At 44.0% G+C, this 243,793-nt stretch overlaps 4 protein-coding genes across 8 annotated transcripts; all 4 read right to left on the bottom strand.

The window, feature by feature from the left end:
* Window positions 1–1,313: 1,313 nt before the first annotated feature.
* Window positions 1,314–58,210, bottom strand: CAPN5 (calpain 5). The gene is made up of 13 exons (XM_054081860.1): window positions 58,094–58,210; window positions 42,338–42,514; window positions 25,476–25,607; window positions 14,858–15,066; window positions 14,217–14,409; window positions 13,467–13,660; window positions 12,665–12,742; window positions 11,929–12,124; window positions 9,490–9,612; window positions 8,773–8,969; window positions 8,298–8,419; window positions 5,356–5,492; window positions 1,314–5,003 (listed from the first exon to the last, which is right to left on the bottom strand). The coding sequence occupies exons 2-13, from the start codon at window positions 42,497–42,499 to the stop codon at window positions 4,821–4,823; spliced, it is 1,926 nt and encodes a 641-aa protein (XP_053937835.1). The 5' UTR covers window positions 42,500–42,514; window positions 58,094–58,210; the 3' UTR covers window positions 1,314–4,820.
* Window positions 17,871–22,024, bottom strand: OMP (olfactory marker protein). The gene has a single exon (XM_054084159.1). It carries the CDS (start codon window positions 20,392–20,394, stop codon window positions 19,915–19,917), a length of 480 nt encoding a protein of 159 aa, XP_053940134.1. The 5' UTR covers window positions 20,395–22,024; the 3' UTR covers window positions 17,871–19,914.
* A 14,788-nt stretch (window positions 58,211–72,998) lies between the features above and the next one.
* Window positions 72,999–132,895, bottom strand: ACER3 (alkaline ceramidase 3). Its single transcript, XM_054083014.1, has 11 exons — window positions 132,739–132,895; window positions 108,208–108,318; window positions 100,509–100,561; window positions 96,436–96,488; window positions 94,218–94,299; window positions 93,035–93,070; window positions 85,020–85,078; window positions 81,720–81,821; window positions 78,634–78,738; window positions 77,043–77,088; window positions 72,999–76,813 (listed from the first exon to the last, which is right to left on the bottom strand). Exons 1-11 carry the CDS (start codon window positions 132,839–132,841, stop codon window positions 76,760–76,762), a joined length of 804 nt encoding a protein of 267 aa, XP_053938989.1. The 5' UTR covers window positions 132,842–132,895; the 3' UTR covers window positions 72,999–76,759.
* A 47,436-nt stretch (window positions 132,896–180,331) lies between these two features.
* Window positions 180,332–198,979, bottom strand: TSKU (tsukushi, small leucine rich proteoglycan). 5 transcript variants are annotated; one of them, XM_054056125.1, is made up of 3 exons: window positions 198,735–198,979; window positions 196,127–196,213; window positions 180,332–183,706 (listed from the first exon to the last, which is right to left on the bottom strand). In XM_054056125.1, exon 3 carries the CDS (start codon window positions 183,697–183,699, stop codon window positions 182,641–182,643), a length of 1,059 nt encoding a protein of 352 aa, XP_053912100.1. In that variant the 5' UTR covers window positions 183,700–183,706; window positions 196,127–196,213; window positions 198,735–198,979; the 3' UTR covers window positions 180,332–182,640. The 5 variants fall into 5 exon arrangements, with proteins under 5 accessions (XP_053912100.1, XP_053912102.1, XP_053912105.1 ...); XM_054056127.1 differs by having other exon boundaries at window positions 196,127–196,209; XM_054056130.1 differs by lacking the exon at window positions 198,735–198,979 and adding an exon at window positions 197,985–198,403.
* Between the last annotated feature and the right edge of the window lie 44,814 nt (window positions 198,980–243,793).

Raw genomic sequence — 243,793 nt, 5'->3', positions numbered from 1 at the left:
AGGAGAAATATTCCAGTCTCATCTTGAAATCATGGTAGAATGTATGTTCCTCCATGAAGATGCTCTTGCAGGTCGAAAGGAGACTCTGAAGTGTTTGTTTAGATAGTTTCATATTAATGAGCAGAAAGCCTAGGCAGAGGACACCTTTGGAGGAATAAGAAGATGCTGCAGAACCATTGGGAAGATGGTGGTGTATCCTGTCTGGAACTGTCTATCACTTTAATACCTGCTGCTGGTCTTGAACATGCACAATCTCCCCACATCCCCATGCTGATGTGCTGGGGTCCCACACCAATTCTAGCTTCCCTGTCCATGTTGCCAGCCCCCGTGGTGGTGTGCATCACTAGCACAAGGACAGGCAGGGTTTCCAAGCAACCTCCACATTCAAGCCCACTGCCCTGGTACCAGAGAAACTGAGATGTGGATGCTGGTAGGAAAGCATGACACGCCATGCCTATAACATGATTTGTGGCTCATCCAGGCTTGCAGAGACCTGCTTTTTCAAATGTGCACAAAGCAGGACTCAATAAAGCCATCTGGTCTACACCAGAGCTCTTGTGCTACATCCAGCAACAACTATCACAGCTTCACAGGTTTGTAGCCATGTCTACCGCTTGGAAATCCTCCAGGAGAGTGTTATGATGTCTGTGAGGTTGGAGGCTCTGTCCTGAAGAATGGTCCTTGCAATCTATTTCAGTGATGAGGCAGAGAAGTAGGATACTCCTTTATCTATGGTTTGGTGACATACTCTGTGCCAGGGGATAATCCCAGGAGCACTAGGACCTTGACAGGTGCCCCTACCCTGCGATAAAAACTTTTTCCAGACTCCTGCTCCACACTCTTGAGGGTGGGCTGCAGAAGGGCACAGCTCCTCCATGCTACAAAGACCTCAAGCACAGGCAGGTGATGGAGCTGGAATCTAAGCTGGAAGCAAGACCCTAAGGCCAGCACTTTGGGAGTGTGTGTTACAGCAGCAAGTACGCAGACTCCCATGAACGGGGAAAAGCTTTTTGCTTTTCAAATGCTCCCAACATGCAATCTACAGGTTTGTACTTTGAGAGAAAGCCATCCACATATCTCATCTTCCTGCTGCTTTTTCTGTAAGTTATTTATTTTTAAAGCAATCTACAGAGCTTTTTCCAAGTCACGTGAGGCTCAAAAAACCAAGCTGCCTACATTGTGGTGGTGAGGCATACGATGCAAAGGTTTTACAGTCAGAGGTTACCCTTCCCCTCTGTAGCTCTTCTCAGTGAACACGAGTGTAACCTTGTGTGAAACCTTCATGCAGTCTCAAAGTCCACACTTTAATTTGAATGAAGTCCATGGAATCAAGGAAATTAAAAAGGCTCTGCAGAGCCACCTTGTGCCCATCAAAAGCACTCTGAAAGAACACAGCAGTTTAAAGGCAGGGAGTTTGAATAAAATATACACAATTTATTTATAGGAGGTTTACAGCTGTACAACGTTGGCTTTCTGTTTGGATCACTCTCTGATCTTGTGCAGCGCGACATGTCAGTGCCTTTGGAGATGAAGACAAGTCATAGCCTGTTTTAACACGCAGACGTCAAAAAGAAATGTATTTCACAGACTCTAGTGGCAGGCTGCTTGCAACCATTGAAATGATCAGCAAAAGAAACGGAAAATAAATCAGAGATGTCCTACACCACTTGGGAGGGACTGGAAAGTGCTTACCAGACCTGCCCTCCTCTCAGACAAAAAACCCTGAATATATCTGTTTACCTTATCTAAAGAGGAAAGGCATCAACACTAGGAATGGCATTTCAATAACTGCCCTCCCTCATTGCTCTACAAAGACAAAAAGAAAGCAACAATGGTATTTTTTGTTGTTCCATTGGAAATGTAGGGGAAAGAAGTCTTCTGCTATAACTTTTCAAAAGTTTGAGAAAAAAAAGGACAAATATTACTGACATTAAGACATTTTGGTCCTGCTATACTGTGAGGATTACTGTTTTTGAAGACCCTGTTAAAAGCTGCCTTTCCTCTCTTTATGGCTTGATTCTCCATAGGAAGGAAGGAGGTTGCCCACAGGTACCAGGGCACCGCTACGCCCTGGCAGGCTTCAAGGCCACTCCTTAGGTATCACGGTGCGGTTTGGCACATGTCAGGGCACTCCTGGCCAAATGGCTCTCATTTCCTGAAGCTATCCTGAAAAACATTTCCTGAAAAGCAAGTCTAATGCTGGCAGGCTGGCTATCCCCATCTGATGATGATGGTGCAAAGCTTCTGTGATGTTCTCCCTTATCTAAATAGCTCTTCTTCCTGGTAGGTGAGGCATCTTTGGGCAACCCAGTCACTCTCACATACTATTCTGAAAACAAAATCACAGGATCACATAGAATGGTTTGGGTTGGAAGGGACCTTAAAGATCCTCTAGTTCCAAACCCCTGCCACGGGCAGGGACACCTCCCAGTAGACCAGGCTGCTCCAGGCCCCATCCAACCTGACCTTGAACACTTCCATGGAAGGGACATCCATAGCTTGCCTGGACAACCTGTTCCAATGCCTCACAACCCTCCTTATGAAGAATTTCTTCCTAATGTCTAATCTAAATTCCCTCGCTTCCAAATTAAAGCCATCCCCCTCGTCCTATCACTACAGGCCCTTGTAAAAAGTCTCCCCCCCAGCTTATTTGTAGGCCCCGTTCTGGTACTGGAACATAAGCCTGTGAGATCTTCTCCTAAGATGAAAATCATGCTGCATCCATTTATTTTCAGTGATGAGTGCCCTGATCAAAAACAGAATAAAACCAAAGTATCTCTGAATTGGTCTGCCCAAATTCAATGATTTGCTTTGACCTTGATTTGAAATGTCACTTCACTAAACTAGGAACATTTGAACTAATCCTAGCAAGAATCTAGGTCCCAGTGATGGCACCAGGATTTCGAGGGTGTTCAGTGCAAGCCAGGAATAATTGAAACCTGGAAAGAGCATCCCATGGGCCACTTCTTGCATTAAATCCTGGAAAACAAGACCTAAGAAAATAAGCAATTTGGCCAATAACCCAATTCATAACAACAGGAGGTAACCTATGAAGACGAGGAAAGAGTAAAACCAGCCTGCAAATATAGATGAAGTAGTAGAGTATGAGGTGGCAAGTAATGTGGCTTTGGGGAATATCTTATCACATCACAGACTCAGCATACATTTAGGAACTTTAAAAAAAAAAAACGTAGACTTGCAGCACAAACATGGGCATTTAGTAGGACAAGCAGAAACCCTGCTTGCTATGGCAAAAGAAAGTTTGTCCTTGCAAGCAGATGACTCTGCTTGGAAGAAAATTTACCAAGATTACATCATATGTATTCATTTCCACTTGCATGCAGGGGATTGCAAAAGATTTGCCTGTTAGAAAATCTGTCAGAAAAATTCCTTAACTCGCACCATTTTAAAGGCACCCGAATAAAACCCCCAAAGTAAACAACAGGAGAAAAAAATGCTTTGAAACCAGCCCTGATCAACTGCTGAAAGGCCAGACAAAGATTTGTTTGGCTTGTCTGGGAAGGTTTATATTTATAAGAAGCCAGATTCTGCCACCCAGTGGAATAAGGGAGATAAACCCAGTCTTCATGGCAAACCAAAGCCCTATACATGGCACCAAAGATGCGTTCAGGTTATGCTTGTGAGACTGGCTCTAGGACTGCGCAATTCATCCTCTGGGCCAGGAGACTGGAAATTAAAGGTAAGAGATGGACACTGATATGAATAAAATATTTCCAGCATTTTCAGGCTGTACTGGGAGCAGTGCTCCTTTCCTCTAGCATAAGCTAAAATCCCACTGTTTTTTTAAAAGAATTTGGGAAAGCGAGGCACTGAGAAATGATGCACTGTATGCAGCAGTAAAGATGGAGCCCATTGAGCAAAGCTCCCCATCCCCTGGACCTTTGGCCTTCAGAGGAACTGGAGCCCTCTTACCTAAACACAGAATGGCCCCAGTGGACACTACTGGGCTGAGCTCTTAGGATGGGGACTGCATGAAAACATAGAGACAGCAGGCACCATGGCAGTTCAAGAGGCACACGCAGGAGCTTAGTCCATACAGATTAAAAAACCTGACCCCAGAGAACAGTTGTCCCACCATGATTGTTGGCATCTTTGTATCTTTTATAGTTGCATGGGGTTGAACAAGACTTGGGAGGAGACAGCTTGTCCCTAAAATGATGGAGATCCTTTAGCCTTGTTCCCCTGTGGCTTTGGGATTTGGGACCACCTTGGTGCATTTTCCTTCCAGATGAAGTATGCAAAGTCACACCCAGAAAACATCCAAAAGGTCCCAATCTATTTTTCCACTTCTACTTTGCAGAGGTGCCTCCACAGAGAAGCAATCACATGGCAGTTTCACAGGAGATGGCTCCATGCACACTACTCTAAAACCAAGCAGACACATTGAAGATGCATTTGAGCAGCTGGTGGGACCGTGGTGACCCTACGTGTGCATGGTGGCATGTGTGTGCCAGCCTGTGTAAACGAACAGCATCAGGGCATTGTGCTCTGGCTGCAAGGACACGCAGCATGCTCACAGCGACCCCCGTGGGGTAAATGGTGATGATGGGAGCTGCAGAGGACGCCAGCAGAAGGATCATTCATTGCGTTTCCCCAAAAAGGCACCATTTTTTAACGTTGAAAACACAAGATTGGCTCCTTTGAGTGGAATGCATGCATAGTTCATATATACTTTGCAGATGGTAGGTAGGCTCTGTATGTGTGTGTAGGTATATATATATATATGTATACATATGTATATGTATGTATGTGTGCATGTTTTAATACACATATGTGGCACCAGAAGAGTCTCTGAGTAATTAGACATTGGTGAGGATGTTACTACTGAGCAATCTCACAGCGATGGTTCCAGAGAGATCATTTGATCTCCTGTTCCCTTTGTCCTGGAGGTGCAGTGTGTGCACTGACTGCCGGTCGCTGGGATCCCCTGTGAGCACCACTTGGCCCAAGAACTCATCACTTATTAAGTTGTGGTTCCAGATCTGGGGAGACAAAACAGACATGAGGGCAGCTCCTTGAGGGATACAGCCAACTTTCACGTAATGGAGAGGAGAGGGGGTTATGGGGGACCTGCTGGAGCTTGTGGAGGTGGTTGAGTTGTGAGGGGTTCACTCTGTACATAAGAAGGGCAAAGGATATGCATTTACCAGATGTCACTACTCAGCTGTGGTGGTGAGAGGTTAAGCTGCAGGAAGTGATGATGTTCAGCCTTGGGGAACAGTCCCGCTGTGGACAGCGTGAGGAGAGGGTAGATTGAGGGGGTCCAAGTGAGAAAGGGCCTCTATCCTTCTCATTGCTTACTCATTGCAAGCTCATTGTTTGCCCCCTGGGTACCTGAACAATGATGGGTTGTCCTGGCTTCTTGCGGTAGAAGAGACCTTTCACATCAAATTCTGGAGACACTGTGTTCTTCTTCACTGGAGAGCGAACCTTTTGTCCTTCACACTTTATGATCACGTAAGGGTCAGCCCCTGTGGACAGAAAAGGGAATTTTTGCCTTCTTGTAGCTCCTGTGAGTCCTCAGAGCCCCCTTCCAGGAGTATCATGCAGTTTTTCTCCATACCCCAAGAGGAGACAGGTAACCTGCCAAAGAGTTCATCACACCCCATGAAGACAGATACCCGCCAAAGAGTTCATCACTCCTCAGATGACGTCCATGAAGTTCAGCTGATACCACTGTTAGGCAACATTGCCCCTGGGGTGGTAGGTGGTGATGGACTGCTACGAAATGGCCACCACTTCTTTGACTGCATATTCTACATAAACACTCCTGCATCACTCAACATCCTTCTGGCTTTTGGATTCCTCCCAGACTGAGTGAGACTCAAATGCTGCAGTCAGTATAATGACTAGTGGTGGAATAAGAAAAATTCTGGGTCGTCAAGGTGACAAGAGACAGGACAATGCTGAGCCAAAATTAAATGCCAAGATGTGCTAATTTATGAGATCCAAAACCTAGATCCCTTGGGCACTGGGAAGGTTTGGTGAGCAACCCTTGAAAGGGGAGCATTAGGATGGAAATATACGTAAAAGACTTCTAAGAAGTTAAATATGGTTCTCAGAGTATTTTATTTGGGTAAGCATTCAGGGAGAAGATCAAAATATCAAAAAGTATCATTAGTGGCAGTGAGAGACATCGGGAAAAGAAAGACTGAGCATTGGGGGCAACCGGGGGAAATGAGTGGGATCTCGAGGAGATGAAAACATTGAAAATGGGTAAGTGGGAAGGTAACAGGTCAGTGGGAAAGGAAGGTTACTTAAAATATCCCAGCTGGACAAAGAGAGTCACAGGGAACGAGCAGGCCAGAAAGATGAGAGTACAGTTACCAAGTTCAGAGATCACCAGCCTACAGCTGGATGGTACCTGAGCTTCCAGAAGATGGAGAGTCCCTCATTAGTGAACATTTTACTCTCATAAAACAAGTGCTCATTTTGGGGATTTCAATAGAGAATGAGCTACTGTGATGGAAATTTAACTGCCAGACTGTGTTTTCTCACCATGAGCTTTAGTGGCTATGATGGAAACACAGATCAGGTGGATGAGTTATCCAGGGGAAACATGGAAATGAGGAAAACAAAACAGCCCCTTCTGAGGGCCAGGGATTTAAGAACGACATCACTGATTGCCAGCCCACCTTCTATCTAGCTTTCTGTTTGCAAGGACCTAGCTCCCCTGGTGAGATACAGCTGCTGGATTCCACAGCTGTTTTTCCAAACTAGCCCTGTCTTTTGGGATGTCCTATTAAATCCTCATATTCCATTAGCTGGAGCCAAATTCCTATCTGTATATCATAGTTTCCAAAGAAGTGTGAAAGGCCTGGGCTGGGAGATGTGAGAGTTGCCATTGCACTGGAAAGCATCAAACATGCAGGCTGTTGGTGGTGGGAGCTGAACAGCTGGAAAACAGCTGGAAAAAAGCCTTTCCCAAGGGCCTCTTGCTGAAAAAATGTTTTATGGCTCCAGGATCCACATGTACCCTTGTCTGAGGGAAAAAGAAATCTTGTTTTTGTGAACAGTTCAAAGACCACTGGCTACAGACTTCCCATCTTTGCTACAGATACACTGAGCTATTGTGAGTAACTCAAGAAAACACTACGTACCTAGCGTAAAACACCTTCCCCAAACACCGGACAGGATGGAAGACTCCCTCTGTGGCATGTGATATATAAACAAACTGGGCTAGTCCTTGCCTTAAGAAAGGATCCTGCTCATTACTTTCAGGGTTCTAGTGATATGCAGCCCTAACAATAATGCATGAGTGAAAAAAAAAAAAAAGTTTTTAATTCAAGGTTTTTAAAATCTTTTTTTTCAATTTTTATACTTGAAATTTGGCCTAAAAGTGCCTGGCTAAACCTTGCCACATTAACTCATGTCCTTAGCTTAGGAAATTGGGGAGAAAGGCTAGGATCTGATCTATTCACATGATGGAAAGGTATTTGCTTCTCTAATCACAACTTCTAGACCTTTCATCCCTACTTCAATGATCTCTCAGTAGAAGTTATCACTTCCACTGGATTTCTTGGTCCAGATGCCCCCAAAGGACTAAACATGGGCTCTTGCCATGAGCCTCAGCATGGCTGCAGAACGTGGTAAGGCACAGTAGTGCTGCTGTCTTTCATGCAAGAGAAGTTTTGGATGTCAAAATTGCATCAGAACACGGCAGGATCACGAAAGTGAACCTTTAGAGGATCAAAAAGTCAGAAACACAGTGCACCGGTGTTGGCTCACGGTGTTTCAGGCAGTTCCTAAGAGCCAAGCGTGGGACACGACTTACAGGAAATAGATGGAGAGGCTCTTGATCCACACAGTTCCCAAATGAGCTAAATTAGACCTACCCTCTACTGACTGACATCCATCCAGCCTCCAGTGGTGAACACTATCCCAGCATATCAGCCTGTTACATTGCTCCACTGTCCTTCCTACCAAAAAGCCCTTAAATATGATTCATCACTTTTACAGCTGCTCATACTTAGGAGGAAAGCCTGGATTGTTACAGGACAACTGCTAAGGGCTTTGGGGAACTTTGGGGAGGATCTTAGACAACAGTTTAAACATAAAAGCTCGCAGTTCATGTCTATAGCAAAAAGTGAGTTTGATTCTCCACGGGCTTTCTCCTCCTCTGGTGTCTGAGCCAGGCATGTTCACTGAAAAAAATATCTGAGGCCATAACAAATCCGAGCAACCTCTCATCTCATGAAACCACCTACCCCTCTTCCCACTTGAAACAACCACCTCCCAACTCTGGGACTAGATAACAGGCAGGAAAAGACCAGTACCTCCTTGGGAGTCCTGATTCTTGAGCCCGGCTGCACCAAGGACATGGATCTGGGATACCACTTGTGGATAACCACACATCCCACTCCAGCAGGTATGTGGTGGCTCATCCAGTGTCAGCTCTCTGCATGGAAAAACATATGGCTTTGAGAAGTGCCCAGCCTTACGGCATGGGCAGGCCAGAAAGTTTGCTCTAGCAGGACAGAAGGACTACGCGTTGCACACTGTCAGACTCTACTCTCCACTCTGATCTCCTCAGCCTGGGTTTGGGATGCTCTACCATGTCATGCTTAGAAGCAGAGTGGGAGCTTCTCTGCGTGTCTGTGGTAAGAACTCTAAAAGATGCCTTGTGTTGAAAGAAAGCCAAACACCAGCTCCAGGCAAGGCTATAACCAACATCAATTAAGAAAACCACATGTCTAAAGCATGGAGCTCTCGCCAAATAGTCAGCTTTACACTATTGCTCTTGTTCCTTACCGGCAATCTGAAGGCACATCAGTGAAAATCCTGAGAAGGAACTCGCCTACATGACCAGGGTCAAAAGTGGTGGGGATAATGACATAGCGGCCTTCCTTCAGGTCCGTCCTCAGGAAGACACTGCGGGAGTTAATGTAAATGGAGCTGGCCACCTTCTGCTGCAGGGTGTGCATCCGGTAGTTCCTGTTCAGTTCCACCTGGGCAGAGATCACAGCAGGATTGTCAGTAGGACAGCACTGAGTGCCAGTTTGTCAGTACCCACCTTGAGGGTCCAGACCACAAGGACTGACCCCGCAGTGCTGCGAGAGCTGGAGTGAAGAGAACCAGCAAAATAGTCCCAGCTGGGCTGGATGGAAAACAAGCATGGACATGGCTTTCCCAAATCTGTTGCCTCAGGAACTAACTGCCTCTTGCATCCAAACTCGACAGTGGGGTCCCAGCCAGCAACACATAAGGATCAGTTCAATGGACTTCAGCATTTAGAGGTAACAGATTAACCATTGCTTTTAGCAAGCAAAACTTGACCATGCTGTCACTGTTCACCTCTGAAACCTCCCGTCATCTCTAGAAGTGGACAGGATGTGCTGAAGACACCCCAAAGCCACTCAGATAATGCTTAAGTGAACAATACCACTGGTCATGCAGGACTTATGTTTCACTCCACCACTAACAAATTTATGTGGATAACCAAGCCAACATGCAGGAACTACAGCCTACCTTATGGATATCAAAGCCTATGGCCAAGTTCTCTCCTTTGCCCTCTTTGCGACTGGTCCTCTTTGGCTTCTGCTGGAGGGAGATCAGCACTTCATCTTCTGTCTTCTTCACATCAAACACATACTAGAAGCAATGAAAGGAAGGTAAGGGAGGACTTCTACTAAGACACTGGAGCACAGGGCTGCTCTCAAGCGCGTCATCCCCCATCATGTACTGAAAACGGGGATTGCTCTGACCCAGGTGCAGGACCTTACACTTGGCCTTGTTGAACCTCATGAGGTTCTCAGAGGCCCACTTCTCCAGTCTGTCCAGGTCCCTCTGGATGACATCCCATCCTTCCGGTGTGGCAACTACACCACTCAGCTTGGTGTCATCTGAAAACTTGCTGAGGGTGCATTCAATCTTGCTGTCTTTAATAAAAAATTTTTTTTAAATCTTTAATAAAGATATTAAACAGCACTGGTCCCAGTATGGACCCTTGAGGGACACCACTTGTCATGGATCTCCATCTAGACTTTGAGCCACTGACCACTACTCTTTGAAGAGCTGTCGTTGAAGAATAGCCACGAACAGGTTGAAAGCTTGTGGGTAAAAATTAAAGATGGAAGAACCAACAGGAACCTTGTGGTTGGTGTATACTGCAGGCCACCTGATCAAAGTGAGAAAACTGATGAAGCTTTCTTCCTCCAGCTACAGGAGGCTTTGAGCTCGCAGGCTCTCATCCTACTCAGGGACTTCAACCACCCAGACATATGCTGGAGAAGTAGCACGGCAAGCTGTAGGCAGTCTGGGAGACTCCTGGAGTGCATTGAAGATAATTTCTTAGTCCAGCTGATAGAGCCCCACTCGAGGAGAAGCAATACTGGACCTGATGGTCGGTCTCCGCATGTAGAAAATCAGGCAGGAAAGGGAAGAGACCAGCATGGCTGAGTTGAGACCTGCTGGTTAAACTAAAAAAGAAGGAACTGCACAGGCAGCACAAGCAGGGACAGGGAACCTGGGACTTGTATGCGTGGTTGTGTAGGGATGAAGTCAGGAAGGCCAAGGTGCAGCTGGGGCTGAACTTGGCAAGGGAAGTAAAGACCAACAAGAAGGGCTTTTAAAGGTACATCAATCAAAAGAGGAAGATCAAAGAGAACATAGCCCCACTGATGACTGAAAATGGGGATCAGGTATCAACAGATGAGGAGAAGGCTGAGGTACTCAACAACATTTTTGCCTCAGTCTTCACTGATAACTGCTCTCCTCGCCCCTCCTGGATCATGGAACAGCAGAATGGTGACCAGGGGGGTAGACCCCCTCCCACAGAAGAGGAGGATCAGGTTCACGAACACCTGAGGAACCTGAACATATATAAGTCCATGGGACCTGATGAGATGCATCCCACAGTCCTGAGGGAACTGGCAGATATGGTTGCCAAGTCACTCTCCACGATATTTGAAAAGTCATGGCAGTCAGGAGAAGTCCCTGGTGACTGGAAGAAGGGTAACGTTGTGCCCATTTTTAAAAAGGGTAGAAAAGACAACTCTGAGAACTATTGACCTGTCAGCCTCACCTCTGTGGCTAGGAATTTCATGGAACAGATCCTCCTAGAAGTTATGCTAAAGCACATGGAGGACAGGGAGGCGATTAATGGCAGCCAGCATGACTTCACCAGGGGCAAGTCCTGTCTGACCAACTTGGTGGCTTTCTATGATGGGGTAACTGCAGCAGTGGACATGGGTAAACCGATGGATGTGATCTATCTAGACTTCTGTAAAGCCTTTGACATGGGCTCCCACATGGTCCCAGTACAGACCCCTGAGGGACACCACTTGTCACGGATCTCCATCTGGACTCTGAGCCATTGACCACTAGTGTCTGAATGCGGCTACCCCATCATAGAAAGCCATCAAGTTAGACGAATGACTCAGAAGAACTTGTCTCTTGTCACTGAGAATCCCAGTTCAGAGCAAGACAGGACAGAATAGCTTGTTCCAGGAGATAAACTTCAGAGCAGTGCCTTTTTCGAAGGCCAAGATAGAAAGAAAAGTCCCTATAGACTACACCTGCCCTGGTAAATTTAACAGTGCCAAGGTGTGGGTGAAGGAACTGGAATGATCGTTCAGACATCCATACTGTTGGAAATGGTTCCTGGCCCTGTCTGACTGGCACTGGCTAACACTGCTACCCTGTGGCACAGTTTGCTGTTTGCTTGTGCCAAGATGCTATACACTAGGCACTTGGATGTAGTCTTCCTGACAAGAAGGATAAGTTTAGTAGAACTGGCCTAGATACTGGTCGTTCTATGCCAGGGTTCTCAGCCAGAGAATGGGTCATGAGCACATTTAATCTACTAAAGGTCTGGTAGCCATTTTGGCCTTCTAGGTCTTTGTAGGAGATTTAAACACTTGGAAGCACATGTGAAGGCTTCAGAAGGTCCTCTGCTCCATGACTTACCTGGGGATTCTGCAAAAAGGTGTCCTTGTGATTGATACAGCCTCCACAGCGGTTCTTCAATGGGTCATTGTTTCTGGTCCATGCCCCACGTAGCACTGCCTCCTCCCAGGTCTTGTGGATGCTCAGGTAGGATGTGTTGATGAGACGGCACTTTATGATGTCAGTGAAGTATTTGCAGAAATCTTCAAAAGTCATCCTAAGCCAGGAAAGGACAGAGATGGTTATGCTGCTTCATTCCCCTGAGCAGTGTACTGCAGGGAGTTTTTTGATCACATGTTAGAGACTGTCTGTGGGTAAACTCTGACGTCTGATGAATAACAAAAGAGATGGAGATACTTTTCTACATGCATGCAATAAAAGTTCTTCTTCATCTCAAACAATATAGCTCTGTGTTTTGGAGTGAGAAAGCAGAGTAGTGGCCCTTTCTTCATACATGGGTACATGTTGAATTGAAATGTACCTGGTGAGCCTGTTATTTTCAGTACATTCATAACAGGTTCCCAATACCCTGGTAAAATGGTTTAGGCACAGTGTGACACAGAGAAGCTTGCAGTCCTAGAGTCATGGCTATTCAAAGCTAATACTCGTAGGCTCAAAGAGGAGGCTTCACTAAACATTCTAGGGTCTGAAAGGCCATTTGGTCTGGATAGCTGTTAGCACGGGAATGACTCGTGCTTCATGGGGTGGAAGGACTCTGTGAGCACAGCTCATGATGACAACCCGAAGAAGGACTCACCAGAACTCTCCGTCATCTTCCACTGTCATCCCCATTTTCTCTCTCTCACTTTTACTCACTTTCTGCCACTCCTCAGAACTGTTGGAAGAGTACAGGGTCATTACTGTGAGGGCAAGGGGACACACAAGAATTCAAGAGGCTAATTGGCCTCAGCAGGATCTGTGAAGGGCACAAGGCTTGTATAAAGCTCCAGCCATGCAACCAGTCCCCACACTGCCATGGATATCTCATCTTCCAGACGTCAGGGGAGTGCAGCATGGCTTGGAGCTTCAACTGCCTTCCTGACCAGTGAAGCTGGATCGATCTTGGCAAGATTTTGTTTGGCCAGTACAATCACAACCCTATCAGTGAAGATAACAAAACAGACTCTGACCAAAGGCACTGGATACACCAGCCGTTGGTTCTTCAGCCCATCCACAGACACCACAGCAGTCAGTGGTTGATTCTGCTTGGTGCTATTTTTTCTGGAACAAGAATGGAAGCGGAAAGGAGAGCTGTAGCTGTCCTTTACTAGTGTAAACATGCTGGTGATTTCACCACAACACCCATGAAAGCCTTAATGACAATGTCCGCCAAGCTCAGCCACCCTCCCGCTGTCCTCCAGTGACCCCAGGGCAAGGAATCCATCTACCTTAGTGAAAGAGGAGGTTTAGGAGATGAGTGGAAGCAATATCCCACAACTGTCCATACAATGCTATCCTATGTGTGTGGATGTAGCCAAATTGACTCATGACTCGAGGCTTGCTCTAGCCTGGCTTTTTCCACCACACAAACGGTGTTGCTGCTGCGTGTCCTAACTCACGTGTCACTCCAAGGGCCGTTCCACTCCCGCTCGCCCCATGGGTTGCGCATGCGAATCATATCCAGCTTCTCTGACTTGAAGAATGACAGCAGGCCATGGCCCAGGCGGACCTTCCGCACATCCGTCACTGCGTATGCGTGGCCCTTCACCAGCCCACAGGCCAGGCGGGCTTCCATGTCAGCTGCTGAGGTGGCCTAGGCAGGGCGACACAGACAGTGCTCGTACCAGGGGATGTGATCACCTTTGCAGGGACTGGGAAAAAAAAGAGAGCTCAGATTTCCCTGCAGGTTGCTCTGAGCTAAAAAGGAGAGCACCAGTGCTCAAGGAGAGAATCAGTTGCCTTGGGATACTCATCAGATGCCATTTTAGGTGCTAGATCCTTCCTGGTCTTCATCTGCTGCATGAGATCTCTGAGCTCCCACTGTCAAACTATAAGGCTCGTCCTACTGGTTATAATGGGAGGTCAGGTTCCCAGTATTTGGCATGCAGACAATAAAATGCCTTTGTCTGGAAGTGAATCCTCTCCTAACATTTAAAGGGTGGTGGGATGAATCTGGGCTGTTGGACATAACAATGAAGAACAAAGAGGTTTGGCATCCAGGCTTGACTCCCTTTGTTATTCATGGGAAGAAGAAGGAACCCTTGGCCATAATTTATCTGACCTAAGTAGAAATCTCCAATAGTGTAAGATGACTGCATCCTAAAAGTCTATTCCCATGACACCGTGACCATACAGGTAATGTTGCTTACTTTGATGGAGCAGCTGATGAGGCCTCCTCGGTTGTGTACCTTCAAAACACGCTCAAAGAGGAGGTTTCGCTTGGCTTCATCAGCAATGTAGTCCCCTTCAGTCAGGTCAATAGGTTCAGAGACCCCACCCGTAAAGTCAACCAGGGCATCAGCTGTGTTACCTCCATCCAAAGCCTCATAACAGCCTGACAGCCTGAAATAGGATGACAAGAGATGGCACAACAACACTGGCTTGACATTTTATGGGGCTAGGACAAATCTTGGGGCAGCCTGGAGAACAGATTTGTAATAAAACTTTCAGTGGGTGAGGACAGAAAGCTAGGACGAAAAAATAAGACCTCTGCTGCTTACAGCACTCTTGCTTACAGCACTCTTGCTTGCTGTCATAGGATAAAGTAAACAGGACGTGAAATCCATAGTATAGGTGTTGCTTAAACATGAAATTGGAAGATATTTTGCTTTGAGAGTAAAGGAAAGCTAGATAAGTTTTTTTTCTTACAGTTTCTGTGTTTTTGAGATATGTCCTACTCCTCCCCAGGAAAGCTGTTGTTTCCACTGGTGCAAACCAAGTGATGAATGAACAGAGAGGAAAACCAGGGTGCCCAGGTCCCAGTTTGTTCCACAGTTCCCCAGGTACCTACTTGGCATAAGCTTTCTCCACTAAGGCACACCAGAACTCATTCTTGGAGTTGGAGTGGCAATAGATGAGCTGGTTGTGGAGTGTGGGCAGACGGTCATCTATCACCACATCCAGCCACTGACCAAAACGCCAGAACTGGAAGTGAAAGATCCCTGCATAGCTCTCAGGCTTCTCAGGGTTCCACTCCTGCTCCTTCCAGTCTGGGATGACCTGCAAGAGAGGAGGCATGTGCATCTAGTTTATTCCCTTTCTTGCTGAGTTTGACTCTCATCCTGGAACTAACACAGACAATATCAAAGACAAGGAAGAATACAAGGGGGGTGGACTTCCTTACAGGCTGTTTGGACCCAATTTTGGACCTGGCTCCTCCAACGCAGACTAGATTAACATGTACTGGGAAAACTTGGACTTAGGTGTGCCTTGGAAAAAAGAGCTAAAAATCCGTGTCCTCTCTTATACTTCTACCCCAGACATCTGCAGCCATTTACTGTTGTAGACAGGCTACTGGAGCAGAAGAGTCCTTGGTCTGATCAGAGGTGGTTGTTTCTATGATGACATTTTTGTTCATTTTATTGTGAGTAGGGTGTCACTAAGAGAGGGCCTCTTCTTTGATTCTCTTACTTGATTCTGGTGTGACTTGACTGGTCCAAGACAAAGTGTTATATTGATTTACCTTGTGATAATGAACAGGGACCAGACATTCTGCATATGGTCTTTTCCAACCTAAATGATTCTCTGATTCTATAAAAGTGGGAAAGTGAGATCTCCATTCCCACAAACTACCATACTAATCCAAGCAAGCATGGGGAGGTGGCTTGCTGAAAGGAGGAAAACAGGAGAACGAACCCTAGCAGCTGAAGGGCTGAGGGAGCAATGGTTTGGTTCACTGCCATCTGCACTGCCAGTGACACAAAGCACAAGTAAAGGGTAACTGCCTAAGTCTACAGTCCTTCATGGCAAATCCACCCAAAAGCAGGGACGGAAATAGGCATAGCCATGCACAGACACTACATCTAGGAAGATCTGCATTTTATTTAGAACAAGCACATAGAGGCACAAAACAAAGAACTGACTCAACGCAATTTAGCTTTTGTGTAAGTGGAGGCACTATAGTTTTACTTCATGGCCAGAGTGGGCTGTGAGGCCACATATAGTTAATGTACTTGATATTTGACAAGTACCGCCTAATTCAACTACAGTACTGTGACCGACTGTCCACACCATTGCTTCTTCATTTACTGGCTCCCAAAGCATCCTGACCTAAACAAGGGAAACCCCCAGCATTCCCATAAGGAAAATTATGTTCCAATACACCAAATATTCACTGTTCTGCAGAGACAGCTGTGAGTGTTGGAGTGGGACAGGAAAGGACACAGCTTCGTTGCATTGGAAGAAGGACTTCTTCAGGAAGTCCTGGGCCATGGTGATACCCCCTGCATTGTGCCTTGCCCTTTGTCCAGCTGGCAGAGACTTGAGATTTTTTTTCACCTGCCATCATTAAGCTGTAGTCCTGCAAAGAGCCCTCTCTGGAGAGCACCCTGACTCCAGGGCTGGCTACCAGCAACAATCCGGCTTTTATTGCTCTTGCACTGAAATATTAATAATGCCATCAGCCCTGCAAGCTCACTGGCACTCTTGAGTTGTCTGGATCAATAGAAGTAGACCAGACAGAGCCATGAAAAAGAGCTGCTTTTGGAAGGTTTAGTATTTTTCAGGAGTTCTAACAATGATGCTCCAGATTTCCTCTGGGACAGTGCCAGGAAAGGTCAGACAGTCCTCCATCAACCCCCATTGATTCTCTCCTGGCTGGAGCTCATCCTAATGAATTGTCATAGAGGACTATTGTGCTAATCAACTCCCTATTAATGTGGGCTTAGTAATGATTAGGGCATTGATTAGAGGCCGCCTGTCAGCCAGAGCTGGTAGCGACAGCTTCCAGCTGACTGGTTCTGAGAGTCACCATTGCCATCAGTGGTGGCAGGAGATATCTATCAGCCCCCTCGCAATCCTTCTCCATCCACTCATTTAGGGACAGTGTTGACAACATCCTCTGCTGCTGAAGGTAGCAAAAACATGCCTTCATGCAGAGTAGGATCCAGAAGCAAGGACTGGTCGTGTTTCAACATTGACCCATGGGGAAATGAGAGGAGCCTAATCTCCAGAGCCCAGTTTGTCTTCAACCTGCCAAAGTGCAAGGTGTGAGCTGAAACATCATGTTCCTCCCCTAAGTTCTTCCCACAGTACAGCATCCTACCCATGCCAAGCGTTCTTCCAGTTGCTTAACCCCCTGGCCAAGGTGTCTGTGACTCCCTTGGCTGTAGGGGAGAGGTGGCAGCTCTGAATACAGCATCTCTTGGGACACTGCTCTTCAAGGCGTACATGCCCGTGACCTGATGCTGTGTATTACCTAAAGGACTAACCTGGGGCACATCTACAAACCCCAGCAGTAGATGAAGCTCAGATGACTCCAGGAGAGAATCAAAATGTGACTGATTTCTGTGACTCCCACTCACTCCCAGGAAACCTCCCCAGACACTCAGTAGATGATGGGAGACCATGCCATGGACCACTCATCCCAGGGTCCCACTGAGTCCTGGACTAGACTTAGTTGTTTGATGCTGAGGTGGTGGAGACCAGATCTCCTCATTCACCCAACTGTCCTGATCTCTGCCTAGAGGCTCCCAAAATCATTATGGGATGCTGAAGCTCTGTAGGAAGAGTTTCAGTGAATGGTATAAAGAGGCTCATCTTCCTGGCAGCAGAGAGAGATCACACTGCCCCACTTCCCCATTCCCCTCCCACCCCTAGCTCTGATGGAGAGGAGGACCCACCTGAGGATAGAGGATTGTTTCCTCTCCTCTGCCCAGCTTCAAACCCATCCCCAAACCACAGAAACTGCTAAATGCTCCATTAAGCCTTTCACACCAAGAGACAAGGAGGTAAATTTTCATTTTACTTTTTAGAGGAGAAAAAGGTACTAAAAAATACCAATATTGATTTGAAAATCGGTAGGTGTTGCTTTATTGTGTGCGGGATTGGGGCAGCTTTCAAAAAAGGCATGAAGAAGACAGGCACAGCCTCAGTCCTTAAGGGGAACCCTGTAGATTAAGCTTTTATTTACTGTGGTACATCAATAACAAGTGAGGTACCTGCAGCAAGAACTTCAGCAACCAGAAACGTAGCAATGGCATATGATGAGACCTGGCATACAAAAACCTCATTTGAAGCTGGAAGTGGCTCCTGCTATTGGGTCTAATGTGGCTTGTAGTCAGGAGCCCTGCTCTGGGATGTACAAGGAGGGGTCTCCTATGTGAAAATCTGCTGAGACCCTAGAACTGAGTTTGACCCACAACGAGTCCATGTTGTGGTCAAACAGGGATAGATTCACTTTTGTCTCTCTTCATTGAGTCCAGAATTCTTGGGGTCTAAAGAAAGACGTCAACTTCTCCAGCACTGCGCAGGCATGGCTGTATGATTCTGTGTTTGCTAAGCCTTGATTGTGGGCAAGACTCAAACCTCCATCTCTCCAGCCAGTAGCTGATCTTACTGCTTGCCTTCCTCTCTCTGCCTGTTATAGCTTGTGCAAATCATTTTATACTCATTATTGGGCTGAGGAGGGCATGCAGTCCGTGTCTTTAGAAGCTTTGAAGATGAGACTGGACCCTTTTGGGAAGGTGTACACAAGTCAACAGGCCATGGGTACAAAGCCACTTTGTCCAGCTTTCCCATCACTGCCTTCTCCTTATACATTTCATGAAAATCTCAGTGGAGATTCCTTGTGGAGTGCTCACCCACATCTGGGTGCAATCTTAGCCAAGGACCAATTGCAGTAATACTTAAATCCTTCGAAGGGTATTTCTATCTATGAGTCTGAAGAAGGTTCATCAAAGTACCCTCCCCTTTCTGGTGGAGGAAGAAGAAAATTTCAAAGTTAGTAATTCATTCACAGTGATGGGACAAACCAGGCACGAGACACCCTCCTCTCTGAAAGTTACAAAGGTACTGTCTCCTCTCTCTGCTCCCATGGCCAGCCAAACACCACTCCCAGTCTGAGCATTTGCAGGGGATAGGACATACTGCTTTTGCAGGACAGCAGCAGCAGTTCCTGCTCTGTGGTCTGCAAAGTGCTGTGCAGTCTCACAGCTCTCCACAGATGCTTTAGAATAAATATATTCATGGGTGCTTTAAGGCCACAATGATGCATAAATTGTTTTTGTTGCAGGGGACTCACTGCTATCTCAGACCTACAGTTTGCTCCAAGCTGCTGGCTCATTTGCCCACACACGCACACCTGCTCCAACCCATCTCAGGACCAACAATCTCCAGGTGAGCAACATGCTGAAGTACACCACCCCACCGTGACCCCCGAACAAGAAATAGTGTCGGCTGTCAGGAAAAGAGTGGCCCAGCCTCCCTGCACAAGTTTGTCCAGTGGATTTGCAATCTGCAGAATACGGCATGTCCAAATGTACTCCAGCTTCACAGCAAGGTCTCCACGGGACTGGTCTTCAGAGATGCCAAAGTATCCCCAGTCACAGCGAGATTCACTGCAGCCTGCAAGCACTATCTTGCTTGAGAAGAGAAGCACTCCATCGCAAACAATCCCTCTCTTTTTGATGACAAGGATCAAAAGTGGAAGCCAGGACTCTCTCCAGGTTCCATCCCCTGTTTCCAGTGTATTGATTTCTTATTCTTTGGTATGCAGATGCCACGGTCAGAGGGCTCAGGACAGCCTCATATTTCCAAGCCAGCAAGAGTCCGCACCAGTCAGACCTGGTGATCCCCTGCTGAATTCATAAGCGTGCAGTCTTATATCGTAGGCAAACACAGCAGCAAGTTCATGGTCCATCCCCTCTCCTCCCCGTGATTCAGAGGACGGTAGGCGTGGGAAATGTTTCACGGGGCTGAGGGCTCCAGAAGCACCGAGCTGTCCTCCACTTTCTCGTGATGCCATCCCTCAATGAAGAACCACATAAAAGCTGAACCAAGAGTTGAATTGAGAGAAAGAAAAACAAATCCAAAAGCACAGCTGGAGCAAGAAGGGCTGAGCAAGGGGGATCAGGCTTTGAAAATGACGGACCCCTTCAGCTGAGCTGGTTCAAGGCCATCGGCGAAAGTGAGGAGGAAATACATCACCTTGCGGATCTGGGCTAACTCCGCTATTCGCTCCCCAAATTCCTGGGCATCTGCCTCATTGCATTCCACCTCCTTGGCCCCTGGCTTCTTCCAGAAGATACCCACAGGCTCCAGCAGCTGCCGGTTCATAAGGTTGGTGAGATCAGGAGTCCAGTGCTGGGAGGTGCCAGTCACTGTGACCTTCCCAGGTCTTTCCAGCTGGATGCTCCAGCGGAGGAAGCGCAGGTTGTGCTGCTGGATGAAATCCACTCGGTAGATGTGCTCATTGGGATGCAGCAGCTTCTCGCCATCCTGGGGCCTCAATTTTTTTTGCTGCAGGCTCTGGAATCGCAGTCGCATGCACCGGGTGAGCTGCTCATCACGGATGAAGGGCAGTTCAAGCATCCCTGCCCCTGCTGCCATCACCTCAGCTGCTCCTCTGTTATGTCCTCTGCAACGTTTGCCTCTCAAAGAGGACAAACAGGGGTAAAAAAGCCTCCAAGCCTCTGGAGCTGTTGCCCCTCTTCAGTTCCAGCGGTGCTAGGCAACCCACGCCAGTGACGCAAAACACCCTTAAGGGCTTCCTCTGGGTGCCCTCCCACCTCATTTGCAGATTAGGAACTTATGGTGCTGCTGTGCACAATAATCTATAGGGAAGGGATGTCTGATGTCAGCTTCCCTGGCAACCTCCCTGACAACTGCGGCTTGTTATCCTGAAATGAAGGCGTGCAGCCAGGGATGCCACCCAACAGGTCTGAGTGTAGCGTCATGGGATAATTCATGTTGGAGGGAGATTCTGGAGGGGTCTGGTCCAGCCTGCTGCTCAAAGCAGAACTTACTTCAAGGTTAAATCTGGGTTGCTTTGGGGTTAGTCCAGTCTATCTTCAAGTACCTCCATGGACGGAGATCCTACAGCCTCTTCAGACCCTTGTTCCAGTGTCTGGCCACACTCACGCTGAAGATAAGCAGCAGCTTGTGCTGTTGTCTTCTGTTCTTTGCTTGTGCATCCCCAGTGAGAATCTGGCTCTGTCTTGTCCACACCCTCCCATTAAGTAGCTGCAGTCAGCAATAATCTCACTGTTCACCTTCCCTTCTCCTAGATGCACAAACCCAATTCTCTCAGCCCTTCCTCTTATGTCTTGTGCTCCAGATCATCATCTTGGTGTCCTCTATCAGGCTTGCTTTGGTCTGCCACTGTTTACTTCTGAGGACCCCAAGTAGTGCCCAGATGGGGATTAACAAACACCAGAAAGAGGAAAAGAATAATTTCCTTCACCCTGTCAGCTGTCAGTACATTAGTTTGGCCCTGTGTGTGCTGTCTGTCATCTCTGCAAGAGAACATATTTGACTCATGGTCAACTTGTCCCTCAGAACCCCGCATCATTTTCTGGATAGCACAGCTGGCAGGAGTCAGCCTCCACACTGCTCCTACAGCAGCAGGTGGGCACAAGTATCTCAGTGTGGGTATGCCTGCCCACAAATGGACTGACCCAATGTTGGCCTTCACCTTAGCATGCCTGGGAAAGCGGAACTCGGGCATAGTCTGCACCTTAATGCTTGTCTCTTGAGAAGCAGGTCCAAGATGTAAGTAACTCAAACAACCTCTTTCCAGGCCCTGTAGCGATGCTCTGAGCCCACACAAATACCAGCAAGACCATTGTGTCGAAGCACCGGTATTGTCCTTGGTGGGTTGGCCAGACAGTGGATGGGGTAAAGGAGCATAGCGGTGAACGCATTTCTCTTTGCAGGGTGCTGGGTGGCTGCAGATCCTGAAAAGAAGTGGCATGCCGAGCCATTCCTCACTCTGCCAAGTGGCCCTGTGAAATCCCTGGCCACAGACTTAGGTGCACCTTGGAAAAGGTCTTACTCCAGTAATCATGCTGTGCTATCTTCAGGATATAGTCACTGGTCTGGACATTTTGAGAGTGCAGAGGTTTCAGCATAAAGCTTTACACATCGTGTAGAATCAAGTAATTTGGGTTCTCTCCATCCTATCTGTGACTCAGGTTGGCTTTCTGCCATGTGCCATGTTTGCAGGGCACTTTGGGAGCTCAAACTGTTTTAAATGAACTCCAAGAAACAGTTTTATTCTAAAATATTTTTACAAAAGGCTGTGCCAGCACCTGGACTGTGTCACACTTGACTTATAACTACCCGGTATTATCCCTGGAAGCTATCATTTTGACTTCCAGAAGCACCAAATAAGGCTATCATCAGAAGCTGGCTTTGGCTGGACAAACAACAGACACCAGCGGTGGGTCATTTTCCTGGGAATTGTCTCATAGTTACCAGTCTGCTGCTACTCCTCAAGACCCTGAGGACAGAATCAAGAGAGGCAAGAGCTACACAGAGCCATGTGAACGGGCAAAAGAGAGGGCTGAGAAAACCTGATCCTTTTGGCTGTTTTCTGAGCTCTTGCATGACTTGTTTACTAACTCTAAAACACCTTTTGCAACAACTGTTGATTCAACTCTGGGGTTTTAAAAGTTAAAAATGCCTTCAGGTAACCTTGGAGACCTTTTTTTCTGAGCTACATGTGACAAAACCCTACGGACTCCGCTTGGATGCCTTTGTTCTTTTACTCCCATATATAGTGGCAGTAGAAGGAGCAATGACCTGATGATGAATGGACTGTGGCAGGGGTCCCGCCTCCACGAACTGTGTGATGTTCCATTCCTGCCCTATTGAGAAACAAGATCAGCCTTCATCCACAGAGAGCAATAATTAACCCCAGGTTACAGAAGACCTATGCAAAACAAGCTTTGGGAGGTCAGTACCCTCAGAGTCATCTGCTCATGGCATCCCATCCAAGACTGCCCTGCGCTCTGGAAACAACTCAGGGGGAAGGATACCAGGATATGTGATGAAGACACAGAGCTGTCTGAACCACTCCACTTCAGCGTCTGTCCCTCATTTGTTGACCAATGCCAGTGTATCCCGTGGGAGCACAGATACAGATGCAGACAACTCTTTAAGACAAATCCCCTAATTTCAAGGCCTTAATTTCATATAAGCTAGACACCTCTGAAGGGCCATGGAAAGAATGTTATAGAGCCAGATCACACCTAAAGCCATGCAGGGCCAGCCAAAAGTCAGGAAAAGAGAGGACAACTCTAAATCAACTTCCAGTCCCTCTTCCCATTCACTGCCTCAAACACCACAGGCTTAACGGGAAAGTAGGACATGGAGGGACCCTTGGAGTGAGGTGGAAGAAAGTGTGTGAATAAAATCATCTCCAGGGATACACATGGATGTGGATGGCCCTTAAATGTAATCCCTCCCCCCAAACTAGACAGAGACACTTTCACTGTGTGCAGTGGAGCAAGGGATGCCCACAGTCTAAGTTACATGCTGGTATAAATCAGGATTACACATTCTAGGAGCAACGGGAGACCTGAGCCAAGATCCCTATACTGATATTTCAGTGATACTAAAAACTGCATCAGCATCTTTCAGCGCCTCTTGGACCTTGTACCAGAGATGTTTTACTGTCTAATGACATTAGACACTGTAGTCTGTAATGATTTAGACACTTTAGTGTCTAATGACCCTAAAACTAGTGTTTTGCTGCCTTGTCTGTCCTCTCAACTGTCACTTACATCAGTCTATTGACCAGTAAGGACTAGTTTGCCCTGCAGGTACTGGGTCCTATGTGTGGAGATGCCTGAGGGCCAAGGAGCAACAGCTGCTTCCAGCAATGTGATCCCAATCACATGTGCAACTGTACCAAGGACCGAGAGGTCCATTATTTCTGGGCTAATGAAGAGGTCCAATATTTTTGGTAAGGACTATGCTCTAATGCCAGCACATCCAGCAGAGCCGATGTCTCTTTGGATCAAAGGGTTAATCTGTGCACGTGACAACTCCCTCTTTGCTTTAAAAGTTGCTGTTGCAGTTTATAGCCACACTAACTCCTTGCAATTCACCGAAAGCCCTCAAATCACCTTGCAAAACATGAGCAGAAGTCCCACCTAGTTCAGAGGTCTCCAAGAGCTGGGGTGTGCTAAAACATGTCTGACCTAAGTCCTGTAGTGATCATCACAGCAAACAACCTGAAGAGAAAGCCTGGCGACAGGGCTGCAGCTTTTGCTTTTGCCAGAAAACAAATCTTTCTGAAAGAAAGAGGAGGGAGGCAGAGAAAACCTTTGAGAATTAAGGGCACGGAAAATGAAGTTGCAAACACCCACAGCCAAATTGTCAAGGGAGGAAAAGCAATAATGGGGTGTCCAAAGGGACCTGGCTTCTGTTCAGTTGGCATTTCCCAGGGCAGGGTTGGAAGTGAATGGCACGGAGACAACTTGCCTGCTTCCCCCTGGGAGGCATCAATGCAGAGGAAAATGCTAAACAACCCCTTGCACTACACCTTCAACAAGAACCACAACCAGTTACCACAGCCACAATGGAAGGAAACCTTACTGCTTATCCAGCAGCCAAAAATAGCTATCCTGTTCCCATATACAGAAAAGAACTGATTTTAGCAAAATATGGAGCTGCTGCAACAAACAAATTCCCAAGGCTGAGCTTAAGGTTCATGATCACAAAAAACCACGTGCAGCAAAGGCTGGGAGTGCCACATTACACACAGCTGATACAAAGGAGTAGGGTGGAGAGAATAGTCAGACCCTGTGGGTGTGCTGCAGTAGGAGGCTGTGGATGAAGCAGGTGATGATGCCTGTAAGACTTTGGTGGCTGCTTTCTGCAGTAAAATCTAGGTAAAGGTGCTTACAACTTGCTGGTCTCTTGTCCTACGATGAGACACGTCTGTACCAGGAACTGAAGACCATGTTTTTCTCGGCTTTCACAGGTTTGAGCCCTTCTGCAGCTGAGGACATGGCAGAGACAGGCACAGACTGTCCGAGGATGTTACACTGAGGACCTCCTTTCCCATTTCTATCTCTGCGGCTGCTCCCCTGACCTGCCGCCCATTGCTTTGGTGCAGTCCCTTCATGGCTTTCTGGTCTGCAACACACTCACTTTGGACCCCACACGAGAAGAAGCACTCCTACAAGGCGCAATCTAGCCATAGGACATGCCAGGGATGGATGCTTTGAGGAAGCTGCAGCTTGGGAGAGACACTAATAACCTTGAATGGCCCTATATACTCCGACACACTGAGCTGCCAAAGAGAAGTAACATCATGGGAACTAGGGAAATGGGGCCAAATGCTGCAGCTGAGCATCCTGAATTTTTGTTGTTGTTGTTGTTGGTTTTTATCAGGTTATTTTGGAGTGGGGAAAATCAGATTTGTGAGCTGGAGGACAGGATGGGGCTTGATTCATTTGGTTAAGAAGAAACTGGCCAAGTGTTTGGTTTGTGTGTAATGTGACTGTAGTGATGACAGCTTAACTCCCATTGAAAGACCATCCTTTAGAGGAGATTTTTGCACATGAATAGATTTTCAGGATCTGAGGCAACCCTGAAGAACCAGTTTTTGAGCTGGACACATACAATGTGAGGCCAAGGTGTTGAAGACAGGCTCTCCCGTAGAACAGCGAACAGCTTACCTTCTGCCACAGAGACTCTCGGGATGCCAGGGAGGAGCAGGCAGCCACAAACCAGCAGTTTCCAACCTGGCCCTGGTGTAAGTCGTGGGAGCTGATCCCGTCCACAAAGAGATGTGGATCATTGCAGATTTCCTGTGGAACAGGAGAAAGACACACAAACTGGGTAAATGAGGTGATGGGGAAACAAGGAGGAAGTCTTCCTGGCAAAGAAAAACCTTCTCTTCTCCTCAGGCTCCATTTAAATCCCACTTGCAGCTTTCTGGTGGCTTCACTTGTCACGTCAGTGGCAGGAAGAACCTGTCCTGCCTTCTGCGTTCATCAGGACATGGGCAGCATCACTGCCAAAATGATGCCAGACCTACTTCTTATTCTGCTACGCTATCAGCACAGGTTTGGTATACATGCCCCCGGCAACAGTGGTGCATTCTCACACCCTTACAGCCCTAGTGACCCATCTCCTCTTCTAAGTCTGTCCTTTATTATTTCCCATAAGCCCTTCAGCTATCCCTACTCCATGACCACTTTACAAGCTTCTTTCTCCCTTATTTTCCTCTGGAGAGCATGACAGCATCACCCAAAATCACCATCTCCCATACTGGGACTCATTTAGATGAGAAATATCAGTGCCTAAATCAGACAGTTCACCTAGGAAAGCTCAACACAGATTGGGGGCTCAGCCATGGTCACAAAAAGCCGAGGTCCAAAAGCCACACAGACCCAGGAGGTCTATCCTTCCAGGTCTTAACACAGCAGATGGAGAAAATGCAGTGGGCCAAAAGCTATGCAGCTGAGCCAGGAGGTTTATATGCTCATTCTGTCACCAAAACCAACACGGACTGTGCAAGGACATCATGAATGGAGACACTTAGCTAGGAGGTGAGCTCATCCCTCCAGCCACTCAGGCACCAAACATACCGCCTTTCTTCTGTCCAGCTCCTGCCAGGCTGCCCTCCCTTCTTCCCACTCCCACTTAGAGCCTGGCCAGGAAAGCACTTGAATAACAGAGCGTGTTGAGCAAGCTTTGGGTGAAAAAAAATGTATTTTTTTTTAATATCTTTTCTCCTGATCAATCCAGTTTGGAAGGTCATGTGTGGCAGAAGGCCGGGAGTGGATGGGACATACAAAAAGCTGAAAGAATCTTTCCCCTTTTGTTATCATGTGCAATTTGAAAATGGAAAATGAAAAGCAGATTCTCCTTCTTACCCTACACTTCACAGTGTTTTAGGCTGCACTCAGCATGTTCCCCCCAAACTGCACATGAGGATTTGCATTGTCTCTGCCTATCACGGGAAGGAAAAGGAACCACTGCTTTGGAAACTCTTCCTGCTATTCCTGTCTAACCCAGCCAGTGCTGTACACTTGAAAAATAAACCTGAGCTCCATCACAAACTGGGCAGGGATCAAAACCAAGGGAAAGGACTAATCCCCTCAGAGCTGCTGGCATTGCAGGAGGCTGGGATAAGCACTAGAGGGAGGCAAACTGACAGCCACCAAAGAAAAGAATCACCTGTGCTTCTCAGCATCGCTGAGTGCAGACAGGGATGGGAGAGGAGCAGTGGGGCTTAACTCCTGTTTCATACCACCGAGGAAACTCCTAGCAGCAGCAGATGCATCCGTTCTGTCTGTTGGTGACAGGGATGTCTGCAAGATCACATCTTAGCGATCCTGCTCTAGGGCATGGAGGCACTGTATTTGCACCATCTGAGGACCACAGCTGCCCTTTCTGCTCTTGTGTGTATCTAAATGTAAAAAAAAGGAGTCACTTGGCATTACGCAGACAAAGGAGGACATGAAAGCATGAAAAACATAGCCTGTTTGGCAGAAAGTAGCAGAGAGTAGAGGCTGTCAGATGCTTACGGGCTTTTCCTAAGAGCAGAGCTGTCAGTTAGATGCGATTTCCCCATCACCAGGAAAGGGGCTGTCAATTAAAACCCCTCAGTTGCTCATTTTAATAGAGGGAAGCCCTATGTACTCATCAAAACAGCAGCCTGCCCTGGCACAGATGAGGGACGCAGCTCATTCGACCCTGCTTTCTCAGACCCACGGCAGCGTCGAGGGTGGCACAGCTGGAAATATTCACACCGGAACAGACTCACTCTGCAAAACACACTTCTTATTTGACTGAGCTTCTCTTCCTACTAACGCAGATGGGTTCTTATGGGCATATTGCTCTTGAAGGATTCATTCAGGTAGCTCTTCAGATGCTGCAGTAGGTGTTTCGCATTCAGGTGTGCACTTGGATGTGGTATTTCAACATGCTTTTGGTCCAGTGTAGTTGTGGCTGAAAGCACAGGCTTGTTCTACAAAGCAGCCCATAGACTTTTAAACCTCATTTCCTTAGACATGTAAAACTCCAAGGCAGTTTGCAGCTAAATTCTAAGTTTCCCAGGAACAAGAAGTTTGCTAAAATCCACAATTTTCTGCTGCAGCAGGGAATGACAGCCTCTCCCTTGACCCAGAATCTTGCACGCCTGGTTCCTGGACAAGCATGAGGCCTTGGAGAAGGCGTGATGCATTGAAAGAGGATCAGCTCGGCATAACATACAGGTCTGGTTGGATGGAGACATCAGGTGAGCTCTGCACACAAGTTGGGCAAGTCTCAAAATGCTCAGTGAGTCTTCCCAGAAGTCCACCCTGAGTGGTAGAGATCAGCTGTTGTGCTTCCCTATCGAAAGACCATGTAGCACCCCAAAGCTGCAGGACTGGTTTGGTCCCAGTAGGCTCTCTGTGATCCTAAGCACAGAAACACCAAATCGATGCATTTAGAAAAAACTTCTGGAGGTCATCCATTCCATCCCACCTACTCAAAGCAGGACCATCTACAGCAGGTTGACCAGAACCATGTCCAGTCAGGTTTTGAATATTTCTAAGGATGGAGATTCCATAACCTCTCTGGGCAACCTATGTGAGCATTTGGACCACTCTCACAGCCAAAAAGCTTTTATCTCATATTTAAATGGAATTTACTGTTTTTCAGTTTGTCCTTACTGTCTCTTCATCTGTCATTGGACCCACTGAGAAGCCTGGCTCTGTCTTCTTCATCCCCTACCATCAGGTATTTACGCACATCATTAAGATCCCCTGAGCCCTCTCTTCTCCAGACTGAAGAGTCCCAGGTCTTTCAGCCTCTCCTTGTGTCAGATGTCCAGTCCCTTAATGACATTCATGTCCTTTTGCTGCACTCACATGGGGAAGGTAGCATTGCCACCTTGCTTTAACGCCGTGCAGCTGATCTCATCAGCTCATCAGACTCATATGTGGGCCAGTCTCCCCAGCAAAATTTCCTGAGAAGGTTTCCTAAACCCCTTAGACTTCCAAACTCTTCCAAATATTAAATTACTTGGATTCTACAGTCCCCAGTGAAGATGCTGAGCACCTCTTCACGCATTTTGCCTCGGTGCAGACTGCATGGCCTTCAGTTTCCGAGGTGCTCTGCCGGTACTGGCAATGAACCAAGGCACTGCTTCAGAAAGGCTGCAATGCCCCTCTGGATTTCACGGAGCACAAATACAGCACCTTTGGGGTACAAAGCACACTCTGAGCCATGAAGCACTATGTACACATGCAGAGGTGGGTGATGAACCAGAGGCCAGTGGGAACTAGACCAAAAAAAAGCCAAGAAAAGCATTTAATTTAGTTTCATTTTTCCTGTGGATAAAGCAGAAAGAGATAAGGAGCTTGTTCTGCAGCCAGACTGAATTACAGGGCCTGGGGTTTTTATGTGCAAGGGGAGGAGAGAAGCAGAGATGCTCCGATCATAGAAGGTCATTACCTTGGTTTCTTTCTCTCCCTCCCACACAGGAGACAGAAACCAGGTGAGCAATAACATTTACCCAGGTGGGTGCATCCCTGAAAAGCAAACACTATGTCACACTCCCAGCACCACAACCCCAAGAGAACAGGTCAGCACATAAACATGCATACCCACATACAGCCCAGGGGCCTTTAGGGTTCAGGCATCAGCCACCACAGAATCAGCTCAGACTGTCCTGTGGCACCTGAGGCTTCAGCAAACAGTGAGTCCATCCTGTCCTTCATCTCGTCACAGACAGATCCTGGGCTGTGGCTGCTCCTAGTCTGGACACAGAAGATGAACAGTCAAGAACAGGTAAAGCCAAAAGCTATGAGTGCAGGGAAGCTATGGCTTTGGTGTGTTGCTCTTAATTCCACTTTGTCCAAGGGAGCCATCCGTGCCTCTTTACTCCCAAGAGGAATCTGTGTAAGAGGATCCTAAGCACCATCAGAGATGATTTGCCCTCCCTAAACTCACTGGTGAAACGGCTGCTGAGCTCCAGGCCATAAAATACAACTTTGATAAAGCCTGTGTGGATGTTGCCATGGAAAGATGCAGCCAGATAACACAAGAAGGGTCAAGCTAGCAATTCAAAGTCCTGGTGATTCATATGCTCCCTCCCACATCCTTCCTCTTGCAAGGGCTGTGGGACCAAGGTGAAAGCCATTGCTGGAACTGGGAGAGGCGCTTGAGGTCCTTGTTGATGAGAGGCTGATTACAGACGTACCAGGTCTGTCTTATGGGAGCTCAGAACAGACCTGGGCCAGTTTGCTCCCGCTGGTTTCGGATTATTGAAGTCCATTAAGGAAAAAACACCCAAGCAGTGTAATTGAAATTCGTGGTGTAATGTGGATTTTTCCTCTGCTCTCACTTTCAGTACTCTATCACCCAACACATACATTTTCCTTCCAAATGCATTTAAGCCAGAAAAAAAATCATCCTTCTCTTTTCCAGCTAGCCCAATTCCAAACAAGGCAGTAATAAGCAAATCACCCTCTAATTGGCTTTATAATCAGTGACTGTCTTATCATAAATGTTTCCCAGTGCAGATTTCTAAACTTTAGATTCACTGGGTATCTGGATCACGTCAAGCCAGCTGCAGGGAGGGAAAAAGCTAAGGGGAGAAAGTAACTGTGTGAGATAACAACATCTGCTGCATGCCAGGACCATTTTTTGCTAACAAGATTTTGCAAGGAGCAGACTGGTCTAATTGCATTGCAGAGCCTGGCTGTTTGGGGAACAATGCTTGAACTCAGACTTGCAAAATCAGCAAGACATCTATTAGTGTGGCTGTGCTTCCCCTCTCCTGTGCTTCCTCTCTCCTGGACAATGGGGAACCAAAAGGATTCCTGTGTCTCAAATGTCACTCACACAGCCAAGAGAGCAAGAGGTGTTCAAGCACAGTGGGCAATGGTGACACAGGTGACACAAATGTCCGTGTTGCATTGCCGCAGATACCAGCATTGAGATGTCATTTTGCAAAATTGGTAATTGAAAAATTTGCACCAGGGTGATACAGGGAAGAGAAATGGTGTCAGTTTAGAAACCCACAGGTCTCTGTTTTCAGAGCGGATTATAATTTCCTCAATAATTTCCTCAGCTTCACACGCACTGGAGGGTAGGCTTGGTTGGCAACATCTACACACTGTAAAACTGGGGGCGGGAAGGTGTTGTGTTGCCACACATTCCTAATGCAAATCCACCCAGAATATCTCAATATATACATTTGCACCTGTTATCAGCTTGCACCCCAAAGGGCGTTGGACACTCCACCCACAGCAAACAGAACTTGCTTGTAAAGGGAAGGCATTAAAAAAATACTCCCCACAAACCTCATGACTCTGCTTATGTACCTCAGCACCATGCTGTACCATTTGTTTTGGCACCAGAAAGAGTGTGGACAGTGGCAAACAAGATCCATAGCTCAATTTGCAGGCTTAGCAGCCTTGACAGGTTCCTTTGCAGTTTTATCTTCTGGGTATCCAAAGCACAAAGGCACCAAAGAGGTCTCTCTCTTAAAACAATGGAATGTGGAGAGATGCAACATGTGAGAGCATTGCACCTTCCCAGGAGCTGAAGAAGAGGGAAAAGCATAGGAAGAAAACTGAAACAAGTGCAGAGACCTCGGACTCATCGTTCTCGTTCCTTGCCCCCATGCTCTCTAGTGATGCAGTCTTGGAAAGCCTCAACACTACTCAGCCCAGGACTTCTTTGGTCTCCACCCAGCCAAGAACACACCACAGCCTGGCTTTTAGCATTGCACACATTTAGACGCAACCCTCTCCAGTCTGCCTCTCCCACAGTGTGTTGTTTTGATGCATCTTGTCACAATGCCACTAAGAAAAAATACTCCCTGGATCCTGGCAGATGTCAGCTCCAATACAGGAAAGTCTTCACAAGCTTCACTGACAAGCTGGGTGGTGGGATGCTCAGTGTAGTGAGATGACATGCCCTAGATTGCCCCATTCAGAGGCAGAAGTGGTCCCACTTGGTGTCAAGTCCCATTGCAGTCCAGTGACTGCATAAGCCATCACTCCTTTATAGAAATGATGTCATCTGGCTCCTTTTCATGCTGCATTGCCTGAGCCAGCCTGACCCTTACGAGTGCACACAACTATGGTTCCATGAAGTGAAGGAGAGGGCACTGAGAAATGCAGCAGCTCTCAAGGATGGCTCCACCTGGATCCCTTTCCCTTATATCTTAGTACGTGTAGGCTTGGGCTCCAGGGAGCTGCCCAAGAGAAGTGGAAGAAGAGTAACAAAAATTAGCCCTCATGGCTGTTTTAACTTTAACATCCTACAGCAGATAACACCTCTCTCATTCTCCACAATGCTGCTAGCCACCTTCTCCTAAGTCCCTCCACCCTCCATCATGTCCTGTCCTTGAGTGCTCCTACAGATCTCCCTTGACCAAGCTCCCTTGGAACAGCACTAAGTACTTGTAGGGAGAGGAATAATTCTGGTTTGGCTGCATCATGCGTTTAAAATACATCCACCCTCCAAAGCCCATCCTCTGACTGTGGCATGCTGTGCCCTCAGTTGAACCAGCACTTCTAGTTATGGGATCTAAGCTCAACCAGAACAACTGCTTTGTCTTGAAACTATCTGCATCAGGCTCCAAACTAGTTCTTGGGGAGGTTCACCAACAGTCACGTTGATACAAGTAAGGGACCATGAACGATAGGCATAAGCCATGAGAATGTTCCACACTCACACCACTTTTGAGTCTTCAGTTCCTGCCCTGGAGGACATGGTAGGAAGACATCGTAGGAGGACAAGTTGGTAGGAAGGGAGGAACCTATCCAAGCAAACACTGCTGTGAGAAATCACAGTATTTCAGGACTTATGGTCCAAAACCATTCATCATAGAGCTATTGTGAAATCCTGGAGCGAGCTGGTGTGGTCATGAACTTGGCTGTATTGTTTGTGCCTCCAAGCGACAAAATTCAGGTTTGGCACCTGCGTCTGCTGAATGCTGCTTTGCTCGAATCCCAATTCCTGTCTCATCAAAAGCCAATCTGCTAGAGCAGAATTTAGGAATCTAAGTCACACAGGGGTTTTGTTGTTTGTTTTGCCTTTTTTTTTTTTTTTAATTTTCCTAAAAGTCAAGTTATTGATGGGGAAAGAAAAAACACAAAGCTGCAAAGGCAAATTACCTCCACCCTCCACTGCACACAGATCTAAAAACTTCTAACTACTTTTCCACGAGAATACCTCCCACGTCTCTTTGGTCCACACTGTTTCAGGGTGAGGAACTGCCCTTTGGTTTGTGATTGTGTCATATTTATAGCACCTCAGTCCTACACCAGTACTTGACCCTAACACAGTCCAAATTAATCCCAGACTACGCAATGACAATGAAGAGGTTATCATGAGTTTAAGCCATTTAAAGGAATTAATTCCATCCCACATCTATTCTGGTTATTCATAACCTGGGTGTAGCTTTGCAAACAGAGATGAGAAATCTCTGTTTATCTCCGTGATTCCTCTTTATGAGAAACTCACCCTCTAGAAATGTGGACTCATGAGCTTCTGTAAGCTGGGAGAAGTGACAAAGGGGCATTATTTAGAGAAAATGATTCAATATTCAGCCACCAGGAAAAGGCTCAGCTGCCACTGTTGAGAGAAGGAAGCAGGGAGAAATTTGGCAGCACGGCTGGCTGTAAGCACCCAGTCTTGGCCAGCACTGGCTGGTACCTCCAAGAGGGAGTTCACAAAAAAAGGATGAAGACTGTATTTAACAATCAGCAGGAATCTTCCCATGGGCTTGAGTCATGAAACTGCCAAAGTTAAGAGAGACATCAAACCCAAGCAAGCTCTCTCTCTCCTTGGTAACATGAGATGAGCATCCAGATGAGGATGCAAAGGGGTCAACAGATCACACAGGTTGGCACTTTGCTGTGCAGGTTTGGTCCTGGTGAGCTAAACTACTGAGCATCTGTGTTGTGTTTCAGGGTACTGCAACACCTAAAGGCTTTGTCCTTTATCAAGGGTGCTTTTCATCCACCCCCACTTCTCTGAGTCATAGAATCACAGAATTACAGAATCATAGAATAGTCAGGGTTGGAAGGGACCTTAAAGATCATCTAGTTCCACCCCCCCCGCCACAGGCAGGGACTAAAGCAGGCTGCCCAAGGCCCCATCCCATCTGGCCCGGAACACCTCCAGGGATGGGGCATCCACAACTTCCCGGGGCAACCTGTTCCAGTGCCTCACCACTCTCATGGTGAAGAAATTCTTCCCTATAACAAGCCTAAATCTGCCCCTCCCCAGTTTATACCCGTTCCCCCTCTTCCAATCACCACAAGCCTTTATGAATAGTCCCTCCTCAGCTTTCCTGTAGCCCTTTTCAGGTACTGGAAGGTCGCTGTAAGATCTCCTTGGAGCTTTCTCTTCTCCTCCCAGTTCAAGACTGTCTTGTCCACAGGGCTGCCTAGGGCATAACAGGGAGCTGAGCACCGCATCCCTACAACTGCACATGATAGTGAGACAGGATGCAGGGTGGGAGCAGATGGCTATGAGCATTGGTGGGATGATCAATCAGGGCAGCACCATACCAAGGAATTCACTCTGCCCATTGTGATTTAGCACGTGTAGGTCTAAATGATTGCAATGGACTAAGTGCCTCCACTCAGGACAAAAATGCCACCCTACCACGCTACCCTACACTGCACAACTCTGCCTTATAAGCAGGCTTTTAATCTTTGCAGGGCTTTAGAGCCTTATTTGCACAGTCTCTCTGTTTAAATTATATATATCAGAGGAGAAACAGTGCCATTCCACTTACTGTCAAATTGTGTTGGGGTTTTATTTCAAAAAGGGACGACTTGGAGAATTTAATGCTCCGTACAAATAATTCTGACAGTGTCAGCCATTTGGCAGCAAAGGAAGGACAAGCCCTTGCCCTGGGGCGTTTAGAAAGACAGATGGTGGCTGCATTTATCCATCCCTGGTCAACCCATCAATATGGGACTGGACATGAGTGCAGGCTCTACTGAGCGAGGCAAGAAGGAATCATGATGGAGAGAGGGTTTATATCTGCTTCTTTACAGGTGTAGGTATCGCTCTGCCCCAACACATTATGGGGTTACCATGTATTTAAAGGAAACAGAAACGTAGAAGCAAGTAGGTGTGCACACAAGACCCAAGGGATGTATGCTAAGCCAATTCATATTAAAAAAAAAACCCACCCCAAAACACCCTCCAAAAAAAAAACCCACACAAAACAAACAAATGAAAACCCAAAAGCAAATCCAGAGGCAGGGACTGGTCTTTAGAGCAACTGATACAGAACCACACTGGATTCTCCTTTCCTGGAAAAAAAAAACCCAACTGGATGGTGCTTAGAGGAAGCAGGTCAAGTTTAGTTCAATGAGGATTTAATTCAAGAAGTGACATGACCTCTCCTTACGCAGAAATCAGCTGATGCGTTGTCAACAGTTCCCTCACATTTCAATCATCCAGATCATGGAAACGGCTCCTTTTCTGCTCCAATTGCAGAGCCAGCATGGCTTCAGCTGTCATCCACCCACCAACGCTTCCTTCTACTTGTTCCCTTCTTTAACTATGTCTTGCAGGAGCCAGAGTTACCATACCTCATGTTTTATTTCCCTTCTGTAAGAGGCAGAACCATGCCCAGTCGAGTCTTTGCAAGGGGACTTTGCAAGGGCTTTGTCCAAAGGCATTTGCTCTAGCAGGACCAAGCCCTTAACATAGGCAAATCACCCCAAAATACCATCCACTCAGAGTGCTCAAAAATTAGAGCTGCCAGACAGTGCAGCATCTCCCATTCTGACCCAAGATTAAAAGCCTGGGCTGATCCAGGGCACAACTAGCCCTGTACCTACTCTGCAGGCTGAATGTACCCCTCTGACACCTCAAGCCAAACTTGGGAGCGTGTGCACCATCCTTTCACACGGAGCTCAGAAGGCAGCAGCTGTCCAGAGCTCCTTTCTGTGACACCCTTTGCTACCGTTATATTCTTCCCCGTTACCAATACAATAACTTCTAGACACTGATGCACAGCTGCATTAAAAAGCGGGCAATGAATATACGTCACTGATTTTACTGTTGGTTTTTCACTTGGGATTGTGTCCTTCTGATGCAGAGGATAGAACAGACTGACTAGGTAATTGCTTATCAAAGGCCGCAGTGAAACATACTCACACCAGGCAGCTGATCACCCCATATCCTCACTGTGGCAAAGAGAGAGGGTGTGCTTGCCTGGCACCACAGGGTCGTGGCCCTGGGAGGATCTGGTGAGACCTGCAGGAATGCAGCCAGGGTCAGCACCACATGCAATGAGAGCTTTTAAAATAAGCATAAATATTAATAAAAATTATCTTGCCCATCCTTGAAGTGAAGGGAGGGGGGGAAAGTCTGTGAATGGTTTAAAAATGTAAAACCAAGGTCAATTCAGAGATTGCATTAAATTGTGACAAATCCTTTCCTGGCAAAGAGGGAACAGGCTGGCAGTCAGCTCTAGCCTTTACAGAAAGCTGCAGATAAATTAACAGGCAAGCATCTCATAAATTCCTAAGCTGAGAAACACAAAGGTCTGGAAGGACTCTGACTGCTGTGATGGATAGCAGACAGATGACAGATTCCGCTCAGAGGAGACGATCCCTCTGTCCATCCAGCAGCACAGAGGAGTCACAGCATCAATGCTAACCGTGAGCATCCTCTGGGCAGGATGAAAACTGAAAGTTGAGCAAAGACATCCCTTCAGTGCAAGTGCCAGAGGTTAGCATTTCTGGCAGAAGAGGGTCTAAGTGAGGCACTAGAAAGTTATAGCTCCTTGATTATTGCCATTTTAATTGCCTCCACGTGCCTGCTTTGGGTGAGCTCTTAGAGCAAAGAACTCCAAGAACTTAACCCCTGTCTTTCCCATTATCTTCACTCTTGTCTTCTTGCCAGCTTCCCAGCCTGTGCTATACACTGAGGAAAAGACCTTTTAATGCAGAAACTTGTGGGCAGGCAAGTGCTGGTCCTGCTTTTAGTGAATTAGTTCATTGATTCCTTTCCCCTTCCAGGAAAATTCCATGGGGATTGATTGTATAACTCTCACTCAGCAAGCGAAACGAGTGAAGTGCTTAATAACACAAGAAAAAGGGGATCTGAGAAATGCTCTCCCAACCTGCAACATCTCTGTATCCACTGACACAACACCACTCAGTTCAGGAGACAATAGGCATAATAGACAAAAATCCTATACACAAAGTCAAGCTAGATACATGTCAGGATGACAGGGAAGTGACTACTAAGAAAACGGTATTTTCTCAGTTTCTAAAACAAGATTCCTTTTGTATATTTGGGGAAAAAATACCTAACTAAACCCCAGGGCTGTGAATGAAATCAACTCTCCCCAATGTCACAGTGCGGTTGAAGATGTCATGGCTCTACTGCCATAAGACTACTCACTTCCCACAACCCTTCCTAAAACACCTGGCCTCTCTATCTCCCTCAAAACTACTCTGACTCAGACTTTCCCCTGCAAAAAACATTGCCTTCACCCAGATAAAATAACATTGCTGTTTAGCAAGAATCTACTTTTATGCTGTGTAATCAGTAACAATCTCCCTTGACAATTCCTGCAGAGATATCTTGGTGCTTGCAAGCAAATACTGCAGAGATATAAAAAAAAAACCCTGAGAAACAAGGTTGGAGGGCGAAACTCTTCCCCTGAAGACAGGAGGGTGTAGACTTCATCCAAGAGAGTTTCTCTGGTGGTTGCAACCAGCCAGGCTTGAATTCACAGTGCAGAGGTGCAGCTCAGGTTCAACCACCACTGCACACTGCCTTAAGCCACCCAGTCACTGTAACAACAGCCTGCTTTGAAACCCTCGTGCTTCGTCATAGCTTCTTGTTACACCAGCTTTGGTGCAGCTCAGCACTCAGCTGCCATCTGGTCCCCTTCAACTATCTTTGGGATCTCTTGTTCCAACCACTCTGCATCTTAGGGAAGACCATGAGGTGCTTCTGCATGGTCCTGCAACACACTGCTGTGGACAGGGAAACACTCAACACACAGCAGCTCACCTTACCTCCCAGAGCAGGGAGGAAAGAAGACCTTCTCCAGGCTCCACTTTGCTCCCTGGGAAGAGCTTAGGGATCAGAGCACGCAGTTCATGCAGTTAAACATTGCATCTCTGCTTGGCCTAAGCCTCCCATCATAATTCATTTGCTTCCCACTCGAGCATAGCGACGCCCACATTTGTCCTAACTAGTGATCAGTCTCAGTGGCAGGTCATTGCTTGGTGGACTGAATCTGAACCAGCAGGCCCTCCTCGCTGTAGAGACAAAACAAGCTTTCACTAAGGCCCAGGGGTACTAATGACCCTAACTTAGCCCAGCACCCATCCCATAGCATCACTGGATGTGGCCTGTACCCAAGAAAAGAGATTGGGACAGTGATGATTAGAAGAGATGAACTGTTTTCCCACAAGGCAGATGCACCTATTCCACCCTAGGCCGTCACTGATGTTTTCCCCAGGGGATCAACAGACAGCCACGTGCTCCAGATCTCCCTTTACTTTAGCCTGCATCTCATCCTTCTCGCTTTTTCAGCACACCCTTCCCCATTTACTTAGCTCCCAAAAGCCCAGATGAGTTCACCAATGCACAGACTAAAACTCCTGCTCCTATGCTGCACTGCCAGCATTTCTGTCTCAAACGGGAAGAGATAAAAACAGACCTTGAAGATCAGGCCAAGACGTTAAGGATGGTACTACTTGCCTGAATACAGAGATCTCCCTTGCCTTCATATGGTAGCAGGCAGAGTATGAGGGATAAGGAGTTTCAAGCAAGGAACTACAATTTGGGCTTAGCCCAAAATGCTAGGTTTAATTTCTAATGCAACAGCCAAGTGTTGCTGCCAGAAAGAGCTGCTGATGCTGCCCTAGCCAGCTCCAAAATCTACTTTGGCTCAGCAATGAGCAGCAAGTCTCATTTTTAAGTGGATGCGTGAAAAGAATCCTCTTCGGGATCCCAGCTCAGGCTGATGCCTACGGCTTCCCTCCCTCTGCTACACACGAGCAATTAGCTTTCTGACTTTGCTGTGCTGCATCATGAAGACATCCGACAAACAACCATCGAAGCCAAAGCCTGATTAGAAGCCTGTTGCTCCCTCTGCAGAGATCTGGCATCCAGAGTAGGATTTGAGGCCAGGGGAAAGCAGCAAGGGAGGGAGGGAGGACACCTCACTGGAAAGAATAAGGCTGAGCCTGTCCCAGGAAAGGCTGCAACAACAGATGCAGGAGGAAGTTGAAGCAAAACAGCCTGACCTGGGAAGGGTTATACATGAGCTGTTCCAGCAAATCCCTCCAGTACTCCCTGCCCAGAAAAAACTCAAGCAAGAGGGAGAGCGCTGCAGAGTTTGGGGTTTTGTTGTCTGGTTTTTTTTGGGTTTTGTTTTTTTTTTTTCCAAAGCAAAAGGAAGCATGTGGAGGAGGAGAAAGGATGAGGGCAGGTCCTGGTAGGGAAGGAAGAGATGTACACAAGTGATGGGCTGTTTAGATCTGTACTAGTGCAGATGTAAATGTAAATATATAGGAATGAGTTCCTATCTCTGCCCAAAGCTCATCCCCACCACCCCTGTGAGTTCACTACAGCTACTTTTCACATATGAGTACTTTGTCCGAAAAACTTGTCTCCTGCGTATCACTTCTCTGCATAGACCATAAGTGACAATCTTTCTGAGAAAGCCAACAGTTGTTTTTAATAGCCAATACCCTTTTTTTCCCCCTCTCCACCCACTCTGCTCACACAGTAAGGCTTAAGGCATGATGAGCTCTTGCATTTTATCATGCAGTTTCAGCTGAAATTCTCCAAAACAAACCACGGTCATGGCCCTGAGAGATAACAGAGGTGTGTGCACACCATCTCTTCCTGCAGACAGTGTCCCTGGGACTGGCAGACTCCATTTCTAGGTCAGGAATTCCCCAAAACTGCACTTGCCAAAAGCTGTGAGTATCACTCTGTTTTTTCTAAACACGAATGAAATGTGAGTGCCTAAGGAAAGATTTGCTGGTTGTAATAGAACGATGATGTGGGGACTTGGTGTGGCTTAATAACCGTACTGTGCAATTACCACACAAGCAGAGTAGTTGACTTGAACTTCATTGACATTCTGGACTCCCTGAACACTGCATTGAACTGGAGGAGCTGACAGTGTCTCCAAGCTATTTTGCAGACAGGAAAGTAGTGAGATGTATATCAAGATCCATCACATCCCAATGCATCATGTTTGCTTTCTTCCAAAAGATGTGGGGACCTTTTGCTGGTAAGAATTCAGGCAGTATTGGGTCCAGAAACTTTGTCACTTTGCATTGGCTAGATGGCACAAAGCATTTCTTCTCTCCATGAACTTCAGCCACTTTTTGCCAAAATGGAAAACTGAAAGTAAACAATCTGGAGGAGTTTTAGAGAAAGAGGCCTCTGGAAACTTCAGCTGTAATCAGGGCACATGTTAGCTCAAATACTATTTTTAATGGCAATTTTGTGGTCAGGGCAGATAGACAGGTCCGATCATATGATCCTACCAGACAGTGGCATCAATGGGACTGCTGTTGCTCAGCATGGACTCCTTCTGGTACCAAAATTGCTGGCAAAGTTCCCTTCATCTGGTGCAGAAGCAGTGGAAGAGGGATCATCTCCATCTCTAGTTAAGCATGCGGGACCTTGCTTGCACGTGGGACTCACTTCCAACACCCATTTCCACTGTCAGCCCATACCAGAAGGAGCTCCTGTTTAAACTGCAGAGCTGGCTGGTATGAAAGCCCTTGAATCCACCTCATCCTTCAGCAGGGATGGACTTGGAACTTAGCTGAGCATGCCAGAAGTTGCAGAAAACTTTCTTAGAAAGACTTCATGCTCTTGGGAGCAAGGGAGCAACAGGATGATACCTTGCTGGCTCACCTCATGTGAGGTAAGCCTAAGTAAGAGCTGATGCTACACATCTGAACAACAAGGGCTGCAAATGAGCTGAGTGGGTCACCCATTCAGAAAAGGTCTCCTTTCTACCAGAAAAGAAGCATCAACAAGTCTATGCCTGGATAATCAGAATTGTTCATGACCCATGCAGCAAGTTCTGAAACACAGATACTTAGCAGAAGATAAGCAAACTTTGCCCCTCTACAGCTGGATCCAATCGTCTGTCATTAGACATGGGACTGAATTAATTCACATCTCTGAATGCAAACCAGCAAGGAGGGAGAATATACATCCTACCCTTTAGTCCCAGAGAAAGTTGTTTAGAAAGTCTTCGGCATTACCTATATGTAGGACATGTAAGTTGTGTTCATATCCTCCACCAACCCATGGTGGGCCCTGTCTTCAGAAGGCAGCTGTGCACAGACCATCTTTCCAGTCCAGCAGTCAAAGGAATAAGTTAAAACACATGCAGATCTTGCATAAACTCCATGTCCAGGCAGAGCTGACATGGAAGAACCCAAGGCAGAGCAAGGGGAGGGTGAGATATCCTCCCACGAAGAGCCTGGTGGGATGCTTGGGGGCTCAGTCCCTCCTGCCACCCAGAAAGAGTCAGTTTAGCTCCGTCCCTCCCTTTACACAAAGCCTTTTTGTCCACCCCCACGAAAACTGCCCTCACCCAGACAGATGCAGCACTGTCTTGTAAAAGGCCAGCTGATTTTCTGGGCTGCTGGTAGGGGCAAGGAGGACAACGGCAGCTCAGGCAACCCTGGCACAATGAAATGGCACCAAGCTGCATGGAAAATGACACCAGCTGGGCAGCAAGGACTGCTCCTCCTTGCAGGCAAGGAAAAGGAACCAGGCATGTCAGATTCTGTGTTACTGCCTCTCCCCAGCCAACACTATCATTGCTCCCTGGGACTCCCTGTATTTCACACAGGTCAGAGAAGTGGCTTCATGGTCAACCCCAAGCAGATGGCCATACAAATGCCCCTAGACATAGTGCCCTCAGGCCCTGATTTGTATCTTTTGGGCAGGCACTGAGGACAGCAGAAGCTGAGGACAGGCAGCACTGGGGACAGGCAATGTCACCCCCAGCCCTCCCACACTGCCTCCATGCCAGACACAGCAGCACAGAAAACATGCAGAAAGCTTTTTGCAGGGACACTAATTTTGCACAGGAGAGGAAGGATGGGTTAGACCATTCACCTCCCAAAGACCCCAAGACCAACAAACCTACCTGAAGCTTATTTTCTTTTCCCCTTCCAAATGGATCCCCAAAGTATTCACAGATAACTCTTTGCCCCACCCACCAGACTTAACAAGAGTGCCCAACACCAACCTGACTACAAACTTTCTCTCTGTTTTATGCATGGGGAAACTGAGTCATGAAGAAGTCTCCTTTGCTCTTGGACCTCACTGGGGCAGAACAGCTCGGACCAGGATGCAGGAGGTCTCCCTTGCATCCCAGAGGCTCGTGATGCCGAGCCTAGACAAATAAACCATAAACCCTGCTGGGGAGAGGAGAAGTCAGCTGGGGCTTGGCACCCTTGGTGAAGAATGCACTGTGCATTTTCAAGAATACCTAAGAACAGAGATGGTGGAAAGCAGTGCTGAGGGGCAAGGGGACGGGTGCACTTACTTTTGGCCGCTTCCACTGGATGCCCTGGATCCTTGACTTGTAGAAGAGCGAGTCATCATTGGCAGGGAAAAGTGGGTCCTCAAAGAGCTGCTTCCGCCGCTGACATTCCTTCTTCAGGGAGGCATAACGCTGGTTCTCATATGGCTTCACCGAGGAAAACATCCTTCCCCACCAGCGCTGGGAAGACAGGCAGAATGGAAGTGAGATGTGGCAGAGTCTGGCCAGGAACTTTCAATCCTCCTGTGGACTGCATCTGTGTGGTAGGGCCAAGACATTGTGGCTGCAGACAACCACCCAGCCCCTGGTTCTGCCCTCCCCCAGATCTGGCTGTCCTACATCTCTAGATCCCACATTTATAGCCCCATGAAGCACCTCTGGCTGATTCCAGGACGTATGAGTGTGCTCCATCGCTGACTTATACAGGCAGGAAAAATCATGCATTCAAACGAGAAGACATGGAGGATTCCTCAAAGCTCAAGCATACCTTGCAGATCCCCTGGACATAGGACTCTCATTTTCCCCAGAGCTGGCCTAACACCACAAAACAGGCACAGTAGGAGACCATAACTGGTGTCCTGCCTTTTAGAGAATTTGTAACTCATTTGGGGAAAAGCACAGCCTTCAGAGGCAAAGGAGGAGAAGGCATCACCCGCAAAATGGGTATTTGAAGGTTCTGGGGGGGCTGAGCCCTACCCAGAGCACCCCCACCACACAGCCCTGAATTACAGACAGAGATTTCACAATTTCATCAGAGACACCAATTTTTCAGTAGATTTTATCAGATTTGTTTTTAATTAAAAAAGGCCTGGCAGAGCACCACGTGATTTTGAATTAATTATTCTATCTTCACAAGCGTCTAGCTTCCAGGGCAGAGATCTGAGTTACAGAAGACTGCAGGAAACCATTGCCCAAGTCACCCTTGAGAGAGAGCAGCACCTCTCCATCACTCTTGCCATTTGGTCACTGAGTAACAATCACTTTGGTTAGGTCCTCATCCCTCTACTTCACAGGTCTAGTCACCGTGGTCTCACAGCAGACACAAGGGAAAGGGGTGCTCTATGTTGTTCCCCTTTACTAAATCACAGAACTTCTTCCAAAGCTCTTTCCCTAAAGTTTCGCTGTATTTACTTATTACAGTCATTTACACTCCCCAAAATGGAAAGTCCTTTTCAAAACGTTGACTATTACTGACTTTAGTCTGGAAACATCTAGTTCGGTTTCCTAAAGAAATGGGAGTTTGTGTGTCACAGAATCCCATCTGTGGTGTCTAACACTATCCACAGTAAAATGAAGAGTGCCTCTTCCCGCAGGCAGATGCATCCAGCAAGTTGACCTAACTCACTGCTCTGAGTGAGACAAATAGAAACCATATGCCTATTGTGGTATCATCACATGTGGTAGGACAAGGAAATTGCAATAAAGGCTAATTGGAAGCAGCTAACCTGTAAACATCCAGAATCCCAGGGATTATATGATCATTTACAGTCAGGCATCAATTTAGGAGCAGTGTCACATCCCTTGTTAATGAATTAGGATTAGATGAAGGAAGGGAAATGTTTGAGAGCTAAACTAACGCCTGTGCTGATCAGAGGAACCTTTTGAGAGCATCACCTCCTCTTGCCTGGGAGAGACAAAAACACTTCTGCAAAGCAGAAGAGCATAGCATAGGTTTTAATTAACAGAATTTATCAGCCTGATTAGCAGCACAAGTGCTCATCACTTAGAGCTTAAGTGAACCCAAAATAATCCCCTCATTGGCTGCTCCACAGGTCTCTGCTGCTGAGGATCGGTTGCTAAAGCAGCTTGTGGGGTGCTTTGTGTCAGCCAGACGTGTTTCTCCAAACCACCGAGTGTGTCCCAGCCCCATGCTCTGATGCAGCGACTGCAAACAACTGCACAAAGGGGCAATTAGGCCTTAAATTAAACGCAATCTGAACTACAAGAGAGGCACCACCCTGCAAGAGCTGCATAGGATGGACTGGGGGAACAGGTAGATGCATCTTCTACAAGGAGACCACTGGCACTGGATGGCAAATAGCCCACTTACCCTGATGTCTCTCTACTCCTGTGTCCTCGACACGGAGGAAGAACACTGTGAGCATTTAGTGATGATCCTCCAGGACTGCAGATTTGAGATCTTACAGTTTACAACTATAAAAATGTCTCTGCTCGTTGCAGAGTGGGCTGGACTTTATGACCTTTAAAGTTCCCTTCCAACCTAAATCATTCTACAATTCCATAACATCTTAGCTTGCAGACCAAAGACAGGGAGACCTGCCAGGACCCTGCCTGTGTGTGGCTAGTTAAAAAAGTATTAGTTCACACAGGAGCCTTTCAAGGCAGCTCAGCAGTGTATTGAGATACAGTGGTATAAAGGGCTTAATGTGAGATTTTTCTCTTTGGCATCAGGACCAGTTTCCCAGATGCTACAAAGAGGCTCAAGTGCATCATCTGCATCATCAGATGCCTTAAAAATAAATGGCCCAATATCCCAATATCAAAACCTAAACAATATACCAGATTTACTCCTCATAGAAAAGCAGACAGCCACACTGAGCAGTCAGGGAACACACCCAGCAGACATAACATGCATCCACCCTGCTAAGAGGGCCAGGGAGCGAGGTAGCTGCTGGATCTTCAGCAGAAGGGAGAGAAGGACAGAACAGATGTTCCCAGGGAGGTCATGAGGACATCTCAGCAGTGAAAGAGCTCCTTTTGAATGACCGTCAGTCAGGACTTCAGCAGCAACAGCAGTCACTGCTAGAGAGAGACACAGGCAAAGCAGCCGTGCCATGATAGGATGGTTGGCAGCTGCCTTCCGCACAAATACAACAGGTTGAGAAAGAAGAATGCGGCTGCTAACTGAGACACAAGATGAATTGCTTGGACTGGTGATGAACTGGACTGACAGACAGGAAAGGACATTTCTATGGGAGGCAGTGCAGAAAGAACCAGCAAGATTTAGGAACAGAGCCTGGAGAAGAGTGGAGGGAGGTCTGGTGCCTTTCTAGAAGCCACGCTCAAGTTAAGGCAGGAGTTATGGGCTTGACACAGGAGATGCTGGATGCCACTCAACAGCCTGTCTTGTGGCCGAGGGCTGGCACTTGGCTGCTCATTCATAAAATTATTGCTCCTCCCCAGGCAGCTCTGCAACAACAGCTTGGAGCTGCATTTTCCAATGACCCTTGCAATGCCAATGACTTTCATGAGATGCCCTGGGGAACATCCATCCCTATGAGAACAGAACGGAGGTCCTCTGAGCCAAGGAACTCCAGACTTTCTGCTACCCAAATCTGCCTGGGGGAAAAGGGCCAACTCTTTGCCCTGCTATCCCATCCCACAGTGACTGTCACCTTGACAGCCATCTGTCCTCGCTGCGGGGCTGCTCTCACATGAGAGAGTGGAGATGGATTTGAGTTGCAAAGGAAATGCCAAGCAGAATGAGGAGGGATACTGCTCACGATCATTTAAACAAAAACAAAAAACCTTGCAAAAATAATTAAAAGGAAGGAGTGAGGGGAGTGTTCTTAGGTCAGTGTTAAAATTCATTACTTCCTCTAATTTGCAGCATTTCATGCTTACCAGGCTGAACTTCAGATCTCCCACATTAAAATGCTCAAGGACTGTCTAACTACTCTTTGCCTACTTATCCCAAGCTAGGACACTCCGGGAGCACAAGAACCAGGGATTTTCATGCCTGGTCCAAATTAACAGCCCTACAGTTGCACACGTTTGTGTGTGAGCAGGAAGAGGTGTCTGCACTCACAGCTCTTCACAGACTTGAATTTTTGGAAACGGAGGTCTGAACCCAACCTCAGTCCAGCCATGAAGGAGTTAAACAGGAAACTATTTTATCAGAGGAGGGAGCCAGCCCTTTGACTCTTTTTGTCACCAGCAGCATCCAGGTATTCGAACTCCTGCAAGCTGGTAATGATGGCTGCAACTGGAAGAAGGATTGAAAGTGCTTGCATTGGCCAGGACCAAATACTTGCTTAAAGGATATACTTTCCTCACACACAAACTGCTTTCTCTCCTTCCCTTGCAGTCGGGAGGGTCCTGCACCTTGGCTAGCTGGCACAGGCACATCACACTTTGGTTATCGCAAGGCTGCACCCCAGCTAGGAGCAAAGGGCTCCTTGCTTGTAGATTCTACAGTTGTCTGCCTTTAGGTCAGACAAAACACTTTGTCCTTAGGAAACAAGATCCGCTGGCCTGCGTTCTCCAGCCCTGAACAGTAGATATCTTTGATAGTGCATTGCAAAGGCATAGGATTAGACAAGAAGACGACACAAGAACCAGGCATGTGGTTGCCTAATCTCCACCAGGTGCAGTCTTATGTGGGCCACCTACAGCGCTGCATCCCAATAGCAGGATGTTGTGGCATCAGCCAGAGCAGCCAGGATTTTTCTAAAAATATCATCAATTTTTTTTTTTTTCCAGCCTCCTTGGGTGTTTCTGTCACTAAATATGCGACAATACTGGGCTTGCCCGCCTGCCTGTCAACACAAAAGTGCAGCTCTCTGGAGGAAACACTACTGACAAAGGCCATCAGGACCAGCAGCACATGGTCCACTGTGGGTCTGAGCTGCATTCTCAAAGCTCTTTCCTACTGTCAGCTGTTCATCTACTTTAGTTTCACTTTGGATTTGAAGTGGCATGGCACAGAGCCAGCAGCACCATGTAGCATCCTGCATTAGCAAGGTCCACAATGATTGGAAGGTGAAGCCACACTGATGAAAACTAGAAAACAAGAAATCATTTCTTCTCAAATTGATCGTGGTTAACTAGGAGAGCTAATTCCTATGGGAAGTCATAGGTGGTTCAACTCCAGATGTTTCTGAGCAGAATTGGATGTCTTTCTAGAGCAGCTGCTTTTGCCAAAATGCAAATTACTGAGCATTCACAGTAATTACTCGATGAAACAAAACTGCTGAAGAACAGAAGACTGAATGTCCCTTTCTGGACTTTATCTCTTCTCTTCATCCGGTAGCATCTCTGTTCTCATCTAAGAGCTAAAAACTCCACTAGGCTAAAGGTGAACCAACCATTTATGTCTCAACATTTATATTGAGCTCTGATTTTTCTCAGTCATTTGTTGCAGCATAGCTGGGGTCTGAATCTGCACACCTGAACACAGCACCTTTCAGCCAAAGTGTTAATGTTGTGTGCAGGCACATGGGGATAGGCTGTCCCCCTTCAAAAACTCAGTGTAGATGGAGTGGATTTAGTCTCAAAAAAATACTGATGGGTTAAGTGTTGTTTGTTCCAAGAGATTAAGCCCGCTGCATTGATAAGACTTTCTACAAGCATGTTAAGTACGGCAAATGCTCCCCGCTGATACCTCCTCCTCCTCCTCTATGGAATGGGAAAAGCATTGCGCTCCATCTGCAGATATCCTGATTCCTTCTGCAAAGTACTCTGAGACCTACAGAGGAAGATGCTGTCTAACAGCAGGCTATTACTGCAAAAACCTCAAGGAAATTGTAATCTTTCATTAAAAAGTGCATTTGTATCACAGCCAGGGAAGGGGCCAGGGTTACTCATCGTAGCAGAAAACTACCGCAAATGACTCCGTATCACCAAAGCAACCCTGGCTGGCAACATCTGCACAAAATCAACAAAAGATGCCACATTTAGAGACTGTTTCCAGCACTGCACAGTCATTTTTTATCATGCTTGCTTATTTCCTTTGGTTTTTTCGCTCTTTTCTTGCTTAATGGCAACAAGATGGTGCAGGGAGAGACATAGGCAGCCAGTGGGTTTGCATGGAAGTGAGGCGTACAAATGTGCTTTTTCCTGGGAAGGCGGGGGTTAATGAGGGTCTGGGCATCCTTGGATACCCACCTCCTGCTGAAGCCAAGTGGATGTGATGACCAGGAGCTCCCTTCCACTTGGATAACTCACACGGGGGCACGGGAGTTCCTCATTCCCTGCAGATATGAGTCACCATTTGCAAACAGAGTCAATGTTGGAGCTGCAGGAAGAAAGGGCAGCCCTGCACTGTAAACACCCTAATAACCCTGCGTTGGTAGCGAGGTCTGCCTGCCAAGAGCACTGCACGCAAAATGCATTTGTGGCACCAGCCAGATTGGTCCTGCTGCTCAACACAGATGTTAAGGTCAGACAGGACCAGGACATACACCTGACTGGCAAACACAGGAGGTCAGAGAGACACAGGACTAGCAGGGACAGGAGTGGAAGAGCAGCAAAAAGGAGCTGGCATGAGGACAGACCCAAAAGCAGCGGGAAGAGGGAGGCTATAACGTGCCACCAGCCAGCCCTGGCTGAGGCAAGCAGACAGGAACCACAGATACTCACCATCCCAATCCATTCATGGTTCAAGGAAAGCAGAGAAGCTCAGTTTTGGGTACCCCCAAGAGGTCCCCAGGTGCTGTTCAAGCCCTAAGCCAGCCTTAATGCAGCAGACATGAATTGCATTAAGCTTGTTCCCCAGGCCACAGCAGAGTTAAAAACCCTTGTATATCAGCAGAAGCTGGAGAAGGAACACCGAAAAGTTAATTAACAGGCTTTGCCAATGCCCAGCCCCTGGAGACAGACATCGCTTTGCTAATCTTCCATGTCCCAGCACCGTGACCATGACCCTGGTTAATAATTGTAAGGAGCAGCAGAGAGCACTAGCAACAATGAAGTAGTCCTGAGCTCACTCCAGAGCCCTGGGGCTTCCAAAAAAAAACCCCTTGCTGATAGCCGGAACCTTCTCTAGGGCTTGCCCAGGTTTATATATGGCAGCCCAAATCCAGATGGAGTAGCACAGGGACGTGCAGCTGGTCTCCTAGCAAGGTCTAGGTTCAAACATGGCATTGCTCACAAAGAGCAGGTTTCCAGGCACCAGAGAAGTACAGCCTAAAGCAAAGTCATATGTGCAGAATCAAGTCACCTCCACCAGTGTTTGTCCAGCCACATGGGCCTTCCTTATCCCATGAGGGCTGTCACTCCACATGTGCATTGTGTTGAATATAGACCATCCGTCCCATGAGGAAACAGGAGTGTTGTGCTCTTCTCAGCATCCATTTTGATCACCACTGGTTATAAAATAAAAAAGGATACTATCTTTGTAGGAGAAGACTGAATACGCATTTCTATTATTTGTTCAAGGCTTCTAATTAAATGTCTGGACCAGCTTCTTTTACATCTGGTCATACTGACTCCACTGGAAGCCTTGGACCACATCAATACACTCACACTGTTCTTCTTGCCAGCTAGGCAAAAACATCATAGTCTAAAGACAGAACTGTACCTCTGTGACGTGCCTAGAGGGAAGGACAGAAGAGTCACAGGGCATTGCTTGAGGAAACCTAGAGAGCCTTTTCATTGGCATTACAAGTCACAGAGATGCTTTGTTATGAGTTTTGAGTAACCAGAAAATTCATCCAGAAAACTCATCATTAGCACAGATAAAATGCAGCACAACTCCATGCAAATCCTTTGCCTTCAACAGCTTCTTTAGCTTCTGGGATAATTAAAGCAATTGAACTTCAAAAGATGTGGAGACCTGCCTAAGGAGCAGAAGAGATAACGGAGCTGTAGCTACTCTGTGGGAGACTGAATCAAGGCAGCTGGATCCTACCAGATCGTCCCTCCCAGACTAGCTGTGCTGTTTGTCCTTCTGGCTGATCCAAAGCATCCCTCCTGCAGCTTCAGCCCAGAATATATCCTAACATCAACACTATCCCCGGAGCTATGGGTTTCTTCTCTCTCCTTCATGTTCACCCCTTGGTGCAAGTAGAGCCCAAAGCTCTGTCTCCTTGGAGGCCTGGAGATACAACTGAGTCCTTCGAGTCTCCTCTCGACAGACTCCTGGCCACACCAGAAATGTGTCCCTTGATCTGCTCCAGTTCAAACTGAGCAGGATCCAACCAAAACCTGCAATTTCAGACAACACAGGCTCTCTGCTGTCTCTGAGAATAGGCTCCAGACCCCAGGCTTTGTCACAACTCTACAGCTACTGGTCCCAAGTAAGGACTCAAACCTTTGCCACAAGATCTCCCAGCTTCAGCTAATACACACTTTTAGTATTTTCTCTTTGTCTGACCTAGACTTGAATAAAAGCACTGAGACACTCTGCTCCTTGTCCTCCTCCAGCTTGGTATCTACATTTTCAGTTTTCTCATTTCATAGGCTCTTAACCCCATTGCCAGCCCCTTCCTGAGCCCCATGTCCTATAAATCCCATAGCTACAACGGCAAATATCCAGATTACACCTGGGTACTGCCTGACTTCAGAAAGCATTCCCATTGTTTGCAAAACCTTCAGGTAGGGCCAGCAAGATCTACTATTATTTTATTTTACCACCTTTCCCACCCTTCTATTTAAGGAGCTTTTCTTTCTGTGACTCTTCTAAAGCATCAGTGAGTACAAAAGACATACTTAAAGGCCTGTAGCAACTCATCTTGCTAGTGCTTTTGAGGGAAGTTTCACTCAAGATAGATTGGACCACCTCAAATTTGTGAGGTTTATTAGAAATCTTTATTACTGGATCCACTCAGCTCTTGCAAGCTGAAAGGCCAGTGTCCACTTTGAGCTCTCCAAGTCATGTTTCTGCATTGGATGCTGCAATTTCCTAAAACTCCCAGCCAACTTCTTCCTCCTAGTTCCTTCATTTCGGCAGCAGTGCTCTTCTCTAATATAGAGGGCAAGAGTTTGCCATATCGCCCTTGGAGCAGAAAGACTGCAGCCTTTTACCTGGCAGGGACTAGACACCAGCCTTCCTCTCCCAGGAAGATGGGTCAGGTCATGAGCACCACAGGTTACCTCCATTCAGTCTCATATCCCTATCAAATAAAAGGAGGTTGGATGGACACCTCCCATGGGCCACAGCTGGTCCATAGCTACAGCTAGATGGTCAAAGTCAAAAAGCACCACAAGAGCATTGTGCGTAGCAGAAATAATCAGGTAAGGATGAATCATTTTAAAAGGCAAGGTGACCTCAAGAAAGCGCAGGAGGTCTCCATGCACCAACACAACATGACCTTTGGTACCAGGTCATGCTCCAGTGCAGCACCCACCTCCGCTTTTGCTTCAGTTTACAGTTCTGTAATGGGATCAGTTATCAGGGTGTGATTCATCCCCATGTTATCCCACTCCATGTGGTCCAGAAGGCAAGGCAGGACTTCTTCATGGACCCATGGGGCTCCACGTGGTCCTCTGGGGCCCTTCCTGTGGTAATGCAGAAACAGACCCTGCCCTTTCCTAGCCCTTCCTTAACATCCTGAGCTGTGCCCTCAGGCAGATTCTCCAGGTCAAACTAACTGAGGAGACCAAAACCCCGCTCCTCCAACCTCATGTCTGGGGGCAAAATCCAGATTCTCCACTCCTCTGAGAGCACCCACAGCCCTGTGGCACTCACCCACCTGGGGGTGTCCCTAAGGGACATCCTCCAGGGGCTGGCTTTGCAGGTGGCATCATCATGAATGACCCTACACAGACAGGAAAAAAAGCAGCCATCCATCCAAAGCCCTGCTCTCACCCCAGCAAAATACCTGTGACTGTGTGGATGTCTGTCCAGAAAGTGCCCAAAGCCAGAGTGGGCACCAGCTTGTCTGCAGGGGGTGGCTCAGGATATGTTATTACCACATGGTTAAGAGCAAGCAGGAGAGCATGGGCTGAGCACAGGGCTCTGGGATGTCGATTAAGCCCCTGCCTCCTTTCCCAGCAGGTTTCTCGATGGAATCCCTTGCTCCGTATCTCTTTAGATATCATGCCAGAGCAGCCTTGAGCTAAAGCAGTGAGTCACAGGGTACACACAAGACATGCCCTGTGATATGAAGAAGAGTTTCACTTCCCCACACAGGACAGAAACCTGCTGCAGCCCCAGCACCGCATTAGACACAACAAACCACCACTCTCCTGCTCCTGCATGAAGATCGGACGAGTAGCCAAAGGCAAGACTTGCTGGGCAAGCAGGCAGCGGACACCAGGCCCATCAAATGCCCACACAACAAGAGGTGGGGTGTCCCGGCTCCTTGCAAAAGCAGAGTTTGCAGCTGCATCTATTATGAATGCAAGCCTTCCCTTTGCCTGGCAGAGAAATCGCCTCCCTTAATCATCCAGGATCATCCCTTATAGTATTTACACATGCTCAGACAACTGGTAGGACCAGCTCTGCGAGGCTTTCAGAGCGGCAAGCGTGCAAATACTTTGTAGGAAGCTCTTGCTTACCAGGATGTGGCTTGTGAAAAATAAAACAGATTAACCCCCAAACTCTGAGCAACAGTCACACTTCCTTCTTCTTTATAAGGGGACAGGGGGCAATGGTAGAACAACTCGGGATGTGCTGGGAAGGGATGGAGTCAACCAGAGCCCTCTGCATCCTGCACCAATGAGCTGGAGAACGTCAAACAAGTAGAAACGCAATGTAAGCTGGAACGGAGGCTCGCTTTTGCTCGCTGCAAAGGAGGGATGTGTTTTCTCACCCAGGGAATTCACTGTATGAATTATCTGAAGACAGGACCGAAAAAAAAACCATCAACAACACAACAAAAACACAGTGGGGGAAAAGCATCCTGGTTTAAGGCAAAGCCAGGCAGGAGCAGAGCTGGAGTACTGCCCTTTTCACTTGGTAATCAGAAAGACCTTCTGTCTGTCATGTTGTAACTCCATAAAAAGCAGTATTACACATCTTTTTCCCTGATGGGAAAAGTACAGCCCTGCCCTGGGCTGCCACAGTTGTGTTTGATTAGTTATGGCCAGCCTACAGGATAAACCTCAAAGGAATAATGAGGATGAGCTCCAGCCAGCCAGGGAGACAATTCGCCCGATAAGCTAAGGAGGTACCTGCATGGTGGGGAGAAGAAACCTTCTCCCATATATCATTCCAGGGCTCCCCATTAAGGTTTTCTAGCCTCACAGCATTAAGGTGGTTGTGATGCTTTACAGTCCCCTCTCCCCTTAACCTATGTTCATGACTGACTGAAACAGTGGGATAGAAGACAGCAGAGATGATGCTTAGATGAACGGTGGGAGGACTAAAACTGTTCATTTTTGCACAAGGGCAAATCAAGGGACAGGGAGCACTTTTCGGTGCTGGAAGGGTATTTTAAGGTAAAATGCATCAAAGTGTTATTGAATTGGGACACACCCCCTAGAGCACATTAAAGCTACCTGCGGGACGCACGAGCAGGCAGGGGGTGAGCAGCTCAGTCCAGCCAGGGCAGGAAGCTCAGTCCAGCCCCCGATGAAGGGCTGGATCAGGCCCAAAGGAGTTGGTTCTCTGACCTATATGCTGCAAACCCTGCGGGCTCTCAGCACGGCTTTGCAGGGGTATCATCTGTCACATCTCCAGTGCAGGAGGATCCCCAAAGCATGAAGATCTGCAGCATTGGATAAAAACTAATGCATTGTGCATAAAGGTAACAGCTGTTGAACTCTCTGTCCTAGAGTGCAGAGGAGAAAGTATTTTTTCCACAGGAGGTGAAAAACTCAATTGCAACCATTCCTATTTCCATCATGACCTAACAAAATTATTGAGGCAACAGAATGGGGTTCTGTCCTACAGTGTAAGCCAATTTAGCAAAAATAACTCATAGATAAAAAGGTTCCACAGCACACAGGGGAGAGCTAAGAGGAGGGGAAGGGTTAATGCTGCAGCCAGACAGACACTGGACTGGTGCAAATGCAAGCAGTCCCATGAAGCCAATGGGTCTGTGTCCATTTTCTGCAGTACCAGAGCCTGGCCCTTTCTTCCTGGGTAATCAACTGGAAATGAGCAGAGCCAGAGTAATCGCCGCACCTCATTCCCCATCTGCGCACCTCATTCTCCATCTGCGACGACGCTGCCTGCGGGGCCAGGAGATGGTGGATACTGCCTGGCCCAAAGCAGGTCAACGCAAGCCCATCATTGAGCCTTTGGGCTCTACAAGCAGCTCAGAAGAGCAGGTGAAGGCTAAAGCATAAAGACATCAGCAAATAAACAGTATCCAAGGGAGTCCCAGTACACCACAGCACGAGCAAAGGACAATGGATAACTCTGTACTGGTGGTAACCCCTCTGCAGGTGTGGAAGAGGTTTCAGCTGTGGACATCTGCAGAGAAAGGAGTTGACACCACTAGAGACTAGTGAGGAGGAGAAGGGAGAATGCCTGATCCCAGCCTTCAAGGCACAGCAGCATCCTTCTCATTCTCCGCGTAGCCTGCTGCTGCCCTGCTTGGAGTAAGCATTAGGAGAGGGATTTTGCACCTCTGCACCAGACAAAAATATCTAGTAATGAATGCACAAGCATGAACAGATTTAGAGGATGCACTCGTTCTTAGTATCATCATAGCCCAGCACAAACGCTATCTAAATCTGCTCTTGGGATCAGATCCAAAGCCTTCTTAGAGCATCAATGTTTTGTTATTAATCCATGCAGCAACCAGGGAAGGGAGAGCTGGATTTTCTTATTTTTTTTTGAGGTATAATCAAAGAATAAAAATTGTCTCAGTGACTTGGCTGTGCTTCATCTGCTTCATGCCTGCTCTGGTCCTGCATCGGACAGATAGCAAGACCTGCTCGGCTAACACAGCTCTTCCCAAAGGAAACACCAGGACAGGGTGTCTGGACCAGAGAGTCCCAGCCTCCTACCTCAACAAGCTCCAAATCCACTTTATATCACAGTCATGCAACTTAGAACAGAGCTGATGTGCCCCAGGTCCCACTTTCCCACCCTCTTCTGATGGGATGCAGTTACAGAGCCTCTAGATAAGCCTCCCAAGCTAAACTGAATGATTTCACACCCATTTGTTCCCACATCAACACTGTCTTCCAGTTTAAATAGCTCTTCTGCCTCCCTGGTGTTCACCCTGTGGATGTATTTATAGGCAGCAAGTACATCCCTTCTCTGCCTTTGTTTCACTGGGCGATTATAGCCTTGTATAACAGCTCTCCATCCTTCCGATCAGCTTCAGAGCCCAGTTTCCCTGCACCTGCTCCAGGCTGAGTTAATAGTTTCAAGCACCAGATCTCAGAGCCCGGTCCTTCCACATTAACTCTTCTGTACCCTTGTCCCACCAACAGCCTTCGCCTGGTTCCCCTGCGTTTTTGCAACACTCCCAGAGGGACCCAGGACGAAAAGAGCGCCAAACCTCCCAGTCTCAGCTGTCCCTACATAATTCAGCCTCCAAATATAGCACAAAGCCCAGCCATACAGCACCCCACTGTACAGCCTGATACATGTCCTAGAGGACATCCCCACAAGCTGCAACTCATCCTTAAGATCAGCTGGTTCCCTCTGGCCAAGCACCTCATCCACCCCATACAGATGATGCCTCTGAGCTTAGTTTTGCGGCTGAATCTTGGCATTGAAAAGCAGAATGAGCTCAGATCTTCCCTTAAAGGCTTAAATCAGATTTACACCCTCCTGTGTAGTATTAATCTGGCCAGTGGTACCCTTTCACACCTCACCTAGTCCCCAGCAGAAGTCTTCTCCGCTGACATGCTCCCACATGCACTAACTGTGTAAAGTACCACCAATTCCAGATAAAGGAGACCTGTAGCCTCTCCTTTGACCAAAAATAAGAACAAAGCTATAAGTCAGTCCAGCACAGTTCCTTCTGGTAACAGTCCTGGGTTTCCATCTCCCTGCACCTTTGGGGCTTGAGGATGCCCACAGTAGTTCCTTATGGGCATCCATCGAGGACTGAAAGAGGTACCTTGAATAGACAATGCAGTGAGGAGACAGCAGCTGAACTCGGATTTTGCTGGGCTCAAGGCCATGTTGAAGCCCCACCTAAGTAAATTCTGGCCAGAACAGGCAAGGATGCGGGGGCTGGTGGCAGAGAGCAGGGCTGGACTCAACTCTGCCATGAATCTCCTAAGTATCTTTGACCTGTCACATTGCGCCTTTTTTTATGTGTCACCACTTTGCAGATGGGATTATTGCTTCTGCATGTCACAAAGGGTGTCCCTAGGACATGACAAAGGGGCTTGATTTCTATTCTGAGCAGGGCCTGCTACAGCAAGCCCTACTGGCTCCCTCAAAACCTGCTTTGCCTTTTGCTAGTGACTTGATCCTCAACTCTGTTGCCACTGAGAAAGTTTTTTCCAACCAATTCTGTCACACCGCTAGTGGCAAGTGCCAGACATCGAGCAAGTCAGCCCCCATACACACAGCAGCATTTGTACACACACACACTCATTGCAGCGGGCATTTAGATCTCACATCCAACTCCCAAGGTTGAAGTGTCTCTCAAAGAGCATCCCTAAGTCCTTCTTGGGATTTTACAGCCCCGTGGCCTGGCTCATAGGCTGGAGCTGAGCCTCAGACGATCTGCGTTAAAGAACTACTTAAATAAGTAAGCAGCAGTGTTTGTTTCTGGGAAAGCTGAGGGGGAAATGGAACACACCAGCAGGAAACATATGACTGTCTCAAGAAACTGCACTGAGCAGGAGCTAAATGACGAGCACCTAATCAGGCCTCAGCTCCTCCATCCACTCCTGTCTCTACTGCCTTTCCCCCTCCCCAGTTCTTGCAGCCCCAGGGATGCTCCCAACAGGTGATACTTGTTCTCGCCTGCATCCGTAAGCTTACGCCTCCTCGATTCACTGCTATCCCAAGCAGCATGGCTAGACAGGCTCTCTGCATCTCTTTTGGGCTACCCACTACCCATGTGCAGAGTGTGGGGTGGGAGATACAGCTGGAGGGACCCTGTGTTGCTCTCCACTCCAGTATAACACCAGTTCAGCACATCTGGGCACCAGGCTGAGCCTGGGAGAGGGATCTGAACCTCCCTAAGATGTGAGAGTGGATGGAGATGATAAGACTCCCCAGGGAAAGTCTGCAGCATGGTCCTTGCTGGATGCAGCAAGAAAAGCAGCTGAGGCTTTAACAGCTTCCTCCACTACCTGTGCAGTTGCTGCCCTGCTTTTGTCTCCATTTGCTATATCTGCCTGCACTTCCCACCAAGCTTAGAGCTAACGCAGCATCCAGGCAGAAATGTAATGTTAATTGGTAATAAATAGCTGGTAATAAACCCAAGCATCACACGTGGGTGGATCTGCAGGGCCAGGTGAGCAGCCTGAGTGACGAGGGCGGACCGGAGCCAATTCTGATGGGACACCCTCCACTAGAAAGCACCAGATTAGTTTCTCAGGTCCAAGGGAACATTTTCAGGGCAGGAAGAAAGGGATGGTGTCTCCCACCCCCAGGATACAGGAAATTCAGATTCATATCCCTGCCTGGAAACCTGAAAAGATATCAGTATCCTGCATCCCAGCAGCAACCTGGCCAGCCCTGGGGCAGGAGCTCTCTCTCACCTTAACTTTCTAGGCAACTTATTAAAAAGCTCTTGCGTTTCCTCTACCCCCAAAAATGGAACAAAGAACACTACTAAAACCTCTCATTTCCCCCCCCCCCCCCCCCAATACAAAATCCTGCTCTCCAGCCAGCGCCGAGGCCTCGCTGCTCAAAAGTTTCTGCCCAGCTCGGCTCCGCCAGCAGAAACGACCCAGACTGGGACCAGTTGGAGAGCTTTAACGGTGCAAGCTGCGACTTTCGGATGCGCCAGCCCGGAGCACGCCGGCTTCCAGCATCCCCCAGAACTACCCCACCCGCTGCAGCGCTCACGAAGGGGCAGCAAGGCGCTCGGGGCCGGGCAGCGGAGGGGAAGGGGCAGCTCCCCGCTTCGAGCTTTTGCAGCCCCCCCGACCCCCAAAGCCACAGGTGCCCCGAGCATCCCCCGGGGCGGGAGCGGAGCCGCGGAGGGAGCGGGGCGGGGGCGCAGGGACGAGCCGACCCCCTCCCCGGGGCCGGGGTTTGCTTACCTGCCGGGGCCGGTGCCGATGCCGGTGCCGCTCTCGCCGCCGCCGCCGCCCGCAGCGCTTCGCCTCCCGCAAGCACCGCCCCGACGGGGAGGGCAGCGCCCACCGCCCGGCGCCCAGAGCCGCGCCTGCGCTGCCGCGGGACCGGGCCGGGAGGGACCGGGAGCGGAGACGCGGGACCGGGCCAGGCACCCGGCAGTGGGAACTGGGACCCATCACTGAGAGCGGCACTGGGACCCGGGACACGGCACTGGGACCGGCACTGGGACCCGGGACCCACCACGGGACCGGCACAGGCACAGGGAATCGGGACCTGGCACTGGGACCGGCATTGGGCACCAGGACCAGCGCTGAGACCAGGGCCCGGCACTGGGAACTGCGACCCATCACTGAGACCAGGACCAGCGCTGAGACCAGGGCCTGGCACTGGGAACCGGGACCCGTCACTGAAACCGGCACTGGGACCTGGACGGGCAGTGGGACTGGGACCTGGCACTGGGACCAGCGCTGGGACCGGCATTGGGCACCAGGACCAGCACTGAGACCAGGGCCCATCACTGGGACCCGTGACCCATCACTGAGACCGGCACCGAGAACTGTGACCCATCACTGAGACCAGCACCAGGCACAAGGACCAGCACTGGGACCAGGGCCCGGCACTGGGAACCGGGACCCATCACTCAGACCAGCACTGGGAACTGCAACCCATCACTGAGACCACGACCAGCACTGGGACCAGGGCCTGGCATTGGCGACTAGGACCCATCACTGAGACTGGCACTGGGATCTGGACCTGGCACTGGGACCAGCAGCGGGACCAGCACTGGGATTGGCACTGGGACGGGGACCCATCGCTGAGACCAGCACCAGGAACCAGCACTCCGCACTGCTGGGGACTGGGACTGGCACAGCCTCGCAGTGGGAGATGGGAGCAGCACCAGTTAGTGTTGGTCCAGGACCTGTGTCTGGAACTGGGGACCAGTCTGGTGAACTGGGAGCCCCACTGGGAAACCAGGGTCTGGGACCAGCATTGCCCAGGCACCGAGGCCTGGGATCATCTGGGAAACAGGGGTTGGCACCACCTAATAGGGAACTGGGATGAGGAACTGAGGCTGCCCAGTCCCCGGCACCACCAGCTGGGTACTGGGAACTGGGACCAGTGCCTGGATCACCTGGGCATGGGCACCAGCCACTGGGAGCAGCACTGGATACTGGACAAGGTCCCACTGGTTCTGCCTGGGATCTAGTACCAGGACTGGGAGGTGGGCAGAGTGGAGTACTGTGCGCCAACACCAGCTGGGCACTGCACGCCTGGGCCACCCAGGCACCAGGCAGCCAGGGTGTGTTTGGACATCCTTCATGGAGGGTGCAAAAGCCATCAGGAATCACAGGATTTGGGTGCAAAGGGGACATACTCCAGTCAGAAATGATGTGAGGCGGGATCACTGGGGTTGAAGAAGACATGTTTTCTGACTCAAGATCAAGGTTATTCTCCTTTTCTGTTTTGCAAGAGGGAAACTTAGGCACTGGGGAAGGAATTCAAAGGCTAGGTGGGCGCTTGCCCCCCTTGCACATCAATGGAGGTGGACATGCAGTGTCACGGGGTTAGCAATTGGGCTGACGTGCCCAGCCCAGACGTGTCCCCATAGTAGAAAAAATAACATTCCCAGCACACAAATACACACGCAAGAAGGGAAAAATAAACATGGTGCACTTGAAAGTGCATCCCCCATGGCAGGAAGAACTGGTGGGGTTTTACAGACCCTCTGTCATGGGCAACTGATCTGAAGCTCTGACTTTACACACAGCAATTACTTGTTGTATTCAGGGTTTATTGTAAATTAGGCCAAAAAGATATAGCACAAGGAGAACAATTAAAGAAAACTTGTAAATGATGGGAATAACCTTTTCACATTCAAAATTACAGGTTATTAGAATCTTCTAAAAGACAACAAAAGAACTAAGGGTTTGCTGCTGCCTGCCAGCGACTGAGTGAACGCTTAAAGACATCTGCCTGCCACTTTTGCAGTAATGCAGTGAAATTTTGGTGATAAAATTAGAAAGGAGGCCATACTTGGAACAGTGTTGGCCTGGCACAAGCTCCTGGTCCCACTGAGATGTCACCTGCAGCTGTACATGGTCATCATGAATCACACGGATGATTCAACTTCTAGGGTCAGCAATTTCATCAAGTTTCTTATTACCTGAAACACTTCTGGACTTTTCATATTAAGGTTATTGATATTTTCCCATTTCATGATAATTTCACTGATTAATCAATTCATGCAATATTTATGTTAAAATTATTTTAATTAATTTGTTCGCTGGAAGAATAGGAAAGCCAAACATCTGTAGTTCCATGAATGCTTTCTTCGGCAGCAAAAGCCATTTTCTGATGTTTTCCTTCCCTTTCCTTGTTTTCCCCTCTCCCCCATGGATCTTGGGGATGTTGTGATCTGGTTGTGCTCAAAACCAGGTCAGTGCAAGGGTCCCATTTAATGTACCCCATTTCTCTCCCTTCATCAAAAATAGCCAAGGAAAAGAACTCTAAACCCCACAGGATTTTAGGACCCAATATTTAGGACCCCATGTTAGGTCCAGAGCCCAGCTGTGCGTAGTACTGAACCATCACCCTAACCATGGTGGGAAACTGCAGCAGCAAATGCCAAAGACCAAAAAGAGGGGGGCATGGGGTGTGTGTGTGGGGTGGCGTGGTGTAGGACAAGGCCCATCTTTCTGAATGTTTGTAAAGAGCAAGAATAAATGGGGATGGCCTCTGCTGCCCCCTGGGAGGGCAAGGAGAGAGGGCAGGGAGAGCATAGACCCCCTTGGATTTGCAGTGTGCTTAAACGGGGATATCCTCCATCAGATTTAATTAATATTATCATCCATCATTCCTTCCACCAGTACAGATACCTCCTGCCCAGTTAGCTGACGTGGGCTTGCTTCAACAGCAATGGAGGTAAATTTCTATTGCACCATTTCACCTCTTTGACCCCAAAGCTTCTAAGGGGGAGCATCTTGCTGCTGGGGCGTGGGAACTGGGGCTCATGTGGAGTCATCCACAGGGGCAATGGGTGACACTGGGAAATGCTGGGTGAAGGGATGAAAAAGAGGAGGAAGGAAAAACTAAAAAAAAAAAATAATAATAGAAAATGGGCTTACCCTTGAGATGAATCAGAATCAGCCATGAGAGCCTGGCTTTTATTTTGTTAATGGGCTGGAAGCATTAGGGAAAAGCTGGAAACCATTAGGGAAAAGCTCCTCTGTTGAATTAAGACAGCGAGCAGGTCCCCAGCCATTTCCACCTCCCCAGAGGGATGTGGAGCAGAAGCTTGCTCTCATTGCAGGCCCAGATTTTGCCGATTAACTTAGTTGCATTTTCGATTTCAGCCTCAGTGGGGGAAGGAAAATTATGTAAATACAATTTATAACAACGCTTCGTTGCTCCTCAGCATGATGCAAATGAGGCCGCGGCCACTGGGGTGACGAGAGGGCTGTACGGGGGGAAAGAAGAAATAGCAACGCTTTAAAACTGGACCCTGAAAATAAGTAGGAATAAGGTAAAAGGCAAAGTAGAGGAGGAAAATTGCAGCCAGTGATTCCGCCAGCAAATGGAATTTCATTATTCCTCCCAGGCTTTCAAAGTAGATGTAGGTTTTAGTGAGGTTTTCCTCCCTGACAGGAATACTTTGTTCTTGCTCATGCAGGGGACCCCCAAGGTGAGGGTCTGCCTGCCCAGGCTCATGGGAGGTGAAGAACTGCCCACTCCTGCCTCCCCTGTTCCTCTACGGTCAGCTCTTCCCGTTTGAGGGGATATTTGGGGGGGAAAGGTGAGAAAATTATTGCAGGTGGGCGGCTGGTCCCCATATCTTCATGCCATGGAGATGCAGGGAGAGACCTTCAATGGCCCTATTCCCAATGCAGGAGCTGCCTAGTGAGAGCGGTGTGAGCACTGTTGATCTCATCAGGTTGCAGTCTTCTGCTCCTCTTTGAATGTACCAAGAAATAAGCCCACTATGTCTCCTCTGGTCATCCATTTGCACTTGAATTAAACCTAATTTTTCTGAATTTGTACAAAGTTGTTTGCCCTGGTTGCAGACTCTGGAATACCAGTAATGTATTCTTTCCTCTCCCTCTCCACATGATTGCAGCATAATCTCCTACTCACTTGATTTATTTAAGCAGGCCTTCAGATGCTCCAGTAATGGGAGTCATTTAGGTCCCTCTGCAGATATGTATTTATTTATTGCTGTTCATTTAAACTGCAGAGCCAGTTGGCAGGAGAGAGACAAGACTGGGGTCACAAGGATGTTAAATTATTCGCTGTCAAAAATAGCTGGTTGAGAAAGTTAATTTAAGCAAGGTCGTTCAAGGTCATAGCCAATCACTAGTGGACGGAGAAGGGCATTAATTAGCTGTTTTATTTACGGGGGTCATTGTGACCAAAGGACCAGCAGTTGGTAACAAAAAGCAAAGCTATAGCAACTCCTCTTGTTTTTTGGCAGCTCTTGGATGCTGCTCTTGGATAAGAAGCCAAATTGCTGTCCTTGACCACGATGGAGAAGTTAAGGGTAGTGAAAAGCAGAATTGTGATGCACACAGAGACCCTGTGTAGCCCCTTGAGGCATGGACCAGGCAGTTCCCCCTTACAAAGTCCATCCTGGGGGTGAACTTGGTGATGCTCCTTCCACAAAGATGTCTGGGCAGCAGCTGTGGAGGTACTTGGCAGGGGTGGAGGTCTCAGAGGGCACTTGAGATATTTTAGTTGCACATACAGACAAGTGTTTACCTGAGATTTTGCCACCTCTCTTGGCAGATGGTCCAGTAGCTGCATATCCTTTCTGTTAATACTTGTATTTTGTTTCCCATTTGAACTTGACCAGCATCTTCTTAACAGCAATTAGACCTTGCAATATCCTTTTCCTCTGATTTTAAGAGCTCCCTAAGATCAGGCATCTCCTCCCCTTCCATTATTCTCCACCATGGGCCACTTCAAGTAGGAAAATCAGTTACTAAACTGGGCAGGTATGACCTGGACTCGCTAGGAGCCAAAAAATCCACACCTTGTAGCTTACTGCATGACCTCCCATAGGTCAGCAGCATGACCATTGCAGCTGGGTCTTTAATCGTAGCAATACCTGGCCAAAAGGCTGCTTTCCATCCAAAGGTCCATGTTATAACCTTTCATTATCAACAGGCCCATTTCTCCTCTATTTATTCATAAAATGAGAAGTGGAAGCCAAAGCCCTCTTGAAACCTACCCTCTGTCTTGCTGCTCTGGTGGATGCATCAGCCACAGTTTGGAATGCGCTTGTGCCATGATCCATACAGCAGCTGACTGGCAAGCAGTTCACGCTAATTGATAACTCTGCTGGGAAATCTATAGCATTAAATTCTCCACTTAATTGTCTGTATCAGCACTTACTCCTGCACCATCACAAATCAGGCAGGTTTTTAATGGGCCAGCTGCTATTGAGCAAGAACAAAAGTCAATCAGCAAGAAGCTTGCTTGAAGAGGAATGAAAACATGACAGTAGGGTTTATACCAACGGAGAGAGTTGATGTTGCAGCTAAGATCAATGTGGGAGCTGTGACCGAGGGAGATGCTGAGGAGTTGGCCTTCCCCTGAAAAAGTAGCAAGGTAAATCAGCAGAGGAAAGTTTATCTATGATTATATTTGCAGAAGGTAACTGAGGTATCACAAATCAAGCTCGGGCAGCACGGAGCTCCTAGAGCATTTAGGAAACGTGGCTCAGGTTCCCAGTCCCTTGGCCATTTGAGCAGCCTTTTGCTCAGCAGTGTGTAAATAGAGGAGAGCTAGGCTTACCCTAACAGCTTTCCTAGCCTGCATTGATCTGCTCTCCTGAGTATTCGCCTACTTATGAATAAGCAACTTCAGAGGAAAATACCCAAGTGCTGAAAAAAAAGATGGGGTTGAAAGGCTTGGTCTAGGGTTACGCTGCAATATTAAACTCAAATGTGCCAGCCCAGCCCTCCAGCACATCAGGGTAGTCTGCACTGAAGGGGATGAGGATGGGGCAGGCATCCTGGCTAAACCCCAGCTGGGTTTGCAGCCAGGTGGCTGAACAGCTGAGCTGTTGTCCAAAATGGGGAGATGCCACCTAAAGGGTACATGGAGGATGCAGATATTAGCATTTCCAACCCTCCTAACCCACCATGATTCCTTTGAGCTCCAGGGCCACAATGACATGGCCCCTCTATTCCTGGGCTTTCAAAGAGCCTGAACCCCTATTCCCAACAGAGAAAAGAAACTCTCAAATTTAAGGCTTCCAGACATAAGCTGATGATCCTAGGAATAGCAGAGAACTGAGTAACAGCCAATGGTAAACCTTCATCTTACCTGCCATCCATCATTTTGCTGGTTTAATATAGGAAACAAGGAGCTGAAAACTCCCAGCAACATGCTCCTTATGTTTCTCCTCAAATGAAAAGGACAAAACATTTCTTGAAACTCCAATGATGGGATGCAAGGGCCAGTCAGGTCATTCAGTAATGACCCATGGGTGCTGCCCTTGGCCAAAGCCCTGAGACACCAGCAGATAAAGGTGCTCACCAAGAGCTCCCACCTCATCAGGGTTTCTCGTGGCACAAGCAGCACTGGAGTGCTTGGAAGTCAATACCCTCTCCTGGACATGAACGCCCCCCCCCCAGGACTTTGGTCATCACTCAGACACGACCACCCAGCTAGAAGAGGCCAGGGCTCAGCTGCCTTGGCCGGGATGCGGCTTGTGCTTGGAAGCAGACAGTGTTATAGGAGTTCAGTTGATGACCTTGATTTTTCCATGGGGTTTTCCACAGGGAGAAGCCAGACGATTTGGAAAACAAAGAAGTTGCCTGCAATCCCACATTCCCTGGAGCAGAGAGGAAGGAAAGGAGCAAATGGCACTGCTGCCTTCTCAGCTGCTCTTTATTTATCACAGGTCAAAAGCTGCCCTAACAAATGCTCACTCCAAATAGTCCTGCCAAGGGCTTTTAGGCAATTTTCCTGCTGATTCTCTTCTTTGCCCCAGAGATCAAAAGTAAAATACAGGTTTTTTCACCCCTTCTGTCACCATCTCTGCCTTCAGCTCCCAGCAGAGAGACATCTGAATCTCCCATTTCTAGCAGCTCCCAAGAGCATACAGAGGCAGGCAAGGCACAGCTGCACATCAAGGCTCTTCCACACAGCTCTTCTTGCAGATAAGCAGCTTGTTGTGATAACAGGACAAATTCTGATCTTGGCTTTACAAGTCTAAATCAACGCTGAGATCGGTGGAATGACTTTGGATTTACACTGCTGTAACTGAGCCCAAGTTCTGCTTGATAACAGCTTCCCCTTGCTTCCAGTCATGCTTACTGTGCAGAACAGTGTCTTGTTTCTGAAAGACTCACAGAAAGGCAGGACTTCTTTTTTCTAAGCAAATCTTAGAAAACTCTGCTGTGTTTTGAGTTTCTCTTTGTTTCCTAATAGCCTAAAAATACTGCCCATTTATAATGTGTAGATACATTAACACACTGCCTGGTTCCTGTGTCAGAAGAAGCTTTGTCTTTCCAGACAGTGGTCCTCAGATGTCATTTTTGGACAGCCCTCCTTGGCTTTTGGAGTGGCCAGCTCCAGAGAGGAGGAGCAGGCAAATACTGGACCTCATGGAAAACACCCTTGATCAAGTTCTTGCTACCACATCTTTAGACCAAAGCTCCCAGAAGACAGCAGGGCCAAAGATGACTCAGATGATTTCCTACAAGACAAGAAAGTAAGATGAGTAACAATTTATTTATGTTGTGGAATATATTTCAGATTAAGCTACCTCTAACACCTACCAGGACCTGTAGGTTGGCTACTCACATCCTTTGCATTTCAAGGAAATGGAAGTTTTGAAAGGTTGAGGATAATTTGCCATGGTGGCCATGTGTCTCAACATTCTCTTCATGCCCCTGCACTGGAAACTATGCACCTGTTTCCATCACTGTCACCTCATGATAACTCGTCGTGTGAATCTTCCCGCCACTTCTGAGGCAGATATTTTCACTCTATGACCTACTCTCCTTCAGCAAGGAACATCTATAGCACCTGTGTGTGAGGCTCCTTCCTCGGGTATTTCCTTCTATGCATTGCTTATCAGCCTAACCTCAACCTCAACATCAGTGTGCAGTGACTCCAGCACTTGTGCCGACTCCTGCACTTAGTAAGGAAGCCAATTCCAACCTCTGCTCCTGGACTGTCTACGATTACATAGCTCAGGGATGTTGCCTGAGTATTAATTAGAGAGGTCACCTCTACATCTCAGCTTCATCTGGGCTTAGTTTCAAACACTAGGCAAGCATAAAACCATTAGCACAACTAAGATTTATTTGCTGCAGCACAGATTGGCTGGAAAGGTGGAGCCAAGGGTGTGGGAAAAAACAACACAGATGTAATTCTACGTGTAAACCCCAGCAGCAAGGCACTGCTCAGCATCCCGGGTTAGATAACCCCTGAACTGTAATTCAGCTGCTGTATTTGGGAGTCCACTAGAGCCTTGACTTGGGTACAACCCCCTCAATGCGTGCTCAGAAATAATCCTCTTTCTTTGCAGTGTTTAGCAATTGACTTCTGCCCCTTCCTCCTCTGCAGGTTTTATATTTCAGGGAAAAATACTGTACTGTAGCCAAAATGAGTGTATAGGAGAAGGACATGTTCCCAAATGTACTTTTTTCAAAGAGATCTTTGACTCAGTAGTTTCTCATTACTGCCGGTTTGTGTGTGAAATGGACTTAACCATTGTTTTAAGAGCTCTGGACACACCTTTTTATCATGTACTGGGAAAAGCAGAAACGATCCAGCACTGCTGATAAAACTGTTGTTTACCACCTGTATTGTGTAAGCAGTCCCCTCACAACAGTAATAGAGATGACAATACCAACAGTATTTTGTGTACCCTTGATTCCCCTTTTTCCCAAGTTTTTAGAGAACAGGGATGTTTCAATCAGAAATTGAAAGGAGAACATGACACTAATTTTAAATGCTCTGTGTAGCCAGTGCAGTCTCAGGCACAGTATACATGGTGATGAGGACCCCTAAAACTTAAGAGGGCTCCTGGGGAGGCTTCTCAACCAACCCCAAAACTACAATATGCCCAAGGCCCACCTAAGCTTCAGCAAACCCTGCTGAATTAGCTATGGGTCTTTTTGAAACCTCATTTACTTAGCCCTCCAGATAGCTTTCCCATCTTTTGCACAACATAACTGCATTAGTCAAGTAAATGAAAAACAATACACTTTCTGAGCAGACCTGTGGTGCTGCCAAGAAGCTGTTGCCTCATTAAATCCATGTCATATCTACTTTTGCTCACACAAGGATGCATGTCGTGGCTGCTGGGCAGTGTACACAAGTCAAGAATTTAGGCTTTTTTCAGATTCTCGGTGTTTCTTTTTAAAGAACACGGCATTGTGCAGTCCAACACACATAGCACAGCGACAGAGAAGGAACCAAGAACTCTCTGATCCTGCAAAAAAACAAACATTAGTCTATCATTACGAGAAAAGTATATTCAGCTTACAGTTAGCATTTGGTGTTCTGCAACATGGAAGGAAGAGCAGTTACTCCAATTCTGTCCTGACTCTGCAACCCTACCAGCTCGTGTTGTAATTACGCTTAATCTCATTAACAAAGCACTGCCAGACCTGGCTGGAATTTGAGAGGAGTTCTAGGGAAAAGACAGGTGTTGCAAGAAGTAGCTGGGCTGAGTCACAGCTTGGCTATCTTCCCTATGAATCAGCAGGAAAATAATTAGTATCATAGTGTGGCAATAGGGAACATCAGCCAGTTAGATAATTATACAGTCCTCCTTACAATCTGAGGTCTTCCTTATTTTTCAATAACACAAGTGATCTCACTTATTTGCCAGTTGTGAAAAAAGGGCTGCATTAATTAGCAAACAAGTGGATTGTGCAAAACATTTGGTAAGGAAAAATGAAGACAAATTATTAGCTTTGCTTTAAATTCTCAGTGGAGCCTCTTGTTTCACCTGGATGGGTGTTTGCAGCCTAAATCCAGCTCCTGGTCTTACCATGGTACTTTCAGGGGATCTCAGCTGGTCTGGGCTGGGGAAGGAAATATTCGCTGCTGCATGGGGCCAGTGGGATGGCCTTGGGATGCCTTTTTGGGTGCTACTTCCTTTGGGAGCCTTTCATCTTGCTTGAAGGATTGCTGGGGTGATGACACTGTCTCATATGAGCATTCCTGTGTTTTAAAGGGGAAAAAAAAAAAAAAAAGAGAAAAAATACAGATCTAGCAGTCATCTTATAGCACAGAAAGACCAATGCCCATGTATGAGGCTGGGAAATGGCACTGCTCAAGGATATAAATCCATCCCAAAGCATCCAGATTGTTTCCTCTTTGCACGTGTATTTTAGTAAGTCTAATGATACAACCAACCAACGAAATGTCTTTGCCAGAAAGGGTGTTCCTTAATGCCGTCGGAAAAATCAGTTTCCCTTTCAGCACTGAAGACAGGAAAAGGCCAGAGGGGGGACTAGGCCTGCATCTAATTTAGATATTAGGAAGAACTTATCAAGTCTAGCAGGCAGGGGAGACTGTAGTCTCCCTGACCCCGGAGGGTTCAAACATCTTGGAAGGACTGCTCTGTGCTAGCAGATGGCAGCCGTGGAGGTGCAGGTTGTGGGAAACAGAGCATTGTGCTGGCCTTTACAGGCTCACCCAGTCCCCCCGTTAGCAAGGGGAAACGGGGTGACTCCCAGGCACAAGCAGGTCTGTGCTTTTGAGTATGGCCTCCACTACCACATAGCTACATACCAGTTTTTATCTGGGAGAAGGTGAGTTAATCAGTGCAGGACACGGGGCATCATCTCTTCCTCTGGACACCCAAGTCAAGGAGGTATTGCTCCAGTTGTACTCACTGATTGTTGTGGTCAAATGAGGCTCCACCAGGGGAAATCCCATGGCCTGCTACCTAGGTCAGCACAGGTGATTACAGAAATTACTCGTGAAGAACTAGGTGGGCTACCTTCACTGGCCAAGACAAGAAAAAAGAGAAACGAGGCCTTTAATGCAAGTGCAGTAGGGTTTTAGTCTTCACACTGACATGGACCATACCTTCACAGCTCATATGGATAGATGTTTCTTTCTGGGATCGATGCATGAGAATTACAACTGTCATCTTAATGAATAACACTGGAGACTCCTGCTCTCCCTAATTTGCTGAGTCCCAAATTCAAGCTGCAGGGTCATCTTTGATATTATCAGACTATACATATATATATTTATAATTAAAATATAGCTTAGCTGTCAGTGCAGTGCATGTTTTTCCCATTTTGTTCTTTTTCCCTTATCCAAGCAGAAATAGCCAAGCTGGCAACGATTCAGGAAGACACAGGTTTCATTTGGAATTGAAGGCTGCAGAACGATTATCTCCCCATCTGAGGATGTTTCTTCTCCACATACTCATCATCACCCTTGCTGGAGGTAATTGCCTTCACCACTCTGTCTAGCATGGTCAAATCTACTTAAGGTCAGAATGGCCAAGTTCTGATGTTGATTTGGGGTTCTATCTTTAAAAAAGGTATGTCTAAAGTGGTATTTAAACATTGATCCATGCTAAGATCTCATTGTGGGTTTGGGCTGGGGTTGTTGCGGTGTGTTGGTTACACAAACCTGATATAGGGCTGCTGATGTGCCCTGTGATGCCTAGAGAGGAAGGGGTCTGCTGGGGTGTAACAGACCGTGATATGGGAAAAAGGGCTTTGACTCCATCCTGAACATGAACACCGTGAGATGTGAGTTTATAGAGAAACTCACTGAGTACCAGATGTCCTGGGTATTACTGAAGAGACACAAATGCTCCAGAGGGACACATGGGAGCACATTGGCTGCAAACCAAATTGATAGCAAACTGTCAAATTCAGGGGGAACTAGCAGAGAGATCTTCAGAAGAAGTCCATGTTGATCAGCCTTCTTCCTTCAGTTAATGCCAACAGCAAGAAAACACAGCTGGATTTTGCTTTTCAGATAACCTGTATAAAAATACTCCTGTAACAGCTCTGTTTTGATGTTGCTTACAGGTTTGTTGCTGTTTTTCATCTCCTAACTAGCACTTGTTTCCATTCCAGCCAAGGTGGGATGTTAAAAGACCAGAAAGTTACAGAAAAAAACAAATAGAAGGAAAAAAAAATAAAAAGAGAGAGAGAAGAAAGCCCCAAACCCTTGGACTTCAAACAAATAAAATCCTGTTAAGCAATGACTCAAGTGCCTGAACAGGTCAGCCTGGGTGCAAAGTGGTTTTTGCTGTCCTGTTCATCACTCCTCTTACCTGAGGAAGATGGACATATCCGCAGGCTTCTATAATACTGCAATATTCTAACAAATACAGTGTGAGTCAACACATCAGCTATAAGGAAAAAGCCGTGCTAAGGTTAGGCATCCAGATAAATCTCTGCAGCTCTGATGCTCGTCCAGCCTATAAATATTAAGAGTTTGACATCAGTTTACATCAGCAGAATAACTCAATTAATTCAATTTCTGTGGGATCATGCAAGCTGTTATTCATTAGCATTCACCTACCTGATCTCAGTGATGAGAAACCACTGAGTCAGAGCCCTCGATGTCTCAAGGTGTCACTGGATGCTGTGCTGTGGGTGCGCAGCCCACAGGAGCTGCACACACCAAGCTCCGGCTTCTCCCTGTGCTGGCTCTCTGTGCTTGTCAGTGCCATTAGTTATTGCTAATTTCATTAAGTTAGAGCGTGCCTCTTGCATGCAAATTACAAAGTCAGTCTCAGTGAAGGAGATTAATGAGGTTGGACATTTTTCACTGGCTATTTGGATTGCTATAGCAGCTGGCAAGTGTCATGCATTGAGACCCTTGGGTGTTGCATGTGGGCAAAGTGAGGTAGCAGCTTGGGGGTATCTCATCTTGCTAAGGAATTTAGGAGTCAGGATGCAGTTTCTGCTTGCAGGTTGGGATGTTTTCCCCATCATACAGGATGCTCCACACAACATTAGTTCCATGTTGGCAAAGAGGGTCCCTCACACACACAAGGTGAATAAGGACATGATCCCAGCTCTATTTCTGCTCAGGGTGCAGGGAGACTCTTTGAGCTCCAGGTCTTACCACGTTATCCCCTCTCAGGCTCTTTGGCATCTGAGGCTAAATCCAGACATTTGTTCTTGTCCTTCCTCTGTTGATCCTCCCTCCCATGCCAGCACAACCACGGTGGAGTTGTCTGTCTTGTCCTCACGGAGACCTGTCAGAGGAGCCCTGCTGAACCCCAACCTGGTGTTGGACCTACTTTTTCAGGCAACAAAAGTTTGCCCTGTCTTAGCTGTTGGAGAATGGGCTGTTTGGGGAGGCAGACATGGGGAAGATGGCCCTGAAGATGTTCTTTGAGGACACAGAGCTTTCCTGGGTAGCACCAAATCACCAATCTCACCTCCAGCCACTTCAAGTCTTGTTTTCGATAAGGCCAGGAAGATAATGTAAGCATGTTCAACAGAAGCATGTTGAATCCTTGATCCCTCTGGGTAAGAGCCAATCCAAGATCACTTGGGCTGCCTGAGTACATTCACAGGAAAAAGGAGTCACCCACTGACCCACAAAGAAGACAGATTTATCATAGCTCCATTAGTGACTCCATTAATGATGTCCACCACTCCTGTGCACGTAGCACCAAACATCCAGGCTGGATCGCCAGCAACTCTGCCGAACCGGCAGCAAGTATCTCCCCTGTGGGTACAGCACCGAGCACAGCCAGGTCTCTGTTAAAGCAGCTGGAATTAAAGTCTTGCAAATACAGAGTTTTAGCTTTAGCCTCTGAACAGGCTGAATAAAGCATGGGAGGTGGAGGGAGCAGGAGAGGGAATGGGAAATTAATAAAGCTGCAAATAAATTTGCAGTCTTGAAAGAGAATTGCCAAGCTCAAAATTGAATTTTCTGGTTGGGAGGAGGTCTTTGACAGAACCACACTGTTTTTTATCCTCAGGGAAATTTCCAAGTATTACTCAATTCTAGGCTAGCCGCAAGCTCAAAATGCAAAGCTGGATTTCACCCAGCCTAGCATCCAGGCAATGTTTGTTGGCAGAGTCTGGATGTGATTCTGTGTGCCACCTCCGAACAAGCACCAAGGGGAGTTCGCACTTGTTCCCCCAGACATTTACACCACTGGCTATGAGGCCCCCAAATATTTAGTTCAAGGTTGTCCTTGCAGAGACAGAACTCCAACAGACATGAGCAGGAACAAAATGAGGTCACTGAGTAGGATCTGGGAGAAGTGCCAAAAGCAAGGGAAACACCCCATGGTCACTAGCTGATGCTGGCTGCTGGGGTGTGATGAGACTTACTGGTCCCTGATTTCTGCCTGGAGAGGTTCTGCCCTGCAGAGATTATCCTGTCTTATTGTAAGAAAAGGATGAGGCAAAGGGTGCGCAAACTGCATGCTCCAAGCTGACAGCATGTTCACCTGACTCCTGCCTTTTCCTCTCCCACCCACGTCAGGCACCTGAATTCCCTTCCAATTGCTGTGCACTGGGGAAGGCCTTTGAAGGAGAGAAGATCTTGCACTATTTTGCAGCCAGTGCTATACATCCGAGCAAACTGTAGCACTCAAAGGGCCCACCACGAGGAAGTAAAGACCAGGGAACACCACAGCCACGCTCTGGAGTTCAAAATGAATGCAATTAACACTTCAGTTTTAAAATGCTTTTCTGTTTGCTGGACAGCTGCAGGCAAAAAGCCAAGAAGACCAAACCTTGTGCTGCTACCATGGACTGTCATAGCTGCAGGCAGGTAACTTCTCTATCAATACAGGCTGTACAGATTCTGCTATTCTACACAACCACCCGCCTAATGAAAAGAATCAAGAGAACCCGGCCAGCCCTGTGCAACACAAAAGCCAAGAAACACCTGGGAAAATTTATATTTAAAACAAAATTCTTTAATAATTTGAACTATAAAGACACAAATTAGTGCTTGACTGCAGCATAACAAATGAAACACATAAAATGTTTCAAAGCTACTGTGCTTTGCAAAACAAGATATGCTGATACATATAAGCCTAGTGTTAGTTACCAGCTGGTTTGGTATAAAGAATCAGTTCAGTATATCAAAACTGTCAATGTTGCTCAATGCAGCTGTGTTTTACAGGTCAACTGCTATTCATCTGTCACAGTGTAGTTATCTGCAACAATATACTGAATTTCAGAGAAAGAAAAATTATACTGGAATTAACAGTATCAATGTTAGCAAGTTTGGTCACATAACATGTGGGGTATTTCATGTCCATTACAGGTGGACAGATGTTATTTGCTAAGACAGTAAACATCATCAGTGCATTAAGCTGAGTTCATGAGTCAACATTAAGTAGTCAACATCAGTGTGGAAGATCAAGAGAAAAAGTAGTTCCTTTTCAGCCTAAGGATTAACTACTGTTTATGCTGCTTTAAACTCTCCCTTCCAAAATCCAGGGAACAACAGTATAAACAACAAAAATTCTTCTGCAGCAACTTACCAAGGCTTTAATTTAGAAAACATTTTGGTACAGGATTTCCTATGAGCAGTGTGAAAGCCCATCTCTATTAAACATCAGCTTTTATTTTCCAGGGCTCTAGATTTCCTGGTTCTTCACAGATGTTATATAATAAGAGTTCATCGCTATTAAGTCTGTTCAATATATCCTGTAGGATTCACATTAAAAGACACCCACTACTTCCAGAACTCCCTTTAAAGCAGCTGCTGTCTGAATTCTACTCAAAAAACAGGATCAAAAATGATCCATCTTATAAAATGTAGTGCAAGAAAAGTTTGGGATATGCTGCTGTAAGGTTTGTAGAAAAAAAGTCAGCATGTAATAAGGGTGATATAAATAAAAAGCAATTTAACAGACATTTAACACATCACAAAGGATGTGTATCTTTCCAGGCACTAGAAAAGGCAGTCTGAATTTCAGTGACAATTAAAACTGGCTTGCCATTTTCAATATCACTCACAAAATCAGTAAGGCAGTGAAATCAAAGCACCCATAAATTTAGATTTATGCTCAGGACACACATGTAAATTACATTCTTCAGGGTCTAACATAACCTGAAAGAAAGGCTGCTGGAAGGGTGGTAGAGATGCGCATGGTTTTGGCCATTTAGAATGAAGAAACCTATATGCATAATTTTTTTTTAAAGATAAAAAACATTAGTGACAAATGATAGGTGAATGAAAATCTAACAGCAGCATAAAGTTACAATGAGCTTTTCCAAGTTTTTTTAAAAAATCTGGACAATTTAATTCAATACAATCTGAAAAGAAACAGACTTCCTAGCTGCAAACACGTAGGAACATCAACATATGTCTTTAAAATTTACCACTGTAGAGATGCTTTATCAACAAGGAAGTGGTTTTCAGTACACTCTGGTTCCTGCAATTACTGGGAAACCAAACAGAGACCTCAGATCCTCCATTAACAAAACTAAGGCCACTAAAATAAATGTTTTGTTCGTTTTCTTAAAAATAATACCATACCTAGATGTCAGAAGTTGACAGGTCTTGTTGCTGCACTGCTCCTATTACAGGACTCTGTCCCTAACTTATGAAAACATGTAAACATAGAAATAAGAAAACTGGACACAGTGTACAGAAGCATGCTTGAGAGAGCCTGGAAGTAAACAGGCAGGCACTTATTTTTAAGCTACATTTGAAAAACAGTTCTTAAATCTCCTTACAAAAAAATACGCTTTCTGGATAATTAAAGACACTTGATCCAAGACAGCATTTTCCTACCACTATGCTAGTTATTCCAACATCTTTCAGCCTGAAGTTCACTCCAATTGCCCAACACAGAAGTTGGCCTTCTCTATGGAACTGGAGCCTACTGACAACATATCTGTTTTAAAATTTTTATTTGAGAATCTCTATAGTGGTCTGCTGATAACCGCCTGAAATGCACTGCCATCAGCACGTGCTTTGATCTCACTGGAGGTTAAGTATCTCTTTTTAGCCCTCAGGTTGGGTCTATTTGATCTCAAGAGCTGAAGGTCAGTCACACAACAAAAGCTACAGCTTTATTTAGAGATCCAGGTCAATAGAAATGCTGCTGGTGGACATGGAGGATACAGCTAAGTTGCAAACAAGAAAAGAAAAAATACATTAAAGGGGAGAGACCATTTTAGTCAGCATTGATTGTAGAATATGGATTTCAGTCCAACTTTTTCAGCAATCAGAGCAAGAAAGCTTACGTTAGCCAAGACTTTTGTGATCTTGGAGGCAGCTTTATAGCTACATTACCGTGCCTTGCTGCTATGAGTACGTTCTAAATCAATACAGAATGGGATTTCCAATCAGTCTGAACAATTTCCTTTTTTTCTTCATGGCAAGAAAGATAAATCCTTCAAAGCATCAAAAATAGACAAAAATTGCATAGCATGGCAGCTAGGAGGTCCAGAGACAAACTCTGTTAGTTGCCTCACGGTCTTAAGAGTCAAAACCACAGCCTCCAGTATGAGGTATATTTATAAAAACTGTTAGTTAAATGTTTTCTTTATGCTTACTTATTAACTGTGATCAGCTGGGGAGACAAAAATTGCAGAAACCAGAGAGTTTGTTCGCCCCATCAATTCCCAAAGTTTGGTTTTCAAAAGGTGGTCAACTTTCCACAGAGTAACTGTGTGATGGACAGATTAAGAACAAGCAATCAAAGTGGATTTGCTTTTATGGGTTATAAATATATTTTGGGGTACCCTCAACATTAATCTGGTTCTTTAGTCTTTCTTCAATGTTTCTGAATAAGAAGATGCTTCTAAAACTCAGACCAATATTTAAGACTTGTAAAGTAAGAGAAAGAGATGAATTCAAAGCTGAACTAGCACACATATGAGTGCAACATCAGGAGTTAGATGTCATTAGGGATAGAAAAAGAAGGTATGTGAATAATAATTATAAAATACAAAAAAAAGTGTTTGTTGTGTTTATACGGTCACCCTGCAGTCTCCTGATGGATCACTATTCAAACAAATTAGGAATTCAGTTTCTATGCATGGACAAGAACCCAAAAAATGCTTCACCGTCTTAAGTGTCTTCTGTCGGTCACATCCTGGAACATCCTCCATGATGTACCTCAGTTGGAATACAGACAAAATGGAAGTTTGATACAAAATGAACTAAATGGCACAGGTATCCCAACCATTTTGCTTAAAATATAAATTGCTAAGGAGGCTGTGGAAAAAGCATGATTAAAGTAGTTTCGGTTAAGCATTCAGTTCACTATAGGCCACACAAATGCTTAGCTTGGCCATCAAAGGCCTAGTTTTATCATTCAGTCACTAATATTAGTTTAAACCACAGAAAGAACAACTGAATGAAAAATGTATGCAATCCACTTCAAAAATGGTTAGTTTTCTGTGACCAGCACGAAATATTAGCTCAGTATCATCAGCTATACAATATATACATAAAAATATTGTGTCTTAATCTTTGTTGTAACAACTTAGAATAAAGCTCTGCTAAGTATTATTCCCCTAGTGTGTCAACTCTTTGCTCTGTTCTGGCCAGCTGGCCTGGTAACATAGTGAAGTCCTTTTATAACAATGGTACTTGAATTGATTCATAATTTTGACACTTCAGCCATAGTAACCGTTGCATTGCTTTATTCAGCCAGGCTAGATGATCGCATGTGTCTGCCTAGGTCTCAGTCAAAGCTTCTTGGGTGGCTCCACAAGAAGAACAGGCCATATTCCAAAAACAAACTGTTAAAAGAAAAATAGGAAGAGGGAAAACATTTCCTGAAATATTATGTCCCTTGAAACAGAAACCAAACACTATTAACCATCATTTCAACTGCATTTTTCAGGCTATAAGTAGAAATCAAAGACAGTAGCCTAACAGGCATAATCAGTGAGCCCTAATGCAAGTTCAAAGCACAAAATCTCTGAATGCTGCAGTGCATTAATGTACACAAAATAATCACTTGCTTACCTTCACCTTTGGCCTGTGCTTCAGGAAAAGCGTCCTTGTGTATAAACTGAGGAAAGGGAGAAAAGCACGCTTAAAATTTCATGCATAAAACAGCATATAAAATAATAACGATGCACTAATCCCAGTTTAATTTTCCATCTAGAAAATAATTGCATCAGTCATTGCAGAGCTAACCATTCTACCTAGGTTTATGCAAAATAGGAGATGTTAGCCTACGGTATATCCCTCTGTGCTAGACTACAATCAAACTAATCTACCCTATCACTTATGTGGGGAGAATGAGAAACTTGGAGAAGTAAATTCTGTCTCCACTATGGAAAAGACTAGACAGAGACTAAAGACTGTTATTTTGGAAGGATGAAATTAGTGTACTACAAAATATAACAGATGTTAAGGAGGGGCAGGGAAGCATCATATCTCGAGTCTGTATTCTATTTTTGTTCTCATATACCCTCCCCGCTTCAGCAGATGTTTTCTGACCTCACTTTTTTAAGCTGACATAGGTGATGCCACTACGTGGCCAGGAAAATACAAAGGAAACTACTGCAGGGAAAGCACATAGCTCATTGGCGTAGGACAGACAGACAAATCAGGCACCTGTTCATTCTCCAAGGGCTAGAGAACACAAATCTAAATTATTTTCTCTGTGCAGCATACTGGAAAACCCTTGCCTATGCTATTCAAGCTTTCTGCGTCAGCTTGCTTCCTCTAAGGAATTTTCTTCAAAATATTACCTCAAGCTGTTTAGGGTAGAAGACAAACTGTCAGTCAAATGGAGCAGCTGTTTTCCACATACCATGACATATTTTATATGCACACATATAAGCAGAATACTATGCTAGAGGTAGAAAAATTGACATGTAATCAAGTTTTCTCAGCTACGTAGAATGTATCTCTTAAATAGGCATTCCGTTATTGTTAAGTGATAAAACGTTATTCATTACATAATGAACAAACTACAGAAATTCTTCAGGTTACACATTAAATTCTATTTCTGTTCCTGTTTCCACTAGATGGTAGCATAGAGCAAAAACAGAGACAAAAATCGGCTTGCTGCAGACTTGCTAACTTAGGCTCTCATTTAAGTCTCCTCCTAAAATTAATATGCTACACTTATGGGAACAGCTGTGCTCCAGCCACTTCAGCCGCCACCATTCTGCTCTATAGCAGTATGCCTTCTATTTTTCAAGAACGCCTATCAAAAACATCAGAAAGATCAGTTATGCTTCTATAACTAAACATGTTTAAGTACTCCAGGACTGCTGCTCGAGAAAGGTATTACTATCTTATACTTTGAAATCAATATACTGCCAAATAGTTTTGCAGTTTAACTGCTATGGGATACCTTTTTCTGAATTGTATTTTCCTGAAGAACCGTGACTATTTAAAGATTAATGATTACATCTCGAAGAATGTAAACTACTTCTAGAGTTTTTTAGCCAGTTGCAAAGAGGAAAGAAAAATTCCCACCAGTTTAGTATAAAGTAATTTTCCTGTTCTTATGGCTGATACAACATTTCAAAGTAAATCTGAACCTGGGAAAACTCCTAAGACTGCTTTGTGAACAACCAGTTTAGAAAACTCTTCCTACCTTAGCAGAATATGAAGGTAAGAGCCCAGGCCCGTGAGAATATGCCACCATGCATGAAACTGTGTCACAGCTCCCACAACAGGAGGCATCTTCTCTCGTAGTGCTCTGTAAGAAAGAAACACCATGCAACAGATTTTTTCAAGCTAAGAAATATCAAGTCACAGCATCAGATAACACAAATATTTTTTTTATCTCAGGCACGTGCTTCACAAGTGAGGCTTCATGTAGTCAGGCTTTCAGCAGGTGAGGAACAGCAGTTACACCTTAAGCTGCCAGTATGGAAAGATATTAGCATACTAGCTTTCCTACTCATTTAAAGAAAGCATACACTTCATGCAATGAGTCACCAGTTTACTTCTGGACTCAAATTCCAGGAATATATTTACATTATCCCACAGTCCCGAATGAGTTCCACCATTCTCATTCCCCAAATCCTGCAAACTTCTGCCCATAGAATGAAATGCTGAGTTTACAGTCTGAGAGAAGAAGTGGGATTCTCTAGACATCACCACTTCACACTTGGCAATCGCACCACCCATTGTCCAGCTCCATGGAAGCTCTGATTGCCTTTCTCTGTTGTACTCTAAAACAGGACAAAATGGGTGTTCAGTGAGGAAGCAATGTAGGTAAAGGGTCTGAAATAGTACATCAACATGCTATGTATTTTGCAGTTATAGGGTGTGAGCTACTTTTGAAGCAGCTAAGGGACGGAGATACAAAAAGAAAGAGAAGGAACTACACTGCCCTGATTTCTCCTGCTCACTAGGCTCCTCCAGATATGCCTGTTTTGGTTGAAGGTGGAGAAAATGTTTGCATCTGCCCATCTTTTTTGACTTTTATTTCAAATTCAGTCTAAACAAAAAAAAAAGGAAAACAATGATAGCAGGTGTTAAGAAAAAAAAGTCTGCAGCTTCTGTAACACTTATTTATTGCTTGATGTTACAGTGTTCAGTTTCCCTGAGTAAACGCTAATCCCTCAGCAACTGCTTTGTTTCCAGAGCTGCTCAGTCACAAATATGAAGACAGAGCCTCAATTCAGTCAGCCAAGGAATGACATAGCAGAACACACAGACTGTCACCCCGGTACAGCTTCTGAGCCTTTGGATGGCAAGGAATCTTAAAGCTCAAATTCAAAAGTGTATGAATCCAACCAGTGCTATAGATTTGTTTTTTGTTTTAAATAAGCTCTAGATTTAATGAAATATGGGAAAACAAAATCTAAACCAAAATACAATTTTGAGCATTAAAACCAAAACGAGTAGGTTTGCGGATGATTCACAAGTTAAATCTTCAGAGAATAAAACACTACAAGGAACTGGAATATATTTTCTCCCCAAAGGTTTGAGTTACCAAAGTGGAGAAATTTAAGCCTTTGTGACATCTGATTAAAGTTAGTAAACAAGCATATTTATTTTTTCCAGCATTATAACAAAAAAAAAAAAAGTATTATAGGAAGTATAACTTTTTCTCCTTTACATAATGAGCATGGAAAAAAAATGCTTCAGCAGCTGGTGTAATCTGACTCTACAAACAAATTCAAAAGTCCCATGGACCTGCAGCAGCTCGGCAGGCTTAGTGAATTGTAGGTTAAGATCTCACCAATGATGTGATTCAGCTGCAAAAATCAACCCTGATGCCAATATTTGCCCCGTTACTATATACCCAATCATTTGTGTTGGCAAATAACTTTTCTATCCCATCTGTATCAAGCATTTCTGGAATAAGACACTATGTATCATATTCGGTACACCTATATTTTTTCTCAAAAGTTTCTAAAAAGCCTCTGCTGGAGTTAACTTTCAATTGGCCTAACCTACTGCAGGGACTACAGAGCTAAAAGGGACAGATGGAAAACACTAAACTTCACAGCACACTATGGTCTGACCCTGACAAAGCAACCTGCTAGGACATTCTGTACACTGCAGATTCAGTGGTGTAATGTTGTATCAGACAGTAAAAAATGGATTTTCTGGATGTTGGCATCAACCTTTCACAGACACACAGAATGCTCAGGGTTGGAAGGGACCTCTGGAGACCATCCCCGCTGCTAGAGCACGTTCACCTACAGCAGGTTGCACAGGAATATGTCCAGCAGGCTTTGAATATCTCCAGGGGAAGAGTTCCCACATTCTCCCCGGGCAGCCTGTCCCAGTGCTCCGTCACCCCCACAGTAAAGAAGTTTTCCTTCATGTTCAGGTGAAAGTTTCTGTGTTCCAGTTTGTACCCATTGCCCCTTGTCCTGTTTCTGGACACTGTTGAGAAGTCTGGCCCTACCCTCTTTACACCTGCCCCTTTAGATATTTATAAGCACTGGTAAGAATCCCACTCAGTCTTCTCTCTCCCAGGCTAAATAAACCGAGGTCAATCAGCCTGTCTTGTAAGAGTGATGCTTTCCATCCCCTCCAGGCTGTGGCAGAATACAAGCATCACAACTAAACAAAAGAAAGGTGCAGCTGTTCAGTTCCAGAGAAACACACACAAAGAGAACAACCTGTTGGTGTTCTTTCTTGCACGGATACGATATCTAGCCAAGTGCTAAGCCAAAAGACTTTAGGCTAATTAATAATGACAGTCAAGCATGGTGTATTGGCTCAGAGTTACTGTTCTTTCTGAGAGGCTCCAACAGCTGTTGTTTATTGGTGATAGAATATTGCAATAGATATTCCTTTAACCTGTAGAGCTACTGCTGTTGATATTTTCCAAGGAAATGGCAATAGTAGAAACCAAAATCGAGCAGGATAAAAAACTCATTCAGATGAAATCAAGTGTGAATAGCAGGCTTTAGTAAGACGCAGATCCTCAAAATTACATCAGTGACATTACTTTCTCTCAATTTACACTGAAGTTAAAGAGCAATATGAATTATTTTTAAAAATAAATCTACTCATGTATTAGAAAAAACATGGAAAAAAAATGTTGAGTGCTGAATTTAGTCATGAGGAAACTGGATAAAACTGAATAAAACTCTTGCGAATGGCTTGGTAGGCAGTGCACCACAAGATGGACTTAAATATTAGACCACAGAAAAAAGAAGTTTTATGCAAAAAGACTATTAAAAGTTATTTGGACAAACTGTAAGAACTTACCTCAATTTATCACAGAAAAGGTTGTCCACATTCCAGAGAAAAAATCCCATTAAAAATACAGTTAAAGATGTATAGCCTAGACCTCTAAGCCATGGATATACCCTACAGAGACAGACAGGGAGAAATAATGCAAAGTTTAGTTCAAGAATTTTTAAAGGCAGCTTTTATGTAAATGCATGAATACTATTACATACAAATAAACTACTTCGGTTTTTTTTTTACAAAAGGAAAAACTTCAACTTCAAACCTCAAATATTTAAGTATTGTATTTTACCTCCTGCCTTCTGTCTCAAACTCACACTCTCCAAGACTGGTCTTTAAAAGCTTTTACTTCTGTATTTCTAATTGTTCCCCTAAATACTGCTCTCTCCTAATGCAACACGAGGGAAAACTGAAGTTGGCTAAAAGGTACTAATTCTTCAGTCCCATGTATGACCTTTCAGTTAAAAAATAGCCATGTTGCAAATAAGGACTCTCCTAAAAGAAGAGGCTCTTTTCCAATACATGATATTCCTGTACGAGGGGACTTGTTTAAATAAGGCCTTTCAAAATGACTGTAGTCTTTTGTGAAAGCAGACCACCAAGACCAATAATTAACCGAATGAGTGGTTTTAGAAAACTGTAATTTCCTGTTGTACTTTACTGTTGAGTGCTATTTGAGATGGAAAAAAGATCCTCTTTAGGATACAGAAAACACCTAAGAATCAGATGCAGGAAAGTGTAGCATTAATAAATATACTCTCACTACCTGTCAGGCTGGACCATGAATTATAAACTTACTATCTGGAAGTTGGTAGCATTAGCTCCTTTCCCGCTAATAAGACAAGTCCAAAAGCAAACCCAATTTCAACCCTAAAAGGATGCCATGAAATACCGTTCAAGTTATTTTTAAGCATTATGCTCACAGAGTTTAGATTCTGGGTTAAAACACATTCTTGAGCTGCTCTTCTGTACTTTTCTGTGTACTGCTGTAAACAATGCCTGTTTCAGAGCTGTGAGCGCTGGCAACCAAAATGTGCAAAACATGACAGGTCTGCCCTTCTTCCACAGGGAAAAGGAACCAGGTATAAGTTGTACAAGTTAACAAGAAGTGTACTGCCAATATAAACTGGTAAAGTTATTATTTGTTTAGCCTAATAAATGCATGGAGCACCATGCAGTATATGGCAGAGACTACACTGTAATAGTCCCCACTCAGTTCTGTAGAGGCACAAGCAAGCCCAGGACATGAAAGAACACTAAATGCTATGTTACCCATGCTGGCAATTAGGTAATTATACCTAGAATTGTTCAAGGAATAAATGGTGGTGTCTTGTGAAGCCTCTCTTATTAAAAGGCTGGCATCACTTATTAACAGGGAACATGCTTTGTGAACAGAGTACGTTTGCCTAGTTATAATCTTAGGAAGGAAGCAGACTCAAAAAAAGTGTTGAGAAGTATGTGAGAAACAGGCAGGAACAGCAACAAATGATGAGGATAGGAGGAGGTAGCAGCCTGGAAGGAATAATATGCTGTTCTTTGAGATTTTTACTCTAAGCTTGGAGTGACCTCAAGTCCCACACTATGAAAGAGGAAAGACAAGAATATGTTTTAGCAATGCAAAGAAAGTAAATCCAAAAGTGTATTTAGGGATGACATTTAGAGAAAACAAAGGCCACTTTCAGATTGGTACAGCTTCTCTAGTAGAACTAATTTTAAATTGGTGGTAGTCAGTTAAAATAGCAGTTTAAATAGTAAAAATAGTAGTTTAAACCTACTTCTCTCCCCATACCAACTTTCTAATGAGTTTGCATAACATAACCAAAGGGGAAGCAAGTTCTTGCAGGGACACGTTGCAGTGAAATGATCTAGCCAATTAAGAAATACACTCCAAATCTCTAAAACGAAAGTGAAAAAGTAGATGGAGCTTCAGAGACAGGTTTCGCTGGAGTAAAACAATGAACAACAGCCTGGAAAGGAGGATGGTGGTGTTATGGGTAGTGACAGAAGACAATGACATGCATCAGAAGTAATGATAATGTACAAGTGTGTGGATTTGCAGAACTGGAAGGACAGCAGGCCTGAAGGTTTATCTAGACAAACAGAAGGAAATTTAATCTATGTGACTAGAATTGTGCTAAATCCTTGTATAAGAACAAAATTAAAATTACCTGAACCTGATTCAACTTAGTTTCCCTTTGAAGTCAATTAACGTACTATGCCTTTAGATCCCCAGGTTAGAAAGAAAATTTCCACATTCATGGGCTTGAACAGTGCCTTTAAACTCACGATTGTTTCTAAAGCTGAAAGCAACATGCTATCAGTTTTAAGTTCTTCTTGCTTAACATAATCTGTCACCACTTACACTTGGTCTGTGAGGATTTCTTGCGGAAAGTCAAACCAAATTAACTGAAATTGCAATTGGAAGGTGATTCAATGAATCTGCTTTAAATTCACATCTTTTTTTAGACTCTTCCTTGTGTTCCTGAGCAGATGTGTATATAACTTAAAATAAAGTTTAACAAAAAGCACATTTAGAATGAAGACCATAAAGAGAAATCTGTAATTTTCAGAGGCAATCCCCAAACACACAAGAACACTAACTATTCATAGGGCAGAGACAGCAAGGGGCAACCAAATGAGTCTCTGAGAGCTGAAGCTATGTGTTTACTCCAATACTAATTCAATTCCATTTTCTTCACTTTTACCCACCAAGTCTATGCTCCAGTGATTCTAATACTTCTCAATGTCTCCTAACACCCCTAATACTCTTTTTTTTTATTATAAATAGTCTTTATTTAAATTTCCATAATGTATACCTAAATTTGCCCTGTCAAAGCTGTAAGTAAAACTATCATTTAACCTTTTGTGTTATCTTCTACATTTGAATTTCAGATACTTGATTATGGAAAAGGTAAGGAATTAATAGATGGTTCAGCTCTACAGTCTTACTTTCGCCTCTCTTCAAGTATCATCACTACAGTTTAGACACTGGCAATAGCTTTCGTAAGTCACCCAGCAATCTTAAGACAAACTCCATTCTCCTTGACATCCCAAGGCCAGCAGCTGAAGCCACTAGGAGAACACCTGGTGGTGAACACTAATTGTAAGTGCAGAGATCTCAATTTTGTTTAATGCTACTCCAACTCCAAAAAATGCAAGCAGATGAGCCATTCCCTCCCAACCAAGCAGACCACATGAACTGGCATTACATACCTAGTTACAAGAAATGCTGCCATTGCCAATTTCTCATGTTAAGTCCATCAAAAAAGATACAATGCTAAGTTTTATCCTATAATGCTCAACTAAACCGTTACTTACCATAATACTATATATACTGATCGTAGAACTATAATGGAAACTAGTGTTCCATACATGATCTGGAAGTAAAAACAGAGATAAAATTTAGCAGTTGTATTCAAGAGACTTTGGAAAACACTTACAGGAGTGAAAGTTATTTGAAGCCTCTGTTGATTTTTATTTCTTAGTCTCAAGAAAATAGTACCACTTCTAGCTTCCTCTCCAGAATGTCTTCCATAAAAGTTTCAAATAAAAGTATGATTATAAGCCATATTCTTTACGTAATTACAGGATAAGTCAGTTGTGTAAAACCAGTTTCACCTTTTTGAATTAGAAAGCAAACACTAGGTGGCACTCAGGAAGCATCCTGAAATCAAACTGCTAACTAACTCCCATTATCTCTTCTGTATTGGTGCATTTCAGGATGGCATCAGCGTCAACTAAGACCATTTCTGAAAGCTATAATTCACTGATATTTGATTAATATTTTTTCTTGAAAGCAAACCCCTGAACAGACTATGCACTATTCCCACACTGAACGCCAGTATGGAAGAAACTTTCTATGAAGCATTTAAAATCTACTATTACAGATTGTTGAGATTCAATCTAATTATACAGTGGGAAGGCTGAAAAGATCCATGAGCAAAAGCTGGCTCACTGTACCCTTGATGAATTTGAATGTAATCACCTGACATATAAAAAGTCAAAGTAATAAATTATTTTCTGCCTCGTGATCTTTATATCACTTCCTCTATTTTTTTTTATTCACAAGCTTAGGATCCATATAACACCATCTCCAAGACGAATAGACTAAAGAACAGAAGAAATGTGGTCAGTCATGCCTGAAAAGTGATGCAGAAGCCACTGCAGCAGGGAGGATTTTCAGACACTGGTGACATTAAATTATTTTCCATGCTTTTTATTCTTAATACTGTTTTCCTCCTGCCAAAAGCTACTTTGTTCCAAACATTGTGTCCTGCTCTTTGTCCCTCTTGCCAGTAGCCCACAAGCCCCTCAATATTTTTTTGCTCCCTGTTCACTGACTTTCCTTCCTCATTTCGCTTTTAATTAACTCCTAATGCTGTCCTGTTTTACCTGAAACAGAAGAACGATAAGCCTTTGCTGCCTATTCTTAAAAGCCACTTAAAACCTCACACAGGTGTTTACAAATCAGCGTCTTTAGTATCCGCATATCTTGCCTTCTTATGACTACACTGTTTTCAAGGTAAGGGCTACCTCTTACTCTGCTGTAACCGAGGCATTTAGCTATTGCTATCCTGCAAGCATATGTATGTGCTCAGTCATCTGACATAAAATAGACTGCTGTAATAATGCAAAGTGAAACCTACTTTTCAAAAGTCCATAAAACCAAATTTTCAAACTCCTTTTAGTGTTAAGGATGAGGTTAGTAACACACACCATATTATTAGTCCATACATAAAGACTAAGACAGACAACAGAGTCCTTGTGTTTGACAACAGGTAAAAGTAAGCTCCAATATTGACTATGCAGAGTCATTCCACAAAGCAGCCCTTTGATCTTGCACTGAATGCAAATAACTTCAGTAACTGAACTATTACTACTGTATGTTCTGGTCTGTAGAGCTAAACAAAGTAAAACTATTTGCAAGGCTAATTAGTTCTGGTCTGTACTTTACACAAAATTGTTAGCTAATTCCAGTCCCCTTGCTGGAGAACATAAACTGGGGGGAAAAAAATACCACCAAAAACCACTAGAGACAGCCTGAGTATCAAATACTTATCAGTCCCAAGTGAAAGGTAGAAGGCTGACTGCTCAGGTGTGCTAGGTGCTGTACACTGGTATAATTCATCATCACTGACATTTTGCATAAAAAGACCCCACAAATAACAAATACAGACCACATTTAAAAGTTAAATGCTATTTTACTTTATCAGTCTCATTTAGAACAGCCTGCTTCATTTCCCTAATCAAATACAGCTATTAATTCTGAGAGAGGGATGGCACAGAGGAAGAAACGTGCAGAAAGGCTCCTCTGGAACACAAATCACAGTTTGATGTCCTTTCCTTGCTGATCTCCTCCTTTGTACAGTTTCCACTGCTAAAAAGCTCTTCTGAAACACAGGAAAAGTCTACCCATAAAGAGCAATTATTTCTATCTATCTACTCTTGTTAGGAGTGTGACCACCTTCATGGTTTTACCCAATGTGCTCTTGAGTTCTTTGTGTACAATAAATTATTAAGAAACTATTACGAGTATGCCTATAAAACCATGGCTTACAGGTAGCTCAAAGCGCAGGTAAAACACAGGCTAAAGATTGCTTTTTTTTTTTTTTTTGGCAGCAGCTGCTAAAAGCACGAAAGAGCAAAAGCTACGAAAAGCTTTCTTTGTTGAGCCTCTGGCTTGGTATCTCCTAGTGAGTTGCTAAATGGTTCGCAGAAAAGGACAGTCTTAATGGAGGGAGGAAGGAAGAAAATAAAATGAACCTTGCAGTGACTGAAGAAAAATATGCCTACAGTTGACACTTCAATTTCTTGCCTTTTCCGCTCCCCCACACAAACAGTTTGTTAGCAGTAAAACACATTCGTGTTTAAAAGCCTGTGAAAGACCGGAACAACAAACTGTTCTGCTCTGTATGCTCCAATCCTCCGCTTTATGCTAAAGGCAAGCATCAGGGAGGTGTTGCTGTGATGCACAGAGACTGTAGCTGCACATCTTGCTACAGCTGTTTCTTACTAGAGGCCTATAAAACGAACTGCACAACATAGTTTATACTTCAGGGAGCAGTGCTTATTTTTACTCCTTTACCACCCATGGATTTACTACTTTGATCACGCCAAAAATTTGTTAGGTATTCTCTGTCCACCCAGAGAAGGATAAAGTATACAATTAAAAAAGAATCTACCTTATTCAGGTTGACTCAATTTTTTCAATTGCTTTAGCTCCCTTTGTTGTTCTTCTTTAACACATCGTTTAGGCGACAGATGAAAACCCAAGCAGATTTTTGTGCTATTTTGACTCACAGTTCCTCTAAATTGTAAGCCAAAGAACACCCCTGCACTACAATTAAAAGAGAACAGCAGAACCGTATCATCTTTTGTTATCACTTGACTTCCCTCTTTGCTTTTTAAAATACAAATAAAGCTGGATGTATTTCAGCTTTGAAGCCCACGTCTTTCCAAAGGAGGAACCCTCAAAGTCTAATTAATACACAATAGATTACCTGATAAGGTGGACGAATTCACAAATAAGAAGTAAGCATTTTGGGGCTCAGTGTTTAGCAGCATTTCTGATGTGAAGGCATTTAAGTAAATCACATAGATACCCTTCTTATGCAAGTCTGAGGTACAGGGGAGCATTAAAAAAATGGTTCTTCATCTACCCTTCTAGTACAGAAAATAGCAATTGCCTGTTATTTCCACTTCTGTTTCCTCTGCTCCTGGCCTTCTGCCCATCCTTGGTTAATAAAGTCAATTTATCAGCCTTAAATATTAGTGTATTGGGAACCACAATGAGAGATTCTGGGCTCTTGGCAACCACTGCTTAGCTATTAATATACCGAACAGCTATCAAAAGATAGTTAGCCTGAGTACTTGGAAACTGTATTTGCAATTTACAACAAAGAAAATGGACATCTATATGTTTCTGGAAAAGAAATCTGAGCAGAGCTAAAAAGGAAGGGACAATCCTCAAGACGACACTGAAACACCAAGCAATGCAGCATCAGTATAACTGTTCAGTACGACCTGCCGCCCTGACAGTTCCTGAATGAACTAATTCAGATTCACGTATTTTGGTCCTGTTTAGATGCACATACATGATGGCAAAGTGACACAACAAGTCACTGCCGCTGCACGGCACAGAACAGCTCTCCAGAGCTTCTGGGACACTGTCTGCAGCAGTAAACTGAGTTTCCCCTTCAAAAACTTCAAAAGGAATTTCCCCTTTGTAAAGCTGATCCTTTGGAGAGCTTGAATACTATTCCACGTTCTCTCAGCTATTGTGCAGGTAGAAGTACTAGCCAGAATGAAAGCTGTACTAGCTTTCCAGAAGATATTCCTAAACAAGCTGTGTAACAGAGTGAAATGTCACTCAAATTAGTTTTATACATGGTCTTCAGCAGGACAATGTCCAAGTAGAAAAAGTACTGTGGTAAAGACATGCCCTGCAAAAGTAATTTGTAACAGACTGCTTGTCAACCTGAACGTGTAGAAAGTAAGAACACATTCCACTAGAAGGCACAATATATTAAGCCATGAGCCTACAACAAACTGTTGCCTTAGCAGCAGGAGGGACTCTGGTGAGCTGTAGGACATGGAATGGGCTCGCAGATGCCTCACGCTGGGGAGTCCTGTAAGCTTGAACAGGTTGTGCACTAACAGAACATATTCTTCACACAGTTTCAGGCTCCCATATGTACATCTACATACACATTTCATGGCGATTCCATTCCCTTCTTTGCATTTGTATATTTAAAACACCTGTGAGGAACAATTTAATTAATTTTTTCATTGAGACAAATGAGTTACCTTTTTCTCCCACACTCTCCCTCTTAACCAGCCCCCATAATTGGTATATCCAATATTTGTATTTTACTTCTAGCACTGTTGCAGAAAATTCACTGCTCATATAATTATGTTGTGATCAAGGAACACATCCAGGCACTCCCTCTCTCCCTCCTTATGGTGGTCTACGTGCAGTTTAGAACAAAAATAGTTGGTATTTGCCCATCAGTGCATGATCTTCCATTCTGAGTCACTTCACTTATCATTCTAGTCCTCAAGGTCTCCTAGCTCTCTCTTCATCTACTCCTCTATATTCAGTGATGCCTCTGAGTTTTTTATCACCACAAATATCATCAGTATACATATCTGTTGTTCCTGCTACTGGTCATTAAATAAAAAGTCTCACTATTGATCCCCAGGAAGTCCAGACTGAGAATGCCTTTCATCATCATCTTCAGTAATTTTCCAGTTGTCACTCCCTTATCCTATTTGCAATTCTCATACTGATCCATTTCTCCAGTCTACTTAGGGTTTTTTTTTGGTAACTTCTACCAAAAAGTTCCAGAAGTGTTGTTATGGTGTCCCATGAGAAACTATCAGGTTAGCCCGAACATTTAATCTCTTTCTCCATTTACCTTTTAATTATTTCTTTGCTCAAAATATGCTTCAGCCCCTTCCAGATGATTGTTAAAATAGAACAGTTTTTTAGATCTATTTCATTATTCACATAACTTGCCCACTGGCTGAATGATGTTTTTGATCTCCACAAGTCTATAGCCAGCATACAGTATGCAGCCAGTAAACAAATCAGAATGGAAAGCAGTGTTTTATAGGTGACACCTTTCTAGGCCAGATCATATTAGAAAGAAGGCTCCTTGTAAGACTTCAGTCTAAAAATTTAACTGCCACAGTAATTTCTTCTACTTCCAGGGCTGTCTTATATTTGTCTGTCTATGGACCACTCCAGACCAGCCGCCAATCTTCCCCTACCCCTTTCCTGGATCAAGCACAACAATACATGTGGTAAACAGGGATAAGCAATAATCTGATTTAAAACTAATTCTGCAGAGAGCTTTAACTTCTTCAGTTCCCCTATCAAATTCATATCAGAGAGTAAATTTGTGTGCCAGATGGGAAAGGGGAGAGGAGTAGCAGTGTAGTTTGACAATGATGCTGACTTAAAAACAGCTAGGAAACTGGGATATAGGCTTGTTTAGCACCATGGAAAATAGGTAATAATAGTGCTCTAGCCTGAGACATTTTGACATAAACATGACAATACATGCTTGTAAAGGCCACTGCTATCTTTTACTTAACTGATGAGGCTGCAAAATATACCAGATCAGCTGTCAGGCAAATAACTGTTTTTTTCCCTCTAATGACTTGTAGCTGACCAAACAACTGACCAAAACTGGCATCTTATCCCTCCTATGGTTAAGTCACTAAGACCCTTAAAGATCTGCAATATGCGGATGAAGAAAAAAAAGCTGGTCTCTGTTGCCACTGTGCTAAGAATAACAAACTAAAATCCCCTTCACACCCTGCTGGCAGTAAGTAATTTATGCGTGTAAGGTGGGAAGGGAAGTAGAATGTAATTCACTGAAAAATGAGGATTGAATCCTCACTACTGAATATAATAGGACCCTTTTCCTCTGCTTTATTATTGCTCTCCTTTCACAGAAAACAACACACTGAAACAATTAACAATAAAAAGCTGTCCATGTAGTTACTCTCATTTTTGCAAAGCTGACAAATTATGATGATTACAGGCAAATATGTACAGGAATCGAATGCAACTTTATCTCCTGATGTTATTTCTGCTCTAGCTAGGGACAGAGACTGTGATGTCAACTATGATGGCATGAGCATATTAACTTCAAGTCAGCGTAACCCATTTGGTTGGAAAATACTGAAATTATATTGAGGGTTTGGGGTTTTTTTGTTTTTGGTGGACTCTAAAGAACGAGTACTAAGAAAATAACTTTGCTCAGCTGTGCAGTCAGATAAATGTTTTCTTTGGACTTACAACATATTTGCCAAAGATTGTGAAAAAATCTGGGCAGTACTTGAGCATTTGGAATTTGGCCATAACTGCATGTTCTCAATAAAAATAAATTTAATAAAAAGTCTAGCACTTTTATAGGCCTACATCTTTTCTACATTGATTCCTTGTGTATAAATTATAATGGAGAATTCATATTCTGAACCTAAGAGAAATCAGATGCAAAAAGGTCTGTGATGATAGTTTGAAGTTGCCCTATTTCCCTCTTTCCCAACAAGTTACAGAATTTATTGACTCAGAATTTGTGACAAGGGAAAATATCTATGCCAATGCATCCAAATGGAGTACAGTGAAACTTCGATGTACTTATTGTAATAAATGTAGTTTGAATACAACATTGATAAAAGAAATAGAATTCAAAATTCTGCCCCTGCTGCCAACAAAATTACTTTAAGTAATTTCATTCAAAATCAGTTATAACCAGCTCAGTAAAAGCCTCAGGAATTGCCACTTTCACCCCCAGCAGCACCTTCCTGTTAGAAATGTAAGGGGGGGGGGGGGGGAAGAAAGGATTTACTTAACATTGTCAAAAAAACTTCTGCATGTTTCTCTCTTTATCTACCAGTAGAGAAACAATTCATGTTTCTAGGAGAGATTATTTGGAGCAGCTGGGAATTTATTTTATTCATCAGTGCTTCACTAATCCACCAAAGGGAATCACATATCATTTTTACAGCTGCTGATGCAGCAGGTACATTTTGACATCTGATGGCACTACCTATTTCAGAAATCAAGGCTTTAAACCTTTGTCCTGCAAAGAGCTCAGGACTTTTGCTTGGCAATTTTTCAGCTGTTATCCCTAATCAAAATATCATAAATAAGGGAAAGCTACTCATATTATGCTCGTTTACGTATGCTTTGTCAGCTCCTTTGAAGAGGCAAGTGACATAAGTCCTATCCCCACAGGCAGTGGACGCATTTTAATACTCTTGGGCTGCTACAAAAGGAACCTGAACCAAATAGGCCGGATCATAATAATCAGTCTGCTACATAAGCCTAGAAGACATTCTGTGTTTAAATTCAGCTTGAATTTACACAAAGTAAAATTGAGTTGTTAAAATAGCACGAACTAATATGTTAAATTGGAGAGAAGAACATGATGCTATCATCCAAGCCATGTTATGATGTCAGGTCATAGTTTCAGAGGAGCTGCTAAAGGAAAGAAGCAGACACGGAGGACTCATTATGCTCTCCCCGCCCTGCTACTCCTTAACCGATAGCGAGGGGTCACCTCGTTACACTGATGAAAACCATGTGAAATATTAGGTGAAAAGCTAAAACACAACATGCATTAAACCATTGCAGTTTTTCAGGTCACCAAGTAAGAGGATGGCAACATGAGAGGCAGCAATAGTGCTTAAAGAAAAGGCAAAAGGCAAATCGAGCTTGCTTTTCCATCTTCCTTCCAGCTATAAAATCCTGTAAAACATTCCATTAAAACAGCATAGTTTAAAAACAAGATTAGCTTCTCCAACAGAGCAAGATTTACCTGATGGAATACAGGCTCTTTCAAATTTAGGTAAACCTGGAAAAATTAAAAAAAAAAAAAAAGAAAAATTATTTGCAAAAGAGAACGACGATAACATTGTTCATCTAAATATTGCCAAGACTTGTCCTGTTAGAATAACGATACAAGCATCTATCCATGTACCATTAAAGCTGATGAAATAGTTGAAGTTTCTTCTGGTAAAGTCTGAGGTTAACTGTGGAATTATTTTAAACTGAGAAGCTCAAACAGACACATTTAAAATCTCCTCATTTCAGGGAGTTGCAACACATTCAAAAACCAGTTAAGAGACACAAAATTATCAGACACATTTTCAAGACGCACTGCAAGAAGAACATGTACTCTACCTTGATTTGCTATTATTGTTTTTGACAATGCCTTAACATTTCAATTAAATTTACAAAAAGCTAGTAGTTCTTCCTATTTTTAATGCAGTTCATTTAATTTCTTCTTTTGAAGAAAGAAGGGTACTAGATCTTAGGCATAACATGCCACAAATGTAGAAAAAGTTTAGGAGGCACAGAAGAGAACTGCAAGTATTTTGAAGGGAGAAGATGACCTACAACACTTCTTTTCTTTTTAATTAAGAAATGGCTATCAACAAAAATAATGAAGGAGATTCCACTTGCGGTTGACAACCAGCACAAAACTTATTGTATTCATAAAGGGAATGCACTCAGAAAGGGAATCAAGTTAGCCATGACATAGTTAAAATTCTATATTTTTTTTTTTCCTAACAGTTAAGTTTCTTTGTTATTCTGGCTGTTATTTTAAAACACCAGCCAATATCCTGGGCTGTGTATTACAGCTCACTTTTTGCACTTTGTTGAACACTATTAGAACAGAAAGGACTATTCTCCTTTCTGTAGATAAGTTAAAGTGAGGGAAGATGAAGTCTCATAACAAGTCAAAAGTGACTGTTTTTCTCACATTTCCATGCTAGCAACTGGATTACTGCTCTTCTTCTTCATTTATTCTATACAGTGGTGTAGATAGAAAGGTTTCAGGTTTATCTGCTTAGCACATAATTTTCCCAACGAAAGAATAATTTGTCCTCCTTGACTGGAAGTGAGTGAGATTCAGTACTGACTGTGTAATGCTCTTTCACTGACAAGAAAACTGTCAACCTACAGGTAAAAATGCCATATTAGAAAAAGTTACTTACTATGCTGACTACGAAGCTGTATGTTATTAACAAGAAAAGCAGTGGATAATTGACTGTGTTCTTGTACTTGAAACATTCATACCTGTAACAGAGCATAAAGGAGAGCGATAACATTCATCACTTAGCGTGTAAAGGATGCATTTTTCAAGGTACACTACCACAAAATGTGTGAGAAAATTGATCCACATGACTCTTAACCCTTTTGAGAAATTGTAGCGCCTCCAACAGAGATGTTTTATTTTAACATAAAAATTTACCAATACGTGTTTTTTAAATATCTAGCAGAAGAAAAAGCCCATAAGCTCATGGAAAAAAATAACCCAGTCAGTGAAAAATTTGGGAAGCAGAAGCATTTTCAGAAGGTGCTTACGGGGTGATAATCAATGGCAAATTAGAAATTAATTTAAAATGCAATACAGCTGCCAGAAAACATTACATCTGCAAGCTAAAGGCAGCGTGGGAAAGGGACACCTGCCTTACAAACACTGAACTAGAGATCTGTTAAAATGCAGATTGTTTATGGCTTTACGACAGTCAGAATGCAGTAAATTTGCTAGACTAGGTACTGGTAGAAGTGGAAGGTAAAAGCAGCTAATTGCTCCTAGTATGTAAAACAACTAATTAAAATGAGCTTCACAATCTCTACACTATACTTCAGTCACAGTTGTGATGGAATTATACAGACATATCCCAGACCATACCTCCATCAGAAAAAAGGTCAAAAAGAGCCCCACCAAAAATGAATTTTGAGATGCACAAAATAATTTGTACTAGAGGAAGTTGTCTATCTAATTCCAATTTACATCTGCCTGGTTTATTTGTTTATAAACTTTTGGAAACAGACAACATCATGGATGAATAAAAAGAAACAAAGAAGAAACACGTAGGAATATCTGGGAAAAAAAATTCTACAATGGATGTGCTGCATTGAAAACTGGCATGCTGAAGTGATTACACAGCTCCAGAGTCAGGAGGACTGAATAATGTAAAAGGGAATGGTCTGTGCAGAAACACCCCTCCCCTACCTTCAAGAAAACCAAAATGATTATTAAAGGCCTCCTAAATTAAACATTAGCTCATTCTTCTGAACATTTTAATTACTATCACACACATACAGAGAATCTTATTAGAGTTTCAAATGCAGTAGCCGACTTCAGTGCTTTTGAAGATAAAAGAGTAGCCACTGCACAAAATAAGCATGATTATTTTTTCCAAACAGACTTTTTATAATCGCTTCTCACTCTTTTCCCCAATCAGATTCGAATTAGAAAAAAAAAATGCAAAGGGAATTTCAATGGAAATATTTTTACAAACTCAGACATTATGATTCTGGTCCTGAGTTTGCACAAATCATACTAATGTGTGAATCATGACCTGATGGCAATTTCCACACATGGAGGTATAATCCTGTATCATCCCTTTTCCCTTGCAAGCTACCAGTACTCTTCAACAAAGATATTGAAATTTATAACAGCTGAACATTTGATATGCTCAAAAGCAAAAAGTCATTTTTTTCATCTTTTTGTTTTCAACAAGTTGATTTATCACTTGGATTTTCCAACTGACAGAACAGATCATGTTCCATCCAGCCCTGCAGCAACAGGCAAGAAAAAGCCCACTTACAGTATCTTTACAATTGCCAAATGCTACATTGCTCCCAAAATTAAATGGGAAAAATCATCTTGTCATGGCATTAAGCTGTCATGTATGTTCCAAGACACCTTCCACAAAATATGCATTCATAAAATCTTCTTTCTTTAGTTTTCCAGATGAGTGGAAAGCAGGTTTAACCAGAAATATGAACTTTGCATTTGGAGTCAGAATATACCATAAAAATACAGCTCAAATAAATTACAATGTTAATAATTTCATAGGCATTACTGAAGTTGACTTCATGATGTCTGCTGTTTATATACCAAGTAACAATGCGCTCTGACTGTGTACTATATAAAGTCTTTAATAAAAGTGTCGGGTTTTTTTCCTGCTAAATACACACTGATAAAATATCTCCAAATTAGTAAAAATGAGGACTAAAGCCAGCCTGGTGGCTTCACTGGGCAAGTCATGATGCTGTACTGCTAGCAAAACTGAGATCGTACTGAGATCAGTAGAAGCTTCAAAGTCAACCTAATTATACACTAGACTGGGCTTCACAGATTCTATATTTCAAAAGTTAATATTTCATAAATATTCAGAAAAAACATTTGACAATACTTACAGGCAGTAGACAAACACACAACAACTGTATATCATTGGCAGTTCATCCAACAGCTACAAAAAGCAGAGACATCAAAATATGAAAACTTTCAACTCGCACACTCACTTAAGTTAATTAAGGAGAGAGAAGTCTTATGAAAACAGGAGTTTTAAAGTCATTTGGATAACCACCTTCTTGACTATACTTCAGCATGCAGCAGTGTCAAATCCTACTCCACTACTGAAAGCTTGCTGCATTAATAAGCTTGTTCCTGTGAATCTTTTGAATATTATGTTTCATGAAAAGCCTACACCTTCAAAGACTCGTGCCATTTTCACTGTTCATACCTCTTCAAACATTTCTAAGAATTAGTTTTGTAAAGTCAGATTAAATAATATCACCTCTTTTATGGCTTGCTCAATATAGGCAGTAGCATTTTATTACTTATGTACAAACTTCACAGAGAAACTGAAATAATGTTTTCCATAACATGAACTAGAACTTTGGCCCATCAGGAAGGACTTTTCAATGTGCTCACGTGTTTATTTACTACTTTTGGAAATTTCTTACATTGTTTTAATTCAGAGATAGGTTTTCATTTTTATACTTCGGGAGAAGACTGGCACATTACAGCTAAAACAGTTATTTCTCCCGGAACTTGCCACCTTAATGGAGATATAATTAAAATAATCACAAGAGAGGCGATTTCTCAAGAGCAGGTACACTCAAAATTGCCACTTATTTATCATTAGAGAAGAGAAAAAGATCGGAGCATCATTTTCTTCTAAAACTTCTCATTGAACTGCATGAACAAATTTCTGCTCGTAAATATATAGTTAAGCTTACCTCATCTTGTGAAGGACTGAAAATCATGACAATGCAAAAGCATACAAATGGATCAATGAAGATCCATTGCCTATGAATTCTAATATGTTAAGCAAACATTAATAGTTAGGCATCTCAGAATGGTTACACCAGGTTTGACTCTTTCCTAAGAAAAACAAGAACTGGATGCAGACAAGACTTTGATCTTGTTCCATCATCAATCTGAAAGCTGTTGATGGTCATGCCTGCACAGGAATTACCTTCCTACTACTGGCACATGGTACTTAAGTTAACAACCATTTTAGTCTGAATAAAAAATGAGACACAGTACGAGCAATAGCAGCTTACACAGACCCTTCTATAAAGCTCTCCTGAGACTGCTTGGTTTGGGAGAATTTTTCTAACTGCATAAGCAAAAACTTTTGTTTAGTTTTGAAATGCTGTATTAGGAAACAATGTGATCTGGTTCGTCACAGAAGGCGATCTATCCATTATCCTGAGCACGAGCTCTCAGCTTTTCATGGGTTTGGTCACAGAAACTTCAGGAAACATTTCCCAATACTGCTAAACAGATCTATGGATGAGCTGCCACTGAAAGGGCAGGTCTTCTTCTTCACCTACATTCCACTGCTTCTCTCAAGTGAGCCAGTTTCAACAGCTGATGCAGCATACAACAGCCTTTTAGAAACAGGTTTAAACCTCTGAATTTATATATAGTCCCTGACTATAGGGTCAGGGACTGCAACAGGTAGCACAAAGAAAGTATCAGGAACATAGATGGGAGCTGAAACTAACAGGTGTTAGGTAGCACCTTGCCATCATATTAGTTTACGTTTGCTGTGATGTTTTAGAGAGGAAAAAACAGAAGCAATAGCTGAATTCAGCTTTATACTAATAATTATTATTTATAAGTTCGCTGATATGCTTTACCAAGTCTGACAGGAATTTGGATTAATTCATGCAGCTCTTTCAGAGTGTGAGTCATTTAAGAATTCATAAAAGAAAAAGCAGAGGAAAAAAAAGAATAAGAAAGACAATGTAGCAAAAATTTTTCAAATTTGGACAGCTGATTACACTGTTAAGTTCATACGCTAGCAGCGTCTTGGGGACAGAATGCTAACATCAAAGAGCCTCTCAAAAGACTCTAGTCAGAATTTGCTTTCAGAACACAATGCCTTCTATATCCAAAGGAATTAATGTTTCTAGAAATACTGTCAACAGCATGTCTGAACAATGAAGAAACATGGACAGAAGGAAACTCGTTCAGCTAATTTCGCTGGTTAAATAAACATTCTGGATTCTTGAGAAATGCACAATCAAGCAGATTCCCACGAAAGTAAGAGAAAAAGAGGTGATGGCTTCAGACATATTCTAAATAACTGCTTTCAAGAACAGCTTTCACATTTCTCTTCATTAAGCAACCTGAATTGACCATTTATGGTATTAAAATTGCAAAACAAATGTTAAAAAAAAAAAATCTCTCTTCAAACAGCAATCAATGCTGACTTTTAATGATAACAAGAAATAAAGTGAATGAGGAAAGATTATTTACTGGTTGAAATGTTTTCTCTATGGTAACTCATGAGCTGGTAATAAGAGTAATTATGGGCCAGTTGCAGACTTCACTTGACTGCCAAAATAATAAGTGTACTTTCTCTGCCTCAAATGAAAGCTTTTACACCAGTTGGAAAGAAAAGCAAGACATTCCTGTTCCCCTCTTATACCCTTCTGCCCACAGTTTAGTTCATAGGTCTCTTGGATTGTTCTGATGCAACAGCAGAACAACATGGTAAGCAGCATCAACATGACTTGGATTAAAACAACCTCTACGCACAAAAAAAAAAAACCAACCTCCCCATCACATAAGAATGTTTTAAGCATGGATCATTTTAATGATCTGGGTTTCAGGATGGCCTTTCTCAACCCTACATCAGTGTAAGAAAGAGGATCTGAAACACTGGCAAAGTTATGAATACACAGTTTAGGGCAGAGAGATGAAAAGGAAGAACTCCAAGGCAGTTTCACTGCTGAAGAGAATATAGGTAAGTCGCACTTCAATTTGGGCAGCAGTTGATCTAGAAAGCAACTTTCTCATGCCAAGAAAAGCACCAAATAGTCTTATGCGGTATTCGTATCCTCCATGCAGGCTGACAGTCTCCAGCACACACCAGAGATATATAACACGGTATTATGGAGGCAAACTTCACTACAGATTGTAATTCAGTTCAAGCTTAAGACATTTAAGTTTTGATGTCCACATCTGCAGTGTCTCGGGTCCCATTATGTTCAGCAGAAATCCAGGACTCAGTTGCAATCACAGAAGTAGGTGCATAATGCCATCTGAGATACTCTGTCTCCAATACACCCACCCAAGATTGGCAGATGTGACGGGGGGCTAAGAGACCTGCACCCCAGTGGGATGGCAGCTGGAGGACAGGCAGAATGCTGAAAGGGTCTAAAATGACACTGAACACTAAATTAATATTATTTAGGCTAAGACTGCCAATGGAGCTAGGATTCAGCCCAGCTGACCAACTCCACCAACTTAACTGTATTTCCATTGACTACGGTGGAAGCATAGACTTCCAGCACACAGTTTTAAATGTAAGTTTATTAATTTCAAACTGAATATCACTTCACCCTGACTTTAATTCATAGATTATTTTCCTTAATCTTCTCAGATCTAAAACAAGAAAACAGGATAAGACTCTATGTACCCCTTCAGAAAATGGGAAATATAGGACCAAATCCTTATGTCCACTGATTTATTACTAAACACTTTCTACTTGAGAGCACGAGAGAGAGAGGAATACTCAACTACTGCTACTCAGCAGATACCGACTTCAATATTAACGCTACAGGTACATCTAGGTAAATAGAAAACATAATAGAAAACATTAAGATAAAAAAGATACAATAAATAATAACTCTAGCCTACACTGCTCGCTACTGAGCCAAAACTGCAGAAATTTTAAAATAACAACTCGAGTAAAAAAGATAGTATGATTTCCCAAAGGATAAAGTATCTTCTATCAAATAAGCAATTATTGCTCTTGTTTTAGATGGAAGTACATATTCCTGTGCATCTGTCAGCTGAAAATATTTAATGAAACAAGATCTGTGCTGCTCTTTTGTTAAGAGCAGAAGTCATGTACAATGATACTTAATGTAGATTAACACACGATACGAGTTTCATATAGCCAAGAAATGGCAATCTAACTATACAATGCGATACATAAAAAGATTCACAGCTACTTATCAAAACTCACCTGCATTTCATACTTCAGGGTCATGTGAAAGCACCAAGATCCCAATCCCACAGCTGAAAACAAATCAAACCTATGGTTAATAAAAGTCTACATATAAAACTTGCAGGTGCATTAATTTAAATGCATGAATATTAACAGGGAAAAAAAAATTAAGATCACCAGCATCCCAGCTGTTTTTCCACAGCCTTCTACTTTATACTTTAGTCACCAGAGAAGTCCTTGAAATTATGTTCTTTGGAGAGCAGGTGTAATCTTTCCTGCCCTCTCAGTACTGTCTCCTATGAACTGGTACAATCTCAATGAGGACAGGAGTGTCAACCCAGAAGAAATGGAACATCCCCATTCTATTTATTTTCTTTTTTCTAATTTAAGTATATTAAGACTTATCTGTCATAATCTTGTAACACAAAGCATTAGCAACTGTTAATACTCCTGAAAGCCTGTGATATTTCTGCTTTTTGTCCAATTTTAAAAGGTAAATTTTACAAAGGAGTTTTCTGTCAGCTTTAGAAGCATAGATGAATTGCTACTAAAACTCAAAACTAGAAAGTCAGTGCAAGCGAACAAAACCCACACAGTATGGATTTGGTTTGTGAAACGAGATCACCATTTCCAAGCCTTTTTGGAAGACTTTCCTTCTATGCAATGACTTTTATTTAAAATAATTTGGTTTTAAACTCTAAACTTACTTCTGAAATTAATTTATGAGATCTATACTTTGCCTCTACACAGCTTTTCCAGTTAGACAAGGACAATGTTTCTTGGAAGTCAGATTTCACTATTTAAAGCAAAGTTGGTATTTGTTACTTTGAAATGTTGTCAGCTAACACGCATTAAGCACCAGTTAATTTTTATTTTGCGAGAACAAATACATTAATGCAATGTCTTGTCTTCTTTCAAGAAATTATATTTTACCTCAAACTCTAGTTTCAGAGAAAGCCAAGTAATTTGCACTGAAGCCTTCATGACTGGGAAGTGCACTGTAACCTTTCCTACACATAACAGCGAGATTTCACTGATGCATAAACAGACCTCTCTCTAACAAACTGTGCATTCTGCAAAGGATTCTCAAGACATGTCTGGAGATATTTCCTTAGATGTTATTAGGCTGGAAATGTGATTATTGCACATACTCAATGAAATAAAATACCTAAACTTGTGACTTTACCAAAACATAGAACTGTAATACATCTACATCTAAAAAAGTATTGCCAAATAATTTCATTAATTCTCTGGGAAAATTAAGCATGACTGTCTGCCAGAACATAAACAACCCTATCACTTCTGTAGGTTCCAATTAAATTGTTTTTCTTCTGAAGAAGCTTTCCAGACAATAAGCAACAACTTTTTTTTTCACCTTCATGCCTATTTTAATGAGAAATGGTCATGGCTATTTTTTATGTATACAGAATATACTACAACTAGTGTTCAATCTGAAGAAAAAAATAATTAAGATCATCATTAAAAACAGTATCCCCCATTATCCTGGCTCTCACAGTGATTTCAGCAACTTCATGATACAAACTCCTACAATTTGTAACAAGTGTAGTTTTCAAACATGGGCAAAATTACTACACAAGAAATTTCAATTGATTTTAAATTAACAAAATATGTTGTTAGGGATTTGTTGTTAATGTTATTGAGGTTATTAATCTTAACAATCAGATCCTGAACTCTTCCTCCTATATGATTAGAAGCAGTTATTTCTAGATTATTTTTTTCTTTCCACTCTTTGCAAAAATCAAGAATGCTGCAGATATTAGTGTTTCAGGTCATTAATCCCCAACTACAGTTCATTTCAAAATATTCTAAAAAATCCTGCTTCTGTGTAATAAGCACACTTGGAGTTTCTTTTTATGGAAATTATGGAAGTTTATTATACACTGGGGAATGAGGCTTTAGCTATAGTGTGTAGCAATAAAATAATTATCTCAAACAAGGAAAGTACACAGGGAATCATCATATGGTTCTTCTCAAAATAAAAACCTCTACTGAGAATGGCTGCAACACTGCTTGCTGCAATCTTCATGAAGCTCATGAACATGGTCAAGTCTGGTGTTTCAGTGCATTCAACAGAAAAGTCAGAATGTTACATGACTCTAGAAATTATATGACTACATTATTAATCACATGACAGTCTCCCTTCTCAAGATCGCACACACATTTCCTGAAGCGCTATTGTGGTAAATATGCACAACAACACTTTTTCGAAGAGATGGCTTAGATTAATATTCAAGAATGAAACATGATTCTTTACGTATTCCTTTTATACCTGCTTATTTCAGAGGCATAACTTAAAATGTTATGTTTTACACTGCAGAGGGATGACTTAAAATGTTTTACATCTAGACATTGAATAAGCCAAGAACCAAGTTTCTGGTTTTCTGCCTTCGTCATATGTTATGGCTTAAGACGTTACCGTGCAAAAAGCTTCACAGATCTGTTCACAAAGGAGGAAGAAGGAAACTGCATTAAGAGATGATGAACTGAACTGCAGCAGCTGAAGCACGGTCGCACCCTGCTCCACCAACATCACTATGTAAATGGTAAACTTCAGCAGAAGGGAACTAATATTGAATCCTGTAGTCACTGGGCCAAGAGTGTGCTAGTCAGAGTAGCTGTCTCTTGGCTTAATGCAGGGTTAGCATTCAGTGCCGGAAACATTGCAAAGTAAAAATAGGAGACATCTACTGTGTGTCATGGATTGCAAGGAAATCTACCTGCTCTGCTATGCCCCCAGCATGCCACCACCTTTCTGTCACATTTAAAGCATATGTAAACTTACATGGGGCTTGACATGCAGTTTAATACTTAAGCTCCAATGACTTCACGTGTAGCTTCTACCTGCAGATCTACTGGAACGCAGCTATCTTTAGATATGCTTCCCATCACATAACTTCAGGATCAAGACATTTGTAGGGAACATTGACTTCACAAAACCCATCACTGAATGAGATGTTCTACCAGCTTTGTACGTTCCAAAATGAGTGAACACGATCACTGCAATTACATTAGTTTTCAACAGAAGCAATTTTCCTATAGTGCCACTGCAAATTGAGCAATAGATTTGCTGTTTCTCTTGTAAGCAGCGGTTACAGTTTTCATTTTAGGCATTTCCTTTTACAAAGGAGCTTAACTCACTAAAAAGCTGCGTATCAGATGGGAAGTTTTAACATCATCGGAAGCAAGATCATTTCCTCTCTGACTACTGTAACTCACTTTTCACAAATACTATGAGTCACTCAGCATTTTTACATCAACGAACTTCTCAAGTTACAAGGGATGTATAAATTATGTATTAAGCACAGAATACACATTAAGTCACAGTATTATGAGATCAGAATAGTACTTAAAAAGACTGGAAATGCAAAGTCAGGTTAGCTGCTGTATGACTAACATGGTCTTTCTCACCCTGCAGCAAACACAATGTTACTGCTGGCTGATAAAACAGTTGTGTTAGTGATGATGTAAATGCAATGCATCTGCAGATTTTACTTCATACACAATTATTGCGCTGTGCTTCAAAGGCTTCAAGGCAATATCACACTAGAAATAATCTGCCACCATACACACGATTCAGACAAACTCTCAAGATTTGAACACTAGGGGGACACAAATACCCCCTATAAATTTTTCAATAGTTTTAGGAGGATTGAGAAGTATTGCATAACCAGTATAATTCATTTTGATATGACTATCTATTAGCATTCAAAACTCTTATCATAAGCCTATAGCTGTTACAGAGAAAGCAATTTATTAGGATTTCATAGCCATGGTTTGAATTTAAACTGTACAGGCACTGTATGAAAACATTCTGAAGGAAGGATGCTCCAGATACAAACACCTTTATTTAGGTTTCTGCATATGAACTAGATGTCAAAGGCTCTTCTAAAGAGAATGGTGTTATAAAGAGTAATTCAGTTGGCCAAATATAAAGACATATTTTATGGTAAGTCAAACGATTCTCCACGCTTTACTGACTGCAATGGGAGATATATGCCTCCGCAAAGGTAGACACACATTTAGGTATTTGAATCTGGAGCAGAATGCCACATATGGTTTCTTACCATGACAGAACTTAACTACAGATAAACAACATTCTGCATCATACACAGTCAAAGGATAAAAAAAAAGATGAAAAATTAGGATTAAATGAACAATTTTTATTGAATTATTTTGTTTTGCAATGATTTCCATCTGCAGCCTAAGAGACAGGAGAGACCTTGGTTACCCCATGGGTACAGCTCTAGAAGTGAATTTGAGCATAGCTGGGACTGTTCCCAGACACTATAATGCAACCGTCTGAGCTACTCACTTGTTGGAACAGTCTGTGGCACGAACCCAGCCTGTTCCAACTAGTACTTTCCCTGAGCAGCTCCCAAGCACAGCACAGCAGCCACAAGAGTCCAGGGACCATGCCTTGCAGGAAATTTGCATGTGGTCACCTTCTTTCAGAGGCTAAGATGAACAAACAGGGGCTATTCCAAGCTACTTGGCTTCAGCACTCCAGAATGTTGCCGAGCACATTTGATTTACTAACACTGACACAGCCTAAGCACCTTCTCTATGGCTGAAGGGCTTCTAACAACTCTTTTCACAGACACAATTCAATTGAAATTAAGTTAAGGAGTTCTTCACAAGTTCCTATGGATATGTCTAAGATAGAAAACTTTCTCCACCCCTTTTTCCCCTCCACTTTGGCACTGCTTGAATGACTAAGCCCTACTAAACAGGCCAAAAAAGCACAGAACAATCTTTGCAAAATTCTAGTAAAGCATCTAATAAAGTATATAACTCCACTGACTTTACTTTTTCTTATCTTCTCAGGTCCAAACCAGTGACACTAATTTTTTTTTATATATATATATTTTTTTTTTTAAATTGAGACTTTTTTATAATGATGGGAAGCATGATGAAATGACTCATGCCAGAACCTGATACCATACCACAGCATCAAAAGGTACCACCTAAAACCAACTGCGTAGAGATGCAATATTCTAAAGTAATTGCTTAAGACTATTCTTCATTATTTATAGGCTGATTAAATTGTTCTTTGAAGCTTAAAAATGGAATCTAGTTCCTTTTGAGTTCATTGACAACAAGCCCATTGATCTTAAAGGCAGCAGAAATAAGGGCTGAGAAAAGTGCACTGTATCTCAAAACTTGCTGAAAAGTGCAACTGTCTCAGCATCAGCACGAACAAGGAATTTGTTTAAACAGCTTTTTAGAGATTCCCCTTCTTGTCCTGCCCATTTTGGATCTTAGCACATAAATGAACCCTAATTCAATTTGTTTCAAAGAGGAAATAAGTGTCAACAACAAATTGTTGCGTATAAGCACTGAATATAGCATGATAGAACACAAAGGAAATTACTATTTTGATCTGGATCAAAATAATGTCTAGAAACAACATTTCTTATGTTCCCAAATGCTAACAAATTTAATGTTCACTTTGACACCTGTCTTTTAACATCTTTTAAAATCCCAGTAATGATTCTAGGTACTTAAAACCCAACTAAAGTGCTTTCCCTTCCACCCCCATCTTCACAGTGGAATTCTTAAAGAATTTCTGCTTTAAGAAAACAATCCTCAGACATTACTAGCCAGTTAGCAACTCTGTTACACGGTCTTTAATGAAGCATAGTGCCTGAAATCAGCAGTGTTAAATTCACTATCCCTTTATAGTATACTTGCTTGTTACAAATTAAGTAAATAGAGTGAAATCTGCTAACAAACAACATTACTCTAAGGGAAAGAATTTTCTCTGGTACTTCCTTACAAAAAAAATCTGTACACTGTCTCCACTTCAATCTGCTTCTCATTCAGTCACATGCACAGAAAGAATGCCAATGTTCCTGGCACATTTCAATTATATTAAAAATTCCGTTTATCGTCTCATTTGTTGCTTTTATCCTGTACTAGAACAAATGCTGAGAAGTTTGTGATTCTGAACCATCTTGTTCCTGTTTTTCACTGAGAAACTCTAGAGTCTTCTATACTACTTTATATCTTTCAATTCCCGTAAAACGGTGCAGTATCACGGATACAGTAGCAGAGAAAAAATGTTTTTTGGGAGTGATTTTTAATATTAAGTTCCAACACACAAGATAAAAATCAAGCCACGCAAGCATTATATCACTTCAGACAGGAGCCAAAGGCATCCCGGTTACAGACGAGCAGGGCCCAGCTGGAACTCAGGAGCGCCCTCCAGCACTGCTGTCAGATCCACAGGCTGAGCTCTGCTTTTGTGAACACCAAGAACAGGGTAAAACTGAAGCCCGTGGTGATCGAAGACAGACTTAGGTATTCTGGGGGAGGTTTTGTGTATTGTTCTGCTTTTTTTTATTTAAAAAAAATCTTAAACAGTGTATGAGAAATGCCCACTCAGGCAATCTTGGTGTGACAGTCTGACATTCCGGTCAGAGTGGCACATTGTGCATCATTAAGTGTGCCTGACAGGCAGCAGCCAGTTATGGTGAAGACTGAATCTCAATTTTAGTTTAGAAAAAATAGCAGTATAGGACATTTCGATTCAAGAACATGCAGAGTCAACTTCATCAAACACTTACACAATGTTTCTTAGCCTGTCTTTTTAAAAGGAAACCCTGACCTTCAAGAATTCTTTCTACCAAACTACTTCATACTGAGACAAAAAGTGAAGAATTAATCAAACCCATGAAAAGCCTACAAAGGGGTACTTGGGAAGTGTTCAGACAACATCCAAAGCTGTACATTGTTGTTGCTTACCTTTCACATCTATCAACAAAGCTGAAGTAACTGAAAACCAGGAAGCTGCACCTAGTGTACGTAAGTTTAAATGGCATCAAGCATACACTTAGCATATAGATGTGTGGTTTTCAACAATGTTTATCTAAATACCTAAGTATGCCAGTCTTAAAAGTAACATTTAAAATAAACCGATCTCTTACGACTGAGGAGATCGGGAAAGATAGCTTCCACAGAGATAGGAGCTACAGTAAACATCAAAACCCCATGAAACACAGAAATTCTGTGATATCTATCTTGAGACTCAGCTGCCAAATCTGACTCAACTTCAAAAACATCATCTTTTCTCATAAGGAACATGACTTCTAGTTGCATCGTTACCATTTAAAAGGAAGTTGGTTCTTTTCTGGACTTCGCTATTTTTGAAAAACAGACTGGTCTTAAGTTCATCTATGCACCAATGTCACTGCATTCTTCCATCCTTGCAAAACATCCCAAATATGATGACAGTTAGGAGGTTGGGTGATATGTGTCAAAGATGAACTGAAAACAAATTCCAACTCATGAAAGAATGCTTTTCCAGTGCCTCCAAGACCTCGGTCACTTCTTGTATTACTTAGCCACAGAAATGTCATAAAAACATGAATATATTGTGAAACTATTTGGAAGTAGGACACACAAGACAGCTTCATAATCATCATGAAAAGACACAATGAGCTAAGATGCACTGAAGTAGGACTTAAAGCCAGAGAAGGATCTCTTTAAAACCTCACAAAGTTATTTAGCGAATTTTAACTTCATGTCACTCCAACGAATATCAATGTTTTGTAAATAGTAACAAGTATAACAAACTGAGCTTTACTTTTCACATAGAGTATTTGGATCTTACTGCTTGTTTTAACAATATTTGGATACTGTTCTGCCCATCTGAATTCTTTTTGTAATGAAAGAACAAATCAAGTTTTACACATACCTGTAAGACACAAATATGCAGCTAAATACCGTTTTTCAAGGCCATCTTTATAGGTCTGAATCGCACCATAGATTGGAGGTAGAATGAAAATCAGGTTACTCACTGTGTTCCCTGTAGGACAGAAAAGAAAAGCAGAGATTTAGAACTGGGTACTATGCATTTCCAATAAAGCTGCAGTCACTCAAAGGTTCAACAGTTCTCAAGCAGAAACTACACCTTTTTGGAAGTTGTCTTATGCTTTTACACACATTACAAAGACAAATTTTGGTAGAACACAATTAACTACTTGAAGGGTGAGACTATTTTAATTATTTTGTCTTTTTTATGAGTATGGACAGCAATAAAATACTAATTTAACTAAAAACTTTGGCTTAGATGGTGCTTAGTTTCTTCACAGGAGGCAGAAAAATAGGGTTACCTTGATTGCATAGCTCATTAATTAAAACTAAAATTCTTTAAGGAGATATAAGCCCCAAATAGTTCAAGTTTAGTATTTTAAAAGAATTGTTTGTTTTTCTTCTTTTCTTAAAGATATTCTTGGAACTTTCTCCTCCACATTCCGTTCGCATACTTTAAGGTCACCAAATGACTCCTTCCCAAATGAAACCAGTTCAGTCTTTACTATTAGTGTGCTGGTCACTGCGCACACACAGAACAAGCCAGCCATGCTGCAGCATTGCAGGTCACAATGCAAGACCAAAGACTGTAAGATGGTACAAAAAGGAATAACAAAGTCAGAAGCTACTACTGATCAGCATGATGGGTGACTGTCAAAGCTTGTCAAGAGCCTGAACTTCAGGAAGGCACAGCTGCTCTCCATCCCTCCTGTTGAAGATGGGATGCAATGCAAAGAAATTACATGTGCTGCAATGTTCTTTTTCTTTTCTTTAAGACTACTCTCCCAGTCTGATTTAGATGTATCTTTCCAAACTGTCCTGGCCTATGCAAAAGTAAAACGAAATACTGAGAAGTTTAAGTGAAGCATAAGGAAATCGCACATTTCTCAGCAAAAGGTATGCAGATTCAGTTTTTTAGCCTAACCACAGAATAAAGGTTATGTAATAGGAACAAAATGAAATGCAATTTGGGAAAAAGAGCAAATCTATTTAAGAAGACAGAATGTTGCTCACGTAAATTAAAACTGCACACTTTCACACAACATCAATTAAATATATATAAAAATGAAACTCTAATTTCCAAATACCTCAATGAAAAGTACAACATACGAGGCTATGGAGAGGCAACCTCCCCCCGCCCCCAACTTCTGGCTTTTTTATTCAGCAGAAAATCTCAGTTTCATTTTATAAAACAAAGAACAAGAGTGAGCAGGCCATGTCTGAATTACTCCCCTCATTAGAGAACCTATTTTTCAGGAGTCCTCCTTCCCAAGATCCATCCCAAAAAAACCTGAAAACTACCAAACTATTAGCATACAACCCCAAAGTATTATTGCACCTCTGGGCACACAAATCCACACTTCAAAGTTTAACAGAAAATTCAAACCCAAATGGAAAAAAAAGGTTATTTCAGAACACATGAAGCAGAAGTGTACCTAGTTAACAAATTAGCTCATTTAAATTGTCACAAAATAGATTCAAGTCTCAGTGACACAGTCTTCTTGATCAGAAAAAAAATCACATCTGATTTTTTTTATCAGAACTTCTTTAAATCACTTCTTTATTGATGTAACATCCTCTCCTGCACAACCATGAATTTCACGAAGTTATGACAAGCAAAACAGAGATGTGCCCCAGATCTTATTCTTCTAGTCAGCTCTAAAGTAAGTTCCTCTATGTAAAAGAAGTCAAAATCAAAACAGCTCTGCAAAGACATGCACGTTTATACCAATACAAAAGGCCTTTTTCATGCTCAAATTCTCTGGGAAACCATTAACCTTTTACCACATTGCCACGGTGTTGCAATGGGTAGTGATTCACTTTCACCAGGTTTGGAAGAAATTCAATAAAAGTCAATATTGTGATACACTGATCATTACCACATCCTCCCACAGATCAAGCAAAGATTCAGCCTTGAAAAGTACAGTAAGAGTTACGTAGTGAATCTCCCACTTTCTACAGTGGTTCTCAACTTTGCCCATTTTCAAGAGAATTTATTATGCATTATATAAATATCACTCTGTATTCAAGGCCCTTTGTTATGAAACTGGCAAAAACTTGGCAAAACATCAAATATGAAAATGCTGAACAAAAGAAATACCATGATGGTTACCTGCAACTAGGAAGGCACATGAATTTAGAAGAACTTTTCAGTTCGATAACTAACTTCAGATAGACGCAAGAATGCAGAAAAAAGACTGTTCTGTAGGAAAGCGAAGGTTTCAACACCTTCTGTAAAGCTATAATTATGTTAAATTATTGAGAATTTATGAGCGTTTAATCTAGGTCCATCTTGCTGAGAAAGGAAATACCACAGACCTAATCCAGCTGTAAATTCCTGCCACTCCTCCTCTGTACTTTTTGGCCCACATTATTCAGAACATTTATAGAATGGATTAGGCAAGCCTATTTGCAAAATATACTTATGGAAAGTTGTGTAATTTTTTTAAAGAGGGAAATGAGAGCATAGAAACAATGAAGTCCTCTGGCCTGCTGCTAGCAAAATTACTTCTTTCAAGAACAAAAACTAGAGGGCCTCTTTCAAATCCAACGTCCCTAGTACTGTGAATGTCACAACAGTCTAGCTAGTCTTTACAAGATTATCTTCACACAGAATAGCTTATAAATTCATTAAAAGGGCTTTTTACTAACTATCAAAACTTGCAACGGGATATGCACAAAGATTAGAAGACAGTACCAAGAAAGAAGAAAAAGGGGAAACAACTACAGAACCTAACTCAAAAGTTAATTAACAAACAAGGAAGTGAAACAAGTTTTGAAGGAAACAGACATGGAAGTTGAACATGGGAAAAAGTTAAACTGTCAAGAAACTGGATTTCATTACTGGATTCCCTGAATACTGATCCAGAGAGTGTTCTAATTTTTCTTCAGTGACCAAAGACTGCTTCTCAGCATTTTATCTTCCGCATGCCTGTCAACAGAAAGGAGGACTACATTATCAAAGAAAGAAATCAATGAACTGATGGACTAAAACGACAGGAACAGGATTAAATACAATGGACAAGAACATGTTTTTCAAGGTGAATATGAATCCTTATTCCAAAGCTATTTAAAGAGACTGAAAAGTGAATTAAGATTGCATGGTGACTGAGCGTAAGCCATCAGTGGAAAGCAAGTACCAAAGCCCCTAAACTTACTTCCAGCAAGGGCAAGGAAATAGTAATGTCTTCATGCAAGCCAACAGTAGAATACATCTTTCTCTGGTTATAAATAAAAGACAAGAGTAAGCACATCATGTGCAGAGAAGCATCACTTGCAGTGATCACTTGGAGTGATCAACAGGAGCTTACAACATCAGAAGGGACAAAAATTGCTTAGCTCACCTAGCCTAATAAAACAATAGCTAGATGGAATAAACTGCTCTGTAAATACATCATGGGTAAATGCCAAGGATGAACGGGAACTATTTGAAGTAAAGGATAATACTGACAAAGTAATAACTAGATATAAACTAACACTGAATTAATGCAGGCTAGAAATTAACAGGAAAGTTTCACGCTGAAGAGGAGACATTTACACCTGCTGCCCAACAGAAACGGGCCACACGATGACCCTACTTGCTTTCAGGGTGAAGCTCAGTAACCCCAAAAGCCAGATCACAGGATGTGATGGCCTATCACAGCAATAAAACAGACTATGGCCACAAAAATTACGCATAGTATTATGTAAAGTGCTAAATTAATATCTAATCATGATAAATGCAGACTGTGCAACTGACCTTACAAATTTTCATAGAAGTCTTGAAAGACTGTTTAATGCAAACCATTGTTTCAAAATACTGTTTTATTCATTGAGATAACACCGCCATACAGTACCAGAATAAAATTAAGTTTATGCAAAACATGATTTCAACAGGCTTCTGACTATAGGATGGACAGCTGTACAAGTGTTAAACCACATCTGTACCCTGATCTACAATTACAACAGCAAAACCTGGCAAGTCTTTTTACAATGCCTATCCATTCAGAGTCATCTTCAGGTCCTATAAAAATACACAGATTACCATAAATGCACACAGATCTGTACCAAGACTGACTACTTCAAAGACAAAAAATATAAACTCAAAAAGGAAACAGTATTTACAGGCAAACAAGAGAACAATATGCTACTTACTTTTATAGACAGCTTAGTACTGAGTACACAAATTTGAAGGACCTTACTTCCATAACGTTTCCATTTCCCCAATATATAGTTAGTTCTATGTTAGAAAGTCATTTCTACAACAAATTTGGATGAGGAGTCAAAAGGATAAAGTTCTAAACAAGTCAAGTTGGAACAGAATGTATCATAAAGAAATAATACACAGGATGTAAAAGTATCAGGAACACAACAGTGGGGAATTAGAATATAGGTGATGTTTTCAGTGAGGGAGGAAAAGTGCTATTATAAAAAAAGAAGCAAAAATTATCAGCTTTTGGCAAGTTGACCAATGTGGTTCACACAGTGCTAAGCATCTCCTATGCTTGTACACAGAATGACTGAAAGATTTACCAACTGCAAGCATCTTTTCAAATATTAAGATGTTCTTTCTCTGTCAGACAAAGGACGACTCTGCAACTTTTCACTCTGCAATGGTTTCTACAAGACTCAAAACTAAGAGAAATAGATGTTACCCTGAGAGAATAAAGACGAAAACTTGATATTAAAAAAGCTGAATATACACAAAAAGCTCATTTAAAATCAGGACTAATAAACACAACATTTGCTAAAGGCTTTTAGTCTCCCCTTAGGGACAACTGCACCTCACTGTCAAACACCAGAAAGGGAAGTGGCTGCTATTTTCTAAAACAGATATCCAAGTTGCAATGAAATTCAAATGTCTCTTTAAGTAAAATAAACAAGCAAGTTTGAGGTTGAAAATATCCAGTTCATTGTCTGGGTATCATAGTGATCTGCACAGTAGCTTTCAGTGTACTCCCTGGATCGTGTAGCTGTTTCTTTTACTATCATTAAATGAAGAACAGAAAAATAATTATAAAACACAAAGCCTCTCAGATGGCATGATGACACACGCAGAAACTGATTCATCCTTCTAGCTGCTTTCAGATATAATGAACTATAAGTCATGGCTTTTGTTTCTGGAAACAACTCAAGCAGCTCTGGTGCAAACTACAGCTCATTATTAGAGAGTTTACCAATTTTAAAGAAATTGCGAAGCAATGTAATTCAGGTACATTTGAGAGCAACTATCTACCACTAAAGATTTTTCTCTTGGAAGGATCTCTAGGGATATGAAACCAAAGACAAGCCCACAGAAAGAACACTAGTAGTAGGGTAGTCCAGTGGCCCAGCAGCATCAGACAAGGTGAAACAATGAAAGACAAAAAGGTATTTGGAAACTGGATTCAAACAGGAGGAGCAGGTAGCCTAACAGTTTAAAGACTGAGGAGGAATCTAGAGTATTCCCTTGTAACAATAAGAAATTAATTCAAACCTAATGAGGGAGTCGACATTATGTTACAAGTACTTCATAGCTCATCTATCACAGCATTCTAAGTGTTAACAGGGAAATTAATTTGAATAAAATTTAACAAGTTTCCATACAGTAAATGCTATACATTATCTGTCAATAATAACTAAGGCAGAGTCTGAAGGAAGGTTTGTATCAATGACAGTTCAAAATACAAACATTTTATGATCGTTCAGAAGACCCAACTACACAGATTCAGCTGTTTTGGCCACTGAATTCAATCTCGCAGCGTTTTCGCTTACCGCTTATGACCAGGAGATCAGTATAGCAATTAGATTATCATCAGCCATTTTTAATATCTTCCACTTACAAGTCTACAATAACTGCACTTCAGAATGTCAGGAAATGGAAAGTGCTGTCACCATTTGGTATTTCAGAAAGACCTCAACGGGAGAAAACAGAGTCATCTCAATAGGAATTGTGCCAATATGTAATTACTAAAGTCCCTACTTGGTAATGTGCATGGAAGATCAATATAAACTTCTGGTTACTCAGTGAAACACAACACAGTTATTACTTCAGGCTAGAGCACAGGACCAATGCTGACTTAAAAAAAAAAAAGAAATAGGGGTGGCGGGGGTTTAGTGTGTTTATTTTTAAGTGACAACATACATTTCTTACCTCCTGTAATTCTCCTTCTCAAATACTAAACAAGCCTTGATTTTGTTTACCTCCACAGAAACTGAAGGTGCAACTTAGCAGTTCTGTAACAACTTGATATTAGAAATGTGTTAGCTAATACAAAGTGGGAAACATACTCAAGGAAACAAGCAGTGAAACAATTACTGAACTTTATAAACTATGCATGAAAACTTCCTGAAGAACTATGAAAAAGGGTACAGATAAGTGACACTTCAAACTAGTGGATTATTAAATGGACTACTAGAACTCCCTAGGTATTTAAAATAACATCAGAAACCTAAAAAGCAAGTTAATATGAATCATAAAATTAGAAGATAAAACAACATAGCAAAATATGATGAACTGAGTACATTACAAAAGAATGCTGCTTTAATCTAGCTCTGTATAGATGTTGGCATACTAATACGAGTAAAAAAACTGTAAGGGACAAATGAGAGGTCAGATACAGCAACAAGGAGTACCAGAAAGGAAAAGAAAGATCTTAAAAAAAACAACCAACCAACCACCCACATGCTCAAAAGGGAGCAGTTCTGCTAAAGAAAGCAACATGGAAGCCAACAGATTTACACAGCAGAAGGACAGAAAAAAAACTGTTTATCTAAAGAAGAGTATTCTGATCAGCACTTAGAGGCCGAAAAAAAGGAAAAGGGACGTTTTGGTAGAATATCTAGAAATCAAGTTTACTTCGCTGCAGCAACATCTCCCAAAAAAAGCCATGGACCCTGGAACAGTTTTGAACAAGAGTGGACAACAAGCTATAAGATACACAAAACCCTCAATCTGCATGGTCAAAGCAAGGAAGAAAATGAGGCAGGAATACAGCCTTCTCCTCAATGCTAGCACCAACACAAATGCATATCACCAGTGTGAGCACATCATGTTCCAGTCGCACTCATCTCAGCCCCAGCTGCAACAGAGCACGGCTCCAATAAGTCAAAGTTCTGGGACATGGCCAAAAAACCTAAAGGCAGAATTGCTGCTGTAGAGCTGCTGACCAGCTAGGAGGGTTTAGTGCTTAAAGACGGCATGCAGGGAAGTGCTTCTAGATCTTTGCTGCTTCTCCCTTGCTGGGCCTCCATTTCTCTAGGACATGAAAATGTATGATGAAATCCTTCCGAACAAAAATTGCACAGGTAAATCGTTTCATTTCAGTGATTTACTGGGTTGGGGAGGGGCAATGAGGTAATTTTAGGAAAAAAACCCAGATTAATTATTAACAACACAATATGATTTTTATTCCCAGTGCTCATTTATAAGCAGTTCCAACATGCCGTATCAAGTGATACTTTCTGATTTATGGCCTTGTACACTTTAAGCTGCAGCTGCACAATTCACAGAATCATAGAATAGTTAGGGTTGGAAGGCACCTTAAAGATAATCTTGTTCCAGCCCCTCTGCCATGGGCAGGGACATCCCACTAAAGCAGGCTGCCCAAGGCCCTGCCCATCCTGGCCTTGAACACCTCCAAGGATGGGGCATCCACAACTTGCCTGGGCAACCTGTTCCAGCGCCTCACCACTCTAATAGTGAAGAAATTCTTCCTAATGTCTAGTCTAAATCTGCCCCTCTCCAGTTTATACCCCTAAATTATTCTTTCTCTTGGGATTCATCATACTAGTTCAGGTTTTCTTACTGTTTACAGTATTTTGTATTACATTTGTGTTCTTAAAAGAATAATTTGTGGTCTTAAAAACAATCAAAAGGTAATTAGAATAAAAAGTTCAACAATCCTGACTAACAAAGCACACACAAGAAAGCTCAGCTCCAACCTGTGAAGTGTGGGTGTATTTTCTAAGGCACAAGCCTCTCTTTGGTATGCACATCTTACAAAAGCACTTATTATTAAACTACTTCTGAATTGCCCTAGAACAACTAAGCCACCCTTTTCTTTACCCTCACCTCTCTGAAAAGTACTTTGCTAGTGTGTAGTAGACACTAGAAAATTAGAATCTAACAGAAGACTATACCAATGCTGACTTAATGTCTTATGGATATTACGTGAAAAATAAACAGGTGAAATTTAGTACTACACAAATCCAAATTTTAAAGCTTTACCTGTTTCTTCATAAGAAACTGATACCCTTGCAATCCCAGAAATCCAACATTTGTGTTCATCATGCAGATTTAAACTGAGACAGTGAAACATTCATAGCTTGGCTAAGAAGTCTTTGCTCTTCCCACTCAAATCTAAAACATATTGGTTACCTATTTAGTCTGCATTACTGAGCAACCCCAGTCTTACATGTAATTATTCTCAATATCTTCGCAAGAAGAGGACAGGCTAGAAAGGGTGCCTGATTCACAAACAAACCTGCATAAAACTGAAGCCAGGACTTTCAAATGCGAAAGTATTCCTCTAGCCACTAGACCATTCTCACCTGCAACAATAAGTTCACCACAATACTCCCCATAAATAAAGCTTCAAAGTACATCAGAGTAAGAACTGGGTACTTTCCAGAAACAACATATTTGTTACCAATTCTTATCATGTTCAGCATAATGGGGTTCTCCTCCTACTGGAATTCTTAAAGACTATGACAACTGAAGTGTCTAAAGATCCAGAACGGGGACTGATTTTTTTTTTCTGAGAAAGAATTACTCATTCCTTTTTCAAAAGGATGTCTTGAACCCTTCCATGAATGAAGTCCGAGGTCTGCACAAAATGCTGTTCCTCAGAAAAGGTTTAATAGGTCAGACTACAAAATAGCAACTGTGAAGTTCAACGAATAATTATAAAAGCAATTGCAAGGGAAATATTCTGAGGTGACATATCAAAATAAAGATAGCTACAACAGCTAAATCAAAAAGCCACATTCCTCACTTTTAAAGCCAGTTTTGCTCATTATCTTGCTGTGGCTCTAATTATGGCTATCACACGTAGGCCTGCCACAAGCGCAAGGCATTTTGAAGCACTAATAAAAGGGTTTTTTTGGTTTTTGAAGAGACCACTACATGAAAAATAACACTATTTAAGGAGTAAAAAAAGTGCCAGAATCTATACTTGGCCGTTTTCTGAGAATGCAAGAAGCAGTCTGCACAAACAAGACAGTACACAGCTCCTTTACAGTAGATTTTATTCCCATTCAAGATATCCACAATTAACTGGACTACAAGGGATAAACTTGCATTACAAGTAGCTGATATGCCATCCTATCATATCTAAATGTTGCTTTTCTTAAGTATGGGAAGCCTAACAGAAAAAAAAGCATCATTTCCCTGATAAATGTGTACCTAAGATGATTACTTTGAAGTACACCTGGAAGGATTTTGCAAGCAAATTTTAAAGTAAAAACAGTTGACATAGGCAGATCATTTGAAATACCAATCTAGAAAGCACACCAAAGCAAGTGCTTACAGCTGCAAAATGCAATCAAAGTCTAAAGAGATTAGGCTGAGATGATGTAAAGTTAGAATATTACACGCAATAAGCTCGTTGCTGAAGGGCAGATTTGCTGCTATTAAAACTTGTACTGGAAAACAAAACAAAACATATTTTAAATGTTATTTTAAGACAGACTGGAAGGAAACAACCAAGATATGGAAGTTTACTCTTCAGCCACTGCTAAAACTAAGCAGTGGCCAATATATTTACTTTTCATCATACTTAACTTCTCCTATGCTGGTGTCAGCATCCTGGCTTCATGTTCAGTGTCTGCACCAACTCCCCTAAATCTAATGGTCTGTGCAGAACAAGAAGCACAGCTTCTGGTAGTTTTGAGCTGCCAGCAAACATCCAGACCAGCATATATCATCTCTCACCACAAAGAAGGATTACCAACTTGAGGCTCTGTAGGACTCTTGCAGGCACTATGCAGTATATGAGCTAAGCATTTGGGGAGCCCAATATGCTCACTGGATGGCAGATGGCAGAGAATAATATTGTTTTCCAGACATTTGTAACTAGTTTGAGTAGTCTTTCTTCAAAATCCTCTTGCTTTCCTCCCTTTCTTGCCATCAGTGTGGATTTCCACCAAGCAATGAGAATAATTGAAGTCTCTCCTACTAACAACTCGTGCCATTCTTTTGCATTTTGTCCTACTTGTATAGCATTAAATTAAAGGTGAGATGCTATGTGACAAACCTAAAACACAGCACATGGAAATAATGAAACTAGCCAGCAACCACAGCCTGATTCAGATACACAGCAACCACTCAAACATCGATTGGTGACATTCCCTCTCTTATCAGCAGTACTAACTGAAAATCCCATCTGTATCTATCTTATTTTTTTGCAGGACTGCCTTAAATGAAAAATTCTAAGACTAATTGGAACATGATAAAAAAAAAAAAATAAGGTGCCTGATCTCAGAAATTACTTAGACTCTTCGTTTTCACTCCTAAATACCCAACTTTCCCTTTTATATAGGCACTTCTTTAACGTCTTCATAACTTCTTCAAGTTAATACAACAACCTCTGTTAAGAACTTCCAACAGTACCCAACTGATTCACTAACCCAAGAGTCAAAGGTTGTCAGTCCTGGGCCACAATTTCTAACTGCAACTCAATTGTTAAGGCATTGTCCAATTGTCATTTCAAGACAACTTTCTTGTTCTTGCTTGAAAAACGATACGAAAAAAATTTGGCAGCTGCCTATCCACCCACAAACCTTGGCAAAAGCTATTTATCTAGGGAAAATTAATCTTTTCCACAAAGACGGTAAGATCAAAGTCCAAATCATAAGTATCTCACGATCTTCCTATAGTACCTACACAACTGCAGTTCATAAGGTGGGTGGCAAGCATTTGGGCAGAACGCAGTTTTACTGAATACAACAGGAAACAGTAAAAAACTGTACACAAAATAAATCAAGTTCCCAGCACAAATGATGGCCCAAACACTGGCAGAGGAAAACTTAGATGACAGGTTTGAGTACAATAAAAAAGGGGGAAAAAAGGTTAATACAAAAGCCATGTGGAAATCAGCATGGCAGAGTTTAAAAGCAGGAAAGAAATTAAGAGCTTGGAAAGGAATGCATTAGAGAAAAGGAAATAGCTTTAAAATATTTCTCTGCAGTCGCAAACAGGAAAGACAAAAAAGACAAGAAAAATTAAATTGGGATGGACTGAACAGTTCTAGCATTCGAGTACTGTGCTGATGTTAGATATTGCACTGAAGACTATATTCTGAGGGGCCTCACAGGATGATAAGGGTCATATCTTGAAAGATTTAACAAGCCACCAAAGCCCAAACTTCTGAGTGAAAAGCAACTGTGATATCTCGAATCACAAAGCCATAGCAGTTTGTTTAAGTGAACGAAAACAACATCTGCTGTCTGATTTCACTTAACCATGGTACACTTCTCTGAGGCTTTCCAAGGCATCTACACAATTCAATTGAGCTGATTCTTACTAGAGACTGCACTCACTAGCTCGAAAGAGGCAGAAGCCCTACAAACTGGCAATACTCATCTGGTTTTCACTCTGCTACTTGTAAAGTAAGCCATGAACTTTCATGCTGCTGCTGCTGCTGCTAGCTGCAGCCGTTACAGAGATGGAGTTAAACCGTATGCATCTGCAGAACTCAGATCTGCATGTACAGAGTGCTATGAACAAAAGTGCATTGACAACCTTCTTTCTAGATTTCTGCTAGTAAGTAGAAAAAAATAAAGAAAAATATTCTGCTTCTCTGATTTTCCAGGGTGTTTCCTCATGCACTGGTGAGCATTTTGCATATAGTTAGTTCTGTCTGCTTACACAGGTAATTTTCACAACAACAAGGACTTTGGGGAAAAAAAAAGAAAAAATTCAAAGGAAAACAAAAAAGATAAAGGGATCAGTTTTCATTCATGACCAAAATATCACATGGAGCTACTGTGAGTTTATATATCTTTGTTAATTTCTTAAGTCCACAAGATTTGAGACTTGGGAAAAAAAAAAATCTGTATCCTGTGGGAGGAATGCATGAATATCTGTAAGCATACAGCCTGCAGCTCTTTTCCTGAGCACGATAGCCCCCGGAGTAAGTTCCGCAGTTTGCCTGCTGGAATCTGAGGCCAGCACTAGATCTGGCAGCCTCTGGTAGAAGGAGAGTACTAGAAATTCTCTTCAAAAACAATCAAGTCTGTAATGAGAATCCCACAAACATACCCTTTCTTATACAGCAAATCCTGTTAAGGACTTCTAGAGGAAAATCACACCCATTTTACCTAGAAGAAATGTGAATATCAACCTGTGACAATAAAATCAGTTCTTTGGGCTATTTTAGCTCCCTTTTGTAGGTGACCCATTTGATTTCAGAGAGAGACATCTGCAGATCCTGTTTCTCAGAAACATGTAAGTAATTTTTCAAGTAATCCTGGGTGTCCTTACTGTAAGGTCAAAACACCCATTAGAAGAGATCACAGCAACATGCTTCCATGTTTGAAGCAGGTCTCTGCCTGAACAAACAAATGGTGTTGACCAAGGAAGATAAAAAAAGCCTGATCAACAAATTACAGGTCTAATACAGCAGACAGAAATACTCTTTCCGAAGACTCAGCATCCAAACTATTTTTAATGCTCAACTATGCTACGCAGCTTTACAAGAGTACTTCTTTGATCTAATACTGCATCTGATTCCTACATGATGGATCTTGTCCAAATGAAAATCCTTATCCAACTGGAATTACCAATTACTGAAAATCCAGCCTATTGATAGTAGCATCTTTGCTGCAAATAATGAGCTCATCAAAGCACTGTATAAATCAGAGAGATTCCGGGCCATGTTTTATGACCATAAAAAGTTGATACTTTGAAATCCTACTAGTTGGAAGTCATACAAAACATAACTCTAGTGTCCCATGCCATGCATCCATCACTCTTAAGAAAACAAGATGTGAAGGAAGAAACTGAGGGGGAGGCACAGCTAGTGTGAGTTATGTACCCTGTCCTTGTTTTACTCACCTCATGCTGTTAAGTAAAGGCAGAAGTTTAGCTCCCCTCAACATAACATCTTTTTTCTAGTTCTGATTGTCTGTTTTCCTGCCTAAAGACAACCAAGCCTTGCCTTCTCCCCAAACCTGAAGGTCAAATCTTAAACACCTCGAACTTTGTCCAGTTAAGTCAGCCTACAGTCTTGTCCCCTTCCCAGCTTCTCCGGTTAGATAGGAGAATCAGAGCAATGTCACGTGGACTAAGCTGCAAAGGAAAATACCACCTTGGGCACAAAGCCTGCTGCAGAGCCTAAAACTGACACACACCCTACACACATCATTTCTGGGTCACTCCAAGGACACTGGATTCTGAGACCAAGTCCAATGGAACAAAGGAATAATGTCTCTCCAACAAAACCAAATAAAATAAAATAAAGCCCCAGGACAAAGCTGGCAAACAGAGATGCTGCTGGACACTAATCTCAATTCTGAAATAAAGTTTGGAATTTCCTTCAGGAAAGCTCTGCAATGTGGCAGGCAAGTTGAGTCACCAGTTACTGCAAAGGAAAAGAACTGGAGAGGAATCTTGTAAGGCTGATGCAGGGAGGCACTAAGGGTGCATCTCCTTGATTGGTCTGACCTTCTGCCCCCCAATCTCAAGACACTCTGAAGTACATACTCTGCCAGAGTTCAGTGGACTTTATTGTAATGGAGATAATGATCCTGCAGATGCTGACGGCCCCAATCACTTACAAAAGGATTTTCAGTTGCTGATCACAGTGCATATGCAGCATATTTCTTCAAGGAAATTAACTTTTAAAAATAGATAGAAAAAAAAATCCTGGTTAGACACTTCAGGTTTTTGGGTCCAGCACAAACCCCTCAAGTATTTCACAGCTGCATTTTCAAGTGTGCAAAAGGGTCTGTGCCTGAAACCTTCAACCTAGGCAGCATTCAGCAAAATCACTGGGACTCGACCCAGAGCTTGCCTGTATGGGGATATTCAGATCAATTGACGGTAAAAGATCAACACTAAAGCAATGCCGCTCTGTTTTTTAATTTGAGCTGAAGCATTCTCTAGAAACTTCTCTCTTCCTGATACCTTCCTGCCTTCCTTCTTTGCAGTAGTCCCACAACCACAGAATAACCAAGCACGTGTAATTCCTGCAGGAGCTCAGCTTTTCTGCTAGCAGACTGAAAAATGGCAGTAATTAATGATGCAGATGTAAAGATCCCCATGCCTAGAAAACTCAAGGCAATCAAGGTAAGTAGATTTTTCCCTGATAACCACTTGTAAGTGGGTTCCCTTCTAACATTGTTATATTTTTTTGATATATATTTTGAATTAAAAGAATTCTTTGCATTTTCTTAACCTTTTGCAATCCATAAACCTCTCTGTGATTCTCTTTAGGCTTCTGTGATAGTCAGAGAAACAGTCAAGTGTGTTAGCACTTGCATTCATTGCAAGATAAAACAACAACGTACTTCTGAGCTGCTGGGACTAGAAACAACTCCCAGAGTTCCCCTGAACTTTTTTGCAGCAAGTATTAAAACTCTCTTGTTTAAAAAACATCTTCCCCACTGATCTGTGAAAGGCTCCAGCAAATATGGATAATGAATTACATAAATAGCAGTTTCACACACAGACACAACAAACCCCAGACTAAAGATTTTTTTTCAATTATAAGTCATTTTAATCTGTGACTAAAGGCTCACATAAAGGCATTTAGAAGTCAGCAGTGTTCCTTCACCATCATTTATTTGACATTAACCTTCCTATTTCTAGCTACAAATATATATTCCACAAATTTGTATCATGCAGCTCGCAAGCCTCTCTGCCTTAGTCTGCACATAAGCAAAATTAAATTGTACAAATGCCACCGCTCTGTTACCATTTGGAGTGGCAGATGTCCAACTGCCAGCTGTACAAGTACTGAAAACGAAGCACTAATTACAGAGTAATAAAACGCTTTATCGAACCATATTTAGGAATTTTATAGTCACTTAATAACCATACATGTATTACTAGATAAACACACGTGTTCCATTACCACATCCTCAAGTTTTAAGCATATCCATAATGTGATGGATAGATGAGAACTGTTCACTAGATAAATGTAAACTTTCCAGAAGCCTTTGACCCTGTCTTTGAATGAAAGCTGTTGGAAAAAGAGAAAATAAAGCTGTCATGACATGAAAAGCAGAGTTGCGTCACGGATTAGAAAGTGACAAAGAGTCAAAAAAAAAAAGTGAAGTATATACATTTACAACCTGGAAAGGGAAATAAATTAATGCAACGGTATTTGCCACTGACCCAAAATCACTTAAAATTATTAAAGAGACACACAAGCACCACAGCAGAGACGATCCATCTGGCTTATGAGTTTACTTCTGCTATATTATTCTTTGGAGAAAGGAACCTCTCTATCTACTTCTTTTTGTCCATAACACAACAAGCAAATTCTAAATTTGCATCCTAGAAAGCACCCTACAGCTGAGCCCCATCCTGTACACTCCCGCTGATTTAATAACCACCATCAATGAGTTTAATGTTTGCTTTACCTTTTTGTCCATACTGCCCCCTGAATTGAGGGAACTCCCTCATGGACACTTATAAATTTAAATAGGAAATCTACAAAGTGGCTTCCTGCAATTAGGTCATTAAATTTACACACTCAAATCCCTTTCGGTCTTAAGGTCTGTGAGGCTGTGATATTGTCTTCTCTTAAACTGCACTTCAGAACTTGTCTGTGTCATGATGTCTTTAAATAATTCGGCCAGGGCCAGGCAGTTGGGCTGATCACACCCAGTTAATCCTGATGATTCTTCCTTCACCTGCCACTTTATTGTTAAAAGAAGCGACAGAGCTCTTTAAACCAGACAGAGTAGGCTTTATTTTATTTTTTTAACTCGGATGGATAGTACCTAGCCCAAAATTCTCCGTCTGCTTTCCAAAGCCTCTGGCAAAGGAGGCAAAACACAGCAGGATGCCCAAAGGAAAAAGTAACAGAACACATGTAGCAGTCAAAATTCAATATTTAAGAACATTATTCTAACTTCAAGTAAATTTTGCAAGTTAAGTTCCAAAGTAATCATAGAATCATAAGGTTGGAAAAGACCCACTGGATCATCGAGTCCAACCGTTCCAAACACTCCCTAAACTATGCAACTCAGCACCTCATCCACCTGTCCCTTAAACACCTCCAGGGAAGGTGATTCAACCACCTCCCTGGGCAGCCTCTGCCAGTGCCCAATGACTCTTTCTGTGAAAATTTTTTTCCTGATGTCCAGCCTGAACCTCCCTTGGTGCAGCTTGAGGCCATTCCCTCTTGTCCTGTCCCCTGTCAGCTCCCTCCTCTCCACAATCTCCTTTCAGGTAGTTGTAGAGAGCAATAAGGTCTCCCCCCTCAGCCACAAGGCTAAACAACCCCAGCTCTCTCAGCCGCTCCTCCTAAGACTTGTTGTCCAGCCCCCTCACCAGCTTCGTTGCTCTTCTCTGGACACGCCTCAGAGCCTCAACATCCTTCTTGTGGTGAGGGGCCCAGAACTGAACACAGTATTCAAGGTGCGGTCTCACCACTGCCGAGTACAGTGGGAGAATATCTCCCCGGACCTGCTGGTCACGCCGTTTCTGATACAAGCCAAGATGCCACTGGACTTCTTGGCCACCTGGGCACACTGCTGGCCCATGTTCAGTCGGCTGTCAACCAATACCCCCAGGTCCTTCTCCCCTAGGCAGCTTTCTAGCCAGACTTCTCCTAGTCTGTAGCACTGCATAGGGTTGTTGTGCCCCAAGTGCAGGACCCGGCATTTGGCCTTGTTAAACCTCATGCCATTGGTCTCAGCCCAGCGGTCCAGCCTATCAGATCCCTTTGCAGAGCCTCCCTATCCTCCAGCAGATCCATGCTTCCAATCAGCGTAGTGTCATTTGCAAACTTTCTAAGGGTGCACTCAATGCCTTCATCCAGGTCATAATAAAGACACTGAACAGGGCTGAACCCAGTACTGAGCCCTGAGAAAGCCCACTTGTGACTGGCCTCCAGCTGGAGTTAACTCCATTTAAGCACCAGTCTCTGGGCCCGGCCAACCAACCAGTTTTCAACCCAGGAGAGTGTGCGCCTGTTCAGTTCAGAGGCTGACAGTTTCTGAAGAAGAATGCTGTGAGAAACTGTCAAAGGCTTTACTAAAGTCCAAGAAGAATAAATCCACAGCCTTTCCCTCATCCAGTAGTTGATTCACTTTGTCATAGAAGGCAATCAGGTTAGTTTGGCAAGACCAGCCTTTCATGAACCTGTGTTGACTGGGCCTGATCACCCGGTTCTCTTGTATGTGCTTCATGATACACTCAAGATCACCTGTTCCATGACTTTCTCTGACACTGAGGTCAGACTGACAGGCCTGTAGTTCCCTGGATCCTTCCTGCAACTCTTCTTGTAGATGGGCACAACATCAGCCAGCCTCCAGTCAAGTGGAACTTCCCCAGTCAGCCAGGACCACTGGAAGATGATGGAAAGGGGTTTGGAAAGGACATCCGCCAGCTCCTTCAATACTCTTGGGTGGATGCCATCCAGCCCCATAGACTTGTGGGTGTCTAGCTGGGCAAGCAAATCTCTAACCGCCTCCTCTTGGACCACGGGAGCCTCATTCTGCTCCTCTACCTCCTGGGTTTGTACACAGAGGGAACAAATTCCCCTACTATTAAAGACTGAGGCAAAGAAGGCATTAAGTACCTCAGCCTTGTCCTCATCCCTTGTCACTGTTGTTCCTCCTGCATCCAATAGGGACCGAATATTCTCCATAGTCCTCCTTTTCTTGTTAATGTATTTGTAGAAAGACTTTTTAGTATCTTTCACAGATTTAGCCAATTTGATTTCTAGTTGGGCCTTAGCCTTCCTGATTTTTTCCCTGCACGATCTCACTTCCTCCCTGTAGTCTACCCAAGACGCCTGTCCCTTCTTCCAAAGCTCATAGACATTCCTCTTCTTTTTGATGCCTCTCAAGATCTCCCTACTCAACCAAGCTGGTTTTTTCCCCCGCTAGCTCCTTTACTGGAACATGGAAGTTTAATATGACTGTTTTGCTAATCCATTTCTTCATCTCAGCTAGAACTGAAAACCCCATCATCTCATGATTGCTTTGTCCCAGGTGTCCTCCAACCATCCCATCCCCCACAAGGCCTTCTCTGTTCACAAACAGCAGGCCGAGGAGGAAGGCACTCTTCCTTTTCGGCTCACTCACCAGTTGTGTGAGGAAGTTGTCTTCCACACACTCCAGGAACCTCCTAGACTGCTTCCTTTCTGCTGTATTGTACTTCCAGCAGATATCCGGAAGACTGAAGTCTCCCGTGAGAACAAGAGGTAGCAATCTAGAGACTATCCCCAGCTGTTTATAGAAGAGCTCATCAGCTGCTTCTTCTTGGCTGGGTGGTCTGTAACAGACTCCCATCACAATATCTGCCTTCTTGTGGGCTCCTCTGATTTTAACCCATAGGCGCTCAGTCCCTTCCTCACTGTAATTGTGCTCAAGGTATCAAAGCATTCTCTAACATAGAGGGCTACCCCGCCTCCTCTCCTACCCTTCCTGTCCCACCTGAGGCGTTTATACCCCCTCATGGCTCCACTCCAGTTATACGAGTCATCCCGCCATGTTTCTGTAATGGCAATGACATCGTAGTCACCTTGCCCTACAACAGCTTCCAACTCCTCCTTCTTATTGCCCATGCTGCGTGCATTGGTGTAAATGCACTTCAGCTGGGCTGGCAAATCTTCAGCCCTCATAAAGGGAATAGAGTTCATTCCCAATTGACTGGTCCTTGAAATAACTAACACCACAGTGCCAGTTTCATCCTTACTGTCCCCAGGTGCAACCGCCCCCACTTGTTCTGTGGTGGTGTACTGGCGGTCCTCTCCAGCACACCACCTCTCAGTTACTGGAATGATCCCTGTGCAGAACACAGATCTGTGCATTATTGACAGCTGTCTTTTTTGAGCAAAGCTTAAAAAAAATGCAGCATTTTTGTGTCACTATTCACAACACAGACAAGGCCTAAACTGCAGGCTATGCACTAATGAGGTATCTCACACCTACCACCACAGGTAACAGTGACTCTTTTCTCTTGTCTGAAGCAAAAATAGGAAGGACTTAAGAAAGAGCAGCAAAACTGGGTAGAAATATGGGCAGAGACTCATGATCTGTTGTTTCGTTTTTTTTCTAAATAAGGGTCCCATAAGGAAAGCACAGTTACAAATTTTTGTTTACCAGCTCTCTAATGAACACAAAAAAACAATCGATTTAACTTTGATAATTAAAAACCCCTACATTTTCTTATATGAATGAACTGAGATGAGACCAAGAAAGAAACCGTTTCTTGAGAAGCCCAAAGCTATATTCCAGATGCTTGCTGCTGTAAATGCCAATATAAGGATATACTACCTCAAAAGTAGTCATGTTGTAGATGATGCATATTACTCATCGTCAATGACAGCTCAAGGTGATATTTCACATATCTGGAAACATCACTCAAGTTTGATCCAAACTGCAATGCAGCACTGAGTCAATAACAACAAAAAGTTTACCCCCGTGATTCTCCTGAGAATCATAAATGCTTGAGTATCACCAAGGGCTTCTCTGAATTTAAAGTATTTGTTTAAATTGATACTCCTACTCTCCATATTTTCAACAAAGGAAATCTATGAAGATCACTTATATTCAACCCTCATACTCTACAAGGCAAACCCTTCTTACATAGATAACAGTGACTGCAAGAAGGGCAAGGCATTTGTCATACAGGCATTCACATCAAAACAGAACCCCAAAATCGAACACTACATGGGCTGAACTGGTCTGATACATCAACCATACTAAAATGAGTAAACTGTAACATGCAAACATTCAGTGTTAACAACACTTATATTTGACCTTGTTCTGTTTGTGTGGGTGGGAGGATGCTATTTTGTTTCCTTTATTATTATTTTGCTTAAGCTGTTGTACAAAAGCTTGGGTAATTCAGCATACAAGCACTGGGAGCTGAAAAAGATTATTAAAAAACGAAAGAAAAGCATCTCTACTGCTTGCCCTCCAGCACACAGGAATCAACCCAAAACTCCTGAGAAACTCTTTGGAAGGAATTACTACACCATACAACATATTTGATCAGTGAGGGACATAAGAGTTGTTTAACAGTTAAGCTGGCTAAATAATTCTTTTCAATGGGTTTTCCATTTCAATTGGTTTAATACGCTACAGAAGGATGTAGAGCAGTTAGTCATCCACCTCCGCAAGGGAGGAAAACTGGCTAGGTGCAGGCTCAGAAAGGCAACCCCCTCTCATTTTTCATTATTAAAAAAAAAATGAAACTCTCTAAATACAAGTCATTGTGTTTGGGGTACAGCAAGACAATTTAAATATGAACTGCTACAAAAACACCTCACCTTGCCTTCACATCTCTGAATACATACAGCTAATTAGCTGCCATAATTTACACTGGTTCTTTAAGGAATGAATGGCAAAGAACTGCAGGTAGGCTTCTGGAATACAATGTAGCAATTTGTACTAAAACTAAGTATTAAAAACAAATTGCTAAATGGCACAAAGACCTAATTTGTACAACAAGCTTTCAGCCTGGCTCTTCAGCCTGTAACCTAAGGAAAACATAATATTTGATTTGGACCTGTCAGTACCCAGTTTTGGGCCTCCAACTGTTTCTTACAAATTGTTTCTAACAAATATTGATGCAAAATTTTTAAATATAACATCAGCTGAACAGAGCGGTACCAAAACAGCGAGAAATCAGAAACCAATTTTCACTCTTCTGTAAGGTAACACTTAAAATAATACAGGCTGTATGCAAATTTAAAAAACAGTATCAGCAACATCAAAAATTACCACAATGAGAACTCTAGAGAGAGATGAGAAAAACATTTTTGCACTTTCTGGTTTGTCTGCTCTCTGAATTTGAATTTTTGCTATGGTAAGGAGGCCATAAAGGCACAGCACCAGACAGAAGACTGCTGGGCCACACAGACCCCAAATATACTCTTAGCTCTTCTGTTAATGTAGATTTCAAGGTAAGACTCTCTGATATTCCAAAGTAATTAGCTTCACATTAATTATTTTAGAGAAAATTGGGAAAGACCTCTCAGCTTTTTTAATAAAAGATACGCTGCTAACCAACTTTCACTGGCTAAGATTTAAATGCAGTGGGTTCATGTTCTAAAAAAAAAAACTTCCTCTAAACCTGAAAGTGCATTTAGAGAATTATTCCTAAAGAAAATCTAAACCATCTTGACATCTCTGCTGAAATTATCTACTGTTAAGCTAACTCTAAAATAAAGTGGCTTGTTCACTGTTTTATTTTAAACCTGGACCACTTAAATACTTCCAATTATAGCACAGCCTTTATACACTTTATACACGTTCTTTTCAGCGCCACTGACAGACCAACAAACCATGATCCCAACACTAAAACTGTAAGGAGGGGCCAGACCTTCTACAATATGTCCCTTTTTCTTCAAGACATGCACCTTTCCACCTCCCACCATTAATTAATCTCATCATCATCTTCATCTTCCTTCTCCTGCATAACTTAGAAGCAGATGAAAAGTATCAGTTCACAAGGCCAACAATGCAGGGATTATTTCAAAAATTTACATGCTAGTCAAATTTATTTTTACATGGGTGAAGCAATAGAGCTTCCTCTTCCCTATGAGAATTATCTCACAAATTACTTTTTGCCACAAGGAAAACACACAAATACACACTCAGCAAAAGTCTCATTCCATTTAAAAACATCTAAGTTTGTCCTGTTTAAAGAGTATTTAATTGTGTTCCCTCTTCAGACAGCCTGCCTTTTCTCAGTCACAAACCCACACACCAACTTCCGTTTTCCTCACAGTTCTTATGTCGCCTGTACTACTGTTATTCAGCTCCTGTTCTCTTTCCCATTCCCACACTCTGAAACCACTTTCACAACTATTCTTTTTGGTCCTTCACCCACATCAGTGTTTGTAACAAGGAGTCATAGCGTGGCACGGGTGCCCAGACCCCTCCATCGCCTGCATACCAAGCTCTTCTAAAGTGCTGCTGAAGCATCCCAGCTATGTAAAAGGCCTCCTCAGACTGCCCACTACAAGCACTTCAGGATAGGCGAGCCTGTTCACTTTAGTCCTTTTGCCTTAGGGTCTTAACACTTCAAGAGCAGCTGTGTGTGAAAGCTTTTTGTGGGACATTGAGTCTGTCAGGTGGCAGCACATAACTGAAACTACCACACCCTTTAAAGTCACTGCCCAGGACACAGAGGTATTTAATTTTTCAGAAAAACCTCAGTGACAAAAGGCTTGGTCCTTTACTTGCTACTGTAGGTAAATGCCTATGATATCTTTAATGTATTAAAAATAAATAAATAAATCTTAGGATCACCAGCCAGGCAGGAGATTTACACAAGACAGGTCTCAGAAAATTATTATATTTTGTAATTTTTGTGGTATAGGGGTAAAGTTTGTTCAGCTATATGATTAGATAATGGTGCAATTTGGGGAGCTGGGAACTTGAATAAAGAAGTCCCAAGCCAGCAGTTTAGAGATACTGCCAAAAACTGAGAGGAGATAAGTACAGGTTGACCAACACGTGAACTTAGCAGGTAATTTCTGGGGTGATGACCACCCAGCATCCCTAAAGACCCCTTTGGAATATGAGCAGAAGATGCAAGGAATGACTTAGCATTCATTGTAACTACAGATAAATATGTGATTACATACTTGATGAATAATGTATGGTTCAGGGTAACTTTGTGTATAAATGAAGGCAAACACCTTGGTGTGTGCTTTGATTCAAGGAAAACGTCCAAGCATCCAAGACATGTGCAAACCTGAATAAAATGTCTCTCTTGGTGATGTAGTTTTTGGCTTATTGCACACTGGATAACAGATTCACATTTTGGACAAGACTACCACAATACACTCCCCTCCTCAAGCACATGCAGGACAACCCTGTGGTAGAAGCACCTTGTTCTTCCCCCAACATGCACTTCAATATATCAAGGAGGAGACTCTAGAGCGACCTTCCAGTTCCTGAAGGGGGGCTACAAGAAAGCGGGGAGGGGCTGTTTACAAAGGCTTGTAGTGATAGGACTAGGGGCAATGGGTATAAACTGGAGAGGGGCAGATTTAGGCTAGACATAAGGAAGAACTTCTTCACCATAAGAGTGGTGAGGCACTGCAGCAGGCTGCCCGGGGAAGCTGTGGCTGCCCCATCCCTGGAGGTGTTCAAGGCTGGGTTGGATGGGGCCTTAGGTAGCCTGATCTAATGGGACGTGTCCCTGCCCACTGCAGCGGGGCTAGAACTAAATGATCTTTAAGGTCTCTTTCAAAACATTCTACGATACTACAACTCTAAATTCCTGATTGCCCCTGGATAACAGAGTTTTGAGGTTAAAAGAACAGCCTGTCCTCCTGCTGCTGCTCCGAGCTACCCTAACAGACCACCACCTGTCACAGAGCAACCTTAACACCCACCACCTGCAACAGAATAACCTGATGATGGCCAAGATCCACAAAAGTGCAGCTGGGGGGAAGACATCTCTTCACATGTAAAAAGACATGTTCTCCATTGCTGCTCTTCCTGAACATGTTTGCCTGGTTTGATGGGCCGTGGCTGGGCAGATGCTCACATCTCTTCTTAAGCAGAGTGGAGCTGCAGTGGGACTTTACAGCTCGGCACCTCGAGCAGGATTGGAGCGAAGGCTCCTCTCTTTGGCCATCGCGTCCCAGGAGCCTCACACAGAATCATAGAATCACCAGGTTGGAAAAGACCTCTTGGATCATCGAGTCCAACCATCCCTATCTGCCACTAACCCATGTCCCTGAGCACCTCATACACCTGTCTTTTAAATACCTCCAGGGAAGGTGACTCAACCTCCTCCCTGGGCAGCCTCTGCCAGTGTCCAATGACCCTTTCTGTGAAAAATTTTTTCCTGCTATCCAGTCTGAACCTCCCCTGGTGCAGCTTGAGGCCATTCCCCCTTGTCCTGTCCCGTCATTTGGGAGAAGAGCCCAGCTCCCTCCTCTCCACATCCTCCTTTCAGGTAGTTGTAGAGAGCAATAAGGTCTCCCCTCAGCCTCCTCTTCTCCAGGCTCAACAACCCCAGCTCTCTCAGCCGCTCCTCGTAAGAGTTGTTCTCCATCCCCTTCACCCGCTTCGTTGCTCTTCTCTGGACACGCTCCAGAGCCTCAACATCCTTCTTGTAGCGAGGGGACCCCAGCGAGGGGGGCTACAACGGGATGGGCTTTAAGGTCCCTCCCACCCCAAACCGCTCTGGGCTCCGGGGCGAAGGGGACCGGGCAGCCCCTGGGTTGGGGGCTGGAGGGGGAGGGGGGGCCCTGCCGCGGGGCCTGGGCGAGGGGAGCGGGGCTGAGGCGCTGGGGAGGCCACTCACAGAATTCGGCGATGTGGTAGGAGACGGCGTAGTTCTCCTCGCACCACTCCAAGGTGGAGGTCGGCGGGCCCCAGTAACCCTCCCGATCAGCAGCCGGAGCCATCACGGCGCCGCTTCAGGCCGGAGCGGAGCGAGGCGGGGCGGGAAGCGGGGAGCGGGGCTGGTCCTGCCCGGCCGGGGCGGAGCCGCCCGAGAGGCGGAACTGGGGGTGGGAAGGGAGATTGAGGGAAAAGCGTAGCATCATAGAGTCGTAGATTCGTAGAGTCGTAGGTTCATAGAGTCGAGTCACAGAATCATAGAATAGTTTGGGGTGGAAAGGACCTTAAAGGTCAGCCAGCCCCCTATTATGAACAGGGACATCCCACCAGGCCAGGCTGCTCAAGGCCCCATCCAACCTGGCCTTAAACACCTCCAGGGATGGGGCAGCCACAGCTTCCCTGGGCAGCCTGTGCCAGTGCCTCACCACTCTCATCTTGAAGAAATTATTAGTTATATCTGGTCTAAACCTGCCCCTCTCCAGTTTATACCGGTTCCCTCAACTCCTATCACCACAAGCATTTGTAAAAAGTCCCTCCCCAGCTTTCTTGTAGCCCCTTCAAGTACTGCAAAGTCACTATAAGATCTCCGAGGAGCCTTCTCTTCTCCAGACTGAAGAACCCCAACTCTCTCAGCCTGTCCTCGTATGGGAGGTGCTCCAGCCCTCTGATCATCCTTGTAGCCCTCCTCTGGACCCGTTCCAACAGTTCTATGTCCTTCTTATGTTGAGGATGCCAGAACTGGACACAGTACTCCAGATGAGGTCTCGCAAGAGAAGAATAGAGGGACAGAATGCTAGAGGGAAAGGCAGGTTGGGAGCGTGTTTGGGTCAGAGAGCCCCACATGGGGAATCATAGAATGTTGGAGTTGGAAGGGACTGTGGAGGTCATCTGGTCTAGCTCCCCTGCAGTGAGCAGGGACATCTTCAACCAGATCAGGTTGCTCAGAGCCCCGTCCAACTTGGCCTTGAATGTTTCCAGAGATGGAGCATCCACCACCTCTCTGGGCAACCTGTGCCAGGGTTTTTTCACCCTCATCGTAAAAATTTATTCCTAATATCTAGTCTAAACCTTCCCTCTTTTAGTTTAAAACCCCTTGTCCTATTGCTACAGGTCCTCCTAAAAAGATTTTCCCCCATCTTTCTCATAAGCCTCCTTTAAGTATTGAAAGGCCACAATACGGTCTCCTTGGAGTCTTGTCCAAACTGAACAACCTCAACTCTCTCAGCCTTTCCTAACAGGGTAGGTGTTCCAGCTCTCTGTTCATTTTTGTGGCCTCCTCTAGACTCATTCCAACAGCTCCATATCCTTCTTATGTTGAGGATTCTAGAACTGGACACAATACTCAAGATGAGGTCTCACAATAGAAGAGTAGAGGGGCAGAATCACCTCCCTTGATCTGTTGGCCACAGTTCTATTGATGCAGCCCAGGATACGGTGCACCATGGCGGCCGCTCTCTCCTCGCCTGCTTCTTGGGCAAAATGCACTCCCTCTGGTCAGTGTGGTGGCATAGAGGGATTTTCCCTTCTCTGTTTTCCCTGTAGGGAGGGTTTGTTCGACAAGTGAGGCAGTGTGCTGGCTCTGTGTTTTTAAATTAAGAGGGAAGCATTCCTGGTGCTGGTGGGCTGGGAGGAGGAAGGAGGCTTTTATAACACTGCCTACACACAGGGGTTTTTCTCATCTGATGCCTCATTTAGTTTCCTTGATGCTTACTACGCATACTATACTTAACACCCAGAATGTGCAAAGTGCTTTTCAAACCAAGTTGGTATCCGAAAGCAAATTGAGTCTAAAAAGGGAAATACTTGAAACAATGTGAAAGAATAAAACACACAAGCAGAGGTGTCATAATACCATGTGGGTTTTATGTTTCAGAAAAATGTCGAAAGGCTTGATGAGAAGCTTCGGGCAGACCTTGAGGGCCATACGCAGTGCTTATACCCTGCTGGTCAGCAGAATTTGTTATACCTGCATATAAACACACAAACTTCTCTTTCAACTTCTTTCCACTTCTTTTTTTCTTATCGCTTCCTCTTCTGTAAGGTAAAAAACTCCAATCTAAACACAGGCCCTTCCTAGTGTAAATGCCGATGTTTGGTGATGTATACATCCATCGTGGTAACCTGCCTTCTGCAGTTAACTGGTATATAATTGCTTTCAGCATCAGGTAGAGATGTATTTATTGCCTTTCATAGTGATAGAGAGCCTTCAAAGCAAAACTAATTTTAGTGATGGCAATGGTAAAATACTATGATTGTCGAATCATCATAATCACTGTGCATTTTTTTATGCAGACCTGTCTTTTCTTTTTTTTCTCCTGTACATATATAATTCTTCCCAGATTTGGACTTTCAGGAATGAGGTTTTGAAGAGAGCCAAACTGAATCAGAAGCACAAAGATGGTTGTAAACAATGAGGAAGGCTCTAGCATGCTTAATGCACTTCAGCTTTTTGGACTTTTGAAGATTCAGTTTATATAGTAAGGAACTCTGTAGGGCTCTGATCTGTATTTTTTCATCATGGTCAAACATTTTAAGCTTAAAAGTTCTTAACAGAAAAATAATTAAAAGTTTGAAATTGCAGTAGTTCAGAAACTAAAGAAATAACTGTCAAATATCCTGTTTGCCTATGAGGACCACAAAATGGGAACAGTATGAAACCCCAAACAATTTATGTACTATTCAATTACAGTTGGCTTTAAATAAATAATTTAAAGTATTGATGTTCACTTCTTTTCTGATTTTTCTGCATGGTGGATATGAGAAGATGTGTAACTGCAGCAGGAACAGAAGTCAGACATGAAACTGGCTTTAAAACTGGGCAACATAAATGTAAGATTGTATAAGGTAGGTAACAACAACAATGTAGGTTGTTATCCATTCTGTTTCTTCTAGATAGAAAGACAAGAAAAAATGTATAGCTAGCCTTTAATTTGAGTCACTGGGGAATGCTTTTTATTTGACATGTTTCTGTAGTATTCTCTGTCACAATATGCATTAACTTCTGACTTACTCTGTGGTTTGGTTCTCTGCTTTTGAACTCTGGCAGACCTTACAGTCATTGTACTCAGAAAGATAATATTGAAGAGGTAGCCACAGGCTGTTATAGCACGTTTTTTTCCCCTGAAACAACTTTGACCATTTCAGCTATTACAATAATAGATATTAAAAGCAATGCTTTTCCTCCATAACCCTGAGCTACACTTTGTAGTGTACTACAAATAATGTGACAGCCTGAAGTTATTTGCATGTAAACATGGTCTGTCTGACCAGACAGTCAAACCTACCTGGGTCCACGTATGGGTTTTCTTTTTGTGATCTGTAAGACCTACCGAGGCAATGTCTTGTTTCTGAAATTGCAAGCAGAGAAACAAACACAGAGCTCCTGAAATGCTTATTTTTAGTATTACTATAAAGGTACTTGGCATGCCAGTGGAGTAATTTCCTGTGGCCTCCGGTTTCCTGTGGCAAAGGATCCTCTTTCCATGCAGTTTTATGTCGCCTTGAAACCTCATGGCTTAACTGATCAGGTTGGCTAACTGAGTCGTGTCAGTTTACACCACTAGAGGGATATGTCCTTTAAATTTACTCTGTGAATCCAGTAGTATTTTGCTTGGGAATGGGAAAGGGCTGCTATTAAAAAACTGCACATGATTGGTTGTTACTCTTTGTGATCCCTGAAATTCAGAAAATGACACTCTCTGCTCTATGCAAACACTTTATCCTGGCTTGTGCTTCTGGTTGTTTAATTTCTGCATAAAATGAGACCTAACAAACAGATTAATCACAACTCGTTACAGCTATGTGTGTTGTAGAAGATTGTACCTATTCCTTCTCATCAGTATGTGCATTCAGAGGGGGAGATAAAATAGACACAAAATATTGAAGATGTTTTCACCAGTTTGTTCTACTAATGTTAAAAGAAAGGTATCAGTCATGTAAGTAAAGCTGAATTTTATGCTACAAATTGCTTCTTCAAATTCTATTTTAATTATGAGCCTTTGCCTCTTCTAGGATCTTCTTTTATTGGGTCACAGTGTATATAACATCTTAGGCATGAGTTGAGGGTCTCAGGTCTAAAGTTTAACATCCCATGATAATGTTGGCTTCCAGATACGGCAGCTCAAAATGTCATAATTGGCAGCTTTCTGGTAATTGCCTGGTCCATATTGGTTACAGAAAAAAGGTCTTTAACACCTCTAGATCTTGCAAGCCTCATCTTGTGTAACATGTAATTTATCCCACTGATTTATATGCAGATAGCATGAGTAAGCAGGCTGAATCAGACTCTTTGAAAAGTACCTTGAAATTTAAGGGCTCTTTATGAGCACTGTTGGGGTGATGACAATTATGTCTGAAGTAATATCACAGAAATTTATTGGCACCTGAATGAGTGAAAAAGAGAAGTAATTTCGTAATGTGAAGAAGGATCTGATCCAAGAAACATCAGCAGAGTTTACCAGAACTAAGTTCTTATTCATAGTCACTTAAAGCAGAAATTTTTGCACTGAAGTTAAATGGAGTCTTGCATTTGTAAAGCATCATCAAAGGGACTCGAGTGCTAGAGCCATATAAATACTCATAAACTTGCCAGTGTAATGTGGCTGTTCTTGTTCGTGTTTTCAAGTGTATCATATACATTTTGATAAATGGCTGTGATAGTGAATAACAGCGTCACAGATTTGAGCTCACTGTATGCTGTGGGCATCCAGCCCTGAAGAGCTCTGATATAGAATCATAGAATCGTTTAGGTTGGAAAAGACCTTTAAGATTGTCAAGTACAACTGTAAATATAACACTGCCAAGTCCACCACTAGACTATGTCTCAAAGTGCCACATCTACATGTCTCTCATATATCTCCAAGGATGGGGATTCTACCACTTCCCTGGGCAGTCTGTTCCAATACTTGACAACACTTCCGGTGAAGAAATTTTTCCTAACATCCAATCTAAACCTCCCCTGGTTTACTTGAAGCCATTTCCTCTCATCCTACCACTTTTTGCTTGAGAGAAGAGACTAACACCTGCCTTACTACAACCTCCTTTCAGGTACTTGTAGAGAGTAATAAGGATTCCTCAGCCTCCTTTTCTCCAGATTAAATAACCCCAGTTCCCTCAGCTGATCCTCATAACACTTGTGCTCCAGACCCTTCACCAGCTTTGTTGCCCTTCTTTGCACACAATCCAATACCTCAATGTCTTTCTTGTAGTGAGGGGCCCAAAACTGAACACAAGATTCGAGGTGCAGCCTCACCAGTGCTGAATATGAATACAACAACCAGAACAGTGTTATAAAGAGTTGATGAAAACAGACACTGCTGCCACAGGCATTTATGAAAGGAGGTGTGACCTACCAAGGAGAGGATGTTCCCTCATGCAGAAGATAATTCAGTTCTATGTCTAATACTTAAAGCAGATTTTAGGAAGGCATTTTTCCTCTCCATCTTTTTCCTAGTTCAAGCCTATCTGAGCAGGTCTGTTGCAGATGTATCCCAAAGCCTTTCAAATCAAAAGCTGAGGCAAGTGATCTCATCCACAGCAGGTCCCATTTAGCCAAAATGAGGATGTTTGCTTTCTAGATTAAGCTGAAGCTTATCTACACCCAGTGGTTGCTATCCCAAAAGCAGACAGCATGTGTAGGTGTCTCAAAGCACCTGCAGCTTTCAACACATTGTATTAGCATGAAATAAAAGTGATGTCAATTTGCACTGATTTGCAGTGCTGAAATTGGTATGGGAGGAGATAAACCTGTTGTTCAGCCGTTCCTGAAGGAGAAGCAGTTGCCACTGGGAAAAGTGTGGAAGGAAAGCTGAGTTTAGTAACTTCTCCAGTCATCTGAGCTTAATTCACCTTTATCTGTGAATCAGAGCCTTTATCAACTGCAAAATGGTAAATGCATACCAGCTTAAGATGAAATATCAAATAAAAGTCACAGGAGGGAGGCTTTCTAAAAGCACAAATGGCATATGCCTCTATCTCATTGACTTTCAAAGGAATCTGGGAGTTGGTCTGCCTTTGTACTTTGGAAGTGTTCTCATGCTTTAAAAAGCAAAAGCAAATGCCATAAGGATTCATTGTTTACACTTGTAAACAACTTTCTCCTTAGGAAAAATATAGCAAGCTGTCTTTTTCTGCCTGCTAATTTGCATACACAGAGCTCAATGTGAAGAGACTTGCATGAATTTCGTAACAGTATTTAAGTCTATTAATCTCAATTTGGATCCTGACTTAAAGGCTCAGTTCGCTTCCTTAAATGCTGGCATCTTGTGTCATTTGAAGATTCTTTCAGAGCAGCAGCTGAAGGCCAGGCAGGATGCCCTGGGATCCCTAGAAGAAGACCCAGTGTCATACCCTATGTGGTTTTCAGAAGCTTTGTGTCCAAGAGCACTTAATGTCTATATTGTGGTAACTGAATGGAGCTTAGGTGTCTGGCTTTTTTGGTTGTATGTAGTTGGGTGAGGTCACAAATCCGAAAGCCTTACTATCTTCTGCAAAGCATTCCACTCTGGTTTGAGGTCAATTAAGTTCCTGTTACATTTTTTATACTTGCAGCATCCATGGAAGGTACATACCTAATCAACTCTTGGATGTGCTTTGACCTCAGTTGGCTAGAATTGAGGCATTTATGGGAAACATCCTTACTTTGGGTATTATACCACTCATTAGAGTCACCTATCCTTAGAACAAATTATAAGCTCCCTAGCCTGATCTAGTGGGAGGTGTCTCTGCCCATGGCAGGGGGGGTTGGAACTAGACGATCTTTAAGGTCCCTTCCAACCCAAACTATTCAATGATTCTATGATTCTTTATGAAACCTGGAGAAGAGATATACTGGAGGATGAGAACCACAAAACATTGGTTCTCTCCAATGCTTGAAAAGGCTGCCCTGAATCCCTTTTCACATGGTGAGAAGTGTTCCTTTCTTTTTGTTCCTATCTTAGCTCCCGCCTCATGAATTGAGCTAGGAAAGGGTTTGGAGGAGAACATATCACTAGTTATCTCCTAGAACCAGATACTTTTGGGGAAGAGAAGGGCAGCTTGCAGTGTACATAGTACCATGATATTGGTGCGGCACAGAGGAAAGACAGTTGTATAACAAAGTCATATTTTCAACCTTATATGAACTTTTTTGGAGTCTCCACATTTTTTGGGACTTTACAGTCTCCAGAGACATTGGGTGAATTAGACAGGATTCTCCTGGTAACAGCAACTACCTTGTGCATACATGTAGCTTTAAATAGCAAGCTTTTGAGTGTCAGCATCAGTTTGCTAACCTCTCCAGGTAAGGCTCCTCAAGCTGAGGCCTTCTCCCAGCTACACCCATGCTGCTGAGGTTTCTGGCACCACAGGTTTGAAGTGCCAAGCCCTGATGCATGTGTACCGTTTCCACTCACATCATTTTGGGTATATGATCAGATGGAGACTGGGTGAAGATTGATCAGTGATCATCTAATGAAGGAATGTAAGTTCCAACAATATAACGGTGACTTAAGGCAAATTTTGAAGCCAAAATATTGTCAAGAAACAATAAAACTTTCTGGAAGACTGGCTAATCTGATGTCTGTGAGGCACAAGGGCCGAACTTTTTTTACCCTGAAACCCCAGTGGGAATGGATTTAGAGGAACTAGCTATTGTGAGAGTCTCACCCTTTTCTTATGTCTTTCAGTGTAAGGAAGAAAGCATCCACAAGCCATTTGTTCACTGTATTTTGTATAATGAATCAATTAGTGTCTGAAACTGCAAGGCAATATAGCCCACCCTGTGCTCTATGAAACCCTCCCCAATCAATTGTGCACTGCTTGGAATTTGGCCTCATGGATAGTGAAAGCAGTTTTCTCCTATCACTGCTCTTGGAAATCTCTGCAAAACAAAGAGAATCCACTAGGAGCAAGCAGAAGGTCTCAGTGGTAAACAGATACAGATATTTACCTGGACAAGCTGGAGAAGTGGGCCTATGTGAACCTCATGAGGTTCAATTGCCCTGGGTCAGGGCAATACGTGGTTTCCATATAGGATGGGGGATAACATGATTGAGAGCAGCCATGTGGAGAAGGACTTGGGAGAGCATTTTGATGAGAATCTCGACACAAGCTGGCAACGTGTGCTCACAGCCCAGAAGGCCAACCGTATCCTGGGCTGCATCAAAAGAAGTGTGGACAGCAGGTCAAGGGAGGTGATTCTGTCCCTCTATTCCTCTTTTGTGAGACCTCATCTGGAGTACTGTGACCAGTTCTGGAATCCTCAACAGAAGAAGGATATGGAACTGTTGGAAGGGGTCCAGAGGAGGGCTACAAGGATGATCAAAGGAATGGAGCACCTGAGGGACTTTTTACAAAGGCATGAACTGATAGGATGAGGGGGAATGGCTATAAATTGGAAGGGGGAAGAGTTAGACTAGACGTTAGGAAGAATTTCCCTGTGACAAGGGTGGTGAGACACTGGAACAGGTTTTCCAGGGAAGTTGTGGATGCCCCCTGCCTGGAAGTGTTCAAGGCTAGGTTGGATGTGTCCTTGAGCAGCTTGGTGTAGTGGGAGGTGTCCTTGCTGATGCCAGTGTTGAAACTAGGTGATCTTTAAGGTCCCTTCCAACTCAAACTGTTCTGTGATGTTGTGACTCATTCTGTGGTATATTAAGATGTCAAATGTTAAAATAAATTTTTTAAAAGTGAAAGCTTGAAATATCTTTAGTTGCACTGCACTTTCCGTAGGGAAGACAGCTGCTGTTTTCTTCCTTGATCTCTGGGAAAATGGCATATTTACCCCAAGCATATGCAAATGCCTGGAAATGAAGCACATTCTGCTCATGTAAAGAAACCATTGTTATATTTTTCTCATTTACATTACTGCAGGAAGGAGGAGTAGAGGAAAGAGATCAAGTCATTATTTACTTGGCAAAAATCCTTTGTTATGTTTCTTGATATCAGTTAATTACCAGTGAGCTAATCAACTTATACCTCGGCCAAACTCTTTCCTTTCACAAGTCATTAATAAAGGAGACTGCTCAGACAGTTCCAATTTACTTTGTTAGCATAGGCTGGATATTTCAAACCAATGACCAAAAAGGAGAATAAAAAGAAATAATAAAGGAGAATAAAATTAAAAAGGAAATGCGGTAATTCATTTCCACTTGCAAATTCTGGGCTTACATGTGTCCTGTGGTAATTCCACAGTAAACATTTGATGATCAGCCTCAGCAGGACAGCTCATTTGTAGACAGAAAAAGAAGGTTTTCTGGAGCTTCTGTACCGCTGACTTTACTTTCTTAGTGGAATAAGTTTCTGAGAAGTAAGTTACTTCAGCTTGTATTGTAGAAGGCCATTGCTTTAGCCACCTTGATGAGATCCTCACACTACATGTACTTATACAAAAGAGGGCTGGCTCCTGGGCATGTCAGTGTCCAGGTGTTTGACACATCAGACTTCATACCTGTGTCATAACAAAACTGTAGATGAGAGTGGGTCCATTGTGACTCATTTTCAGAAAAATTTCATGCAGAAGTTGACATAATTATTTAATTACAATGTGAATATAAAGCTACATCATGCACATGAATCACATTCTGAATTCTGTCTGTGTTAAGACGTTATGGCTGCAATGTAAGTCAATGTGATATAACACTGAATAACTGTCTTAAGCAACTTCTCTGTACTGCGGAATGAGTGTGGCAGCTGTGGATGGTCTGAATCACTCAATAGCTTTCTGAGCTCAAATGCCATGTAAGTGTAACCTAAAAATTAGGCAATCCTAATATGTGGTTTAGTCTTGATGTAATATGCTTAACACAAGCCATAGAGCACCTTCTGTGAGTGCTTCATGATTTCTATGATCCAAATTAATGGCTTTGTAACTTCCTGGTAGAACTTGGGAGTATGACTGTCTCAGGAAAGGGATACAGTGACTCCCTCTTGTTGGTTATACTTCAAAACCAAGACTAGGTTTGTCATCTGTAAAATAAGAAGAGGACCCATAGAATAAGTACTACTGGGCTGGCCTTTCTCTAGAACCATTACTGAACGAGGCTGGGGAACTATAGTGCACCTAGGACTGAAATGTCTGCTTTGCTACTGCCCCATCCACAATCAGGCATGACTGACATAGGTTTAGGGACTGCTGATGCTTGAACGAAGAGAAATAAAATTCAGCAAGAATCACACTCAAATTGGCTGCTCTCTCATGCCAGTTTTCCCAAAGAAAGCTGCAGTGCTCTTAGAGGTCAGTGCTGTACATTGGCCCATTTGATCAAAAGCTAAGTGTTATTTCTGGATGAATTAATTTTTATATGTTTAATCAGAACAGTGCAGTGGGCTGTTCAGTGCTCCTGATATGCCAGATCCAACCAGAAAGTGCTTAACACCTTCCTTCTTGTAGTCCCCCTTTAAAAGGAGCATTTCTACCCACTGCTTCCATTGCCAGAGACTGCACTATTCACATGACCATCTCCACTTTTGAAGCCAACGCTCTCTGAAGGCTTTGGAGTCCAGACAGCTAATCTCTTGACAAGCAAGTGGATTTCTTGACAGTGTGATTGGTGTTGGCCCATTGCCCTTAATGACTTGGCCCTCTGACAGCTGGCAGTGATTTTCTGATGGCTGGAGCCCCAGTCACATGCCCCTGACAGCAGCAGAATAATATTCTCATGCCTACAATAATGGCAAATGCATTTGGAAAGCTCATGAATAAAATTCCCTTCTCTGTCTCTTTTTATAACTCTGACATGCTTTTCTATTGCCCAGTTTCTCCTTGTATCCTTTTTTTTCTCCTTTAACCCTCCCTCCACAGTTATTTCTCCCACTCTCTTATTATTCCCTGTGTTATCAGAGTGGCAGAGACAGACACTTGTAATTTCTTCTCTGCTCAGGGCTCAATGCTCTTTCTTTTGGTCTTTGAGCAATATTCCCTCGATATTGTTGGCAGGAGGCTGAGTCCTGTGTGAAACTGCCATGCAGAGCCCCTCTTATTTTGCTCCTACCAGGTTCTAACAATGCCAGTTCCGTCTTCCATCACCCTCACTTGCCAGCTTTGATATTTATTTTCAAAACATGCCTTTGACTCTTCTGTTTTCTCAGAAAAGTTTGGGCTTGGTTCCACAAGCCTGACATATCTCCTAATTCAAAGCACAGAGAGGAACCTTAGGTCCAGGGAGGCAAGGGGAAGGGAGGGCTGCAGTATAAAAGCTGATTTTTGGGTTTGCATTAACTTGTGGAAGGTATGTTTGGCCCTTGGCTGAGCAGGAGGAGGTGGCTGGTGCTTATAGCTCAGCTACGTGTTGAAGTAGGAGTCAAGGAAGCAGAGTCTGGGGATTTTCTTAATGAAAGTTACTTATTATCCCAGAGAAACTGGTCATAAGATCATAGGAGGGAAGGTATTGTTGCCAGCATGCAGGAAACCTCCTGTTTCATCAATCTGAGATGAAAGATTAATGTCTTAATTCTTTAGGGGTTCTGGTAAGATAGGAAAAGAGATTATCTTGCTGTTTATAATACCCCCCTCAAAATGAACATGTGTCACTGAACAAACAGTCTTACTTCCTTTTCAAAGGTGGGACACCACTGCACAAAACAAACAGGTATGGTTGCGTGTAACAAAACCCCACCCTGGTCACCCCCCGTGTTCCATGATACCTGTTTTATGACTGTGTTCATTTAGCAGTGGTCAGTGGTATTTAATGAGTCTCTCTCCAAGGCTGAAGCAGTTCCCAAGCTGTGCTTGCTCTATGAAAAGAGGATTCAGACTTCTAAGTCTTGCAGTGTGAGTACTTTGCTGGCTTTGAGCCTGCCGGTAGCAGAAGTTCGAAGCTTCCATACTGTGTTTAGGAATAGCTGTGTGGAGAAAACTGCTCTTATGACATTTCCTGTGTCCTCCTCTTGGTAATAGGAAAAGCATCTGGGACCTGCATGACTACCTACACCCAACATGAGCTCTAGCCTTCCTTTCACAGCTGTGTCCCATGCTGTATGCACATGTGTAAAGAACATGGGCATCAGCCTGGTCCTGAAAATGGGCTTAAAACGGACTGGTTTTGAGACTATTTATACATAGGACAAAGGCAATGAAAGTAGAGACAAGACCTTTAGTATTCTTAAATCTTGTAGCAAGGGAGATCCGCAGCTGGAGCACAAAACTCCTTTGGTACACTAAGATACGTCAGAAATAGCTGGTTTAGGTGTTAGCAGAATAACTTGAACATGTACCCACTGCAACAGAAAAGGACGTGAGGCTCCTGAATTGAATGAGCTATTCTAGGCTTGGCTGTGAATTCTCTTCATTTTTTCCACTGCTTATTAGGGGCACTGGTTCCTATTGTCTTGTGCTGGTGAGGGAGGAAGATACAACAGTTTTATGTCCCACCTGAGTCTAGGTCAGCCTAGGAGCGCTTCCTGGCACTGCAGGACCTCTTTTCCTGGGGGTTCTGAGAAAAACCTGCAAGGTGCTATAGTTTGAGCTCTTCCAAAGGCAAGAATATGCTTTTTGGAAATATTTGGGGGAACTCCAGGAGAACAGCTTCTTTTGGAGGCAAGGAAATCACTACAGCTACATGTTTAACCAGGCAGACGAGCTGAAACAAGTGGCTCCCAGGAGGTCTCATCATTGTTCTTAGGAGCGTAGTTGGGACAAGCTTCTGTTCTGTGCCGCGTGGGTGTCTCAAATTAGGAAAGATGCACTTCTGCTGACAAGGGACTGCCATAGGGGATCTCACTTTATTTTATAAAGTCTTACACATGGTCTGCCTTCCAAAATGCTCAGAGTTACCTTGAGGGCGTTTTAACTGAGCATTTTTTAAATACTCTCTGGAGCACTCACTAGTGGTCCAGGAAGACAATTACCTGTTCTCTGATACTGCGATGCTGCAGGATGAAGGAGACTGGAGCCTGCTTCTCTCCTGGACTCAGGGCATCATAGTGCCACCAGGGTTTCTTCGGTGAATTTGTACTGTGATCTGGTGTTGCCATTGGAAGTAACATACCATCAGCTTTGTACTGAGTTTGCAAGACGTCAGGACTGAGCCTTACCAGGTTTATTCCATCCGAAATTTTCTTAACCTGCCTAAGCATTGTTTTACTTGGTTTAGCTGTGACAACAAATTCACTGATTGACCAGGTGCTTGTGGCTATTTGCTGTATTTTTGTATAACCATAGTTTACATGAGTAGCAGTAACAAGCAGTTATTTGATGAAGAATGAGATGCAGATCTAACACAATGATGTAGTGTAGAGAAATATAGGGCTGGTACGAAATCAGACACCTTGAGAAGTGGAGATACAGGATGCAGCACAGAAGAATGTGGGTGTGGGATGAGAGAAGATGGAGCATGGCTATAAACAGCTCAATCATGGGTAGTTACAGAAATGCAGACCTTGAGCTGGACAAAACCAATTTTGGGATAAGTAAGAAAATAGAGAAATAGTATCTAACATACATAATGCAAATTCAGATGTAACCTGAATCTGTAGATTAATGAAGAAAAGCATACTAGCAAGTATATAAAAATGACCCAAAATGGATTTTAGAGTAAGGGAGGATAAACCAGTAACATAAGCAGTATATTCTGCCCGATGGAGTGTACCAGAGGCTGACAACTTATGGTGTTAACCTCACCATCAGTCCAAAGTTACTGATTTTAAGGCCCCATGGAGCAACGGAAGAGTGAGCGTCACACCAGAAAAAGGGATAGAAACTAAACTAAAGCAATAATAATTGTATTATTACTATTTTTGAAACTTCTTCTGTATAGAAATACTCTATATGGAGTTATTATTCTTTCTTTAATAATTGGATGAAGACTATGATTCTTAAATTAGACAGTTAAGTTCTCAATTATACTAACAATAAGTTCTTGGCTTTACCAACATACATGGTGTATGCAGGTGTATGGTTCCTCTTTGCCTCTGCACAACATGTGGATTATAACACTTCAGAGGTTGAATTTTTTGGATGAAATACAAATAACTACACAGTAGGTGTTTCCATCCAAGCTGGTTACCACAGATGCACATTATTGTCAGCGGAAGCTATAATTTAATCTTAAAGTAGAAGTCTAAAAAGGGGTCAGGTTAATCATGCTGTAAGACTGTCTCCTTTTTTATTTACTGTTAATTATACACAGAACCCAGGCTGACTAGCTTAGGCGGAATTGGTTTAAGACTTCAGATGTTCTGAAATGATGTGAATCTAGCCCAGATGCACACACTGTTCTGACTTCACTGGCTTTTGGCTGCAGACTTGATATGTCCTTGGGATGGATGATCCAAGAAACCCTTCTGAGAAGGATCCATTGATCATGTAGTGTTGCTGCAAGCGGCATGCAGAAGCAGCTGACCAGGCTGCTGACAAGTGGGGTTGAAAGCCATTTGGGAAGCTAGGATTTCCTCAAGTTTTCCTCAAGCCAACACCAGAGCATTGTCTTGTATTTAAATAAATTAACTTGGATGTGAATGTGCCCTGCAGTTTACACCCCAAGCAGTGAGTAGCAGAGGCATAGCTATGCTCATAAACAACAGTGACAGTCACTCTTGCATTCGCTCTCCTAATACCAGGATGAATTTGTTAGCATGACTTTTCAGTTAGTTATCTAATCTGAGGTACCTAAAAAGATCTGATGATACTCAGAAAACTATTACTTTCCAAGGCCATTGTGACATTGATGTTGTAGAGAGCTGCCAAGTCAACAAACCAGCTTGTCTGTGTTAATGGATGCAATTCTAGGGAGGGATATGCATATTAGTGTGTCTAGACTGGAGCTCAGGCTTTGAAGATCATTTCCCACCAGTCTAAAGCATCTCTCACTGAACATATCAGTCTCTCACTATTAATTTATCGTGTGTATTTACCAGAGGACTCCCTTTGCTGGCTGGTAAGATCTCCTGCTCTGGCCGTAGTCTTGTGCAGACCTTACAGCCCTTCTCCGGGGGCCCTAGCGGACCGTGATTTATCATAGAAAAATAGAATCATTTAGGGTGGAAAAGACCCTTAAGATCATCAAATCCAATCACTAACTTAGCACTGCCAGTGCACTGCTAGACCACGTCCCTAAGAACCACATCTACATGTCTTTTACATATCTCCAGGGATGGTGACCTCACCACTTCACTGGACAACCTGTTCCAATGTTTGATAAACCCTTTGGTGAAGGAATTTTTCCTAATATACAATCTAAACATCCCTTGGCGCAACTTGAGGAAGTTTCCTCTCATCCTATCACTTATTACCTGGGAAAATGTGTTCCTATTATAAGGGGCTTACCTTTCATGCTGGCACCCCAAATGCCTTGTCAGAAGAAAGCACTATACTTCTGGAGGCCCCTGCAGCATGCAGAGATGTGGGCTCAGAGACAAGGCTTTGAATTCTGGCATCTTACGGATATCTGGACATTATCCACATCCCAGGACATCTTCCAGGTCATTTCTTCTTTGCTCCATGAGGCTTCAGTTTCTACCCTGCATTCCTCCTGCCATTTATCTTATTTGACCTTGGGTACATTCATAGTCTTTAGTCTTTACATATCCCTCACCTACACAATGTATAGGTCTTCAGGACGGGCTCTGACTGTAACTTTACATGGCACCTTCCCCAATGGACTGAATTGTGACTTATGGTTGCTGCACTATTACAGAGAGATATTGCAAAAACACTTTAACACTCCAACTGTTAGAAATATTCTGTGTGCAGGTAGATAGAACGTAGTTACCTAAAAGCTCTCTGGACATGTTCCAGGACCTGATCATAGTATATAATCATAGGATGGTTTGGGTTAGAAGGGACCTTAAAGATCATCTAGTTCCAATGTCCCTTCCATGGGCAGGGGTATGTCACACTACACCAGGTTGCTCAAGGCCTAATCCACCCTGGCCTTCAGCACTTCCAGGGATGGGACATCCACAACTTCCCTGGGAAACCAGTTCCAGTGTCTCACCACCTTCATTGTGAAGAATTTCTTCTGTGTGTCTAATCTGAATCTTCCTCCCTCTAATTTAAAGTCATTTTCCCGTCATCCTATCACTCCACCTCCCCAGCTTTCTTGTAAGCGCCCTTTAGGTACTAGCAGGCTGATATAAGGTCTCCTCAGAGTCTTTTCTTCTCTAGGCTGAACAACCCCAATTCTCTCAGCCTGTCCTTATAGCAGAGGTGCTCCATTCCTCTGATCATCTTTGTAGCCCCCCTCTGAACTGGTTCCAACGGTTCCATATCCTTCTTATGCTGGAGATTCCAGAACTGGACACAGTACTCCAGATGGGGTCCAACAAGAGCAGAGTAGAGGGGAAGAACCACCTCCCTCAACCTGCTAGCCATGCTCCTTTTGATACAGCCCAGGCATTTGGTGATCAGTTTTATTCAAGCAATGAACATGAGCCAGCAGTGTGCCCAGGTGGCCAAGAAGGTCAATGGCATCTTGGCTTGTATGAGAAATGGCATGACCAGCAGGTCCAGGGAGGTTATTCTGCCCCGGTACTCAGCGCTGGTGGGTACCTTGAATACTGTGTTCAGTTCTGGGCCTCCCACCATAAGAAGGATGTTGAGGCTCTGGAGTGTGTTCAGAGAAGAGCAACAAAGCTGGTGAAGGGGCTGGAGAACAAGTCTTACGAGGAGCGGCTGAGAGAACTGGGGTTGTTTGGCCTGGGGAAGAGGAGGCTGAGGGGAGACCTTATTGCTCTCTACAACTACCTGAAAGGAGGATGTGGAGAGGAGGGAGCTGGCCTCTTCTCCCAAGTGACAGGGAACAGGACAAGAGGGAACCGCCTCAATCTCTGCCAGGGGAGGTTCAGGCTAGACATCAGGAAAAGAATTTTCACGGAAAGGGTCATTGGGCACTGGCAGAGGCTGCCCAGGGAGGTGGTTGAGTCACCTTCCCTGGAGGTGTTTAAGGGATGGGTGGATGAGGTGCTGAGGGGCATGGTTTAAGGGAGTGTTTGGAATGGTTGGACTAGATGATCCAGTGGGTCCTTTCCAACCTAGTGATTCTATGTTTCTATGTTCTTTTCCATGTTCGCTATTCTGTTGCTTCAGATGTGCTTTCAGGATGGTCTGTCCGTGGCCAACACGTGAGCCTGAGGCACTGGGGCAGTTCTCACTCACCATTTTAATCTTAAAGGAGCTCTTTCCTAGCTTGCAGAAGAGCTAGGTGAACTGAAGTTTTGCTGCCTACCATATCTCAGCTCGACAGAGATGGTTGAAGCAGCTCACTGGTTCTCAGCTCAAGCCATACTTTTGCTTGACATCCTTTCAATTTTTTATTTTTTTTTATACAGCCAAGACAATTAGAAATATATCTAAAAATTCAAACTGAGAATCCCAAGAGCTAGGACTCACCCCCTTCCAGCCCTGCCTCCTCACCTTCCCACAGTGTAGGATGCACAGTAGCACAGAGGAAGGAAGAAGCAGTGAAAAGCTCAGTAGGGGATTTGGTGACTCATATTTGACGAATGGCTCACACCCAGCTTTATGTGGGTCTACATTAGTTTAGCTGCTTCAGAGTGCTTTGCATCTAAGGCAGGGAGGCTACTGTCCCTTATTCTGCTTTGTGGCAGCATTGCTTCCAGTGTCAAATGCTGTGCTTTGTTAATCCAAGTGTATCGAGACAACTGCCTTTTGCTATTTGCACCACGTAAAAATCAATATGCCACTTACATATCTTCTCTGACTGTCATCCCAGACACTTCTGCTCTGCTATTATGTGCAGAAAGTTTACCTCCTTCAAGCAGAACGCTTTCTATTTTCTGCATGAATGCAATAAATGCTACATTATGACCCCCTCTAAATTATAGGCACAAGAAAAGGATTTACAAAGGATATTACAGGAAAGATGGTTTGTGAAAACAGTGTATTGGTCTCCATGAACAAGAATATCCTTTCTAGTCCCACCTCTTACTGAGAACTGAATTTTGACCATATACTTCAACTGTAAGGTGTTTGTAGGTCTCTGTCTTGGAGGTGTGGTGGAACAGGTAAGAACAAGTTGAGATCCAAAAGCCGAGAATTCCTCATCTAGACCTATCCTATCTGATCTGCAACACAATAGACTATTTTGGGGCTAAATAGCCAAGAACAATATATGAAAGACACTGTGGCCTGTAGGATCATGGCCTTGGATAGAAAGGAGAGATGCATGGAGAGGGAGCAAAGGAGAGAAAACATTGTTGAGGAAATGATTGAGAATGCCCTATGGAGAGTGAGCAGCTTTGAAGTGTGTAATGGCCAAAACAGCACACATAGACACCGAATTTAGATGTTTAAATATTGGAACAGGAAAATCTTGGAAGAGGAAAGCCAAAGCAGATGGATACATAAGAGAGATCAGATGCCAGGTCCTCTTGGCACAGTGGGGAAACTGAGGTACCTGTGTAGTGGGAAGGCAGGCATGTAGTACAATATGGGAGCCACCAAGCTAGGTAGTGGGCAGCACCATGCCCTGGGCAAAATCCCCTGGTCACTGGGATGGATGTGCCACACTGTGGTCTCCTTCACATGGCAGGTAGTACCTGGGTCCTCTCCCAAAGTGGAACAGACAGAGAGGTTATTGCCTTTTTTCCACCATTTATCTACTGTCCCAGTGGTCAGAAACACCTCAGAAAGCCAGCAGTTCCACTCCTACTTCCATAGAGTATTTCTACCCAGACCTGGGACATATGCCTAGCGACAGTCTGCTGGTCCCAGGGATGGGATGGAAGGTGTCCACCCTCATCCCAGTGATGCCCAGTAATTCAGCAGCAAAGGCATTGTACTGAAACAATGCCAAATCCTTGCTAGGACAGAGGGCTCTCCCAAACAAGCCTGTTCTGGCCCTCCCTGCTGTGCAGGAGCCATCATCCCTGCTGATATGTGACACCCAACCCACCTCAGTGCTTGTTCCAATTGCAGCATCAGGAGCGGGGGTTGCCTGGTTTGCTTTGCTCCATTCCATCTTGGAGGCTCAGAGGAGACCTTCGGGTTTCTCCAGTGGCCCTTCCTTGCTCTCAGCAACGCCCACTCTGCAGCCCTGCCCATGGTGACTGAGCCCTCCTAGGCTTCTTCTGGGGGAAAGTGCCAGCAGATGGTGCTCTAAGACCCCAATTTAGCTCTTCTGCCCCACATCCCAGGGCGGGAGTGCCTTGCCGCAACCACCCACAAAACCCTCTCTGCCCAGATTTTCCCTACCATGGGTACTGCACTTTAAAGTTTCTGTAGAGCCAAAGTTCCGCATGCTATAACATCTTCTAGCTCCATCCATCCCCCAAGGCATTTTGTACCAGCAGCATTTTTCCCTGACAGGGGAGATTTCCAAGCTAAGAAAAAAACAATATTAGCTTCTTGCTTCAGAATCGATCTGTTTGAGAGACAACTAATTCCTCTAGCTCACTCATAAAAAATTGTGGTATGCATCTTACCAGCATATCCTCATGGATTGACTGCCGCTGGCTTGATGGTGATGCTTTGAGTAGACTCTGGTCCAGCTCAGAGATGTACCCAGCAATCTTCAGAGATGGACAAAGTCGTTTTTCTGATAAAAAAAGACAAATTTTCAAGGCAAAAAGATCTGTCAGCATATGACAATATAACCTGGATTCAGACAGAAAAAGGCAGTGCTGGTCAGAGTGCTGTGCTCTGTAGTTTATGGGAGAAGTAGGGTCTGTGTTTACGAAGCAAGAGGAGTGTAAGAAAGTGCTTTTAAGCTGTCAGCTATTTATGTCCCTTCCTTGTTTAATTATGGACTAAGTATAACAGTGGTAGAGACCAGAAGGTGCAAGTTATTGATGCCTTGGCTCAAAAGCAGTGTAGAAACTTTAAATTCTTGCTGCACTACTGTTTGCTTTACAAGGATGGATAGCAAGAGGTGCGGCTTTGCCCATATTACCTAGGGCATGGTTGCTTGGGTATTTAGGCTGGTGGGTCAGACAATGAGTTTTGTGCCCTTGCAGTTTCTGAGTCCTTTTTTTCAGTTGTTGCTATGAATAAATTTAGTATATTGTGGGAGAACCCCAAAGCTCCCATTTCAGTTACAACTCTTCCTTCCTGGAAATCAAGCTGCAGTTGCTCACTGAAGAAAAGCCAACGCTGTGGTGTTAGCTCCAAAACTCGTAACGGGTTTTTGTGGCCAAATCTACAGAAATTTCTTTTTCTCCTCACCAAAATGTAGCTGTCTCTGAGATAAACTACAACAGGGGTTTAATGCTGTGCAATTTCTTAGCAAGAAGAATTGCATGTCCTGCTGAAAGTGCGAGGGGAAATTTTGTTTAGCAGGATATAAATACCAGACCTGGAGTTTGGCTGTGTGACTAGAGATCCAGAAAATTGCTGCCAATAAGAACAGTCCTGAGTCCCATCCTGGAGATGGTAGCTCCCACAGTGTCTGTGGCATCCATTGTGGGAGGAGAAGGATGCTGGAAATGCTGCTTAGGAAGCTCTGAAGTCCTCCTGCACCTTTGCTTTTGGGGAGAGGCTGGGGGGAAGAAACAAGCAATTTGATAGAAAACAGAGAAATACACTGGTAATGAGATAGCTGTCAACACTCCCTGTGGATAACCTCATGGCAGCAGAATTATTTATAGACAGAAGTGTCTGAGAACTTATTTTCTTTGACACTGTGGCCCTGGCAGAGTAATGGATAGCTCTACAGGACCGGTTTTCAAAACCACTCAATTAGAAGCAATGAGGTGCAAAATTACATGTGCAAAGAGATGGAAACATAGATGTTTGAGATGAAAAGGGCCTTGCTGGCCTGCCAGCAACACCCAGTTCCCAGTGGGGCAGAAAGAGAGCTCTTAGCTAAGCACCCCAGTGTACAATTGTTCTTTTTTATGGGTATTTTCTAACTTGTGACTATGAAATATGGAGCCTGAAAAGTAGAAATGGCTGGGTTATTGTTTGCTGCTCCGGATGCCTCTGTATGTATAAATCCCTGTCTATGGAGGGAAATTGGTTTGCTTCTCTCCAGAGGAAGACAGTTAGAAAGAACGTGATTTAAAGTGAAGTTCCCATTTCGATTCATTCGAGATGAGGGTAAAAGTAGCTTTTTCCAAAAGGGCATATCCATCTGAGATCATCAGATGGAGAGCTGGTCAGAAACTGCTCACTTTGAAGTGCAGTCAGCAAGGTCTCCTTATTTTTGTTCTTCCTTGCCATTGCTCACAGCCCAAAATAAAAAAGTCTTACTAGCCTGAAAATCAGCGGCCTACTCCTCAGGTACATTTTACTTAAGAGAAGTACAGGTGGATTTTTTTTTTTCTCTGCAAAATTTAATATTTTATCAGACTAAACTGTTGCTTACTGACCTTTGGGATTTTGAGTGACCAAGGCTTTCAGATCACACTCAGTTCCTGGGAAAAATGCACCTCCCATTCTGCTTTTTCTGATTACAGATGAACTTCGGTCCTGAGAGGAGGGTGCATCTCACTGTTTATTTCAGTTTTTCTCAGGGCTTGTGCTGGTCTTTATCCAGGATGTCTCTTGCTGAATCAATTTCAGGAGAATGGAGGGAGGAGAACTGTTAGCTGGCATACCACTTGCAGTAGAGATATTTGCCTTACAGTGCTGCATCAGAAGGTGATATTTTTTCATAGAATAAAGGGGCAACCAGCTATTAAAGGTCATAAAGATGCTTTGGTTCTTATTAAGACCAAGTCTCAGCTGCAATAATTTGAATGACAAAGTGCTCCAACTGCAATTAGCCAGCTCATTGGGTCACCATGAGCATCGTATGCAGGCTGCCTTGCTCTCTTCTCTTTCCTGCTTTCCCTTCTACTTCTTTCATGCATCTTCTATGACCTATACATGCAATATGAAAGTCTTTATTATTGTCGTTGTTTGCAGTAGTCATTACAACACAGAGGTTCATCAGCAGGGCAAAATCCAGCCAGCAAGTGCCAGCAGACCCAAGTACTGGCATTTGATCCCATTTTGAAGCTTCATCCTTAGGAGTCAGCTGTGGTCTAACAGGCAGGGAAGAGAGGTCTGAGTGCTATTTTGTACTCTTTTGAGTAGTGTTTCTGAGCCCTTGGGCATACAGGGTAAACAGCAGCTCTGCAGTTTGAGCGCTGACTGTGTTTTGTATGGTTGGTCACCTTATCCTGATCCTACCCAGAGTCCTTGTGTTGCTATACACAAGCCACATCCATTTCAAGGTATGATTAACCCAATTTCCTTCACATTTCTAAATGCAAATGTCTCCATTTGACTGAATCAACTCAGCTCCCTTTTTTAGCTGCAGAAGAGTAATGGCCACTGCTAAAGCAATTCCCTGACCCATTTTAGGTTCCTGCCTTAGAATAAGTCAGATGATGTATTGTGCCTCTACAATAAAATGAGAAAACTCCTCTCTGACTTCGACTACCAGTTGTAAAGGACTGAGATACTGCACGACTGAAACTTCACCAACTTCATGTGCCTAATCAGAACCCTCTCCCCCCCCACAAAATGTTTAATTAAAGATCAATTTAACATTACTATTAAGCCCAGATGTATTGGGCAGTGCTTTTGTTTTCCCAGAAAGTCAGATTCCCATGCAGTGCATCAGGGGAGAAGTTTAAGTCTCTGGTCTGCAGATGCTTGTGATTCCACGAGACTTTCCCAAAGGATTGGTGGAAAATAAAAACAACAGGTTTAGCCATTTCAGCTGTTGTACAAGATTCTGTAGCTTCATGGGGGAATTTGTCAAGTCCAGGCTGAAAACAACTGTTAAAAGACACATTCTCTTCTGGGCTGTCCTGATGTCTGGGTTAAAGTCAGTTGTTGATGGTAAACCCTGTTCTTCATTATGAATCAGCCTTGAGGGTGCTGATTCTTGCTGTCATTGCAGTTGTATATCCAGGGCATGTTGATTTGTCCATCTGGGAGAAGAATGTGTGGGGTGGTGTTGTGTCCTCCTCTGTGTCACCTATGCCTTGCTGAAAGGTGCCTTGGACCATGTGCCATTCCTGAGCTGTGGACCAAGACTCATAGTGTGACCAGAGACTCCTGGCCAAGGGGAAATTTGTATTTGAGACCAATGGTCTCAGTGGTAAAATGGCAACCAAGACCTCATGGGAAGCAATTCCCTTCCCTTAATTTGCTGCTCTTGCCCCATCCCCAAGACAGACCCTAAGCTGGAGTAGGGAGCTCTGAGCAGGAAGAGTCATCCCCTCAAGGATGCCCTGAGCTCCAGCTTCTAGGTTCCTGGAAAGGAACTTGGTGGCACCACTGTGTTGATCCACATGCAGGCAGCCTGCCTGTGCCCCGGGTCCTCTCCATACCACTGCTCACATAAAATGAGCAGTGTTCAGCCATTACGGATGCAGAGGGTGTTGGCATGGAGGGAGTGCCATTCATCAAAGGTCTTTGGTCTCTACTCATTATGTACTGGCTAAAATGAATAAACGTTAATGAGGCAATTTTTGGACATTTCCGCATTGTATGCACAATAATTATTTTCTGCCCTTGCAAAATAGTCCCTAATTAAATTGATAGATTTCAACAAGGTCTTGAGAGACTAAGCCTTGTTCCTCTTTTATAGGGGCAGTGTGGCCTGTGAAATCCATTGTGGCTGAGCTCTGCAAGGCACAACAGGGTTTTCAAATGCCTCCCTTTGCTGGATTTTAATAGGCTGAACAAATAGAAACCTTTGGTGAAATCAAAGTTAAAGAAAGAGGCGACGTGTGTCTTTCTTGTGGAGAAAAAAAAATAGCCACCCAACCTAATTGCTTTAAATGCCCTAGGACAATGTGATATCAAATGTACAGGAGAACAAGATGAAACTCATTAATTCACTCGAGTCAGAAATGCCTGCTCATGAAAATGCAGGCAGGAAGCTGCTCTCTTTTTACGGTCTGAATTAAACAAGGCGACATTTCCTTGTATTGCCTCCTGCTCTAGAAACAGCCCTGCTGTAAAGGGACCACCTAAATGCAGTATCTCTAAGCTATATAACTGGAGTCCTATTTCTTCTCAGTGATAGCTGTTGAACCAAATGGAGGTCAAGAGCACATTACTACTAGCCTTAAAAGACAGCAGTGTTTTTTGAGGAGTCTGTGCTTTAAAGCTAAATGGTCTGACTGTCAAACTGTATCTGCTGTCCTTGGAGCAAGCTGTTGCAATGGCTTTGGAAATGGTTGGTGGTTCTTGCATGAGCAGATTACAGCAAATCAACTGAGCTACAGCAATTTCTGGGTTGTAAACTTGTTGCTGGGCAAAAGCACTGTTATTGCCCTGAGCTTAGATCATGAGCAGAGGGCATGAACCTAAACTAGATTACTTCTCATTATCTACAAACTGGAAAGTGCATGCAGGCAGCTGATGAGTAGTATCTCAACACAGAGTAATGTGACCTTGTGCTTGTGTCTTCAAGCATTAGGAATGTGACATCTGTGGCTCTTGTTTATTTGGGGATTGAAAGCAAAAGCAAAGTAGGAGTCTAAGGCGCTGTGTAGAGGCTCCTAGCCCATAGACTTGTGCAAAGCATTTGACACTGTCTCGCACAATATCCTAGTTTCTAATTTGGAGAGACATGGATTTGGCAGATGGCCTGGTTAATGGATAAGGAATTGGCTGGATGGTCACACTCAGAGAGTTTTGGTCAATGTCAAAATGTCGGAGTGCAGAATGGTAATGAGTGGCATTCCACAGGGGCCAGTACTGGGACTGGTGCTTTTTAACATCTTTATCAATGATGTGGTTGGTAGGATTGAATGTACCCCCAGCAAGTCTGCCAATGACACCAAGCTTTGTGGTGTGTGTCAACATGCTGGACGAAAGGGATGCCATCCAGAGGGATTTTGGCAGTCTTGAGAAGTGGGCCTGTGCCAACCTCATAAAGTTCAAAATGACCAAATGAAAGGTCCTGCACATGGTACAGGGCAATCCTAAGCACAAAGAAAGGCTGGGCAGAAATGGGTTAGAGTGGTCCTGAGGAGAAGGACTTGAAGGTGTTGGTTGATGAGAACCTCAACATGAGTTGCTAATGTGCACTTGCAGCCCAGAAAGCCAGCCATATCCTGGGCTGCATCAAAACAAGTGTGGCCAGCAAGTTGAGTGAAGTGATTCTGTCCCTCTGCTTCTCTCTGCTAAGACCCCATCTGGAGTACTGCATCCAACTCTACAAGTCCCAATGTAAGACAGACAAAGACCTGTTAGAACAAATTCAGAGGAGGACTGTGAAGATGATCCAAGGGCTGGAACCCTTCTATGAAGACAGTCTGAGAGAGTTCTCATTGTTGAGCCTGGAGAAGAAAAGGCTCTGGGCAGATCTTATAGCAGCCTTTCAGTACCTGAAGATGCCCTACAAGAAAGCTGGGAGGGACTTCTTACAAGGGCATGCCGTGATAGAACAAGATTTAATTGCTTTAAACCAAAAGAGATTAGATTCAGATTAGATCTAAGAAGCATTTTCTACACTATGAGGGTGGTGAGACACTGGAATAGGTTGTCCAGAAAAGTTGTGGGTGCCTCCTCCCTGGAATTGTTTCAGGCCAGGTTGGATGAGGATTTTAGCAACCTGATCTAGTAGAAGGTGTCCTTGCCCATGGCAGGTGGGTTGAACAAAGATGACCTTTGATGTCCCTTCCAACCCAAACCATTCTGTGATTCTATGTGCTCTGAGCCCAAAAAGCACTTTGTGGGGAACCTTCATGGAAGACAGATGTAAGCACAAAGCCAGCAGCAAATTGGAGGTGACCTGTCCATACCACATAGGAAGAAATCCGTTTACACCCCAGAGCCGCCTTCTCTTCCTAGGGGTAATATAATCAATGCAAACACTGAAAAGACAGAGGAACTCAAAGCTGAATTGTGCAGGGCTCGTTCAATGGCATCAATAATGATACAAACAACCTGTTCACCCCAAGGGCAGCATCATGGCAAGTTGAGACATTACACACCAGGACAGGCTGGGATAGAGGGTAAGTACAGTGACTTTGAAATTCTCACACTGGCAAGCCGATGCCTATTGCAGACCATTGCCTATTGCAGACCATTGCTGCCTCTCCCTCAGCCTGCCTACAGGGACCATCCTCTGTGACTTTCCTTCTCTACATCTCAGCATCTTACATGCCATCTTTCAGCCTGATTTTCCTTATTCCCCTTTCCAGTTCATGTGCAAGCACCAAAGAAAAGACAAAAGAGACAGAAAGACAACTGAGACCTTGAAAACCATGCTGGCAAAATTGTGCTTGGAGCAGAAGCACATCGATTTGGATATGGAGTATTGATTAATTTTTATCACCCTGCTTGCTAACTACACAGGATTTGCTCTTGAGTGAAAAAAAAAAAAATCAAAATGAGCCTAGAGGAACAGCGAGAGATAAGGGGAAAGATGTTTGCTCAAGTTATTTCTCATCACAAAATGCTTTTAGCTCCAGATCTTAGGTAGGGAGCCAGTTCCTCACCTCCCTTTTTAGTAATTAAAAGAAAATAAGAAAACCTGGCAGTTTACCAGACATTCTTTATACATAGAATTAATATCTTTTTATCTTCATGAGATAATACATTGAGCTAGAAGAGTCAGATCAGAACATGAATGTCTTTGTTGTAATTCCAACTCAAAGAAACATTTTTTTAATTTTTTTTTTGTAATAAAACCTAACAGTATTAAGTGGCCTTGATTTTCCATTGCAGTGTTGCGGCTTGGTGCCTGAGTAGAATCATATGGCTGGATCTGCAAATGGAGTAGGCTGGTTGGTTTACTGGTAAGGTAAAAACTAAAGCTACTGATTTAACTGGGGCTCTATTGCTCTGATTAAACAAAGAATCTAGCCCATCGTTTTCAGTAAAGTTATCTTGAGGTGATGCAGCAGGGTATTTGTGTTAGAATCAAGTTGCCTGGCACTGGGGACACAGTGAGACAATTACTGCAATAACAGTACAAAGGTACGAGAAAGAAAAAAGTAACCCAAGGAAAAAGAAGCCAATTCCTCAGGAGTGGAGATTCGGGGATACAAACAGAAAGTCAGTGCATTTACTAGAAAGGCGGTGTTGAACAGAGAAGAGTCCTTACACTAAAATTGTAGCAAACCCAAATCTCCTGCCTGAGACTAATTCCTAGTGAGCAGCCTGAAGGAGACGAAGTAACACCCTGCCTCCCTCCCAAATTCTTTCCTCTGATTGTCTACCTATTTTCATATCAAAGACTCAACTTGGGTATCTTCCATCTTGGCTATCACCATTACCAAGGAATGAGCTTCAAATTAACCTTCTTGGAAGATGGTTTCTCAGGAAACCTTCTTCAATAACAGGTTTTACATGTCTTTTTAAGATCCCCTTCAGAAGCATCAAAGTACCCACTAATTGCTGTGCTCTGCCTCACAAATGCCTGGATCTGAGTGGATGAATAGGATCCTCTTAGACTGGTTAACTTTAAAATATTTCATTATTTCACTGTCAGGTAGACAATTAAGAGTCAGAAAATTGTTACTTCAGTCAAGTCACTTTGACTGAGCCAAGTAACTGTGCATTTCTCCACACCTCAGAGCCCTCGTGTTTTTCTAAGGTCTTCATTGCATTCATGTCATTCCAGTCTTCATGTCTTTCCTGAGAGATTCCTGAAGCTCTCATTTTCCTTTACCAACTGAAATGAGCTCAAAGAGGCAGTTTGATGGCTGTGTCTTGATGAGATCAGGTGTTGCTTTACCAGATGCAGCCTGGATTCCAAGACCAATTTGCCTACTCAAAACAAAAGGAGAAGCCCCCAAAGTGATCTCCATGTATTCTATATGCAGTAATATCAAACCCTGTTTTCATCAGCAATGAAAACAGAGATAGACACAGGAAACTACCAGATATAATTAAGTTTCAGCTGTTTAAGTTTCTCATACTCAAGGCTGTGTTATAAAAACCCAGGCCATGGGTGTCACGCAAACAATTTGAGTGCCTGTGTGGCAGAACCGCTTGGAGATAAAGCTCCTCTCTCTCACAGATACTAATGTTTTTTTTCTTCCTTGTTATTTACTTGGGAATTAATTAATGATGGTTTAAAGTCCGTCACACTGATTCAACCTCAGCTGCACTATGGAGCTATCAAATTCCCAGAAGTCACTCAGGCCTGTGTTTGCCACCAGATGCACAGCAGTTTCCTGGTGCTTTGATATTCCTAAGGGTTGTATGTGCCTTCAGAGAGATTATTTAAATGCTACTAATAAGCAACATTGTTTAATGAGATTCCTCTCTTGTTCCTGCAAGTTTCGTTCCTGCTAGTTTAATTCCTGCAGTGAACTTATGAAGTACAATTTGATCAAAAATCTGCTCCCATTCTTCAGGATTAATCAATTAATTAGTACTAGGGCATGCTCGGCGGCTTGGAGCGTCCGTTCAGGTATCTCTTGATACATTGACAGACTGGTCTGTGGCTTTGCTCACACCTCTGAATTTCTGAGCATGTTTCAAGGGATAAAGTGGGGCAGGAACCATTCCTGATAAGCTACTGAGTTCAGAAATATTCATCCTGCAAGCTGCTGGCCGTCAGGGAGCACAGGGAGATGTGCAGGGACCATATCACAGTGTCACAGACTTTTATATCTCTGGACCATATATATCTGTCCATACTGGACAGCTTCCCCTGGCTAACCTTTTGCTATTTCCCCTGGTGTTCCAAACTGGCTGAGGCCACCAGGACATAGTTAGAATACTACTGAGTCCCGACACATCTCTGTGCAGGGACAGGTACAGGAGCACAGCCCAGCACTGTGCTTGCACAGCTGCATTGCTTGCAGCCCTGGAGCATGGGTGGAGAGGAGACATCTGCCTGAAAATCCTTTCCAGAGGCTGGCAGGGAGACACAGACTTCTGTGCAACAATTATTAGCAAAATGTAGGTAATAACTTTGTATTGTGTTCCATATCTGATTAGATTTATCATTTAGAAATAGCCAACCCCTCTGAAAGGCTGCACCGGAGGAGCTGAATGACAGTGGGAGGTGGTCTCATGTTTCTGGAAGAGAAATGATGCTTTTGCATTGAGGACGCCCTGTTTCCCAGCCATTTCTGCCTGCCTTGCTCTGCCAGCCTGCTGTCTCACCAAGTGACACCCATGGCAGCAGCCAGCATCATCAGCCCATTGGGACAAGACACAGCCCAACTCATCCACATACACAGCTGGGATTTCCAGATCCTCCTTGTCTCCTGCACCTTCAGAGATCCAGTTGTTGTGTCCATCTCTTGTCAGGTGTCCAGTTCCATGTAGGGAATTGGTCTTGATGTAACAATCGTTGTCAGATAAAATTAACAGAGGTCATCTCATTCACCCAGAGGCTGGTCAGCCAAACAGCATTGCGTGACAAGTTTTAATTAGATCCACAATGATTTCCCGCCCTGGGAGAGTTGTTTAGTGTCTCGCTGAACACACGCAACGTAAGTGGCTGGTTGCCACGGTGTACTGAAGGGCAGCTCCCAACTTGTCCCTTTTCACAACAGTGGGGAGAAATTTGTGTGAAACAAATTGAGATGAGGTTTTGTGGTTGCTGTCCTTCAAATACACACTTTCGTGCTCCCACAACTGTGTGTTTGCTTTCACTTTTTTCCTCCTGCATAAGCAGAATCACACCTTTTTCTGCTGGCTTCTTTCTCTCTCAACCATATGCTCTTTAGTCTTTCGCCATTCCGTGGCTCACAGGCCCTGCCAGTTCATCTCCATCACAACTGAGCTCTTTTTACCTCTCTCAGGAAGAAGTTTGGTGGCAGAAATTCTCACAGATGATCAGGTTTAAGGGAGAAATTCCCCCTGGGCAAAGCTCTGCTGCTAGAGAACAATGGGAATGGTAAACTGATTTGACCACCCAGGTGCAGCAGTAGGTAGGTAGAAAGGATGAAGAAAAGGGGTGCGTTAAGAGGCATATGGGACCTTCATGAGAGACCAAGAAATGTCTTCTGCTAGCAGCTGCAATTGTGTTAACTGTCAATTAAGTTAAGTTGAACTATGGCCCAGGCTGAGAGAGTTGAGGTTGTTCAGCCTGGAGAAGAGAAGGTTCCAAGGAGACCTTATAGCAGCCTTCCAGTACTTAAAGGGGGCCTACAGGAAAGCTGGGGAGGGGCTCTTTATCAGGGAGTGCAGGAACAGGATGAGGGTGAATAGTTTTAAGCCAAAAGAGGGTAGATTTAGATTAGATATTAGGAAGAAATTTTTTTTTACCTTGAGGGTGGTGAAGCGTGGGAACAGGTTCCCTGGAGAAGTTGTGGATGCCCCGTTCCTGGAGGTGTTCAAGGCCAGGCTGGATGAGACCTTGAGCAACCTGGTCTAGCGGGAGGTGTCCCTGCCCATGGCGGGGGTGGTACTAGATGATCTTTAAGGTCCCTTCCAACCCAATCCATTCTGAGACTATGATTCTTTTAGAGTCGATCCAACACAAAGCAGGAAGGAAACTGTGCAATATGAATGAACTGGTCTCAGGCTTAAAATTCTCTCTGCTCCAAGCTTCTTGGCTTTAGCTGATCACACTTTTTCTGCTGCCACATTCCTCCCTAAGCCTGGCAGAGATTATATTAATATTTGGGCAAAGCTTTAGGCACAGTCTTACTGGGTCTTCACTGATCAGTTCAGTATTTGGACATCTTGGCAGCAGGAGCCTTCCCTGGGCAAGACTTCTGAGGTTTGGTTGGTATGAATGAAAGAGAAGGAGAAAGCTGGCATGCTCACATTCCCACTGGGCCAAGTCTCATCCTGCACCCATGTTGCAGAACTTACCCTTAATATAACTTCCTTATCCCATCAAACCCCGAATCTCCTTCACAAGCTTTGGATAACTTAGTTTTGTTTAACCTTCCCTTTCCAGTTCTTAACAAGCTTCCTTTAGACTTTACTTAGACCCATCAGTGGTACCCACTAGGATGTTGCCAGGCAAGGCATTAATTTGTTCAGATGGTGATATGAAGGGTCAGAGTGGCTGTCTCAAGTTTAGACAAAGCTCAAATGTTGGACTGGCCAGTCGTAGCATCTGGCTATAGCAGTCTGGAATGGATTTTTCTTTACAAAGCCTCTGTGACACAAATAGGGCAATCTAGAGGAAAATAAATGGCAGAAGAGCAAGGATCTACCTGTTTTCACATACCTTTAACAATAGACTTCCTTATATCTCAAATGTATCTGGCATTCAAACAGGGTTATACATGACTCTGTTCCATCTTCTTTTAGCAGACATTGCTGCCATCAGAGTCTCAGCCTTTGACTGTGCTACCTAACTGCTGCCCAACTATTACAACTCATTTGTCTGGATGATATTTTAATGAACAGAGGTGACAGATAATGCTGAAGTCTGTCTCTTTGGCCAGGTGATATGTGAAAGAGCAAAACTTCAGTGTGACAAGCTGTCAAATGGCTCTTCTGGAGGAGAATTTCAGTCCTAATCATTAAAATACGAGTGACAGCATCCTTCTAATGCATCAGTCTCTGAACAAGGCAATCGTACGATGAGACTCTGCACAACATCGCTTCAGTTCCTAAATTGTTCTTTTTCTGGCCTTCCACCTTTGGTGGCTATTGGCAAAAAGAGAAATTAAGAAGAAGAGAGACCAGCTTCGTTGATAGCTTTATTTCCTCTCCCATCTTTGCCTGCACTTTTTTTCCCCCAGGAAAAACATGTAGAACTGCAGAAGGTCTGGAAATTAAGTAGAATCAGGAGAATGGGGGTAAATTCTTCTCTTAACAGTCCCACAGTAGTACTTGTTTCACCTCTCTAGATTATCATAGTGCTGATCACCATAGGCTTCCTTAATAGTCAATTATGGAAAATAGGCTCTAAATCAGAAAGACCCCTGCTTGGTGTAAAGCAGCTCTGGGATGTCACTGGATGAGGTTCAGAGGTGAACCTTGGGGACTTCTCTACTCTGCCTCATTGGGAAAACACAGGTTTCCTCCCTTTTTTTGAGAGGTGGTGAGAAGCTGCTTTCTAGGAACAGTTTGGTTTGAGGTCATAATTTCTTTAGCTCTGGATTGAGCAGGTCTCGATGAAGCCCATTGGCGTCTGGATAAATTTTGGATGCAAAGACAGCTCAGAACCCAACCTTCACTCCATTGCATTTTCCTCCACAAGAAGGGACAAGTAATCAAAGTCAAGGGGCCTAACCTACTAAAAAAAAAAAAAAAAAAGGATGAGGAAAGCCAGGCACAAGAACAAACACTTAGGAGGTAGGAAAGGAACAAGATAACATAGCAAATGCCTGTTCCCTGGTTAGCTATTGACTGTGCCTGTCTTCTGTAACATCACCCCTTGCTTAGCTAGCACTAGGCAATCCTTTGTCATTTCCCTCCTCTGGCCCAAGGAGAATAACACAATCACCAGGGTCAATGTAATTACCTGTTTCTTCTCATTAGAGGAATTGCCAAATTATCCATTTAAAATCAATAGTCTCTCCTCCTCTTTCATTGCTAATGATTTATTTATTCCCTCCTCTTTTCTCCTGAACACCTTCATAATTAGGAGTGGCACATTGAGGTCCTCTGTTCTTCAAGTGGACTCCTATTTATTGCAAAAGGGTGAGCATGTCAAGCTGGATAGTAAAGTAGGAGCTATTTGCTTAAAAAGGAATGAAGTCCATCTCATGGCTGATATTAGACAAACAGATCCAGCCCCAATCCCTCTGCTTAAAGACCATGGGACAGAGCAAAAATCATCTGTATAGGGATGCGTTTAATAGATACTCGTTCAACTCTTGACAATGCAGGTGAGAGGACAATGAATTGGGTTCCTTAATTGCTTGGTTTCCCACCCTCTAAGAAGTCAATAGTTTTGGCTCACGTAAGCTGCTTGAAGCTGTGTGGCTGTTTGCTCACCTGTAAGGTCTTCCAAGCAACACACTTGGCCATTGGCTATTTTGAGCCAGCAGAACAATCATGCTTGGCCAGGCTATGGAAAACACTCTGTGGATCCCCATTAAATGGGAGAATTTGAAAATTTCAGCCCTGCGTGATGATGATGCTAGGAGCTGCCAGAAGTGACAATATTCTTTTGTTGCAAGTGTTTGGAAACTACAGTGCTAATGTCATGACAGTGCAATTAGCTTGATTTTTTCAACCAGTTTTAATGCTCTTTCCTCAGGCCACAGCTATAAGCCATCTGGAGTCAGCTGCCAACACTCAGCAGACCCTGTTGTCAACAGCATTATTCATTTAAACCTGATACCGTGTGCATCTTGAACTTGCAAGCCCTCTGTTAACTAACTGTAGGAACTAACTTTTTTCCTTTTCTGGGCAATCCTAGAAAATCTTTGTAGAGAGGGATGAAGAAGCAGCTTCTGTGTCCTGTTGATTTTGTCTAGTGGTGTGGCCATGGTGTGAGAATCTCAAGAGCTGCACGTGTATCTAAGCAGCATAATTTGTACAGCAATTTCCCTGCTAAGGGCAATTATTAACAAGTTTGTCCAGGTGATAGGAGAGTAAGAGGGAAGCTTCATGATTTAGGGGACAGTGCTCGCACATTGCTGCTGCCCCTTAAGTCATCACAGCTACACACAGGATAAATATCAAACACATGTAGGATAAATGTAATTGTGATAAAGAAGAGGAGCATAAGAGATGGAAAATCAGGGTAGAAGTGGTCATGTTCTGGTCCTGCATCAGTTTGGAGCTCCTGTTCCATGGGTATGAAAGAAGTAAAAAAGCTCCCTGACTGTGGATGAGTGGAAGCTCTTGGTGTAAGTACAGCTATTAGCATGTAATCTTTTAAAATTAAAAGCTTTAATTAAAATTAAAAGAGTTGCATCTCTCTTCTTGGTCTCAGTAGCCTGTCTTAGAAATCCAAGACCTGCCATTTCCTCTGAGTGTCTTTTTCTGCCTGTAAATGAAGCCTGCCTTAATTTACTAGCCTAAAACATCTTTCCATTACCCTTATAACTATAGGATTGGTCTTGCAGGGTGTTCCTTTGGAAATAAACAGGCAGGAACTTATTCCTGCTACTGCTGTGCGTTGTGGAAGGTGTTAAGGGTACATCTAGCTCTGTGCTTTCTGCACAGATAGTAATTTGAAGAACATGGGGAGTCAAGCACCTGGGATAACTGCTTCTGGGGACTCACTGAGCGTGCTGGGATTCACAGCACACGGTAGGTTTTTTTCTTCACTTAGGTCTTGTCCTGTACCAGAAACAAAATACCTGTGGCCAAAAGAAGGGGGAAATCAGCTTTCCAGTAGTGCTTTTCTGCAAACACAGAGGGATCCTCTGACAGAAGGTGGAGTCTGTGATTACCTCCTGAGCATCCCTCACAGCCCTCCTCCATTTCTGGAGCCAGCCCTCACAGCTCTCCCAGCCCTTCTGCCTTTTCCCTGCCTGGTCAGTGGAGAAAGCTGGATATCTCAGGGGTCTCAAGCACAAAATTACCTCCTTACTTCATCCCAATTCACTGTGAAGTGTCGAAAACTGGTGGCTTTTTGGCATGGGAAGGAAATTTATCTCTCCCTGGGGAGAGAGGGCTGTGCCTTGTTAAGATAGAGGACATGAAGCCCCATGATGGGATGATCATTGCCATCTGGCCTTTAGGGATGGGGGGTGTCTCCCTTGGTAGGTCTGTGCAGTGTACAGCATGACAAAGTTCTCCTGGAGGATCAGCCATGGTGCTCCAGCCACGGACCCATCTGAGGGCTGAAGGACCATCCCTGACCCCATATCTTTGCTGGTGCATGTGTCCTTGCCTGGCTTGGCAGGGACCAAACAGCCAGGACTCCGTCCTCCATGCACAATCGGTACCTGGCAGGCCTCAGCAGTTTGGATCTGAGCTCCCTGGCACCAAAAGGGATGTTTTGATGCACAGACATGCTTGTATGACAACACCTCAGCTCTGTGCTAATTAAATACAATGGGTAATCATTATTTCATTGAGTTTCCTCCAGCACTGTAATTCCATCTCTGCTGTGGCAGAAAGCCCTGAGCAGAGAGGGAGTTACAGGCGCAATGTAACAGGCCTAGGTTTTTTTTCTCCTTTCGTTGCCTCCCCTCCCCAGGGGAAATTTTGATCTGGCCAATACATGTTTTTATTCATGCCCCCCACACCAAACACACCCTTGGCTATGTGGCATGGTCACCCCTCAACATTTGCAGGACTCCTTTTGCCCTCTTCCTGCAGAGCTGGATCAGGCCTTGTAGGCAGCGGGGTCACCTTGCAGTAGTTTGAGCCGATGGGAGGCAGGATCCATGCAGCATCATGCAAGGGAGTGTTAAAAGCATCCTATTCCCATTGGGAGCAGGGACCTGAGACAGCAAAGGAAAAAGGAGAGATGGAAAACTTTCATGCTTCCATCCCTGCAAACATATTCCCACACTGTGTAAGTGTGTGTGTGTGTGTGTGTGTGTGTGTGTTCACTACGACTGCTCCATCTTGTGCTCCTGCATGCAAAGGGACGCGTGGTGATTAGGGGCCTCCATATCACTAGTATCCAGGGCTCTCTGAGAGACTTGAACTGAAATTGGATTTTGTGTTTCGGTGATCAAAATCAAGAAGATAAAAAAAAAAAAGTAATAAGTTCTGTTTAAAACAAAAAGGGTCATCTAAGGGGGATTCAGCAAATTGATTTAAAAAAAAATCACCAAATAATAAAAAAACACCTAAAGAGACTTCATTTTGACTTAACATTCAGTGTTCCCTTTCTGTCCGTTATGAAAGATTTTGGGTTTATTCTGGATTATTTAGCCTTTCTTGCCCCACACCCAAGATACATTATTAAAGGAAAAAACAAAGGGAAATCACCCGTCTGGACTTTTGGCTACCACACTTCATTTCTGACAGTGCTGGAAAGGGATTTTTGAGCATCCTCCTCAGCCAGCCAGTGTAGGAGGCAAATCAGGAACCTGGTTTCACAGGCAATTTCAGCCCCCCTGAAATTCCCTTTTCTCATTAGACAGGTTGTAGATAATTCTAGACAGATTATATTGAGAGTCCTGTTTCACAGCGGAGAAACCGAGTCAGAGAGAGGTCTTTGCTTTAGAGAAATATCTCTGTGCTGTGACTGCTTTGATCTGTGCCTTCTCTGGCTTTTTAGAGTTCTCATGTGGCTTCCAATGTCTCAGGTGTTAATGTCTCCATCTGGGCCAATCACTCCTGCCTCCCTTTAAAGTCAACAGGGAGAAGCAGACACTTTAAGAATTGCTCCATCTGGCATACTTTGGCACTCCTCCGTGTGGCTGGATGACTCCCAGCCTTTACTCTTGGTGTTTCTTGGCTGTTGTGTTCCCTGGGGATGATATTGTTCAAAAGTTTGCCTTGTTTGGATAGATCCTGACTTTGTCCACATCCTGTTGGGGCTTGCACCCTTTCTCCATCACAACCATTCTAGCTACACTTCCAAGTTCTGACTGCTTTTCTTCCTCCTATTTCTGGCATGGAGGGATGGGTTACGTGATCTTATTAAGTTGTTGGAGGACTGTGTTTGCAGGCTGCTGCTGCTGGGTGGAAGTTAGTTCTTGTTTGCCTTGTGTCCTCAGCAAGATTTTCAGCCTCATTGGGGCGGAGGACACCTTTCCATCCCCTAATAATTTAGCACAGTCAGACTGCATCTCTTTATTGTTGTTGCAATATGAATACTAGGCAAAACCAGAAACCTCTAAGTAGTTCTGTGATTCATATGAAGTTTGAAGAAATGTGGAGGCTTATCTGTCTTCCAGTAGACTAATGGGATGAGAGCCAGGAATTTCTGAGCTCTCTTTCCAGCACGGGATGCATGCTCTTGAGCTGGGATCTCAGAATGTATTATGCATTTCCCCTTGATTTGCCTGACACATCATGTACCAGATGAAGATGGATACTTACACAGGGGAGTTTACGCTTCCTGTATTCACAGACTACACAGTCAAAAGGCACCATAAGGATCATCTTATCTGATCTGTATACAGAAAATAGATTTTTCCAGAAATTGGATTAGAGCATCTCCTTTCATAGATACCTAATCTTTATTTCAACATAAGAAGCACTGGTGACTTGGTAGTGTCTCTGATAAGCTGTTCCAATATTTAATTACCTTCAGAGCAGTGAGTTAATGTCCACTTCAAAGGCTGAATTAATCCAGTGCTATCTTCCACCCATCATGTCTTCTTATGCTCCTTATCAGCACCGCTGAAGAACCTCCCCTTCTCTGCTTTGCTATCAGACAGCTTTGCCCTATGTAAATACCCATATGCAATGATCCTTCTCAGCCTTCTGTTTGATGAATGAGGTTACCTTCCTAAATCTTTGTGTTGCAGGTTGTGCACCTAATCCTTGGCCCTCTGATGTTTCCCAGCTTCTGTTGTGTAGCCAGCAGAACTGACCCATCACCTCCTAGCAGCCCTAGCCTACCGTCCACTGAAGAAACAAGGTGTCCGATCTGTGGAACCTTTCCTAATTTTGGATGCCCAAGACCTTTGTGGGCCTATCCTGGCACATAAGCTTGGCTGGCTCTCACCTATCTCCCACTCACTGGAGATCAGTGCAGTGTTTCACCCTTTAGGTGGACTCTGATGGGGTGTTTGCCCTCCAGATTGACACTCCCATGACTCTCTCTCCTTCTGTGGATGCACCTATATATCAGCCTGGTGTGTTTCGCATCCCACAGGTCCTTGACCTACTCCCACAAACCCTGTTCACTTCTCAGCACCCATATATCAGCCTGGTATGTTTCCCATCCCACAGGTCCTTGAACTACTCCCACAAACCGTGTTCACTTCTCCTTATAGTCCTTCTGCACCTCCTTCCAGTACCTCCTCCCTGGCCCACCCTCCTGAGCCTGTGTCTGGGCTTTGAGCCCTTTAATCCTCCATGCCTGGACCTGCTTCTATCTGCTTCTCCACTGCTGTCTGCACTAAGCCATCTCTGGCAAGAAAAGGTTTATAACCCCATTGCTTTACAGACACATTTCAAGATCTGTCAGGGTGGTAGTTCTGACATCATTTAATGCATGTTTTGTTAATCTCTTCTAATTCGGTTTAGAAGGGAAAAAAGCAGAATGCCTTGGAGCAACTGCAGTGTATTAAGCCACCAGAGATGCCTTTATCAGCAGAAGCTCATAGGCTGAAGCATGATGAATGCTGATGGAGGGTTTTTGCTCTGCCATCCAACTGTGTTTATAGACATAGATTCATTTGTCCAGATTACAAAATCATTGATGAAATCCCAAATTAACTGCTGTATTTTTTTGTTAAGAATGGTTGGTGCTCACCTTTGTGGTTATCCCCTTCTCCTCTGCCCATATTGCCATGACCCAGGCCCTGTGCCAGCCTGTTCCTCTTCCCTGAGGCTCCGCAAGACTTGTTAGATCTAATATTAAAGGCTCTTTAGGTAATTTCTTGATGGCTATTGGCAGTGAGTTATCTAGGCCTATTGATTTGAAAGATGTCATTACAGTGGATAGTTCTCCCTTACTGCAGATCATTAGCTTTCTGCTCCATCCACCTTGTCATGGTGCCTTCTCCTAAACAGGGACTAGAAAGGTCTATCGGGAATTTCTGAGTCACAGGCTGTGATCCTGCTGAGCGCATCCAGGGATCATTCTAGCCCTGACCTTCTGTTTTTTATGTATGCATGTAATTTTTAAAAGATGCCTCAGAACCTCAGCCTTGGAGACTTCAGAGCCCGAATCAGACTTATGCCCCATCGAGGATCTATTGAATGAGCTGAATGTCTGATCCGGTTTTAAAAGAATACACATCCATGCTTACCTAAGCTTTTCTTCCAGAAACAGGTTAACCTGAGCCAAGGGCTGAATCTTAATTGCAACTCCTTCTCTGTTCTCAGCAAAACCAGTCCACCCAGACAGAACACATCTGGAAGAAAGGACTTCTGCCTGCTGTCAGGGCAGAATGAGTGTGGGTGGTCCCCTTAGTTTCCAAGTGCCATTGTCTTTATACCTGATGGATGCGTTCTTCTCTGGTGAAGTGCCATTTCTTTGCATGGATGAATTTGGCAGCTATGCTACTTCTCTGGCAATCTCGCTGACTCTCGTCAATACATGTGTTACAGGAAATTTGCTGGCACTGCCTCACAAAGTGATCTGCAGAATCACAAACTACACGTCCAGTCTTTTGCTTCCATAATGCCCAGAGACTTGGTGTGCTTTGTATTTTGCAATGACTTACATCCCTGATGATGCAACGCTGGACTCCCTTCCTGGCAGCTGAGTTGGTACACGCCTCCATGAGGAGGTACAGTGGCAAGTTCTGACGAAACTATCTCAAGGCCAGAGAACATATCAATATTGACGGAGAGTAGTGGTGTCTAATCACTTCTTTCCCTCCATGAATGTATGCAACTTCCAAACAGATGGCAATAGACCATGTCACCTCGATATCCCCCTTGGCAGTTCCGTGTGTTGGCAGCACCACTTTGCTGCAGTGGCTATGAAGCGGGTCAATCCATAGGCTGCTACCCTAACCAGATCCCAAGTCCCTTCTGAGACACTTCTGCCTGTCCCAGTCCAAAGAGATCCTGACTGGGGCTAGCAGAAGCTCTGCCTCTTGCCAGCACTATTTATCCAGTGATGGGGAAATTTCTGTCTTTATCTCCCCCCAACAGAGCATCCCCTTTGTTTTCCGTGCATGCTATCTATTCCCTGTTTAACCTGCAGTGTGTAACATTCCTGTTAACATCTTGCAAAGCTGATAAAAAAAGAGCTGTCTATCTCCTGTGTCCCAGGCTGTGCCTGGTGCTGGAAGGTGGAAATAAGGAAACTAGCCATCAGCAGGGGCTCAGCAGTTCAAACATAGTTGATATGCAGTTTAATCGTCTGTTGCTTATTAATTTCATCACGTCATCACCACAGCTGTCGGATTAACAACAAGGAGTCACCTGCTCAGGCTGTAGCTAGCTAAGGTTCAGGTTCATGCCCCCTAGGCTGATGGCATAGAGTTAGATTAGACATAAGGAAGAAATTTTTTATGATGAAGTGGTGAGACACTGGCATAGATTGCCCAGAGAAATTGTGGGTGTTCCATCACTGGAAATGTTCAAGGTCATGTTGGCCAGGGCTTTGAACAACCTGATCTAGTGCAGGGTATCCCTGCTCATTGCAGGGGAATTGGACTAGATGGTCTTTAAATATCTCTTCCAACCCAAACCATTCTATGATTCTATAATTCTGTGATGAGAAAGGCAAAACAAAAGCTGAAATTTCCTTCTTTAGAGAGGATACGGTGTCTCCACTGCTGCAAATACGCAAGAGCAATGGAGGCATGCTCCTGTCTGAAAGGGTAGACCTGGCTGATGCCAAGCTGTTGCCATGGGTGAGTTGGCTGTTGAGGCCCCTGGTTCTAGGGTGTGAGCCAAGATGCTGGGTTTTTTCTATAATGGAGCAATGCGATGCAGCAAACAGCGCCAGGTATGCTGTTAGCTTCTAGCATCCCTGCTACCTAGAGCTCCTGTGCCAAAAGCAAATGTTCCCGTGTAATTATAGCCTTCACACAGTGTGTGCATGTGAAGAGAGTCTAGGGCATGAGAGATAGGGAATATTCTCAGTGTCTTTGCTGTATGGGTTGGAACCAGCCCTGGAAAGAATCTCTGCCTAGCCAACTGCTGTCTCTGATTGAGACACTGATGCTGTCTCTGATTGAGAAAGCAGTGGGGCAGACGCTGTGATAGGAGTAGCAATGTGATACCTAGAGCACATTGCTACTCCTATCTAGGGTCCTAGAGCAGAAAAAGTCCTTTCTGCCACCCAAAGGGCACTTCTGCCTACCACTACTCTGGTGGAAGAGGCCAGGAGAGAAAAGAAGTAGGTGTGCAGCAGGACTGCCATGGGCACAGGCGGCCTTACTCTCTGCCTAGTAGTCATGAAGGAGGTTAGGAAACAGTGTAGATTTTTGCAGCCATTAGGGAAGATCTTGTCAGCCGCTGGGATGTACTCCTGTCTTCCAACTGCTTATGATATCAGTTCAGTCCCTGGGAAGAGCCATGCAGCTTTCTTCTAGGCTTTCAAACATACCTTGAGTTTGAAGGCAGGAAGAGAAGCAATAAAAGCAAATACAATAAATTGTTCATCCCTGCATCTGCCCAGCTGTCTAGCACCACCTTTGTCAGATGGAGAAGACATCTCTGTTCTTGGACAACCAAATACTTTACAAAGAAACCTTTTAATCACAGGAATTTTTGGATATACAAAGAAGAGGTTCGGAGTCTGAACAGCCCTTCTATCTCCCAAGTCCATAGCTATCCTCATTGTTCAGCTGGCCAGGCACACAGGCTTGTTCTGTCCATGCTAAATCAGGAGGGCAGGGAAGTGTGATGGGGAGAGACCCAAGCTGGTGGGACACAAGCCAGACAGGTCCAGCTGCAGACAGAATGCCTTGGCCAAGTGTCAGCTGAGCTCGGTGCCAAAGCTAATAAGCCTGCCAGGAGCCAAGACTTCCTTGCTTGGATGAAAAACTAGGCTAATGGTGCTTGGCTGGCTCCAGAGTCTCCTGAAAACTGCATAGCTCTGCTCTGCTATGTGAAACTGCTGCTTCAGAGGGGATGGCCAGCTTCTATGCTGCAGCAGGTAAGACAAGAATCTGTGGCACTGAAATAGGAACATATCCTGACACAAATGTTGTCCTGGGCCCCTTCTCTTCTGCTGTGACTTGAAGAGATTTCCACCTCTTTTCTATCAGGTTTCTGGGGCTGTCACTGTAATTGCAATATTCCCTTGGTGACTTTAGTAGGGAGTCCCTACGAGATGTGGTACTTCTGCTCTGCTTTGGGCTATCAGCACAATGCACACTTTATAGCTCTGAGTTTAGCTTCAGGAAGGGGGAAGCAGAAGCAATTCTAGACACAGCTTTTCCTGCCTAAACTGGTTGCCAGTGGACTGCTGGCTGTGACTAGGGGATGTTCCCCATGCATAGAGGACCTGCCACCGCTTTTCTGTGTCTGCTGAAACCCAGCAAACAGTATTTGCAGAGCCACCACAGAAAAAGCACTATTTTTCCCCCAAAGCAATGAAACGCAACCCTCTTGTGAGGCTGGTAGTGCTCTTTCCCAGAACAGTACCTCTTTCTTTGACACTACCAAGTGTCTACACTCCTTCACTGGAGCAGAGACTGGCCTGCTTGTGGGTGAATGTAGAAATAGCAGAAAAGCAAAAGTAGAGACAAAGTATTCTTATGGGGAATATTTTTGATTGAAAAGATGCCTCACTGGTGAATTCAAAATCCAGCTGTGAAGTAGTTTCCAAAGGGAGAAACCCACTGGACTTTTCGAAAGCCTTGACATACCATTAGGGCAACATTAAAGCAAGCCCGATATGGACTAGATGGAGTCAATCTGGGTTTCTAAACTGACCAAGCTAAAAATGAACAAAATAATCACAATAAACAAATCATCACAAAGTAATTGTGATGAGGCTTTGGGAAAACTGATTGAAACACAGTCCTAATCTTCATATATTTCTGTGATAATACCCTCTCTGGGGATCTTCTCTGGTTTCAAGATCTCTGGGGCAGGATTCTTCCCAATTTGGCTGTGGGCATGCACTGATCTTGGGAGGCTGAGGATCCTGCTACAGGACATTTAAGAAACAGTGGTAAAAAGCATTGTGCCACCATGGATTATCCAGGTATTTCCCATGGGATATCACAGGGATATGTTCTGTGCTCTCCTCTTTTCCTGCTTATTCAAGGGGATTTTCACCTCTGTGGTCTCTAGGATGTGGGTCTCAGGTGTCACTATGAAGACAGCTGTTAGCTGGTTTGTTGCTTTTTTTTAGATGAGTAATCGCTTTGCAAAATATTTAAATGAAATAAAATCAATGAACAGATACTTCTAGGCAAAATGGAGAATTTTCATGCTAGTGATAAGGATTAGTAGCAAAATAGGGACAAATCTTGCCCATTGTGTTGATGCAAAAGAGACCGGATAAGGATCAAACAGGAATCTTTTTGCCTTGGCATATCTCACAGGAAAAACTACTCCCTCTTCAGGAGTTTCTTATCTTAGGTGAAGATAGCAGGTTAGCAGATCTGAGAATTACCTCCAGAGATGCCCAGTTCTTCCATAAAATAAATCTGTCCATTATTTCAGGTTTTGTAATCACTGAAGCAATAAAAGAAATAGTGGCAGTGTGTACAGGTAAAGAAATAAAAGATTGTAGTATATTGTTCTTCAGAAATATCCTAGAGGTTATGGAGCCATACAGATTGATTTATGCTTTAATATCAGTTCTCAGATGTTTAATCAATGAAATGAGTTTTTATGAATGCTGGTGTTCCCGTGGTAACAATGCATTCAGTGCATTGCAACCATGAGGTAGGGCATATTAGCGTAAATATTTGACTGAAGTTTAATCTGACATGCTTTTCCTCACAACAGCTGAAGCTAAGAGCTTAGATTTGGTCAGTGAGCAGGGCTCAGTTGAAATCTAGGGATTTTCTGAGCTGTGATAATGATTATATGGATGAGTGTGGCTGAATTAGGGACAGGAGTAGAGTCACAAGGACAGGGAAGTCTTGTCTTCTAAACTCAAGGGCACCTGAAATGAAGTAAAACTTAGGTGAAAAACAACGCTGGCTGGAAAGGGCTTCAAGCCTTATAGCTTTCATCAGAGCTGTAGAGGTGTGTGCCCCATGAAGGACTCCAAATTCAGTTTTGGGTCGCGGCAGAGCTCTGTTCCATCCTTGACATTCTTCCTTCCCCTCATACCTGGTCCTGTCTCAGGTAATGAGAATAAGGTTTTGAGATAATTCCTCTCAGACCCTTACTGAACAACACAGATATCGAACTTACCCCAGCCCTTCAGAGATGTTTGCTAGAGCATCTATCATGGGGGCAAAGAGGATAGTTAATGTGAGCTGAGAAAGCATCATTAACAACGCATGGATTTTAGGACCATAGGCCCAAGGATGGTCCTGGCTGTGAATGGAGACCTACCAATGCAGGTATCTGCTCTGGTGATGCACAGCTTGTCTTTCAGGACATTGTCTGATCTAATAGTCCAATATCTCACAGTCCTACATACATTTATCTTCATTGCAGCCTAGGCAGGGCCAAGTTATGGGTTGTAAGCAGGCAAGATGCTCAGAGTCTTCACTGCTTGGGAGCCTTCAGTCCACCTGTTTTGAACCTAAAATGGATGCAGACATTGCTCATAGAGTTTGGGTACTATTGTGAAGAGGGACTTAGAGTGCTTATTTTGCAGGGCACCATGTTCTTTCTGTGCATTTCTGCTAGCAGCTGCATGGCCACCTGATGGGTTGGTTCAGCTCACTGATCTGTCTGAAAACTGGTCTTTTTTTTTTTTTTTTTTTTTTTTTTTGATACAGTGAAAGTCTGCACAAATGCTGGCTTTGATGTAATGGAAAGGAAAGTTGGGATAGATTTTCTCTGCTGCCCTACAGTCACAGAGGGACTTAAACAAGTCATGCACCTCTCATTCATGCACTTAAGCCCACTCAGAAAGTCCAGCACAGAAGAGGGGCTTGAACCTAGTTTCTGGGAGAGAAACCCATAACCTCTGGCCCTTCCTTGGTCCTCTGTGGTCTGAAACCCCACCGTGTGCTGCTGGGATAATTATGTTATGTGCCTCTGTCAGTCCCTTGGGCATCTCTAGACCATTCCTCTACCTGCAATCCCCTCCAAAACCAAAAGGCAGCTTGATCCCATCAAAATGCATAATCACATGGTGCTTAACAGCATGCCACCACCAACATCATTGCTGGTAAAATACCACTGGCTTTGATGTGCCGGGCTCCCATCAAAGGGGGCTCCAGGAGGAAGAAACCGCATGTTTCCTTTAACCTACAATAAAGTGAAGCAGTTCAAAGAGAAGGAAAATGAGGTTAACAATCTCTTTGAAATGTAGGTTCAAATTCCCAGCACGGCCCCAGTCAATTACCAGCCAGCTCCAGGACACATCCACTGCTAACAACGAAGAGGAGGGAGGCACGTGGCACAAAGGTCCAGACAGGCAGCAGCGGGGGGTTAAAGGACTTTGCCACAGTGGTGGGAAAGTTTCCAGAGGCAAAACTGGTTCTTTTTCTCTCAGGCTGATTCATCTCCCCGGGGTGCACCTGGAGTGGAGGCTGGACCACTGAGGGGGATGAATCTGGGCAGGGTGGCAGCACATCCCCTTATCCAAAGTGTCTTGCAGCTGGCAGGGTTTTTTTGAAGGATGCACAGCACATGGAATAGCAGGCTGCTGCTTTCTCTGGGACAATCCTTTGTGGCAAAATGAACCGCTTTTATTTTAATGCCATAAAATGAAAGGCAGTGCAGGGTTGGGCTGGGATATGAGGGGGCAGGTTTGTTCTGGCACTGAAGGGTGCATGCACACAGGCGTACAAATGCTAGGAGACAAATTAAGGACCAGTGCACTGACTCCCTGCTTATCACAGGAAAGGATTTATCTGATGGCCTGGTTTCAGCTCCAATTTTCCGCCTTTTAATCAGGTTCCCAGGTCTTCTTGTCCACTCAAAAAATGAAGGAAGGGTATGTCTCAGCAATGATGGGGCAGGAATAATGCTGCCTCTAGAAACATTCATGGGGCAGAGGGGTTTGCTGCCCCAAAGCTTTCCCAGGAGGCAGATGCCAAGGAAGCTAGAAGGATTATGCCTAGCCATGCAGCATTATTTTCTGGAGTGGCAAGAGTGCAGCCAATCTTTCCAGCCTGACCAAGCCAGAGTGTATGGAACAAATATGCTGGAAATAAAAACATCCTGTAATATGGAAAATGTACAGAGGAGCAGCTATTTTTAAAAAGGATGGCACCTACTTCTGCTATCAAGTTAGTCACATAATCAGTCAGTGAAGGACTTCTGTAGGCTGGCAGTTGACAGCCAGAAGAAACAGCCCTAGCAGATTGGTGAGAAGAAAATGGGAGCATTTGGGTACCAAGAGATACATGTTATTAAATAAAGAGAAGAAAGTTGTCCTATGCTGCCCTGACCATGAGGCAGATGGGGAGAAGCAACCCTTGCTGTCTTTCCCAGTATGTTGGAAAGGGGAGTGAGATGTGATAACCCTCCAGGAGACAGTGCTGCAAGGAAGGGCCGACTAAGCCACTTCTTTCCCCTCCCTAACCCCTCCCAGCGTCCCCTCAGTAGTTGTTCTGCTCTAAAAATATTCAGCCTCTAATTAAAATGCCCACCTTGCTTGCCAGGGCAAATGTATCTGGCCACAGAGTTGAGCTGGTCCTGGAGACAGTGAGAGCTTGCAGCTAACCAGCCTGATTGGTTTTCCTGGCATGGAAAGCTGGGGTGATGTCAGACACCAGGGTTTAGTCCATCACTCTGTGTTATCAAGCTGACAGCAGCTTTAGGAAGTTGGCGTAAGAGTCTCCTCTGATTCACCAAGCCTGAAGTCATCATGTGCCTCTTTCTCCTCCACGGGGATATTATTTCTGTATTTCAGGTGTCTGAGTCCCGTGGCAGAGAGGGACATGTGTGGGCAATGTGGGGGCTGGTGGAGGCTTGCACGCTTCTTCCCACACAGAGGGCTTCAAAAAAGGCTATTTAAATAATAAAAATTACTAGCAAAATGGGAGGAAGATAAGGCAAGGGGGCAAAGGAATACTGGGAGGGACAAGGTCCAGCATAGTGCTGGAGCATCATATAAATGGGGCATTCAGATAGACATGAGGGAAGCCAGCTTCAGACCTGTTTCTCCCTGGACAGTGTCCATCCCCCGGCAGACTGGAACAGCAAGACACTGTCCACTGCTCCAACTGAGCCAGTTGCCCCAGGGAAGAAGGGATCCCATCCAGAGGGAGCCTTAATGTTCACAGCACGCAATTGTGAACACCAGAGGACCAGTCTTATCTAAGGACTGGTGGTAACTTCTCTTCTACAGTCCATAAAATTGCTGGGATATCTCTACCTCCAGGTTACGGTCTAACCAAACCTGGCAGTGCTGGAAGACGGGGCAGTTTGGAAATGCAGATGGAGATCATCAGCCTCTTACACGGAGTCTCCAGCTCTGCCTGCCTGGATGGAAGATGCAGTTGTTCCTTCAGGCTTGCCAGTATTGGGAATGCTACTGCTTCCCAGAGGTGGTTTCCTCACTGGGGCTCTGTTTGCATCAGTTCTATCCACAGCACCGAGAAGTGCTTAAAATTAAATTTGCTCTTTAAGAGCAGGCAAAGCTCTCCCAAGATGTTTATATATTCTTTAGTTGCAATGGCTCTACATGCTCTTAGCCCTCCGTGTGGTAGCCCCCACTCCTCAGAGAGTGGTGCTGAGGCTGGAACACATGTATCTCACTGCCAAAAGCTCTGTCGTCTGGCAGTCTGTGGTTTGCCGTGCTGTGGCATTGCTCCTGTGACCATTAAATTCCTCCCACCACCACGGTCTTGCAAAACAGCTTGTGGGCTCTTCCCACATCATCCGCTCTGCAAATCCAGCCTTTTGACCCTAGCAGACCATGACCCAAAGTGTCCAAATCCATGAAAAGATCCCCACTATCTCTGACAAGCTTTGGAACAGATCCTGGAGCAGGAAATTTGCTCCAGATACTCCTGTACTGCTTCACTGCCACGTGTCCATAATTTCCTTTGAGTTAGCCAGCGAAGGTCTCAAGCCTTTCTGCCAGTGAGGAGGAGCCCAGACAGCCAAACACAGTGGGACAAATCCTGCTCCCAATCTGGAGATGCATACCCATGAGGCTTGTGGGGCTCAACAGTGCAAGGAGAGGAGCTGTGTTGCACTTTGGACCCGACAGCTGTCACCCTCCCAGCACTAAAGCAATAAATCCGGGGGATCTGGGTTTATTCTCCTCCAAATCACTTTTATTATATTGTGAGTAATCACGAAGCCTTACAATGCTGCAGAGTTTCTTTTAAAAAACAAACTAACACAGTGATGGTGTTTGCCAGCTTTTGCTGAGACCTGTTTAGCTAGCAGCTAGCATGAGATTACACAAGGAAATTTTGCAGTCTTCAACTGGATTGTCACATTGTTTTAAACTTACCACAGTGGTGCAAAGACAGTAACTTTGACAGCATATGATCCCTTAAATATTTAATCTACATACAGATTTACAAAATTAAACAACTTTTTAAAAAATTACATTTTTCTGCCAGCAGGAAAGAATTCTTTTAAAAAGACAAGATCCACTAAAAAACATCTCCTCCCTCCTAAACTGCCCATCTTGCACCGCAGCTGGTTGCTGTTCCCCTCCAGACGCCTGCCTGTAGGCAATCCCATTGCCTTTTTAAGAAAATCAATGTTTCTTGTGACAGTGAAGGCTGATTGAGCATTGCAAAGGCTCAGTAGAGAGGGAAAAAAAAAACCAGCACTGAAAGAGTTAAAATCCTACCTTATGATCCACAATTGAAAAGGAGATGGATGAAAATGTGAGAGAGAGATTTCAGAATCCACAGTGAGGTGTTAACTCTGGTTTCTATGGGCTTAGTGGGTTTCACCCATCCCTGGAGACAGCTGCTTTCAGCAACAGGGTTTCCATTCGCAAAGACCTTTGGGAGTGTGAGGATGAAGGCCGAGCTACTCTCAACACTCCTAAGGAAGGTTGTGGGATGGGTTTATATCTGCATTGCCTTTGCATGGACCTCCCTAAACCAGCTTCAAACATGGAAAGCTGCCCTGCTGCAAGGCTGTGTTTAGAGACCAAGACCAACCTGAGCAGGACCCCGATCCACAATATTCCTTCCTATCCCCAGGACAGTGTGCCACATGTGGACCAGACCTCAGCAGACACCTACGTTGCAGAAGCTCCTATAAGCAAGTTGAAGGCTTCATACCCAGCATTGAATCATGCTGTGCTGCCTTCCCCCACTTTCTTCTAGTCTGGAGAAGAAGAGGGATGAGAGAGGCGCTCTCCTTTGCTTTGCCAGCATTTCAGCAAAATGAGTAAATCTCTGAGGACCAGGCTTTTTATCAGATTTCACTTGGCAGCCAAGGATCTGTGTGATAGAAAGAAAAGCCACAACTCTGTAAAAAAAACCCTGAAGATCTTTCCTCTGATAGGCAAAGCACTCCAGGGTCACAGACGTCAGTGTTAATTCTTCCCCTGGCACGTTCCAGAGAGTGTTTCAGAGCTGGAAATTGCCTCACACGAGCCCAGCTGACTCACAGATGTTTTGTTCAGCATGAGGGATGTCAGCATGGAAACAGCTTACTCTCACATCCTCTGGGTCTGCGTCTTGGTTTGATAAGGTCATCAAGTCAAGAATTGAGAATCTTTGTCAAGGTTTTCTTCCAAGCTTCCCCACAATGGGAGAAGGGCTTTGTTTTCTTTTAAGGCAGGCTATGTGACCTCTCCACTTTGCAATTCAGTTAATTTGCTTCATTGGAGGCTGGTTCCTAGGAGAGATGCAGCTGTTGGCAGACCCCTGTGCTTCGCATCATCTCTTGAGCAATGGCTCCCTAAGGTTAGAAAGACAGGAGGTTGCCAAGGTTGGACCTGAAGTAATTTGATGTGAAAAGGATTGGATGGGAAAGTAGGGAGAAAATTGTGGAAAAAGTTCTCGACTTACTCAATGTTCATTGCACACCTATACAAATAACATGGAAAAGCAGCACATTAGGAGCACCCTGTATTCAGGTTTGTCTGGAAATATTTCTTCAAGACTGAAAGTGCGTGACAGGGAACAGAGTGCTGCTAATGAAGGCAACATCCAGAAGGCACTTCTTGGGGAGTAATAATTAAAAAAAGGATGATGCATGAGTTTGTAAGCAAGCAGCTACAGAATTGGTACATTTTGGTGTGTACTCTGGAGAGATGTAGCTTTGCTCCTACAAATGTGTCTGGGGCATGAAGTTTTGCTCCAGATTGACTGTTCTGCCCTGGGACCTGCACAGCATCTTGGTCCCCATTGTTCAGCATCACTGCTCTTGAGCTAATAGGCAGCATGCAGGAACTCAATGCACCAGGCAAAATCTGGAGCCTGAAGACAATGTGGGCCAGGATTTCAGAGTATAAAATCCACAAACAATCAAGTATTGTCATATACAAATATATAAATTATTGACAGTTTTACAAAAGGCACACTGCAAGCCATGTCAGTCCGACAGCTGTACAAATCCCACAGCCCCCTGCCCTCCCCCACCCCTTTTCCCCAGCTTTCATCACAAAACGTAAGGTGCTGCTGCTATGGACCCATGGCTGTCGTGACAACTGAGGACTTCTTTTTTGGTCAGCCCAGTTTGTCGGTGGTACTGTCCTTCTTTGATAGTCTTAAGACACTGTATGTTCTTCCCCAAGGTGATGCTTTTGATGGAAGGCAGGTATTTCAGCACAGTCTTTGGCAAGGCTGACACGCCTGTCCCAGAGAGGTTGAGCTCTTGAAGGGAATTCAGACCAAAGATAACTTCAGCAGTCAGTGACTTCAGATCAGGATTGCTGGATAAATCCAGAACTTGGAGGGCTGGTAGTTCCTTAAAGCTGTAAGGAGATAACACTCCAAAACCATGCAATCCACTGAGGGATAAATGAATCAAATCTTTCAGCCCCATGAAGTCATTTTTCTCAATTTTGACTATAGGGTTCCCATCAAGATTTAAGTATCGGAGAGGAATCCCTTGAAGGTTTGGCACAGACATTAGCCTGTTCCCAGAAAGATTTAAATTCTGGATGTTGGGGTTGCTCTTTTCACGGTGCCTCATAATTGTGCTGAGCATATTATTGGATAGATCAACATTCAGGGGTTTTCCTTGACCTTTTGAAGCAAAAATGTCCATAGCTATATCCAAAAGCTTGTTATTGCTCAAATCTATGTCGCTCAGTGAAGAACTGGAGAAACAGTCCTCCGGAAGGATTTCCAAAGAGTTATGACTCAGATCCAAGGATTCCAGGTACCGAAGCCTGGAGAAGGTTGTGGGGGAAATCTTGGCAATTTTGTTGTAGCTCAGGTCAAGGCTTACCAAGGTTGTGTATCCAGGGCCAGTAAGCATTGACTCATTGATTGTTTCCAGTTTGTTTGACGATAGATCCAAGTAGGAGGTATCCAGTGGGATTGGGACAGGAACAATATGTGAGCCTATTCCACTGCAGTCCACCTTGGTCAAGCTGAAGCTGTCAAAGAGACCAAAGCTTTCCACTTCACAGTGGCAGCCAGGGAAGCAGGTTTTGGTGGTACCAAAACAAGGAAGGAGAAGCAGCAAATTGAACCAGGCTAAGAACTGCATTGTTGACCTGGAAAACAAGACAATAAGAAAACAAATATTATTGCCATAGAAATTACTTTACTGAGAATGTGTAACAGTTTGAGTCATGCAGTTTTCTATGCTTTTCGAAGTGAATAAATTAAGTACATCTACAAGCATGGATGTCCAAAACACTTTCTCATATTGAGACCCCCCCTGGGAACTTAATGGAGAAAAGAATATTCAGTTAATAGTCTTTGCAGGTATAACCAAGTTAAGATAGAACTGGAAGATAGCTGTTAGAACAGTAGGATGTCTTAAAGCAAGATCTATGCCACATACACCCTTTAGACTGCACCATAGGAGAGGTTAAATGACAGCTTAAACACTGAGTCATTTTACAGCCTGGCAAAATTCAGCACACAGAGGTATTCATGTCAGGGCATCCACACGAAATTTAGGAGCACCAGGTTCAAGACCCTGCATTGACAGGTTGGAGAAATCATGTAGGCTATGCACTAAGTGCGAGCCATATGTATCCAAAACCCATATCAGCAAAAAGAAGACAAAGCTTCATTCAAATTTCCTATAAATGACAGATAGGATATCATCAGAACATCATCTGGGATGAAGAGCTAGAAAGGCCAGCTACCTACTGCCCAAATGGACAGCACATTTCCCTTGATTAGACTTCAGATAAAATTTAGACATGTTTAGGTAGGTAGGATCATTGCTTTCTATCAAATGGCTAAAATAAACCTTCCTCAGCCTGGTGGCAGCCATGACAGACAATAGCCACCTGGCTCCTTGCCTGCCACAGCAGAGGAACCAAGAACTGCTCAGTCTAACCCAGACTCTGCTGTAGTGGGCCCAGCCTCCTGGACAAGCATGGAGTAGAGAGAGCCAATTTGCTTCACATAGAGCCTCTAGGGGGTCTTTGCTAATTACATTAAGTATTCTCTCTGATTAACGCTACCAACCAGCAAGCAAGGAGCTCTCTCCACCCCTCTGGTTTTGACTCTCCTCTAGCTGAGACATTTCTGCCCCTCTACTGTTGCAGCCAAGGGAGGAAAAGGGCTGATTTGCACCTCACCAGCTTTACTGGACCTCTTCAGATCCTCTGTACAACTACGGGCAGCAGCAGCTGTGTGATTTCAAGAGCCAGACAAAAAAGCTTTAGCTGTGCGTCTCTGGAAAGGCTAAACTGAAGCATGCCAGCTTCCTGCAGGTCAGCAGAGGCAGCAAAGGCTTTTCTTGTTGGTTCCGACTGCAGTCATGGGTGATGGCTCCTCATGCCTTACAAAGTCTCAGGGAGGCTGGCAACAAAAACTCCCAACAAACTTGGAAAGCCGATCCATCAGCACTGCTCTTTGGCTACATTGCTGTTCATAAACAAAGGCTCACGACCTAAGTGCTCATTTAGCAAAAAAAAAATCCTTGCCTTTAAATGTGTGTTCCCATCCCCACCTCAGCTCCCCTTGTCTGTCTTTATTCTCACCTTTCTCCCTACTGTTTAAAAGCAGTTTATTACCTTCCTTGCAGTATCATCTTTCCCATACACCCTTTGATCTAGCTGAGGCGCCTTCCTCAAGCCCTTGCATCTTCCCAGGACCATTTCCTAGAAGTTCACACTTCATCTTCCCTCACTCAGCCCTTGCCATCAGTTTGTCTCCCTTTCCAGAATGGTCTTCCTGGCCCCACATCCTTTCCGAGGAGAATGACCAATGTGCAAAAGAAGTGCAAAGGGGAAAAAGTGTTGCTAAAATATTGTACTGATCAATTATATGACTTGTCTGGCAGTAACTCCCACACCTCCTGCAAATACAGAGCAGAAATTTGGATTCTGGCCAAAGAGCCTGCAAACAAAGCATTGCTAAAGGCCAACTCACAATCCTCTGGGGTCCATTATTCTATAGAAACAACAGAAAATTGGTAAGATGAGCCCTAGTCCCAGCCCACCTCGACTGTTTCTTGAGAAAACACATATATGTGCAGAAGGGATTCAGAGGGTAGAGTTCCTTTCTGCAGACACATTTCCAGATATCCCTTTTCTAATGACATCAAGGCTGATCCCTTCTAGTTCTGCGCAGACACACCATAGCTTGCTCCCTTCTGCAGTCCCTTCTAAACTAAATACTACTCTTTTCTCATGAAGCTGCATTTGGAACACACTGAAATGTTTTATTACCTGGGGAAATTACAGCCGTGGGGAGCTCTTTGGAAACTCAAAAAGCAAAATCCAAGTGTTAAATGCCTCATGTACAGAGAAGTGCCTGCATTAGTGTCAGCTAACTCTATGGGTATTTCTCCTCCCAAATCCCACCCAATGGCTATTTCCACTTGACGTCTCAACAGAGAAAGTGCCTCCTAACTTCTTCAAAAGCCCAGCTCGGTTCCTCATGGCATCCTATTGGCTCCAGTGGGAGATGGATCAGATCCCAGCAGGTCCAAAGACACATCAGTGTGAGACCTTAGTGCACTCCTGCTGTGCCACTTGAAGAGAAGCAAAACAATCTCCAAAGTCCTACTTTAACTGAGAGAACAATCAAAGCCAACACTGGGCTTTGACATGTGGCTGCTCAAACCCCTTTTGACACGTAGATTCCTTTCCTGATGAGCCTCAAAAATGATCACCAGAGTAGGCCGATACAGTGACTCTCACTGCAACATCCATGGCTCTAATCAGCAGCAGGCATGAAATGTTATTCAGCTGAAATGTGGTACACAAAGCTCATCTTAAGTATTCACACAGCATCTATTGCCTCTTTCCTCCTCACAGCACTGCCTCAAATTCTCCCTTACTGGCTCTGCAATTGCTTTGCAGATGAGATGCAATCCACTACTTCCAGCTAAAAACTCTCTTATGGAGCAGCATGAAGCATTCATAGATTAACAAGTCATTTGGCCAATAGCTCTGACAAAAGATAGAAGAAATAAAGGTACTGGTCACCTTCCAGTCCAGGAAAGAGACTCCTGCACTGCCAGATAATCAACGAAGAGCTTAGTCAGGTACAGGCGTACTTCGTTATCACATGGAGAAATCGATGGCATTCTTTGAAATGGGGAAAGAAACATGCCGCAGGCATTTACAGTTCATCTGTGCATTTGAAACCGCATCAAATTGCCTTTGGATTGCTGCCTATGAGCTGCTCTGTTGATAAAGGCAGGAAGCCAAGGTTTCCCCTAGTAAAAGGAAGATGTATTATCCTACCATGCGGGAGAGATTCACCTGGAGGAAACATCACAGGCAGAAACCAGCAGCCTCATCCCTTGGGATGGCAAGAAGAAAGCCATTGGGAGAAAACAGTCTGCTCTCAGGCTGATTCAGCTGTGACCTCTTAATTTCTACGGCTGTTGTGGTGTGCAGAGAACCCAGGGATAAATTTTGGCCACTTGAAAGTTCTGAGGGGCTTGTTATAACCACTGATTTCAACAGCAGCTGCTGGAGGTGCAGCATCACACCCCATGTTCCAGGTGCCTGGAATTGGCTGCAGGGCTCTGGTCTTTTGTATCTTGCTTGTCTGCATGGCAAATATCCTGAGACAACCCCAAGAAGACCCAGTGGTGGGTATTGAAGCCAAGGTTGGACCAAGCTCCTAGCAAGGTGCTAGTCTTCTCCCCAAATCCCACACCTCTCCCTGAGTCTGCAGATGCCCTCATGTCTCTTCCCTGCTCTGCTTATCCCCTGCAATGTCGCACAGCAGGACCAGGCAGAAATCTCACACTCGGATTTCCCTGCCAAAAGAAAGTTAAAAACTGATTTTGAAACCAGACTGCAGAAGAACTCCAGGTCTCAGTTGGTGGTTGGATGAGTGGGAGAGAGAAATGCCCTATTACGGTGTTGTTGCAAATGTACTCTTATCATTGCACTTGATTTTGTCCTTCTCCTCTTCCTTTCTCACTAGTCTCCCCCAAGGTGAGACTTTGCCACCTTCTTCCCACCCAAGGGAAACATCCTAACACATCCCGCCCTGGATGGAAGCCCATTGCTTGGGGGACTGGTCCCCTCCTTGACAATGCAAAGATGAAGAGGATGCTGCCTAGGCTGTCTCCAGTTGCCCTGGCAACCACAAAGTGGGAAATCCCTATGGACAAAAATGAAGGACTAATTAAAAAATAATACACGGAAGAGGTGTTTGAAAGTTCATTGTTTGATGGAGTCAGGAAACAGCCCCTCCATCCATGCTGCATCTCTCAACCTCCTCGAATGTGTCATTTGGCAAAGCATAGGTGAAATGCAGCTGGAGTCAGGGCTGAAGACCCAGAGTCACCCAATGAAGCCTAAGGTGCATAAGTAAGAAGTGCAAAAAACCCAGTTTACCTCTACAGTAGGGTGAAAAGAAAGAAAAGGGCATGAAAAAGTCCAGATCCATCCTTGGAGACACCCCATGTCTCCCTTGACCTTGTGGAGCCAAGGGGGTTAACCAGCTCTGACAGAAGAATGGGGAAAACAGGACCCATCTTTTCAACAGTAGCCTACAACTACAGCAGAGCAGCTATGACATGAATTTGTGTGTCAAAGGCATGGCAGACAGATCCCAGTAATTTCTATTTTTTTTCACCAACATGCTGCTGGATTAATTTTGAATTAACAGCAAAGAGTAACCTTTAAAGGAAAGAGGCAAAAAGGAAGGGCTGGAGTCTGCCTATCCCAAAGAGAGTTGCTGTTCTGGCAAAGGATGGAGGAGATGGATTAGCAACAATATTTCATGAAGAGGAAAATTGTCTTCTGCCTCATGTATCAGTCAAGTGAAGAAAAAGCGAAGTCTATAGCAAGGCCCATAAGGCCCACTTGGCTACAATCACTAATTGGGGGCAGGAGAAATGGAACATTATTGGAAAGCAAAGCTGTATACAATATGATAGAGGTCATAAATCGTCCAGACTGAAAAAAAAAGAGATAGCTGGCCCTTTCTTGCTTTAAATATTTACGAAGCTCTGATAAGACAGCTGGGATGGTGGCTCCAGAGCACCAGGATGCTCCTGAGTTCCTTTTCCAACAACAAAATTTCTCAGAGACCTTTTCCCCCATCCCCTTCCCATGAATTAGTCCGGAAAATAACAATAATTATCGACTGGAGCGCAGCACTAGCAACAGCTAGACTTTTCCAGTGTAGACTCCCCCTGGCTGAGTCCAAATGACGCCACAGATGCAATCACAGCCCAGTCTCCAGATCACACGCACCAGACAGCAAAACTGGCTCAAACCAGCCTACAACCAGAGACTATTAATCCCTTAACTCACAGACACACACCCCTCACACGATAAAGAAACTGCTGCTGACAAGGTTACTCTTTTTTTTTCCTGTGTGAATCCATCAAAAGTAAAGGTCACCCAGGCTTTTGCTCTGCCTGCTTCAGACTGGCTCTTCCCTGCAGAGGGAGTCTCCACATGCATGCAGCTAAAAGCTTTGTTTACACACTCTATAAAACTTATTAAACCAATCAGTGCTTTTCATGTAAACAGAAACAGGGCTTTCTGATGTATTTGTTAATTTTTGTTGTTTGCTGGTTTGGGCTGCATTTTGCAAGTACCTGGTTTTATACTTAGTGTTTGTGACTTCTTAAACTTCAGGAGAGGAGAGCTAAAAAGAATCCAGAAGTACCTGCTAATAAGGTTGGATGCTCCATTTGCTTAGGTGGGTCTTGGGGAGTTCAGTGGAGTTACTCTAGGTGTCAGTCAGCAGGATGAGAATCAGTCCCTTGGCTTTTCTAAATTCAGCTTGATTTCATGCAACCCTCCATCACAAGCCATTGCATAAGTAGCTTTTGGGTGATAAGTCATCACCCTTCACCTCACCCTGACGGTTTTATCAGTGGGAAGTACAAAGTTACTTAGATAAATTCCCAATTATCCATCAGATATAATATAAATAGATATAACATAAAGAAAGGGACGTGCAACCCAGTTTTCTCCTTATCCTCACCCTATGTCACCCACCAACACATGTGAGCATTGAGATAGGAGGAAACTCCACCACTGAGATGGCAGCTTCAGCCCTTATGGCTCAATGTAAAGAGACATCAAAGGTCTAAACAGGAGCTAAAGTCATCATACAGGTGCCTGAACACTTTTTGCTCCATCTTCCCACTCCCTGGGGAAAATCAGAATTAAATGCAGGGAAGGGGGGAAAAAATAAAGATTTCTTTATGAATTCCCTTCTGCTTTAATGATTTCTAATAATGGATGTATAAGCACCTCCTTTGCATTCAGTTAAGAGCCCCAGTGCCAAAGGGGGAGTTGTTAGCAAGTAATTAACCCAGTGGTATCAGGTATCTACATTAACAGGATATGGAAAAATAATATACAATAGGCACTGAACTAGGGATGGAAAGAAAAAGTCATCTCTCCTCCAACAACGCAGAGAAGTGGTTGTATTTAAGGTAGACCATGGTGGGTGCTGTGACGGGGATGGATGGGCTCAGGATGGGTTTCATCCTTTCCGACTTGTGGGTCCCCAGCAACTGCAAGCAGTAGCCAAGGCAAGTAGATCTTGAGCCAGTAGTTTGCTTGCTCTGCATGGAGCTTTGTTCACATCCAACTGATTTCAAGAGGGGACAAATCTGCCATAAACAGAGATGAGATGCCACTCCTAGATCTGGACAAGAACCCCATTGCTCTGCATCAAGTCTATCTTTGCAAGACTTAAATCTCACTAAAAAAACATGGAATTTGGGGGGTGGACAGTGAGACAGACTGAGGAAGGAAAAAACAAAGACACCATTCCTCATTTTCGCCATGTCTTGATTATATTTTTTCTCAGCTCCGCACATACAGACACTGTTGAGCCAAAACTGCAATGAATAACCAGCACCCCACTGATGCTCCCCATCCTTCACGGGCATTTTTGTAGATTGTACAGGTGTGGGAAACATAAGATTAGCAAGAGCAAAGCCAAATTGTTAAGGATCAGACACATTTCATAACCTTCAAAGCCAAAAGTAAGTAGCCCCTCAAACCACCACAATGGCCACAGAGAAGACATACAGGATTTATTGAGAGGGAACCCAGCACCTCCAAAACCGACAGCTTCATACTGTGGGTTTGTTTTCAAACATGTGGTGTCCCTTGCAGAGCTAAAACAGCCTCTGCTCTATTTTTCCTCTAAAGTAAATAAATAAATAAACCTCTCTTTATAAAAGAAATGGAAAGCCCCATTAAAATAATCTTTGCTCCAACTGTTAATGTCATAAATCCCACCTGCTTTGCACGAGGCCATGGGTAATTTATCATCCTAGTGTTTATACAGCTAATAACTTGTTCCACTTGCATTCTTCCCGCTACCCCAGCCCCAGCATCCCTCATCCCTCCCAAGGAGGAAATCAAGTTGCAGTGCGGTGTATTTTGGGCTCTGACAAAAGGAAACCTGTGTGGGCAGGTCTGTCAGCCCATACAGCACGTTTCAGCTGATTTGTATCTGCAGCTGAAATACAGACAGTATCTGCCATCCCAAGAGATGTGTGCCTTAAAAGCTGCATCCTGGAAGCAAACGACTCCCGAGAATTTTGTCTCAAGTGGGAAAAAGGCAGTGCTACCTCCAGCATGGGTAAATTAGGAATTAAATCACAGCAGCACTAGGGTTTTGCACAAAAATTCCCCTCCCCCACTTAGCCCAGGAAGCTGTCAGCTTAGTAGCAATTTTATTCGGGGGGGAGAAGTAGTCTCCCATGGCTTTTGAAAGCAATTTCGCTCACCAGCCTCATGCTGAGCTGTCCTTGTGCCCGGAGGAGGCGTTCCCGAAAGGAAATGAAGTTTGCCAAGCCTCTGGAGTGGCTGTGGGCAGGGGAAGGCAGGCACTGGCAAGGCATGGCACCTCCTGACAACACCAAGGGGGGATTCATGGAGGTCACAGGGAGCAGAAGGGACAGGAGTATCCTCGCCCCACCATCACCTTGACTTCCAAGGACACAAGGGTTCAAACAAGATGCCTGTGAGGGATGCAGACACTCAGGACTTTCTCTTGTTACAGCATAACCCCCCAGGGGTGACCACCCCAAATCCTTTTATGCCCTGACAGCCCCTGCTTCCTGTCCTTCCCCTTGGCTTTTTAACCATGAACATTTCCAGGAATAGGAGGTCCTGGATCCTGGCACTTGCTGAGTGTTACAGAGACCTCATCTCAGATGGGAACACAAATATTTTCTTTAGCGTCTCAAACTTAGCTGGAACAGGATCTTTATGATAAACTCATTGACAAATCCCAGAACAGGAAGTCTCTGTTGCAGAGGAGTTATTTGGGCACCAATAGGTTTATGAACCAGCCCTTCAGCGTGGTACTTCGTAGCAAAGGAGGAGTTTTACACCTAGCTTTACACCATCTCTAATGCATTTTTCTGTAGAGAGACCTGGTGAAGCTATCAACAGATTCCCCTTTCCTATCATCTCCAGTGCTCAAGGGCTCACCATGGCGAGGGAAGCTGTGAGCACCTGGGCTGTACCCAAATTATAGCAGTAAACTAGGGAGTATTTAACCCTCCTTTTTCGGGGCTGCATTCCCCTTTGCAAAAGATCAGTTTAAAAATAACGGATCACAGCTGTATCTGCAATGTCGGGGCTGCACACACTCCCCTCTATCCAGTCATTCCTGGGGTCAAACTAAGAAAGCCAACAAGCTGACATGAATTTTTCAAAGCACAAAACACCTGAGGCAGGACCTTACTTCTTAGCTGGTCAACTATTGAAAGTAATAATGATCCTACCAAGTTTCTCCTACAGCCTCAGTCCTTGATGATGCTCTGCCACACCTGACTTCAAACCCCAGCCAGTGCCTGTGTCAGCTCCTGCTACAACCATACTTTCGTGTAGCACTCTGGTTCCCAGAGATGTGATATAATTCAAGAGGAATGCACTCCAGGATGAACACCATATGCCAGGCCTGCAAGAAATGTTAAGAGGTGCAGTATGGGGAGAGGAAACCTACCCACAATGGACGCTTCTTGGTTTTAACTGTTAATATTGTTGCTTGGCCATGTCATGTGCCCAGATGGTAAGTGCCACGTGCCATGCATGTTCCTGGGATGGCACATGCAATCTTCTATCCTAGGAAAGCACAGCTTGCAAGGACCTGTCAGCAGCTGTCTGGTCCACGAGGGAAAGGCATGATATCTATGGATGTACCCTATCTCCCTGACTTGGTTTGCTTTCAACCACCCCAGTGCGCTGGCCTGAGCTGCAGAAGGACCATGCTGCATGAACGGACATGGATGGGTTCCCCTGGAGAAGATAAGCTGGGCAGGAGGAAGGGAGTAAGAGAGAAGAGAGGTGGTGCCAGGGGAAGGTAGCATCTCCCAGGATGATGATTCTGTCCTTCCTGGTGAGACACAGCCCACCAGGAGCTAATAGTTTATAGCACCCCCACCATCCTGCATCTCTAAGGGCTTTTCAGTTCTTTCTCCTTGAAGCTGAGGTGTATGCAAATCAGTTGTCCAAATGATGCCCCTGTACCTTGGTTTGTAGTGCTCTGCCCAGCTCCAACAAGCAGAGGTGGCCAGCATGACCCCAAATCAAGCAAAACACAGAGGGAAAAGGAATTTGTGCCAGTGGGACTCCAGCCGGGCAGCGCCTCGAGCCGTGGCAGAAGGATTATAAGAGATCCCCATGTGGCTTTAGCTCTCTGAATGGCAGTAACTCCCAACCTCCGTTCTCCTAAGAGCCCTTTGGGCCTGCTGTTCAATAAGAGAGCGCAAAGCAAGGACGCAACATTAGGCTGGGTGCCCCTCGGTACTGCAACAGCCAGCCCAGGGCTTCTTTGTGGGTTTTTAATTTATTTTTGTGGTTGATTTTATTTTTTTTCATGCACAATAATCTCCAGGCCTCTTTGCTCCCTGTGGCTCTCAGCATGCAGCTGCAGACCCTCCACCAAGGAGATAATAAATACAGTCCTGGCCATTATTGTTGCAAACAACATAGCTGGAGGCTCCTGTCTCATTCCCCTCCTGGCCTTTCTTCCCACCTCCCTGCCTTCAATAATCCTTGCAATGTGGTGCTGTAAACAATGAATGCCAGTGAAACTACTCCGTAGAGCATGAGCTGGGGCTTCAGGAGCTGCTTCCAGCCCAGTGAAGCACATGAGACATTCGCTGCATCTAGCAGGTCTCCTACAAGATTTGAGGAGGGAAAGGGGATCTGGGTAAAGCTGACAAACGGTTTAGCAGCACGACATTGTCCCCACCATAGTTCCCAGCTCAGATGATGCTTCCCTGCCCCAGTGATGCGGGCATGTGGGTATGGCATCTCCTTAGCGATTTGCCTCCCCTCCCTGGCCCAAGGATCCTCCACTTCTTCTTGGCTAGTGCAAGGCCTTGGAAAGAAGGGTTATCTGAAGTAGACTGGGAGGGCCACATCCCCAGCATGACCTGTTTCTCACCACTGATGTTACCACAAGTCCCCATTCACATGCCTGTTTCCCTCCTGACACCTTAAGGTGATTAACTCCAAGTCCAAGAGGTGTTCATTCTCATGTGGAGATGAGAGTACCATCCCCAGGTTCAAATCCCACCATTTAACTGGGAAGGGAGCACAAGCTAAGATGCCCTGGTCTCTCATCATGCAGAAGCCCCCAACCGTGCTGCTGCCAAAATTGATCCAACCAAATGGCACCACTATCCTTGTGTACTTGCTTTGCCTGGACACTCTGGGGACATCAGCTCTGCTTTACCCTCTGCAAATTGGGCAGCCAGGGTGGGGGACAGGGAAGGGGGTATCTGGGGAGGTGGTTGTGGTGGAGAAGTATCTAAGCACCTCTCAAATTAGTGTTCATAGACTCCAGAGCACGGCTGCAGTCTTCGTGGCCAACAGCAGGCCTGCCTCTCCAGGAACCTCTGCCCACCCATGCTGCTCACCTCTCCTGTTTCCATCCTATTCCCACCCCTTTGTTTTTTACGCAGCCATGTGGCACTTCTGCCATGCCATGGAGATGCCACAAGTGACCCAGGATGCACACAATAATCTTCCTTTACCATTTAACCTCGTATTAAGCCACCTCCTAACCCAATTTGACATGATTTTGCTGACCAGCAGATTAAAACTTCCCAGATTACAGCGTCCTCATATGTGTCTCCCATATGGGCTACACGGTGCCAGCCCCTTGCACACTGTTCTCCCTCTAAAGCAAGGAGAGGCCACCATGCACCATGTTGCAAACATAGGAGATGGGGACATAACCATGGGACATTTGGGGACAGTCCAGAAGAACAGTGCTCCCTCTGTGCACGATATTGGACAGGTTCAGAGTTAGCCTGTGATCCTCTAATCCTTTGAGTTGGAGGTCTCTTGCAAGAGGTTGCAATGCTCTGGTCCTGGGTAGATACAGAGGCTGAACGCTGAGTGGGAATTGAGCCTTTGCACCAGGATTAAAGGGCTCTGTAGAAAGGGCCTCCTCCACCCTGCTGTGTGAAACAGCCTTGCTGTGCCCCTCGCTACAGACATCTCACTCTCAAAGACAGGAGGAAAAAGGGTGATTTTGGGGTCAGGGATGTGTCCTGCCTGACTTGGAGACCTCTGTGCACATTTGTCACTTCAGAAGTGATGAGGGTGAGGAATCACATCTGCTTTGACCCACTTGCCACAGCAGGACTTTGCCTTTAAGTTTCATTTTTTTCCTGATGAAGGATTTCGTATTGAAAGCAAAAAAAAAACCAAGTCCTTGTTTCTCTCCCCACTCCAGGGTTTGAGCTGCCAGGCACAAACCAGCAGAGAGGAGTCAGCATCAGAGATACACGGACAGCAAAAAAGAAGCAGGAGGGGGGAAAGCGGAAATAAAAGAAAACCTGCAGATGTGGGCAGTCAGATATTACACACAGCACATGGCCCTCTGCTCAGCTACGGCAAAGATAAAGTCCTTTTTTTCCAGTTTGCTATTGCTCCAACAGGCAGATTTCCAGCCTGGTTAATGCAACTCAGGAATGTCCCGTGCTAAGGCAGCCAGGTTGGTTTAATCTCTTGCAGCTTTGCAAGCGGGGTGGGGGGGGAGGCTGGGATGATTCTCAGAGCACGTATTTCTTTCCCCCTGCTGCAGATCATGAATACTCCAAGAGGCGAGGATGGAAACTCCCAGGAAATACATTAAAAAAAGTAATTGCAATACAAATTAAAATCTCAAAGCTTCTGGGTAATGAATGTCTAAGCCATTCATACATTCCCCTTGATAGGTCCAGGTGCCAAGTTTTAAGACAAGAAACAGCTTGCTCAAGCCAGCCTTTATCTCTTCCCATCCCTCAACATCTCGGCATTCGGAAGTTTCTTTTGATAGCTTGCCAGCTACCGCACAGGGCTGGGGGGGTGCTGAGGGTCAGGAGGGCTGCCGGACAAGGATGCCTTGTCTTATCCCCCCCTCCAGCCTCCGCTTCTTCCCACCAACCAGCTGACAAGCGAGGAAGAGGAGGAGGAGGGAGAAGAGACTGAAAGAGGAGAAAAGAACCAATTAGGGATAGAGAGAAAACTCTAAACCTTCAGAAGATGGTGGCTCACCTTTTATTCCCTGCCGTGTCTTGCACTGGGTTGGCACACACTGCTCTTCACTGTGAGGCTGGAGGAGTACCAGATGCTTTTTCCTACCTCCAAAAAAAAAAAAAGACGACTTCTGCTTGTTTCTTGTTTTACAGCTCTTTTCTCCCAATTGCCTCCCACCCATTCAATGCTGGTTTATTCCTTGCACTCAACCTCAAAGAACAGGGGTGCAGGAGACCCTCACCCCAACCCTGCAGCCTTCCCTTCCAGTCCACCTTGCTGTCAGAAATTAATGTCTCCTGGGATGTCTGTCACAACCTCGTTCCCTCTAAGCATTTTGTAAATGCTCCCCGCTGCCTCTGCCAGCAGCTGCTCAAGTTCATTCACAAACCAGCAGCATCACCCTGCAGCACGCCTGCTCCAGGATACTGCAAAGGAAAACCAATCCGGATGCTGCCACCCAGCCTCCTGCCTACCCCAGTCCCCATCGCTCACCCTGCACACCAACCACCTTCGGAGAGGGAACCTGCATTGGAGCAGAGACGGGCGATATCTGAGCATAGGTCAGGGCCTCACCGGGCCATTTATATGCCATGCATAAGCAAGCACCTCCCATGTCCTCTTCGGGACAGGGACTGGCTCCCGTGGGTGGAGAAAGGACACAAACTGTGCTCTGTGCCAGCACGAGGGCAGACACTACCCACTTTGCCTTTGCAGCGCTTGGCTGCCGATAGCGAGCAGCCAGCCAAGTTTAGACTGCAAATTCTTCCAGGGACATACCAGGCTTGCTCTGGTCCTTTCAGCATCTAACACATCCAGCGTGCTCCTTATTCCTAGAGAGACTGGTGAGGTGTTGGACTATCCCTGCCCTTCCACAGTGCCTCTTCTCCCAGTATTTGCCCTGCTCTCTGTCACTGCAATTAAGCCCCGTGCACTGCCGGGCAAGCTTTGGAGCAGCGATCAATGCATTATTTCAGTGCAACGCCAGCGATCGGCACCGGCTGCTTTCTGCAGAGTAATGGCACAGTGTCCACCCAGACAAGTTTCCTACTGTAACTTCAGTGAATGCAGTTATTCAGGCTAACAGCGGCTGATTTGTCATGGCAGACACCCGGTGAAATCTTTCGACTCGGGAGACTGGAGAGTCCTCGCCTGGCTGCCGCGACGCATGCCATGACTTGGTTTGTCGTGCTCTCGTTACACCCGAGCTCAAACACCTTCGCTGCCTCCGAATTACATGAGCAAACCACGAGGGAGATTGTCAGTTAACGGAGGTGATGCCACTTCTCCATGAGACAAGCCACCAGCTCCATCCTCCCAACCCTCCTCCCGGCCTTCTCAAATCCCAGGCAGAGGAATAAAGTTGACCGACCCTTTTGTTTCCACAGAGCTGGCACGTGTTGCAGTTTACTGGGCTAATAAATTTGCCGTAGTCTGTGCCTTCCAATGACTGCAGCATTAATAACAAGTTTCCATGGAGCTGCTTAAAAGTTTACAGGGTGTGTGCGTTATCAGGGGAACCTCGTGCTTTCTGACCTCCTGCTCCAAAATTCACAACCAGTAGCTTTTTTTTTTCATCCTTGCCTTTTTTCTTTTTTTTTTTATCCTTGCCTTCTTTTTTTTTTTTTTTTTTTTTTTTTTTTTTTTTTTTTTCCCAAATAAGAGAACAAATAAATCCTGGTCTGCCCCCCAAACACATCTTCCCCTCCAGCTTAATCCACTTACAGGCATGGGAAATTCCCAGGCAGAAAGCTTCACCCTGCCCTTATCTCCGCAACCGAGGGGAGAGGAGCCCCTTCTCCCCCTTCAAGCCTCTTCTCTCCATCCAGGCGACCCCTTCTAAGCTTTCTCCCCCAACCCTTCTCCTTTCTGCCCTTACCTCGGGTGAGCTGCAACCCCCCTGCGAGCCTTTCAGCACCAGAACCCGACCAAAAAGCCTCTTTTTTTTTTTCCCCCGACCGCCGTGCTGGGAAGGGAGGGCCAGAGAAAAGGAGGGGAGGAGGCGAGACAGGGAGCCCTGTGTGAAATCAAAGCCCCGAAACCGGGCACGGGAGGCGGTGCGGAGCCTCCAGCTGCTGCTCGGATTACTTTGCAGCCGTGGCAATCCCAAACACTCTGCTAAGCCACCGGGGGAAGGAGAGGGGAGAGATCCCGGCTTGGAGAAGCTTCACCCCGCCCCGGCTGCAGCCTGCAGGGACGAGGCAACCAGGCTGGGGGCTTGTCTGCACCCGCTACACCCCAAAATCCCCGCTCTGGGAAAGACAGAGGTGGGGATAAAGTAGGTCTACCCGAGACCTCTGTCCTCCCCCCCGTACCCGAGGCGTTTCGCAGCTGATGCCTCAGGGCGAGGCAAACTCATCCCACCACAAAAAGTTGGGGTGGGCTGCTCCCCAGCAGAGCCCCCCAGGGCCGGCCCAGCGCAGCCCCAGCTGCCCGGGCAGACGGGGGGGGGGGGGGGCTCAGCCCATCCCTGCACAGCCAGCTCCCCTCGCCCCAAGGAGAACCGCGTGGGAATAGCGGGGTGGGAATGGGGGATAAGGGGGGAAGCGGTCGCAACACCCCGCAGCTCCGCAGCCTCGGCGGGTGTCTGTCAGCCCGGGGAGGGGCTGGGGGGCAGGGGGGCACTCACCGGGGCCGGGGGCCGGGCCGGATCCCCCCGCCGGGCCGGTCCCCACGGCAGGGAGCGAGCGCCGGCAGCAGCAAGTCTCGGGGCCGGGTGTCTCCTTCTTCCCTCCTCCTTCTCACTCCTCCTCCTCCTTCTTCTTCTCGTCCGAGGCGTGCAGCTGGCCGGGCAAGCGGGCTGCCCCCTTCCCCGCAGGAGGAGGGAGGAGGGAGCTCAACAGATGGCTGCACACAAGGGAACATCTGGGAGGAGGAGGAGGAGGAGGAAGGAGGAAGGAGGAAGGAGGCAGGAGGCAGGACTTGCGCTCGGCTGTGCCACTCCTGAGCTGGCAGACCCCCTTATGGGGGAGAAAGGGGGGTGTCAAACCGGCTTTGCACACACGCGCCCCCTCCCTGCTGCTCTGCATCCCCCCTGGGTAAAATCCCTCGTCATCCCTTTGCTTTCTTGGGAATCACTCCAGTTACCCTCATAGGACAGCCTTGTTTCCAACCCTGACTATTTGCAGGAGTGAGTCCTATTCCTGAACACTGCCTGTGCCCAGTTTTCCAGGTGTATAGGACTGAGGTCAGGTTCAGCACCCCTGTTCAGCAGAGCAGGACAAGGCAGCACCAAGATCTGAGCAATGCCAGCAGGCAGAAAGATGAGGCGTATAAACTGTATGGTTCAATCTCTGATACAGGATAAAGAAAAAAAAAAAAGCAGGTAGTAATCCATAGTTTACGAACAGAGAGTCTGGACCCCATCACTGATGGAGAGTCTTACGGGCTTCTCCAAGAAGGCTGTGAAAGAGCAGCCACACACCAGAATTTATTGAATATTATGTGTAATGGCCTGTTGGTAGCTCGAGTGATGATGCTTGTACTGGAAAAAGATTAAGGAACCTACCTAGTGTGGTGCTGAGACACTGAACAAGGCAAACAGGACCTCAAAGGTCTGTGAGTCAGAGGGGACTCATCCTGTGTCTGGCTGCAGCTTCCCATATTGCACCCCTCATAATAACCATGATCAATGGCCTGTGACAGGTCCCAAGCTGTGTAGTTGCTTGTTTCTTAAAAAAGTTTAAGTTAAGAAGGAGCAATCGGGCTCCCCATGTTTACTTTTAGTAGTGCTGATGCTTTGAAATATGCCCCATGCCCAATACCAATGATCAAAGTTTGCTTGGACCATGACCCTCACACAAGTGGTTCACTGAGATTTGCATTTAGCATCTCATTGTGATGAAAAGATGGTGAAAAGGCAGTTTTTCACTCTGCTCAGCTGCTTTCTCCAAGCGCTTAGAGCCTATCACTCCACACAGGATCTGCCTTTTGGGAATCACTATCAGACTCTTGAAGAGCTCTGCCAAAGAGGGGACAAGCAGCCCCAAGGAGCCAGACAGAGGAAATCTCTGCTCAGGAATTGCAGCTGAGCCAAATACTTTGCCAGGAAAACCCTGGGAAAATCCCTTAATCTGAGACATGGTTTTCCATGTAAAGATGAAGGTGATATCTCCAGACATGAGTAGTCTCCTGTAAGGATTCATTCATCCAGATCTTTGTACTGTTCATTTTTATAGCTCTGGGAGGGGGAAGTTGCTAAGCTGAAAGCTTTTGTTTAATTTTCCATTTTGTTCATTTTTCCATGCCTCACACTAGGCCTTTGCCCTGTCAAAGTTGACCTTAGTAAAGCAAAATGCCAGTTTGAAGCTGGAGGAATTGGGAATTAAACTTTCTAGATGAGATAAAATCCAGTGGTCAGCACTGCTGGGTCTGATGATTTGTAAAGAACTGAAAAACTGAAAAACCTAGCTTAAAACCTCTGAATTTTGCTAAAGAAAGGGGGTTTTTTTCCGTTATTTGAAATCTAAAATGAGCATATTTTGCAATAGCAGCTGGTAGATGGATACAGGAAAATTATGTACTCAGAAATTTTGTTGCTCAGATGAAAAAAAAAAATCAGCTGAGAGGTGTTCTGGCTTGAACTTCTAAAGCTAAAAGAGATTTTAATGAAGTTTGCGCAGTTTGATGGAATTGGCCAGAACCATCCTGGGGAGAGGGCTGACAATTCAATTCTGGGTGATCTGAGAGTAGAGATTAGCCCTGGTGTGATGCTAACACAGAATTAGTCATGGTGTGTGTCCATCTCTGTTTCTTAGCTCCTGCAGCCATCCCCCACTGAGATTATAGGAGAGGTGCAGTGTCGTTCTCCTGGTTCTCAGTCCATACCCTGCAGAGATGGGTGACAAAGTGGTGCCTCATACTGCCACGATCTATAGCTCTGCACCATGAAACCCCCCCTATTGTAGAATACCTTGGCTGGACAATCCACAGATGGATGGTTCCCCCAGCAGATCAAATGCAGTTCATTATCATAATACCAAGGTTGTTTTTAGAGGACATTTAGTCTTAAGGTCTTGTTGCCTACCATTACTATTTCTATTTCTTTGCCACATGGGAACACATTTTCTTAAAGTTAAAAAAGGGTTTTCCCAGAGCTGTGTAGTCCCATGGGCTGAACCTTCACATGCAAAGCCAACCAAGCTGTGCTTGGACAAATTTCCCTACCTATTTCAGGCAGTTCTCTGACTGAAAACACCAGAGTAAGATGAAAGATGGAAATAACAAGGGATTTGCTAGAGGTGATGCAGCACCAAATGATGCTAAGACATCTCTTGGGATTTTGGGCACTGCTGAAGCCATGAGTTACCCTCCTTTTTCAATTTGGAAAAGTAAATTGGGGCAGTTCTACTAAAATAACTTCATTTCACCCAGATTTTAAGGTCTACATATAATATAATTTTGCCAGCACCATGTTTAAACATTAGAAAGCTGAGAGCTGGGTCTCTATGCTGTCCATCAGCACAGATTCTTTCATCTCTTGCTCTCTCCAAGTGTGAGGGTTTCATCTGCTTTTATGTCCCATTTCTTCAGCTCAGCTCCACTCCAGCACAGAGGGACCTTCAGTCTTGTGTCTGGCCCTGTGGCCCTGAACAAGCATCACTCCAAACAGCCCTCATATACTGTTGTTGCAGAGACTGTAAAAGGTTTGGAGACCATAAGACATCTTCTCCCAGCTCACTTCTTCCAGGGCCATGCTGAGCTTGCCTCTCACCTTCCATTTCCGCACAGGCTCAGTTCCTTGTTTCCTCCACATCTGATCAGATTGTGCTGTTTTGGTTTGTTAAAATTCAGACAATTCTTAAGCCAAAAGAACACTACCTGAGTCACTCTGAGTTTCTCCTGAATAAGTTCTAATAGATGCATATCGGGTAAAAGGAGTTGAAGAGTGAATGAGGATGACATAAGCTGGATTAGTAAGAAGAGCTGCTGTTGGAGTTTTGCCCCATGGTGTTTGAGCCCCTCCCTGAGATCTCATTTCCCTTTTCTTATGCAATCCCAGGAAAGGAGATTTCTTAACCTGTTGGAAAAAACCACAAAGCCTAACGGGTGCCTTGCAATCTTCAACTCTGGTCTTTTCCCTGACGTGTCCCCCTCCCTGACTATTCCCGCAGTGGAAGAAGCCTTCTCTTTCTGCTGTGTAAGGGATTGCTCATGAACTCTCTTTTTCATGGTAGATATAGACCAGATGTCTTAGGAAGTTGCCCAAGCTCGATTGCATTTGATAGGATTTCTCAGAAGGAAGGACCCACAGCAGCAGCCAGCACAATTATGTCTGGAGGAGTTTAGTTATTGCAAGTAGTTAGGAAAAAACAGCTGTCCACAATAACAGCAAACAATCACCTCCAGTTTCCACTAGGGAAAATACAAGGCCTATCTGCCTGCTCTGGGAATATTTCCTATCCTTGTGTGAGTCCTGCAGTAAGTTAGAACTAGAAATACAGTGGGTTTTTTTTTACCTCACTTAACAAGCAAAACTTTAAAAAAAAACCAACTGAAGCTGTGACTGTGGCATTGGGGGAGCTTGGCAAACTTGGGAACACATTCCACTCTACTTACTGTACACAGTCTTGGTCAAAAATACAGGTTATTCTAAAGGTCCACCATCACCCTTTGCCACTTGGATGTGTCTTATGAGTGACTGTGGTCAAATCACTTGGTCTATCCTGACCAATGGATTTGTATGGAGAACTGGGCCAGCTCTTTGCTCGCAGCATTGATTATATTTGTTTTCATTGAAAAACAGAAAGTGAAATACATGAAGAATATTTGCTGCTGAAAGGAGGAAGAACACAGCTTCTTCTGGTGGAAGCTCCATGGTTGTTGGCAAGGGTCAGTGTTCCTCTTGATGATTCTTCCTGCCTAGCCACATGAATTTTGCTCTCCTTAGTGCCTGGTGACCCAGCCTGAGCAAGAGGGACAGAAGAAATCTCCCTCCTCACTGTTTATCCCCTGTCCCTGCTCCCTCACTCCAATTACTCCATAGCCTGGTGGTCTTGACACTGGTAGAAACTACGTTTTTTGACACCATTGGAAACTACGGCTTTTGGCTCCCGTGGACTGAGGCAGCCTTTTTTAATGCATTTTGACTAAAATTCAGCAACAGGAGGGAAGAAATCTCCCTTTCCTTGCTGTTCAGTAGCCTGCCTCACAGCATACCATGGAGGAGCACCGAGTTTCCTATGGGATCACCTACTCTTTCACTGAGGGGGGAAAAACGAGTCTCATTCAGATCCATTGAATTCTACCCCTAGATTCTTTCTGTCCATGGACAGTGGAGGAGAACAGGGGACTTATGATAGTTTTGTCACCACAGTGGGGCCAAGCATTTATTTTCAGTTATCGTGGAACCTAAATAGCCTGGCCAAGGCTTTGGTCCATTTGGATGTATTAGCTACTCCAGGCAAGTGAGTGGCTGTTTCCTAGCAAGCTTCTCACTAGAATTTTGTTTCCTTTCTATATATTTTGAGTCTCTTCTTGCAGATCTTGACTTTCCTTTGACATCAGTCAATATTTAGGTCTTGAATTACTAAATATTTAGATTTACTTGGACAAAATCAATATGTCCTGAGATCTTTCTGTTATCACTCATGGTTGAGCCTTAGGGCTAACGGGTGAGAAAATCCTATCATGCTTTCAAGATCCATTTTTGCAAAGGTGTTTACAGATGGAGTTTATTCTTTTCATGAGACATCACTTCCTCAGCTGTGTTGAATGCTACCTGGAGTCATCTTCATTCATAAAATCACAAAGGGAAGGAGGTAAAGTGCAGGGATTTTTATTTTTTTCAATTTTGTTTGAACACCTTCAGTTTGGCATGAGCAGGCAAAAATGTAGATTGGAAGGCTATTGACATCTTTCTAGCACCATGTTGGGGTTTCAACTCAGTTCCATGTCTTTGGATCCTCACATTCTCAGAGGTTTCTTCATCTCTATTTCACATATAAATTGTGTAGAATCAGAATGTCTTTGAGAATGCAGAAATCTTTGAGGGTCAAAGACAAACTATGCAGTCTGTTCTTACTCTATCAATCTATACTGAAACAGTCGGCATGGTGCATTTAGGGAGCCAGCACCCTACTTGAATTCTGCAAGCTACTTTGGTTATCTCATCCTGAATAAGACATTGAAGCATAGGATGAGACCCTATATCCAGAAAATCAGAGACCTGAAAATCCTCTTGGAGGGCAGTCTTTAAATAAAGACTCATTTACACTGACAAGGTGAGAACTATAGAGGTAAAAAGTGTATACTGTGCATGCACACTACAGAGACAGCTCTCAAGATGCTAATTCAAAGAATAATTTAGGTTGGGAAGGACCTCTGGAGGTCTTTGATCAAAAACTCCAAAGTTCTATCTAACTTTTATCCCAGAAAGATCTATAATACTCATTCAACATTTTGCATTTGCTGAAGCTCCATTGATTTCACTTCTGCAGAGGATTATGGGTTTCATAAACATCTGTGGTCTTTGTTAAATGTGTGGGTACGAGTACGTTGTTGAAACAAACCCTGCAGCAACATGTGTTGTGGAAAAAAAGGAAACAATAGATGATATTTAGCTATTTTTTTAAATGATGTTGTTGGAGACAGCTGTTGACACACTTTTCTTTCTGCCTAAGTAATGAAACACGTTCTCATAGTCCCCTGCACATTTGCATGCTGCAGTACTACCAGTTCTTCCCAGTGTTGCTTACCATTGTGGTCACGGAAGGGCAACCTACCTATTGCTAGTAGGGCCCTGAGGTATCAGGTGACTGACCAGTAGGCATTTGCTGATTAATCAGTTGACTGCTGCCTTGCAGGGTGAATAAGGAATTGCCTTTCCATTAGTGGACCCATTAACATAGATTAATTTGCATTTTATCTGCCCTTAATTTGCCTCCAATTCTGCTTTGCCTGGTTGCTGATATTAATGAAACTTGTAGGAACTTCCTACCCCTATACAGTGGCAAAGATCCTTTTCTGAAAGTGGAGCGATGCAGGCCAACAGGCTTATGGTTAGTGGCTGGGCAAAGTGACTGCACGGGCATTATTTTGCTCAGGAACCAGGCTAATAGAGCAAAATAACTCCAAGACAAATAAAACGCAGCATTTTTTCCATTCTTCTGCTTTTCTCAGTCTAAGATAAAATTGTTTGGAAAGTTTTTTCCTTCTTGAAAGATAAAATTCACCTGTGCACTGGAAGCAAGTTTTTAGCCCAAAGCACAAAATCATTACTCGATAAGGAAGAAAACATTGACTTAGGGTGCTTTTGCTTGCCATTAGAGAGAAGATTAAGCACCAAATAGTGGGAAACAAAGACAACAGGAGGCCAAACACTGGGAAAATCTGATGGAATGACTGTGGAAGGAAAGGATGCCCCTGTTGCTGATACTTCTAGAGTTAGATTAGGGCAAGAATGAAAAAACTTACTGTCTAATATCTAGGTATTGTTTCTAGTAATCTTAATGAAAATACTCTGACTGCAGAGGGGGCAGCGCAGTCTTCTCTCTTATCTGTCTGCTAATCACTCTCTTCCTCCACTGAAGCTACCTATAATACCCATTGCTATGGTAACCGAGCATGGTATGTATCACAGGCAAGATGACATATGCATCTTTTCCTGCTTTAATAGCTCCTCTGTTTAGGCTGCAGCCTTCCCTCATTGTCAAGTTCCCCAAAGGACATATGTACGCTGACTTCATGGATTTGCATCTCTTTGTGGGCATCTGCCACACTCACCCACTGAACCACTGGCTCTGTGAAGCCTGGTTGGTTGTCATTCAAACCACCTTTGCAGGGAACGTAAATTTGTGATGCGTTCCTTTGCAGAATAATTACACATATTTTTAACTGAGTGGCAAGAAAATATTTTGAAAGAAACAACTTTCATGGAGCTTACAGTGTAATTACCCAGTAGCTAAACATCCCTAGAGAAATGGGAGTTGTTGCATTCTTGACTTTGTCAAGCAGGTCAGTCATTAAACTTTAACAAATAAAGCCAATATTTTATCTCAGCAAGTTTGCACCAGTGGACATTGATCCATTGGCTGTTTGTTCGTGCTCCAAAATACATGCCCATCAATACCCAGAGGCCTTGCAAACCCAAGGACATGGTCATAATGAAACAAGCAGACAGTTGTCAGCAATGCTTAGAAGATTTACATCATCTTGTGAAGAGTCAGCTACAGAGAGAGCTCGAGATTTAATGGTAAAGGCAGAAGTTGGTCTTCTTCAAGGAATAGTATGTGGAGTGATATTTGCTGCTAATACAGCCTGTCTCCTCCCTTGGAGTCCCTCAGAAACAAGTGCTCAGGACTATTTCTATTGCACGAGATAAGAGCACCAGAAGCCTTTGATGAGACAATAGCTGGGTTAGTAAGAGATGATGACTTCTGCAAAGACCTTACATCTCAGTGGGGACAGGCACACACAGCTTTGCATCGGAAATGAACACAGAGCAGGAAAGGGACTTGTTGAAGCTCCTGATATCAACATGACTACACATCAATTTTGGCCAGTGGGATCTGAAGAGATTTTGGTTTCATAATGCCGGGCAGCAAAAAAAAGTCGTGTCATTTCCCCACCAGAGCACTGAGCCTGGTGTATTGCCTTCCTTTCGTTAACTTTCTTCCCCTCAAGAAGTAAACATGAAAGTTGAAGGAGCAAGCCCTGCCTTGCCAAACAGAAGATACAGTTGCTCTATCTGCACGCATGGGGATGTAAATCGTGGGGAGGGAAAAGAGCTATCTAAGCTGAAAGCTGCCTCTGGAACACGAACAACTGGCTATAACAGGATGGAAATGTATTATAGCTGGAAATGTGATGTTTTCTGTTTCAAATTGTGAGATAGAGCTAGCAAGGCATAGATATAATGGACCATACATTTTTGCTAATTCTTTGAGGGATATCATATTTCATGTGGGCAAAACCATATCTGTTTGGTGGGTTTCTTCCCCCTCCTTTACCTACATTTACTCTTATTCTGGCCTCCTGCCTGAGCAAAGCTCCCCAGAAGCTCAGTTCCCACCCAAACCCAGATCCCAAACCTCAAGCCCTGTTGTTTCCTCTGAAACACACTGATGACTCAGAGCATGCCAAGAGCAACGCAGCAAAGAGTGGACTCTGTGGGAGAGAAAAGATGCATTTTCTTATGGAGTAAAAGTACTCAAGTTATCCTGAGATAAAAAGGTGAGGAAAACAGCTCCATTTTACTGGGAACATCAACACTGTACTTCGATGTACCCAAAGTGCCTCTTTGCTGGGCTGATGGGGCTCGTGCTTGTTATTCCTGATAAGGTAAAAAACCATGTTTGTGTGTACCAGCTGTAATAAGGCTGTACTTCTAAAAGAACTGTCTCTCTCAGTGAATTTTCTTTTCCCCTGAATGACACTAGGATTTTCTGCTCTCTCTGCAATAACCTCCTCCTACTGAATGTTTTGGTGAGGCTGTTGGACTCTTGTCCAAATTGTTCATGGTTTTAGATAGTATTGTGGTTGAATGTCCCCATGAAAGTGAAAGTCCATGGGACCTGATGAGATGCATCCCAGAGTCCTGAGGGAATTGGCAGATGTGGTTGCCAAGTCACTCTCCGTGATATTTGAAAAGTCATGGCAGTCAGAAGTCCCTGGTGACTGGAAGAAGGGTAACGTCGTGCCCATTTTTAAAAAAGGTAAAAAAGACGACCCTGAGAACAACTGACCTGTCAGCCTTACCTCTATGCCTGGGAAGATCATGGAACAGATCCTTCTGGAAGCTATGCTAAAGTACATGGAGGACAGGGAGGTGATTAATGGCAGCCAGCATGGCTTCACCAGGGGCAAGTCCTGTCTGACCAACTTGGTGGCTTTCTATGATGGGGTAACTGCAGCAGTGGACATGGGTAAACTAACGGATGTGATCTATCTCGGCTTCTGTAAAGTCTTTGACACAGTCCCCCACAACATCCTTCTCTCTACGTTGGAGAGATATGGATTCGATGGCTGGACAGTATGCTGGATAAGAAACTGGTTGGATGGTCGTATTCAGAGAGTAGTGGTCAATGGCTCAAAGTCCAGATGGAGATCCGTGACAAGTGGTGTCCCACAGGGGTCTATAATGGGACCAGTGCTGTTTAATATCCTTATCAATGATATTGACAGCGAGATTGAGTACACCCTCAGCAAGTTTGCAGATGACACCAAACTGAGTGGTGTAGTTGCCACACCGGAAGGATGGGATGTCATCAAGAGGGACCTGGACAGGCTGGAGAAGTGGGCCTCTGAGAACCTCGTGAGGTTCAACAAGGCCAAGTGTAAGGTCCTGCACCTGGGTCAGGGCAATCCCTGTTTTCAGTACACGACGGGGGATGACATGCCTGAGAGCAGCCCTGCAGAGAAGGACTTGGAGGTGCTGGTCAATGAGAAGTTTGATGTGAGCCAGCAATGTGTGCTCACAGTCCAGAAGGCCAACCGTATCCTGGGCTGCTACAAAAGAAGCGTGGCCAGGAGGTTGAGGGAAGTGATTCTGCCCCTCTATTCTTCTCTTGTGAGACCTCATCTGGAATACTGTGTCCCGTTCTGGAATCCTCAACAGAAGAATGATATGGAACTGTTGGAATGGGTCCAGAGGAGAGATACAAAGATGATTGGAGGGCTGGAGCATTTTCCCTACAAGGACAGGCTGAGAGAGTTGGGCTTGATCAGCCTGTAGAAGAGAAGGCTCAGAAGAGATCTTACAGCGATCTTCCAGTACCTGAAGGGGCTACAGGAAAGCTGGAGAGGGGCTATTCATAAAGGCTTGTGGAGATAGGACCAGGGGGAACGTGTATAAACTGGAGAGGGGCAGATTTAAAACTGGATATTAGGAAGAATTTCTTTGCCATGAGAGTGGTGAGGCACTGGCACAGGTTGCCCAGGAAAGCTGTGGATGCCCCATCTCTGGAGGTGTTCAAGGCCAGGTTGGATGGGGCCTTGGGCTGCCTGATCTAGTGGGATGTCCCTGCCCATGACAGGGGGGTTGGAACGAGATGATCTTTAAGGTTCCTTCCAACCCTAACTATTCTATGATTCTATGATTCTATGATTCTATGATTCTATGATTCTATGAATGTGTAAATAGCTGAGAAGTGGGCTTCCCAGAGGAAGCCCAAGGAAATGCAATTATCCTCAATTCCCTCTGTTGGCACATGGAGGCCAGAAAGCAGAAAGAAGTTATGCACAAACCTGATTTAATAGAAGAACAGTCTAAACACACAGATTCCTTAGAAGCAAGGAGAAGCTCTGACTTATGTAATGAGACCATCTCAATAGGAGAGATGTGCCTAGCAATTTCTTGATCTGTCTGTTCTTTTTGTCTTTTGAACAATGTGATAAGGTTGAAAGGCCTCAGATGGACTGCAGCTTCCCGGAGGCTCGTTTTCTGATCATTCTCTGATTCCTAATTGATTTTATATTGTTTTCAATGAAAATAGCCTGTGCTATAGAATCATAGAATCATAAAAGTTGGAAAAGACCTCTAAGATCATAAAGTCCAACCATCAGCCTAACACCACCATGCCTTTCAAACCATGTCCCGAAGTGCCATGTCTGCACAGCTTCTGAATATCTCCAGGGGAGGAGACTCCACCATTTCCCTGGGCAGCCTGTTCCAATGCTGGACCACTCTTTTGGTAAAGAAAGAATTTTTTTTCTAATTTCCTATCTAAACCTCCCCTGGTGCAACTTAAGTCCATTTCCTCCTGTCCTATCACTTGTTACCTGGCAGAAGAGACCAGCATCTACCTCATTACAGCCTCCTTTTAGGTAGTTGTAGAGAGTGATGAGGTTCCCCCTCAGCCTCATCTTCTCCAGACTAAACAACCCCAATTGCCTCAGCTGCTTCTCGTGAGATTTGTGCTCCAGGCCCTTCACCATCTTGGTTGCCTTCCTCTGGACACACTCCAGCAACTCAATATCCTTCTTGTAGTGGGGGGCCCAAAACTGAGTAGAGTATTTGAGGTGCAGCCACACCAGTGCCGAGTACAGGGCCATGATCACTTCCCTACTCCTGCTGGCCACATTATCAAGGGAGGCAGCTCCTTAGTCTGGTGGCAAAGGGTTCTGTTTCAATCTTCCTCCTGGTGTGAGTAAGCCACAGCTGAGACAGCCTGGTTTTTTTTTTTTCCCCACCCATGTGTGGTTTCCTGGTGTCAGTAATGAGAAAAATTAGCTATACTGGCACTTTGCAAGCTTTATTAAGCAGTAGCCAGATACTTGGTGCTGCAGCTCTTATGAGAGTGTGGATATGTGTTGCCTCCTCAGGGTTTACATGGGTAGGCTCCAATCAGAATGATACATCAAAAATTATTTTTGAAACTCAATCAGGTGGATTTTCTTGAATGCCGGGAAAAGTGTTAATGTTGCCCTTGTAGACAACACAGGTAAGTAAGTGCCAAAGGAAGGGTGAAGCAAACCAAGACTTCTCTTGGTCTTTATATACACTGGGGTTTAGTCCACTCCCACCCAGTAACCCATGTCACTTACAGCAGCTGAAGTGCGTACTTGATAGTAGTTGGTGACCTCTTGGCTAAGCCACTTTGGTCAAACTTGAATGTATCTCTATGGTCTTCTGCCACATCTTTGCTTTCTGCCTTTCCTTCACTGTCTTTCAACTATTCCAGTTTCCCTTGCTGCTCCATTAATCTTAGAATTGATCTGCTTTGCATCTGCTTTGGCCCAAAGACATCCGTCGTTCACTCTGTTTGATACCTACTCCACTGCTGGCAGGTGATCCAGTTGCCCAGGACAATGATGAAGGTATCTCAGAGTGATACAGTTCGAGGAAGGCATCATTAGTCTCTGAGGATGTGACTTTCTATGTAACAACATAACTGAGGAACATGTCTTTAAAAACACCTTCTGGAGGAAGCATGGTATGCTTTTTTTATATGCTTATGCTGCCTGAGGAACACAAATTAACCTTTTTGTTTTCTTCCTGCATTTCCCTCTCTTCAGCTGCTGTCTCTTCTCCTCCACCAGCTACTTCAGTGTTTATCTGAAGTTTCTGTTAACAAAGGTATTTTTACTGTGGAAGACCATCATCACCAATTTAGATGTGTCTGGCAACTGCTTAGTCTCATTTACATGAAATAAGGATCTTAATAGTATAACATCTGTTGTCATGAGATTCATCTCAGTTTGGGCTGTTACTTTACTGTGCTGGAAGATGATGAAACGTTAACAGTTACTCTGTGCAGCCTTCTGACTTGAATTTGTTACTTAACTTTCTCCCTGCTTTTATTGCTCCACAGAGCAATTATAGTTGCAATACTTTTAGCTGGAATGTGGCTGATTTTGTTATTTTCTATGGTGCTACTCTCAAAGTTAAAACATATCCTCAAAAGCACTTTTAATCATCATCCTCGCTATTTTTCTATCCACAGTCAGAGCACAGATATTTGATCTAACTTTCTCCCATACCTTAGCATTTTTCACCTATTACTGCCTATGTAATTTACCTTAATCAGACAACAATCACTTCCCCTGTGATTTTCCTACTGCCCTGTAATATATGTTTTTTATAGTTTCACTGGTGGCAGCAACATCTGCAATATTTTTCACCAATCACTTGATAGCTCCTCTTTTCCTTAGGCATAGCATGATCTCTAATGTTTTTGGGATATGCTGCTTAAAATTTGGAAGGTGCTCTTGCTGCTATGTAGTCTTTCGTAGTTCATCATCTGACATTGGCTCAGAGTGGACAGCATTTTTCTCTTTCAAGCTGTGCTCTTGATGTTGGTGTGGCATGATTATATGCAGGTAGATAAGCGTGTTCAGCCAAAGACTCCCTCCATGGCTCACTTTCTCATTCTCATTTGCAGTCAGGCCACTAAGGTGCTCTTAGCACTGGCAGGCTGGTGTTCCCATGGAACAGGATCTATTTCCATCTCAATTCACACCTTGTTTTCCTGATGCTTCTCTTAGTTGTTGGGCCTTTCTATACCCTGAAAAGGCTTACTTGCCTTTGGAATTTTTCCTCCGCTTTGTTGTTCTTTTATTTCCACTCTCCCATAATCCTTGTCTCTGTTTGCATTTTCCCTCTAATGCTCTTGTTTTGATGTTTGTCCAGCTCCTCCTTGTTTGCTTAGGCCTCCCAATAAGTTCCCTACTGTGTTCTCTATTGCTTCCTCAAATATTTCCCATCTGGTCTCTACTGAGGTTTCTTTATCATTCCAGATTAATGGTCTGAAACACTCTCCAAGCATTACCTTCTCTGTCTCTCTCAAAGACTTGCTTTTTAACTTTGCAGGATCAAATTTAGCTCCAGTGTCACCCATCTTTCCCTTGGGGTTTAATGTGTTCATCATCTTTCCGATAAGTAATTTATGATATCTGCTGCCCTTTAGCATTGCTATAGACTTTCACATCCAGCAGTGACTCTGTTGTGCCTTTTGCAGATAATCATGTGGTCCATCTGCTTTTGCATGTGACCATCTGGTGACCCATTGTAAATCCATGGGGGAGCCAAATGCCACCAGTGATCAGACTATGCACCTCACAGCAACTTCTCAACTTCTCACCAGTTCAACTCCTCCCAGTTCCACATGGCCCAGCATAATATTTTGCTTGTTTCTGCCTTCATCCCTTCTGTTTCCATCTTTCACGTTCATAACTCCCTCATAAGCCGGAGCCTTGTTTCAGATGCTGTATTGATAAAATTTATATTTTCCCTACTCTCCAACTTGTTTTGGTGCATAACAGCAAATCACAACTAGGCAGAGATTACTGCAGGCTGCAATAAATATTGCTGTGATCATACTCTCAGGCATGAGGCATTAGTTTCCTGTTGTTCACATAAGTCCTTATTCCTTTTGCATATGGAGGTGATATTATTCATCTGGGGGGGGGGGGGAAGGAGTATAATATCCAAATAACAGCTCTGCTGATTACCTGTGCTTCGTGGGTGTCTCCAGTTTGGCAGCTACAAATGCATAGCTCAGCTGTGCTGCCCACTGGCCTGGGGTGAGAGATAGGTTTGGGAGCCCATCTCAGAAGCTGTGTGGTGTGTTGAGCCATTCTTCAACCTCCACGACCATTTCCATGTGTTTGGGTTATACATCAGATTGAATTGCAAAACTCTTTCTTCGACAAGTTCTCCATAGAATGACTGGATACGCCCGTCTAGTTTATGTGAAAGCCTTGCTGCCCTTTGCTGGACTCATTGGCATAGGTGTCAGTGCCACCTTCACAGCTTGCCTTCCACAACTGAAGTTGGATCCTCTTTCATGTAAAATCTGAGTTCTCCTCTGCCTATATAGACTGCCTAGACAAGGTGAGCTTCTTCAGTAGAAGTTGCAACTCTTTCTTTTGCCTTAGGTAAGACAAATTCACAACATTTTGCCCTGTAATATTTGATATGACATTGCTGGGTCATTCCCATCCATTGCCTAAATATGGAGCTGAAAAGAATCAGTATCCTGGTATAGGAGCAACTTGTCTTCCTTAAATTATTAGGATATATGGTAAGATGTTTATTAAAATATCCTGAAGTAGAAGATGCAGTGAAGAGAAAGGACATAAAAGAATGGGATTCAGTTTGAAATGAGGGTACCTACATTTAGGTGTCTGCACTAGGTGCCTGCATGTGAGATATGCATCTAAGCTCCCACAGCGGTGAATGGAAATGCAGTTACTGCCTAAATACAATCATGCAGTGCTATGTGAGATGCTGGCCAGGCCTTCCTGCTGGCCTACAGCTGTCAGTCCCTTAGGGCACAGGAGTGAACAGGTCTTGTGTCATATCATCCAGCCCCATGCGGATGTGTCAGATACCTGATGCCACCTCAAAAGGCAGTCAGTGTTTTCATTTGCAGTAGCTGAGCCCCTAGTGAACACAGTCAATGTAGTCCAGATTCAGCTAAGCAAACACAGGTGTTAGGTTTTAGAGGCAATTAAACCCCTTTGCAGCCCTTTCAACCAAAACTCTGCTGTTTGTGATAGTCTCAGATGCCCACAGAGAAACTTACAGTTATGTGCATCACCAAGGTAGGGAAGTCAGCTACCTCAAGGAATGATGTCATCACCTTAAGTTAATACTTCTGTGACCATCTCAGAAGATCCAGAGTTCGGATTAATAGTGGACAGTCAATGCAATATTTTAGTAGTTTGTTGTAGAATCCTCCCAGAAACAACCAAGCCAGAAGCATCATTGTTCTCAGTTTTGTCGCTTAACCCATTGCGAAATAGTATACAATATGGCCAGAATGGAGGTCTTTGACAGTCATTTTGTGGGATACAAAGAATAAGTCTACGGCAGCTCTTGAAGAGTTTCGCTGGGAATTTCCTTCTAGCCACAACTGGTCTCCCACAGACTGACACTCTGTAGGATCCCACACTGTAGGGTTCAAAGTGTACAGCAAACTAGAAAAAGTAGTGTTCTCCAATGGCATTTCTGAACAACAGGGGCAAAACAGAAAACACCGTATAGGCTTGGAGGGAAGAGCTGAAATGTGGTGAGCAGAGCAGCTTGGTGCATCTTTCACCACGTTCACTGGAGAAAAATTGACATGCAACTGGTGTTTCTCAAGATAAATACATCCAAGGTGAGTTCGTGCAAATGTAGATGAGTTGTGATCTTTCTGTGATCATGGAGTTTGTTCCCTTCTGTGAACCATTAATGTCAATGTGTATATTGATTGCATTTCACCTTCCCTCTTTAACAGCTAAAGTATACAGCACAGCTTGACCTAACCAGGGCTGCAATAGGACAACGAAGGGCAAAATAACCTGTAACTGATATTTTTTCCTAACCTGCCATAGCCAAAGTCTCAACAATTATTCAGAGATCACAGAGCTGGAAGGAATCAGCGTGATCATCTAAGCTGACCTGCTGCATCATTACAGCAACATTTCACTCACTATGAATTTCACCAATATAAGATTGACTGTGCCAGAGCACATCTTCTCAGGAGGCCTCCACTCTTGACTCAGTCTCTTACAGGAACAGTCAATACATAAATAGAAATATACCCTTTGTTATGAGAGAAAGTGATAGTTCTCAAAGATACACACATCAGAGGCTGCATTTAGGAAAATCAATTACTTGTATTGAATTGACAACACTATTATATAGGAAATACCGATCAGTAAAACAATGGTCAGACCAGAGAGATGCCAACACATCATTTCCTTGTGCCTTCAGAGGTGGCTTAACTTCTGAGTGTCAACTTGCACAGCTAAGATATAGATACATTTGTTGGTTTAGACTGCAAGATGGTACAGACCAGACCATGGTTTGCATAGATTTGCCTTTCCCTAGGCCAAGTCTTCTCTGATGAAACTGTGCTTTTCTTCCAGACAGATTCGCATCTTGTGATGGTGTTTTAAGCAGACTTCTTTTCTCCTAGGCTACAGTTCACAGACCCTAAAACTGAACTATCCCATCAAATGCAGCAGAGAGCTGAAGGTAGTGGTGGCATCCAGACTAGTGGGCTTCCCATATTGAAAGCACTAACCCACAGACTTCAACACACAACGGGTGCCTCATCACATCATAGGGAATGTTATTGAAAGCCGAAACATAGTTCAGCATTACTTGATGCTATTCTGTGGTGTCTGTGACAGTGAGAAGAGGAAGGCTCGTGGTTTCCACTGGAAGTTACTTCAGTGACACTTTCTGCCTCCTTTTTCCATCAAAACACATTAAAAGTAATAAAGATTAGCACATCCAGGAGAGATTTTTCAAGCTGCCTCTGGGCATCTGGATGTGTGTTTCCTATTAAAATGGACCTCCAAATACAAAGGCCACTTGGAAAATTCCAGCTTTTTGCAGAGGAGCAAGGCAAATGGTCTGAAGTCATACAAGGAGTTCCTTTTTCTGGGATTTGAGCACTTGATTCTTGTATCTCAGTCTTAGAATCCCTAGAACTGGCCCACATTTTTATGCATTAAACCACTGTTCCAAATCTTGTCCCATTGGCAAGATTCTGCTAGTTGTTAGGAGACTAAAATCATTAAATAACTCTGAGGACACATAATGGACATTCTCTCCCCATGCTATGCTGTTCCTAGCACATCACTCATCTGTCTGTGTGATGCCATCACCAATGCAACACTGGGAGAGTCTCTGGGTGGTATGAGGGGAGTGGGCTGTGGCAGAAAAAGTCTGAGAGGCCGGAACCTGCTTTTCCATTGGATCTATCGTAACCAGAATTGTTAATCTGCATAAACTGCAGCCCTGGCTCTAATTCCTTCCAGCCTTAGGGGCAGAGGTGGAATGAGGAAGACGGATCATAGCTTTAGAAATAAGATATAAACTTTCTTAGATTCTTTCATGTTTTAAAACTGGAGAGGTATTAAATACTGCCTTTCTTGACTTCCTCTGGGGCCCAGAAATTCCCATATTTTGAGGGAAGCTTGTTACCAGAACCTAGGATGCTGATGCATTCCAAACAAATAGACATTCAAACACGGCAAATGCATTTTAGAAATAGGCATAAAATCTCAGCAGCAACTGAACAACTTCCTTTGTCTCTCAACCTCTCCCTAAATGCTTATACAGTTGAAAATGAAATTGCACCTCAAGGCTGAGCTGCAGCCGTGCTCCTCAGGGGCCTCTTCAGTCCAACTGGCAAAGGATGGGGTCTGGCAAGCCTTAGTCAGCTTGTGTTTGCAAAAAGCTTTGGAAACGAAAACTGCTGCACAGCACTGAGTCATGCAGCTGCGACTATGGAAAACGGAAGTCTGTGGAAGCTGGGAATACATCTGGAACACTTGTGGAAAGCAACTGGGGTCTATGGATTAATTGTAGAGTTCATATCAGCAACAATAATTTAGGATTGAGCACTGGGGACCTCAGCACTATAGACTGCTCAAGGAAAAGTGAAGTCTTGGGTGTTTCTAGAGGTGGAGTAGCCTGTTTTGTACCAACAAGCACTGCACTTTGGACATGGATTGTGCTCCCCTGTACATTGGCAGAAGTTTGGCTATGCATTGTGCAGGAGAGCACTGCAGCTCTGGATTACTGCTAAACTTGCACAGAGAAAGGAATGAACCTGGTCAGCAGAACCAGGTATTCAGCCAAAGAGAAGCGAGACCAAAAGATGTTTCTGTATTCAGGAAAGCTCTTACTGTCAGTCCTGGGCACCTGTATCACCTGACTACCATAGAAACTGGTGCCCTCCCTACCTCCTATGCCCATTGTCATGTGGTGATGATAACTCCTATCTGATGGGTGAGGAATTGGGTAAAAAAGGCCATTTTAGATGCCCTTTTCTGATTCCTCTGTTCAAGGAGTGGGAAGCCATTCAATCATTCCAGCACTCACAACAACCCATGGTAAATGGATGCTGTAGGTGTCTCTCAGATATTTTTTCCATTTCTTCCAAAGGACATTACCCAAACATGCTATAAGCCACTGGATTTGAATTTGCCTTTCAGGGGATCTGAAGGTCTGTCTCTCTGCTGCTTTTCTTCCAGTTATGTAGTTATCCATCCACTTATGCTTCTTTTCTTCCAGTTACCTTTTTTTTTTTTTGAGAGAGAGACAGAAAGAAAAAGGCTAACTGGGTGAAAAAAGAAAAGCAGATGCTTTTGTTAAAGAAGCCTTGCTTTCCCTATTTTACTTTGGTATTGTGAATGAATCCAAGTGAACCTCCATCTGCAATATCAATTTAGGTTGTCGCTTAGCTCTGTCTGCAGGGAGAGATCTCTGTTAGCCAAACTATAATTCTTGGAATAATAAAAACTTGCAGCTGGAACCAAGAGCCTGGCTGATGCAGACAATAAAACCACGGGAAGGCATACAGAAAGATCACGTTGGTTTGCCAGGCTCAGAAGTCTCCTGATCTGGAGGGCTTCTTGCTTTCATATCCCCCCAGCAGATCAAACTCTTCAAAATTAACCCAACTGCTGACATAGAATAAAAATGGAGAGTAAGAAAGAAAAACTCTGCCTGGAATATCAGTGATACCTTCAGCAAGACGAGAAGGTATGCAGACTGCAGCTTACAGCCCACATGTAACAGCTTGTGTAAAGAGGGAGGAATGGGAACAGAAAAGCAGAAAAAAAATACCCCCTTTGTTACAGAGATCTCCCAAGTTTTGGACTGAATAATACAATGAATAATATTACAGCAGGTGCTGTAAAAGCAGACCTGCATAAAACCACAAACTGGAATGTCTTCAGAGTGCATTTAAGCCTAAAATTCCCTTAAGCACAGGCTTAAGTCTGTTCCCTGCTTAGCAAATTGATATATGCACTATGTGCAATCTCTTGATCCCAAACCCTTTTTACTCCTGAGGGTCCCAAGGGCTTTTCAAGCATTAACATGATAAAATATTACACATCAATACATAAAGTACAGTACAGGGGCTACTAGTTAAAATATGCTAATGACCTGCGATCCTGTGATGTGCTGCCATCTCATCTCATCTCATCTCATCTCATCTCATCTCATCTCATCTCATCTCATCTCATCCCATCCCATCCCATCTCCTCTCATCTCATGTCTAAATCTGATGGAAATGAGAGCTCTTGAACCACATGGCAGAAGATCCAATTCAGCTCTGAAGCACCAGGATGCCGCCAGAAGACCCTGGCTGGGTTCTAGAAAATGATGGGCTCGCCTAAGGGAATTAGGTACCTGATGTCTCTGACAGCATTTAGGCTGCAACTTTCATAAAGAGGGCATAGAGAGGGTCTTCTCTTAAATTTAATGATGCTCAAAATTTCAGCAGATATTCTAGTTAAGATTTTGATCTGAAGGTGCTGTGAGTCCTCATTATGAAAAGATGTCCACCTCACTAGGAAAATGCTTTTTTTTTCAGCTGCTCCTAGACATTTTCCAAACTGGCACAGACAAATTGGCTCTTCCATTTTCTCACTTTCCTTGGAGGTAGATGTCCCCAGAGACTGCTTGATGGTTAAGCATTTTGAGTCACAGCAGTGCTCGCTGCTGTGCTGTGTGCCCGAGGCATCCAGCCCACTGCAGGGCTTGGCAGAGGAGGCAAATTCCTTGGCCTGGCCCTTGACCACAGGTTCATCCTTACATACCAGGAGCAGTAACACTGCTCCCAGCTTTCAAAGAGACAGAGCTGCCACCGGACACCAAATCAGGAATAATGGAGAAACAGTCATGCATATTTTGTTTGCAAGACAAAAGCAAACAAAGATGTTTTACTTTTGAAACCACAAAATCCTGTGGTATACAAAGAATTCCTTGTGTGTCTCCTAACACTGCCTGTCCTCTTTTCTTCCTAGGCCCTTCTAGCTCATCATGTGCTGCACCCTGTCCTACTAACCTTCTCTCATCATGCTGCAGAGGAAAGTAGCAGAAGTGAAATACACCTCCACCAAAGCCCCAGCACCCTGTAGGAAAGGCAGATGTGTACCTTGGCTTTTTGGGGACATGTATGAAGAAAAGCCTACATGAGCAGGGGTTATACATTATTAAATCCAGATCAGTCCTGCGTGCTAGAGAGAGCTGAAAGAACTTCAGTTCTCTGACTTCTCTCCCTCCTTGCTTCATCCCAGTAGTGATACCATTCCCACCATTGTTCTCCTCTGCCTTCTCCGTCCTTTGGTTTGAATTTAGGAAGAGATGGGAAGATCAGAGATGGGAAGAGCCATTATGTCAATAGGACAGCAGAAGAGAGAAGAGGGTGATTATCTGTGATGGGGGGGTAGCTGGTAGAAGATCTCTTTGGTGGTTCCCATCCCTCCGTGCAGCCCTAAGGGGTGGCTATGTGAGAAATGGATTCCACTCCAAAACCGGGCTCCAGAGCCAAGCCAGAGCTACAGACAGAGCCCAGGTAGAGGTCAGCTCCCTGAGATTGGCCTCGTTGGCTCTGTTTCCAAGTTCGTTGCAGCTCCGAGTCACATCTCCCTTGATTGGTTCCTTCAAGTGCCATTCCTTCAAGTACCATTGCTCAGTGAGAGAAAGAAAAATAACCTGGTGTTCATCTTTCCTTCCAAGACCCTGTCTTGACCCCTCTCATGCACCAGTCCTTTTTGTTTCCAATGCTCCAAACAATGTGTGTCTTTTTTACCCCGGCACCTCTATGTAAACTGATACTAATCCCAGCAAGCTGTTTCTCTTCCTTAAGGAGTTTAGTGTGCCAAACAGAAATTTAAGAAATTCAGACCAGAAAGAAGTAAGAAGAGCTGTGGAAATTCCCAGGGGAACAGGATCACAGAAAGGCATGAGAGGTCCTCAAGAAGAGGACTAGAGGACTTCCCACCAGAGAGAACATCATCCAATCAACAGCAGTGACTTTGGTTTAGGACCTTGGGTAAAATCCCTCCAGGTTCTCTATGATGCTGAGGACTGACACACTCTTTGTAAAACTCTCCTGTACTATGCTTGTTGATTTTACCCAATACATACCTATCAAGAAGTGAAGAAAACTAAATCTCAAAATCTGAGCCCTGCACCTGACCATAGAAAGTGTTTTAACCTTGTCAATCATTCCACAGGCTCACTAGGGACCTCTCAGTTGCCACTGAATTCACGTGGGAAGTATTCAGTTACTGCAAAAATAGCACATTTGACTGGTAGATACAGAGGTGGATGGATGGATGGATGGATGGATGGATGGATGGATGGATGGATAGATAGACAGATAGATAGATGAAGAGTGATTTCATTTGTGTTTGACTGTATAAACCACAGTTTGAGTAATACAAAATCAAAACACTCCACATGCATAGCAGCATTGTGAGGAAGACTGGAAACTCTTTACACCAGTCTGTTTTTTCTTACTAGAAAATATAGCAAAATCTTAAACTATTAAATCTGAAAAGAACCATGGTTGGTCCTTCCCAGCCTGAAAGAAAGGCTGTCTCTTTTGGTCAGTGGAGTAGACTCAGATACCCAGGATGAAACCATACACCACCAAATGCTGAAGGAGGGGTAGGATTTTTAGCCTGAAGGAATGAAACAGGTTAAATATGTCTTATCTGTAAAATACTGCAAAGAAAGTATAAAGTTCTTTGCCTTCTGTGTTTTGAGTACCTTGTGCTTTTCACCAGCAAATACTAATTGATGCAGCAATGATTAGCAAAAATGCTAAACTGCAGAGTTACATTCTTTTTATGACCATGGTTTCCCCAAACTCTACCTCAAGGTGCACCTTGTGCACACCAGCCCTGAAGAGTGTATGCCCTGGAATGCAGGCTGAATTAGGCACAAATGGTAAGAGAACACCTACCTGGTGTATTACAGTAGGCATAAGCCAAGAACAGTGCTGCTCAGCTATGCTGGTAAATAGATTTTAAAGCATCAAAGGAAAACTTCTCACCACGCAGGGGCTCGGGTTGTGTTCATGTCTGCCCTGGAGCTGAGAAGAGTTAAGATGTGCAACATCAGCCGCACTCTCTGGGCAGGAAAAATGAGCTGCTGCTGGTGCTGCTTCTGGAGCCTCTGGATTCATTTTTAAAACATTGCTCAAGGCACAAGAAGGAGTCTCAAAAGATAAAAATGGCCATAAGTAGCTGCAGAAGGCACCTAGATGGAGCTGGACGAGCAACCCTTTGCATGAAAAAAGTAAAGCAAGCTGCAGGCTGGGGACTGTGATTACTGAGCTGCGAAGATTCTCTGTTCTTCAGTCTTTGAGGCCACAGGTGGGAAGTATGTTCACCCCTGAATAGTTTGGATCAGGGTGGGTAAGTGTGTGAGCTCCTGTTTAGCACCAAGAGAGCTAGCCTGGTCTGCTGGTGAGTAGGCACCTCTTTCAACCACACTGGACTCTTGGTGCAAGCACCTCTGAAAGCTTTGGGACTCTCCAAACCATAGCAGATACCTCATCAGGGATGTACAGGTGGCTCTGAAGTGGTAGATGGACACTGTTCCTCCTTCTGGGGTGGGAAACATTGCTCTGAGTCAATGGAGCAAAGACACAATGCACACGATGGGAGAATATTCAACTCAGTGGTTTTGGGGGTGAGCAGAGAGCATTTCTTTCATGCCAATAGCCTTTCATATGTGAGTTTAGCAAATGCCCCCGCCAATATACTAACAGGACTTTCAACTCTGGGAAGAAGCTCACTAGAATAATGAAGGGGGCTTTCAGCCCTGCCAGCAGTCAGTAAATTGGAACTTGGGTGCCTGATTCAAGTCTTTCCACTCCTTTTCTGGGCCTCTCTGTACCAGGCAAACCTGACTATATGCAGACCACACTGAATGCCCTGTAAAGCATGAAAAAAACCCCTTCTGACTCTCTGCTCAAATCATATCCCTGGCAAGAGAGCTTTTGCTTCTGCTTGGATCAGAGATAAGCAAAATAAGTGTAGGCTTAGATCCAAGGTCAGAAAATACTTCTTTGTTACAAGCCTGCTATACTGTCTTGCCCTGCTCCTTCCCACTTTTCATAGGACAGTTCGATATTACAACTCCTGTTAATTATTCATCACAGCCTAGATTTGTTAAGGTTGCAGTTCAGATTGTGAACTCCCCTAACCTGTGCCTTCCTGGCACAGGTTCCTAACCCCTAGCCTTCCTGGGTTGTAAATTAGCAAAAGCCAAGGCTGGTGAATGGTGGCCATGGTGAACAGGCGCATCTTGCATCCTTCTGAGAGCAGTTTCAGGATGACTTCACAGCATTACAAAGCAAACATGAAATTTGCTTTTCATTTTTGTCCAAACAGTGTCTTGTTGACACATCACCGTGTCCCAGACGTTAGGACATAAGCATATACTATGGGTGTCATATGAATGAGATCGAACACAAGTTTATGAGATAAAGATTAAAGAACAACCTTGGGCCTTGCAAGTCCCTTTGTTCTGTGTAGGGTGATGGGTCACATGGTGAGCTGAGACACAGGAGAAATGGAACGGCCACAGAAAGGAGGTGGCTGGGGAGGCCCTTTGGGCCTTCCATACAGCCCTCTCCTGGGTACCCCAGGCAGGGGATGGCAGAATGATGGGCAGGGGGGAGGCACTGAGGCTGTATAGCACATGTGTGCAGTTTAGTATGGATTTTGAGGGGCTGTGGGCTGAACTCTGATTACCTGACATTTTACATTGGGGTGTTCAACTCCACAAGAAATGACATAATTCTTACTTGATTGGATAGTTTAAAGAGGAACAACATCACTGATTTCAAAACAAGCACTCCAGCAGAAAGCCAGTACAGACAAACTGAATTAATGCAGCCCCTGAAATAGCTGGACTAAGGCATCCAAGAGGGAAACATCTGCTTTACAGGAAAAAAAAGATCGAAAGTGGGCTACTAGCCAGGAAAGGAATTTGGGATTATGGTAAAAATACCTCTGAAATGTCAGAACAAACCATAGTTAGGAGCAGAAGAGACAGCAGAGATGAAGTTGGCTTGCATTCCTAGTCTAACATAGTGTACATTAAATGCTTGGTGCAAGCTGCTTTAAACAGTGGTGGTTATAACGTGCTTGGAGGAGCCATTCAACATCCCAGAAACTTTGGTGTGAGTGCACCATAGGGGATGACAGAGTCTTCCAACTTTTTCTAAGCTTGACAGTGTAAAGGAGTGTCAGGACTATGGGAAAGAGTATTCTCTGGAGTCAGACATTATCCACAGCCTATTGCTGCTTAAACCAGAACTGCTAGGAGTTGGAGAGATTAGCCTACTTCAAGCTAACCTGAAGGCTGCCCAAATGCAGCCTACCAGTCCACAGGCAGAATTTTACCCAAAATCTTTGGATGCTACTGCACAAAAAATTCAACGGTGTAGTGCCTCAGTCTGAGGCTGTTTTCACAGCTGACTCTCCTTCAAATAAAGTAATGCAAAAACCTGCCAAAATATGATAGTGAATTTAACTGAATTAAGTAGATGCTCTTCCTGTTTACATCGTAGCAGAATGGGGCAAGTATGGTCTCTGTCCTTCTGGTAGAGTTGGAAGCCAAGAAAGGTCCTGCATATGGGGGAACCCTCACCAAGACAAGAAGCCAATCCACTCAGGTTATTCATGTGGCTTCAGAATATATGTTGGTACTTCCGGGAGGATTTTAACGCTGTATTTCCTGGTATGTTTCCTGCAAGGACCTGATGGAGAACAGGAACATCTGGTACAAGTAAGACTCCTGCCAACCAACAGACTGGAGAATGGCAGTTCTGTGACTTCTTGGTCTGCCTGCAAAGCCCAGCCTATATTGAAACACTGAGAGCTGTGTGCTGCTGTTTCGTTTAGCCTCCAAGGCTCATCTACTGTGCAAAGCAGGCGAGGGTAACTGAGCAGCAGCAGCAGGAAGAGTCTAGGCACAACACCATGCCGCAGTGGGGAGGTGATGCTGTTTGGGCAGGCATAGTCCTCACTTTGCTCTTTTGAGAGAAAACACAATGGAGCAACTGTGCTGCAGCCTCCTGCATGTATTTACCTCTCCAGCCACACCTTCTGGTCTTCAGGTCCTCTGCTTCCCGATTCCATGGAAAACGTGGAGGGATAAAGGCAGGGTGGTGCTAAGCTGCCTGTCTCCTGGGTTGCTCAGTAATCTTTATCATGTTTGCTCAGTTATGGCTTTTTTCCACATTGAAGGAGTTTACCTAAATATAGCAGTGGTAGCCATGGGGGATGGTTGCTTTCTGTCCCATCCCTGAAAAGGGCGGATAAATAAACACAGGACTTTTCCTAACGATACAGTGAGTAAATACACTGCTATAAACCTTTGGACAGCACAGTAGTTCAACTAAGTAGCCTAATCTGCCGCGTAAAGCACCTGACACAGCACTGCATTATTGAGATCACTTGGCAGATAAAACCCAGGGCTGAGACTAGGAATTGCTCTGCTCCCATACTTGCTGTACAATAATTGTCAGGTTTCCTACACCTGCATGCTCTCCTCTGTCTTTCATACCCTCTTATTGCCACATTTTTAGGCCTGGGACAACCTGTAACTAAGTTATGTCACAGCGAGGTCAAGGGATGTCCCAGTAACAGTACAAAACAAAACAGAACAAAAGAAGCTACCTCTACCCTTCTGGGACTTCCCAGGGGCACCTGAGATATTAAAGGCAGTCCTGCCCTGCCAGGAAATCATTCCATTATGGATATTTTCATTGTGACGTAGAAAACCAGCTGTTGCACAGGTGAAGCAGAGAGAGTGTGTCCAAACTGTGAGATCTGTAAGTTTTCCTTTGTTCTATACATCAGGTGTGGAGTGTGCTGGTGTCGATATGGGCAGGCAGCCGTCATGGTGGGTGTGAATATTACTTTAAGGTCTTTGTCCCTTGTGTGTTAGTGCATATATCACTACACGGAAAAGCTCTCTAATAGCCATAATGTGGATTAGCTGTGTTTCCTTCTCCTGGGAGATATTGCAGCAGTCCAGATTTTCAAGCATGCATCTCTCAGCACTGTGGCCTCTTCTGAAAATTTATCTCCTTGCTCTGGGAGCTCTCCTGATTCCAGACACTGCAAACGCTCCACACGTGTCAGTGAACAGATTAAAACAACCAAGAATCACAACTGCAGAAACACCCAAGCCCCACACAGAACAAAAAGGGGCTTTAAGGAAACTAGATAAGAGTAATATCCCCACAAAAGTGACTATTTAAATTTTTTTTTGCTTCTACTTTCATTTCCTAACTGCCTCAGACCTTCTTTCGCAGGCATTTGTGACAGGGAGTTCAGTGCTTTCTGACCTGATGACACAGCTGCCTCCAGTCCTGCAGTCCCTGCTTGCGCAAAGTCCTCGTTGTCACTAGAACTTTTCAGGGAAAGTTTCCTCCAACTGCTCAGCCGGGCACGCTGCCAGCAGAGCCAGCCCCTCTGGGCTCATCAGAGGAGACCTTGTACTACATTTTCCACTATACTTATCTAATCTTGGCTTGTGTCCACCTAATGTTTGTGCAGTAATTACCTCACTAGGCAAAACAGTTCCACTGCCTAATTGTCTTCACTCTCAGGAAATTGTTCCTAATAGCCAGCTAAATTTAATCTCCTCTTCCTCACTCAATCCACCATAGCAAACCTGCACAGCCATTCTCCCTCCACTTACAGTTCTATACCTGAAGCAATTACATGGTGTTATCCGCTCTTATTTCTCTAGGTGAAATATGTGAAATTACTTTCTAGGACTTGTGTGAGTCACAACCATCGTCCTTAACTCATTTTCCTTGGACTTGTTTGAACTCTTTTCTGAAGTCTTGAAGACTACATCCAAAAATGAAGTGTGTTCAGCTCTGAAATGCATCGAACTCACCTGTCAGGCTGCTACAAATCAGCTTTACCTTAAAAAAACAGAATGTAAAAAAAAGTGTTTTTTAAAACTTCACCTAGATTTTGAGCCTAAAGAGTTTTCTTTAAACTTTTTTTAGTGCCTTTCAATGGTTGATATATCCTTCATTTTCTAAATGGAAGGTAAATGTTCACAGATGATCAAGAGGCTGGATCTTCAAACGAAACATCATGTATTTTACTGAACGAGTTGGCACTGCTGGAACAGAGAAAACTTAAGGGCATAACATTAGTGATGAGTCATGATAGAAGCTGGAAGAGTAGTTCTTGTTTCCTTCTAATCTCCCACCAGCTTAAATTTACAAACATTTTTGGTGGGGTATCTTGCCTCAAAGAGTCAGTAGATGTCAGAAACATTTCCATGTAGCTTCTCAACCGGAAGGCATTCTTTGAAAACAACAGCAGACAAAAATCCAAAATTACTAAGTCCACATTTTGGTCTGCAAAAGATAATGAACATTACCTGTATCTGCTGGAACTCGGTACTAGAGAGCAGCAAAGCTGAGGGCTCAGTGGGGCAAGGATCAGATTGTGTTCTCCTATTGTGTGTGCTGTGTAGGAATTTAAAAGGTAAGTGTGTGCTAGGGGAAGTTATCTGGAACATCAGGATGGATTCATATTTTACAGCCATTGAATGAGGAGAGAATGGTTCATGGAACTTGCTGGAGAGCTGCCACATGAAAAAGGGCAGGAGCTCTGCTCCCAGTCTCTGTTGCCTCAGAGAGAAGATGGCTTTCCCCTGCACCTCTCTGCCACTAAGGAAGACTGAAAAAATGCACTTGGTTTTCACAATGCCTAATAGAAACTTCCTCTCAGTCAGCCCCCTTCCAGCCTTTACACCATAATCCTTGGCCATGACCAGGTTCCAGGAATGTTATGTCTGTACCACATGTTCAGGTTACTCCCCAGGTTTGCCCTTGAATTTTGCTTCTCAGTGCATCATGTCCTGCAACACCAGGCATCTTTAGAAACTTCTTGAATTGTGCCTTCATCTTCTATTCAACAGAGCAGCAGCACAGCTAGGATATGGGGTCAGCCAAGCATCTCAGTGGGCTTGGGGCTGGCTGAAAGGCCAGCTTCTGCTGCCTGTCCCTCCTGTCTGCACCGGTGTGTCCTGCCAAATGTGTCCTTTGCCCCAACTCCATCAGGCAGGGTCTGCATACTTGCTCATTGATAGGCAGCCTGCTTCCTAAAAACTCCACATAGCCGCCTCATTTTCACTACACTGATATCTCCACCAGCTCCTTTCCAAGAAGTTTCCAATTATTGTTTTCCAGCTCATGGGCATATGCGACCAGCACAGCACATTCTCGTGTTGGGAGCAAGTGGGAGGAGAAAGAGCTCAGATGATTGCAACGTCCTGATAGAACTAGTTCCCCAATGAGTAGCGTCCTACTGGGCTCTAAATACCTCTATCTTGGCACATCCTTGTGTCCTGCACGTCTATGCTATCCTCCAACCCTGTTGGGAAAGGAGTTTGTCTTCTCCTTGAGAAAGCTTGTAGCTGATTGGAGAGCTAAGGTTTCCCCATGCACCTCCTCCTGCATGAGCCATCGCAAGCTGTGTGTCTGCTTCAGCACTGCAAAGACTTCCACAGAGGGCTTCACCTCATGACTCTTGTTCACCAAGGACTGCTTACAGACACAGCTGGCACATGCTGACCACTGAGCCAGAAGCTAAGGAGAGTTTGACCCCACCTTGCTTTACAGATTGCCTTTAGGCCTCTAAGCATTTGTCTCAGGGATTTCCTGTATTTGTGCAGCATCTGTGCTTGAGAGCAGCCCTGCAGAGAAGGACTTGGAGGTGTTGATCGATGAGAACCTCAACATGAGCCGGCAATGTGCGCTCACAGCCCAGAAGGACAACCATATCCTGGGCTGCATCAAAAGAAGTATTGCCAGCAGGTCGCGGGAAGTGATTCTGCCTCTCTATTCCTCTCTTGTGAGACCTCATCGGGAATACTGTGTCCAGTTCTGGAATCCTCAACAGAAGAATGATATGGAACTGTTGGAACGGGTCCAGAGGAGGGCTACAAAAATGATTGGAGGGCTGGAGCACTTTCCCTACAAGGACAGGCTGAGAGAGTTGCGCTTGTTCAGCCTGGAGAAGAGAAGGCTCCGAGAAGATCTTACAGTGATCTTCCAGTACCTGAAGGGGGCCTACAGGAAAGCTGGAGAGGGATTATTCATAAAGGCTTGTGGGGACAGGATGAGGGGGAATGGGTGTAAACTGGAGAGGGGCAGATTTAGACTGGACATTATGAAGAATTTCTTCACTATGAGAGTGGTGAGGCACTGGCACAGGTTGCCCAGGGAGGTTGTGGATGTCCCATCCCTGGAGGTGTTCAAGGTCAGGTTGGATGGGGCCTTGGGCAACCTGATCTAGTGGGATGTCCCTGCCCATGGCAAGGCGGTTGGAACTAAATAATCTTTAAGGTCCCTTCCAACCCAAACTATTCTATGATTCTATGATCTAGTACAGCAACTTCAGTTTGTGTCAAGAGTCCATGGCTTCCTGTAATAAAGACAGTCCACATCAATAAGGAAGAGGTTCAGAGCCATAAATGGTGTGCTACAACAAACCTACATGCTAAAGCTTTGTAAGATAGGGTTGTAGATCAAAAGGGAATGTGCCCGTGTCAACTCCTTCAACACACAATGAGATTTTGGTCTTGAATACTGATAGAAAGACCATTTGCCCTTGCAAGAGCAAATAATGTGCATGTCATATTGAAACCAGGTGAGGCAGGAAACATGGAGCCCCATGGTCCCATTCTTGAATAAAGCCATTTTTCAAAGGCAGGCCTGGGCTTTAGAACAGAGCTGTGGCTTGTGAAAAGACTGAATCGGTGTCTGCTGGGACCTGCACGGTCCCAGGGAGAAAGACAGGTCTGATAGGCTTTTTTTTGTTTTATTTTTGTATGTTAGGGACTTCTAGTTATTTTTCTGTAGCAAAACTAGTCACAAAAACAAACACCAAGAAAAAATATCCTCATGACTTTTCCCCAATGGGCAGAAATTTAGTGATGAAAATTTTGGTCCTTTTAAAACCCTTTGAAGTCAGTGGCCGAGGTTTTGTTGGTGTTTTTTCTAAAGCTCTATGTAACTGCTGACATATGCTGCACATATGGTTTCAATGTGATTAAACTTCCAATATGTTTTTTTCTCTCTTTGACTTGACAAAGTACCTACTCACCAGCCACATTTCCATGAGGAATGGACTTGTAATAAGATTCCCAGAAAGAAATGCACTTCTGCAGAATCATTAAACAAAAAATAATCTCTCTTTTTGATTTCTTTCTCCTCTCTTTGAAATACGTGTGAATTTGCCCAAAGGAGGGAACCTTTAGATGGAACAATGCTTTACCTCCCTTAATACCCTCAGGAAAAATTACTCAAGGATAATTACACATCTTTGCAGATACACTGGGAATACAGATTACTTAGTCTGGTTAGCCAGCATTGAACCTGCAAGTATGAAGCTCTGTTATTATTAGTAGTGTTGAAAATGTCTGGAGGCTCCGGTGGCAAATGAGATGCCCCTGGATGTGGTGCTGTTTGTGGCAGGTTGTGGGAATTCAGGCTCATCTCTCAAGGAGGACAGGTAGTCCACTGCAGTCTTAAAAATCACTGCAAACAGCACAGATTCTCTCTGGGATTTTGTCTTGAATACCGTTGTTGGCATTAAGGGTGTTGCTTGAATGTCTTTCAGGTAGCCGCAGCAAATTGGGACCTTCAAGTCCTTAAGACCAGCAGAGGTCTGCATAACAAAAGTCCTCCTCTCTCTTTTGGGTCTTCCAAATATCTCAGTGTCAGAGTAAAGTTTGGATCCATGTTTTTTGACAAAGGAGTTGCCATATGACAAGAGATTAACACTCAGCCTTGTGGTGTGTCCTGGATAACTTGTAAACCTGGATACCTCCAGGAAAACCAGAGATGCAGGGCTTTGCACCACGTGTGATTCCAGCACCATCTGCCAAGAGGGCAGATCTTGCAGCACAGATACAGCTACTGGTGGTCAAAGTATATTGACATCTATAGTGCTTGCGAAATTTCCACGACTTAACTTTATTTCTGCACACCTCTGATGTCTCTCTTTGCCCTCTTATGTTCTTCTATCTCTCTCATTTCTCATTCCCCTTAGAAATACCTAATCCTACTTTGAACTCTGCCAGTCTTCCCTTGTAGTTACAATTCTTCCGTGATTCTTGAGGCAAAGAATCCTTCAGGCCCATCAGACATGAGGTAAAAGCAGAAGACCTGATGTGAAAAAGTTGCCTGCCCTTTCCAGTGCATCGCCTATGTAGCCAAACACTCAAAAAGGAGCCCTTTTCAGGAGTCTTGTTTTGTTGTGTCTGCTCTATTTAGGTGCCTTTTTTTTCCAGTAGTGAGCTTTGCATTTACCAGCACGGTTGAAAAAGGTTATGAACTTTCCTGACTCATTGCGTGTAAATTATGAATTTCATCAGATGAAAGATTAACTCTGGGCTGTAAAGTTCCTAGGGCGAAGTCAGTTGATAAAAGCAGAATGCAAACTCACTGTTGTGCTCACTTTGCCAAGATAAAAATTTACTACTGGTGGGGTTGTAAACACTTGCAAAATACTTATGTAATAGAGGAATAAAGGTCATGTAAGCACATAGATAGTCATGGGAGAGGAAAGAAAATATAGGTGTGGAGATACGCAAACATTTTACCTAGTTTATAAAGGCATACAGTAGGATAGTGATGGCATTACACCCTTGGCTCTTAGGAGAACAAGTTTTTATGAAGGAAATGAAGTAGTGAAAAAGCAATATTTACACTTGAGATCTCCAGTGAAAATATGTCTTGTCCAATCACACTACTTCATGCAACACCAGCTGCTCTACCAGTCCAAAAGTCGTTTTTAAACTGGACTACATGCACGAGCTCAGCATTCCTCTCCACACAATATTTTCTTTCCATATCTCATGGAAATACACACTTTCCCCCCTTTATTATCATCACGTCTACCCTACAGGTATATAGGTATGATGTAGTCTAACTAGTACAAGTCTAATTAAACACAGGATGCTTTTTCTCAAAGTCTGCTGCTCTCAATTTAGCCCTAGAGCAGGACTAGCACACCCAATGTCTTACTTACTTTCTTCAGCTGTATCAGGTGGGTAATAAGACACAGCTTCTACTGCAAACCTGTTCTGGCCCAGTTTCCTTGGTGTTTCTTGCCTTTGGTTTGCCTTGAATTATGTTCTAACAATCTGGATTAGTCTCTCTCAATTGAGAATAAAAGGGATTTGCCCTCTGATCTTTATAGTGCAAATGTGCAGTACAGGACCCAAACGCCCTTCAAGGCCACAAAGAACTGTCATCTCATGCTCTTTCTGTAGCCAGCAGCAGCAATCAGCGCCTACACAGGTTTGCTGTCTTGGTGTATAGGGCTAACACTGGGTGATCCCAATCCCCCTCCCTTCCTGGAGTCTTCAGGACATGCGTAGGTTCCACTGACTCTCTGCACGGAAGGGAGAAGTTCAGCTTGAGGGTCGCATCTTTCATAGAATCATAGGATAATTTGGGTTGGAAAGGACTTCAATGAGGTACCAGTCCAACCTGCTGCTCCAAGCAAGGATGGATACCAGCCTGTGGATATACTCTATAAATGCTTTTTGAAGTGCTTATGGCTGGCACTAATTTCAACCCAGCTGGCAGACTCAGATAATCTGGTCTGAATCACTCCTGGCTGTGAAGAATGGTTGATTTCCAAAATATGTTCCTTTAATACAACCAAGAGGTATTCATGCCCTCCGTTCTTAATTCTTCCCAACTTCCAGGTAGGGATCCTCCCCTCTCCATGCAGTTCTGTCCCCAGAAATAGCCCCTTGTTTTTCTTTTACTTAAGCATCGGTCATACAGCAGATGGTCTGCCCACATTGCTGTAAAATGGGGAGATCCCAATCTGATTTACTACCTGGGATCTGCTCATTAAAGAGCTGTAATTTCCAGAAGTCCCTCTGCAAGCAAAGAACAGCTTCCATAGGCTTTCTGGAGAAAAATAATTATTTCCACAGCCCATGTGGCATCTCCCTTAAAATTTGCTCACAGTGCCTTGCAGCCCAGCAGCTAAGGTTACGGCAGATACCTTATTGCAGGCTTGCCAGCTAATTATACACTGCAAATGCAGCTAACATCCATGATCTAACATTGCTTTAATGAAATCTCCCCAGTGGGGACTTGGAAGGGAAAGAAGAAAAACAAAAAGGGACAGATGTACACTATCTGTCCTGACAAAGTTGTTAATTTTACACTGACGACAGCAAAGCCCTGAGGTGTTAAGAGTGCTCTTTGCTAACTGTCTCTTTGCGACAGAGACTTTTTTCACAGTATTAAAATTGTGGCCTTGTAGTGTTCAAGGTCCATTGGTCTTACTATGCACAAATGCCCTTGAAGAGAGCGTTTGCTTTCCCACACTTTTGGCAAGTCGGGAGCTGAGGCCTCGAAAATTGGCCAGATGCACGTCATTGAGCCCAGTGAGGTCAAAGGATTCCTTGTTAGAAAGCACTGGTTAGAGGAGAATTTGCAAAATCAAACCCTAAGTGACTGTGAATTGTGCAAGTCCGGGGTAGGCACTCACTGGGGTGTCAGGTTACTGCTTGTTGCGAATGCAGTGGGAAGGGCTTGGAGCTGTATTGATTTTTAACCCTGATGACTGCTGGGGATGGTCAGATGAAATCTGTGTTAAAGGGTGCAGAACCTAACTTTACCTGCCCTTTTCTCTCCAAAAAAAGCCAGCCTGCATCCTGTGTTACTAATAAAAAGGAACTGGTAGTGGTGCCCCTTTTATTGTCATGATCATTTTCATTTGTGACCATATTCCTTCATCACAGTATAGATTTATCCCCATCCTCTGGTAGTTCCTGTCCTTCAGGTAAGCAAGATCACACACTTCCCTGGATCTTTAATGTGAAATGCTAGGGAAGTGAAAGCAAATCAGACCCTGTTTTCCTCCGTCTTCATCTCAGGGGAATTCGTTAGTCAATGGTATATCATGCTGTCGCTGAGCCCAGTAAATTTTTACTGACCTAAGCAGATTTTCAGAGAAAGCCTCAACTTTTATTTTCCAAAAGAAAAACATTGTATATTCCAACAATTAATCACTTTTCTGTTATTTCTATCTCTAGCTTCAAGTCAGTGCACCCTTTGCTACTAGGTCAGCAGACCTTTTTGTGCACTGAAATATAAACACAATTTTGAAGGATATGTCCTTAAGGAAAAAAAGAAAAGCAGCCAAGAGCATATGGAGATGCTGGATGGGCATTGTAACACCTTCGGCTCCTCTACTTCATCGCTAAGTGCCTGCTTACTGGGGTTAAACCAGGGTGGATTTCAACTGATGTTTCACATCTTTGGTTTCCCAGCAAAATACCATTGCTGTTTCATCATCAGTCTCCAAGGGACCTTCCCTAACTGCTGTACCTCTGTGCAAGTCATTAGCTGGAAATGGATTCAAGCCTACAAATGTGTGACCCTCTCTGTCTTCATTGCTGGTTTCTAAGCAAGTGATTTAATAATCCTGTGCTAAAAACACAGAAAGAATATGACTAGAAGAATACTGTGGGAATGACAGGAGCTCAGGAAGTACCACATTTCTGCAGAGAGGAGCCTATGCTCACAGAGAAAATCGACCACAGCAAAGTGTGGCCCACCTCCAGTAAGGTGTTGAAAAGGCTGGAGAAAATTATCTTTTTCATGCTAAAATCCCTACCTGTTTTATTACTGCTGGTTAAAACAAATTTTCTTCTTTAGGAACAGGGATCTTATAAGAGGCACGACCTCTTCATGGCTTTAAACAGAGAGCTCCTCTGACATATGCCTGCTGTCAGTGAACAATTTCCTTCCATATTAATAGCTCTTATTTCCCATCATTTTCCTCAGCCTCACTTGTACCGTCACATCACGCACAATATTTATCCCACCTGACCTCTTTTTGATGTACCTATTTCCCATCTTTAGAAAATATGTCTCACTTATTCCAAAGGTCTAGAGCTTCTTGACTTGGTTTGATTTTATATCCAGCCCAGGGAAGGAGAAAAGGAGAATGCAGGGAAGAGTTCCTCCAGATCAGCAAAGTTAGCACAGCTGTCCGCACATGGCATGTGATAAAACACTATGGTCAGGGAAACGTCAGTCTGATTCATCCTGAATGGTTACGGGATGGGAAAAGTCCCAATTTTCTTTTCTTAGCATAATCATTATTGCAATATTCTTCCAGATCAAGCCCAGCTAACAACAGGAACTCGTCTTCCTGTTGACCATGTGGTTAAACAAGGTCAAGGAGCAATATGCAAGTATCTAATGCATTTCAAAGCATTTAAAGAATTTCATGAATGCCAGCTGTACTGGTGAATGGCTCCCTTGCTTGTGATACAGTGTAGCTGTCTAAGGACACTGCTATAGATCAACAAGTCTTAGGAGGAGAGGCTGAGGGAACCCGGGTTGTTCAGCTTTGGGAAGAGGAGGCTGAGGGGAGACCTTACTCCTCTTTACAACTACCTGAAAGGAGGTTGTAGAGAGGTGGGTGCTGACCTCTTCTCTCAAGTGACAGATGATAAGACAAGGGGTAATGGCCTCAGGCTGCACTAGGGGACATTCAGCCTGGAGATCAGGAAGAAATTTTTCACAGAAATGGTCGTTGGAACAGGCTGCCCAGGGAGGTGGTGGTATTTAAAAGATGAGTAGACGAGGTGCTCAGGGACATGATTTAGTGGCAGATAGGAATGCTTGGACTCGATGATCTAAGAGGTCTTTTCCAGCCTAGTGATTCTATGATTCTCATGGCTCTGGAGTCTCCCAGCTCCATTACTAACTCCTTGTTCATCCTGAGCAAGCCACCTATTGCCTGCTTTTTGGGTTGACTTCCTCAGGCACAAAGAGAAGTTTGCTCATGTGTTCAACTTCAGTTATAACTAATCAACACCATGACTGGGAAATTTAATTCTTAAGACCATGAAATTGAAGGGCTGCTCCATCCAACAGTCTTAGCCCATTTGGAAGATGGGTTTTGTTTTGTTTAGTCTGCAATTTTTTTTCACTGTGTTCAGATTTCTGATTTCAATACCCATTCTAAGGGTCAGAAAGTGCTTTGTTCTGTCAGTTTGTTCATGAGCATCTCTCATCTAGGGTCTTGAAAGGAAAGGCAGAGTAGGGTGGATGTCATTTGAAATCACTGAAGTATAACAAGAGCTTTTTCTAATTGGGAGTAAACTTGATTTTCCTCCTGCTCTCAGTATAAAATTATTTCCACTGGGAATTTGTGATTTGTTGACAAAGAGGAGCAAATCACTCGAGTTCAACAATAGCTCCTTGTAAGGCAGAAAGTAATTTGATTTAGACAAAGTCATGTTTGTGAATATGTTCTGCACATATGTCATCAGGTTTCTTTGGAAATACTTTTAAAGGATTAGGGCCAAAGTCTACCTTGGCAATTCTGGTACAAACCCAGATTAGTTTAATGGAAGCAGTAAAACTAATTCTGATCAAGGCTGCTGGAATGGGAGTCGTGTTTGACTTTTAATCTATTAAATTAATTTCTTTGCCGTAATAAGTGCTCTTGAGGCCCATTTCTCTGAATCGAAGAGAGGGATACAATTTAGAGACCACCATCTCATGTTATCAATTTACAACTGTGCTGATTTTTCCCATTCTGATGTCCTGCTATTGGGAAATCTTAGTTGTTGGCCTTCAGGGATCTCACTGAAAGAGTGAGTTGTCAGAGCCTTATTTACAAAAAAATAAGGGTTGCCTCTTTATTTTTGAGGGACGGAGTCCTTGCTGTCTTTCCTCAGCAGTTCTGGGATATTGTCAAACTAGACCTCTCTCCTTTCCTCTTCTTTTCCTTTTGTGTCTCGATCATTTCTGTGGGTGTCTTAGTCTACTTGATGTATAATGTGGCATTGGGACGAGTTAAGACTTGGCACAAGACTTTCCAAGTCTGCAGTTTTCCATGGGCACGTGGGTTTACCACAGCAGGCTCCTTCCCCGTAGTTTCTCATACACATACAGACAAAGGGGAGCCTGAGATGGTAGCGTCATGCTAGTGGTCCTGGCTAAAGACTATATGTGATGTTCTTCATGTGCTGCCTGAGAGAAAAGCTTTTCCCACACTCCTGCTCTCTTGACATGAACAGAAAGCACTGCTCAGAAGGAAGCCAAACTTTCCAAAGGAGAGTTATTGTGCTGTGCTGCTGCTATCTGATGCAGCATTGACTGAATGTGCATTTGAACTTGGCTCTACCTGGGCTGAAGAAACAAGGCCAAGTGTAGAGTCCTGTACTTTGGACACAATAATCCCATGCAATGCTACAGGCTCAGGGAAAAGTGGCTGGAAAGCTGTCTGGCAGAGAAGGACATGGAGGTGTTGCCTGACAACTGACTGAACATGAGCCAGTACCATGACCAAGTGGCCAAGAAGGCCGATGGTATCTTGGCTTGTTTCGGAAACAGCATGGGCGGCAGGACCAGGGAAAGGATTCTGCCCCTGTACTCGACACTGGTGAGGCCGCACCTTGAATACTGTATTCACTTTTGGGCTTCTCACTACAAGAAAGACATTGAGGTCCTGGAGCGTGTCCAGAGAAGAGCAACGAAGCTGGTGAAGGGGCTGGAGAACAAGTCTTATGAGGAGCAGCTGAGGGAACTGGGGTTGTTTAGCCTAGAGAAGAGGAGGTTGAGGTGAGACCTTATCACTGTCTACAACTACCCGGAAGGAGATTGTAGCGAGGTGGGTGTTGGTCTCCTTGCCCAAGTGGTAGGTGATAGGACAAGGGAATGGCCTTAAGCTGCACCAGGGGCAGTTCAGCTTGGACATTAGGAAAAATTTCTTCACTGAAAGGGCTATCAAGCACTGGAAGAGGCTGTCCAGGGTGGTGGTTGTGTCACCATCCCTGGGGGTATTTAAAAGATAGGTAGATGAAGTGCTTAGGGATTGATTGAGTAGTGGACAGGTACAGTTGGGCTTGATGATCTCAAAGGAATTCCAACCTAGTGATTCTATGATTCTATGATTATAATTTTGTTCTTGTCTATGCTGGCAAGAAGTTCAGGTTAGATTTTAGTTTGGAGAACTTTGGATCTGAATTCAGCTGCAAAACGATAACATGGTATGGTATAACACAGGACAGTTGTTGCAATTGGATGCTTCTTGGTTTGAAACTGCTGAGAATCATCATTTAAGAGGCTACTTCACAATTTTTAGCAGTTGTCTTCTGTGTGGCTCTGTGAGCGTATAGAATGTGCCAAGCAGCATCATACTGTCATGGCTTTTCCCCTGCTTTAATATCTGGAGTGTGTGAAGGAGTCCAATACACCATCTGTTCCAAAAAGGAAATGTATTTTAATGGTCTTTCTGCCTAGCTGTTGATGTTCCCCTTCAGCTTCTATTTATGGGAGGGCAGAATCTTCAGCCCCTTGGACTCCCTTCCATTATCCTGTTGATCTCCAACCAGTCATCTACCGTCCACACTTCCCACTTCTACATCCATTTGCCAGGCGCCTCTTCTTCTTCCACCAAACCCAATGCTTTTATCCTCTGGTCTCCTCAAAGCCAACAGTGTTGCCCTTTCTGACATGAATCTCCCTCCTCCTGACTGTTGTTCCCACTTGCTAAGCCCTTTTGTGTTCGCAGGCGGAAGGTGAGATGAGGGTCAACTTCCCTGTGAACCTACCTTTTCCTGAATTTTTTTTCATTTAATCAATGAGGCCAGACAGGCTCTGTGTTTTTTTCTGGCTTGGATCTATTCTTCAGTTTAATACTTCCACTGGGGCAATTCTGTAGCTCCAATTTGCCAATGACGTTTTTCTTCCTGGGAAAACAGTGGACAGACCTGAAGCTCCAGATATGGGATATGGGTTGTTAAGAAGTTGGCCAGCAAATGGGAGCAATTTCTGGGCTGGAAATGGCTTTTGCATCAGTTAGAACGTCACTTGGGCTTTGCAGAAATGTCTGTGAGAGGCTGCACACCACATGTGGTGTTTAGGACCTTTTGGTGTTTAGGACCACCATGGTGTTTAGAACCTTTTTGGTGGAACATAGAGCAGAAAGCAGTCAGATCACTCTGATGGTCACTTTCGTGTTCCTGGGTCCTTTTTTGTCACCTCTGGGCTCCACAGTAGGGACAAACTTTTTTCCAAGTGAAAACCTCAACATGTTGCATTAACACGCAGTAAACAATTCCCTGTGCTGGGAAAGCCATCAGGATGAAATGACAATGGAAATATTCCTTTCCAAATGGGCTGTCATGGAAAGTGCAGCATTTGAGGTGCTCCTTTTCACTTTCTCTCTCTCTTCTTAGATTTGGATTATGAGCTGGCACTCAACTTCTACTGTGAAAAAATAACACACAAAAAAGAAGTACCAGAACAACAAGTTGCTGAGAGCTGCTGCCACTGCCTGTGACCTCATGCTGAAATAAGTTAATCAGTGCCCTGATTAAACCCTAAGGGCAAAAAAAAATTAAAACTATTGCTTAAAAAGTAATTTAAAAATATATATAAATGTTGATACATTCTTGGAAAGCATTGTATTTACAGGGTCAAAGTCTGTCTCCAGTGCAGAGGGGAAGGGGAAAGATAGCATAGATTGACAGGGAGAAAAAGGTTGTGCATTAGAGCAGAAAAAAACACTCAAATCTTCTGCCAGAGGAGGAGTGGTTGCCATGCTGCTTTGTCTCACCAGCAAGGGCTCCTGGTAGCATGTCTTCTTGTGAAGATTTTCTCCTCATAGCTAAGAGGGTTTGTCTTTGCTCTCCATTTTGCTGTGACCTCTCAACAGGTCATGGATCATGTAAAGGTGGACCTACAGAGGGGCTAAAGAGCCCTTAGTCCACATGGAAACACATCTCCATGGCTGAACTGTGTCTCCATGGCTTATTGTGGAGCCAAAATTCGCCTCAGTAGCTCTCACCTTGCCCCTAGTGGCCACTCCCTTCCCTGGGCTACCCCATTGCTGTTCCACAGCTTTAAAACAGCCTCTTTTCTTCTTTTGGCAGTTATTTTTAACTTGGATCAATTCACAGGTTCAGCATAAGACCCCTACCCTGCTGCATGAGAACAACTCAAAGTGTTAGCATGCAGCCAATGGCGGTGAGTAGACTGGGGTGGGGAGAGAGTAGTTACATCTGCTTTGCCAAGAAAAATATGACTGGTGTTTTACCACCGGCTGAGGGAACATGGTTGCTGCTGATGGAATTCTTTCTCCCCTCTTGGGAGAGGCTGGTGAGGAGCAAGGGGGATGGATGGGAAATAGAGAAGATGAAAGGGAAGCAACCCCTTTTCAATAGTAATAAACTGCAGTGTTGGCCTACTGAACAGGGTCAACCACAATCCAAGAATCATAGAATCATAGATTCATAAAATTGTTTAGGTTCAAAAAGATCATCAAGTACAGCATTAACCTAACATTGCCAAGCCTACCACTAAACCATGTCCCTAAGCACCATGTCTATGTGTCTTTTAAATACCTCCAGGTATGGTGACTCAACCACTTCCCTGGGCAGCCTGTTCCAGATCTTGATAACACTTTTGATGAAGTAATATGTTCTAATAGCCAATCCAACGTCCCCACCCCAGCCCAGCACACCTTGAGGCCATTTCCTCCTGTCCTATCATTTGTCAGTTGGGAGAAGAGAACAATACCTGCCTTGCTATCATCTCCTTTCAGGTAGTTGTAGTGAGCACAAAGGTTTCCCCTCAGCCTCCTTGTCTCCAGACTAAATAACTCCACTTCCCTCAGCTGCTTCTCATAACGTGTGTGCTCCAGACCTTTCGCCAGCCTCTTTGCCCTTCTTTGCACACACACCAACACCTCAATGTCTTTCTTGCAGTGAAGAGCCCAAAACCAAACACAGGATTTGAGGTGCGGCCTCACAAGGGTCAAGTATGAAGGTACAATCAATTCCCTAGTCCTTCTGGCCATGCTATTTCTGATATAAGCTAGGATGCTATTGACCTTCTTGGCTGCCTGGGCACACTACAGGCTCTTGTTCATCTGCTGTCGACCAACACTCCCAGGTCTTTTTCCACTGGGCAGCCTTCCAGCCATTTGTACTGAAGCCTGTAGTGTTGCACAGGGTTGCTGTGGCCCAAGTCCAGGACCCAACACAGCCTTTTTGATTTTCATAGAGTTGAACTTGGTCCATTGATCCAGCCTGTCCAGATCCCTCTGTACAGCCTTCCTTCCTTTGAGCAGATCAACACTGCTCTACAATTTGGTGTCATCTGCAAACCTTCTGAGAGTGGATTCAATCTCTGCATCCAGATCATTGATAAAGATAGTAAACAGAACTGGCCTCAATGCTGAGCCCTGGAGAACACCATTTGTGACTGGCTACCAACTGGATTTAACTCTGTTCACCACAATTCCACCACCCAGCCAGTTTCTTACCCAGTAGAGAGTACGCCTGCCTAAGCCATGAGCAGCGAGTTTCTCCAGGAAAATGCTGTGGGAAACAATCCCAAAGGCTTTACTAGGTAGACAACTCCCACAGCCTTTCCTTCGTCCACTGAGCTGGTCACCTTGTCATAGAGGGAAATGAGATTAGTCAAGCAGGACCTGCCTTTCATCTACCCATGAGGACTTTGGAAACAGATGAAGTCCTGAGTTAGACATGGCCAGTGGTAATGTTCTCAAGCATTTTGCACCCTGTCCTGAAGCAACACCCCAAAGGTGGTTTTACCCACTTTCTACTACCTCCACACCACCAGGCTGCAAACCAAAGGAAACCACAAGATCTTGTGCTAGGAGATTCCCTTGATTTTGTTAGGGATGCATCATTTACCTCTGTCAGCTTTTTAGTTTTGTGCTTCTCTTAGTGATATTAAGAGTTATCTAGAATAGAGGTGGTTTTGAGATTTTGCATGTGTTCACTTAAATGCGGTTTTCCCATTTAATTTCATTAGTCCTGTTTGTGTTTGTTTCATTCAGTTGGTGATGGAGTGTAGGATCATTTGTCTGAAAGACTCTGTAATTGCATCGCCTATGTTCTGATAGTGTAATTAAGCAGCCATATTAATCATCACTGCTTTCCAATTATTGCCTCTCATGTAGATATATAGCCCTGAAAATTCAAGCATACATCTAAATCTTTACAGACTTATTCCTTTTAATAACAGTTACAGATGTGGTGACTTCCGCCATAACCTCCAGGCAAGGAGTTTCCTTTGTGATGAGTTATTTGATTGGAAGACTTTGGTCATTTACGTGGCTTAATTGACGGATGTTATTTACCTGAAACTTGAAGACCTATATTTGATTTATTCCCTGAAAATACTATTTGTAGGTGTCCACTGGATGTACAGTGGTTTTTGATAATTCCATTACTGCTTCACTTCCTAATAGTCTACAAAAATGCTGTTAAAAGTCTTTAAGTTGGTTATTAAGAGGAGTCATGAGTAATATACAGCTTAACTCATGTATGACCTACACGGGTGGCAATCCATGGGTGGATTATAAAGCTGTCAAAAGGCACTTTGGCTTTTAGTTATGTTCTTTGGCAGAAAATAAATGTCATTCCTCTATAAGATCTATTATCCTAAGCATACCCATGCCTCATCTGAAAGGAATTATTAAGATTTATGGCTCAGCATTTGGCCATTGTGATACCTGAAGAAGCCTTCCATTGCTGCGGCTATATTATGTGGGAGAAGGGCATCCTGAGATGAGCAATGTCTATGGAATAAGGAATTCTCTGGGACTTCAGCATTGTGAAGCTGAAATTTTGCCAAATATTGTTTAGTGAGAGAGATTTTGGTGTCTTTGGCACCTTGAGCTCCTCCACAATGTTGTCCCAAAGCATGAGAACTCGTAATACCACTACAACAGAATTCACTCTTGCTATGGTGCTGGGTCTTTACAGTCCTGAAATGCATGGGTGGGGACCATCTGTGTGAGCCTTTGTGTGACGGTAATTTGTTTGCCTGTGCCTCAAGTATTATAAGGTCAAAACTGGACTTAATGGATGCTGGACTTGACTGCTAAAGGACCACTGTGTGTTTTCATAACCAGATGGTTTAGCACAGGAAAGTTTTCAACATGGGAAATTTCCAAAGCACTAAGAAACTGACTCCTAGCAGATGCAAGTGGAAATGATTGTAAATACCTCATTGCACTGATTATGCAAATGATTGTATTTACAGTTATAAGAACTCGAGACCGCTCAGCTTAATCTGGATGCATGCAGGTGTAACTAGAAAGTGAAGCCTAGTCCATCACCTGCCTTGGTTCAGGACCTTTACAGACCCCCAGGAACCCATGGCTGATCACAGATCATGTAGTAAAAGCTTTCCCTCAAGGGCAGAAACATGGTTTGAAGCTTTTACAGAGAAGACGGGGTATGGAAAGCCCTATATTACAGCTGTCACTGGGGTACAGAAGCTTTTTCCGTCCTTGCTATCCATTTTATTACCAACAGTTCTCATTTCCCTAATTTAATTAGCAAGCGATATACCATTTACATTCATTAAATAAATCAGCATTCTGGTTCATTGTGAAGCTAATGATCCAGTCTCTAATTCATGTGGTTACAAGGAACTTGATAAACAAAAGTAGCTGCTCCCAGCAAGTGCTTGCCCTGGTGAAACCCAGCTTTGCCAGCTCCAGTCATTCAACACTGGCCACCTGGAGAGCATAGTGCCCCCTGCCCTGTCCCTTTGATACCTGCATGTGGGAAGGTTCAATGGAAGATGTGTGTGGTCCTTGTTCTGTCCCTCTTCCAAGGGCATGGCGAGTCCTTTCCCTGTGTGGCATATGCCTGCTTATCCACAGAGGGTAGGTGTTGTACAAGGGGCTGCCAGGAAAAGTTTACTATTTAGCTCAAAATTAAGTTTAGCCTTTGGAGGCTGTTGGTTTGATCTTGGGTACTATGAGAGCAGAAGATCTCAGACAGCTTCCAAGGACTGAGAAATATCCACTGTTCAGAAGCAGCCACACAAGTCTGAAATTAATAGGAAGTGAACAACTAAACAACTTCATGGTGCAGCATCCAGGGGGACAGATTCAGGGATGAGAAAAGGGTGCAGCCAGCCCTGCTGCATGGTGTAGAGCATGTGGTGGGCTTTAATTCTTCATGAAGAAGAGGATAAGGGGACTGTGATCCCAGTGTTGAACTTGCATTGAATGTAGTTTTGAACTTAGAGGTCACACTGAATGGGGACTCTCTCTTAATTCATGCATGAGACATAGGTCTTATTTTCTCACCATCATGGAAATGCAAGTGGTTCCTTATGAGAAACTATGAGGATCTGACCAAAGTCTCATCACTTTTGTACCAGTAATGTTGGTGTCACTGGAGTCACTTCAAGTTCAGACCAGAATAACCCAAGATAACAGAGAGTTCTGCTTCCATCCCCTTGAGGGTAGTCATCCAGAGAAGGATGAGCCTAAATGAATCGCTTCCTGCTCAAATATTTTCAGGCACTGGAGAGTCATGTTTTGAAGTCTGAAATCCCAGCTATATCCGTCTGAGATGAATTCCCCCTGGGAGTACCAACATGTCAGGATGGAATGTGCCTT

Source organism: Cuculus canorus, chromosome 1, assembly GCF_017976375.1.
Source record: "Cuculus canorus isolate bCucCan1 chromosome 1, bCucCan1.pri, whole genome shotgun sequence".
In the NCBI taxonomy this organism is placed as follows: Eukaryota; Metazoa; Chordata; class Aves; order Cuculiformes; family Cuculidae; genus Cuculus; species Cuculus canorus.
The sequence above is the reverse complement of the archived record's forward strand: the minus strand, read 5'-3'. Positions and strand labels throughout refer to the sequence as shown.

Excerpts from the sequence above, each read along its gene's own strand:
- OMP (XM_054084159.1), bottom strand. The coding sequence starts at position 20,394 with ATGGCAGCAGGGGCAGGGATGCTTGAACTGCCCTTCATCCGTGATGAG.
- ACER3 (XM_054083014.1), bottom strand. The coding sequence starts at position 132,841 with ATGGCTCCGGCTGCTGATCGGGAGGGTTACTGGGGCCCGCCGACCTCC. Across the intron at positions 85,079-93,034 it reads AAGAGCCTGTATTCCATCAG|ATCATGTATGGAACACTAGT; the intron begins GTAAATCTTGCT and ends TTTTACTTCCAG. Across the intron at positions 78,739-81,719 it reads CTTTTCTGTGATAAATTGAG|AGCACTACGAGAGAAGATGC; the intron begins GTAAGTTCTTAC and ends TCTTTCTTACAG.
- CAPN5 (XM_054081860.1), bottom strand. The coding sequence starts at position 42,499 with ATGTTTTCCTCGGTGAAGCCATATGAGAACCAGCGTTATGCCTCCCTG. Across the intron at positions 15,067-25,475 it reads GAGAGTCTCTGTGGCAGAAG|GTCATCCCAGACTGGAAGGA; the intron begins GTAAGCTGTTCG and ends CCTCTCTTGCAG. Across the intron at positions 12,743-13,466 it reads AACGGCCCTTGGAGTGACAC|TTCTGAGGAGTGGCAGAAAG; the intron begins GTGAGTTAGGAC and ends CTCTTCCAACAG.
- TSKU (XM_054056125.1), bottom strand. The coding sequence starts at position 183,699 with ATGCAGTTCTTAGCCTGGTTCAATTTGCTGCTTCTCCTTCCTTGTTTT.